This window comes from Phaseolus vulgaris, chromosome 2, assembly GCF_000499845.2.
Source record: "Phaseolus vulgaris cultivar G19833 chromosome 2, P. vulgaris v2.0, whole genome shotgun sequence".
Lineage (NCBI taxonomy): Eukaryota > Viridiplantae > Streptophyta > Magnoliopsida > Fabales > Fabaceae > Phaseolus > Phaseolus vulgaris.
In genome coordinates this window covers 42691564-42931904 of record NC_023758.2, presented here as the reverse complement: position 1 = coordinate 42931904, position 240341 = coordinate 42691564, and the positions used below count along the sequence as shown (strand labels likewise).

Below are 240341 nucleotides of genomic sequence, written 5' to 3'. Positions count from 1 at the left end.
TCTGCTATGGGGACATCCTTCTCCACACTCAATACTTACTAAATGAACGTTATCTAATCCAATCTCCTCTCAAGTTCCATGCATTTTTTTGTACTCCCACTAATCTCACAAAGTCAAATCTATATCCAATTGAGTTTTCTTGAGATAAATACTTCATTTACTCTACATCTCTACAAAATTTTTAACATATCATAAGTAGATATCATAAGTAGATATAAGTATTATCTAATTTATACCATAGTTATAGTATTATTATAAAAAAATTAGATAATACTTTTGCTCTAATTGCTATTTTTATTCTACTATCTAAAAAAACTATTTCCTTTTTAATTAGATAAGGGTAGATACGAATCCATTTAGAGGGACAGAAAATCAGATAAGGGAAGATTTGATTCCATTGATTATATTATATTAAGATAAAAATTGTTTGTCTTTCTACTTATTCAGAATCACGTGAAGACACAGATCTACCAAGATTTAATGTCAATCTTCTCCAGAAATTTCATGCTTATCATAGACGCTAATTAGGAGGTACAAGATCATTGCAATAATTCATTAATTACTTCAAGTTGCCAATGGAAGAAAGAAAAAGCCATTCCCATTTCTCTCGCTCTATATATCTATATATGTATGTAATATTTATTGCTTCTGGTATCAGAAATTCTACCATTTGTAACTTTTATTTGAAAGAAATTTGTATCCCTAGATGAACATGGTGAACATGCATATTGAATTGGTCTTCCCTCTGAGTGTCAAACTCAAATTATTAATGCTTCTTCCTACTAGGACGTGAACAACATGTGCATGCATCGCTCATAATCATGAACATGCATACTGTTACAAGTGCTCGCAGCTTTGATTCTGTTGACCTCATGCATTTTCTTTTCCTCTTTTCCCCAGACCTATCTACCTTCTCTTGATGATTTGTGAAGGTGACAAAATGTTCTTCATTGTAGTAATCTTCAGCCAGCAAATGGGGTGGTGGATTCTGCTCACAATCTCTGTGCTCCCATTCTTCCATATCCATCGCCAATTGGATATTACTTGCCCCTGCCATCGCCAAAGCCTCCAAAGAAATCAACATTGTTGCTGCACTAGAACTATTTGTTGTTGTTGTTGTTTACTAAGTAGGTATACATTTGCAGTGCCTCATGCTGCACAAAGAGGTGTTGTGACGTGAAGTTATGTGCACAACAACTTATATAGATAATCAAGGACTTGGTACCCTCAATGCATACATTTCACGTGGTTTTATAAAATTGGAATGAAGTGTGGAATGTGGCTATATAGCTTGAAGGTCAAGTTTGATTATGCTGATACATGAGAAGTGTATGTGGATGATGATTGAGGAAGCTAGCCATGCAAGTTGAGCTCCATTCCTGACCTCAAAATTATTGTCAATGGTGGAGACTAATCAAAGATGAACTTGACATTTGAGTTTTGAGTACCTATCATGAAGATCTCGCGAGTGTAACACTGTTACCATTCAGTAACTTTGAATACGGAAGTCTGAATTAATGTCTAATAATGTGTGTTGCTGATATATATAAGCTCACAAGTATATTGTTTTCTGAGGCATTTGCTAGTTGTTACCTTTGACACTCAACTTTGATCTCATCAACATCATATTCAAGCACATGTTTTTTTTAAATCAGCAAACAATAAATTAAATTAATAAAAATAGAGATATGATGTGTATTTATTGCATTTTTTTCAATTCTTAAACTTTTTCATTGTTCTTTAATTTGTTGTTGTGTTTAAATATCTACAAAACCATTTTTTTTCATCATGTTCTTGTGTTTAATTTGGAATTGAAAAAACAATTCCTTGTAACAGTAACACTTATAAAATAAGATTTGTAGGATTACACCCTTTCCTAAAATTCTTTTTAAAAAGAAAATATTCTCGAACACTCAAAATATTCATCCATATTTAATATATATATTAAAAATTATGTTTATAGGATATGTGATTTGATAAGAGGAGAGAAATATATACCTAGAAAAAAAAATAAGGATCTAAAACATAGATAAAATTAAGTATGTATGATTGTCCTTTTTAAAAACAAGAAACAACTTTTTTCTTTCGTATGAGTGGATATGATAAAAAAAAATTGAGATATGAACAACAAGAAAAAAATGTAATAAAAATCCATAAATATAAATAAAGTGTTACAAAAACAAAACAGTTGTACACAAGATGTTATTTTTTTAAAGGGAAAATGTATCCTTAATTATACTTCATTTTTTTCATCTTTTATTTACCTTATTTCCCCTTTCTTATCCACTCATAAAAATACTCTATGTATCTCTTTTAATATTCTACTGATAAAAAATGGCACACCATTTAAATTATTTACTTGCATTCTTTAAGTTTTCCTACATTTTAAAAGACATATTTTTTTATGATAGGATAAACAAGAACATTACACAATTAGATCCGAATAAATTTACGTAATTGTTTGTTTGTTTTCTTATCTGGATGAAAAATATGACAGAATTAACATATAAGAAAGTCAACCCTACAGCATCTGCAAGAACATCACTAGTGAAAAAAAGGGAACATGTAATCAATCGGACATAGCTTGAACAATTACAGCATGAGGATGATGAAAGGTATAAATAAAATTAATATCTATAATGATATATAATCAATTTAGGTTTCTATTTTATCTTTATTTATATTTTTAAAAAAATTAAATTTATTATTTAATAGAAATAAACTATTTATCCAGTTAAAAATCTCTTACACACCACTACTTCATATTACAATTAGACTTTTTTCCTTCTTTAATGCAAATCTGCAATATATATTCTCTTGTTTTCATTAAAATTATAAAATATATATCAAATAAAAAAATAATAATACATGTATTTTTATTTAAATAAGTATAAAGGATTTAAATATGGATAATCCTGAATTTCGTGTAAAATGAAGTAGCGCGTAAGTTGTTGACATGCTCTGTTCTTACCTTCACTTTTCTAGCATTACTCTTTCTAATAAAAATATGTTTATTGGATTCAATTGATGGATACGTGCTTAATCAAGTCTTATAAATATTTATTAGAAAAAAATACTATATTATTACCAATTATAAATGATTATGTATAACATATTTATTATTTTTTACAGTAATTAATTTAAAAATCATACTAACATTAGTTTTTATTAGTTGATGTACCTGAGTGGAGAGATGGGCCCAGGCACGGTCGGTTGATGTAGTGTAGTTGCTGACGTGTCGGTCTTCTTCTCTTTCGGTCGGTCGCTCCTTCTTGGCGTCTCCTTCAGTCGGGCGGGGGAGGGTACCTGCGAAGGCACTCCGACGCTCAAGTAAGTATGAGATTCTAAGTGTGGTTTAGTAAGTGAATCAAAATGTACCTTTCTCTGGCTTGAGCACCGTATTTATAGGATTGCCTAATGGGCTTTCTACCCCTTGGGTTCAGGGTGGTTATGGATAGGTCTTACCAATCGTGCTCCGGAATACCCGGGGAATATATCTTCACACGCGTATTCCTTATTTTTCGGAGTTGTATTTTAACTACCTTAGTTTTGTCACGCGCCCTCACATTTATTACATTTATTATGAGTTCGGTCGGTCGGTCGGCTACGTGTGTTCGTCCGGTGCCTGCCGGTACACTTGCCCCCCAGGCTCGAGGTGAATAAATGCCGAAGAGTCGTAATGATTGTTGTGTCTTTCGAGGTGTCAGGCATTAAATGTAACGGAATGACGGGACGTTCACTTTTTGTCGAAGACGGCGGAGATGGATCCGGCGGTGTGGATTAAATGACGTTTCGACTTCTGGCTGATATGGGTCGTAGGATGAGAGGGAATCTAACGGATGGGGGTGAGAGGGAAATGCTATAAATAGCGTCCCCAGTTGCAGAGAGATCACGTTTCATTGAGTTCGGCATCCGAGTTGCTCCGATTGCCGAGTCCACATTGCGAGTTGTTGCGCTGTACGAACCATAGTTGCCGACCGAGGTGTTAATTTGTGAACGAAAGGTTAGTTATGTCGCAACTTTCTTCAAATAGAGTAGGGAGTAGAGAGTCGGGTGAGAGTGGGGAGTCATCGTCCGGAAGTGATGAAAGTACGAGTGGGTCCATGGGTCCGAGCTATGAGTGGGTAGATATTAGCGTTAGGAATACACCCACTGTCTTTACAAAACCGGACGACCTTGATAAAGTGATAGCTAGGGCCCCAGTCGTGCGGTCGGGTTTACCTTCAGATATTCTCATTGCTGAAATATGTGGGTACATCGACCGTGTCTGTCATGGAAGGGAGAATGCTCCGGTAGATTTCTTTTATGTTTATAGTACGTTATTCGCTGATTTGAAAGTGACGTTGCCGTTCGATGAGTTCACGATGGATGTGCTACGGTTTCTCAACCTAGCTCCAACCCAACTCATTCGAACTCATGGGCGTGCATGCAGGCCTTCCAAATGGTGTGTCAACTTTTTGACTTAACGCCCAGAGCGGAAGTGTTTTTATTTTATTATAACACACATTCGTCCAACCCCGTAAGTTGGGTGTCATTGACCAGCCGTCCGGGGAGTGTGCGTTTTGTGGCCTTCACCACGTCCTACAAGAACTTCAAGGAACGATATTTCAAGATATTTGTGGAGCCGGACGGCCGAGAGTATTTTTATAATAATGGTGTTACCAAGTTTCCATTTCATTGGACCCAGAATCCGACTGTGCTTAACGCGAGTTCTCGTACGGCTCTGTCGGCTTTGGATAAGGCCGTTATGGTGGTGTTTGACCAACTCCCTCACAAGTTACCTACGAGGGAGATAATTTCGTTATATGCGTCGTCCGATCCTTGGGCGGATTTTATTGGTATGTGATTGTAAATTTGGTTTGACTGAATAACTTCATTAATAGTGTTTAATTCCTGTGTGTTTTGCAGAAATCATGAGTCGTGCGGACGCTTCTTTGCATGAGTATATGAATAAGTTGCGCCAGAGTAGGGATGGTCAGTCGGCCTCTGTCGACACGGCCGGGCCATTGGCGGCCATTCCGTCCACAACGGTTCCTGCGGCGGGGGCCTCGGCTGCTGCGAAGAAAAGGGGTCGGCCCCCGAAGGGAATTCAGGAGGGCCGAGCTGGGCCATCCCGTACGGCCTCGGAGCCAACGCTGTTGGCTGTCGGCCTGGACATAGCGGCTCACTTGCAGGCGGAGCTGACTGCCGAAGAGAATGAGGTTTTTGCCACCATCCCGACAACTAAACTGATGGTGGAAACATTAGAGTTGCAACGTCGGGCGCTTATGGCAAGCCGGACGGTGGTTGAAGAGCTTGAGAGAGTGACGACCGTTACCATACCTCGGTTAAAGAAGGATGTGACCGAGGCCACTCAAGCCACTAAGATGTCGGCCGAGAAGGCAGAGAGGTTGAAGGTTCAGTTGGAGGAGAAGCAGACGGCCTTAAAAGCGCAAGAGGAACGCACGAAGAGTCTTGAGGCGCAGCTGAAAGAAGGAGCCGACCGGGAGGAGGCATTGAAGGCGGAAGTGGCCAAGTGTCAGGACTTCATGCTTCACATTAGCGAAGAATACTTCCGGTTAGGCATCCAACAAGTGGCTTGTCTGCACGGTGCGCCCCTGGAGGACGACCGGTATGATATTGAGAAATTGGTGGTCGATGGAAAGCTTGTGCCGACCAACCCTGGTGACATTAATGAGGAGGCTGAGGCGGAGACTCCGGGACCACAGCCGGACGCCTCGTTTGAAGAGTTAATGAACATTTCATAGATAATTGCTGGACCCGGCATGTAGGCATCGTACAATGGTTTTATTTTGGATGTAATATTTGACTGCTGATCAACCGGATTGGTATTTTTTAACCTTGTTTGTTTGCTGTTTAGATTTTATTGATTTGGATGCCGGACGAGGCGTAGTTGATTTCGTTAGTAACAATGCGAACGCCGAACGAGCAATAAATAATTGCGATTTCGTTAAAGTAATAAAATAATTCGGATGCCGAACGAGGCATAAATAAATCTGAATAATTCTGATGCCGAACGGGGCATAGATAATTCCGATTACGTTAGTAATAATTCTGATGCCGAACGAGGCAGAAATAATTATGAATAAATCTGATGCCGAACGTGGCATAAATAATTCTGAATAATTCTGATGCCGAACGTGGCATAAATAATTCTAGTAATTCTGATGCCGAACGTGGCATAAATAATTCTGAATAATTCTGATGCCGAACGTGGCATAAATAATTCTGAATAATTCTGATGCCGAACGTGGCATAAATAATTCTAATAATTCTGATGCCGAACGTGGCATTAATAATTCTAATGATTCTGATGCCGAACATGGCATAAATAATTCTGAATAATTCTGATGCCGAACGAGGCATAAATAATTCCAATTACGTTAAAGTAATAATTCGGATGCCGAACGTGGCATAAATTGAGTAGTAAAAGGAATAGGAGATTTGGATTTTAATTTATAGTGCCTCGTTAAAACCTTCTCGGTCGTAAACCCTCCTTAGGGAAAAACCGACCGAGCGAGGAAAGAGTACACTTTTATTATTAAGTTCAACTGTAATAAAATTTGAGATGAGTGGCATTCCACGTTCTCGGTATGTCCTTCCCAGATAAATGTTCTAAGTAATAGGCTCCGCTGGCTGCCGTATCTGCTATGCGGAATGGTCCTTCCCAATTGCTAGAGAACTTGCCTCCTTCTTTCCGGGCGCTACTCCGCATTCGCCATACTAAGTCGCCTTTGTGGAATTGTCTTGGTTTGACCTTGGAGTTGTATCGTCTGGCCGCCTGAATTTTGCATGCTTCTTCTCTAATTCTACACTTGTCCCGAAGTTCGTTGATGAGATCGAGGCCGATCGAGAGACTTTCCTTGTTTAGATCAAGATCAAGGGTTTGTCGGCAGAGAGAAGGTTCTCCAATCTCCACGGGAATCATAGCTTCAGTACCATATGTCAGGCTGTACGGCGTTTCTTGTGTAGTCGTCTGCGGAGTACAACGATATGCCCATAGGACCTCTAAGAGTTCTTCCGTCCAGTTACTCTTGGTTGGGCCGAGACGTTTCTTGAGTTCGTTCAGGATGACTTTGTTTGCAGCTTCTGCTTGTCCGTTTGTCTGCGGATGTTCGACTGAACTGGCGATGTGTTTGATGTGGAGCTTCTCGTAAAATTCAGATAACGTCCGGTCGGTGAATTGCCGACCGTTATCGGTGATGATGATCTGTGGAAGCCCGAAGCGGCAAACAATATTTTTCCATACGAAATTTTGAACATTGCGGGCGGTGATCGCAGTCAGAGGCTCGGCTTCGATCCACTTGGTGAAGTAATCAATGCCGACCGGTAAGAATTTACACTGGCCTTTACCGAGGGCGAAAGGGCCAATGATGTCCATACCCCATTGGACAAACGGCCAAGGTGATAACATAAAATTGAGTTCCTCAGGTTTTTGGTGGGACAAAGTGCCAAACTCTTGGCATTTAAGACATTTTTGGACGAAACTGGTGCAATCGCCTTGGACGGTCGGCCAATAGTATCCGGCTCGGAATACTTTGGCTGCCATTGTTCGTGCGCCAGAGTGAGTTCCGCAAATTCCTTCGTGCAACTCTCGGACGACATAGGAAGCTTGGTCGGGCGTCAAACATTTAAGGAGTGGTCGGGTATACCCTCGGCGGTAAAGGTCGTCGCCAATCAAGACAAAACGGGTGGCCTGCAGCTTCATGGTTTTTTCGCCGAGAGGACTACGTGTGTCGTTAAGTAAATATTGCTTAATTGGGGTAATCTAAGTAGATTCTGTGTCGGTCGTGAGGCATTCCTGTAGGTCGATGCTTGGGCGTGCGAGCGTAACATGGATGACCGACCTATGCATTCCTTTACACTTCGTGGTTGCTAACTGGGACAAGGCGTCCGCGCGAGTATTGTGATCGCGTCGAACGTGCTGCATGGAAATTTCAGAAAAGGTGCTCATCGACTGTTTGACTAAGTAATAGTAGCGCTGGAGGAAGCTTTCTCGGACTTCATATTCGTCATTAAGCTGGCCGATGACAAGCCTGGAATCACTTTTACAGATTAACTTTGTTATTTCTAACTCTTGAGCGAGGCGTAGTCCGGCTAAAATGACTTCATATTCCGCCTAATTGTTTGAAGCTTTGAAGTCGAATTTGAGGGCTTGTTCGATGACAATCTCGCCGGGGCCTTCCAAAACGACTTCAGTGCCGCACGACCTTTCGTTGGAGGAGCCGTCCACGTATAGGATCCATGATGAGTGTGCAGTCTCGGCTGAGGAAGGAGTGAGTTCGGCTGCGAAATCAGCAAGAGCTTGCGACTTGATGGCTCCTCGCGGTTGGTACTGAATATGGAATTCGGATAGTTCTATCGTCCATCCGATCATTCGTCCGGCTAAATCTGGCTTAGTGAGAATCTTGACAATGGGGTAATTTGTCCGGACAATAATACGATGATTTTGAAAATACATACGCATTCGTCGGGCGGTGATGATGAGCCATTACTACCTTTTCGATCGTTTGGTATCGAATTTCGGCGCCATGGAGGGTGCGGCTGACGAAATAAACTGGCCGTTCTTCAAAATTAATTTCTTGCACTAAGACTGAACTGACGGCTTCGTGTGAAACGGCGAGGTAGACTATACTGGGCTCTCGGGCGTCCGGTTTCTGGATGACCGGTGGGGAAAAAAAGTTTTCAATTGGAGAAAAATTTCTTCGCATTCGGTCGACCACTCAAAGCGGGATGCTTTTTTCAATAGTCGGACGATGGGTCTCGTTCGTTCGGCAAGCTTAGGAACAAATCTGGATAGAGCGGTGAGTCGGCCGATAAGTCTCTGAATTTCCTGAATGGAGTTGGGACTTCTCATTTCGGAGATAGCTTTACATTTCTCAGGGTTAGCTTCGATGCCTCTATGAGTTAGTATAAAACCTAAGAACTTCCCCCCCTCGACGCCGAACGCACACTTGTCAGGATTGAGTCGCATCTGGTGTTGGCGGAGGGCCTGAAAAACTTCTTTTAGGTCAGCAATATGTTGTTTGCATGAGTCGGACTTGACGACAATGTCATCGACATAAACTTCAACATTCCTGTCGATCATGTCGTGGAATACATGGTCCATTAGTCTTTGATAAGTGGCCCCGGCATTTTTGAGTCCGAAGGGCATAACTTCATAGTAGAAATTATTGGAATCAGTCATGAAGGCTGTCTTCTTTCGGTCGGCCGGGTGCATTTGGATTTGATTATAACCTGAGTAGGCGTCAAGGAAGCTGAGGATGTGATGTCCGGCCGCTCCATCAACGAGACGATCAATGGTAGGTAGAGGGTAAGAGTCTTTTGGGCATGCTTTATTGAGGTCCGTGTAGTCAACGCACATTCGCCATTTTCCGTAGCTTTCTTTACCATAACCACGTTGGCGAGCCATGTGGTGTAATGAGCTTTCCGAATGAATCCAGCTTGTAACAATTTATCCGCTTCGTCACGTGCGGCTTGACGTCGTTCCTCGCCTAGATGTCTTTTCTTTTGAGCTATTGGCCTAGCCTCTTTATACAGTGATAATCGGTGAGTGATAACCAGTGGGTCTACGCCAGGCATATTAGCGGCCGTCCAGGCGAACAGATCGGCATTTTTAACAAGTGTCGTACCGATGGCCATTCGGTCGTCCGGTTTCAGCGAAGTGCCGATGTGCGTAGTGTGGCGATCATCGCGAAGCGGGAATGGATGCAAGTCTTCTCCTGCTTCCATACGGGGGTCGTCCATACGAGGGTCGAGGTCAACAAGGGCTATCATCTGACGACGGGACATGTGTCGTCCGGAACGCCGAGTGGGGGATCGTCCTCGTTTTTGTGGGACTCGGTCGTGTAGAGCCGTCGAGTTGGCTCACTTTTCAAACTTGCGACATAACATTCTCTAGCGGTTTTTTGATCGACATGGATGGTTGCAATGTCGTTAGTTGCCGAAGGGAATTTCATGGCTAAGTGTGGGGTGGAGACAATGGCTTTTAATCTGTTGATGGACGGTCGGCCGAGCAGGATGTAGTAGGAAGTCTGGGCGTTAACCAGTAGATATCGTACGTTTATTGTTTTATGGAGACCGTCTTCCTCACCAAAGGTTGTATATAAATCTATATACCCCTTAGTGTCGACCCGTTCACCTGAGAACCCTACAATTTGTTCGTTATAGGGTTGAATATCTGATTCTGGGATGCGCATTTTCTTGAAGATTTCCCAGTATAATATGTCGACCGAGCTACCTTGGTCGACCAAAGTCTTGGCAATTGCGAACTTGTCAATTTCTACAGTGATTATCATAGGGTCGTCTTGGGCTGGATCTATAGCTGTGAAATCATCATCAGTGAAAGTGATCGGAGGTATGTGTGGACGCCTCCTTGTGGTAGCATGAGCGGACTGGATGTCCCGGAGATGTTTCTTTCGGGCGGAATTTGAGCACCCGCCACCGGCAAAGCCCCCGGCTATATAATTTGCTTCGTGGTTCGGTTCGCCCAAGTTAACGGGTCTAGCAATCATGTTGATGACTTCGCGGACTCGTTGGCGAGGGCGGGTGTTTCGGTCGGGACTTGTGCTGCGGGCGCGTGTACGCCGAATGGGGCTTTCACTGCGTTTCCGCGAAGCCTGGCTGTGGTCGGTTCGACGTTTGTAATCGTTACGGTATGACCGGTCGACACCACGAGATGGATGGTCGGTACTCCGTGGTGGGGATCTTGAATTCCTTGTCCTCTTGACGAACTGCCTCAAATGACCAGCCTGGATGAGCTCTTCGATTTTTTCCTTCAACGCCTGACATCCTTCGATCGTGTGGCCGAAGTTTCGATGGTATTGACAATGCTTAGCGGTATCTGCATTCGGTGGCGTTTGATATTGCTTCAATATCGGGATTAAGTCTGTTTGTAGTGCTTCGTCTAGGGCTCGTCCCCTCGGCACAGTTAAGGGGGTGTAACTGTTAAACCTGGGGACTCGGCCTCCTCTGTTCCAGTCGGACCTTGGAGTGGTTCGGACGATTCGTTCGGTCTCGACTTCTCTTTCTTTGTTCGGGGTTTGGTCTTTGAGGACTCCGGATCCGACGGTTTTGAACCGTTGGTGGTAATCGATGTGTTCTTCGATTTGCATGAATTTGGTTGCTCGAGTTCGAAGGTCTTCCATGTCTTGAGGCGGCTTCTTGATGAGACTCTCAGTAAAACGGCTCGGCCGGATGGCCGAGACCAAATGGTGCAATGCAACTTCCTGCTTGAGTCCTCGGATGTGCATACATGCTTTGTTGAACCTATCTAGAAAGGTTCTGAGAGATTCACCTTTTTCATGTTGTACCGCTAGGAGAGACATGGAGGACATGTGATGCGGTCGGCTGGTGGCATATTGAGTGGAGAATTTTTCGGCTAAGATGTCAAAGTCGTCAATGGAGTTCAGAGGCAGCTCTGTAAACCAGGTAAGAGGTTCTCCCTGAAGGGACGTGGGGAAAACTTTACACCACACATTATTATCTGTGGTATACAAAGTCATTTGCGTCTTGTAGACATTTAAATGCTCGTCCGGGTCGGTCGAGCCGTCATAGAGTTTAATAGCGAGACCTCTCCATTTGTCAGGAAGTGGTGTGGTGATAATTTCGTCTGTAAAAGGATGACCCCTTTTACTTGACTTTCTTTCGACTGTTTCAGCTCTGGAAGTAGGATTGGTCGGTGTAGGTATGCGAGAGGTGGTTCGGTCGGCCATATGGGATTGGCCTTCTCGTTCGGGATTATCGACCTGTCGTTGGTGTCGTGCATTCTGCTCTCTCAATAAGGCGATTTCTTCTTCTTGGCGGCGTCTATCTTCTTCATGTTGACGATGGTCTTCCATCCCCTTTTGTCGCAGTTCCTCCATTTGAGTTTGGAGGGTTTGAATCATAGTCATTTGTTCGGCCATAGCGTCGTTGTTGTTTCTTGTTGCAACCATTATAGCTTCAAAGATTGAAGATTTGCCTCGGCCCCACGGTGGGCGCCAATTGTACCTGAGTGGAGAGATGAGGCCCAGGCACGGTCGGTTGATGTAGTGTAGTTGCTGACGTGTCGGTCTTCTTCTCTTTCGGTCGGTCGCTCCTTCTTAGCGTCTCCTTCGGTCGGGCAGGGGAGGGTACCTGCGAAGGCACTCCGACGCTCAAGTAAGTATGAGATTCTAAGTGTGGTTTAGTAAGCGAATCAAAACGTACCTTTCTCTGGCTTGAGCACCGTATTTATAGGATTGCCTAATGGGCTTTCTACCCCTTGGGCTTAGGGTGGTTATGGATAGGTCTTACCAATCGTGCTCCGGAATACCCGGGGAATATATCTTCACACGCGTATTCCTTATTTTTCAGAGTTGTATTTTAACTACCTTAGTTTTGTCACGCACCCTCACATTTATTATGAGTTCGGTCGGTCGGTCGGCTACGTGTGTTCGTCTGGTGCCTGCCGGTACAGTTGATAATATGTTTTTTTAAACGGACATCAATATTTAATTTAATTTTATAATTTGTTTAAGTAAATAGATAATTAGTTTTTTCTCAAATTTACAAAATTCGTGTTCTTCAAATTTTATTTCTTTACTCATTTTAAAGTTATAATATAAAAAAATAATAATGATCGATCATAAATGTATATACAAAAGACTAAAGTAACGTATTTTTAATCCTAAAAACTTGTTTAATATTGTTTTTTTATTTATTTTAAAAACTATTAAATTCGATATAAAAACTGCCCTACACAACTCTACAAACTAAAATAGTATGTTATAATAGAATTGTTTTAAATCCTAAATCTCATGCTTCTTTTATTCCAAATTACGAATATGTTTCTTAAGATTAATAAACTAGTTATTAATTCTTTTTTTTTTTTTACATTATAAGGTACTTTGACAAACAGTATTATGAAGTAGTTTATTTTATAAAAAAAATTATAAGTTATAAGTAACTTCAGCAAGTTTGTAACTTATAATTTATTTAATTTTTTTCACTATTACCTCTTACATTTTAATGTATTTCTATATCATTCTTGATTTCATTTTACCTATCATTACATATGTCAATTTTACTAACATATTGTACTATTTATTAGATGATTTTTTAATTTTTGTATGCAGTTTAAATTAAAAAATATATTACAAGTTGAAGTAATATATGTATTATTATATGATACTCTGTGAAAATTACACACATAAAAATTATAAAAAAATTAATGTAAGAGAAGTCTAATTATTTAAAGACATCTTATGAGACTTATATTTGATATTTTTGAATTACGTAAAGGTGGGATAGTCTCCCACTTGGAACGTGTTATTCAATTTTGAAAGCTGAGTTTGACGCAAAAGGGTTGATAGGGTTAACCTTTTGGCTATTACAGAGAGCCAACAATTGACTCAATTCAAAGCCACTCCAGAAAGTCAAGGGTGATGTAACTCATGCCATAACAAATAATTCTTCTATTAAACCATTTCGACTCTATGCATATTAATCTCATAATACCGTGTTGCATGATTAAAATAAAATAAAATTGTTCTCTCAATTAGAGATTAAAACATTTCATTATATATAAGTAGGTGCAAATCTCACCTCATGAGCTGGTTTTATAGAGTTGAATTAAGCTTAAAGTTCATTTCGTAATATGGTATAAAGTCATTTCAAACTTATCCTAAGGAGTGTTTGTTGACTTATGTATGAGCTGGTTTTATGGGGTTGAGTTAGACTTAAAGTCCACTTCATAATATAATATGGTATCAGAACTCTAACAATTGCCACATCTTGTGATGTATAAGAATATTTTGTTTTTTAATTCTATTGTATTTGTTTTTTTATCAATTCTGATATCAATTGTAAATTGTATGTATGTTGTTTTTATTTTTTATGTGTTTTATAAATAGAATATTTAATTAATAAGAGTGATTGACAATTATCTGATTACTGAATTTATTTTTTCTTGAATTTATTTTTTCTTTTATTGTTCATTCTCTAGATTCTCTAGATGATATATACAAAACTAATACTAATATCCAAGAAAGAAGAAAGTAAGAGGATAGGGATCAACTACCATATTTAGTATGTGATCCTCTCTGTAATACATCCTCTAAATCATGTGTCAATCCATAAAGTTAATTTAAAGTAAAATAATGTGAACTAAAAGTTTAATTAAGATAGATATAATTAAATTTTAAAAAGACTTTAAAACATTCAAGAGAAAAGTTTCTTCCATATTTTATTTATTATGCGGCACTAAATGTATAAAATATTTTTAGTAGTTAGCTGCAAATATATATTTCTTACTATATAAAAGCTTTCTATCAATTGATTCCTTTGACTCATAGGATATTAATTCTTACAATTTTTCTTGATAACGATAGAAGTGATTAAATCCTGTAATTTTTTTTAATTAAAACAATAGTCTATAAACAATAATTATATGAATAACTCATTCGTTAATCCATTCAATAGTGGTGGAGTTGTGTACTTAGCAATGAAGAAAACTTGTGATGTCCTTGGTTTGTAATTTTAAGTGTGTTTATTAATGTTGGTTTCTTTATATCCATAAAATTTCATTGGAATTGATTTATGTATTTGGGATGAAGTTGGAAGAATTGTAGTTGCTAAAATAGATAGAAGCAATATTGTATGAATGTGCAAAAAGGTGAAGTTTGGGGGCATATTATAAATTTTGTTGTTGAGTCTTTAGGGTTGCACAGTGTCATGTTTGAAGCAAATAGCAAAACTGTGTTTGGGAAAGTAAGGAATTCAATTCTTGATTATTTAGAATTGGGTACATGGGTGTAAACAATTGATTGCTCCCAATCCAACTTCCAATAAGGTTTATTAGGAGAAAAGATAATGGAGTTCACATTTTTCTTATTTTCTATGTGGTTTAATGAAATGATGTTTATATTTTAGTACAAAATGTGGTTAATTCCTTTACCTTTTGCAAAAGAAAAAAAAGAGAGTAATTTTTTATTCATTAATCATTAGTTGACTGTTTTTTATACTGTTAGTTTTATTCTTTGTAATTCTATAAAGTTCAAATGAAATGACACATAAAATACTAGTTTATTTTTAAAATATTTAGACTAAATGAATTATTTATAAGAAATAGAAGCGAGTTGATTAATTGACTATGGATCAATCAATCCATAAAGTGGATTGACTCATCTAGAATAACTTGTGATAATTTATCCACGTGATACTTGTTATCTTTCTTATAATTCAATATTTGAAATCTTAATCACAAAATATAATTTGTTGTTGTTTATTTACATTGTTATTTAATTAAAATAATTTATATGATGAAATTGTCTTTTGAGAAATTTATTAGTCATTTTGAACTATTTCTTTAATTATATTTCTATCCACAATATTTAAATTTAAAAGATTGCTTAAAATCAACTAACAGCGTGTTAACATATATTCTTTGTATCACTTTTGTTCTTAACTGAATTTTTTATTCTGAATTATAAAGCTACGTGACTTGTTGAATATCCCTTATATTTTATGAATTTTAAAATTTTAATCATGTGTAGAATTTGAGTATAGTTTCTGTAAATTATAAAAGTTTGTGAGTCTGACTTCTTACTTATTGAATTTATTGTAGAAAGTCTGTTAAAGAATCATCAACATTAATTTCTCTTATGTTAAATTTATTCTAAAAAGTTATATGTTTTCTAACTAATTTGCTTTGTAAGATAAATTTGCTCTAAAATTACATATTTTTTCGATGAACGTAAAAAATATTTATTTGTTTTTTTATTTTCTTAACAAGTACATAAAATACTTGCAACAAATCTCTTGAGATTAAATTAGAAATGAGAGTTTCCATTTAAATTATTTGTGGGAAGCCTGAATGCCGGCCAAGTTTCCTCCGGTGAAGAGGTGATTTCAGAGGAACCAAACCCAAATTCATCCAACCCATCAAAGAACCCTTCAGGTAACCCATCCAAACCACCGTCATTTTCCTTCACCAACCCTTTCGCCGCCGCCGCCGCCGCCACCACAGATGTCTCCTTCTCCTCTTCAAGCATCGGCAAATGCCCCTCGAACAGCGCCACGTGTCCGAACAGCTTGTCCTTCCGCGAAAACGTGGTTCCGCACGAGCACTTCCACGTGGCCTCTCCACGACACTGCTTCACGTGACTCCTCAAGTCCGAGAGCACTGCGAAGCTCTTCTTCCGACACCGCTCGCACGACAGCGTTTTGGGACAGTGGCTCCTCTTGAAATGGTTCCTCAGACAGAGCACCGACTTCAACGGCCTGAACTTCTTGTGCGTCTTGTTGCGGTTGCATCCTTCGAAGGGGCACGAGAACCGCGTTGCCTTCGTGCGCGTCTCGCCACGCGCCCTGCTCACGAGCGCGTCCGGAGTCTTGAACTCGTCCCCGTGGGCGCGCATGTGCATCCTAAGGTTGGCGTCGCGCGTGAAGCCTTTCCCGCACACCTCGCAGAAATGGAGGTGCTGCACCAGGAGTTCCATCGCGTCCAGCTCCACCACGCTTGTTTCGTCGCTGGTTAGGTTGGGAGAGTCCGACGTTGGAGTGTCCGAAAGCGGAAGGACGTTCTCGGAGGCTGCGACTAAGGCTGCGCCGTTGGTGATGACGTGGCGAATTGCGGTTAGGATCTCGTTGGATACGATGTTCATTTGGTGGTGTGTGAGGAGAGTGTGGGATTGAATGGATTGGGAGACAAAGGTTTGAAGCGAATCCATTCGGGTGCTGAGTTGGGAGAGGTTGCGAAGGGAAACATGCAGGGAATCGTTGGGGAAGTTGATGTTGTTCTTGTTTGGGAAATGTTGAGTGGTGTTTGGCATGTGGTTTGGATGAAGTGTTGGTGATTGTTGTGAGATGATGAAGATGATGTTACTACGATGAGTGAGTGATTCTATCAACTCTTGTTATATATGCTGTGATATGATGATTGTTGTACAAACTTGAAATGTGATGACTCCATTGCTTTTATCCATACACGCGGCACGTGTTGCTGTCAGTTTACACAAATTGCTTTTATATACTTTTTTTGACTCCTTTTTACCATTTTATTATTATTATTATTATTATTATTATTATTATTATTATTACTATTATTGTTAATCAAAAGTCACAGTAATGCAAATTGAGATTTTATTTTCAGAATAATATTTATAACTTTTTTTAAAAAAAAAATCGAGTCTAACATTTTTTTTTTCAAATGGACTTCTCTGCATTAGTTAAGAATTCGATTTTCTAAGAGTAATTCCTTACTAATTTTTATTTCCTGACTAAAAGTATTATTAAAATTCCAATTCTCAAAAAATTTAAATGAAGGTTCTATGTTTTTTTATTTTAAAGGAGGGAGAAAAAAATAAAAGAAATAAAAAATAAATTAAAATTAAAATTAAAGAAATAGAATTTAACATAATTAAGTAAAAAATTGAGATTAAATTTTAATTAATTTAAAAAGGGAACAAATTAAAAAATAATTTAAAAATAAATAAAATTTATCTTATTCCTTCTCTTAAATAAACTAAATTTAATCTCAATTATTTTAATTAGTTATTTTAAATTACTTTTCTTTTTTAAAACAATAGAAAACTCCTCCCCAAAGTAGGTCCCGGAGGCTCTTTTAACTTCATTTTACCATTTTTGTTATTATTCGTGGAAATGCCAATTGATTGTTTAATATTTTTTTTCTGGAAATTCGCTGTAGTTTTCTTGCTATTTCTCTTTATATGTTTTATCTTATCATATGCTCTTTCTATATATAAATATATATTAAATTAATTAAATTTCCATGCTAATTAACAGCAATTTTACTGGTTATATTTATTAAAATAAAGCTTTACCCTGATTAAAAATTTATATAAAATAGAAATATAATCTAATTAAAAGAGAATTTTGGGAGATTATATTCAAAGAAAGTAAAAATTATTTACGTTTAAATTTAATCTATTCGTTGTTCTTTGTAATTGATTCCAAAGAGAGAATGACATCAAATTCTTCTTCTTAATTTTCCTTTCTTTTATTTTATTTTTATATTTATTTCTCTCCTCGATTTAGTGTTGCGAAAACTGTTTCAATCCTTAATGGGTCAGGCAATGCCTCATTGATTGATTCAATTGACCTAGTTTACATTAAAACATAAAAAAATATCATGACAATATATAATATCTAAAAGTAAAAAAATTATAATTTATAGTATATTAATAATTTTTCAACAAATTTGGAGGGTTATGAGTGGGACTCGTTAAGTGCATTTTCATTCCTATGCTCTACTAATATTAAGTATAATGAGTATAATTTATAAAAAATAATTATTTTTTATAAAAACATTATATGATTTTTAAAGGAGAAAAAACTCTAAACTTTTAATATTTGTTGCTTGAGTGACCATTTATCACTTAAATTATGATAGTTCCATATGAAAGAAAATTATTTATGAGTCTTTATTACGACTGAAACATCAAGTTATGAAAATAATGAGGAAAACTGTCAATGGTAACATTTGAGTAACAATGTATATAAACATTGATTATGATTGTTTGAATATTTTTAATAACTCAACACTCAAACGAGATATAGATAAATAAAAAAAAGCAACAATAATCAAACAACAAATATTTCATCTCAACTCTCCATTCTACCCTCTAGACAATATATTAAGCACACAATCTTTCTTATAATTTTTTCAATACTTTATTTTATATTGTATTCAGAAACATTGACGTTCTAAAGATAACACTTTATGTTGTAACGTAGGATCTTTCTAATCTCACTTCTTTATTAATCGTTTTTATGTATTATTGTTGTTTTTATAAGGCTTGATCAATTTTCTTTATTCCTGATTCTGATTTTTTTGTTAACATAAAATGAACCTGAAATAATAAAATTTAAAATTAAAATATATTAAAACAATGATTTAACTTAGCAACATGCACACGTACCTAGTTTATTTTTAGCTTAATTTTTCTGAAGTTTAGTCAAATATTTATATATAAAAGCTTTGAAACTGATATTTTTAAAGAAGATACACACACACACACATATATATATATATATATATATACCTATTCCGGCGGCCAGCAGCCATATCTGAATTATTAATCCTTAATCGCACGTTTACTTCCCCAGATTTCTGTGTGTGTTGAAGTATTCTTCATTATCTACACTTTTGGTTTGCCCAATTAACTTACTATAACATGTTTGTAATTGGATGAACGTTTATACAACTAATTTTAAATTAAGCTAATTCAAATTATGTGATTTATGTTTTTTTCTATAAACTAACACATAAACCATTATAATTACAATGGTCATTGTTATTACTATTGAAACTATCATCATCAACATTCTGATCATTAGTATTAGTATATTAATATTAATACCACTAATAATATTATTATTATTATTATTATTATTATTGTTAACTATCTCCATTGTTATGATCTCTATTAATATCACTATTTTTAACGTCAACATCGCTCATCATCAACACACGTGGTCTTTCATGTCACATTTCTCACATTCCAAGCACTGCACCACTAGTTCTTGCGCCAGGATCATTCGTCACTTAGTCAAAAACATATAATCATAATTATTTACGAGTAAAACTTTATTACTTTTTAAGACTTTGTAATTAGGAAGTAAATATTAAACTTTAATCAACTTAGAATATGTTTAAGAGTATAAATGGTTTTAATAAAATGAAGAATGAATATTTTATTACATAAGAAAAAAGTTTATAAATAAAAACTAACTTAATTATTCTTATTTCATTTAAAAAAATAATCATATCTCTAAAATTTATTTTCTCTACCTTTTCTCCGAGACCGTCAATAGATACCATTCATCTTACCATAACGAACTCTAAAAAAATAGAAGATATCCATCTTATTAAAATTTTGTTTAGAGTAAAAAAAATGTGTCCATTTTTTCTTTGATTGTTTGCATGTGAGTGGTTTGCAGGATTAGGAAGATGTATTTGCACGTGGATTTTGATTCACAAAGATGAATTTATAGTTTAGGGTTTCTGTGGACATATTTGATCTTTATGTATTAAAGAAGTCTTGTTAAAGTTTAGCTAATGATTATAATCAAATTAAAAACAAAACTTTTTCATTTGATGTGTTATATTGGACACATTTGACTAATTCAAGTATCATTTGTTTATGTTATTTTCTTATTTATCTTGATTAAAAATCAACATTTGATGCATATTTGATTTATGAAAATACATTAAAAAGGCAAAGCTTTAAGACTAAATATGTTTACAAACACATTTCGACATGTTTCGTATAATGAAGCTTAAAACACTTGAAGAAAAAGACATATCTTATGCTTCTTTCGTCTAACTCATGTATTTTTATTTAAATTAAGGATTTTTATTTTAAATAAATTATGTGTTATATCCTTTTCCGCATATGTTATTATATTTTCTGTGTTATTATAATTAATTCTTCATCTATAATAAATAAATTAAAAATATAATTGAAAAAAATTATGTCATCTTGAAATTTAAAATACAGAAAATAAAAAATAAAAAATATTTTTTATTAAAAACGGAGAATGTCATTTCCCACCTTCCGCGTCACACAGGAACACCAAAAGGACAAAATTTAAGTTGCTTTCTTCACTAAATGTCCCCTTTTTTAGTATATCAATAAGCTAAAAAATTCCTAAAAATATATTTTCTATTTCATACGGATTCTTGATTTGTACAAGTCCTTGTATATTATGTTTAAAATGGATATTTTTAGGCATATGAGAACTAAACTCCTTTTAATTATAACATTTATAATTAGGGAAAATAATTTCATACTCTTTTTAATTTGTTTAAATTTAAGACTTGCTTAAAACTATCATACACTTTCAATGACCATATTTATCAATCCACTTAAATTAAGAGTAAATTTTTCCTTATATATTAATTATCTTATTTATCTTTGTATATTCTTGATACAATAAATATACAGTGGTCCCATTCTGGTGTAATATATTATTATATTATGAATTATCAAAATCAAGTTGAAGACTTGCTTTTCATAAGACATTATTTGGTCATAACAGACTGCCAACTTTTGCCACATTCGGTAAGTTTGTTTAAACAAATATAATAATTAGGTGCATGTATTCATCTATCAATAATTCATTACATGAAACACCTACTTTTGTTTAAATAAATGTTTACATTTTTTAAATCGAATCTTTCTTCATCATAAATAATCATGTATAATAAACTACGTTTAAAGTTATCAAGATTATGCTGATAAAAAAAAAATAAAAAATTATCAAGATTATTATAGATTTTTAACAAAAAAATTTAATGTATATATTTTATTATTAAATAACATTATGTGAGTTTTAAAGTATTTCTATTGATTATGGAATTGTATAATTTAAAATGAAAATAAAAACAAGGCAAAACGTCATATATTCTGTAATTTTTATATATTTATGTGTTACATTATCTTAAGTGGCATGTTTTTTTTTTATATATATTTATATTTTATTAAAGTTAAATAGAATTTACTCTTAGTATGAGAATATATATATTATCGTTGTATCCAGTTACATTGTTTCGTATAAGTTTTATAATAATTACTTTAAAGTCAATGATTTTTAATTAGCGTTAATGCAATATAAATCATTAAATTGGCAGTGCATTAAAATTATATTTTTATATAAAATATTATTATAAAAATGATCAATAAAAGTTAAAAATAAGACAATATCTTATATATTTGGAAGGAAACAAAGTAGCCCAGGTTGAATCAAAGATAAGAAGAATTAAATGATAACTTAATATGATAGCAATATTGAAGATAAAAAGTAGAACATGATAATTCATTCTGATTTAATAAAAATTTGTTAGCTATATATATGCCCTAAAATTCATAAAAATGTTGCTGCGTGCTTTAAAATTTTGGGAAAAAATTGTCATTGCAACACAAGTTTTAAAAATATTAGTTTTTTCTATTCATATATATGAGTTTAAGATTCAAGTATCACAATTCAGAATTTTATAAGATGTTTATTATAGTCCTTTATTATTTAAAAAGAACACTAAATTCTTATTTTTTTTAAAATTCCCTTAATTTCTAAAATATTTAAATTGTTTTCCGAACTTTAAAAATCTACAGCAAAATTCAGATAAAAATTATTTCATATATGATTTTTTATAGAAAATCTACCTAAAAAGGTCACTGAATTTTTTTAATATTACCACAAAATATGAAAATCCAATTATATGACTAAAAAACTCAACTATATCAGTGTAAAATTTATTTATAAGAGTATTATTTGTTTGTCAATACTTTAAAAACAAAGTTCAACAATTAAAGATATTTTTAACTATAGGTAAAATAAATTATTTAAATTCAAAAATTATAATAATATATAGATAAAAGTTAAAGATTCAATAATATATATGAATGGAGCATCACAAAATTTGAATAATATATTACTATAAAAAAATGAAGTAAAAAATGGGGGCTTTCTTGAGAATCATGATTAGGTTGAAGTATCAGAGAATGGGAAAAGAACAAAGGAAAACAGGGAACACGAGTGATGCGGTGCTGACGTGGGATTGTCCCAAATACTTCACATTTACTTTGGAATTATAAAAATGCTTGGGATTGTTATTATAAGTTTATTTAAAAGCTACATAAAAAGAAGTCAATGAATGTATTTATGACACATTAATAATATAATTTATAATAAAAAAAGTAAATAAATAATAAGAATCTCATAAATGCATACAGATATTTTGTTTTGTAAATTTTTTGTTATTATAGCTATTATGAGATATGAAATTCTTTTCAATCTTTTTAATTGAAAAATAATGAATTAGAATAAATGTATTATTTCATGCAAATTTGAATAATTAAAAGAATTTAAAAATTATATATTATATATATATATATTAAAAAAAATTATTAAATAAAAACTAATTTAAAAAATTAAATAATTGGTTATTATTTGACTAAATTAAAAGCATTTTATAAATTAAAAAAAATTATTGTAATTTAAAATAATTTCTATTATTAATAAAAATTGATAAAATAATTTCATTAGTTACCAAAGTTTTAGTTACTCACTACTTTGTATTCTAAATTAATTTTTATTAATTTTTTAAAAATTTATATAGAATCTAATTAGTTAACCCCTGTTATCTAATTTAGATATCAATTTAGAAATTATTTTATATTTTTTTATTAATAATAAAAATTATTTTAGATACAACTAATTTTTTTAGTCTCTAAAATAGTATCTAATTTAGTCAATATATTGACTAATTATTTTTAGTTTTTAATTTTAATTACTATCTGTAACACCCCATAATTTACATATAACTAATTTAGTCAATATACATTATTAGCATTTATTGAAATACAAATATTTACATATCCACAACTCAAAATAGGACTCTGAAACCTCTAAAGCTCTCTTGCACCTGTATGGTCATCTGCTCGTGTACATAGTACAGTCATCGCAGTTCAAACACGGCAAGAAAAGCAAGGGTAAGCTAGTGAAAATAGAAATTTATAATATACACAATTAAATCAAAAGAGAAAACCAAATTACATGATCAATTTCTCAAATTATTCAAATTTCTTCAAATCTCAACAATAAACAATCACATAGATCTCACATGTATCTACACATCCAGAATATTCAACAAACAACGTCTTCCGGAAGACCCGTATTAAGTAAGTCCTACCAGAGACTAACATGATCCAAAGATTACCGGCGAATCCAACAGAAAGGATCAGGGTAAGTTTAATACAACCCAAGTCGTGCATCTCATATGTCACAATGTGCATGAACTCCCCCATCAGCTTCTCACCACCTGATATCTTAGTCTATGTGACTTAGATCATCAGTGAAGCTCGAAGATCTCTGTTACCACATAGGCATCAATACTTAATACACAGCAAACATCAGTCCATACATTATCCCAAATGTATGCCTTCAATTCCATACCATTCCGTCATACAATATCATTCAAAAAGTGATCCACAATATTCAAAAGTCTATTTGACATAAAAAATAACACTTTAATACTAAATCATCAAAACCCAATATTTTCACAAATTTAAATAATATATAAACAAACAACTCAATATATATCAACACACAACATCCCTACAAGAGAAATTGAATATTGGGACCACGTCCCTTCCATATCCAGATCTTCTAGCCTAGGGTTCTATTAAAAATTAAATTTAGCTTCCCTTACCTTAATTGCTTGCTTTCCAAACAACTTCTAGAATTTTATTTCCCATAGTCTAGATAAGCTTCAAGATTTATGGGTCTAATGCAAGTTATCCAAACAGAACAAAAATTCAGTGTATAATAGAATAAGTTGAGAGGATTAAACTTCTCAACCCCACCAAGATTGATGATTAAATCCTCAGGAAAAACAGGGAACAAAGGATATTTAGAGTAAAAATGAACTTACTCTGTTTAAAAATCTGATCGGGTAGAAATGTTCCTTAACTCCTCATCTACAACGTGGTATGATCAGATTCTAAAATAGATGAAGTTTGGGAGAGAAAATTAAGAGAGAGGGAGAGAAAAGAATATGGAGAGAGAGAAAGAAAAAAAATGGTACTGTGGTAGGAAGAATGTTTCTGTTGGTTTTAAAAAAAAGGCACTCTGTTACACTATCTAATGATTTTTTTAGTGATATTACTTCTTCATCCTTTGAAAAAGTAATTGTTTTTTTACCAAAGTTGATAATTGAGTTTTATCTATTAGACAGTTAGTAATTATTCTACCTAGCTCCTTCTCTACATGCAGTCCATGCCTTCTTTGTATAGCTCTCTTCTCTACTCTTGTAGATGCAATGAAATAATATTTTTTTCTTCTTCATTTTCTAACATCTATTATTATTATTATGGAGACTCGCCAAATAGAATAAATTCGCAACGATAAGAATGAGATTCATTTTAATAAAAGATTCATTATCATTATGTAAAATCACTATATTTATATATTATATTTTGATTTATCAATATTATTTTTGCTTTTTCTCATAATTTTAAAACTTAAAAACATAAAATAATAAAATAAAATATATTAATAAAGATAAAATCAAAGAAAAAACATTGTGTACACATAAAACATTACAAAATCGTTACAAGAAGAATTCTCTTTATATATTATTATATATAAAAAAATAAATTAAAATCTTTTGGACTAATATGGTATCATCTATACAATTTTGTAAAACTAATTTCTATAGATAATCGCTAGAGGCCACTTAATTTTTTAAAAGCGTGAAAAGTTTATTAGTTGAACAACCATTTACTCGTTGAAAAAATTCAAATCAATAAAAAATAAAAAATTCATTTACTTGACTATTAAAAGGTTGTTCGACAAGCAAATCTCTAAAACGAGAAAAACTAGTAAGTAAATGGAAATTACATTTTTTATATTTAAAATAATATATTTTTAAATATTAAAATTGTTTAAATTTATTAAATAATTTAAATCTTTTTAAATTGTTATATTTTATTTTTAATTGTTTTAAATAATATAAGTTAGAATATATATATATGAATAAGAATATATAATTGTGATATGATATTATAGTGATGGATTAAAATTAATGTAGAATTTAACTACCACGTTAAATTAAAAGCCTCACCAAACAGCGAATTGGCTGTGATGGGCTCCATGATCCGCCCTATAGGACTTTACAATCTTTTCTCATAACATCTTTTATATGTGAAATATTTGTTATTTTGATAATTTCAAAATATTTGGGAAGAAGATACTTTAATTTTTATATAATACATTATTTTATTTCAAATTAGTTATCAAACTTAAATTAACGTAGTTTTAGAAACTGCTCTAGTACTTTTAAGTTAATATTATTAAGAAAATATTTTTATAATTAATTTAGATTGAAAATCTAACTAGTCATTTCGATAAAATAATTCTTATAATTATTTTTTATTCACGATATATATTCAAGAACTTGACTACTGGAACTTTATTTGAATAACATAGTGACAGAACATCATTAATGAAATTTAAGATTACTAACATTAGTGAAAAAATATCTTACAACTTTTTTAAGTGTAGCATTCTTTAAAGATTTTAAATTGATAATAATTAAACATATTTTTTGCTTTATATAATATTTCAAGTAATAAATTAGCGTACTTAAAACCAAGTATACAATTTTAACAAAATAAAATAACAATGTATAAAATTTAACACTAAAATATTAATATTATCAATTTTTATACAAACTAATTACATAATTATACGCGACAATATGAAAACCTTTATATTATTGGTGCATTTTGACCAAATTCATAACTATGTGCGTGGTGGATGTCGCGATATGAAAATAAAATCTTTTTCACTCTATGTAAAGTGAAGAGATTAATTCATTCTAAGATAATTATTTTTTATTCTCAATATTTATTTTCTTATGATATAATAGTTAAACAATATTTGTTAGGTAACAAATAAATAAATAACAATATTAAGAGTAACCACTATTAGAGTTAATTGTCTTTGTGTGTGTCTTTTATCTTCGTTGTGTGTTTGTGCCTTTGTGTCTGTGTGTATATGTGGGTGTGTGTATGCGCGTGTGTTTGTGTTGTGTTTGTGTGTATTTGTGTGTGTCTGTGTATACATGTGTGTATGTCTATTTGTGTGTCTTTATGTGTATCTATGTGGGTGTGAGTTTCTGTGTGTTTGTGTATGTGTGTGTCATGTGTGCATTCATGCATGTGTCTGTCTCTCTCTCTCTCTCTCTCTCTCTCTCTCTCTCTCTCTCTCTCTCTCTCTCTCTCTCTCTCTCTCTCTCTCTCTCTCTCTCTCTCTCTCTCTCTCTCTCTCTCTCTCACTCTCTCTATGTGTGTGTGTCTCTGTGTGTTTATTGTGTGCTTGTGTATATGTGTGTGTGTGTTTGTTCATGTGTACGTGTCTTGTGTCTATGAGTGTGTGTGTGGGTGGGTGTGTCTGTGTGTGTCTATTTGTGTTTGTCTGCGTGTGTGTGCGTATACATGTGTGTCTGTGTCTTTGTGTGTGTGAATGCGTGTATGTATGTGTGTCTGTGTATCTTTGTTTGTGAGTGCACATGTGCGTGTATTTGTCTCTTAATATTTGTGGTGTGTGTTGTATTTGTGCATGTGTGTATGTGTCTCTATGTTTATGTATGTGTGTGTATATGTGCATCTCTCTCTCTCTCTCTATGTGTATGTGTGTGTTTGTGTACATGTGTGTATGTTATTGTTTGTCTTTGTGTGCGTTTCTTTGTGTTCGTATGTATGTGTGTGTTTGTGTCTCTTTCTTTATTTGTATGTGTGTTTATCTGTGTGTGTTTTTAAATCGTAATAAATATTATAAATTTTATTGATTATTATACAATACTTTACAAATTTTGAGAATCTTTGATTATGTTTGATTATATTATATTCCACATGTTAAAGGAGATAAATTTGACAAGGTTGAATTTAAAGTTTTTATTGGATATTCATAAAACATCAACAATGAAATTAGGAAAAACAAATAAGAAAGTAGTAATCATTGTCAATAGAGATCAAACCCACGACCATGTGGTTAAAAGTCATGCACTCTACCATTGAGCTAAGAAGATTTCATAAAAAATTTGTTAAAAGAAAGCATTCGAGATTGAGGTTAACCTCTTACGTTAATAAAGTAAATGTTAGTCTAAGATTGAAATGGAAGACTCAAAATAATGTATTTTTCTATTTAAGTACAATAAGTTTTTTAAAAAAGAGAAAATCATATTTATAGAGTCAGACTTAAGAAGAATAAGACTAATTAATGGAATGAACTTAGATGACTAAGAATTTAAATAACTAAGAAAGGAAGAGAAGAAAACTACTCAAAGTGCAACATGAATAAAGTTACGATGAAATGTAAAGGAAATAAGTGAAATGAACTAGAAAATATAGTTAAATAATTTTATTTTTATCACTAAAAGTTATAAAAACAAATTTAAAATTAACAAAAAAAAGGTTAAAAGCCACGCGCTCTACCACTAAGCTAAAAAGGTTTTATCAAAATTTGTTAAAAGAAAGAGTTCGAGATTGCGGTTACGCTCAATGTTACTCTAAATTGAAATGGAAAGTTCAAAATAACGTATTTTCCTATTGGTTTTATCAAAATTTGTTAAAAGAAAGAGTTCGAGATTGCGGTTACGCTCAATGTTACCCTAAATTGAAATGGAAAGTTCAAAATAACGTATTTTCCTATTTAAGTTGTCCAACGATAAGCTTTAAAAATAAAAACAGACTTCGAGATATAGGTTAATCCTCTTACCTTAATAAAGTAAATGTTACCCTAAGATTGAAATGGGAAGCTCATAATATTGTATTTTCCTATTTAAGTTGCCCAACAACAAGCTTTAAAAAAAAAGAGAAAAATCATATTTATAGAGTCTGACGTAAGAAGAATAAGAATAATTAATGGAATGAAACTAGATGACTAAGAATTTAAATAACTAACTAAGAAAGGAAGAGAAGAAAACTACTCAAAGTGTAACATGAATAATGTTATGATGAAATGTACAACGAAATATGTTAAATATGAAATAGAAAATATAGTTATGCAATTATTGTACGTTATTGTAAACAATTAATTTAATAATGATAGAATCTCATAATTAGTGGATCAAATCACGACCACATGGTTAAAAGCCACACGCTCTACCATTGAACTAAGAAAACTTTGTCAAAAATTTGTTAAAAGAAAGAGTTCGAGAAAGAGGACCTTAATAAAGTAAATGTTACTCTAAGATTGAAATGTTGAATTGGAAAGCTCAAAATAATGTATTTTTCTATTTAAGTTGACTAACAATAAGCTTTAAAAAAAAGAAAATCATATTTATAGAGTCAGACTTAGGAAGAATAGGAATAATTAATGGAATGAAACTAGATGACTAAGAATTTAAATAACTATGAAAGGAAAAGAAGAAAACTACTCAAAGTGCAACATGAATAAAGTTATGATGAAATGTACAAAAATATGTGAAATGAACCAGAAAATATAGTTATGCAATTATTGTACACAATTAATTTAATAATGATAGAATCTCATGATTAGTGGATCGACACACAACCAACCGTCTGCAGGGACACGTGGGTTCCCAAACACCATCTATGGGGATTGAACCCACGACCATGTGGACCTTGACATCGTTACTGTTGGGAAGAAACCCATCAGATGCAAATGGGTCTATAAAATAAAGTACAACTTAGATGGTAGCGTCGACAAATATAAGGTGTGCCTTGTCGCAAAGGGTACACTCAGATTGAAGGTGTTGACTATTGTGAAACTTTTTCACCAATAGCAAAATTAACAACTTTTAGGTGTCCCCTCACCATTGCAGCAGATTGAAGGTGTTGACTATTATGAAATTTTTTCATCAATTGCAAAATTAACAACTTTTAGGTGTCTCCTCACCATTGCAGCAACCAGAAATTGGTTTACTCTAGATGTGCAAAATGTCTTCTTACATGGCACATTGCATGAAATTATTTACATGGACTTGCCACCCGACATCATCGACGGGGGAGAAAATTACATGTCGACTCAACAAATCTCTTTATGGTCTCAAACAGGCATCCCGGACATGTGGTTTTCAACATTTTCTCATGTGATTAAATCTACAAGATTTCAACAGTCCGAAGTCCGAGACAAACTACTTTATTCACAAGACATAATAACTCATCATTTACGGTCCTTTTGATTTATGTGGATGATATTCTTTGGACAGTAAATTATTTGACAGAAATTCAGCGTGTTAAAGACTGTCTATTACAACAATTTCGCATTAAAGATCTTGGAGACTTAAAATATTTTCTAGGGATTGAATTTTCCTATTCCAAAGCTGGTATTTACATGTCATAGAAACTATGCGCTTGATATTTTGCAAGATATAGACTCACAAGTGCTCGCCCAGACAAATTTCCAATGGAGCAATACCTAAAACTTGTTAATCTAAATATATGAAAACACAGAGAAAGCTATGAAGAGAATACATAATTTATTCAATAATAGAAGCATGGCTTTATAGGCCTGTACAAACTGAAATGGTAACAAATGAAACGTAAAATAAGCAACTACTTAGACCTAGTCAGTCCTATAAGTTAGGACTGTTTATTGACTTATTAAAAATAGCTAACAATCCCTCCCTTAAGCTCTTGAGCTTATCTCATGAACTGCAAATACTCCAAGCAAACGTCTCAGTTTTTCAAATTGTTCAATCTTTAAAGCTTTCGTCATAATGTCAGCCACTTGCTCATTTGTATTGCAGTATTTCAGTGTGATAGTTTGATCATTAACTAAGTCTATGAGAAAATGGAATCTTACTGCTATATGCTTACTCCTGCCATGAAAAACTGAATTCTTGGACAATTGTATGGTAGAACTATTATCACAGAAAATTTTTGTAGCTCCGTTTGCTTCTATTCCAAGATGCTCTATAATTCGTTTGACCCAAATACATTGGCATGCACAATATGCTGCAGCAATGTATTCAGCTTCAGTGGTTGATAAGCTTACCACAGGCTGTTTTTTTGAAGCCCAAGATACAGCAGCAGTTCCAAACATAAATACTGATCCAGTAGTGCTTCTCCTATCATCTGAGTCTCCTGCATAGTTGCTGTCACTATAGGCAGAAAAGCTTATTTTCTGCTGTCCCTTTTGATAGAAGAGACCATGTTCAATAGTGCCTTGTAGATACCTGAGAACACGTTTTGTTGCTTCCCAATGGGACTCTTTGGGGTTGGCCATATATCTACTAATTAAACTGACACAAAACATTAAGTCTGGACATGTGACTGTCAAGTACATGAGGCTGCCAATTGCTTGTTTAAACCTTGTAGCGTCTACATGAATTCCTTCATCATCCTTAGATAAAGCAGTTCCTGGAACCATGGGATTTTGCACAGAGTTGCTATGTAACATATCAAACCGAGCTAGAATCTCACGTGCATATCTTCTTTGGCAGATAAAAATACCAGCTTCATTTTGTATGACTTCTATGCTCAGGAAGTGTCTCATTTTGCCAAGATCAGTCATGTCAAACTCCAACTGCATTGAGTGTTTAAATTCTTCGCATATAGCTCTGCAACTCCAAGTAAAGATGAGATCATCCACATACAAGCTTACTATTAAAATATCGCCTCTAACCTGTTTTGTGAACAAGGTGTGTTCACTGGTGCATCGTGCAAACTGTTCTCTGGCAAAATAAGCTTCAATCTTACTGTACCAGGCTCGTGGAACTTGTTTGAGCCCGTAGAGAGCTTTCTTTAGCTTGTATACTTGGCCTTCTCTACCTTCTTTGAGAAACCCAGCAGGTTGATGAACATAGATATTTTCTTGAATTTCACCATGCAAGAAGGCACTTTTTACATCAAGCTGAAACACGTCCCATGCATGATGAGCAGCTACTGCTAGCAACACTCTCACTGTGTCAAGTCTAGCAACTGGAGCAAAAACTTCAGTGTAGTTGATTCCATATTTTTGAGCATACCCTTTTGCAACTAAGCGGGCTTTATACTTCTCTACGTGTCCTCTTTCATTGAGTTTGGTTTTGAAGACCCATTTTACACCTATGGGTATCACATCTTCAGGTGGGTCAACAAGTTCCCACGTATTGTTTCTTTCTATGGCTTTCATCTCCATGTCCATGGCCTCCTTCCATTTCTGACTCTTATTAGCTTCCTCAAAAGTTTGCGGATCGTCATGGCTTGTTGTTAGCATTGCTAGCAAGTTGTCTTCTTTTGCAAGTAGATTGGTTTCATAATCTGCTAGCCATGCAGGTTGTCTTCGAATTCTTGAGACCCTCTGATGAGCATATATTTATTCACACACAATAGCCTTAATCATAGATTATTGGACTATAATAATAAATAAATCCATTGTTTTAATTAATATTCATATAATTGGGTTTATTTGGACCTTAACTATTATCTTTGGTAATTTTGTGTTTTTAGGGTAAATTATCTGAAGCATCTACCTTTGTGAATGGGCCAAACATGCAAAAGTCCAAGTTGCTTTTTTGAATCAAAACAGAAAACAAATTCTGAGGAGAAGAAAGAGAAAATAAAATATACAATATCTCAGAAACAGAATTGGAAGCAAATCTTCTGCAAAATACAAGAATTATGGAAAGATGGAAACTTAGAAACGGTTAACAAAATATAAACTACAATATTCTCTCAAGATCCTTGGAGCATAAAAGCCTATAAAAGGACACAAGCATAAAGGAGAGAAGGGAGAGCTTCATAGGGTTTTCTTAGTTTATTTTCTTCTTAGTAATTCTTTTGTTTTGCCTCCGCATGGAAGGCTAAACCTTTTTGGTTGATTCTTTTGTAATTCCCCATTGAGGTCTGAGGTTTTGTTCAATAAAAGTTTCGATTTTTAATTCTCTATAGCAGTTGTTTTTATTGTCTAATCTCTTGGAAAACTGGTTTTTGTGAGAGGTTGTACTTGAACGCATGATTGAGAGTCTTCCTTATCTTAAACTTTGGTTTCTTAGTTAGTTCGCATTGTTCTAATTAATTTCTTGGGCGCATGATTCAAGGGAGAGGAGGTAAGCATTCCTATGGAGTATACGCATGGAACAAAGTGGGTATTGATTAAACCAGTAGACGCATGCTTTACTGGTGAGTTTCAGTTGAATCAGATCGGCGCATGTTCAATCTGGTTTAGCTCTGTTGGAGAATTGAGAAAAGATTAATCTTTAAAGAACCTGTGAAGAATTCAATGGTGGAAGAACTTGGGATCAACCGCTTTTTATTTGTTATTTTAATTTTTTTTTATATTTTCTGCACAACTATCTCAAACCCCCTTTTTATCTTTATTGTTATTGCTAACTTTTATTGTCTGCAGATAGATTTTAAACCCTGATCAACTGATTTTACTATTGGATTCGTTGGGAGACGACTTGGGGACATTTGTCCACAATTATACTATCATCTCTCTAGTGTTAGACAAGTCTACGCTAGAATCATATTAATTTGACAGCAAAACGACAACTATCAAATTTGTTCTTGAGGCCCTCCCTTCAATAGGGTAAGATGCAGGATCAGAAACTGGTTCCTGCGATTCTGAGTCAAGGTTGCTACCTCTAGCTGCTTCGTGAACAACAGTGTTGTCGTTCCCTTCTTCTTCACTTTGGCTTTCTAAATCAGGTGTAGAACGTGAGCTCTCGGCTTCACTCGCGTGCCAATTCCACCCTTTGTCTTCTTCAAATATGACATCTATGCTCACAATGACCGTCTTTGTCATTGGATCAAAAAGCTTGTAAGCTTTAGTTTCATCACTCACTCCCAAGAGAACACATGTGTGACTCTTGTCATCTAACTTGCGTCTTCTTTGATCTGGAATATGAACATGTGCAATACATCCAAATATTCGAAAGTAATCAACACGAGGCTTTACTCCACTCCATACCTCTTCTGGAGTGCCATGACTTACTGCAGTAGTTGGACTGCGGTTTTGAACATGAACACACCATCTCACTGCTTCAGGCCAAAAGGATTTGGGGACTTGTTTTTCATGAAGCACTGCTCGGACTGCATTCATGATAGTACGGTTCTTGCGCTCTGCAATTCCATTCTGTTGAGGAGTGTAAGCTGTTGCCAGTTGCCTGGAGATACCATGATGAATACAAAAATCGGTAAACTCCTTGGATGTGAATTCTCCTCCTCTATCAGTTCTCAAGCAAATAATAGAAGTTCCAACTTCCTTTTCAACACATGTTTTGAAATTCTTGAATGCTGTGAAGGCTTCAGATTTCTCATGTAAAAAATAAACCCATGTCTTACGGGAATAATCATCAACAAAACTCAGTATATACCTTTTTCAGCTATTGGAGATAGGTGAGATAGGACCACAGACATCAGCATGGACTAGCTGTAACTTAGTTGATGCACGCCAAGAGCTCAGCTTGGGTATGGTTTCACGGTGTTGTTTGCCAACCAGACATGTGGTGCATATAGTTGTGGAAGTTTTCAATGAGGGTAGCCCAATCACCAGTTGCTTCTGTGCAAGTGTATTGAGTCCTCTGAAATTTAGATGACCAAATCGTCTATGCCATAGTTGTGTGTCTTTTTCAGAGATATCTTCTGCTTGGAAACACTGAGAATTTTGAGAACACATCGTTGCTGATAAATAGAACATGCGGTTCCCTTGCATGGTAGTATGAAACACCAGGCCACGGTCCGGATGAAATAATTTGCAGACCCCATGTTGAATTAGAACGGTAAGTCCTTTTTCTTGAAGTTGTCCCAAACTTAAAAGATTTGTTTTGAGTTTCGGAACGTAATAAACATCCGAAATAACATGAGCAGTATTATTAATCTGAACCCGAATGTTACCTTTGGCAGCTACCTCCAGTGTAGTATCGTTACCAAGTTTGACAATCTTGTGGAGTCCTTCTTCATGTATTTCAGTAAACCAGACCTTATTTCCCGTCATATGATTACTGCACCCAGAATTAAGGAACCAATTCTCCATCTGGACCGGGTGGGTATTTTCTTCATATGCTACCAACAAAATCTCATATTCACCTTCGGGTACCTCTTCAAACGTTGTATAATGAGCTTGTTTTGTAATAGCAGGGCATTCGGATTTAAAATGGCCCAACTTATGACATTGAAAACATTCAATGAGTGCCTTGTTGAAAGACTGTCTTCCACGACCTCCTCTTCCACGTCCACGATAGCCGCGACCACGACCACAATTTGTTCCTGTGCTATCATCATACGTGACTTTCAGAACTTGTTCCTCGGTTTGAGAATTCTGCATGTGTTGTTCATGAACAAGTAGACTGCCATGGAGTTCATCAAGACTCAGGTGGTTCAGGTCATTGGACTCCTCAATAGAACACACGACATAGTTGAAGTTTGCAGTTAAAGATCTGAGTATCTTGCTAACCACTGTGCTGGAATCCATTACTTCACATTGGATTTCATTTTGTTAACGATACTGAGTGTACGTCCGAGGTAGCTATCAACCTTTTCCCCATCCTTCATTGCCAGTAGCTCAAACTCACGTCGAAGAGCTTGGAGTTGAGCGCGTTTAACCCTTGTCGAACCTTGATACTTCTGCTGCATAGATTTCCAGATTGCCTGTGACGTGCTTTTGTCCAATATGGTTTCAAGAATTTCTCGATCAATAGCTTGAAACAAGAAAATTTTCACCTTTACATCTTTTAGTTGTGCCTCGGATGCGGTCCGCCGTTGTGCCTCAGTGGGTGTAGTACCAAGCGTAGGTATTCCATCTTCCACAAGCTGCCACAGTTCCTTGCTGCGTAGAAAATTTTCCATAGTCATAGGCCAGAAATCATAGTGCCCGTCAAATCGTGGAATGGCTGGTTGAACAAATTTTTCTGAGGTAGTCATGGGGTTGTACTCTGAAGCTAGATGCTCTCTTCACTCACTTTTGATCAGGCCCCTTGCGGAGCTCTGATACCAATTGTTAATCTAAATATATGAAAACACAGAGAAAGCTATGAAGAGAATACATAATTTATTCAATAATAGAAGCATGGCTTTATAGGCCTGTACAAACTGAAATGGTAACAAATGAAGCGTAAAATAAGCAACTACTTAGACCTAGTCAGTCTTATAAGTTAGGACTGTTTATTGACTTATTAAAAATAGCTAACAAACTAAAATAGCTAACAAAACTACCTAGTCAGTCTTATAAGTTAGGACTGTTTATTGACTTATTAAAAATAGCTAACAAACTAAAATAGCTAACAAAACTCACACCAGACGATGATGAGTTATTAAAGGATTCAGTCAAATACAAGCGACTTGTGGGATGAATGATATACCTCACGGTTACTCAGCATGACATAGTATTTTCTGGGTATTGCATTTTTTTTTGTTCTTCTATTATCTCATGGAAGTAAAAAAACCAGACAAACATATAATGTAACTTGCCAGCTCAACTTTTTTGTAACAATCAAGCGGCATTAAGCCATGCGCTTTACTACTGAGCTGAGCTAGGAAGGCTTTGTAAAAAATTTGTTAAAAGCAAGAGTTCGAGATTGAGGTTAACCCTATAACCTTAACTAAGAAAGGAAGAGAAGAAAACTACTCAAAGTGCAACATGAATAAAGTTATGATTAAATGTACAAAAAGATGTGAAATGAACTAGAAAATATAGTGATGCAATTATTGTACACAATTAATTTAATAATGATAAAATCTCATGATTAGTGGATCGAACCACAACCACGTGGTTAAAAGCCACGCGCTCTACCACTGATTTAAGAAGGCTTTGTTAAAAATGTGTTAAAAGAAAGTCTTCGAGATTGAGCTTAACCCTCTTACCTTAATAAAGTGCTCAAAATAATGTATCTTTCTATTTAAAAGTTATGATGAAATGTACAAGGAAATATGTGAAATAAACTAGAAAATATAATTATGCAATTATTGTACGTTATTGTACACAATTAATTTAATAATGATAGAACCACAACCACGTGGTTAAAAGCCACACGCTCTACTACTGACTAAATCTTTCTATTTAAAAGTTATGATGAAATGTACAAGGAAATATGTGAAATAAACTAGAAAATATAGTTATGCAATTATTGTACGTTATTGTACACAATTAATTTAATAATGATAGAACCACAACCACGTGGTTAAAAGCCACACGCTCTACTACTGACTAAGAAGGCTTTGTCAAAAATTTGTTAAAAAGGAAGAGTTCAAGATTAAGGTTAACCTCTTACCTTAATAAAGTAAATGTTACTCTAAGATTAAAATGTAAAGCTCAAAATAATGTATTTTCTTATTTAAGTTGTCCAACAATAAGCTTTAAAAAAAGAGAAAATCATATTTATAGAGTCAGACTGAAGAAGAATAGGAATAATTAATGGAATAAAACTAGATGACTAAGAATTTAAATAAGTTATAAAAACAAATATAAAATTACCTTAATAAATAAATGTTATTCTAACATTTATCTTTTACCTCAATTTAATATTTAATTATTATCAATTGAGCGGGGATAGCTCAGTTGGGAGAGCGTTAGACTGAAGATCTGAAGGTCACGTGTTCGATCCACGTTCACCGCATTTAATTTTTTCTTTTACGCAATATAATGAGAGATTGAAATTGCCAACAAAGCTTTTTTTTACAACGAAATATGTAAAATGAACTAAAAAATATAGTTCTGCAATTATTGTATGTTGTACACAATTAATTTAATAATGATAGAATATCATGATTAGTGGATCAAACGTGGTTAAAAGCCACGCGCTCTACCACTGAAGAAGGTTTTGTCAAAATTTGGTTAAAAAAAAGAGTTCGAAATTGAGGTTAACCCTAGAGTCACACTTAAGAAGAATAGGAATAATTAATGGAACGAAACTAGATGACTAAGAATTTAAATAACTAAGAAAGGAAGAGAAGAAAACTACTCAAAGTGCAACATATCCATAAAATAGTAATTATCAAATTATACGCAATTATTCAATTATATTGTATGCAATTATTGTACGATATTGTACACAATTATACGCAACTAATTTAATAACGATATAATCCATGATTAATACAGACCTACATAATTAGCTTGTAATTTGGAGAGAGAAAGACTCCCTACACTTGTATATATCTACTATACATGGAGTGATGTAAACACACAAGAGAATAAACAAATATCTTCTTTCTTCTTACCATCTTCTTACATTATATGGTATCAGAGCACTGATCTTGGTGCTCTGACAGCCTCTCCATCACGTCTGTCAAAGAAGGCACCAGCGAGTCCGATAGAAACCTCGTACAAGATTTCACTATCGAGCAAATTCAACAATTGACAAATACTATTTACTCGTTCAACATTAACGGTAAAAATCTCATTCTCATTCATAATAATTATAGTATTTGTCCCAAAGCTAAACAAACAAGGCTACTCTTTTCTTTAAGCACAATAAAATCTCATTCTCCATTTAATCTATTGCATTGTGACATTTGGGGTCCTTTTGATTTATGTGGATGATATTCTTTCGACAGTAAATTGACAGAAATTTAGCGTGTGTTAAAGACAGTCTATTACAACAATTTCGCATTAAAGATCTTGAAGACTTAAAATATTTGCTAGGGATCGTTCCAAAGCTGGTATTTACATGCCACAGAAAATATGCTTTTGATATTTTGCAAGATATAGACTCACAGGTGCTCGTTCAGACAAATTTTCCAATGGAGCAATACCTAAAACTCACACCAGACAATAGAGAGTTATTAAAGGATTCAGTCAAATACAAGTGACTTGTGTGACGAATGATATACCTCACGGTTACTCGGCCTAACATAGTATTTTCGGTTCGGACCCTAAGTCAATATATACAGGCTCCACGGAAACCTCATTGGGATGTCGCAATTCGAGTCCTAAAGTACATCAAAGGATCATCGGGACAGGGATTGTTATTGCCATCCGAGAACAATCTGACATTGACAACTTATTGCGACTCAGACGGGGAGGTTGTCAGACAACTCGGATATTCGTATCTGGGTATTGCATTTTTCTTGGTTCTTCTATTATCTCATGGAAGTAAAAAAAACAGACAAACATACATATAACAACAAACCCAGTATTTTATGAACGCACAAAACACATTGACATAGACTGCCACATTGTGCGAGAAAAATTACAAGCCGGGATAATCAGTCTTTCATATGTACCAACACAATACAACTCGCAAGCCACTAGGCAAGGAACATTTTTTGACACTGCGACACAAGTTGGGAGTGTGGGAACTAATTGAAGAAAATAACATAAGGCAAAAGGTTGTAGAAACTAATTGAACTTAATTGCACAAAATTGCAAAATTGTTGAACTGATTCATTCATTTTGATTTACTTCAATAATATATATATAATAAAATTATAATTACTGGAAGCTATAAAATAGGAATACTAACAGCTCTGTAAACTGACCATTAATGTAATAATAATGGTAAAATAGTTTTAGAGTAATAAAATCATAATTAATAATAATAAAATATGAATTAATAACCAACATCCCCTCTTAATTCTGATTTGGAACAACCTTCCTGCCCAACAAATCTCTTAACTTGATGAAAACATTGATCTTCAATGACTTAGTGAAAATATCTGCAATATGATCTTCTGATCTGCAGTATTCCAATTTGATCATGTTCTTCTCAACTTGATCTCGTAGGAAGTGATATCGAAAATCAATGTGTTTACTTCTTTGATGAAAAACCAGTTTCTTTGCAAGATTAATTGCAGAGACATTGTCAACATAAATCTTAATTGGAACATCTAGATTAAAACCAATTTGAGTCATGATATTGTTTTTCTCAATCGCCATCAATTCTTCATTCATAGCCTCTTGTCATTTGGGGTGTTGAATGACATTTGCAAGTCTCACGGGTTCTGAATCTGCAAGAAAAGCAAAGTGAATCAAATCTCCATTATCAACAACTTCATCATCAAGATTTACTTCGCAATCTTGAAGGTGTACAGGTTGTCGTTGCTGCCTTCTTGGTCGCTCCATCATAGTTGCAATTGGAGTTGCAACTTCAGGTTGAACTGCAGATGCTTCAAAAGTGACTCCATCTTCCACATCATCATTCAAAACGTAAATATATCGTTTTTTCGATCCATTTCAGTTGTTGCATTCCATTTCCGTTCCTCATCTTCGGCTAATGTAACATCACGACTAACAATCACCTTTTTTGTCATTGGATTATGCAGTTTGTATCCCCATGCTTATATCCAATGAAAATGGTCTTCACTGCCTTATCATCCAACTTCGATCTTGCTGCCTTGGGAATATGAGCATAAGTAATTGACCTAAATACCTTCAACTGCTGCACATTGGGTTTGAATCTGCTCCATGCCTCAATCGGAGTTGTGTTAGGAACACTCCGAGTGGGTGATCTGTGTATCAAATATATCGCACATGTTACGGCCTCAGCCCAAAAATAATTTGGCATACCTTTCGCTTTAAGCATGCTCCTCGCCATGTCCATGATTGTTCTATTCTTTCTCTCGGCAACTCCGTTGTGTTGAGGTGTGTAGGGACATGTTATGTTATGTTGCAACCCAAGTTCTTCACAATGCCTTTTGAACTCACTAGACTTGTACTCACCTCTTCCATCACTACGCACCATCTGAATTAGTCTACCACTCTATCTTTCAACAAATGCTTTAAATTTCTTTGAGAAATCATCAATAAAGGTTAAAAAAATACTTATTACCTCTCCAATTGATGATATGTTCATCGGCCACAAACATCTGTATGAAAAAGCTCCAAAGGAAATTTCACACGCCAAGGCTCCTTAACAAATGATATCTTGTGATTCTTTCCAAAAATGCAAGCCTCACACAATTGATTAGAGTGATGAATATGGGGTAAACCATTCACTAAATTTCGTTTAGAGAGATTTTCCAAACTCTGAAAATTTAAGTGCCCAAAGCGTAAATACCACAACCACGATTCATTATTCACTATTGCATTCAAGCACTTGAAATCACCCATATGAAGATCTACTGGAAACATGCAATTTTTTAATAAAAAGGTTTTAAGAATCAAACTACCTTTTTTTATCAAAAATTGAGAATTGATTTTCAACTATGTGCATCACGTAACCCTTTTCGGTCAGCTGTCTCATACTCAATAGATTACTTTTCTCATATCAGGTACGTAGAAAACATCATAAAAGTACCTGTGATCACTGTTCTTCAATGTGATTAGAATTCGCCCTTTTCCAGTCACCAAAAGGAACCTGCAATCATCGAATTTTACTTGTGTGCGAAATAAGTCATCCAAATCTACAAACAGCTCCTTCTAACCACACATATGATTCGTGCAACCTGTATCCAAATACCAAGTCTAATTTTTCGGTGTTTCATTTGATGTGGTTGCCATTAGTACTACATGATCCTCTTCATCATGTACGTGATTACTGTCTTCTTGAGCAGCACAATTGGCAGCATGTTTATCACCTTTTGATCTGCACTCATTTGAATAATGGTCGCATTTATGAAAATTATAACACTCCACATTTGATTTACTATAAATGTCTCCTCGTCCTCTGCGACCACGTTCTCTGCACCAAGAGTTATTTGAACTTGGAATGTGATTAAGACCAAATTTGTTTTGCTCAGCGCCTCCATGATTCTGACCATCACGACCTTTGCTGAAATAGCTACTACCATGTCCCCGTCCTCTGCCTCGTGAACTACCGTGTTTATGATAGGAGCTACCAATTGAGGCTTGTGCTTGTAAAGCCTGTTCAATTGGTTTTTCAATATTATTGTCATTCATCTACTGCTCATGTGCTTGTAGGGAACCAAAAAATAACCTTACTGTCATTTTTTAAATGTCATTGGCCTCTTAAATTGCGACAACATGTTCAAATCTGGGAGTTAAAGATCTCAAAATCTTCTCCACCTTTGTCTGCTCTGAATGTGTTTCACCATTGCTCTTCATCTGATTTATCAAAGCAAGAACTTTATTTATATAGACATCAATAGTCTTTGTGGTTTCCATCTGCAGCAGCTCATATTGGCGTCTTAGTGTTTGAAGATGCACCCTCTTGATCTTGTCAACACCTTTATAAAAGGTTAACAAAATGGTCCAAGCCTCACTTGCAGTTGTTGCTCCTTCGCTCAAACGTCTCGTCATTCATCCCTATGCAATTATTGTAAGCTCAGTTGGGAGAGCGTCAGACTGAAGATCACGTACCACTGAGCTAAGAAGGCTTTGTTAAAAAAAACTTTTCGACATCTGCAATTATTGTACGTTGTACACAATTATTTTAATAATGACAGAATATCATGATTAATGGATCGAACCCACGGCCACGTGGTTAAAAAGCCACACGCTCTACCACTGAGCTAAGAAGGCTTTGTCAAAAATTGGTTAAAAAAAAGTTTGAGATTGAGGTTAACCCTCTTATCTATTTAAGTTGCCCAACAAAGCTTTAAAAAAAAGAGAAAATCATATTTATAGAGTCAGACTTAGAAGAATAGAAATAATTAATGGAATGAAACTAGATGACTAAGAATTTAAATAACTAAGAAAGGAAGAGAAGAGAAGAAAATTACTCAAAGTGCAACATATCCAGTAAATAATAATTATCAAATTATACGGAATTATTCAATTATTGTATGCAATTATTGTACGATATTGTACACAATTATGTACAATTAATTTAATAACGATATAATCCATGATTAATGAAGACCTACATAATTAGCTTGTAATTTGAAGAGAGAAAGTTGTTGGTTATTAATTCTGATTTTATTACCCTTAAACTATTTTACCGTTATTATTGCATTAATTGGTAGTTTAAAGGCATGTTAGTATTCCTATTTTATATCTTCCCGTAATTGTAATTTTATTATATATATGATTGAGTAAATCAAAATGAAAAAGATTAGTTCAGCAGTTTTGCAATCTTGTGCAATTACCTTCAATCAGTTTCTACAACCTTTTGTCTTCTCTTATTTCCTTCAATTAGTTCCTACAACTGGTATCATAGCCAGTTTGTTATCATGAACTCTACCCAATTATTAGTCCCTATCCTTGATGGAAAAAATTACAATCGGTGGTGTGTGCATTAGCTGCTAATGCAACTGAGGCGCAATGAGTAGCGTGCATCGTGATCAGAAGAAGAAGAACAATAAGACTTTGTATCTCATCCATCAAGGGATGAATGACGAGATGTTTGAACAAATAGAAGAAGCAACAACTGCAAGTGAGGCTTAGACCATTTTGTCAACCAATTATAAAGGTGATGACAAGATCAAGAGGGTGCGTCTTTAAACCTAAGACGCCAATATGAACTACTGCAGATGGAAATCACAGAGACTGTTGATGTCTATATAAATAAAGTTCTTGCTTTGACAAATCAGATGAAGATCAATGGTGAAACACATTTGGAGCAGGCAAAGGTGGAGAAGATTTTGAGATCTTTAACTCCCATATTTGAACATGTTGTTGCCGCAATTGAAGATGCCAATGACATTTCAAAAATGACAATAAGATTATTGTCTGGTTCCCTACGAGAGCATGAGCAGCGGATGAATGACAATAATATTGAAAAACCAATTCAACAGGCTTTACAAGCACAAGCCTCAATTGGTAGATCCTATCATAAACACGGTACTTCACGAGGCAGAGGACGGGGACATGGTGGTAGTTATTCCAGCAAAGGTCGTGGTGGCCAGAATCATGGAGTCGCTGAGCAAAACAAAATTGATTCCAATCACAATCCAAGTTCAAATAACTCTTGGCACGGAGGACGAGGAGACATTTATAATAAATCAAATGTTGAGTGTTATAATTGTCATAAACGTGGCCATTATGCAGTGGCCATTATGCAAATGAATGCAGATCAAAAGGTGATAATCATGTTGCCAATTGTGCTCAAGAAGACCGTAATCACGTACAAGATGAAGAGGATCATGCAGTACTAATGGCAACCACATCAAATGAAATACCAAACAATCATACTTGGTATTTGGATACAGTTGCACAAATCATATGTGTGGTCAGAAGGAGTTGTTTGCAGATTTGGATGACTCATTTCGACAAATGTAACATCACGACTAACAATCACCTTCTTTGTCATTGGATTGTACAGTTTGTATCCCCCATGCTTATATCCAATGAAAATGGCCTTATCATCCAACTTCGATCTTGCTGCCTTGGGGACATGAACATAAGTAATTGACCCAAATACCTTCAAGTGTTGCACATTGGGTTTGAATCCGCTCCATGCCTAAATCGGAGTTGTGTTAGGAACACTCCGAGTGAGTGATTTGTTTATCAAATATACTGCACATGTTACGGCCTCAGCCCAAAAATAATTTGGCATACCTTTCGCTTTAAGCATGCTCCTCGCCATGTCCATGATTGTTCTATTCTTTCTCTCAGCAACTCCGTTGTGTTGAGGTGTGTAGGGGCAAGTTATGTTATGCTGCAACTCAAGTTCTTCACAGTGCCTCTTGAACTCATTAGACTTGTACTCACCCCTCCATCACTACGCACCATCTTAATTTACGCAACAGCTGAAATGGATTCGAAAAATGATATATTTACGTTTTGAACAATGATGTGGAAGATAGAGTCACTCTTGAAGCACCTGCAGTTCAACCTGAAGCTGTAATTCAACCTGAAGTTGCAACTCCAATTGCAACTATGATGGAGTGACCAAGAAGGCAGCAGCGACAACCTGTATACCTTCAAGATTGTGAAGTAAATCTTGATGATGAAGTTGATGACAATGGAGATTTAGTTCACTTTGTTTTTCTTGCAGAATCAGAACCTGTAAGACTTAAAGATGTCATTCAACACCCCAAATGGCAAGAGACTATGACTATGAATAAAGAATTGATGGTGATTGAGAAAAACAATATCATGACTCAAATTGGTTTTAATCTAAAAATTTCAATTAAGATTTATGTTGACAATGTCTCTACAATTAATCTTGTAGAGAATCAAGTTTTTCATCAAAGCAGTAAACACATTGATATTCGATATCACTTCCTGCGAGACCAAGTTGGTAAGAACATGATCAAATTGGAATATTGCAGATCAGAAGATCAGATTGCAGATATTTTCACTAAACATTGATGCTTTCATCAAGTTAAGAGATAGGTTGGGCATGAAGGTTGTTACAAATCAGAATTAAGGGATGATGTTGGTTATTAATTCTGATTTTATTATCCTTAAACTATTTTACCATTATTATTACATTAATGGTCGGTTTAAAGGCCTATTAGTATTTATATTTTATAGCTTCCAGTAATTGTAATTTTATTATATATATGATTGAGTAAATCAAAATGAAAAAGATCAGTTCATCAGTTTTGCAATCTTGTGTAATTACCTTCAATCAGTTTATACAATCTTTTTTCTTCTCTTATTTCCTTCAATTAGTTCCTACAAAAGTCTTCATACACTTGTATATATTTACTATACATGGAGTGATGTAAACACACAAAAGAATAAAAAAAAACATCTTCTTTCTTCTTACCATCTCCTTACATACAATTTTCTTATATGGTATCATAGCACTGATCTTGGTGCTCTGACAGCCTCTCCATCACGTCTGATAAAGAAGGCACTAGCGAGTTCGATAGAAACCTCGTACAAGGTTTCACTGCCGAGCAAATTCAACAATTGGCAAATACTATTTACTAGTTCAACATTAACGGTAAAAATCTCATTCTCATTCATAATAATTGTAGTATTTGTCTCAAAGCTAAACATACAAGGCTATCCTTTCATTTAAGCACAATAAGATCTCATTCTCCATTTAATCTATTGCATTGTGACATTTGGGGTCCTCATAAATCGTTTTAGAAATCGTTTTTTTCTCACTATAGTCGATGATACTAAATGTACTTGGCTATTTCTTATGACTCATAAGTCTGAAACCCAATATTTATTAGAATCATTCATTACTTTTGCACAAAATCAATTTCAAACATCTATTAAAACCATCCGTGTTGACAACGGATTGTAATTTATTTCAATGCGTAATTTTTCTCTCAAAAAAGTTATTTAATGTCACCGCACTTGCGTCTACACTTCTCAACAAAATGGAGTAGCAAAAGAAAAACATATACACATTTTAAACACAACACGAGCCCTCCTATTTCAGTCTCATTTGCCATTAGAATTTTGGGAACAATGCGTTTTTAACCACCACATATATCATTAATCGTTTGCCATCACCTTTACTCAAAAATAAATCACCTTTTGAGATGTTATATAATCGCTCACCTAAAAAAGGATTCAAATTATTTGATATAGATGCAAGCACTTTGTTTACAAGTCGGGATGTCACCTTTCATGAAGGTGTTTTCCCATTTTGTCAACAGTCGCAGACGCAATCCTCGCCTCCATTACAAGGTATTTTGCCTGCTATTGACATTGACTTACCCACTCCTGTCCAACATTCACTCGATCAACCTCCAGCAAACCAACCTTCTTCTCCTACTCGTCACAATGCACCTAACCTCCAGCAAACCAACATTCTTTTCCTACTCGTCATAATGCACCTGAACCTCTAGCAAACCAATCGTTTTCTCCCACGCCAGGAAGTCTAGCACCCATTACTGAACCTTCTCCAACCGACCGACCTTCCTGTTCGACGATCCAGTCGCACATCAACCTTACCTTCCTGGCTTTAAGACTACGTAACAGGATCCCAAGCCAATCATTCGACCACTGCCCAAGACCGGCCTGGCCCGAATGGAACCAGGTATCCTATGCATCATTTTCTTTCTAATTCACGATTTTCTTCTACACATAGTGCATATCTTGCCAACATCACAGCCACCAAAGAACCTCACACTTATGCTCATGCTATCTTTGATCCAAAATAGCAAAAAGCAATGGATGAAGAGCTTTCCGCCTTGCAGCTAAATCAAATGTGGACCTTGACATCGTTACCGCTGAGCAGAAACCCATAAGATGCAAATTGGTCTATAAAATAAACTACAACTCAGATGGCGGTGTCGACAGATATAAGGCGTGCCTTGTCGCAAAGGGGTACACTCAGATTGAAGGTGTTGACTATTGTGAAACTTTTTCACCAACAACAAAATTAACATCTTTGAGGTGTCTCCTCACCATTGCAACAACCAGAAATTGGTTTACTCTAGATGTGGAAAATGCCTTCTTACATGGCACATTGCATGAAATTATTTATATCGACTTGCCACCCGGCATCATCGACGGGGAGAACATTGTATGTCGACTCAACAAATCCCTTTATGGTCTCAAACAGGCATCCCGGACATGGTTTTCAACATTTTCTCATGTGATTAAATTTGCAGGATTTCAACAGTTCGAGACATACTACTCTATTCACAAGACATAATAACTCATCATTGTTTTGTTCTTTTGATTTATGTGATGATATTCTTTTGATAGGAAATTATTTGACAAAAATTCAACATGTTAAAGACTGTTTATTACAACAATTTCGCATTAAAGATCTTGGATACTTAAAATATTTTCTAGGAATCGTTCCAAAGCTAGTATTTACATGTCACAAAAAATATGCGCTTGATATTTTGCAAGATATAGACTCACAGGTGCTCGTCCAAACAAATTTCCAATGGAGCAATACCTAAAACTCACACCAGACGATGGGGAGTTATTAAAGGATTCAATCAAATACAGGCGACTTGTGGGATGAATGATATACCTCATGGTTACTCGGCCTGGCATAGTATTTTCGGTTCGGGCCCTAAGTCAATATATACAGGCTCCACGGAAACCTCATTGGGATGTCACAATTCGAGTCATAAAGTACATCGGATCACCGGGACAAGGATTGTTATATAAGAAATTATGTATATTAATTTCTATAAAGTGACTCACATGACTTAGAGTTTGGGCTTTGGGCCCGAATATGATTTAATAATAATAATAGAATTAAAAGGCTCATTGGTTAACCTGAGAAATATATATATATATGATGATATACCTAATGAAAACCTACCTACATCTGATGGAGATTGGGAACTAAAGGCTATAGGGTTCTGTCTCTGCAAATAATAGTTGTCTCACTGATAACCATCACGAAAGTGTGTGACAAGAACGGAATTGCTAAGAGATAGATTGAGACAAAGGAGATAAAGTAATTGCTCAAGTAGGATCGCTCATGGATCAAGGTAAGTGTTTATTCCTTCTTGATTGTATGATTGTGTGAGAATCATGATGATATGATAAGATCTGTATGTGAACATTATTGTATGCGTTCATAATCATGTTTAATCGTAATTAACTTACATGTTATTGCCATCCGAGAACAATCTGACATTGACAGCTTATTGCGACTCAGGCGAGAGGTTGTCAAACAACTCGTATCTGTGTATTGCATTTTTCTTGGTTCTTCTATTATCTCATGGAAGTAAAAAAAAACAGACAAACGTATTAAGATCGGTGCCATGTAACTTGTCAGCTCAACTTTTCTGTGACAATCAAGCGGCATTACATATAGCAGCAAATTTAGTATTTCATGAACGCACAAAACAGATAGACTTCCACATTGTTCGAGAAAAATTACAAGTCGCTCGCAAGTCACTGGGCAAGGAACATTTTTTGACGTTGCGACACAAGTTGGGAGTTGATGATCTTCACTACCAGGGGAGTATGACGTTGCGACACAAGTTTGGAGTTCATGATCTTCACCTGTCAGGTGAGTATTAAGGAAATAATAATTATCAAATTATACACAATTATTGTACGTTATTGTATGCAATTAATTTAATAATGATAGAATTTCATGATTAGTACGACCACGTGGTTAAAAGCCACGTGCTCTACCACTGAGCTAGGAAAGGCTTTGTCAAAAATTTGTTAAACGCAAGAGTTTGAGATTGAGGTTAACCTCTTACCTTAATAAAAAAAGTAAATGTTACTCTAAGATTAAAATGGAAAGTTGAAAATAATGTATTTTCCTATTTAAGTTGTCCAACGATTAGCTTTAAAAAAAACATATTTATAGAGTTAGAAGAATAGAAATAATTAATGAAATGAAACTAGATGACTAAGAATTTAAATAACTAAGAAAGGAAGATAAGAGGAGAGGAAAAAAAAAGCTTACCTTATATTTGGAAGGTTGCAATTGGAATAGAAGAAGAAAAATCTAGCCACGTGCTCTACCACTGAGCTAAGACAGCATTTTTAAAAGTAAAACAGTAATGTTATTTTATCTTGATCCTTAAAACAAATGGTTTTTTAGATTCTGCTATTACTCCCTCTCTTAGATCTGTTTCCGTTAGACATATTCACCAATTTCTGTTCTTAACTCTCCACAAAATATGTTTGTTATTCCGTTTGATAATTTTTCATTTAGGTTTCAGCTATTGTTAGTGTTCAATTGATTGTCAGTGTTCAATTGATGTATCATCTTACTCGCAAATGTGTTGAATATCCCTTTTTTGGAGTCAATTTAATTTCAGTGTCTTGAGACGTGGTGGCACACTGCCTCTATTAAAAATCTCTAGCTTTGCATGTTTTGCAATTGAGATACTACTATTGATCACATTGTTAATCAAGTTGTACAGGATGATTCTTTGAGTCTATTTATATTTAATGCGTGCATGACAGTCCCAATGTAATAAAATCTTCGTTGTGCTGACAAAATTCAAAACATTGTCTTTCGCTTCTAATACTAATTTCTCTACTTAGCCATTTGGATCTTCTACATTGTGATGTTTGGGGCCATATCAACATCTCTAATGTGATAACAAAAGGTTCTTTTTACTTTCCCACAATTGTTGGTGATTGCATGATTCACTTTTGATGCAGCACAAAGCTGAGGCTTCCTCACGAATTAGTGTTCAGGAATTTTATCATTTGTGAAAACTAATTTTGCCAAGCAACCCAACTGGGTGGCTCTATGGATAATAAATAAAAAATGAAAACAATTGATGATCCACCCAACAAAGTTCAGATCAAGATTCAAGAAAGTAAAAGAGGAGGAAGAGGTTGAAAATAACCAAACCAAGTATATCTTCTGATTGAATCCTACACTAGTAGCCTCTAGCTATCATGCAACAACACTAAACTATAAATTGGAAAAAACACCATCATATGAAGAGTAAATGATAAATCATTTGAAGCACAGTAAGAACATGCACTTGCAGTTCATGAATCAATAAATTCATTTAATTTTAAAAACAGACCAATCTAGTTCAACAACCTTATACAACTCCAATATGTAACTTGACATAGGATCAACAGTCCCAGACCCTCCCCCACCACCACAACCAGCGATTCGCAAACCAAGATAAGAGCAAACTAAGGCTCTAGAAGCCTAGCAATAAAAGAAAAAAGAAAATGGAACCCTATGTGAAAGCAACACACAGAAAACTCATTCCTACACTGAAAATAAACATGTCCAAAACCATTTCAATTGATTGCACTATTGAAACCAAAATCACGTTAATCTCAAACATCAAATTCCGATAAAAGATCATACCCAGACTCAATCACACATAAAAAAAAACAATACGAGAGACTCAAATCAAATTTCCTCATCCCCATTTTTCAAATTCGATATATCAATAATCCCAACCCTCTCACTCTCCGGCAAAACCGACCAATTCGGAGACTGCACCGCGCGCAGCCACCGGAAATCATCCACATTTTCCCAATTCCCGGACTCGGCGTCGAGACCGGCGCCGCGAAGATCCTCCTCAATCCCTCGGTAACTCAAACAATACGGCGCAAACCTCACGCCGTTACTGTCCTCGATTATTGGCTTACTCCTAACCCTAAGGTAGAAATCGCTTTTTCTCGCAGAGTGAATCCGAATCTGATGCGACGCCATCACGAAGACGCAATCCTCAGCTTCCTCAATAAGAACAGAGCCAGTCACAGGCCCCACGTAAACCCTAGAATTCTTCAACCGGTGTACGAAAAGCGCCCTAACGGAACCTATTATCCTCACTTCGCAGGAATCGAGATCCGAAACGGCGAATTCCCCTACCTCGGAGCCCCTGAACTCGGCGACTAAAACCTCACCAACTTTGTTTCGGAAGCCGGGAGATTCACGCGCGGCGAGGCGCGTGCCGGGAATGGAGGGTTGAGGGAGTTGTTTGGGTTGCGGAATAGCGGTGTCCTTGGGGTCCTTCTTGGTGGGTTTATTCTTGAAGGAGAATTTGGTTTTGGGGATGAGTTGGTTGGTGATGTTTTGGAGGGAGAGTTTTAGGTCGGAGACGGTTTTGAGGGAGGTTCGAACGTCGTAAGAGGGGAGGAGGTAGGAGTTTTGGGCCACGAGTTTTTCCAAATCGGAGATTGACTGTGAGATGTTCTGGAAATGGAGTTTGAGGTTGGGTGGGTCGGAGGAAAGGGATTGGGATTGGTGGAGTTGGAAGTCTATTGAGGTTTTTAGTTCGGAGAAGCGTGAGAGGAAGGAGGAGGTAGATTCTGCTGAGGATTCTGCGTTTGTTGGACGGCTTTGGGGGCGTTTCGATAGCCGTTCCACCATTGCTAAGTGCTTCTTCTGTTTCTCTGTTTCGTCTTCCATTCTGGCTCAGTCTTGTGTTTTTCAGATTCCTCAAACTCAATTCATACCAGATTCATGGAGTGGAGTTACGTGCTTCTAATGCTCTGTTGCTTCGATTCACTCAGTTTCGCCTGTCTAGGTTTATAATTACTATTGTGATTCATGATCACACTTTCTTCCTTGTATAAAACGGATTGAGCATTTTCAGTCACATTTCAAAACAAAACTTTAATTTACACAACAAATTTTATAATTAAAAAAATATATATATGAGATCTAATAAATAATATGATGAAAAGATTAATACAATATTATTATATAAATTATAGGATGAGTTGTTTTATGCATAACAATTTTTTGTTATAAATGGGCGCTTTGGTGCCACTTCTCTAATTAACACACTAAAATAAGAATTTAATTAAACTTCTCACGTAAATTCGACTATTTTTAATTAATTTTTTTATTCTACTAAATATTCCAAATATTTATATTTTTTAATTAAATTTATATAGTTTAGAGTGTTATATTATTAGCTTATCATATCATTTTGCTTGTTTGTTTTAGCGTATGATAAAATTTTGTGATTTGTTTGTACAAAACTACAACTAAGTTTTTTTTTTTCAATAATGAAAATATGTTGGATAACACATTATTATTATTATCACTAGTAATAATGGTGATAAGGATTTTTTTTTTTTCGTTGTAGATAACTTATTTTTATTGTTTTCAATGAATGTTGGATAACAACTATTATTATTATCACATACACTAAAAATGGTGATAAATATAAATAATGATGTGAAAATCATATGGAAAAATATAACAAAAAGACAAGTAAGGGAGATGATATAATTAGATAACAGTCAATGAAAGAAAAAAAAAATAGTAAGTACACAATTGAAAAATATAAAAGTTTTGAGTATTCAAAATTTTTAATAAAGATTCAATTGAAAATACTTAAATTATAAGAGACCTAAAACTTAATTAAACTATAAACTTTATACTTAATTAAACCTAAACTCTATACTTAATTAAACCTAATCTAAGATGGAATAAAGAGTTGAAAAAAATTATAATAATAGGATAAACTAATAAGATTTCACGTAATCACATGCCCTTCCAAAAACAGATGGATCACCAATCTGATTGACAATTTTTGAAACTTTAAAACTCCGAAAAATGGTGATCATTTATGCAAGCAACTAAAAGCGAATTTTTAATGAAATTGAAATTCTAAGTTAAGAAAATGTTTATCTTAATTTGAAGGATATGAACCATGAATCTCTCTGGTCACAAAATGAAAGGCATAAACCTTCTCACAGGAACAAACAAAAATTACTACCAACAATATATTATAAACAATGAAGGATAATTTTAACCACTGAACTCTGTAAATTGCAAATTAAGTGTTAGCTCACGCAGCTTTTTCAGCTTCTGCAGCTTCTGCTGCTGCTTCTTCCTCCCGAAGCTTCTTTAAAGATGGAGGTGGTCTTACCACAATGCTCTTCTTCCATTTCTTATCAAGCTTTCTGGACAACCTCTTACCGATACCCTCCTCAATTTCTCTTTCCCGCTTCACAGTAAGCATGCGAGCAATCTGTATGGATAATTGCAGTCACAGTATCATTCACCTTAAATACAAATATAGACAAGAAATGCACAGCATTTATGTAGACTCCAGAAAAGGACCTCATTTACTGGTATTAGTAAAGCCCTCTAGCATCGTTTCATCATTTTAAGTTGTAAAGATAATAAGTAATATACTAATAAACAAGATGAGGCTAGATCAGGAAGGACAAATCGAAATTGTCTTCAATATTTCCATTGGGCATATCTTGTATTGAACATTGTATCAAAACACTGTGATCCTGGTGTGCTGATTCTGCAACAGCTGAATCCTAACGCCCCCTCTCCCCGACTATAGCTTTTATTGTAAGGAGAGATGAACACTGACAGAATGACAATTTCAGTTCTGACAGAATCTCGGTAGGATGTGGAGAAGGTCAATATAATTTAAAACATGAAAATGGTAAATGGCAGCACAAGTGAATTTTATTGGGATTTAAATTTAAAATTCAGAAAAAAGATTGACATATGTATCTGTTACAGCTCAACTGAGTGAAAATTATAACATGACCAAATGAACATCAGAAACCTGCTTGGACACACCTGGCAACATGAGTTAAAGACATTGCAACTACTTCACAAAGAAACCGAAGTACGTCTAGCAGAACTCAGAAAACATGCGGAAATTATGAGAGAAGGGCCTATCCAAGCAAAAGAAAAAGCTAGTTCATTGTATTTCTTACATATGTTGAATTACTATGCACACATGAATATATTTCTCACTTTATTTTCCTGTTCATAGCTTAGAGAGATGTGATGCTAATATGCTATAATTTTAATTTTGAAATAAAAGTTGGTAGGTCAAACAGGTTCTATGCCCGGTATTGGAATCACGCGTGGAGGTTGAAGGACCATTCGAGGTCTTACTCTGATCCAGTTAACTGTCAGAGAAATTTGTTTCTAACTGAGCTTTCTTTTTTCCAGATTCAGAAAGTAAACACAGTATGATAGGAGATTCAAATTTATGAGCTTAGATTGGATTAATTCATGTGAATCTAGAAACAAGAGTTCTCAAATCTTAACATTTTAATGAATAAATGACATAAATTTTGTAGTATAATCAATTAAGAGTTATATAAGCATATACAAAGCACGAAGAAAACAAGGAAGCAAGATGTAAAGGATGAAATGGTCTTCACATGCAGCATGCCAAGCTATCACCACTTCATGAAGTAAAATATATTAGTAGCTGAGTACACCATAAACTTGCATAAGGGTGCATTTGGACAAACAAATTAATTGTAACACATTATACGAGGTTTATGCCATAAATTTGATGTAAAACCAGTTAGAATAAGATTTAAAAGAGCTAATTTTAACAAGTCACACAAAGAAATTTATTGAAATAAGCTAAAAACAACTTGTGAGAGTTATAAGCTATTTCTAGAAGCTCATACGCTCAACCAAACGCCAGTTGAATTACTACCGATTTATAGCCTCTCACCTTGCCTTCCAAATTTCAATGTTCATCTCACTGCTGAACCAGATGAAAACCCCTTTTAGTTTCAAACTTTACCCTAAAAGACAGAGAGGAAAGAATGGAAACAGGATACGCTTCAAGGCTTCTTGCCACTACATTTCCCTTTACAAAAGGCGAGCTAACACTTAAGAAAGTTTTACAAAAGGGCCACTACTACATTTTTACTGCAATGTCAAGGTTTTTAGAGTCTCTACAATCGCAACGTGACCGCAATTGAGGCCCCATTATTCATAATTTCCATCAATGTCAAGTATTGAAACAATTTCCGGCAATATCAAGTATAGGGACACGACTGCAAGCGCAATTTGAAACATTCTCAGGCTAATCATAATAGGTAACTTCAAAATGAAAGCAGAGAAGACCAAACTAAGCTCTCTCACACACAAACTTCCATAGTCATAGCTTGTAACCCAAAAAATAAATATATATTAACCTATGCACGTAATCTTATTTTAGAGTTCAAGTGGCAAAATTAGAAGGGAAGAACAAAATGAAGTACCCTTTTGCGCATACGACTGAATTCACTGGACTTGAACTCGTTGCGAGCGGATTTCTGAAGGCGAAGCATGACAAGCTCGCCCTTAAGGTCGACAACCTCTTCGTTGATTTGTTCGGTGGTGAGTTGTCTAATTTCCTTCAATTCCTCCACCCTCTTGGCCATCATCACCACCGGCACCGAAGTGGTGCGTTTCGTTGGTGGAACGGAGCATGTGGCAGTGCGACGGAGCTGAATGCCAGTGAAGGAAGATTTGAACTGTAACGGCTTCGGGAGAAAGCTTATGGTTGAAGAAGAAGGCGAAGCCACAGAGAGACTCAACATTCTCTACGCGCTCTCTCTCTCTTCTTATTACCAGCGAAGTGGATGCAATACAAGAGTGTTGCAGATAAGATCCAACTTCGTTTTCTTTTATGCGCTACCCCAATTTTTTTTTTACGTTGTTTTTGCAACATTGTGTGAATTAAAGTAATTTTGTACCAGAAAAAAAAAATCGGCAATTTTGTTAATTTTTAAATATTTTATCATAACAAATTGTACGATTTATTATTTGACACATGAGAAGCACCAGTGTGATTTATTATTTTAATTGTGTTTTTAGTATTCGTCGAAATTAGATTTTTTTTTAGTTCCTCAATTTTTAAATATTATAACTTATAAACTATATTATATTTAAAATATAATAGTTGACAATATTTAAAGTTTTTTAAAAGGAATAACATTATTAAAGTAATCATACATTATATTTCATAAGCCTGATAATCAAAATATTGTTTATTTATTTACAATTTGAATAACTTCTTATCAGGTATAAACTTAGTATATCTAATCATTGAAATAATAATTAAAAATCGTTAACATATGTAGTTAAATTAACATTTTTTATTATTGACATGATAATAATAAGATATTTATTTTTTTATATTTATTAGTAAATAAAGTTGTTAAGGGCTTTTTTTTCAAAAGAAAGTTGCGAATGGACTATCTATCACTTTTATCCAAAAGTCACAAAAATATCATTGGCATAAAACCTAGCCACAATTTTCATACAAGCATCTACTTGTCATTGATGTTGGTAATTTCATAAAAATTGTACTGTCCAATTACTAAGATGTTGAGATTTCATTTGGGATCTTGGTCATATACACTATCAATACTAAGATCAATGTCTTAATAATATTTAACCCTAAGCAATACACACTCTTATTAGAGATTTATTATAAATAGATAATCATCCAAAATTGTAAAAGTAATAATTGTAGTAAAATAGGTTTTAAATATGAACAAAACTGATTTCTCAAAGTTGTGAGTGGTCAACAGGAACTTTCTAGAGATTTTCAAGGATGAGAAGTAGTAAGTTACTTTTAAAAGAGTAAAACCCAAAAAAATATTTATAATAAAATAAATGAATAAAGAGTGAAGGGGAAGAGAGAAAGTGAGAAAGAAAGGAAGCCTAAAGTTGTGTGTTTAAGTGATAACGGAACCCATCTTTATATAGGAAGAGGAATCAAAAATATTTTGCATCTTCACAATAGAATTCACTTTGTTGTTTACTTTCAATTAAATATCTATTTGGTAATGTTCTCCATATTTCCGTAAGATCACGACCAGACAACGAGAAATTACAAACTGTTTGTTTATATATATATATATATATATATATATATATATACACACGAATGAGAAGTAATTTGAGTGTGAAATTATAATCATAAATATTTTTAATGTAAATTTAAGGACTAGTCAAGAGTTTGAAAACTAAGAAACCTAAAGTCTAAAAATCTAAAAGATCGAAGACCTGAAAGCAGAAAGACCACCTGAAAGGAATATTTGGGTATGTAGAAACAAAAATTACAAACCAAAACATTTGATATGATCATCATCAAAAGAGGTATAATACACAAAATGTATTTTTTCTATCTTACTTCCCCACAGATCTTCATATATACTTTCACTTAGTTTGTCTATAAATCTTCCTCAAAATTTCCATTAGTTTTATTAGTAGTGTGAAAATAATTTGAGATATTGTGAACTATTTGAGTTTAATTTGTTAGATTTTATTTAAATCTATTTGTTTGATTAAATAAATATATTCAGACACAAAATTTAACTCAATTATTTAAACGAACTTTGTCTAAATTTTAAGTTGATGTAAATAAATCGTGTTTGAAAATACAACTTCAAAATAAAAAATCCCACTCAAGAGCATCATTTCGTTCTTGAAAAATATTTGTTTTACCTTTCTAGAATGGTACTATTAATCACAATTTCATAACATTTAAACATTTTTTTTTTTTTGATAAATCTGTCACTAAGTAAGGTTTTTCATTTTTTATTTTATTTTATGAAATCGTACTTATCAACAGTTTTGACTTAAAAGAAAAAAATCGCGAGGAGTCATGCCACTTTAGTCTATTCAGTTTTTTTCTCTGAGGAATTGGTGCAAGCAATGAGAAATTTGTGCAGTTTGAATAAAAGCATCAATAAATAAATATCATTTATTAAATCATCTAAACAAATATAAATACAAATTGAATAAATATGCTTAAGTCAAAGATAATCAAATCTCATTAATGAAATAAGCATTCATTAATTTATTCAGTAACTTATTTGTCTTCATCTGTCTCTACTGATAAGGTTCTTAATACTTTGTCTCTTTAATCGCGTGTCCAAAAAATTAAATAAGAGTTCAATTAAAGAAAAAATTGAATTATCAACTTATATTCAAAAACAATCTCAAAACAACAATTAAACTAAAAAAAAAAACAAATATTAAGCATATTAAGATATTAAAAAACAAAACTTTAATTACAATGAACTTCTAAAATTCCTGTGAAATTACAAAAGAATCAATCTAGTGGATTTTAACCTTCCATATGAAGGTAAACGAAAGAATTATAAAAAAGAAGATTTATAATGCTTTATTTTTTGAATGTGTTGTGTAAAGTTCAGAAGTTCAATGATTTTTTATTGAAGCTTGTATATCTTTTTATAGATTCCAAGAATCTTAGAATCATATTTTGTTTTAGATATTGTTCATGTTCATAGTTTTTTCAATTTCTAACTTTTCAAAATTCTTAGATTTTGTTTCACTTTCATAGCGAACTTTTTTCGTATTATTGCAGATAATGTGTTTCTAATTTCGTGAGTTATTGTACATTTTATCATCTAATTATTTTACTCATATTTTATTTAATGTTTTGATTCAAAAATTAACTTTGACGTTTATTTGCAGTGAAAAATATTTTCTTAAAATAATTTATCACACCGTCTACTATATTGTTTAAAAACACAAAATTAACAATATTTACTTAGATAAATCTTACTTAAAAAGTAGATTTATAAAATAATTTATAATTAAAGATATTAAGTGTAAGTAAAATTTTATTCATAATTAAATTTAATGATATAAAATTTATTTTTTTATCATATCTCCTTGAGTCACATTAAACATAAAAGTTGAAATCAATGCATAATATCGAACAACTTATAAAAAGATAGATTTGACTAAAATCAAGATATAAGCATGTAAATTTTCATCAAACATAATTCAGAGAAAATTAATCTTCTTCCATTTATTAGTGTAGGACACCACTCCAGCCTTTGGGACATTGCATCCTTTTTTATTCGAGTTTTGTTTTATATTTTACGGAATAAAAAAAATCTCAATTATGTCATTATTAACACTGTAGCTAAAATGTTTTTTTTATTGTTTTTGAGTTTTGTTGTCATTCTCATATTTATTTTTCTCCATTTTTCAATGAACTTTGTTTGCAGAAACAAAGAATCACTTTCACAAGGATTGTAAACAATCAACATAGATACAATTATTTTTTTCATTTATTCATTTTGTTTTTAATGGCTTTTCTTCTTTTCGTTTTGTTTTCTCATGAATGGATTTTTTTTCCAATAATGATGCACATTACTCTACTGTCCAATAAACATGTCATTTAAATATATTTTTACGAACCAAACATATAGTTTATTGAAGTACTAATAAAATTGTCTTTCTCTTAAATATTCTTAAATTGTTTTTGCAAATATATCTATAACATATGGGGTATTTACACATTAATTAACTATTACCAAAACTTTTATTTGTGTTTTTTCTTTAACTCTACTCATATTTATTGACTTTTCTTTGAATTGAAATGTTTGAGATAAATTTGAATAACACGAAAATTTAGTTTTGAAAATTCATTTTTCTTTTTGACAAAGATACAGAGACAAATAATGTTAGAACAAATCCGTTATTTGTTTATTTATTTTTCCTCAATTCCTCCTTAAATTTTCATCTGCATTTTTGTCCTTCATCGTTTTCTTTCTCTCTCACGGGAAACCCTTGTTTCATTTCTTGCTATCATATCTATAGAGAAAACCTGACACCAGAAAGAGGTTCTTTCTGCGACAAACCCTAGCGATCCAAACGGCCATTCAGCATTTCATGGTGCGAGTCTCCGAGTTGAATCGCACAGCAATCTGAGTTTGTGATCCGTTGACGCGGTCATGGGTGCTGCGGGCTCCAAGCTTGAGAAGGCTCTCGGCGACCAATTCCCCGAAGGAGAACGTTACTTCGGCCTTGAGAATTTCGGCAACACTTGTTACTGCAACAGCGTCTTGCAGGTCTTCAATCCGATTTACGATTTTTCGTTTTTTGTTCTATTTTTTCGCGTTCCATTGATACTCTAATCTTTACTGCATCTTTGCTTTTTGTTCTGGTTTCTAGCGGTGGATTCTCTTTTCTGATATAGTTGTTTTTGTTGCAATTTCGAATGTATCGTGAAGAGAATTTAGTACTTTAATGCATATCAGTGTTTTGGACGCTCTGTTGATCTGTTCAGTGGACTCTTTAAGCGCTGGATTTTTGTTATAATTCCTAGTCTTATTAAAATTTCAAGTTGGATATGCTGTTCAATCTTTTGTACGTTTCATTCAACAGTATCATCAGCGTTTCTTTAGGCTCTTTAGGTTTAAACGTCAATTTAAAAGTTGTTGGCTGTTTGCGCTATGCTTACTATCTCAAAAACATTAGTAAGGGCACCTGAAGTGTCTGGAGACCTTACTTGAAAATTGTCAGTTTGTTATTTTTCGTCATGGTTTTTAGGGTTTTTTGCTAACAAGTTTCTTGTTTTGCCGCCTTGTACAGGCACTATACTTTTGTGTTCCTTTTCGTGAACAATTACTAGAGTATTATGGAAATAACAAAAGCACACTGGATGGGGAAGAAAATCTTTTGACTTGCTTGGCGGATTTGTTTTCACAGGTAATCAGTCTGTAGTTTGGAATTTTTTGGTATTGCATGCTTGATGCCTCCAAGCTTGTTTATATTTGATTGATCAAGCGTTATTGTCCATTTGAAAGTTGTAATGTCTTCACTAATTGTGGCTGTATTGCTTGGCATAGACTTTTATAGAAGGAGCTCTTGATTTCCTAGATTTGTTCAATTCTTCATTTATTTGATCATATGAAGAAGTACATTTTTTTTCTTTGTATGTTTCATTGTGGTTCTTGTCAAATTTAGATTTGGATTTGTGATTGTGCTTACTCTAGTGACATTGGCTACCAAATGACATACCATTCAATAGACAGCTGTGAGAAAACTTGGATGAATCCTTTGTCTCCATTTACTGTAAAATATTCTTTTTTGATCATATTTAAGCACTTGCTGTTCTTTATACATTTCATTTTGTTACCATTATATGGAAGGACTTTTGGTATGCTGATGAAATATGTGCGTGTAACGTAGAAATATGTGTATTAGTTTATTTTGTGGTTCTTCCTTGCAAAGCATACTGTGTGGGTTTCTTTATATTGATCAGTTGAAGTTTATAAAACAGGACTACCTACCTATAATGTCTAAAATACATATAGCTAGCTGCATTTTGTTGTTAGCTTTTTCTTTTTGCTCTTTTTCTGAGAGATATGGAATTGACATGGATTATCTAAATTTTATGTTGAAGTATCTTCGAGTATAAAGGCTATTACTTTTATCTGAGAAATTGTTTGATCTTGTCTGCAGTGTGTTTTATGTAGGTTTGGTCGATTTTTTATTTGTTTCCCCCTTCCTCATTGCCTTCAAGTTATGTGAAATTGGTCTATTTAATTGTATGCTTGCCTAAATCTGCTTCGTTGTACACTTTAGTATATGTATTATGTGTGCATGAGGGGCTCTGCGCTATTTCAGTGTGCTTTTTTTTAGTACTTCCATCGTGTATATCTCGCATTTTTGTCTAATTCAATGTCTCAAATGTCTATTTAATAGTCATTTACATGTCTATTTAATGGGCACTTACATACCCATCTCTTATGAGGCTCGAGAACTTGCTTCAAGATATTTGTAGTGTGATTTTAGTAAGTATCTTCAGTTTGTATATCCTGAATAGTATTTTCCATTTATTTTTGTGAATCAAATGTCCATTTAATTTTAACGGTATTTACATGCCTGTTTATTTCTCTCCTGGTTAATGTAACATATTTATTTCTTTTGGTGTAGATAAGTTCCCAGAAGAAAAAAACTGGTGTTGTTGCTCCCAAACGATTTGTACAGAGGCTTAAAAAGCAGAATGAACTCTTCCGTAGCTATATGCACCAGGTATGTGTTTAAACTGTCAAGAATGAGCTTCCTGTGCAGAAAGGCGATTATTCTAGAAAACCTGTAAATTTTTTTGGACAGTAAAGTTTGATACAATTAGGAGGTTAATTTTTATCATGGTCACCGACAATGTTTGCTATGTATATATTTTTCTCCCTGCTTATGAAAGTATGTTATGCTTATCTGCATCATATGCACTTGCCCTTTCCCATAAGTTGCCGCTTATTTAAACATGAATCCTAGCTAGAGATGCTACTTTATGTGTTAATGATTTCCAGCTGGCCTTGTTTTGAGGTGTATTACAAGTTGTCATGTTGGTAGATCAAAAGTTAGATTAGTGTTACTTTTGTAATGCTTCTCGTGTAGTTTGGTTTGGACCAAATTTTCAGGTTTACAATTTGTACTCTTGAACTTGGTATGAACATCTTTTAATAAACAGGAAATTCTTTTGAACTGTTTGTCATAATATTAATTTGAAATGGTCATGTTGCTTGTACACTTTCGGGCCCTTTTTTATATACTTGAACTGGAACATGTACACTTTAAATTGAATTCCTATTATATCCTGTTGGAAGCATATAGTACCATTACTTTGGCAACAACTCTTCTGACTTTGGCATATTGTATCATTACTTAATTATGTCTGGTCATGCTTTTACTGTACACATCAGTGATATATAAATGGTGCTTTGGTTTATTAGTTTCCCCCCTTCTCTTTTGAGTAAATTATCTTGTGACTCATGTTCAGTGTTCATCTGTGGAAATGATTTTAACCGAGTTTGTACAATGACAATTTGTTATTTTTGAATGAGGTTGTTTATTATAAATTTTACCACACTCAGTGTGTTGTATAAGTGTATTTGTTATTTCTCATTGATTGTTTTTATGTGTTAAACTCTGCTTCATTGGTTGGTTACAGTTTTTCATTAGACAACATTTTTATTGTGGATCTTTTGTATATGGTAGGATGCCCATGAATTCTTGAACTTTTTGCTGAATGAACTTGTTGACACTCTTGAGAAAGAGAGTAAAGCTGCAAAAACTGATCAGGAGACCTCACCACCTTCAGAAAAGGCTGTTAATGGGCCCAAGAATGGTCAAGCTAATGGTGTTCACGAAGAGCCATTATTTACTTGGGTACACAAAAATTTTCAGGTGACTTGCTTTGTCAATTCAATGTTTTCATTTTCTTTGCATGTTGCCTGCAGCATGAGAGGGGACCATAAATAGCTAACTTTCTATTTAATCAGTCAATTAGCATCTCTTTTTAAGTGCACATGTAGTGTTGTTTACTAGTTTAACTTTCTTACATTTATGGATAATTCATTCATATTGGCTTTTATGTTATAATGGAAACCATGTGCATTATCCCAGATTGTATTACACCATTAACTTATTATAGATGAACTTTATTACTAAACAATGTGCAAAATAGTAATTTCACTGGCACTTTTTATGTTTTTTTTTTGTGGGGAGAGGATGTTGTTGATCTTCCTCTGCACTCTAGTGATTAAATATGTTGTACTTTTATTTTGCGGAATTTTATTGTTGTAACTTGATCTGATCAGGGACTACTCACCAATGAGACAAGGTGCTTGCGATGTGAAACAGTGACAGCTAGAGATGAAATATTTTTAGACTTGAGTCTTGATATTGAGCAGAACAGCTCAATTACAAGCTGTTTGAAAAATTTCAGTTCCACTGAGACACTGAACGCTGAAGACAAATTCTTTTGTGACAAATGCTGCAGGTATATGGCTTTTAGGCACAGTTTGTTTCTATAGTTACCTGTTCAACCGTTTTGAATCTTGTGCATAGCTGAACTACTCTACTGCTTGTTTATCCAATAAGAACAACAGCAATCGAGCGTTATCCTACTAGATTTAATTGTCTGCGTGGATTTGTTATGTCATTTTTTATATTTAAAACCAAATTTTCAGAAAATCTTTTGGATCAAGATAATTTCTAACAGTTTGTCCTTAAGTTTCTAGAGTACATCTTCTACCTCTTGTAACTGGAGTTAAATAGTTTGTGATCAAACATCTCAAATAGCTTAAATGTCTTCTTTGGTTTATGGGAATGTTCATCTCCTTTTAAGAAAAAAAAGAATGCAATTCATATCTATTGGCCAATACTACAATTTTAAAGAAGCAAACCATGTTATGATCACTTTTCCATTGATTGACAGTTTTTTCAAGAGTGAGATTTGTTGGGCGTGTTAGTTTAGGGAGTGATATATGTGCACTCTGTTCTCTTGTTTTTCATGTCCGTTCATACTGATGACCGAGATGTAATCTTTCTTATGGTATTAGTTTGCAAGAAGCTCAGAAGAGGATGAAGATAAAGAAACCACCTCACATCTTGGTCATCCATCTTAAGCGTTTTAAGTATATGGAGCAGCTTGGTCGCTACAAGAAGCTGTCATATCGGGTTGTTTTTCCCCTGGAGCTGAAGTTGAGTAACACTGTTGAAGATGCAGACATTGAGTATTCTCTATTTGCGGTAGTTGTCCATGTTGGGAGTGGGCCCAACCATGGGCATTATGTCAGCCTTGTGAAAAGCCATAACCACTGGTTATTTTTTGATGACGAAAATGTAGAGATGATTGACGAATCTGCTGTGCAGACGTTCTTTGGATCATCACAGGAATATTCAAGTAATACAGACCATGGGTACATTTTGTTCTATGAGAGCCTTGGCTCTGGTAACAGGAATTAGATGGAGGAGTTCTACAACTCTTCTCTAATCATTTGGACTTCTTTTCACCAGGTTTCCATATTTATTTTCCTTTCTACCGTTTTCCCTTTATTCAACCTGTTGGAGGAGCTGTTACATCCCCCAGAGGATTCGGGTTGTGAAAATTTATACTTAGGTGGTTGGCATGTACAGTGGATAGTGTTAGCACTGTCCTATTTTCTTTTTACTCTTTCTCACAATAAGAACAGTATATATATCGGGTGAAAATTTCACCAACGATGTGTATTCATGGTTGCAAACGCTCAACCAACATTAGAAACAAATGAAAATTGATCCTAACTCTGTTAGATTATTTTATATTTCTAGTTTGTAGGCAGGTATTCTTCTGAGGTCCAGTAAACATAAACCATGTATATAAAATCAAAATCATAGCAATTCTCAACTATTCCGAATAAATTCTATTTTTTTGCATCCCTTTAACCGGGATGCACGACATTATGTAACTGTTAAGACAACCTTGGCTCCTCATGGTTGAGAATGCATTGGAAAATTGGCTACGTAGTTTCATTAAAAATTTAAGTCGATTATTTTAGAGAGTGAAGTTTTTACATTGATATTTAAATGTACAGCGTAAGTTAATTTTTATAAGATTTACCTTCGGATGATTTTTGATCGATTAAAGTAAACATCTCTAAATTAAACTTTCGTAAAGGCTTTTATATTGACGTAAGATAATGCATTGCAATCCGTATTTGACGGGGAAATCTCGAGAAAAGGATGTCTTTTCCTGAGTTCTAAGGTTGGTTTAATTGGTTAGACATTTTTCTGTGAAATGTTAGCAAGTGGTCCCTTAAAAAGAATTAGAATTAAGATTATTATAAGGATAAAAATGACAGTTCATCACCTAACTGTGCTGTTAAATTATAAGCCACACAACTGACGATGAAAGCTAACTTCTAAGTTGCTGTAGGCATGAAAATATCTTCCTCCAACAGTGCTTCAAGATCAGTGAGGTTATTGAAGTCTCTTGTTTCTTCTGAATTGTTACAACTGCTATCATGCTTTACCTGCAAAAAGATAAACAATAAATCTATGCTCCGTGGTCGAGTGTTTTTTCCTTGTAAATCCAGCTAGTTTACTTTGCTTCAGGAACTCAGCAACAGGTTATGGTGTGAAAAAGTAACAGAACTAGAGACACTTAAACTTTACATTCTTGTTGCATAGAAAGACAACTACTAAAGTCTACATGAAAAGCAAGGGTGATACTGTGTGCTTAAAAACAACTACGTATAATTTCCTAACAAGACGAGGGAATTCAATCCGGGGTTCAAGCCTAAATGCCATTCAAGGCTATTTGGCTTTACTAAAGCGAATTGAACTTTATGTAAATTAATAAAGGGGGATAAAAACTATATTCAAGTTTTGTTTATAAACTTCTACAGAGAATCAAACTTTGCTTCTAAGGAGAACAACTTATTTTGAAAATATAAAGTAAGCAGTATCAGTAGTTGATGAAAAATTTAACAGTCAATGTTACATGAAAATTAATTCATTAAAATATGAACTATTGGTATTCCCGTGAACTAGTAAAATTACGTTATTGTTATTCTGGAGAAGAGTGAAATATTAAAATAGCGGTGTGATAAAGAGAAAATGATTGAGAAAGTTTATAGAAAAATGGGTAAAATACCTGATTTTCTTGGATCTCAGTTACTACATTCAACACCCTACGGTATTGGTCCCTTGCCTCTGGATACTGAACCATTGACTTCACCCTGGCTAGGGCTTTCTCCAATCTTTGCTCAGTTTGCTTCCTGCCTTCTTTTAAGAAATCGTAGTCCTCCTCAGGGGAAGTTATATCTTGTATCATAGTTACCTCAGAATTGGCCTCTGACTTAAATCCTCGCAAACCACTACCTTTTCGACGCCAACGCAAAATAACCTTCTCCAATATCCCAACAGTCCAAATTATCTTCCCACAATTTTTCCTAACCTGGTGTCCTCTCACGTGAGCCTATAACCATGGAAATAGACACGTTGTAAATTGGATCCCATTAAAAGGGGGCAGAACAAAAGGGCAATCAAATCAAATTCTATTAAATTGCACACATTAGACACAGATGTACCTGAATTTTTACTATACGTTGTCGAATCATCAAAAATTCTTTTCTGCCCTTCCAGCCACGGAATTTGTTCTGGATACGTATTGCAGCAGCATGGACCGGTTCATCGCGTGATCCAGACTTGTGTGATTTCCCATTCATTTTTACAAGTGAAAGAGCTCGTTCATCGGATATTCCAAATTTGTCATCACCAAATTCCTCCAGTTGCTTTCTCTGGAATGATTGCATTCTGAAAACTTGATGAATACGAGCAGCAGCTTGGGTGGCATTGCACACTGCAGCCAATGAATCTTTCAGTGACTGTTCATAAGATAGACCATCAAGATCATTAACTTGGGCAATGTTTTGGATTCTTTGGACTACTTTGGTTCCAGGACTTTCTCCCACATCCTTGTTCAAATCAAGAGTTGTGAGCTGTTCACTTAAATAAGATTCTGAGAGATACCCTGCAATTCCTTTATGTCCATTTGCAGAAGCTAGGTCAGCTGGAGGCCTACCAGAAGGGTATTCTGGACATGGATCAGTCACTAATCCAGTTGCAGCGCCAAGAGATACGAGGAAAGCAACTGTGCGCTCCCTGATAACGTAAGACAAGAAAATGAAAAAAAATTCAAAGCACTGACAGTAGAATTTTTTCTAGTTAGTTTATCCTAGATGTTCTCATTCATAACAAAATGTGCTTCCAAGCATAGTATATCATAGGGTTTTTTAGTAGATTTTTCGCATAGTTTATTCATTAGTGGCACTTCATTCTTCAACCCTATGATATTTAGTATCAACAAGTACCAGCATTTGAACTGCTTTTAGGTCCATTTAACATATTTTCTCTTGGCACTACTCTATTCTTTCTCACGTACAACCACCCTTGTAAAGCTGCCATTAATATCACTGAACCATCCGATTAAGTTAATGTATTGTCAGGTATGTTGTGCTAGATTAATACGATAAAGTAAAAATTCAATTTTGACAAATGTGCTTTCATACCGCAAGCACTGAGGTGCTAACCTGCCATAAAATGCTGCCCAATGAAGAGCAGTCCATCCATTCACATCACGAAAGTTCACATTCACACCAGCAACTATTGTGGGTTCTAGGGCCCAATCGTAGCCAAGAGCAGCAGCAAAATGAAGCACACCTTGGCCACCCTCATCCAATACATTGGGGCCTTTCCCATCGTCAATAATTTTCTGAAGGAGCCATGCGTGCAACCTATCTTTTAGAAGATTTTGAAGCAGATGCTCCTGTAAATCTTCTGGAGAAAATTCTTTCTGTAGTGTAAGTTCCAGTAGCTTGTCCCAAACATCATCCTCCCCCCGTAGCAGAGAACTGATTTTACTTCTCAGTTGAGATTTCTCATTTCCACTGATTGAATAAGAATTCTGAGGAAAGGCATGCCCTAGGTACAACAGTTCTCCAAATCGTCTACTAAAAGTAGACAAAGTGCTGGCTCTATCATCACCTGCAGTGTTGACTTCTTGAGTACAGTTGACCTGGAAATCAAATTCTCGCACTTCACTACATGCTAACCTATTGGAACAAGTTACATAGAAAGGTACCCTCCCAGCCTTGTGTGGAGGAGTATGACAACAAAGAACATCTTTTGTGAGTATCACTGCAGGCACTTCAACCTCACCAAACATGCATGACCATTTACATAGTTCTGCTTCTTGTTGACTTCTTAAGAATCGTCCAGAAATGATAATCTATACATATTTTTTTACAAGTGAGGAAATAAATAATCAGAATATAACTGACAAATAAGTAAAAAGGCAACTACAACAATTCAATGAGCATATCAAAAGAGAATACCTTAGTTTTTGACCCTTCAAATGCCCAGCCTGGGGAATAGTCAATAATGCTAAAAAGCTGATCATTGGAAACAGATGGATCCAATACATAGGTGTCCAGGTGCCCTTGGGAAGGAATAGTTGTGCTGCCAACCTCACTTTCAACTGTATCCCAATAAGCACCTGAAGTAGATGGTTTATTTGATTCTTCCACATCTCCAAGCTCTTTACTCATCCACTGGTAGAAACTGTCAAGCTTCTTCAGACCCTCTTCTGCTGGGAATCCATCTAACAGAGTCCTTTTAAAAGCGAAACGTGTGTCTTCTATTCCATCTAGGGTTCTATTGGCCTCAAAATCTGATTTTGGCTCTTCTTTTGTATTCAGAAGTATCTCTTGAGGGTCATTTAGCATCAGAACCTTGTTTTGTTTGTGTGGATGGAGAAGAGACTGTTCCAAGGATTTTTGAAAATCAACTTCATTAACTTCATGCTCACATTTGCTACAACTAACCTCGCATGCCGAGCTTGAATGGACACTGTCAATAGGCCAAGTGGACATGCGTAAAGAATCAACACTATATCCCTGTTAACAGAGATGATTAAACTTCAATCAATTAAATGAGTTTGAAGGAAAGAAATAAAAGTTAAGTAACATGTTATCAGTCACAAAAAGCAAAATCCATTGCTTGATTATATATTTTTTCCAGAGAAACATGAAACAGGTAACTAAAAAATCAACAATAATTGCAGCATCATACCAATATCATTTTGTTGTGACATTAGTTTAAAGTCTTTTTGACTTTTGACAAAAGATATAATGCCCTGTCAAAGCTCGTACAGAACAGATAACACAGGCTGGATACTTTTTACATCTAAATATTATCATACAACATAAAAATATTGCAACAAGTGCCCCATGCAGATGAAGTACCAATAGTAGCAGTACACAATACCTGCCAACTTCCTTCAGCTTGTATGATACTTCCATTGTCATGCAGCTGAGCAATGCTGGTGGTCAAATGTGGCACAATTATGTCATCTCCTTGACAAAAATTGCTATTGACTCGCATGTTATCAGGTTGCATTTCAGGAAATAAAGGCTGAAAAGGCACGTGTTGACTTTCACCATTATTTCCTAAGATATCTTCCCACGAGGAGAAGCCCAGGGGTTTTGGGGACTCATACGTCAATCCAACATTATGAATGTCTATGATTTTTCTGTCTTGAGTGAGTGAGATATGATTCACCTCAGCAATGACAGGTAACTTCTTTTGCTCATCTGTTCCAGTTTCAATAGTATAACTCAGGTTAAGTATGGACTTTACTGATCAAAAGGCCAGTGTGTATGGAAAATATAAAACAAGGTATTTGATTTTGATGAGTTATTGGCGTAAAAGTTGTTATTATTATGCAATCGAGCATTGTCACATAATTTTAAGAAGTCTGATTCTTATAATTACCTCAAAATTTATACTTTTCAATTGATACGACTGTAAGACTGCTATAGTGTAAACTTATAGTGACAAAGCATCAAAGTTAAACTAATAAAAGCAATTTAAAATGAAGAAACTTACTTATGAGTGGCTGAGGAGAATAAGAATCAGCAGGTTGATCTATAATCTTCTTAACAGGGCGTTGTAACTCAAGGAAAGAATAAAACTCAGAACTTGCATGGCTATTGAATGCTGTAAAAATTACATCAAGTTAAAAAAAATAATACACAAGAAAAAGTGACACTGGAGAACAAAGGCATAAAAAAGGTTACTCAAAATGTCATCTAGATTGAAAAATTGAAAACAGAACACTTTAATTATTAATGTGCAGCAAAATAAGTACCAGATTCAGTTTCTTCATATTCTGATAATTGGGCACTGTTCATGCTTGTATCCGTAGTTTGTGAAGGAACCTGGTAACTGTTTGGACGAAGAGTGGATGAAAAAGAAGTGTCCATCTCTGCTTTGACCATAATTTTGTCAGTTTGTTGAGCATAAGGAAGAGATTCTTCAGTTTCTTTAGCACATGTATAATTTGACTTGGTTCCCTAATTATTTTGAACAAGACAAATGAGAAAAAGGAATGAAGGCCCAAAATAAAATTATTCATAGATGGGAAGATATAGCATGCACGATTATATTCCATTTCATGCTTTAGAAAATTCACTCCTGAGCCTTTTTTGTTTTTGAAGGATGTCCACGTCCTAGATAAAGAAACAATGTTACCAAATTATAGCATCTAACATCCAAAAAAATCGTATGGTGTTGAGATTTCTCAGAGCAACTTAAGAAAACAGTACCAGCTTTGTTTAGGAAAAGCTAGTTACATCATTTGAGGGAATATAATGGTAAAGTTATGATGGAATTTCCATGTTCTACTTTCCTACTTCATATATAATTCAGCAACCCAGTTATATTTTAATAGTTCGTTGTTCTCTTAATTGTACTGGAAATGTAAAAGTAAGCTATTCTAGTTCATCAAATAACAACTAGGAAAAAAATACTAATAAAATTTTAACCTGTTACCTTCACTTGTCGATAATGAACTAGAACAATGTTAGAGAGTTCCCTGCAACAATGTTGAATAAAAAAGGGTGAGAAGGGGAGGCCCTTCCATAGACAAAAACCATAGAAAACAAATTAGCAATTTCTAGAATTCTATTATAATTAATTTAAACCAATACAATATAGCAACATGCACACGATCTATCTTATTAGTGCTAGGTTAAAGCATGCCATCCTCAAGCAAGAACAAACAGATTAAAAGAAAATGTTCCTTCTTTCTGGATAATACCTAATGTGTGATAAGGAGAATGAGAGAACGAAGAATTTTAGGAATTGGAGGTGAGAAGAATACAAAGAGCAGAATCAGGCAAAAGAAGACAAATAAAGAGGGAAACTTTGAAAATATTAAACATAAACACTTACTCTTCAAGCAGCCAATATGTACGTCTCTGAAAATTCTCATCTTCTTCTCCATGAGCATAGTAGCAGTGCAAAACATCCACACTTCCAGCCTGAGAGCATCATATCATGCCTCATTCAGTGCAAAATATATAAAGAAGAAAGACTCTCTCAATACATTCTACTTCTTAAAAGCATAATTAACTTCAATGATAGAAAAACAAAGCCTACAGCACCTTTGTTTTTCATCTTAGTCCCAAGCTAGATGCGAGTTGTAACAGTGCTTAAGACTCTAAACCTTAGATGCAGTATATTTTTACCTTTAGTCTCTCATGTGCTTCTCTTACTGTTTTTCCATCTTTTTTCTTCCTCCAGTTGTGGCCATCCTTTCTGAAGTATCTCAGCACCTTCCGATCAAATAAGAAAAGTGAACCACCTAACGTCAAGGAAAAAGTACGATAAGACCTAACGATGAGTATTGTTGCAATTAGGTTCTACTTAGATCAACTTCTCTATAAATGAATTGAGCTTCTCTCATAAGGTAAAATTAACTGTACTTGGATTTTAGATTTTTCTACAAAAGTTATGTACAGAGTTGAAGAATTTCAATTTCACCTTTTTACTTTCTTCTCCTACAAGGGTATACATACAGAGAAGTTCACTGAAGCATGGATGTGATATTGGTATGATTTTGTGAACATATATAAATTTCTAATAGATTACAATATCCACCTCCCCCTTAAATAGAAAGACAAACACAATTTTATAAATCCTTTTCTCCTAATCAAGCTATTGAGAAACGGAGACAACTTTTTAGCAGAAAAGAGAAACCATACTTGGTGGCATATGAGCAGGTTCTGGAGCAATTCGAAACTTCGTGTAATTGCTGAGAATTGCACAAATTTCAGCCGGACGCAGCCATCGATGCTGTGCTTCTACAATAATTTGCTCGATATCTATGTCCATAAAAAAAAACACAGAAATTCAAAAACAGAGTCAGCAACAATAAATAACAACGATATGGTTACTAGAGTTTTGCGATAAAGGGATAGCATTTCAATGCTTCACTATCATGGGTACTTCTAAAAAGGGTTTCTTTATTCATTCAGAGTTTGAAATATGCGAATGTGAAGCAATAAAAGGGGAATGAAAGCGAAGAAAAGCTGACCCAACTGAGAGGGGGGAACGTAGTGTCTGGCCTCAGCCATGGAAGTGAGAAGCTGAACTCAAAGGTTTAGTTTTGTTGGAAGCAGTGAGGTAAACGAAAGGTTGGAGAAGACCCTTTTTTCTAAATGTAAGATAACAAAAAAGAAAGATGGTAGTATATTGTGATGTATGTATACTAAAGTGTAATAACTGGGAAAGTTCCACAATGAATTTTAACGCGGAGAGAGAGTATAAGGGTGTTCAGAGGGTGTGGCCAATGAACGAAAAAGGAAAAGTTTTCAACGCGGGAAGTCTTGGACTGTGGAAGCGTTGTTGTGTTGTGTTGCATTGCATCTCAACAAATAGAAGCCAAGAAGAAGTAAGAGAGAAAGAGATGTCTCTTTAAGTCAAAACCAAAAAAGCGATTTGCTTGATTCCAGTTTGACTGTGATATTTGCCTTATCTTCTTTTCGTCGCAGCTTCTCCAATTTTTTACTCTCAAACTAATTTAGATAAAAAATAAAAAATAAAAATATATTGATAATTTAGTTTTGATATTAAGTTGTATTCATATTAGAGAAATTACATTTAAAAAATAAAATAATAATAACACATTTTTTTATTTAAGAACATTCTCTATATATAAATTTTGAAAAAAGTAGGAATGGGATGAGAAAGTGATAAATGTGGGGCAGAGCAGAGAACCACCTGGCTTGCAGTTTTAGCAGTATGGTCCAACTCACTTTACAAACTATTTTTATCAATTATTTAATATTATTTAATTTAAAGATAAATATTGTGAAACTTATATATTGATATGCACTCATTAATTACACGATATTATATTATACATTGTTTAATGTATCAAAATATCGTTCGTTAAAAAAATAAGAGAAATATAATAAATAAATGAATAATTTAATATTAAATAGGTAATATTCAAAACAATATTGTATCCTGTTTTTCTTTTCTATATAACCTTAGAACTTATACTTTTATACTATCCAATAATTAAAATAATAAAATTTGAAAATACTGGAAGTATGTTTGAAGTTTAACTACACGAGATTATGTTTCTCTCTTTCCTTAAAACATGGTTTATTTTGATTTGTGTGATTTTTTTGTAAAATATATAGGTGTAACAAATGCATATAAAATTAAAATTATGGAGAATAAGTCATCCAACACACTTTCGTTATCACGGGTTTGTCTTTATAACATTTTTTTTGTCTACTTCTGCTTTATAGTTTTGACTAATACTTATTATTCATAGGATTTCTTTCAAATGAAAATTCTTCTTCCAATATTTGAGTCCTGGATAATTATTGTTTATACAAAGTTTAGTTACTACTAATATTCGTTTAGTTACTAATAATATTCATAGACCTCAGTTGTCCCCTCCATACAAACTATTTTCACATAAGGGCTACACAAGTTACAACAATATTAAGATAATCAGTGGAGTAAATTTTTCAAGAGAAATTGGGACTATTAGAAGATTAGAAAGAGTTCATAAATGCAATTATTGAAGAAAATGAGTTCACTTAGGAAAATTACTTGAGAAGATTGTTCTGTGGATTAGTAGTCTCTTTTATAATTTGGAAAGAAGTAAATTGAATTTTTTTGATAATTTTTTTTTATTATCTCAAGGTTAGTAATATATATATATATATATATATATATATATATATATTAGTTAGGAGTATTTTTTGGTATCAGCGTTGAATAGACATCAGTCTTCAACTTTGACCAAGAAAGAAATAATACTTGTAAAAGATTCTCTCAAATCAGTTCTTGGTATCCGGTTATTGTGAGTAATAAATGTTATTAAATGCATACCTTGATTTAGTATTGATCAACCTATTTATAAGTGATCCTGTCGGTTGACTCGAGTGCAAGAGTCTTGCCATGTCAAAGGTATCTTCTCTCGATCAGCTTCGCACCACGCTAGCCTTCAATCTTCGCGTCTCAAATCCTCTCGAGAACCTGAAGAAAACAAAGACACAGAATGGCGCCGCTGCGGCCGATCGTGCTCCGACGCTCAAGTCAATGACGGAATCACCAAATACTAAGAGAGAAAAGCTAAACTCAAGGAACCGTGCAAGTATTCTCTCAGCGTACTCAAGTGTTCTCAAAAGCGTAAAGAAGTGTTCTAAACGCGCGTACCTCAGAAGTTCGTTAGAGTTCCTTATATACCTGAGCACTTTCTCTCTCCTGACGGTTACATCTCTAGACACGTGGCTCGCATCCAGCTGTACACGTGTCACCATCTGGAGCCTTCTTCTACTTGAGCGTCACCTCTACTCTCCAAGCTATTTGACTAAGTTACCCATGCAAGGAGTAACTCGGTGCATAGCTTCCTTGGAGCGCGATCTCTTCTAAGTGGCGAGTACGGGGTGTCACCATGCGCACCTTCTCTGTGGTCTCGCCTGCCGCTATCACGATCTGTTTCACTTGCACATCATGCATGTTCTGGGAAACTGTTCCCTTGCCTCGACCTCTGGCTAGGGAAAGATCATCTGACAACCTCATCCTTCGTGCTTGTACCTCTTGAAAGCCTTAAGCAAGCCTTCCTGATCTCTCGACGACGTGTCCCTTTCGGCGGTCTCTAACCACCTGATCTCCTAGAACTCACATACGGCGACTATGACGAAAGCCTGGTGACCACCGGTTATACATACTAGAGATCGGAGAACGCCAAGCTAACAATTGGCGACTACACAGACTTCCCGATGTGCTTCCCTTCTGTCAGCCAGGTGTCCCGTTCATCACGTTTATATTATCGTTTGCTGTCACGTCATCACTCCCGACTACCTGGTCGGTACAATAAGTAATCTTGGTTAACATTTTTATAAAGATGAGTTGAGCTATGGTGCTAATGACTCTAGATTCTCATAAATTTTGTGGTTAATCCCTGTATTAGTCTAATACCAAATACAACTTCTTAACTAATTTCATACTTTATTTTTGTCCTTAATATGTCGAGGTAAATTCGATGGAATAGTTAACCAATTTTGAGACAGAAATAGTATTGCTTAGGATGTTTCGACACTATGTAGAACATATTATATTCAAAATATCAAGTATTCTGGCTCATTATAGTTCTTCAAATTGAGATGATGAATAGAATATTTTTTGTTTGATTAATAGAAAAAATGTTTTCTGTGAATGGGAAATCTCTTCAAGAATTTGGTTCAGTGTTGCATCTTCAAATTTTTGTGAGTTTGAAAGTAGGTTGTTGGTTGATTATTGAACTATGATAAGAAAGGATTATCTGTTATACGTTCTTCTTTATTGAACTTATCAATTCTTGTACGAAAGTTTGTTTATAACTAAATTATGGATTTTATTGTTAGGATTGAGCAAATTTTCTTTATGTATTGATATGGAAATCTTGAGACATTTGTTTTGAAAATTTCATCTACTGCTTTAAGATCAAAGCGATTAGTTATTTTTAATGTTTCTTTCAGCAAAATTGCATCTTTATTATTTACCTGATGGTAAGACAACTCATTCCATATTTTTCATATCACTGTTCACTAATAAATTTTCTACTGACAATATACTGAACAAGTTCTGCTTTAAAGCAGTTGACTATACTTTCAGGATACCATGGGGTGTCAAAGTGAAGAGAAAAAGAACATTGCACACAAGATTTACATTTCAAGAATGAATTTGATACCGTTAGCTGTGTGGTGTTTTTCACAATGACTACAAATAAATGTCAAGAACAAATTCTTTTTGTGGTTGGATTGTTACCTAGACTCTTTCACTCATGTTTGGTTGTATGATGTAGTGTCTAAGGTATGAGAATTCTTATTTCAGATTATGAGAGTAGAAACTTTCCTGAACTTCAAATGTTGTGTACACTTATTTAACATGGTAAGAGTAGAACCTTTCATGAACTACAAATGTGTATACAGGGAAGTGTTTCAAAATATGTAAACTCTACCTTCTAAATTTTCATTTTGAAGCATTTTGGTTGTTAATGTTTTCATGCTACTGAGATTAAAATATTGAGTGTTTTTCTTCCTACAAATTATGCTTCTATTGCTTTTCCGACACTTGGTTCTCCATTCAAATCACTAAAACTGATTTAGATCTTCTTCTTTATACGACACAGTTGTCTTCAAAAGAGAAAGATGCACACAGAAAAAACAATCATAATGGGTTTTAGGACTTGCTTCCTGAAGATTAAAATCTAAATAACCAACCATGAATATTTTTCAAGCCCCAGTCCTCGTTTTTCTTTCTTTGGATTATTATTGAGTAAACAATAAAATCAGTGACAGATCCAACAGAAAACATAATTAATTAGTTTCTATGAGACACCCTTGATTCTTCCCACATCCAGCAACATTCCAACACCCAACAAAAACAGGGGTGACAGACTAAGAAACTAAGCAGAAAATTCCCATTTTCAAAGATCAAATATATCTAGCTTTAACATCTCCCACATAATCATCTATGTTGACTCTACTTCGAGAACTATCTTCATGAACTCGTAAACAAAATAGCTAATAGCAGCTGATGGTAACACCTGAAAAGTCACAAAATTAAAAACAACATATTAAAACATCAATAAAAGGATTGTCAGTAGCATTAAGTACTTATCATAAATAGACTAACATGAAAACCAACTCTCAAAACTTGGTGAAACTAAAAGAGTAGAGAAGTTGTGTACAAGTCCATCCTAAGAACTTTGGGAAGGTTTGGAACAATTAGTCCAATCAACACATGGTTAATACAGGTAAAATAATTAGTTGATCCTCTCTTATCTTGCTTATACACTACTTTATAGCTTGGAGAATTTCACAAGTTATCCTCCATAGACAAGAGAAGGAATTATTTCCTTTAAAAATGCTAGTAAATATTTCACTGTTGTTATTCGCACAGTTGCGGTAGTAAAGCAGCTTCTGTACATGAAAGTGATATACATCATGGTGAGAAAATTTCACTGAAACCAAACATTTTTCATGCCTGGCCATTTCACTTAACTCATTGATTAAAAAACAAGATTTCATGGACTGGGCATATGCTGAAATTTTTTTGAAGTATAAGTTCACCATCCATTATCATAGACTCATTTTACTTGTTTACTGAAATTTAAAGACGAGTTTTCACGGATCAAAGCATATTATCAAGAATAGAAATCATACCTGCAATAAACTAGGGATTAGTCCTGCATAGAGGGCGGGAACACCTCCTTGCTCAACAATCTTGACACAAGTTGCCATTGCATTCAACCTTGTTGCTCGTACTTGCATTTGAAGCTGTCTCCTTACAACTTCAAAGGGGTAAGTAGCAGCTTCAGAACAACAACCAGCAATAGCACCATATAATAAAGTTCTGATAGGACCCAATTCCATTTGTTCCAGTGCATTCAACTCTTGAGCCTCTTCCCTGCGTTGGATTCTTTTCCTTCCTTCAGGTGAATGCAGATATGCTGACTTTAAGATATCATAAATACCATAGTAGACAGCTCCTGAAGGTGCCATACTGATAATGGAAGGTACTAAACCCTTGTAAAGAGAAAAGAAGCCCTCTGTTCTTATCATGTGGCGGAAGGCACCAATCACACCTCCTAAGGCTTCACCTCCAGGTGCTACCATTACCGTCCTAATCTGAAAGAAATCACACCTAGAATGTAAGTACAACAAAATTCAATAAAAAATTGAACTATGTTGAAATAGTTTGTTAGAGTAGGCTTCATGAAATTCTAGAGAAAGACTTTTTTAGTGTTCCAAATGTTGAACACAAGGCACACGTGAGTGAAGTGACAACAGACCATGAAAAGTTTATATCATTCAAACAAAATCTTAAGCAATGATTAAGATATCATAGTTTTTGTTGCTTAACAATGATTACACTACAATCAAGAAACATCATGGAGGAACACCAAAGGTAAGATGGGAATGCAAAAATTTGTGACCAAAGACATGCTTACAATTTCCAAAAGTTTATCAAGCAAATGTAGAAGAGCTCTAACAATCACAGTTGCTAGCAGATAAGACTGGGACTAAGCATCAAGTAAACTCATAGAATCACCTTAGAGAGGTGAGTAGACAAGAGGAACATCAGTATTCCTCTTTAGTTTTGTCAACTACTAATTAAAAGAGATTGAATTGAAATGTAGCTAGCAACATTGCAAATTCAAAGTCAACAAATAAATTGGACCTATAAGATTGTATCAAACCTGCGTAAAAAGACCACATAGACAAGCCTGCATTAATTCATACCCATCATATCATACTTCCTAAAGCATCACACCGAAACAAAGTAATCTATACTTAAACAGTAGCAATAAAGTCATACCAGTCCTGTCCTATTATTTCATACTCCTAAAAGCATCGGAATTCAAAACGCAAGCACTAGAGAGAACAAACAAATACAAGTAACATGATACTGAATTTCCACTCACAGTGTCCATGGGCAAGCAGAGCAATGTAGCTGTTATCCCAGCAGCAGCACCCGCAACAAATCTCTCTATATTAGTAGATTCTTCATTCCCCAACATCCTTGTCAGCTTATTTTTATAAGTATCATAGGCATAAAAATTTATAGCCTTAAAAGGTGCCGTCCGCAGAATATTCACAAAATTCCCTTTCCAAAAACCTTTCAACCCTTGTGAAGTCGCAATTTGCTGAATGAGCTCATAAAGATTCTTCTGTTCACCACGAACTATGTACTCCAACTTAAGTCTCTCAAGAGGTGCAACGAAAGTCCTGATACAATAAGCCACATAACAACTTACACCATTGTGCATAACGCTTTTAAATTCATTAAAGAAGTTTCAAAACAAAACAAAAAACACCCTCTTTATTTAGCATTGTAAAAATAACAGACGAAAGAAGAATAAATAATAAGGTCTTTTACACTGTCATCATATCATATATTATATGATAATTTTGTTGACTTTTATAACAATTAGTTAAAGAGAAGTGTTGATAGCACACCCTTTGACGCAATCCTTCTAGAACAGTATCTTCATTTACTACAATTTATTGAAAACTATAAAATCACATAAATAACAAAGGAAAAATTACAAAGTCTCAGACCGCCATAGTCCCAGTAAGCAATTTCCATGTGACACATAACCTAGTCTTACTAACTCTTTCTTGTCAACTCAAAAATTCGGTTCACATGGTAATCTAAACCATCTAAATATTTCTCATAACGTGTTGCTGCATTTCTAACTGCCTTAAAATCACAAATTTTACACTAACAGTGAATCCCTATCAAACTCGTAAAAGAATGAGTGTAGTGGGAAAACATAAGGGAACTAGAGTGCAAATGTGCATAAAACTGTGAAATTAAGCAAAACGAGGTAATCGTGCGTGTGGGTAGAATGGCAGTGTAGAAATTAAAGGAACGATTTTGAAGACCTTGAAACCATGGCAGCGACAGCACCAGCCCATAGATGTTTAGTCATGTTGACGGCACCCGATCCATTGATCAAAATCTTCTCTTTCTCTTCACTCACACCATCATCATCTTCCACCTTCTTATCATGATGTTCCAGAATTTCACCCGATTCTCGACCATACCTCTGATCCGCACTGGTTCCGTTTAAGGACAAACTCAATGACAAGAAGGCACCGCCACCTATGCCACCTTCCACCCTTAAACTTCTTTTCCAACAAAAACATGATACTGTTGTAGGATCAGAAGAAGAAGGAGGAGGAAGGTAGGAAGCGAAGGAGGAGGGAAGTGTGTGAGAGTTGAGGAACAGACCACCGGGGAAGAAGGAATCGGAGGATTCCGGTGGTGAGATTAGGTGGAGCATTGTTGTAGGTTTCGTTGTGTTCTTTGGTTTTTGTTTGTTTCAGGTTGTTTGTCTGTTTGGTACAACGTAGGAGTAGTTTGGTTGGGTTTGAAAAGGATTTGGGTCTCACTCAGTTTTGACTGTTTGGAAGAAATGGAATACATGAGAATATGATGCGATTTAAGATGCATAGCTTCCACCGCCTCATCTACAATGCTGCCTTTCGTCTCCGGTTAGCTTAGCTATGTTGCTGCTCTCCTGCTTCTTTATTTAATCATATAATAATCACTACTTTACTACTGCCAAAACCCTTTCTTTCTCCCTCTTCAAATTTTTAAAACTAATGGGTATTTTTTTTCCCTTTTCAATATTTACTATAATATAATTTTTAAAATATTTGTTTTCAGTCAAGTACAATCTTTTTGGCATTCTAATTATTTGCTCCAAACATGAACCATGCTAAAGAATGAGTTGATCTTGGGATAGAATGAGTTGATCTTGGGATAGAATGAGAGAATTCACACTAAAGATTAATCAGAAACTAACAGGAGAAGTAATAGACTTAGGTATAGAATAATCCTTAAATCTATAGGAAAATTATAAATAAATGAAGACCTTTAAAAGTAAATATAATAATTCTCTAACTATAATATTCATAATTTAAACATATTCAACATGAGTCGTATCCACCACTAAAGGACCAAAAAATTAAAAAGCAAGAATCTTAATAGAAAAAATTCAATCTTATTCAACATTAATAAAATCAATATAATGTTAGAGATGTCTTGACTTATAATTTTTGTTTCATTATTCATGGATGAGGTTTTATTTAGGAGAGGTGATTTTTGTTCTTTAGATTTATCTATGGTTAAAGGAAAATCCAACTTTTCTTTGTTATTATAACTTAGTAGGCAAATTAGTGCTATTATGGTAAAAGGCATGCGTGGGCGTGTGGGTTTCTCACGTGTACAGCACATTCATGTGGTCGGTGTGGGCCTAAAAGTACTCATCTTATTTCCAACGTGCACTTCCAACTCCTTCCTGCATATCCAATTCATAAAAAAAATATTAACTTTTGTACTTAATAAATAAGAAAATTAGTGCGAAAATATTAATTTATTTCTTTAAATAAATAAAAATAACATATAGATTTAGAAATGAAAATAATATTGTTGTCCATTTAAAAAATAGCTTTCTAATATAACTTCTGCTATTATTATTTTTCTGTAGTTTGTGATGATTGTAAGATTTGTTCATGAATTGAGTGTAAAATGTTTAAGAATAAGATAAAAAAAAATCATTAAAAAACAATAATTAATGTTGAAGAAGAGTAATACATATATCAGATACCTAATATTCATTAGATGGATGAAGCTCAGGGTAACTATGATGATGGGGAGTACTATTCTATCATATCCACTAGATAAAAACTGTTTAGAAAACTTTGCCGTTAAAGAGAAATTTAGCGGATCCAATTTTAATTTCAGTTTATTGCAGTTGCAATTATCTCTCAAAGAAAAGTTTATGATAAGTAATTAATATATAATTAAAATATTCCAACTTTTTTATTATACAATCTATTTGATGAATTTTTTAAGTGAAAAATTGATTGAGTTGTTTAAAATAAGAAATATAATTTGACAACAACAAAAATGTAAAATATTATTAAAAGAAAAATAGAAGAGAAACTTTAGGAAGTTTGTAGGCGAAATACGCTATTAGTGGTGCTGTGTATTTTGGTTTCTGTAACTTTCGTCTTTAAAGAAACTTACACGTAATATTCATGTGAAAGAAAACGTTTTCCATATGGAGGAGTTGTGAGAATTGTGTTTCTTTTCTTCACAGTTGTTACGTAGCTTTTTATTTTCTATTCATAGTGCCCTCCCTGTAACCATGATACAAAATAAAAAATTATTAAGTTGTGGAGAATATTCTTCCACAGCTATATATTGTTGCCATTTGTATTGTTATTTATCAAAGATAAATCTCAAATTCAATTTAAAACAAGTTATTTTTGCAGTAAAAACTTTTAGTTTTATTTAAATAAAACCCAGGTCTCTTTGCCTTTCTTGTTGTACTTAATTTTGTGTCTAAAAAGACGAATGCTTTTAGTTGAAAATTTTGCCTAAAGTCGTACCATTACTCTCACAGACAAAAGAAAGTTCATATAAATTATGAACAAAAGTTCTTTTATTTTATTAAGAGTTATGATATATTTTACCCTCTGATTTTAACACAAATTTAACGCTGCATGCGTGGCAATAATGTAATAGGGTGAAATTGTGTGCGAAGGAACACGAAATTCAAAATACGGTAAAAAAAAAAAATATTACATCGGTTCTTAGAAACAACCGGTGTAATATATTTTTTTTATTCAGAATGACCCATATTACACTGGTTAAGTCATCTAACTGATATAATATATGATCCATATTAAAAAATTTGATTTTTTTTTCATAAAGTGTGGGTGGGTTATAAATGTCACATATGTAACCATTTACCGACACACGAGTAACCAAATTTGTGTGTGTGAGTATATGTGGAGGAACCATAAGTTCTGGTGAGGTTATTACATCGGTTAAGCCATCTAACCGATGTAATATATGATTCTTATTAAAATAAATTGATTTTTTTTCATGAAGAGTGAATGATCATAAACGTTACATAAGTAACCACTTACACACTCGGGTAACCAGTTTTGCATGCGTCGTATAAGTAACAACTTCCAGACACACGGGTAACTAGTTTTGTGTGTGCTACGGGTCATATATTATACTATAGAGACAAGGTCACATCATCACCAAATGTCACGTATGCAACGTCAATTAATGTCACGCAAAGAGTGTCAAGTCTGTGTTAGTGACAGAGAGTGTTAATAAAACATTTCTTTTATTAATTATATGAACTTCTATTTTGGTAGTCTTTTTTAAATCTTTCGAACAACCTAGCTAGATAAAACAAATGTTGGGAATGCCTAAGTTTTATGTCAAAGAATATACGTATATTTCTTACAACTTCTATGAACTTGCTTAATTTTATTCCTTGATATTGTTCCTTTTTTTAGTGTTAAAAGAAAGATAAATAATAAATTTACAATTATTAACCAATAAGTCATATAAGTTGCCATTAACAAAGAATCATAATATATAATCAGATGGGTTTGAGCAAATTAATTAACATTTAAATTGGATGGTTTTTAAGGTTGTTACCTTTAGTTACAATGAAATAGAATGCAATAGAGTACAATTAAGGAAGTAGTAATACATGTAAAACCCCAAATGTTTGAAGTCAAGAAACAATTTGAATAGTTACAAAATGATTAAGATCATTCACATGCCATAAAAGAGTCTTAATATTTTATAGATGAAGGTGGTTGATCCTGGTATTAATAATAACTACCAACTCTAAAAGATTGGTGACTAGTTATAGCTACTCTAATGAAATATAAAAACTTTGAAATAGGTAATAATAAAGTAAAATTAACCATCGATGGTTTTTTATATCAACCTCCAATGTTAATCTACTATAATACAAGTGCTTATCTTTCTTACTACACTTGTATCTTTCTTGGTGGGTTTTCTTTAGTTCTCCTGTCTGTATTAAATATCATTTTACATCTTCAAAATCAATTATTATAATGAAAAGATATTTTACCTTCGAGTTTGGTTGCAGCAATGATTATGAAAATGCATCCCAGTTACCTGAATTAAAAGAAAAATTATGCGTTTCTAGCCCTAGATAGATCTTTCAAGAATTCCAGTAAGGGAATTGTATGAGTAGGGTCTGAGTTAAAGAGATCCAAATTACGCCAACAAACCAATCAATTCTGCTTTGGATATGATCACCGATGCCACCAAAATGGTCAGATGGAGGGCTATATTATATACGTCTTGCCTTCAACACAGACTATGCATTTCTAAAGTGTAACCATAAACCTATGACGGACAATTGAGGGAGCTTGTTTATTACCTGTATTCTTACATCAAGGGACTAATTGTATAACAAAAAAAAAGAATAATGTGTCGTACATCAAAACCATTACTGCAATTTGTCCCCCCACCCAAAAACTGAAGGATCATTGCTACGAAAGCACGTTCCTCCAGCACCATCATTAATCCATTTAAGCAGCCAGTCCCAGAATTATATTCAGTGAACTACCTTACTATTGGCACTTTTGAGAATAGACTTCTCTAGCACGAGCAACCTCCTCCTTGCTGCTCTGTCTGGGATGAATTCACAGTGGGCTTTAAATTTACATCGACCATGTCTTCCTGCTTTGTAGAAGAAAGAGTTTCCATCCCTGGCAAGGCAGCAGCAATCTTACGAAACAAAGGCTGCACTTTGCATTGACAGAAAACATTAAGGGCACAGAACAAACATGTAAAAGAAGAGAAATTTGAGAACAAAGATAGTACGTATGACATATCACCGGCATCATGGTTCAGAAGAATGATTTAGTAAACTAAATATTGGGATAACTGAAAAGTTCACTAATTTTCACCTTGATATTGAAGCCTGCTTTTGCACTGGTTTCTATGAACATGATTCCAAACTCACGGGACTTTGCATCTCCTTCCTCTATTGAAACTTGCCTGTTCAAGTATCAAAATGGCTTTGTAAAGAAAATTTCAGATGGTAAAATCAAAATACTTGAATGGAAACACAAGAGGCAAGCCGGTTGGTAAATGGACTAACTATGATATCTTCTATTTGTAGCCTACTAATGCATGCAAAGTCCCTGACACAAATTTTAAGCTATGCTAGAATTATATTTTAACCAAACTTCTAAAGTTTTCGGATGAAACAGAATATGGAAACACTAAAACAGAAGACCGAAGCATAATATGGAAACCTTATTATGATAATAAACAAACACATAAAACATCCAATTCATATAGACCAAATTAGTCCTCACCTTTTATCAACAAGATCAGTTTTGTTTCCAACCAAGACAATAATAACATCACTGCCACGTTCTGTACGAACCTCCTCAACCCACTTGTTAGTGTTCAGAAATGATTGCCTGTCTGCATAAGAACAGGTTACCGAGGTTAAATAATCATAAATTGCTGTTAAATATTGATTATTATATGAAAAATGAAAACTAAAGCACTTCCAAATCCACATGCAAACACATAAGTTAAAAAGAATATGCTATAGAACCGCCAGAGTGCAAGCAAGCACACGCACAACACATTTGGTTGTAATAACATGTATATTAGAAAGTAAGATCAGAGCAGTCACTCACTTACATATATTAAAGAAAGCATTCATGCCCTACAAAACTCTTTTTTGAGTTACATACATGGTCAAATAATTTGGAAAGTTATGTCATGAAAAAATCGATAAAGATTCAGAAAAAAACCTGTTAATTAGATCATGAAAATGCTATATAAAGGAACATATAAAACTCACTAGCAACGTCATATACTATAACTGCAACAGAAGAATCTCTTATGTAGCTTGGAATGAGACTTCTAAATCTTTCTTGCCCGGCAGTGTCCCTGTGAAGTTAGCATAACCTAAGCTCAGAAATTGTAAAAAATAATGCGTACAATCCTATGCCACAATAATGTGCACTCAAATGGAATTATTGAAATATAAATTAAAACTGAGGCTAGTATAAGATTTGAAGAGGAATTCATCCTACCAAAGCTGCAAGCGAACAGTTCTATCTTCCAGGTACATTGTTTTTGACAAAAAGTCAATACCAATGGTTGCCTGAAATTTATATAACCAAATATTTTGTCAGCAACCACAGAGCAGGAAGGATAAAAAGGTCAATCATTGAAGGGAAAATAAAAATACGAATAACTCAACAAAGAAACAAGCCTCCATGTCCATTTTAAGTTATTTTATGTGATAGCTAATATAAACAAGACAACCATGATACACATACACCTTTCACATACCACCTGCAATGCACATTTCTCTCATTCTCTCTTCATGTAGTCGCATTACTTGTGATATCATTCATTTCTCTCTTTCTTTTCCTATCTTTCACTAGGTATATACACCCACAGAATGTATACAAATAAATTTCCTAAACAATAAGCAGTACAAGCAATCAAAAATCCTAGTAAACAAGCCTCTTAAAAATCAACACAAAGTGGATCCAGAGCCAAGCCCTTCTCAATGACTAAAACAAGCTCTGCTTCCTATAATACCATTTCACCCACTCAAAAAACGAGGATCCCGAGCCAAACATGTTCGATTTGACAACGAGTTTTAAACAACTCTGCCTTCCCCTTTAAAACTCGTCCCTCAATTTCACCATCCGATACAGTTAAGATATCCAAAAAAAATTCAGAGCAAAAGTATATTCGGTCTCAGAGCACATCTATCAGCTCACGATTGATAAAAAAATGGTCCTAGCACATTAAAATCACAGCAAAATTTATTGCGGAACTGATCTCCGAAACAAAATCACCTATTAAGAAATATATATAGCGTGACGTGGTGATATAATCAGAGATTGATTCACGTGAATGACATGCAGATATAAAACGGTTGTCCTAGGAGAAAGATATGAACGGCAAATGAAGATGAAGATATTAAAGTTGGATTACATTAATTGAGATTGAGAAAGGATGGATGGGACCACACCTGGTAGGTGGTGTCGAATTTGTCGTACATGAAGCGGGTGATGATGCTGGTTTTCCCGACGGATTGATCGCCCAAGAAAACGAGCTTGTATTTGGCGAGAGGGGACACCGTCGCCATTTCCGAGAATCTCTTTCTTCTTCTCTCTCAGAGACGCAAGCAGATCTGAATCTCCCGAATTCTCTTCTTTTCGATCGCAACAAATGAAGGATTACCAAATTTAACGTAATTTGGAATGCAATGCGTTATGTGTGAAGGAATGTGTGGGGGTCACGAACCGCCAACCTCGATCACTATGAGGACCGTGTCACACCAATTTTCCCATTTCTATGACCTTTCTTGTATTAAAAGTAACTATCGTTAATTAAAAATTAAGAGAATTATCTTTATGATTAAATTAATATATTTAAAAAAAAATTGAGAGATATTGTTGAGTTATGAGACTTGGGTCGATTTTTGGTCAATTAGGTAGGAGACCGATGTAAATAAATAATGTAAAAAAATAACATAGAGAATTTGAATTAATTAGCATTAACCAGTTAGTAAATAGAGAATCATAACGGGAGACACAAGGTTAAGACTCACTCCATATATACTATATAAAATCTCACAAATAGTTAGATTATAAATTAGGTTAAAAACACACTTATTCTTAATTATGTTCTGGATTTAGGTAGTATATTGGTTTGTATAGAAGAGATATCAATATTAATTAAAATTAATTTTAGAAATATTAAAATTAATGTTTCTTATGTAATTTTTTTCGCCTCTCAAAAAATAAGAATAAATAACTTTAAAGTTGCGTTATTCTCTACGTTCCCTTATTTATTTAAATTACGAAGAGAAATAATTATCTCATAAAATATATTTCAATTACACTTTAAAGTGTAATTGATGTATGTATAGTTCAATATAGTATACATGTAATTAATATTTTCAATTTTTTTTTTATATGTTATTAGTTTTGTATGCTATCATTTTTCTCTTCTTTTCTTAATTTAAATTAGATTTGGAAGGTTTACGCGATTTTTAAAGTATTGATTCAAGTAGAAAAAGTTGTAAACATTAGTTTTGATTTATTATTTTTTGTTGAATAACACATCAGTCTAGCATAAAAACGCACTAGTGTAAATAATATTTAGAAAGATATTTATAATTATTTCATTCCAAATAAATTAAAAAGACTGACTTTTGACTTACAGAATGAGCTCAATTATACAGTTTTCAAATAAACCAAATTGGATAGGTTGGTCCAATCTGATTTTAATAAAATTGATATAAAGAACTTGTCAAACCATTTCATCATAATCATCATTAATAACATAATATTCTAAAACAACCTTGAATCAAGACAATCTTAAACTCCCATTCTATGGTCACTTTTTGGATCCCCCATTTCCCTTTAACCTTCTGGCAACATTCAATAAACGAAATGGCAATGCTTCATTAACATGCTTACTTATGATATATAATAATACAATAAATCTCATCTTACTCATTAATTATAATAAATTTATATAACACATTTTCTTCAAACTGAATGAATGTATATATGTTTTTATGAAAATATAAATCTATAAATATTTTTTGGAAATTTTGTAGACAGAAAATCTAAATTTGAAAGTAGATTAAAATTTGTAGCCTCTTTATTTTTTTTAAAATATCTCATCTGAAGGAAAAAAAATGGCTTGTGGTTTTATTTTTTCTTTCTAAACCAAAAGTTGAGTAGAAATAAATGGCAAATAGCCGTACAATAGCTGTAAGTCGCCATGTGGAATGTTGAAAAGGGGGATAGTAAATGGCCCAAATCCTTCCATAATAATCAAAGATTGATTTTACAATTATTTTGACCTAATCAAAGATTGATTTTACAGTTATTTTGACCTAATCAAAGATTGATTTTACAGTTATTTTGACCTAATCAAAGCAAAAAATAAAAAGGCAACAATGATTGGGGGCTGATGTGGAAGAAAGAAGAGAGAGATCTATCCAATTATTTTTGTTCTTCCAACAATATAAAACTATTTTAAATTATTATTTGAGCATAAAACTCTTCTTTGAGGTGGATAAAAATACAAGGTGATCATAATTGTGAAAAATATTTGGGACAGATGTTTTATATCTAGCTATTTAATTCTAAATTATATTATTATACTTTATAATGAATGGAATTGATATAAAACTAGAGGAATTAAATAATATTTTTTTGTAATATATATGTAAGAGAAAATTAAAACCTTAAACAAAAGCATGTATATGCATATTTGGCCTCCAACATTGAACGGTTATTATTTCTACACAACAACAGAATGTTATTGAAGTTGATAACATGGAAGGAAAGAAACAAGTCACCAACCGTCTTAACTGCAGCCCTACACTGACCACAAAATGAACTTCCAGCATTAATAAGGACAACCTCAAGGTTCTCTCTTGCTTCACTTGCTCATCAAAATGGCCTCTCTTTCTCAACTATTCTGCAATTAGCTAAACTATCACCATGAAGTCCCTTCAAGTAGAAGACTCCAGAAGTCACAATGATGGAAGTCCTAAGGTTTCTGACAAAACCATTGTCATTCCCAATAAACTCACAGCAATAGCTGATAGCTTCAAAGGAGAGCACTCATGGTACACCTGCAATAACATCTTTTATAGATTAGACAGTAGCAGTATCTACATGTTTTACTGAATTTAAATTTGTATATCTTCACTTTCTGGTGTTTACTAGCTTCTACCACTTATGTGCTTCTTTTCTTTTTTGTTTCTTTTCTGATCTTGTCTTGTGCAGGTTCATTGCTCCTCAAATCCCAACAGACTTTTCAGTTCAAGTTCAAGAAACCACTTATAACGTTCACAAGGTATATATATATATACAAATGCTTTTATACATGATTATAATAAAATTATTAAAAAAAATCCATTCTCCTTATAGAGTAAAGAAGATATTGTTTTAAAATACATTTTCCAATTTAATGAGTTATATTCCAATTTATTTCAAACAATTTTATTTGAGAATAATTTGTTTTTTTTTGTAAATTAAATTAATATGATAATTTCAATTAAATTTTTTACAAGATTTTTAAAAAAAATAGCAAGTCAATTCGCTATCTGTTTGATCAATTTTGAATATATTTTAACAACCCTAATTATACTAGCATAAAAGTTACGCATTCCTTTTCTTTCTGGTGTGTATTTTATATGTGCACGTCTTTTTTTAAGACAAATTCTTCCTACACCCGACATATTTTTAAAATTCCAAAAATAAAGATTTGGAAGAGTTTTTTTCTCCAAATATAAAATTCCGGAAAAAAAAATCAAAAGCACATTACATTCCGATAAGAAAATCTGCAATACAAAAGATAATACATTAAGAACATTTTTGTCTTTTCCATTGAAATTGGGTGCAGTAAGCTATTGCTCTCTTTTTATCTTTTGTTTTGGATAGGGTAAAAAAAAGTTCTTCCAGATAGAAGAAAGACAAGATATTAGAGACGGATCAAGTTTCTTGTTTTTTTAACGTTTTCAATGTATTTGTTTTGGATAGTTATAAAATAAATGTTACACAATTTTTATTGTATTTCTTGATTTTAAGATCTCATGAAGAAAATAACGAAATAACAAAAAATCCTGAAAACAAGATATAATGGAAATAAAGTTACATTTTTGCTGTAATAGACAGACAAACAACATATATCTTAATCATTATGTATGATAGCCACTTTGCTGTGACATGATTACGTACTTTGGTAACGTTTTCTGTAACAACAGTACCCATTGATATCGAAGTGCGGTTACATAGGACGATTGGAGATTCAGCCTTTCATCTCAAATTCTGGCAATGCACTGAAGCTAGAAAACTTCCCAGGTGGGTCTGAAACATTTGAAACAGTTCTAAAGTTCTGTTATGGCCTCCCTGTAGACTTCAGCCCAGATAACATAGCTGCACTAAGATGTGCATCAGAGTTCCTAGAGATGACTGAAGAACTAGAAGATGGAAATCTCATTTCCAAGACTGAAGCCTTCCTCACCTTTGTTGTGCTTTCTTCATGGAAAGACACTATCACTGTTCTGAAATCTTGTGAAAACCTATCTCCATGGGCTGAAAACCTCCAAATTGTAAGAAGATGCTGCGACTCCGTTGCGTGGAAGGCTTCTAAAGATGACACAGGTGAGGATGCCGCACCAAATCAAGAAAGCTGGTGGTTCAATGATGTGGCCACCTTCCGCATTGATCATTTTATGCGGATCATCTCAGCAATAAGGGCAAAAGGAACCAGACCAGAGATCATCGGTAAGTGTATCATGGAATATGCCAAGAAATGGCTGCCAGGAATGGATGTGGAGATAGAAGGGCTAAGAGGATATGGGCATGAAAAGTATAACTTAGAGTTCAGTATTTTTAGTGGGAAGAAGAAAGAGAGCAGTGGGCACAGCAAGGACCAAAAGACAATTATTGAAACCCTGATAAGCATTATTCCTCATCAGCCAGATGCGGTCTCATGTAAGTTCATGTTGCAGATGCTAAAGATGGCCATGATGTATTCTGTATCACCAGCTCTCACAACAGAACTTGAAAAGAGAGTGAGTATGGTGTTGGAAGATGCTGAGGTGAGTCATCTTCTGATTCCAAGATATCAAAATGGAGATCAAGGGAAAACAGTCATGTGAGTATGCTACAATTTCTCCTTTTTTTTCTTCACACAATTGGAATTGGCATAATTATGCCAAAGGTCAAATTTGATTCCGCTACTCTCTAAACCAGAAATGAAAAGATAGAACCCAAGAATTATGAAAATGACAAATGAAACTAATATATATGTTGTCTTTTTCTATTATTTTTTCCTCCTCATTACAGCATGACTAGTTCATCTGAAGAATGCACCATGCTAGACATAGATGTTGTTCAACGAATTGTTGAATACTTCTTGATGCATGAACAACAGCAGATGCAACAGCAACAGAAGACTAGGAAATTCAATGTTAGTAGGCTCTTGGATAATTACCTAGCTGAGATTGCAAGAGATCCTAATCTTTCGATTACTAAATTCCAAGTTTTCGCTGAATTGCTACCTGAAAGTTCTCGATCATATGATGACGGTCTGTATAGAGCCATTGACACCTACCTCAAGGTCATCATTTTAATTCTTAAATTTTGTAATTCTGCTTCCAGTTTTAACTAAAGGCTTTTATAAAAACAAAGTTTTGACATTCTGATATTTGACATTCCTCCAGACCCATCCTGCACTAAGCGAGCATGATCGTAAAAGACTATGCAAAATCATGAACTGTGAAAAACTCTCACTTGATGCATGCCTTCATGCTGCACAAAATGAGAGATTGCCCCTAAGAACTGTTGTCCAGGTAAAGTTTGCAATCTCTGGGATCAAACTATTTCAGCTTCATACATGATAAATTAACAAATGACCAACTATTTCAGAATTTCAGATTCCACCAATAAAAAAAAGCAAAAAATAATAGCACAACTCAGAATTCAGATTTAGCAGCATCTGTTCAACAAACACGGGAACCAATTAAACAGTAGAACTAATTTAGGATAGATTGTATTGTTCATTAGTAATTGTGACTTGATAGACATAGACCTTTTACTTTTACTTTCAATGGAAAACCCCAAACACTAACGGAATATATAAGAGAATGGCAATTTTTAAATGAAAAAAATAACTTCATTAGAAGGAAAGAGGGATCATACAGAGGCAGGATAATACAAATCCTCCTCAGAAAATTAAAAACAAAATAGCAAAAATCCCTCCCTGAAATCATGTGCTAAATAGTTGACAACAGTTAACTATACAAAGAATGATTTTCTAGAGCTGATAGAACAAGAGGGATGTCATGCAGGTTCTATTTTCAGAGCAAGTAAAAATGAGGACCGCAATGCAAGAGAAGGAGCCAGCACAAAGTGGAATCCAATCCGAACAAGAAGGAAACCAGACATCTGCAACTATGGACATTAAGGCACTCAAAGCAGAACTTGAGAATGTAAAGTCCAAAATGGTAGATCTTCAAAATGACTATTTTGAATTGCAACAGGAGTATGAAAAGTTAAGCAGCAAGCCAAAGAATTCAACAGGCTGGACTTTACATTGGCGGAAGATTAAGAACTCCTTACATACAAAACCAGCAGGAGTTGAAATTGGAGACAGACAGGACATACCCAAGTCACCGAACAACATTCTACGTATACTAAATCCTAGAAGAAGGCTCTCCATGTCTTAAAGAAGTGTTACCTGTTTCAAGTTTCAACATAAAAAGTACTGTAGTAAAAACCTAGTTAGCCATTCTTTATATGAAGCACATGGCCTAAATTTTCTATCTGAATATATTGTTAGTCATAGGCTTTAGCTTCCATTGACAGACTAAGACTCCCAAATGCAGCAATTAATACACAAATTTACACATCTCAGAACAAAACAAAAAAATGGCTATAATACTGATACAAGCACATGGACCATAACAACATACCGTTGACAGAACATCAACCTTTTAAGTTTAGCAAAGAACCATAAAAGACGTTCAAGGGAAAACACAATGATCTAGCATATAAAAAAAATATGTAACTTGAGTGGAAACAACATTTGTAAATTAGGAGGATGTTTGCTTATACTGGTTTAGTGATTAATAAGTCCCTTATAACAACTGAGTGCTCAATGATTTCATAAATAAAAATTTTTCGAATCATGGTCATACGGTTCAATGTTCGTAACAACAAGATTGTTGATGTTCGAGGTAAACAACAAACTGCACATGGTGTTCAAAGTTCCAAACTCAAATTCCGGGTCGTTGGTAAAATTAATTACATTAATTCAAATTATCATCTGTATAAACTTAAAGATTAATTTATCATTTCAAACATCAATGTTGAATTGTACTGAAAAAAAATACAGCTGACATAATTGGAGCAGGAATAGTAGAATTTCAAGGCTTAAAGGCACCAAATTCGGATGCACAAGGGTTCACTCTTGATACGACGTATGACAACCAACAAGTTCATAAACGAAGAGCAATGGATCTCACTTCCTAGAACAAGCACATAATGGTGCCGAATTACAGAGATAAATTTGTGTCAACAATCGTTTCAGCTAAAATACCATCCCTATGGCCTATATGAGCATTAGCATGTCTAAATAGTGGAATTGTTTCTTTCTCATTCTAAGCATGATTCTATTTTATTAGTGTGTGCTTCCCAGAACCCTTACCCATTTGCTCACATTTATAAAGCACCCTCATGAATTCGGTATACTATTTGATATTTCAGAAAAGGATTTAACTTTCTGTGCTTAATTTTTTTTGGGGGGATCACCCCATTCATTTCAGAATAGACTTTCCTAAACATAAAAAAAAAAAAAAAAAAACCATTTCAGAATGAATGGGAAGTGACTCAAGAAACCTCTTAGATTTTGAAACAAATACCATACAGAAAGTCACAGATAAATGTGAGCCACAAATCCCAAAACTCGACATTGCGTCCAAAATGCAGATGTGGACCACTTCTTAAAACCATACACAGCATAATCCTCGTTAATCACTAAAATCCAACAAACTAATGTACTTACCATTCTATGTTTCTTTATGCCCAAATGGAACCAAAAAGAGTGAATTGAAACACCCAAGAGTACAGACCTAGCGGTGTGTGGTTAACATCTTCTCATTCTTGTTGTTTTGGTGGGTGGAAGCAAATGGGTAAGGGTTCTGGGAGAAGGAAAGTGGATTCTTGAGGGTGACATAGGCCTTCTTGTAATCAGGTTTTGCGACCAGGGAATCTGCGTAACGCTTCTTCTTGCCCTTCATGTTAAGAGTTCGCACCTTTTGGACCTTGAAACCATAGAAGGCTTCTAGGAAGCACTTGATTTGGACCTTGGAAGCCGAAGGTAAGGTCTTAAATGCGATTTCTTTGAGTTCATTTGAAGAAGTATTGGGAATGAGTGGCGTCATGGGAAGGTATGCGATGTGCGCCATCTCTTCCTTAAACCCAAACCTGGTTTGCGATGTTTTGTAAACTCAAACCAGTTTAATCTAAACTTGATAACAAAAGAAACCTGGTTTATTAACCTAATATATCCATGTTAATTATCCGGCTCTCAATTTTTTCCAATTTTATTCTTAAATTAAGATTTGATTTTATTTCAGTATTTTGAATATTACGTTATTTTTTATTTTTTAATAAATATTTTTTAAAAAAAGTCATAAAAGAGAGTTATTAAGTAAGACTTGAGATATAAAATTTTGCATATGATTTTCAAGAAAATTCATTTAATAAAAGAGGATAAGTTAAAAGATGTATGTTTTCCTGTTCCGTATTTAGTTGGTTCTGCATCAGATTTGTTTCAAATTCACACAAATGATCCTAACAAAAAAATTGGATGGGAAGGGACCAATATAAAAAATAGCTACTATTATATTGATCATTCACTTTTAGTTGTATCATATATTTCTCAAAGAAATTAATTCGGAATGAAAAAAAATATTATAGAGATTAAAACAAAACAAAAAAGACATTTTAGAAGGACAAACAAAATAAGAAGGGCTAAATAAATATAGAGACAAAAATATACAATTTTTTTTAAGAACAAAACAAAATACAAATGTATTTTAGCTAAAAAAAAAGTATTTAAGCCTTTGTATTATTATTTTAACTAGTGGATTCTATCTATCTATCTATCTCTCTCTATATATATATATTTTATATTATGTGTTTAATTTTTTATCTTTTTTATTATTATGTGTTTATTTTTTTTTAATTTTAATAATTGTATTTATATTTTTTTTAGTGTTTACTGTTTTGTTTATATTTTTATATATTTATTATTTTCAATTGTTATAAATACATTTACATTTTTTTATTTTTATAAATTTATTTACATTTTTATTTTTATTATTATTATGTGTTTATTGTTTTTATATTTTTTTATTATGTGTTTATTGTTTAGTTTTTCATTTTATGTGTTTACTGTTTTTTATTTTTATAAATATATATAAATAATAAAATAAAATGATAATATCAACAAAATATATATAGATATATAAAATAATAAATGTGTATAATAATAAATATTATTTTCATAAACTTTAATATATTTAATAAATTTATTTTAATTTAACATAATTTTTTTATTATATTTTTTATTTTTATTACAGAATAAGAGTAATTATGAATATTATATATTAAAAAAAATTAACTCAAACTTATACAAAAAAAAATAAAAAAAATAAAAAAAAAATATATATATATATACCATAACTCATTATTCAAATATTTTTTAATAACTAAGATAAATTTGTAAACTTACATTCTACATTTTTAAAATATTTTTTAAATTCTCTCTTAACTATCACTTCATTCAAAAATTTCAATAAATCATCCTTAGAATTTCCCTCTATCATATTCCTCTATCCAAATAATCTCACACATCTTCACACTTCCTAACAAATTCATTCACTCCCTCCCCTCCCCCATAAATCCTCACCTCAATCCAATCTCAATATTAACATATTTTTTTCACTTTTTTACCTCCTGATCCATGAATCCAGAATGCAAAATTATATTTCAGAATCAGTAACTTTCGGATTAGGAATCCAGAATGTAAAAACACATTCTGAAGAAAGAACTTATTAGGGTGTGGAAAGTAAGTGCCCAACATACATATAATCAATAATGGGTTCATGCACGATGCAGTCCCGTGTATTTGTCCATCCAACAAAATGTTATTTTTTCTACTGGACGAAACCATGTTATTCAAGAGTAGGAATTGATAAAAAAAAATCCTAAAGTTAAATTCATCAGAGATAAAGGATTAAACGACAACAAACGTTTGTCTGCGTGAATTTCACTGGTGATACAGGGAATCTCTCCTACGATATAAATTTCAAATCGAATTCCTGTTATCCAAACAATAAGGAGGAGACAAATAAATGATCATTTAAAGAAGAAGAACAAACTCTGTATAACACCATAATTCTATTGAGACTGAGAAGACATCGAAAAGAATGCTTTGCCTTCTATGTTCTATCATTTACAATATGCTGCTATATTCAGGATAAAAAAAAACAAAATAGTTTTAGTGGGGAACTAATGAATAAATCCCCATGCTATAATGGCCAGATTCTATGACTCCTTCTTTTTAACCTGATTGGGGTATTTCTGGTATATTGAAATGCTAGTGACCACTAGAGGAAGAGCCACAAGGCAATACAGCGAAGGTGGCTTTCCATCGAAAATAAACTGTAGCAGTGCTGTAATGAGTAAAGCCGAAACAATGACAAAACCCTGCAACCACGTTGAATAAATGCCACTGTAAGTACATTCGTACAAAACAGAAAAATGCGGAGAGTTTTCTCCCCTATATTTCCTGTGAAATGATTTCAGAAGTCATGGAATTGTCATCATGCCCAGAAACTGCTAAGTTCCTCAATAATTTTTTGTTGTCCACTAGCAAATTAGTAATCAGTTACTGCCATGAATGCTCCATCAATATGGTGCAAAAATAATTTCTCTTAATCAAAATTAATAATGCATTTTAGAATTTAGATTAAAGCCCCGACAAAACAAATTCATGCAATCTGTTTCCTCCAGTTAACCACATTGCAAACTAAGAATAAGGGCTGATTAACATCTGATCACCGTTTTACTCGTCATCTGAGGATAGTGCATACCAAAAGTAATTCAGTAACAATTTACATAGTTAAACTTACCTTTCGAACACCACCAGCATGGCTTGTAACTAAACCAACAAGAATTCCACCAAAGGCATTGAACATTACTGGAATCTGAAATGAACAAAAAAATATATGTAATGTTTTAAAGTTGATGTATATCAATATCTATTAAAGACACGCTAACTATGGATAAAAATAGAATCAGGCACTAAAAAGTCCATAATAGGAATTTCCAAGTAGTTATCATACTCACTATTCAGTAATGCAGTTAATCACAGATTTGTCATCAACAAGAATTTAAGGGAATTAATCAAACGCCCTCGTCTCCCCAACAAAAATTAAAATTGTTACCAAATCCTGATATAGAAAAGTATTAGACCCAATTTACATGTATATTCGTGTGCATGGGACAGAGGGCAGAATGCCAAAATTTGAACCTTTCAGTTTCTTTATCTATGTTCTTCTCTTCAATCATAAGCCTGACAACAGTCTAACAGTTCTAAGAATTAAAATTACAGAAGTCAAACAGTGGTAAGAACATTACCAAAGTAAGAGGAGTCCAACCATAGAAAAATCCATGCTGTCTCATAGCTTCCCCATCTGGTGATTTAAAAGTACTGGCTAGCAAACATAGACTCCCAACAATAGACATTTCTATAGTCATCAAGTATGATGAGTGTTTCTTAACCTGTGATAGAAGGAAACAATACATAAATAATAACATTATCAAGCAAGCAACTAAAATTTGAATAGAAAATTGGAAGTTGTGGTAACCTGAGAGGCCCACTGACACAAGGAAGAAGCCAGTCCGGAGAGCACTGAAGCAACTAATACAGGAATAATTCCATAGAATAAAATTTGATCAGCATTAACACTAGAGGAACCTTTGCTAGAGCCTTCGCCAACACTTAAAAGAACTGCCGCAACTATTAACAAAAACAAGGCCCCAATTTGCTCAATGGATTGTTTTTGCCTGTAGGAAGCATGATCAGATGCCATGTAGTGTACAATGTTAGCATTATAGGTCCAAGGTTAAAGAAGGAAAAGAGATACTGATGGCCTAGAATTAATGAGAACACAACTACGGATGAAATCTCTTAAAAAACCCTAACCTAGTATTCATTCAATCCTATTTATGCTAATAATTTGGTCAAGTACTATCAGTACTTGTAGCCCAGCAACAATAAGAACAATAACCTTATAGACAGAAGAATAACAAATAAAGACAACCCATTTAAACAGAAGTTATCACGAAGAAGGAAAAGAAACCCACCAAAATAAAAGAATGTTGAACCATCCCAACAGAGCAAAGAAATGAAGAAATGCAGAAATCCTTCCATCTAGTTAGAGAAGAAGAGAAGAAATGCTTCTCAAAAGAGTATCCCTATAATCACCCACTGAAAGTGTTGCAGAAGCACCCCAACAGAAGAAATCAACATATCCAAAATTTAGTCGAAGGTTCCAGAAAACACCAAGTATCTATGGAACCGAACCCACAGACTGCAAGAATATAGTAGGTTCAAAGAAAACAACCTAAACAACACCAAAAGTATACCTTGACCAGCCAAAACCACAAGAAACCGGGAGAATTCCTGCTCCTTAGAATAAATTACTTTTAATTTAAGTTTGTTATACAGACACGACAGCTATTGAGTGAAACCATTTACTTAACAAATGTAGATAACAATTTAGCTTGTCCTCTTTCACACATGCGAACACATAGGTCTTACCAAAAATAGCAGAAATATTAACAAGTGTAATGTAGGAACATACCTCAATATGAAATATGTAAAGAATGCAGTGAAAAATATTTTTGTCTGATTCAGCATTGAGAATGTGAGTGAATCAAGATTCTTGTAAGAAATTTGCAGCAAACTGTTTTGCAATGCATATATAGCTGCAGGAAGTCCTGATGCAGTCAGTGCACCAACCAAAGTCCATTCTTTATACACTTTTCTTAGAGTACCATCTTTTGCCATGATAAACACTGCACATAAAACCTAAAAGGAAGATTACAGAGATAGATGACTGTCAATAAAAGTAGGTTATAGTACAGGTTTTATAATAATCAATGCCAAAAGTACATAGAATAGAACAGTTCAAGATTTACCTTTGCTAGCTCACATACCAAAACAGATGAAGTCACAATAACCTCTTGTCTGCAGGAAGAGGAAAATAGGTTACAAGACATGCTTCACGTGGTCATTCACAATTAATGGTTTAATGCCCAAGGAAATGAATGACTTAAAAGATGTTAGAATTTAAAATCCAGTAATCACAATTAATATGTCATGATGATTACCAGACTATAGTGGTGTTAAAACATCATATCCGTGCGGGATAGACAATCAGATATGCCAGCCTAAATATGCATTTTTTTTCATTTTTTGTGCCAGTATGGATGGAATGGAATTGGGATAGAAGGCAAATGTTAACCAGTTTCCCATTGATTAAAGAATTAAAAGGGGAAATTGTTTATTGGGATGCGGAGAAATGCACTTTCCTGTGATTTTTTAATGTGTTCCCAAATGATTTCCAATAAAAACTTTGTCCTCTTAATTTCTTAAGCAATGCTCTGAGGGGCCCTAATTAGCAACACTATAATAAGAATAGGATACAAGACAGTGGATAGTGACTAATGGTGAGTTTTGAAACATTTGTGCCTCTTTAATTTAGACTATAGGATTTTCACTAGGAATAACTATGCATAAATGCTTACATTTTGTGTTCAAGTAATCGTGTTATAGTTGATGTTTGAGTTAATCGTCAATTTTGCATGTTATATCCAAAGTGTGTCGTATCCCTTGTTTTTTCCAGAATTTATTGCATCCTTGTATCTACTAAGGAAAACTGAAGGCACATTTGCTGGCACAGTAATCATGCACAAGGAAAAATATGTAAATACAAATTTTAAAAAAATAGATGGAAAAACAGCCCAAATTTGTTCTTATATTTTCTAGACTACATGCATATGAAAAAAATAGGTGGGATATGCTTAAAACATCATGTAACATTTTATGCAATTTAGAGCAAGAATAACTGCATGGACAACCGACAAATAGTTGTAACACTATCAGACACTAAAATAATAAACAAGGATGTATTTAACTCCTCCAAAGAGAGGAAAATGCACTTTAGAGGATAAGTGTTATTATAACCGTCAATTAGGAAATCAGCAGTTAAGAATTTTAACAACTTCATAATTTTATAAATGACTATTTATTTTTATCACAATATCAGTCACTGATTTGTCAATTAACACTTATAGCTGCACTCTATCCTCTAAAGTGCAAACTAGACACTTTATAAGAGCCCAAATTTGTAATCATGCACAAGGAAAAATATGTAAATACAAATTTTAAAAAAATAGATGGAAAAACAGCCCAAATTTGTTCTTATATTTTCTAGACTACATGCATATGAAAAAAATAGGTGGGATATGCTTAAAACATCATGTAACATTTTATGCAATTTAGAGCAAGAATAACTGCATGGACAACCGACAAATAGTTGTAACACTATCAGACACTAAAATAATAAACAAGGATGTATTTAACTCCTCCAAAGAGAGGAAAATGCACTTTAGAGGATAAGTGTTATTATAACCGTCAATTAGGAAATCAGCAGTTAAGAATTTTAACAACTTCATAATTTTATAAATGACTATTTATTTTTATCACAATATCAGTCACTGATTTGTCAATTAACACTTATAGCTGCACTCTATCCTCTAAAGTGCAAACTAGACACTTTATAAGAGCCAAATCTGACAAGGGCACAGTAGTGGAAGTAGACTGCTCACTTAAACTCATGTTTACCTGAATTCCCACTTTCTGAGAATGTCCGTCTTCAGTTATATAAAATAAATGTATGACAAAACAAGGCGAAAAAATGCAGCCAAATCTAAATGGTTCACTATAATCCCTACTTCCTGATAAAGCCATGCACCAAACTAAGTAGGCCTTCAAATTCCATATGCCCAAGCATCAATACAAAAAAGGAAAGGATATATTCATGTGCTGATTTCTCAAATGATCCATTTATTTTTTTCCATACATTATACTTGATCAACTAGACTTCCACTCTCTAAAGACTCTTAATCTTTCCAGTGGAATTGCATACCCTCCAAACTCCCACCATTGCCAACTTTGATTCAGGTTTGTTCAATTAAGTCAATCCTGTGATCCTAATCCACCAAGCTCTACTACTAAATACTAACCAATCTTACTGCAACAACCACAGCATAGATCAAACGGAAAAGATTATTAACTCCGGCAACGATAATTAAAGTAGCGATTATTTTCTACGCTTAATCGAAAAATTGGCGACTATATTCTAGTTCCAGGACTTTTATTTTACTTCAAAGGAGATGAAAACGGTTGCGCAATCAAGAAGAAAAGAGGATAGTATAGAATTGAAACGGTGAAGATGAAAAAAGGTGTGAAAAGGAAAACCTGACGAAGCGTTTGGAGATCAAAGGTTGAGCTCCGTATTGGAGAGCGAGGAGAATGGAAAAGAACTGAATCCTGGCAGCATTGTTGATTCCCTGAGTGGCACCTCTTGACTTGGGTGGTGGCGGTGGCGCCATTCGGGGCTTTGATTCTGATTCCTCTGCCGATTTCAATTCTCCGATTTGATTTGTCGGTGACTGAGTATCGATATGATATAGATACACATACCTATCACAGACTCCACGTAACGCCGTAAACCACCACCCTACCCACGTCTGCTACAAAACGACATCGTTGCGTGACTATCACTGTTCAGAAATGGTACGAACTTTCGCATATTTCCAGTGCTTTTACTTTTGGCTTTAATAAACCCTCGAAAAAGAAAAACAGTGGTAAAAGTAAAAACTCTGAAAGTTTGAAAACGCTTAGATATTAATTATTCTTATTACATAGAACAATGAGAAAATAAGTTGTGAACCCTAAATAGAATTTTTTTTTACAATAAAGTGTTATTCAATCAGATTATATGTAATTTAATAAAAGTAGAACTATAATTTATAAGTTTTATCTATCTGTATTTAACTCGTTATTTCTTATTACAAATGTAAAAACGCATCATTAAATGATAAATTAACATATTGATCATTAATTTTTTGTTATATTTTTTGAAAATATTTTATAATAGAAAGTGGAATTGTGTAAAGGAAAAAGTGATAGTTATTGACTTTTTTTGTGAGCCACATGAAGTGCGTGTGTAATTGGAAGTGGTTATTGCGCATGCATTTGATGATGTATCCATATACTTACCAAAAGTGCGTGTATCCACTAATCTGCCATACCAATTCGTTATGCTGCTACATTTGTGCAATTGCATCATCATGTGTGCCTTGAATTGAATGGTTTCTGAAATGTTTTCTTCTTTTTTTGGTGGTGGGGGCAATGACTCATGCTGTTCAAGAAGAAGGAACATGACCATATGTGATGTTGTATACAACTCTGTGTCTGCCTGAAAGAACAGACATAAAAGACACTATACTACCAACATCATAATCACTCCACATCTACATTTATGCCTTATTTACTCAACTTGATTTTGGTCTTCCAAATACTCTTAGTATTTCCAGGAGTTGCTTACGTTAATTTTTATGAAATAATAATACTTTTTTAATTTTGAGAAACTTATATTTATCGAAAATTAAAATATTATTTTTATTGATAGAGAATATATATCTCACTCTACTAAATATGAAAGTTGTGAAGATTGGTTCTGATAAAATATAAGCATAATTATTTATTTGGTTCATGCACTAAGGGTCAATATAGTCTACTGGTTTTTAAATAAATCAATTTTATCATGATGTTTGTTAAAAAAATATACAATATAATTTTTATGTTAAATTTCCATGAACGATGTTAACTAATGATGATTCGTATGAACGACATTAATGGATAATGATGATGTTGTAGCACCTAGAGTGACATTGTTATGCACATAACAACAAATTTGAATCACTCGATTCAATTAGCTTTTGCATCTTGTGCAGAGTGTCGATTTTCACTATAATGATTTTGTTTATGAAATAATTACATTAATATCAAATTTTATATGCATAAAATATTTGGTTAAAAACCACAACAAATTGATTTGAATGAAAATACAAATTACACATTCATCGTTGTCAATTCCAGGATTGAAAAAAGCATATAGCGAAGCGATTTGCGCTCATTTTGAATCCAAAATCCCAACGGTCTAAATGTGCTAGACCGTCTTATGAATATCAACATTTGTTAAAGAACTGATAGTCTGTACCACTATATACATGTTTGGTTTGTATGAGAAACGTCTTTAGTGAAAGGTTGTAAGATATTTATTTTTTTATCTTGTTCTTAGAAACTTGAACTCACCCATTGTTTTTAATGTAATAGTTGAGAGTTTTAATGTGAGGAATCAGAAAAAAAAAACTATGACTTATAAATCTCATACTCTGACTTATAAATCTCATAAGTTATCAAAGTTTAGGGTTTTCATTCTCAATTTGTGTTTTTTCATAGTTCTACAATTGATTAGATGATCTAGGAAATTGTGTTTGTGCTCTACATAAATAAATATATTTTGTTTCAAAGTCAAACATGCATTTAATTTTCATTTAATATTTGCTTTATAAAACACAAAAAAAGATTTATTGTAAAATGTAGTGTTACACTGATTTTAAACAATCAGTAATAGTGATGATTTTGATAAAAGGAATCAAATTTTAATAAAATATTATTTTTGTTAAAACGGAAGACTTTTTTTTAATAATCGAGCCTTTAAAAATTATAGAAGTTATCCTTGAATATTTGAAAGAATCTTAAAAATATGTACGGTGTCCTTTAGTTTGATCAGTTTTTACCTTTTTATTTTATTTTTTTATAGGCTTCGGTTTCCTTCATCTGCATTAACTAAGTATGAAAACGCATAAATTTGCTCCAAATTTTATTGCCCACATAATCGGCCATTTTGTAATGGGTATGAACCTGTATGTACAGCATTGGAAATATTTACAAGCATGTTACATGGTGGTAACAAGAGTGGACACATGGAATTTCTTCATCATATTATATTGTCTGTCAATCAACTTTGCATCCCTTACTATTGTCATGTTTATGAGTCAGCATCACCATTCCATAAAATGCAGGCACGAAGGCATTGACACTTATCCAGATATATTTAGCTGCGACAGATCCCCGGTGTCTCTGTTCTGGTTAATTCCACTATTTCCTGATACTTTGAAGGAAATACGAAGCCCCACAACTGCATGGAAGAAAGAAAGAGCTTTTGTTAGGAGTAAATATCTCTAAAATTAATAGATTTGGATTTGGTGGGCAACTAATCAGCTAGAACAATCATGTGAGTGAGGGGTTTGTGTAGGTTGAGAAGCTTTATGCGCACCTCTACTTCCTTCACTTCAAACTCTTGAGAATGTGCGAGGCATGGATTCCCGTAAGTTTCCGAAACCGAACTTGATCCGTTCAATCTAGAGCAGATATGTCAAAAAATTGTGACCCACAAACACAATAAAACAAAATTCAGGCCAATGATACTGTAGAGGGTAGGCTTTGGGAGAGGGGTATAAAAGATAGCATAATGAATGAAGAAGGTTCTTACAGATCACCCTCCAAATAAAGCGCAAAATGACCTCCCCCACCAATTGCTAGAAACTCAGTGGAACAAAGTGTGAAGTAGCGGTTTACTCCTGCAATGTTGCGGTTAATCCAACGTTGTTAGTAAGAAGAAACGAAACATATCGAATTCCAAAAAAGGCCAGATATACATTTTCAGTCACCCATGCAAATCAAGGGGGTAGGGGGCTCACACGTGTAATTTTATCTTCATCATGTTTCAAAACTCAAGCCTCAAACTGATGCTGAATCTCAAACCAAATATATATAACCATTTTAAGGGTCATTACAATAGCAACATATCAACTTTTTTTGTTTTGTTTTGGGTGATCAAGTGCTTGAAGGTTGAAAATCAGAGTTCATCATTCTTTACAAGATATTCAGATGAACTAACAGAGTTAAGATTACACCTTACACATTGGTGCTCTAATGAAAAGTAAAATCAAGACTTCGTCAGTATGGATTGATTCTATATATTAAAAAGTTAAATTTCCATTAGCAAGACGTTGTATGATCTTACTATTAATCCAGAGATGTAGCCTTTTTAATTTAAAGGAAAGTGGTGATAGAGTTAAAAATGAACATAATTTGTTTTGAATAAAATGTACTTAATAGTATATTTCTAAAAGGTTGACCACTAAATCCCACAGGGAATTCATATGTAGGAAAACTGTCATCGTTTTTCATCTCAAAATTAACTTCAATTCTCTCATTCCACATAGCTTTTGAGATAAAAAGAAAAAAAAAGGGTAAATATGGTTTTGCTCCTTCTAAAATATTAGCAAATCGCTTTTTAATCTCTTGACAATTTTTTATGCGTTTTCAATCCCTACAAAACTAAAACATGTTAAATTTGACTTTAATTAGTAACTCAGTCAAACTTTGTTACAGAGTCATTCACATAAAAGAACACTTAGGATAGAATATTTTTGTATCCCTCTAAAAGTACGATATTTCACTTTTGATACCTAAAAAATATTATGTTTGTTTTTCATCCCTGTAAAACTAAAACGTGTCAAATTTGATTTGGGTTAGTAAATTTTCGTCCCTAATTTTTTATGTATTCTAAAGGAGAGCGTGTAGTTGCTTGGAGCAGTTGTATATGGGAAGAATTGTCGATGACTACTAGTTGACATCTCCACAGTTGAGTGATTTGTTTCTTTTTCACAAAACAAGAGGAGGGTAACAAGTTTGAGGTTGTGTGCGTATTCAATTGTGAAAATCTCCAGAGTTTTTTGGTATTTAATAAATGTCGTTTACGCATATTTTATACATTCTATTTCTTTTATGAAAAGAAAGTCCCTTCAATTTTGAGGAAGAAAAAATGAACTACCCGTATTTCAGAAGCACTAAAAGTGAATAACAAATACTTTACATGCCAGACTCCATTTCTCACATTGGTCATTCATTTAACAGAGTTGCCAACCGACACCAAATTTAAAACTTTTTAGTTTTGTAGGAACAAAAAACACACGACAATTTTCCAGAGGTACTAAAAGTTAGTAGACGAAATTTTAGAGGGAGCAAAACCATATTTTACTGCAAAAATTAAAATGTTCATTTATCGATTTAGCCATTCATCCAATACAAGTAATTGACAAATAGATCAAATCAATGATTGATTTGAAGCATAGTACAGTATAGCAATAATGGCAAAGGATAAAAAAATGGCATATTCAAACTCAGTGAAAAATACCTGTTGGGCGATATATAACAGGACAACCAGAGGCCTCAGTGAAAACAAATGAATTGTTTGTTCCCTGTGCAAAATTTAATGTCAAGCCAACAAGATAAAAAAAAATCAACATGTTGCAAAATGAAGCAGCCAATGGCCAACAACATAGATAGTAGAGATAAGAGGTGAGTGGTGGACCTGGTATTTTCTCTTGTTGGATGGTCTAAGAGGAGCTTCAACCACACCACCAAACACTGCACCTTTACGGTCTCCAACAACCTGGAACAAAATAGCTGATATTGAGAACCCATCCAAGAATGAAGATAATAGAAATTAGTCTTGCTGATTAAAGGACACAATAATACATATATACCTTTGCCAATCAGATAAAGCCAACCCATGATAGAAGAACAGAATTCCAAGATGTGTTGTTTATAATTAAATAGCATAAACTTTAACTAGTAAACCTACAAATGAGGGACTTCAATACATAGTCATGTTAAACTACAGCATGCTACTACAATAGAATTAGTTAAAATACCCCAAATTTTTATTTGATATACAAACTAAATTGCAATCTTCAATGAAGCAGGGCTAGCAGAAAGAACAGTTTAAAAATCAGCCATTTATCCATTCAAAATCATCAGTATCACAAATATAAACTACAAAAGAAGGTCAAAATCACCTTGAACCAACACAATATATTGTTAATTATAACAAAACAGGTCATGCTGAAAAGTAATATCCATCAATCTATGGAACTTTATTATCATTTATATAGCTAAATTCTAAAGGAAAAAAAGGATTCTTTTTAGGTACCACAGAACCATATGTTAGTAGTATCCATTTGTTTAGCAAGTTTCAATAATAAAAAAAAGGTTGTCAAATTTAATTGCTATTTTTTCTGCTTCTGCCAAATTGAATAAAAAACAGCTTGTTCTTGTGTAAAATATGTACTCTGACTCTTAAATTGGAACCAACCTAAGTAAATTGAAAGTAACCATAATGCATGATCTATCTCGAATCCAACGTGCTCCAATTTTTTATCCATAGAAAAAAGTACAGGCATACTTCCACTGGTCCATTCAAAAGGGAGAAAAACAGAAGTTTGTTTAAAAGGCAAAATCTCAAATGCAGATCATACATAGATAATTCATAAACAATCCATAATACTGATAATCTTCCCAAGGTCAATGAAACTTTACCAGCAAACTCACTCCAGGCCAAAGCATGCTTCTCCGATAGAGAGTTGAGAGTGATATACCATGCTTCCAAGTGCTTCACAAACATTAATCAACAAGAAGAGTTTCAAATTTATCCTCATAACAGCACAATAAACAAGAACAGTTCCAAATGGCTTCACATTCATCATCCTTAGACATGCATACCTGTACAGCAGCAGCCATTTCCGGCCGTGAATAAGCGCCGGAAGTGAAGCATACACCGCATCCCTCAAACCATCGGAAACGAGCATTGAAGGCTCAGAAAGTTCAGGCAGATGGTGATCAACCACAGCCACAGCCACAGCCACAGGCTCCTTCACAATGCGCTTCATCTCAACAACGCCGCCGCCGCCGCGCCCTTCATCACTGTATTTACTATCCCTGCTGCGAAATCCACCCATTCTTGAAGCTTGGTGAATGGCCCTACCAATTGAATGCCTGCCCCTGGAAAACAAACTTCTCTTCACAACAAAACTTTCCTTGGTGGCAGAGTCTGGTAATGAAGAGTCATCACCTGCCACCCCATCATCATTCTTCTCATCAGCTTCACCAATGTTATCCCCGGAATCCGAAGAAGACCACAGAGAATACAGAAACGCAGTGAATGACGAAGTATCAGGCCCATCAATTATTACATCATGACTACCAACCTTTGACCCATCATCATCTTCTTCTCCTTCTACCTGCACAACGATCATACGAGTTTCACAAAAACGTGTCTAGATAAAATTACTACAAAAGGATTAATTCAATTCAATTCAATAACAATAAGATAGTGAATATTTAAAAATGACTGCACAGAACAAATTGATTGAAGAATAAAGTAATAACAAGAGAGTGAATACTTACAGATAGAGGGAGAGAGGGGGATTTGTTGTCAGAGATAGGGTTGAGAAGAACAGTGGTGAGATCAGAAACGAAGTAAGCTGCTTTGCTCCGCAACGATTGCTTTTTACCCATATGGTATTGCTATTTATGGATTAAGATGCAATCCACGAAGAATTTCCACCGCTAAAAATTAAAATAAAAAAGAACAAGAATTGGATCCCTATATTCTCAGCCTTCTAATTCATTCATTCGCCCCCTTTTTCTCTGCGCCAAAAAAACTCCACTTTTCTTCTTCTTATTATTATTACGATATGACTTTTATAAAAGTAGAAAGAAAATCACGCCGGCAGAGAATAATAATAATAATGATAATAAATAGTAGAATTGGTGCTAGTGGCTTCGTGCACCAAACTTGGTTGCGGTTGCAGGGTAGTTGGTTCGATCAAACAGCGGCAAAAGGTGGCAAAGAAAGATGGCAGCTTAACTCAAAAGAACAAAGGTCAATTTACTGATGTGAAGTGCCAATAACAAAAGACTTCATGGCCCAATGGATAAGGCGCTGGTCTACGGAACCAGAGATTCTGGGTTCGATCCCCAGTGAAGTCGTTCCTTTTAGCTTCGTCGTCACGGAACAAGACGAAATTTGCGTTGTTTTGTTTTTTTCTCAAATTTTTACTTTTTATTTCTCAAATATCATCAATAAAATGTAACTGAAGTATTTTTTATTTTATTCAATTCTAAATTAATTTTAACGTGATATGATAAATCTTTAACATTAACAATCCATACAAATTAAAGTCTAATAATATTTTTCAGATAAATAATAAAATATAATTAATATTCACTTTTCAGTCTTTCAAAGTCCTTATCTTAGCTTCATCGCCACGGAACAAGACGAAATTTGCGTTGTTTTGTTTTTGTTGCTTGCAAATTTTTAGGGTTTTGGGTTGTTGTGTTTTGTTGCTTTCAAAGTCTAACAAAGATAAAATTAATTATTATTTTCTTGTATTTTCTGGTTTACTATAAAGAAATATTTTAATTAACACAATATATTGGTAATTGATCTAGAAATATTTGTACTTGTAAATATTTGTTCTTAAAATATGTACGAGATACTAAATGAATATCTACGAAAGTAATACATGAAATTGAAATTATTTTTGAGAAAAATAATTTTTTAAATTTATACTTTATGATCCAACTTATTTAAATATGTTTTTAAAAAGATGAAATTTATTTGTACTATTTTTAAATAACTTTATTTAAAAATTAAAAATAAAAATATTTATGAGTATTCATGGATACCTATGGATATAAAAAAAATACAGATATTTTTTCGTAGACACCCATCAGATAATACGATAGCTACTCATATTTTTACGTCCTATATTTAAAAAATTATTAAAAGTAGTGAAGATTTGTGTTTAATTTTTGTAATATGTGATAACGCTTCGGATAGCAACAATAAAAGTATTCCAAATTGAATTAGTTTGTGACTCAATAAAATGTGAGAAACTCATGAAAACAACATAAAAGCCAATTAAAAAAGAATATCAAATTATTAAAGAACACCTTTATTGTAAATAAAAATACACCCTCACATGTTTGTGCCCATGCGATTAGAAGGATGAATTGGTTTAGAGAAAAAATGGCTTTAACTTCTTCCGTAATTATATATTTATGATCATGTTCCATCATAATTTAATAATGAATTATTTTAAAATTTAACGATTAATTTATGCATACTACGTTTTAGACAGTATATTGCCTACAATTCTACAAAATTCAGCGTACAATATGTTATTAATCCATATAAATTATATGGCTTCATGCAATTTTGGTCTTTCAAAGGTTTTATATCTTTATTTTATTTTTTATCCTCCTAATCAAACATATATTTCATATACTGCATGCTTTACAAGTTTCTGACGCCTTAAAATTTTATATGCAATTAAATAGGAGTACAACCTACATACAAAGAAGGATAAAATGTAAAGAAAAATCAGTTATTAATTGTCCTTGATATATTATATTCCATAGTACTCTATCGAATGGAAGATAAGCACACAAAAACGCAAAACAAGACACAAGGTCTTGTTCAGTTTTAAACTACAATAATACACAAGACATTATTGTCATGTTGCACTCTGTTGTGTTCTATTCTATTTTACTCTGCTAAAGGCTTACACCAGGATCATGTTAGATTTATAAAGGTCATAAGTATTAAAAAATGACTCAGATTCTTAAAACACCTTACTCAAAAGGATGTACTCAAATTGTGCTTCTTACCGCCACCTTTCTTATCATGTTTCATATTACCACCTCTCCCTTTATTACCACCTTTCCCTTTCCATGTATTGGACATATTGGTTCCAGTTTCACGGTCTCTTGATGGTGCTGAATTCAACAAATGCTTCACGTTGAGTATGCCATTTCTAAAATGACCTTCACTTAACTTCAGACCCTTGTTTTCTGGCTTGTGCTTCCCAGCTGATCTTGTACTGCTACCACCGAGCTTTCCCCCAAATTTTCCCATAATCAAACGCTAAAAGTCACAGTGGTACATATCATACATGAATAATGTCAGTAGGAGACAGACAAAAAATCACAATAGGGGGCAGAATAAAAGTGGGGAATTATAGAAATTAATTACCTCTTGGAGCATTATCTGCTCCCTCTCCTTTTGTTTCTTCATCATTGGTCGTGCCACACTTAAGGGTAATCTCTGATTCTTGGGGGCCTACAAATGGGGAAATCATAAACACTAAGAATTTTGTTTCCCGAGCATCCTTGTAATAGAATTTGCATTGGCCCATGACGATCAATATAGAATATAAAAAATATTCTTCACCTTCCCACCAAGAGAAACAATATTCCTATCTTCAATCTTCTTGCGTTCTTTCCATGTCATATGTGAGTAACCTGGAAAATACGATAATTAGCAGCCATTATAAGAAGCAACTGTACTATCATATTTGCTGGACATAGGGGAAAGGCAAAAAACACCAGGTGAACTGAGCACGGTCACCATAATTTTTTCAGATCTAACACCCAAAATTAAAATAAAGAAACAAACATTTTCTTATCATTCAAATATCTTAGCATCCAATATGAAAAATAACCAATTTTAGCCCAAATAGTATAAAACTACTTCTAAGACGCGCTCTTATATTTCCATAAACAACAAAAATCCTCAAGAAGACTTATAGAACTGGCTATCAACTATACAATTGAATCCTCAAATCATCCTGGTTAAAGAAGATGTAGTCATGCACTACTGAAGAATAAAAAAAAGTTACATGCAGCCCTGGACTAAATGTTAGAAGAGAAAAGAAATTGAACCGTGTGTCACATATCCTAAATTAGAAGTTTAGGTTCAATAGTTTCAACTAAGAATAAGTTATGTTTTACACAAAAAAGAGGAGACTTTATACGGAAAGCAGTTACTTACTCCATCATATGAATTTCCAAATCCATAAACAAAATATTAATTGAAACATACAATCATAATACATAGTTTCCTTCAACAGTACAATGTCACCTGTTCAAATGACACTAAGTTTCTAAAGTAGGAAATCAGTGTCAGCGTCTCTATGACAACCATCCAGCCACATAAATCAATACGGTGCTTTAAAATAAAAGAGTTCAGCAACAAAGATTACATTGCACAGCTATTCAAAAATCAAGCTGCATCAGAGCAGACCATGAAATCCAATCTAACTATATAAAATTTAAATATTATGCTAATAAGCAAAAACATAGTCATCCACTTTTCATAATGCATTGTTTTCTATTGGATTGAGTATTTAAAACACATAAAAAACAGAAAGCAGAATCAAAGAAAAGATACAGACAATATTCAAGTAAAAGGAAAAGAAAGTGAGAATGAAGAAGGAAAATGGACATTACTAAAATTTTCAACATCTTTCATAATCTTCCTTATGTCCATCTCTGGCTCCTGCGTATCGGTATGCTCTCTTGAAGAACCATGCCTGCCAGACTTTTTCCTATTCTTGTCCATTTTTCCCATCACTGCATTCAAAACGAAGGAGAAAGGAGATTTAGGGGGAAAGGGTACAAGGCATGACTAAGTCATATTATGAAAGTACAAACACAAATAACAGATAGTTCAAATCGATCTTGAATTTCTTCTTCGCACTGTGACAAAATTATGATCATTCCTTCTTCTGAATAGGATCTTTGATGCAGCAGATACACGATTCAAACAGAGAGAACAGAAAACTTTTGACATCTCAGGTTGGGAGTATACTAATGTACTAAATTCTGAGGTTGGGAGTATACTAATGTACTAAATTCCCAAACGCTTTCTTCTACTAATGTTTCAAGAATCACATGTTAATTTACTGGATACATGTAAAATTACAATGAACTCTCTTGTGGTAATGTATAATCTTCCAAGCTGCACCACTTTTTAGTTTACAATTTCAGATTATTCATTAGTTTCATATATCAATTTTCGCAGCAATTTTGTGAGTATGTTGTGAGACAAACAAATGAAGGAGAAAGGAGATTTAGGGGGAAAAGTACAAACACAAATAACTGATACTTCAAATCAATCTTGAATTTCTTCGCACTGTGACAAAATTATGATCATTCCTTCTGAATAGGATCTTTGATGCAGCAGATACAGATTCAAACAGAGAACAGGAAAACTTTTGACATCTGAGGTTGGGAGTATACTAATGTACTAAATTCCCAACAGCTTTCTTCTACTAATGCTTCAAGAATCGCATGTTAATTTACTGGATACATATAAAATTACAATGAACTCTCTTGTGGTAATGTATAATCTTCCAAGCTGCACCACTAGGGTACAGTTTTAGTTTACAATTTCAGATTATTCATTAGTTTCATATACCAATTTTCGCAGCAATTTTGTGAGTACGTTGTGAGACAAACAAATGAAGGATTTAACAAAAACACCTTGAAAATTGGTAGTGTGTAGGATTGATTAAAACAGACTTTTGTGTATTTCACGCAATGACCAAATAGGCTTATATACTACTACACCATCCTTCAATTCGGTGCTTGAATCACCATGAAAATCTTTACCCGTGTGAAAGCGAAGTTAGAAGAAGGGAATGAATACGAGTACAAAACGGGGAATAACAATTTTACCTGTGAGTTCGTCTAGAACGTGTAAAGCGAAGCTACCTGCTGAAGGAGCCGCGGATGAGAAAGGACCAGAATTTTGAAACCCTATTTTGTTAATCTGTGTAGGTGTAGAAGATACACCCATTCAAAATAAATTACTATTTAATATGAATTTAAAGGTCATGGTAAATACAAATTAATGTGTATTTAAAAATAGTAGTGAGTATTACAGTATCAAATAAAATATAAAAATTAATTAACAGCTATAATAATCCAACATTTTATTCTTATCATTTTCTGCAGTCATCTTCTACCAGATATAACATTAATAGATTTGAAAAAAATATATATATATATGAAAAATTGGAAAAAAAATCATTTTAGACAACTTTATTAATTTATATAAAAAAAATAAGAAGATCATGCAATTACTTACACAATCCAAATAACATCAAGAAATAATTGAAAAGTATAAATATAATAATAAGATATATATCTATTTTTTTATCCAAAATTATTATATTAAAATTACCTACCTTTTTATCTTCTTTATATAATTTTATTAGCTTGAATGATAAAAATAATGATATTTAAAATATTTTACACTATACATCATGAAAAGGGACTTTTATAACTCATTACCAAACTTATAAAAAAATATTTTTTTACTCAACATCATTAACCAATCCAAAATACTCAAATCAACAACATATAAGTCACAACTCACATTCCAATATTTTTAACACAAAATTAACATTCAAAATACAATATAACATTATTTTCATTGAATTTATGCTTCTACACAAACAAAATCATTAAACCAGTTACAAGAAGATCAACAGGAAGACATCCAAGTATAAAAGAAGGAAAGACAAAAAAGTGTTTAAATGGTAGTTATATTCATCTTGGTGAAATTCCTTTAAAAACAACCACTCCATGAAAGAACCTTGCATATGTTCAACCTTGCATATGTTCATGATAAAAAAACCTTGCATATGTCACATGGATGTTGGTCATGATTTTATGGAAAGGTGTTCATGGATAAAAAAAAAATTATTTGTTAATTAGAGCATATTGTTTGAAATTTTGAGGATATGTTGAGACTGCACCAAATTTATTTTTTTATTTTTTTAAAAAAAGTTTTTATGTTAGGCATCATTGTCGTACTTGACATTTCAATTAGTCTCACACCTCAAGTAACAACAATCAATTCAAGTAACAACAATCAATTGTCATCACATGAAAAAAATATTATTAAAAAAATAGAAAAATATGGGACTAGATCAAAACTCATATGTTAAAAAAAGAACTACACCAAATTACAAAGATAAACAATTTAATTAAGTTTTAATATTTTAAGAAAAACCTAACATCTGATTTATAAATACTAAAGGTCCTTCTTAAATTTACCAATATTTTTTCATCTAATAAAAGAATTCCATAGAGTGATTGTATATATATGGTATAAGTAATATTAATGAAAATTGGAGTTTAATTGTGATGCACACATTATTAATTAATCACCGATTATATTATTAGATAGATGCTAAGTTACTTATTATATAAATTAATAAAATTATTTTACGTGAAAAATTATAATTATACATTATCAACATGTTTTAATTAAATATATGCATACCTAAAATATTAAAACAAATTTGAAATATGATAAAAAATATTAAAAACAATCTTTTTTTTTCAATATACTTCTTTAAATTTATCTTTTTTATTCTTTGAAATTTATTTAAAATTATAAAATCTGGAAGGGAATTTTATATGATAAGAATTGATATGTAACTCAATTTTAAAGATATCCATAGTTAAAGTCATATGGTTCAAAAAAACATGTTTAAAGAGGAAATATTTTACTTAAGTTACTACTAAAATCCCTCATAAATTATTCATTAATAAAGTTAATAAATATTTAACACTAATATATGAATACAAAAAATATAATAAGAAATAAGTCAGGTTTTTTAATAATTTTTTAATAAATTTTTAAAAAGGTAATGTTATTGAGATAATATTCCTTTTATTATTACTACTGAAACGGAAACATATGCGCTAATGCATTCATATCTTTTAAATATTAAATATCATTAAGTAGAAAAAAAAAGATAAAAATATTTTCTCTTATTATTTATGAGTTTTAACCTATTAATAACTAAGTTGTAATAAAAAATATATTAAACAAATTTAAATTTATAACACAATAAACCTAACCAATTTTGATTTGTTGTTAGTAACATAAAACTAAAAGAAGAGAAATATAATAATGAAAAGAAAAAAAAAATAAGATCAGAAACTTCGTAACAAACTTTAAGAAATTTTTTTTTTTCTAATTCCTTTCTCCCTCTCCCCAAGAATGTTATATTCAAACGTAGTCATCCTCTCCGTAGATGTCCACACCAACAATGATGTCAAGAAAACTTTGTACCTTAAAATAATTACATCATAAAATACCTTTTATATTTTTTTTGTTCATATTAAATATTATAAAATAAGTTTATGTTATCTATATCAATAAATAGTAAAAAGAATTTTAAAGGCAAAGGCTAAATTGATATATTAATATTTTTAAGAGAATCAAGGAAATTATTTTTCCCCGTGTAATTAACTATATTAGACATTTGTGCATTTGTTACAAAAGTCAACAATGTGTTGTCTGAGAGAGGTATTGCAAAAGCCAATAGTTTCGCCCTCAACTCTTGATATAAATGGAGGCACCAACTCCTCACAATCCTCTCAATTTTCTGCATCACATCACATCACATTGTCTCAGGGACAGAGATCGTGAGCGAAAATGGCGACATTGAAGGTTCCTCCTCATCCTCCTTCTCCAACGGAAGACAGTGAGCAATTGAGAAAAGCTTTTAAAGGTTACATTCACTCATTTATTTCATTGATTTTCATCTTGTTATTGGATTATCCTTCTGCATAACATTTTCTCGATCTACATCTCCTCCGGATTCGAGTGATTTTTCGTGTTCGTGATCTGACTGTGCTCGTTTTATTATCTATCAACTCTTAGTTTGTAACACTTCTGCTAAAATTTTACATGTTTTATGTGAGTTTTAGAGTCCTGTGTATTTGATTTATGGAGTCAATGCTTGATGAAAGAATGAATGAATGAATGCTGGAACAGCTTTCGAGCGGTCATGTTTTTCACACATGCATGCAGTCAGCAAATTTTAACCGTTGATTGGATATTTGGATGAATATCAGACAAATTCAGTCTTAAATCATAAATGTTTTAAGTTCAATTTAAAGATAGAATACAAGCCTTTTATATCTTCATTCACAATTTGCTTACAATTTATTAACTGCGTGAATACGTTGAAAATTTGACCTCAGTGACTGATGATCATTCAGATTTGGTTAGGTTGCCGATGGTGTCAAACTCTTGTGTTTCCAAGAGTTAAATGGAACGGTTTCATGCACATGTTTAACACGGCCTTAATAATAAGTAATAAGCTACCTGTGTAAATGAAAGGATTTTTTTAGTTTCTGTACCTGTACCTGTTTCTGTGTATGTGTTCAATTCCAGTAAAATAAGTGCAGTGCAGATTACTATTACAGAAAATTAATACATTGTGAGATTGGAAATTTGAATCATTCAGAGGTGCTCAAATAAATCAGGGAATTTAATTTGTTCCTTTGTTTTATCGTGACATGAGGCATTTTTATTCTCTCATTTCGCAAGTTTCTTTTCAATGTCCATTCATCCAGTTGTCAACTTGTCACTTTGACATATCTTTGCAGGATGGGGAACGAATGAAGCACTGATAATATCAATCCTGGGACATAGAAATGCAGTTCAGCGTAAATTGATTCGTGAAGCTTATAATGTAACCTATGGAGAAGATCTTCTTAAAGATCTAGACAAAGAACTTTCAAGTGACTTCGAGGTCAGTTTAAATCTTTTTATATCTGGTTTCTTTAGGTAAATATTAATGTGACTCCCATTTCATTTTATCAGAACTTAGAACTTTCAATTTCACCGTCTACTATCAACTTTTTTTTTTCATTCTTCATATATACGGATAACCTTGATTAAAGGAAAATGATAGTTGCAGTGATGAAGTTATTTTCTTGTCTAATGTTTGACGTTGTGAATATAAAAGCGGGTTGTGCTGTTGTGGATACTGGATCCTGCTGAGCGTGATGCCTATTTAGCTAATGAAGCCACTAAGAAGATGACTTCCGATAATTGGGTCATTTTGGAAATTGCTTCCACTAGATCTTCACTTGATCTCCTCAAAGCTAAGCAAGCATATCAAATCCGCTTCAAAAAGTCCCTTGAAGAAGATGTTGCCTACCATACTTCTGGAGACATACGCAAGGTAAAACCTTAACTTCCTAATATTCTTCATCAATCAGTTTTTTCTAAAATATATAAACCTCTTGTATTTAAAAGAGAACCTTTGTTTATGTGAGTGTTTCCAGATTTACGTCTACCATGAGTATGTGCCCCTTTAGAATATGGATATAACCATTCAATTGAATTGTTTTATTTAAAACCTAATCGCCATTTTTTTTTTTTTGCATTATTATGCCATGTCTAAGATGCGTGTTTAGTTCGAACTGATTTTATGGCAAACGTGACTTTTTCTAAGTTACATAGCGAACTTTAAATAAAACCAGCGATTCCAAACATGCACGGGATCTAACAATTATTTTCAGACATTTTTTTCCTTTTACCTGATGAAACTTTGTTTTTGATAATAATAGCTATTGGTTCCTCTTGTGAGCACATTCCGTTATGAGGGGGAGGAGGTGAACATGACACTGGCAAAATCTGAGGCTAAAGTGCTTCACGGGAAGATTTCAGGGAAGACCTACAATGATGAGGACCTGATCAGGATTTTGACAACAAGGAGTCGAGCACAGTTAAGTGCAACTCTGAATCACTATAAAGATGAGTTCGGGAATGCCATAAACAAGGTATAGACGATTTGGCCGAATATGAATAGTTTCTAATATCAACTGTTTTCTTAGTATCGACTGCAGTACTGAACTTTTGTTGTCGGCAACGTTACTGTCCACTTTAAGAAACATGCTTTACTGTGATAATTTTATGTAGTAGATGAATCCATTACTACATTTGAAAGGATAACATTATGGGATTACTTCAAAACAAAAATATATAAAGACAAGATAGAAATGGTCATTAAGTGATTATTATAACTTTATAAGATTAATGAGTGAGTTGTTGTTGAACTAACAATCGGCTTATGTGTGTAGGATCTGAAAACTGATCCAAAAGATGCATATCTGAAATTATTGAGGGCTGCCATCAAGTGTTTGACATTCCCTGAGAAATATTTTGCCAAAGTCTTGAGGCTCGCTATAAACAAACTGGGAACTGATGAATGCGCCCTTACTAGAGTGGTGGCAACCAGAGCTGAGGTTGATTTGCAGCGAGTTGGTGAGGAATACCAAAGGAGAAATAGCGTTCCTCTCGACCGTGCAATAGCCAATGACACTTCTGGAGACTATAAGAGCTTTCTCCTTGCTCTGGCTGGACACGAGAAGTAAGAGTCCTCTCTTACTCTGTTCAGTTCTCATGGAATTGCTGGTTAGGCTATTTGCTTTTTTTCTCTAATCATAAATGCGATATTGCTGTTAATATCTGGACGGAGGAATTCGACGGCTCTCTGCTAATGCTGCTTACGAGGGCATAAATTATCCTGATGTTTTTAAAATAATATGTTCTGAATGTCGGAAATTCGAGGCATAGAAGCTGCACCCCTTTCAATAATAAAATATTAGTTGCATTGCATCTCTTTCTACTGTTATTGTTATTGAGGTTCAATTATTTTTACAGCATATTATCATCACACTTCACAAAAGCAACTGTTTGTTAACTTCTCAGTAATATATCTCAACAATTATATCATGAAATGCATAAACCAGATGTATTTAAAAAAATCTTAATAATTTTATTTATCCAATATTGTGATGTATATCAACATCAACATAAATAAACATTTGCACCCATTATGGTAACGCTAGTTATTCTGTGTCGGCGGTTATACCATAAATATACAATTTTGAGAATCCAGCACACCGATCTTTCCAGTCAAAACGCGGAACTTGAGGAATCTAGAGAACGCACACAGTGAATGGGGGCGAATTTAGATAATCAATTTAAAGCAGGGAAATGCTGCTTCCTCCACCGGGGGGTCTGCGGGCACCTCGTATATGGTCTCTGTTTTCTGCCTTTCCATCAGCAAATATGTTATTCCCAGCCATTTCTCTAAGTTTAGCTCTGCTTGAAGGCTTCTCCAGTGATCCTGCAGGAACGTCACCCTTGAAAATATTATTGCCCGTCAGGTCTGCAAACTTCTGCTCGTGTATTTTCCTTAATGTCTTCTTTACTGGCTCTTCACGGAATAAGTAATTTCCTTGGACATCTCCAGGCTACAACAATAATCAAACTAGGTTAAAAGGTATACATCTTATTTAAGAAATATAAAAGATTTTGTTAATATAATAAAACTAAGAGAAACACATCTCTTAAATCAACAAAAGCTCCTGAAAAGTAATATTTAAAACGATGAAAAAACCTGTTGTCGAAACTTTAAAAACATGCATACAAACTGATAAACCTCTTCAAAAGAATGCAAGTGCATTTGACTCTAACTCAAGAAATCAGCCTAGTGTTTTGGTGAGGGAAATTGAAAAAATTTAACATCCCCAAATAAATGGTATTTGCACCATCAAAGGTAAAATTCACCGTAATGAATAGCCATGGATATGCACGAGACGGGATTAGAAATAAGAACAAAAATTTCTTCAGATCATCCAATATAAATGATAGTTAAGTAAAGGTGACTCATGATTGGTCTTCCTATCCAGAAGATACTTACATTAGAAACTTGCGCCGATGCACGACGCACTTTTCGTGGAACAGATTCTCTCGTGTCTTCACTTTGTTTTGATTCCCAAGTGCGTCCAGCACCTTGCGAACGAGGCACAATTTCAGGAGGAGGAGCAAATATATCACTTCCGCTGAGCTCCTTGGTCTTGGCACTTGATACGTGCTTCTTGGTCTTCGTGTCTGATTCACTTTGATATGTTCCACTTAGTTCACGCTGCTTTGCTATCTCGGGTAGAGAGGATGGTATCTTAGGAGAAACGTTTCCTTCGGTGCTGAATGATATCTGACTCCTTCTATTCATTGCTTGCTGAAATGCAATTGCAGGGAAATAAAACAATAATACTTTCAACACAATGAGTTCGTATTTGAAAAACACTCGTTCAAATGATGAAATCTCATCTTGCATACCTCGTATACCCGTATGCCTGTTCTGTTTTTTAAATTTGCAGACTTGGCTTCTGATGTGGTATTTTCAGCATTACCAGAAAATATACCACTTCCAGTCATTTCTTTCATCTTATATCCAGAGCATGATTTCCTGAGTATCAAGAATAAGATAAGGAAAACAACAAGAAACAAGGGATTGGATCACTCTGATACCATGTTAGAAGAGAGAAAAAGAAAAATGATAGGATGGACGAGATGGAACTTGACTTCCTTCATTGGGCTGGAAGCCTATTTCTAAAACCTGCCATAAAGCTATAAGAAGAAAAACAAGGCTGTTGAAGGTAGCAATCACAACAGAGCAAAATAATAATAAACTAATCAACTAATAACGGAAAGAAACAACTATCATTTCCGTCGCAGCTATTAGCTAATAACAACAACTATACAGATTAACAACTAATCCTTTAACAGCGGAAACATGGAGAGATATACTTGACCACAAAATTATATAACATGAACCTTTGAACTTAACTAGTAACAAATATTCTGCAGTTTAAGTTCGGTATTTCTTGTTTAATTTTGACGTTCTGTTAGAGTAGAGATTTGTACTGTTATTCAATAAGATATCACACTAAATAATAAATAGACTTCTAAATAAATAAATTAATTAATTAAAATATGTTCACAATATAATTTTACTTTATCATTCTTTTTGTAAATAGTTATGTTTGACAAGTGTATTAATTTTCATAATAGCTATTTTAAAAATTATATCTAAAATAATTTTTAATTAATTGACAATGTAAAAAAGTCAAAAATCTTTTCTCTTAATGCATTCTAATTAAATTCTAATATTAAAAATAAACTTTGGTATCTGAAATGTATGCGGCTGCATACGTGAGAACACTAGCAATGGTCAATAGTCACTACACCCAACCCAATTGTGTAAAATGATAAGAATAAGAACAATACTAAATATTTCTAAAAATCTACTTTAATACTGAAAAAAAGTATTGAATTAAAAATGCATTCAATTTTGAAAACGAAACAAAAATCCATATTTATCATATCAAAATATTTCTTCTCAACTGGTATGTAAACAAAAAAATAGTTATATTTAGTGAATTAAATATAAATAAATTTTAGATACCTCGATTTCATTTAATTGTATTATTTAAAAAAAAATTATGTTTACACATTGATACTTTAAAAATAAATATATTGTTTTTATTTTATAAAATACAAACACTTCATAAAATTTAATAATCTGGGTGAAATTTGAGTCTACAAATAATATATAAACACATTTGGTAAGAATTTATAATTATTCTGATAATAAAAGTTCCTTTAATAATGAACTAATCAATCATGCTTAAGAATACAAAAATAATTTCGTGTTGAATGCTCATCATTACAGAGTCTGAGAATTTTAAAACAATTGAATGCAGGAGACCAATGATCAACTTTTAAATACGTTCCCAGTAAGGGTAGGAGGAGAGAAAAAAAAGTGGAAAAAGTAAATGAAAAAAATAGGTTATTCAGATGAAGTAGATAGTCAATAGAAAAAGAGATAATTTGATTTTAAAAGACATAAATAATAATAATAATAATTTTATTTATTCATGTATTATTATAAAAAATAAGACTGTAAAATATACACTATAACAAATTATGCTGTGATCATAATAAATTTAAAAATAATTATAAAACATGTAGTGGTTCTCACATTTATCTTCTTTTCTCTTCTAGTTACTAATTGATGAAAGTAAGAAGGGTGGGTCTTCTTTTTTATTCATCAATTAATTTCAAAGTCGCATTTATGGGATAGAGATATTATATGGCATAGTTATTATATCTTACTGAGATAAATATGTATGTTATTTCTGTTTGAAATTATTACAATATATTTAATTTATTTTATATTCTATTAGAAAAAAAGTATATTTTCTATATTAAAATTTTGATAATATCGTGTTTCGAATTTTCATTTTTACACAAATTTCATAACATGAGTTTTTATTTGAGAGGCTGTGGGGAGAATCCTAATCCATGCTTTTCCCTCTTTTCTCTCCTTCACTCTCATATATAACAAAGGAAACATAAAAATAGAGGCAAAAACAATCAACACAAACTACAAGTAATTGAAAAACCGCATAATGTTTCCAAGATCACAAACAGATCGTTCCCGCAAAAATAAAAGCTCAAGCAACGTAAATAAACACTGAATCGAATCACAGAACTAACCGAATAAAAAAAATCACGTAAAAGCACAACGACAAAATCAGCAGATCTAAATGCGCACTTACCAACACTGGAATAGAATTGAAAACAAAAAACAAAAAAATGATAGCATTACTTTTTGGCTAGACTCTGTGCTTCTTCCACCGTGAGCTGGCTTCCGCGGATAACTTCCCCGATTTTATCCGAAGGCTAAGATACGATTAGCGAATTGAAGAGCAAACAAACAAAACACTCATTATATATCTTCCACGACAGATTGAATTGAACAAACCAAAGCGATGCTCAAACAAATTTTTCAAAAAGAGTTAGTAACAGTAGTGACCTGGCGAGAGCGATGGCCGGGGGCGGCAAGGGAGGATTGCGGCGGAGGTTGCTCGGACCATGTGAGGAGATCGGAGGTGGAAGTGTGACAGCTTCGTTGCGGCGTGGATTTGTGCATTTTGTTTCTGTTTGAGTGATGAATGAAGTGAGTGAGAATGAGGGAGCGGTGAGAGGGTGATGTTATGCACCAGATTTGAAAATGCGTTTCAACGATAACGAACAAAAACAATGATTATTGTTATTATTATCTGAATCCTCTTCTTTCAAATTTGCAACTGCATCTAACTATGCCACCTACAATTACGAATAATAATGTAACAAACTTTGGCAGCTACAAATGCATACACGGCGTGGTGTACATGCTGAACTAACATGTGTCGTTCCACTCCCTTATATAACTTTGAGTAGTTGTTGAGTCAGTACTGCCACCTTTCTAAAATAAAAAACTCTAAATATATTAAAAATAATATATGTTAGTAATATACTTCATATGAATCTATTTTTATAAATAAAAAGAATATAATAAACAATAAATATTTTAAAATGTATAAATATTATTTGAAATTTAAAATGAATTATGAAGTAATAATTTCATCAACATCATTTCTAGTCTAATTAAAAACATTAAATTCTATTAACTGTTTCCTCCCTCTGAAAACAAATTTACCAAAATTTGTTTTAGACAACATTTTTGAACAGCTAAATAAAAAGTAAAATCAAAGTCTAGCAAGTGATGGATTATTGGATTTTGGTAGTACTGTTTGTTTAATTTGTTTTAAAATAAAGTTTAAGATTCAATTCTTGTGTATTAAAAAGTTAGCTCCATCTTATTGTCAGTGTTCTTCACTCAAATTATTTTATTTTAAATATATATGTGGTCTTAGACAAAGAAAATAAAATAATCAAGACAATAAACCCTTTTTTGAAGAAGGAAAACACTGTGTTTATAAATTATTTTACTATTTTTTAAGCTATTAATTCCTCTAAATGAGAAGACATGTTTTGAAAGATAAATGTAAATTATTTGAAACAAATATAAAGTTATTAAGCTAACCCACTTTTTGATAAATATAGAGACTACAACATATTAAATTTTTATTAACACAAAGTAAAACTAAATTTCAAAATATTTCAATAAATCAAAAGGTATTTTATCACAACTTTTTACATCACTTTCCATCTTAGCCAAGAAAAAAGATATAACTTAACTATTTCAATCTTCAAATTATAAGTATAGATCATTATGAGAAGAACAAAACGTTATTTAAGGGGAGATACTAATTTGAGAGCATATAGAGATGTTAATTATGATATTTGACCACTATTAATTTTTAATCAACACTTAATCATTGGTGGGTATATCTCTAAATAAGTAGCTTAGACGTTCCCCCCTTAGAGTGATATCATATATCAATGCTTAAAGTTCTCTTTCATTATTGCCGAAAGTTTTGGTCATAAACGTAGCTAACAATTAATTATTTCGTGTTTCTTAATTATCTCCTTTACCTATTTAATACTACTATGTTTCCTTGGTAAGTAAAAACTAAAAAGAGTAAATAGAACATTCTAATTCTTTCATTCATGGCAGCAAAATTCCAGAACATGTTCAATATCAACTTGATTTTTGAGGCTTCTTATATTTCATCTTAAGAAAGTTATACTCAAGTAACTTTTAATACATACAATGAGGGACACAAAAAAGCAATTAGTTTTGAGTAAATAGAAGTTGTCTTTAAAGGTACTTCATCCTTATACAAAATAATTAATTGTCCACATACTTAACTAATTATCTATTTGGCTTATGAGCTTGAGGAGTTAGTGTAAAAGAATTCTTTAATTATCTGGTTTGAAGAGTTAATTAGGAAGTCTAAACTTATTACTTGTTTGTTATGTTATAATTTTTTAGCTTAAGTTAGTTAGTAGACTTTGTTGGTGATACTTATAAAAGAGTTGAGACACTCTTGGAATATCCCTTTTAATTTAATTTTTTTTTATAAAAAAACATATATAAAAACAAATTGTAATATTTAACTATATAACCACTTGATTAATTTAGTGTTGCACCAAGAACACAATCAAGAAATAAACAAATATTTTATGCTACTCATTTCCACTTACGAATTTCAAGACTAATGAATACACAAATATTTTTTTTCTTCGTTATTATATTATTATATGCTCTAAGAAACTTGAGCATTAGAAAAATCTTGTGCAATTTGATATTTAGACATCGGTATTATAGTTCGTTCTTAATAAGTCCACAACTTGATATAGAAAATTGTTTCTTTACATAGACAAACCTTATGACTATTTAACATTTAACAAGAACAACTTTTGATTTGTTAGAATATGGACTAAAAATACTTTTTATTTGTTAGAACTAATAAAATTACTACTTCTAATACATTATTTTTTGTTCAAATTTATGTTGATGCAATTTATATATAAATATATAAGTATTTAATTGAAAATAAATTTACATATATAGTGAAATTTACAGTAGTTTCAATTAATTATAGGATATGTTGACGTGTAGGGCATAACTGACTGTCACTTACTTACTCACACTTTAACCTCAGATTTACCAAAACTGTTTAGTTTACGTTTGTTTCAAATTGATTTCAAATATAATTAACACAATTTAAATAAATATCTGTATCTTTAATCTTACGATAAAGAATTTATTATGAGCTCAGTTTATTTTATGTTGAAAGAGTCTTATCTATTTAGGAGTTTTCATTTTAGTGTTTTTAACTTTGTAGCGTTGTCTAAATTTCCATATCAGAATTGGTGGAGTAGCACACACTTAATTGCAATGACAGTTAACAGAATTAATTACCTAATTGAAAGTATATGGATTAAATTCAGGACTAAGATTGGAGTTGTCATCGTCAGCAACAACAAAGATGCTACCAATAAAAGGGTATGGGGGATTAGGATTTAGGATTTTGAAATTAACTAATTGGGGACACAAATTCTTTTTCTTTGAGTGGATGTTAAGTAGTTTAGTTTTCTGTTTGATTGATGATTTTCTTAAAGAATTTTGGATTTGAGTTACCTAAAATAATTGTAAGTGTTGATTAATGTATTTTTGTGCTATTCTAAAAGATAACAATGATAAATTGTTTGTTTTATTATACCGTCTATCGATTGAAGTTCATGTTGGAGTTAATATCAAATCGTTAACATAACTGATCGACACATGAGCGAAAACTATATAATTTAGTAGTTACTAATAAAATCACAAAAATATCTTCAATAAAAATAACATGAATCGGGCTTAAGTGGATACTTGAACCTTATGCCTTATTGTCCATCACACTTTTTTAACAAGAACAACTTTTAGCTTAAAAAACCAAAAACATAAAAAAAAAAAAAAAAACATAAAGCATAAAAGCACAAACAAGTATAAACGTTATAAATGTTACTAACAAACTATGATTATTAATAAATAAAGCAGGAGATTTAATTGTAGGTGTTATAACAGGGAATATGACACGAATATAAATGTACATGTATTTTTTTTTATTAGGAACTATAATTAGTTTTGGATGACTTGAATGCCACAAGGTGTATAATCTTCTCATAATTTATTTAATTCCTGAACATCGAACTTGAAATCTTATACAAAAAATAAGCAGTAACATTCAATAAAATTATTGTTTATATGATTACTGAAATAAAACTTAAATATTCATTAAATAATACATATTTCAATTTTGATTAATATCTAGTCCAACAATAACATATTTATTAAATAACACATTTTTTATTCCACTCCAGGAATCAACTATACAAAAAAAAATACATCTCTATTAAATAACACTCATATTTTTTTATTCTTTAATAGCATAATAATCATCTTCTTTATTTTATTTTAAAAAGAACATATTCATTTAAATTTAAATTAAAAATATAATTTTAAAAAAAAAAATATATATATATATATATATATATAAAGTAAAGAATTATTATAAACAAAAATTGAATAATTTAATTATAGGAGATTGTTTTCATTTAAGGCAATATCTATTTGAAAGATAGTCACATGTTGTAAAGATGATTCATGCTCGGTTTGGTTTTAATTGTCACTACAAAAACATGTAGAATTAGTCTTAGGTGAGAATACCCATGCATGACAAAAATATATATCATGTTTCAATTTTAAAATAAACATTCACCTCCATTATACTATTAATAATAAACTTACTTCTTATTTATTTTATTTGTATTTATACTTGTATTAAAACTATATACAAATATAATAAAAAGTCAACACATTAAATTTTATATGGTGACTATTTATGTTTATATCAAAATAATATTTTCTCAATAATGTAAATTTAAATTCTTATAAAATAATTTGTAATTTAGTGATAATATAATCTTAATGATATTTTTAATTTATAATAGTTAAATCACTCAATGTTTTTATAAGAAATCTATATTTTTCATATATTAAATTTTAATTCTCATAATTTTTATTTAATTCTAGTCTATATCATATCTCGAATAAAATAAGAGAAGTCAAAATAATTTAATTAAAATATGTGAATGCTTATTTAGAAATTAGAAAAAATATATAAATTTCATTTTATGACTAGATGAGTATGAAGATGATTCCCAATATAGGAACGCTAAATTCCTACTATTAGATTTTTGTTTGGTTAGTTTTAGATTCGTATTTTGAAAGGAATTTATGAAGTCTATCTAAGTTGAAATTTATTAAAACCGCCAATTTCCACCTTTTCTTTTTCTAATTTCATCTCCTTTTTTCCACCTTCACCTTCTCGCAGTCTTCTCTACATCTGAAATCCTAGTCTCATCTCCTTGCTGCCATGGTCAATACCATACTGTACACCAACGCCACCCACCACCAATGTTGTCGTAGGCCTTGTCTCCGTTCACGCCTCTGAACCCAACTACAACTCCAAACTCATGCTCCACTAAGCCAAACTCGATAGGGGTTTCAACAGTGAGCTTTACAGGGGGTGGTTCACATGAGGTGGGGGCGGTTCGCGGTAGAAGGAGGTCACAGCTGGAAGGTAACAGGGTGGTTCACGGCGGGGTGGGGGTTTGCGATGGAGAGAAGTCAATAAGGGGAAAAAAACAACAGTCGTCAGAAATCGCCGCGAAGACGGTGCACAGTGGTTGCCTGCAGTTGTTTATGAAGTTCAAGATAATAATAATAATATAACCAAATTATTACATGAAACTAGCCTGAAGACCTTTTCTTTCCTGCTGTTTTATTAATAAAACAATTTAAAAATGAATCATTACATCCAATGGCTACAACATATGAACCAATATCAACTACCTATGAAGAGGAGGGGGTGGGGGGGAAATGTACATGATTGGTCACTATACACTGCAGAGATCATGCAATGGTTGTGTGCTCGAACTTAATAACAATTTGGCTTTTCGGCTGCTTGTTTGTTCGTCTTCCCCAAGTCTACTCATTAACATTGAATCTTGGAGAACATATATGAAAACTCAAAATACAGGTACATAGGATTGACCTTTGTTAGCAAACCTAATTTATGCTTGCAAACAGCCAGCTTTTGCTAGACCGACAATATTTTAAATAGTATACCGAGTCCATGCAGCAACACTGCTATATTGAACTCACTGCTTGATCAATCGAAGCTCCCAATTACCTTCACCATCAATCAGCCGCAATTCCACTGAATGGAATGGTATTAAAGCAGGACGCTGAGGGCAGGAACAGATAGATATTTAGTTTTGATCAGACTATTATGGCTAACATGCATGTTTAAGGTTAAGCAAGTTAACATGGTTTATCTATAACTAAAAAATCAAAAAGGTGGGCATTGGGAAAGATATGAGGCAAGTTTAGAAACACAGTATTGAATTCTCTTTAATCAGTAAAGTTACCACGACAGTTTTTTTTTTCCAAATATACTTAGAGAATCAACTTACTTGTGACGAAGTAACAACCGTGATTCCCATATCTTTCGCAAGCCCGTATAGATGTTCTTCGACATCAACACTAGTTGCACTGCCAGCATGATTTTTTTCAGAATATTAAACAAGATTTACAATAAATAAGAAGCAACAGTTTCTCTGAAAAGGAAAGGGGCAAAGGCAAATCATACATACTTGGTGCACTCGTCAAGGATACCAAATTTGGGCTTGTGAAAGAACAAGCGTGCCTTACACAACAGAACGCACAACGTTAAAAACTCAAAGAGAATATAGCAAATTATAAAAATGTCTTCCTTCAAGGAATTTAAGTCTTTAAAGGACGTCTGTATGATACAAAAATATTTAAAAAATCCTGTCTAAAATTACAAGAGATTGGAGTCACATACCATCCCCAATCTTTGTTGTTCTCCAAGAGAAAGAATGTCTTCCCATTTTAAAGTGGCATCCCAGTTGCCTTCCTCCCTTTCTAGAAGATAATTCAATCGGACACACTCTAGAATAAATTTTAACCGTGAATCTAACAAAGTTCTGGTGTCAGCATGCTTTTCACCTGAATTAGCAAAAGTACAATTATCAGAGCTAAAATGAAAATGCAAAATAAAGAAAATGCTCTCTTAAAAACAGTTGGACAAGACAACAAAGAAATTGTTATTGATCTGTAAAAGGAAACAGCCCAGAGTAATTTCCCTCAAATAAAAGGTAACAGAAAGAGAAATTTTCAATAATATCAGCATGACTATCATTCTATTAGCACTGCCACAACCTTAGAGCTTATTCCCAGCAAAGTGACAGTAGCATTGTTATAAACTTTAGCGAGTCAAATACTAAAAGGAGTAAGCAGTAGAGTTAAAAACAATATCCCTATGTATAGATAAAGCCTTGTTGAGGGCCATTATCCAATGGAGGATACATTTCCTTTGTGTGTTAACATAGTAATAGAAAGAAAGAGTACTACACTGTGTCTAAACTTCAAACTACACACTTTAACCATGGTAATAGTCCAACAATTATTGAATTGGAAATCGAAGCAGATTTACCAAATTGCTACATCCTAATGTATGGTCAGAAACTTCACTTTTACTCACTTTTACCTTTTCCATGCATTCTCAGTGCTTTAACCTCTGCTTCCTCACGGGAAAGGGGGTATATAATTTGATCCCTTAGGGTTCCCAAACATGCATATGGCCGTTGAGGAACATAAAAGATGCCACAACCGAATCCAGTCTCTTGATCCTCAACTTCAGATGGTTTAGAGAGTCTTCCACTGGGTATTGGCCAGAGTCCTCTAAGAACTCTGAAAATGGAACTTTTTCCACTTCCATTCGGACCTTTTAAAAATAAGATACATGTAAGACCAAAAAATTAAATGACATTAAAATTCCCTATTCTAAAGAGACAAAGCAAATAAAATACTAACCAGTAACAAGTAGGCTTCTCCCTCCCTCAATGTCGCATATTAACTCCCTAGCCAACATCTTTTGAGCAGGGGTTATGATATCAACTTTTGAGAAGGAAATGACATCAGTGGAATGAACATCCCTCACTGGAGGTATAGAACTGACACTCATGAAATCCTCTGTATGGTACAAGGTCATTAGCACAGATGATGACTATAAAAGAGAGTTACTCCCATAGAAACACCAATATATTATTTGATATGATTGTAAAACTAAAGGATAATTAATACCAGATTGTGCTGCATCCAAAAGTTCTTCAAGCTCAAATATCCGGTTAATTCCACCAGAGAGCTCTACAAACTTTCTATTCAATTCAAGAATATCACCAAAAGCTAAAAAGCTTTGAGAAACAACAGATGCCAAAAACCTCAGTGCATGTGCTAGTTCACCTATTAGTATAGTATAGTCTGTGAGATGGGAGAGCAAGAACTATAAAGAGAATAGATTACTCAATGCAAACATCTTACCCTGGGTGGTTATTGATGCACGGTCTCCTTTGTGATCCATGGCATATAACAAACTCAAGCCCCAAGTCACATTATGTGGAAGTTGCTTCGTGATAAAATCATCCAGGATACCAAACAGCCACTTTCTTTTTAAAAGGTACTTGGAGTGAGTGAGAAGCTCCCTGAATCTAGCCTCGACCATCTGCTCAAACATTAAGAGAGTATAATTTACACATTGGCAATAACCATTGTTTTAATCCTCCTTCCTGTTATTGAAACTAAAGTCATCCAGCCATTATCGTAACATAAAAAGGAGCTAATAAAAAATAAATTTGATCTCTTCCTATCAAACTAAATCCCAATTCACACTTCCCCATATTAGAGCCTAACATCGTGTAAAATTTGATCAAACACATAAACATGTATTTGATTAAGGGTATGCTTAATCAAGGAGGTGGATGATGAGAAAGCAGAAAGTTGAGAGGACTGAACATGGTGGGATGGAAGCTTTGATTTTACTCTTTATGGCTTGTCTTGGTAAAGGGTCATGGTGATCCCCATCATAATGGTATGGTTGCTGCTTTATGACCAGGTAGACAAGGTGCTAGTTCGAGAAACAACCAGCCCACTCACAGTGTTAACTAAACTGCCTTTTATTGCTTTTGAAAGGGTAAAAATACTTTCAAGTGACTTTCAAACAACTGAAGTGTCTAAATTCTGGATGGTGGATTGACACCTAGTTTCCTCCACATTATTACTGTGATAAGCATTGAATTTCATTGAAACCTTTACATGTCCTCAAACATGCACACACTTTAAGAAAATACATTCAATATTTGCTTGAGTTAGGATGCTCACAGCTTTTTCTCGAGCACCACCTCCAAAGAAAGCAACAGATTCAGCATGAGTACAAAGTCTTTCATGCATGAACCTAGAAAAGGATAAAGAGATACAGATCAGAATAATTCCACAGCAGTAGTTGACCAGTACCAGGAATGTTAGCAGACAGTACTATAAGTTTACCTAAATGTTCCTTCAAGTTGTTGTTCTCTACTTATCAAATCACCAAAATCTGGAGTAACAGTTCGTAGAAATCCCAGACCAAGTAACATGTAAGCATAGAGTATGGCAACTCCCCTCCGACCTGTTAACAGCTTCATTCTCCAAGTGAACCTTTATAATAACAAAAGTAATTAGTAAGTAAATAAAAACAAAGAGAACGCATAAAATATGTTAATGCATCATGTACTAGTAAAATACACTGTAGTAATATAGTACCTAATTTTGCAAATGAAGTACTCACCATAAAATATCCACAGATGGCTTTACCATTCCAGTGACCAGTCCTGACAAGTCTGTTGTTAACTTCTCCAAGTCATGAGTTATCCTTTGATCAGCATCAATATTTTTGCTTGCCATGTGGAAGACCTACACAGATATGAGAAGTAGTGTGAATTTGGAACCAAGCCCCAGCCATCCACCATATGCAAAAATAGCTTAAAAGCAAGGTGAATAACATTTTTATTATTCAAAATATAATGATAACAACACATCATATTTTTTGTTAGTGAAATTTAAACCTAGTATACATTCCCAAACTAATGACAATTTCGTATGTGACACCAGCACTAAGATTCCTGGAATATCATCCCTTGGGAGTGTCAATTCCTGTGCTAATTAATTTTCATTAAGGTAAATGAAGCTTTCAGTCCTTCTAAAATAGGAAAACTAATAAAAACATCCTCAAAGAAACATATGCTGGCTAATAGACGCTGCATCTCCCAAAAGTCCTTCACCGTTCTGTTCACCCAGAATCATTCTCATGGCTTTCTTCACCACCAACCGTTTCGCAATTCTTGGGCAGATCAAAGGTGCCAACTCCCTCTTGAAAGTTGCCAACTTGCTATGTTTGTCTTAGAAGGTAAATGTTGTTATTAACTCAATTGTTAAAGACAACGTGGAACTATGAAGAGGCCAGGGAACAGATGAAAAATTATGTTAAATTTGAAGGAAAATAATAGAATGCAATGATAGCCATGAGATTTGAGATACAAAATTATTTCAATAGAAGGTTCCAAATATAACAATAAAACAGTTTGTGACTGATTTATCAGAAATTACTATTTATTCAAACATAGATATAGTCACAAACAATCTTACATTCTTCAAAAAATTAAATTAATGAAGCTCAGGAATGAATGAATTTACCTTGTAAAATCCATTGTTTCTTAAGTAGTTCTCAAGTAGATGTTGTGTCAAACGATTTCGCCCCCCAAGGGCAAGCCTCGCAGTCAAATGTCTGTCGAATATGCACAACATATTATATTTACTTTGTGCAAGACCCTTGTAAGGTCAACCTATCCAACTTTTCACCATTTCAATGCCTTGAACTATCAACATAACTATATAATATTTTAAGTGATATCGCTAATATACAGATAATAGAAAATAGAAATCAATGGTAAATGGTAATATGTTAACAAGTATTGAGATATCCATCCCAGTGAAAACTGGCAATCAAGTACCTAATTTCAATCCCTTCCCCCTACAAAAATATTAATTCATGGAACGAACAATTTAAACATAAGTCCTTATACGTGGATTTTAGCCAAGTTGTTTCATGTAATGTGAATGCTAAATACCTTATAGAAGGTGAAATGAAAGAAGATGCAGAACTTTGGAGAACACTTGTACCAATTAATCAAAGTTGTTTCATGTAATGTGAATGCTAAATACCTTATAGAAGGTGCAATGAAAGAAGATGCAGCACTTTGGAGAACACTTGTACCAATTAATCGAATAAAGGAAACTTTATCCTGCTCCAAAACAAGCTTCACAGTTGTACCTGACAACACAAATACCCAGGAGCATTATACATATGATCTCTCAATAATGAAAAGTCAGAGATAGCAAAATACCATTCAGTGATGCAATGCGATCTGACACCCATGTCCTTGAAACAACAAGAAAAACAACAGCAAGTAGTCGTGCTCCTTGTTTATCAAATATGGTGGGCACCTGAAAGCACGTGATAAACATAAGAAAAATGCACCTATGATTAATCAATGTGCAAAACGCTTCCTTTTAGAAGGATGTTTGCCACAGTAAATCATCCAGGAGATAGTGCACACAAATTACTGTTTAGTTTCATTTCACCATGTTAGACACTTGACTCTAAATGCATCACTGATATACTAGCCAACATCTTTTCATAGTAAGTCATCAACCGATAGCAAACAAATTACCATAATCAATTTGGGAGATATATAATTCAATATGCGGTGATCATAGGTTGAAAGTTCGTATTCTTCTATCATTGATAAACAAGTTCTTGGACAGTACTCAATACAGTTGCCACAAAATATACATTTTCCGCAATCAACACTGTAATTAAGCAGTCATTCTTTCGAATATCAGTTTTTAGTTTCCAATCAACAATAGTTAGATCTATAGGACATACACAAACACATAATTCACAGTGCCATTCAGCTGCTTCAGGGTTTTGGATAGGGAAAAATGAAAAGAGAACTAAAGATAACAACGTATTACAGGATTGAGCAAGACATTGCAATGCCCAAACCTTATGTTTTCATTTATACTGATGATTAGGTTAGTACCAGTGTTATAAAAACAAGCCCGAGTGCGAATGGCAGTAAAAACTCATATGATATCTATCCTTGTCCAAGTCCACAAAATAAAAACTCATACATTCAGTATCCCCACTGCCTCACAGGTATGAAATTTGTGTCTCATGCCATCCTTGTCAGATAATGGGTATACTTGTACCCGTGTCTATACTTGCTCAAACAATAAAAAAAAAAAAAAAGTGGAAAGAAATAGATGAAATATATTTCTGAGATATCTTACAAATGTGATTACAGTCTCTATTTATAGACTGTTTTACAATCTAATTAAAGAAAGAAATAATAGGCAATGAAAGCCAGAAATAATGAGTGTTTAAAGCTTAACAAATCAAATAAAATCAAATCACTAACAAATCTGTCCTAATAAATATAAAATGGAATCTGCACTTAATTATAACATAATTCTCCTGATTATGCAACACTCCCCCTCAAGTTGGTGAATGTATATCTATCATTCCCAACTTGCAAGTAAGATCTTCGAATTGTTTTGTGGGAAGTCCCTTAGTAAACATATCTGCCAATTGGAGTCTTGAAGGGATGTACTCAGTGGCTATAAGACCATCATCCAACTTCTCTTTAATAAAGTGTCGGTCTATCTCTACGTGCTTTGTTCGATCATGTTGAACTGGATTGTGTGCAATACTGATAGCGGACTTATTATCACATGCCAAACCCATAGGAGCTTCATATTTTATTTTTAGGTCATCAAGTATGATCTTCATCCATAAGAGTTCACGCACCCCTTGAGCCATGGCTCTAAATTCTGCCTCTGCACTTGATCTTGCAACTACATTTTGCTTCTTGCTCCTCCATGTCACTAGATTTCCACCCAAGAACATGCAGTAGCCTGTGGTGGATCTCCTATCAACAACCGATCCTGCATAGTCAGCATCAGTATATACTTTCATGGATAAGTTTTTCCCCTTTTTGAATAGCAATCCTTTTCCTAGAGAGGTTTTTAAGTACTGAATAATTTTATCTACTGCCTGCAAGTGTCTTTCTCTTGGATCATGCATAAATTGACTAACCACACTAACTGCATAGGCTATATCTGGCCTAGTGTGTGAAAGATAAATGAGTTTTCCCACAAGTCTTTGATATTGTGTCTTCTCCACTTTTGGGTTTTCCTCATCATTCCCAATCCTATGATTTTGCTCTATTGGCACTCCAGTGGGCTTACAACCCAACTTACCAATCTCTTTGAGAAGATCAAGGATGTATTTCCTTTGAGAAATAAAGATGCCCTGTCTTGAGTAAGCAACCTCTATCCCAAGGAAGTACTTCAGCTTCCCAAGATCCTTCATTTCAAATTGAGCAGCTAGTCTCTCCCTCAAATTTTGTTTTTCAATCTCATCATCACCTGTAATAATCATATCATCTACATAGACCAAAAGTAGAGTGAGTTTACCATTCTGAGAATGTTTTATAAACAGAGTATGGTCACCTTGGCTTTGTCGGTACCCCAAAGATACCATAGCTTGAGTAAACCTTCCAAACCAAGCACGAGGTGATTGTTTAAGACCATATAGGGCCTTCTTAAGTCTGCACGCCTTATTCCCTTCATTAACAATACCATAACCAGGTGGAATCTCCATGTATACTTCTTCCCCCAAGCTTCCATGCAAGAAGACATTTTTAACATCAAATTGATGCATTGCCCAACCAAAGTGTGCTGCCAGGGAGAGAATAATCCTGACGGTATTCATTTTTGCCACTGGAGCAAAAGTCTCCTCATAATCGATCCCATAGGTTTGAGTGTACCCTTTTGCAACCAACCTTGCTTTATACCGATCCAGTGTGCCATCAGACTTACACTTAAATGTGTATATCCACCTACATCCCACTGCTTTCTTATCTTTTGGTCTCTCTACAATCTCCCAAGTCTCATTCCTTTCTAACGCGCTCATTTCTTCATTCATGGCTCGAATCCAATTCTCATCTTTTAAGGCTTCTTGTACCGATGTAGGGATTTTGATAGAATCAATAGCTGAAAGAAAACTCTGGTGCTGCATAGAAAGTTTTTCTGTAGACACAAATTGGGATATAGGATATTTGGCACAAGATCTTTTTTCTTCTCTCAAGGCAATAGGTAAATCATTTAGGTTAGGTTCAAAAGCAGTATTTAAGGTGTCCTCAAGAGTCTCACTGGTATGAGTTCTTACCTTCGGTTCAGACAATTGAAGTTGTTGTTCGACCAGGACAGGTTCTTGTTGCCTTCGCTGATATTGTTTTCCAAAATATTTGTCTTCATTATTCTTCTCTGGTAATGATGTTGGTGCAGGGTCTTTGTCATCCTCCCTAAGAACGAAATCCTGCAACAAAGGAAAAGGTGGCAACTCAAGGTCCTCAGCTTCTTGAATACTCTCCCCCTGAAGCTGAGAACTAGGAAAGAAAGACTCTGTTTCATGGAAGGTAACATCTTTGGAAATATAAACTTTACGACTTTGAGGATGATAACATTTGTACCCCTTTTTGTTAGGGGTATAACCGATGAAGACACATTTGATGGCACGAGGATCTAACTTACCCCGATAAGGACTATGAACATGGACAAAAGCAGGACAACCAAAGACACGATTCTGAAGACTATTCAACATGGGAATAGAAGGATAGAATGTGGTCATAACCTGAATAGGAGTCACACCCTCTAGAACCCGAGAGGGTAATCTATTAACCAAATAAGTGGCAGTCAGGACTGCTTCCCCCAGTAAGATCTAGGAACAGATGTTTGGAAAAGTAAAGCTCGAGTAACCTCAAGGAGATGACGATTTTTCCTTTCAGCAACCCCATTTTGTTGAGGAGTGTCCACACAGGTTAATTCATGAACAACTCCATTTTCCTCAAGGAACTTGGAAGGGTTTTGGTTCACATATTCTCTTCCATTATCAGAACGCAATCTCTTAATTGGACTTCAGTGGTGGTGGTGGTCGACGGTGGTCAATGGCGGTGGCAGTAACGGTCAATGGTGCAAGGTGGTGGTGGTGGTCAATGGAGAAAGGATAAGGAAAATAGAAAGTTGCAGCAATGAAGGTTGTCCAAAAAAAAAAAAATAATTGCAGCAATGAAGGCTGTCAAGGAAAATGATTACAGCAATGAAGGCTAAAAAAAATTGCGGAAGCAGAGTCTCCTAGATCAGAAGCTCTGATACCAAGTGGAAAGAAATAGATGAAATATATTTCTGAGATATCTTACAAATGTGATTACAGTCTATACAATCTAATTAAAGAAAGAAATAATAGGCAATGAAAGCCAGAAATAATGAGTGTTTAAAGCTGTACAAATCAAATAAAATCAAATCACTAACAAATCTGTCCTAATAAATATAAAATGGAATCTGCACTTAATTATAACATAATTCTCCTGATTATGCAACAAAAAGAAATATGATAATATAAAAAATTTAATGTCAAAAGAACACATAATTATCTTTTATTGAATGTCAAATAGCAATGAAGATATTATAATTGCATAAATTTCAAAATAAAGTAAAAAGAATAAACTAAGGTTGTTTTAATAATTTAAAACGGGGATAGAGACGGGCAAGTATGTACATAGCCATCCCTCGTAGGTGATTTAAAAAACCAGGTATTATGATATTCATACCATGCCTGGTTAATCTGGGTATTCCTTGTCAACATTGAGACAGGTTCAGACAATACCCATAGATACAAGTTTATTTGTTATCCCTAAGCCCAAACATATTGGGCTCTCGCACAAGGGTGTTTTTGTTATGGACCTCCATTAACAGCTTAATAAGCTTTTGGAAGAGTTCATCTTTAACAAAAAAATTCTTGGAATAAGCTAAGTCAGATTGTTAGAGAATTTTAGGCCCCTGTACAATTAATAGAATAAAGTTGCTATCTGTGAATTGGAAGCTAATCATCCCCCCTTTTCAGTATTGAAGCTACTTGTTAATGCCAACTGTGTATTTCGTTATCCAGAAATTTAAACAATTCTATTACTATGTATCAAAGCCAATAGATAAATCTTCCAAACCTAAAACACCTCCAGCAGGCCCCACCATCATAGTCCTCAACCTTAAAGATCATTCAATTTTAGCAAGTCAGCCTGATCTTAAGATAACTCAGATTCATTCAATCTTATTACCATTGCCTTGAAATGAATTGGTTGATTAGACATCCTGATTTTCCATAACTTCACCATCCAAATCATATAGTCAAAAGAATTGTAATTGCATCCATTTGCAACAAACAAAAGTCTAAAATAGACTGTAAGTAAGCCAACCTACGTAACAATTTTGCTATGAATCAGCAACACACTAGAAATGCAGGTTGCAGAGATGTAGAACTTGAGTACATTAAATTGACTGAAAAGATATAAGCAGAGATATTTAGACTAATAAATTCATAATTAACAGAGTAATCTCAACACTAAAGATTTTCATAAATGACATATTCAAAACCATATACAATTAATCAATTATTCAATATGATGGTAAAAATATTCACTTACAAAAGAAATATACAAAGTAAAGATCTTACAAGCGCATATCTACTTACTTACCAATACTTTGCACATGGCAGCTACTCTCATTGGCAATGCCCTTGAATTACCACAAAGTTGAGGAACAGCAGATGAAGTAGTATCTTTCATAGATGGAGATGATGCTATCACTTCTGTAATATATGATTGTGCATTTGAATTCGAAAATGCAGAATCCTAGGCATAGAAAAAAAACAAAAAAATAGAAAATTCTTCATTATCAATTTAAGATAATGAACAGTGAAGATACCCAAAGAACAAGAATCATAAAATATATAAACCTTTTTATTCATGGCAAATGCTCTTTGAACTGCCTTGGCATCACTCTGTCTTTTTGTCTCCAATGCCTTCATTGCATTATTTTGTAACTCAGTAGAAGAGTCCTCACTGCAGTTGAAATTTGAATCTTATAATTAATGACAGTGTCAAAGGAAAACCCTAATAAGCGCACAGTCAATTTCCAACCTTCTATGATGAACACTCCAGCCTCCCTCGCCATCTAAGGACAAAACCACATCATGGAATGCAACTAATGCTGGACGATGTGATATGGTAATACAAGATGTACCCATAGCCAGAACTTTAGCACAAAATCGTTCTTCCATATCAGTTGTAACAGCACTTGTGCACTCATCAAGAATGGCAAATTTAGGCTTATGGTAGAAAAGTCTGGCCATGCCTAATCTTTGTTGCTCACCCAATGAAAGCTCATCACCCCAGTTAACCTCTTTTTCAGGTGGATACCGTTCCAATAGATACTCGAGATCAACCTTGAATACATGTACAAGCAATTCAGATGAATAATAATTATTAAAATGACATAAATATTATGTACTAAACATTAATGTGGCACTGCAAAGAAGTAGGGTTATATGAATTTCACATTTTTCAATAACTCCACCATCCCGCCATCTGTAAGTGGCTCAACCTCTTGATCCACAGTAAGAGGGTAAATTAACTGATCACGTAGTGTTCCTACAGCAGTATATGGTCTTTGAGGCACATAAAAAATTTCTTTATTAAGATCAGATCCTACTCCTGGTTTCACAATATGTCCAGATACCAAGGGCCAAAGACCTCCTAAAACCCGGAATAACGAGCTCTTTCCACTTCCATTTGGACCTTCAGCAAAATAATTGTTATCACATGTCAAAAACAATTAACCATTTGAAATCTTATTTTAAAATCCAAGTATACAAGTGAAACATGATACTTTCAGATTGTCAAATAAAAGCCAAACAGACAAGAATCATATCAATTTTGTTTTTACTCAATTGACTTCAAAGTATATAATTTCTCATCCCCATCAAATCTACATGCTCACCAGAGTATGATGACCAACCAGGACTGAACACTGAAACTATTTACTATTTTTGTGTTAGTTTATATTATTTTTCTTGAACAGATGGATTGAGCTAGTCCACGCATTAGAACTGGTTGCTCAAACTGTGTGAAACAAAACATGGTTTGAGATGCAGAAGTGGTTCGACAACATTGCCACAAGATGCATCAACGGAATTGAGATTTGAAAACAGGTGAGGACATAAAAAAGTACTAATCAATTGTAATTAATATTATTAATTTTTATTTCATAGATGCGTATAAAGTTAATCATCAATGCAAAACCTTTTACAGAAGACTAAATCTAAGCAACATTTATGAAAGAAGTCACCTTAATTAAATCAGTAGATAATCAAGGTGGCAAATAATATTTCTGCAAGTTTACAATTAATTTTAGCTTCAAATTTGTCAGTTGTCTGGCCTTGTTTGATTTTTAAATTCAAAATTAACATAGTTCTAAAATAACAAGAATAACCTTAGAAGACACAGTTAGAAAATTCAGCAATCTAGTAATGATCAACAGTCATTCGTAACCTCTATGAAGCTGCTAAAGAAAAGTAACAAGTACCACAAGGCAGTGGCTGAGGTGAATTTCAAGGAGAATGCACAAGGGTAAAAACAATGTTCGTGGGCTCAGTCAGGACAATTTCCAACCAACTAGTACCAAGCCTTATCCCGATAAAAGGGAATACTCAGTTTTTATTTCCAACTAGTCTACATTTAACAAGAATTTACAATGGCACCCACAGATATTGCATAAAACACTGTTGAGAAACAATATAGCCTGATTATAATGTACCTTTGATGCAGAACCTGGTTGGATGCATTAATCTAGGCACTTGCCAAAAAAAACGACAAAGGAAACAAGCCAAAAGTTTCATCTACATTAAATTTGCAGTCAATAGTGCACAACCCTTGCCATATTTCCAGTCATGTGGATACTATAAATGCATATAAAAAAAATTAAGCCCCAGAAGTGCATGAATAATTAACCCCCACACCCTAAATCAGATACCCAAGAGAATGATTATTGATACAAAAGAAAAGAAGGGATATTGAAGTAACATCAATTAACAAGGATGACTCAACCACCCAAAAAATGTAAAATTAGAAACAACCACCAAGCAGAGAGTTCATACCTGTAATCAAAAGATTTGATCCTGACTCAACCTTAAGAGTTAAATCATCCACTAATACATTACCATTGGGGGTCACAACCTGAATTTTGGGAGCATCAACTCGATCAAGATATGAAAAACATAAAGAGAAGTAAAGGTTCATAAATAGTTCAGAGAGTTTACTAGCCTTGACACCATAAAATCCAACGTAGTTAGCTTCACTTATGCAATTTCTACTTCCTTGTCTTTGCAGCGAAAATTTCTCATTCTCCAGACTTAATTCTCGTGATATGGCCATTAACTCGTGAATACGATCAGCATAACCACTGTAAAACATACGAATAACTAGAATATATATACAAACAAAATGAACCCTGGAAAGGCATGTTCTCTAAATATCAACTTCTAAGGGACAAATGACCAATCAAATATACCTGAGTCGGTTGAGCCGTCTTGCACTAATAGAAAGAGTTCCAAGAGATTGAAAAAGGGAAATAATGACACTAGTATGATATCTTAGATTGCTTAGCATCTCTGCACGCCCTAAAGTTGAAGTGTCAGGCCTTAGATGGCCAGAAAAGAAAGGTTCAATAATCAAAATAACAGCAACAGTAGCACCAAGGTACTTCAATAAAAAATCCTGAACCATGCCAAACCACCAATGGTCATGTAGCACTCTCTTAGTGTGTCTAAATAAGGTCCTAAACTTCTGCTGAATATAAGCTTCTTCTCTCCTCTCTCCACCATAAAATGCTATACTTTCTGAGTGAGTCCTTAATCGTGAGTGAAGCTGCCGGTACTCTCCTTCCAATTCCTGCTCTCTGGACATAAGTTTACCAAATGCAGGAGAAAAGTTTCTGATTGCAGCCCCAGCTCCAACTACGTAGGCCTGCATAGGAAACAAAATTTATTGAAAAGACAACCACAGAACTTAACATTATATCAAACAGGTTCAAGCCATCAGAAACTCAACAAGAAATTATGAACTGTAGCAGCCAGTGAGAAATCTGAGAAACAGTACACTTTAACTAGATTTACCAATATCCAGAAGATATATTTAGGGCTTGCATATGAACAAAGCCGCCAAGAGTATAGCAGTCCATCAGTCACCGCAGTTAGGTCATCCTGTATAATCTCACTCAACTCTGAACAGAACCTTGGAACATCACTGGCAATTCTTTGCTCTGGATTAGTTATCCGACCATCAACATGTGATATTTTGTAATACACCATGTTCTGAAATAAAAGTAAATTCAGACAGAAAGTTCATATAAAAACTAAGTAGAACACTACAACAGTGCCATTAAGGAGGCATGACAATTACCAATAATATAGAGTTGTGCATGGGTACTTGCAATTAAAATTGGAAAAAACTATTTGATTCTGGATAGTTATTCTTATTTTGGGAAAAGATCAAACAATTGTTCAAAGCATAAAGAGGCAGCTTAATACTTTTTCTTTAACAATTTCTGAATTAACTTGCACAAACAAGATGTAGAAAACAATCTGAATGCTCTAGTCAGGACATGTCTGGGATCCAAAAGCAATGCCCAAACCAAGAACAACTGAACCACAAGGCCCCTTTCCCTTTTTTCTTAATTGATTTTCCAAAGCCTTGTACCCAGCAGGTAAAGAGATGTAGCAACAAATATTGTCCTCTTTAAGCAGTATATGGAATTAAGGACACGACAGAACTTAAAGCTAACAGGAAAATTCTGGAAGCATTACAAATTGAACTTCCATACACCTAAAATAAAGAAGAAAAAACAGACTTGAGCTATAAACAGCTTAAAACTACTCAGAAAATTTGTAGCAAGACAGGAGGAATGCACAAATAGATGACAAGCTCAATACAGACAGTCAAATATAGACATTTTCAACATACAATTCAACAATATCTACCTTAAAATAGTGAGAATGGATAAATTGGGTCAATATTTTCCTGAAGTGCAGACTCAAAGTCCCAGTAATGTACTTTGATGTAGACAGTATAGTTGATGAGAGGAAACACAAAACAATATTCTCTGAAATTAGCCGCAAAAACATTGGCACACGTCGAAGAAAAGCAGCACGAAATAGGAAGCCTTGTACTTTTGCTAGCCTGTTGCTCAAAGTGGTTCGCAGCACCTGCAAATATAATTTAAATGTTATCAGCTAAAATTTATCATTGTTTATTTCTGGTGACTCAACCAACACATTTGCTAATATGATATTCATCAGTTTGTTTTCGTACAAACTTAAACAGTCTATTATGGCTTTCATATTCAAATAAAAGATTCCATCTCATTTTTCTCAATTTAATGTCACAGTCTACTGTGTTCACACGCTCACACTCCTTCAGGTATGCAAATACAAGTTACATTCTTATGCAATTGTGTTAGCAAACTTGAATAAGGATGCACAATAATAAAGTCAAATTGTATTTAAGAACACAACCAAGACCATAGTTATTGTTATAGTCTTATAATTAATAATATACAAGTCTGATATTCTACCTTCTAAACCACACAGAAACTAGAGGGATTTAAGAGGTAACTGTAGTTGTTGGTGAAGTGAAAGAGTTTCAATCTAATTAAAAATCATGGTGACAGAATCCAAGAGAATTGTAAAATTAGAAGAGGATGATTCAGAGAATTACATCTTTGTATAACAGAACTATCAAGTAACAAACAAAGATACTAAAAGGCAGTTAGCCAGGCAAAAAGCCAAAGTTTTTTTGAATCAAGCTTTGTGCACCAAAACAGGAAATACATTATTACAAGCTTACCCTAAGAAGAGAAAAATGACCCAGAAACTTAAACCCAATGAACTATTAAGAAAAAAAATGGAGAAGTTGTAGTGATTGAGCAACAAATGACGAAAAGATGGAGGAGTTATTTCTGCACTGAATGAGGCTTAGCGTTTTTAAAGGAAGTATTAAAGAAGATGGCCTTTGGCAAAGCAATTCAACCAAATATTATACTACCAACCGAATTTTAGAACTCTTGTTTTTATTTTATTTTATTTTCTGGTTCAAATTTTTTTAGGGGAGAAACTTGCTTTATGCTAATGAACATTTAACACCTATTTACAAAAATAGATTAGACAACCATAAGATTGATAATGATCATATTTTGTAAAGAGAAATTAATCATTTCACATTAATGTATAATAAAATTAGTAGATGATTACCACAATCTGCTACAAGATACTTGTGATCATAGCCAAAAAACCAAAATTCCATAACTTTCCCTCCTCCATGTTAGAACATATTCTTTCCCATATAAATGTCTCAAAAATTACATCCTATCATATCTTATAATTTATATTGAAACGGTTATTTTAATTTTTTTCAGAAAAAAGAAGAATCATATTTTGTAAGGTTAAGTCATATCTAGCTAAGGCCAGTTGTATTTCAACATATCAGCCAGTAAAACGTTAAGAAAAAAAAACAGAGGATGCTCAATGGATGTGCACTACACATTGTACATGTACCAGATATGCATAGAACACTAGTACTCTACCAATTCTGGAGTATTTGGGCTTCATAGTTTGGTTAATGTTTGAATCATTCTTTATAACCTTTCTCTTGATAAAGCCTATTTAGATATTTCAAAAAAAATATAACCCTCTGCATCCAACTAATCCTTTTCCCATATCCAAAAATATAGAGAGCACTTTCTTGTGTACCTTTTATGGATTACACCTTCAGTAGTTTCTACGAACCAACAAACTCCCCCATCCCCTCCAAAGCAGAGAGGAAAAACCTAAATAAATCTATAACTGTCTTTGTCAATTCATAAGCATATTGTGTGTTTGTCTTGTCTTTGCTGTAAATAAGGGATTATTAGGATAAAAATATCCCTGGAATCTGCACATTCATTTGAGCAGGTTTTATTTCCTTTCTTTAATAGAATGTGATTGTAACAAATAGAGGACTTGAGAATGTAATTATCTTGATTGTAACTAATAAAATATTTATTTTCTCCCTCTTATTATTCAAGTGTCTTCATGACATTTCAAGGCAATGTCTTTATGCCAGTGTATGTTGTCATAAGATTTTTAGTTATATGTTTTAGTTTTAAACTAACTGTTAAATAAGAAAATCATCACATTCAATCACATAATGAAACAGAAAAAAATAAACGAAACATTTTCAAGAGTAATCACAGTTCCTAGTCCAACAGGTACGAAATTCCATTATATACAGAACATACAAGAGTTCAAGTTCAATGTCTCCTGATGATGCATTCCAGCAGAAGTACCATATCTGCTGACTAAGGATATGGATCACATGAAACTTCTGATTAGTCCAAAAAATGAATGATAGTTCGAATTAAAAAATCATTTTGATTAATATATTTCATCTTTGTAGCATGTATACATGACATGTTCACAAGTCGGGCATTTAATGTCAAAGACAAGTTAACAGAACAAAATATCACAACAAATACATGAATACATCATGTCATTTTGCATTGAAATTTTAAAGGTAATCACAAAAACATAATTATCCAAAAAAAAATAGACTTACCACTATACAAACTAAAGCTAAAAGGTTCTTGGCACCTAATTGGCCCATCTCGGATAAAAGAATTGCAGCAAGGACTTTAAGTGACTTCAACCCTCCTTTTTTCTTTTTATCTTTTGGTGCAGAAGTTCTTTTCATAACCTCCTCCTTTGGGAGTTCTCTATCATTATTGTTCTCGCCAGAATCGCCTAATAAATCATGTCTATTAACTCTAGATTGCACATATGCTGCAGTTCCACCAGCAACTAAGATACCAGTTGCAAGAAGCAGAGTTTTTCTGTCGTAACACACAAGAAAAATTATTCAACTAGATAATAATTTACATGCAAAACTAGTTCAACATTGTAATGATTTTATTAATACCACTCAAAAAATAAAATAGTGTATAAATGCTACAACTAATATGAAGATGCAAGGCTATAATCCAAGAGGATCAGATTAAGTGTATGATGGCACTGTTAGCCTCAAGAAGAATACACCATTATTTCATGTAAAAACAATCAAGTACAACATAAATTACATTTAAAGGAGCAGAACCTTAGATAAATAAATTGTAAATGATTAGATCAATAAAGAATGAAGAAATTTCTTGTCAATTGTTCTATCAAGACAAGTTTTGTTGGTTTCCTGATCCCTGTTTATTCTAATGATAAGCCTTTAAGCATGTTTCAAGTGGAAAATAATACCCAAAGAGTGCAAGTTTCAGGGTCAACCAATTTTACTTACAATAGAACTTTTTTGATAATTACCAATTTCTACTTAATAGTACATGTTTTGAAGGACTTAAACCCATATAGAATAGAAGTCTTGAGATTCAACCATGAGGATTTTGATGTAGCACGACCATTGTCTAATCCTATACATTTAGTATCTCAAGTATAGAAGAAAATAATTTCCCTCTTATTCAATCTCATTATATATATATATATATATATACACATACATATACATATACATACATTAATTTGATAAATTTGGAAACAAGAACTGCCTATTCTACGAAACAAATCCATGAGATTGTGGAATTGATATTGTTAGTAAATATAAACAAGATACGACCAATATACAGACTTAAAAAACAATAGGAATCAAATCTGAAACTTCCTAAAATATCTCAACATAGTATTTTTTATCAAACGCATTAGTATTGGGAATTGTTGCAATGGTTTTAAATTACAGTTGCAATTAGGCAATTAAAATTTCGAAAAACCTTTATATTGCAGAAAATTGTAAGATAAATGCAGGCAATGTAGAAGCAACTAGGGTTACAGTGCGGTTATAAAAAAACCATAAACTCTAACGTTAGAACTGCAATTACAGTTTCAGACCTTACTGTAAAACCTCTGAAACTCCTTAATGGGTCAAAATTTTGAGCTTTGAGCGTTATGTATTCTATTTCTGATTATGAAAATGAGATCGAATATTCTCCTCGAGTATAAAACAAAGTTTAGTTTTAGATGCATTATGAAAAGATTAAATAAAAATAGCCGATAAAAGGATAAAGTCTATGCAGTAGCTCAATGGGCAAACAAATTAAGCTGCAAGTCACCGTCAACGTCAGAGTGAACTTACTCATCACCAAAAACATTCAAAGAAAAAGTTAATATACCTCCTCGAAGCCAGAAAACCCTGGCCATGCTGGGTTAGTTGGAAGAGTTGAAGGGAAGACATGGCAAAAGATCAATCTCTCTTTTACCAACAAATAAGCTCGTCACAATTGCTCCTCGTACCTTGGGGAGCAACAAAATCTAGCCGAAAATAAAATTCACAGAAAAAAGGAAAGACAAGTCAGCAGCCAGAACTGTGGGAAATTTCAATCTCAACGCATAGTGGGATGCTTTAGATGCACCAAACTCGCTCACTCACACAATCACATTATCGAGGTTCCCACATCCATGTCAAACATATGCACATAATGTATATTCATACATGTGAGCAAGGTGATTCCGTTCAAGATACCAAATAATGACCTCATCACATCAAGAGCATAACTAAATAACAACAACCATACCAAATTTCTTCTAATTCAATCAGATATATCTCTCATTATTAAGTGTAATTAAACTAAACAAAATACACGAAGACAACTTTCTTTGCAGTCAAAATATCACATGTATCATCCCAAACGTGTAAAATCCCTAACAGAAGCTAACCTCCAAGGTCGAAAATGTTAACCATGTTCCTCCTATCCAACGCGCCTAAAGCTTCGAAATATAAGATATTCGCTGCAAAACAGAACATTCTAGTTCAAAACAGCAAGCATATTCGATCAGACTAACGTATCCGATTCTGCAATAAGATGAATAATGACCACAAAAGCTCGATGAGCGAATCCAAGTCTAACTGAATAGAGAAATTGTGTTTCCCAGAAATGGAACACGAGCGAAACAAACCTAATATACACATGATTGATAATTAATTCTCATTTGGTGGCTGAAGGTGGGAACGAACGCAGGTATTGAATAGAGAATAAGGTTTCAAGAGGAATTGCACATATGATATATCTGGTGTGGTCAATTATGAAACACTAACACCTAACCGAAGAGAAGAGACAAGACGGGGAGTTGATGAGATGTGTGAGATAGTTTGAGAGTGCAACGCAGCACACGAACGTGTTCCACACGGGTAGTCTTCTTCTCTACCATCGCCTCTCACAAATCGGGTCGGATCCGATTTCACCTTTGGCTACACTGAGTTCATACTTCCTCACAATTTTATTAAAAAATTATATACACACACTCGCGCGCGTGTGTTTTCACTCTAATCAAATTTAATGAAATTCAAATGTCCACTGAATTTTTATTTTTTTTTACATCTTTAAATATAATTTAAAAGGATTTTTTCAAACATTATTTTATGTCAAACTAATATAAATTTATTAAAAAAAATAGAGATATTTATTATGAGTATTTTAAGTTAATATTCCTAAAATATTAATGATATTAATTATTTTATTACTATTACAATTATATTGTATATATACAAAATTAAATATTAGATAAATTTATTTAATTATTTTAAAAATATGTACTATTAATAATAACATATAATTATAAATAATAAAAATAATAAAATAAAATTATAATATGAACAAAATATATATAGTTATATAAAATAACTAATGTATATAATAATAAATATTAGTTTCATAAATTTTAATATATTTAATAAATTATTTAAATTTAATAAAAAATATTTTTTATTATAAAATAAGAATAATTATAAATATTATATATTAATAATTAATAATTAAATCAAAAAATATATATATATACCATAATCTATTATTAAAATATTTTTTATTAATAAAAATAAATTTATAAACTTATATTTTATACCTTTAAAATAAATCCTCACCTCAATCAAACAAAGTATTAATGATTGTAAAATGTTGAATATTTATTGTATTTGTTGACTTTATGAAGAAAAAAAAAACAGTGTAGGTTGACGTTTGTGCATTTCTTTTTTTAAGTTTTGAATTTTTACTTATGAGCAAATTTTATTTTATTAAACTGATATATATAGAGAGAGATATATATATTGAGTTTATTTATGTTATTGAATGTTATGTTAGGCTTGAAGGTATAGTATAAAATATCAATATAGTCATTTTTTAAATAGTAAGTTTGAAACTATGTAGAATTGTGAGATTTAGTTCCTTGAATTGTGTACGCGATTTTTAACTTTATTGAATGACACAATTTACACAACTTTATTGAATCACATTTTTTAAGTGATTTTTATTATTAATCAAAATTTAAAAAATAATTTTTAAATTAATATTTAAATTAGTTAGTAAGATTTTAGTTATTAATATTTTTAATTATAAATTAATTTCTAATTTATGATATAAAATATCAGTAAGTAAGTAGTTAAAATCTTGATAATTAATAATTAAATATTAATTTATAAATTATTTTATAATTTTTTATTAATAATAAAAATTAAGTTTTTGTAGTTTATAAAATTATCTATAATTTAGTTAATGTAGTGATTAATTAATTTAGTATCTAAAATTAGTTTATATTTAATAATTTTTTTTAGTGATGAAAAATAAAAAATAAATTATTGTAATTGGACAATGTAAACTTGTTAAGAATATTGCAAATGATAAAATATTTAGTTGACATTTTGAATATGTTTTAGTGTTGATACATAATTGTTATTTTCTATATATGGTCTGAGCATCAAATTGTCAAGTGAGAACTTTAACCTTAACTTCAAAAGATTGTCGCTTGAACAATTATTTTGGATAAATGAAAGATAATTAATATTTTTTATTTATATTAAAATTATCTTATAATTATAATAAATATTTCAATTAATATAAATACAAATAATCACGCCACACATTTGTTTAACCTGGAAATATTTTTTTGATTTTTAGACAGGAACTTAGAAGGTGTCCTTAAAATCTCAGAAAACAAATTTGCACAATTAAGAAATTAAGAAAGAGAAAAAATTAATCAATTTTAATATTTAATATTATCAACAACATTCATAAAAAATATTTAATGGAATAAATATTTGACAGAAATGGATATAGATTTAAAAACTGGAAAAATAAAAAATTTAATTTAATATTTAATATTTTTAATAGTATTCATGAAAACAGTTAATGGAATAAATACTTGACAAAAATGAATCCATATTTAAAATCTAAAAGAAAAAAAAAACAAAAAAAATATGCAATTAATTTTAATATTTAATATTTTCAATAACATTCATGAAAGCATTTAATGGAATAAATACTTGCCAAAAATTTATCTAGATTTAAAATCTGAAAAAAACAGATTGAGATCTCATGGAGTTTCAACTATTATGATTTAGTTTTAATAATATTTGTTAGTAGAATGAAAGACAAAAAAAATGGAGAATTTGTCACAGTGCCCAAATTTAAGTCTCTTAAATCAAAGGTCACCAATGAAACATAACACTAAATTGAACAAAACCCACAACCTCCGAGGAATCCTAATTATCGTCCATGAATATTCTCAAAATTTCAAACCCACCAATAAAAAAATTATTTTTATTGTTTTTGATGTTGAGACGGTTTTAGTTGTTGAATTTTATGAAGTTATACATGTTATTGAACACACTCAAAAAAACAAGTCTTACTAGTTTATGACTTAATATGATTCTCTTTTAGTTTGTGTTGTATTTATTGTTATGATTAATATTCATTTGATGTTTTGTAATAGGTGAAACACTTGTCTTAAGTACTGTGGAAAAAATTAGGTTTAGGGTTTCTCACATTTTTTGTTCTGAAATGAATACATGTGTTGATAAGTTTGTTAACTTAAGTTTTATTCATAAAGAGTATTTTCATTGGTATAATAGGCTTACATCTAGTATTTTTTTAAAGTTATTTATTAATAAGTTTATATTACCTATGTACCGTTTTTGTTAATATATGATTTTGATATAGTCCTTTTATATTTTTTTGTATATTCTTTATTTATTTTTTTAATAATTTTTTTTTCATGTGATGGTAAATTATTATTATTATTTGAGGTCTCAATCTCAAGCTTCATAGTGATGCCTAATAAATTTTATAAAAAAAATGTGAATGTAAACCTTGTTTTAGAAATTAATATAGAGTACTTTATATGTACGGATTTTCTATTAAAGTGAGGGTGTTATAACATATACATAATTCACCAATTAAATTCTCTTTCTACTTTAAATATAATTGAAAAACTTTTGTTATAAAATTAATAAATAGGATTGAAGTGTGGCAACTCTTAAAAGTTCTAGTGTATATTTTAAAAGATTATTTTAAAATTAAATAATTAGACATTTAAAAAAAATATTGGATAAGTTTAATTATTTTTAAAAACTATAAGTAATTTATATTTTTTAAAATGTTACTTGAATGTGTGATTTCTTAAATGTAATTGGGTGTTTAGAAAAAAGAAATTAATAACCAAATTCTTTTTCAATTAAGGTTAGTTGTATTTTAAAATTTCCAATTATTATTTTTCAAACGTTACAAAGTTATTTTGTTAAAAAATGATCAATTTTTAAAATGTGGTGTGAGAAATCTTTCAATCAACCTTAACTAAAACTATTTTTAACCAATTTAAGTTAAAAAAAAAATGTTCAACATTGACAGTAAAGTCAAATAGGATAATCCCAAATCAATAACTAAAAAAACAACATTTCTTAATTTAAATAATTATAAGTAACCTCAATTAAAAATAATTTTAATTTTAATATCAATAAAAAAGGCACTGTCTTGTAAAGTGGAAAGTCTCAACAAATTTAGATCAAGCATAACATCATCCGAAAAATATCAGTAATTACTATTTTTGAGTCATTAAGTTTGGTCTACTATTAAATAAATTTATGTATATTTTGATAATTAAAATACTCAACTATAAACAAAAATAAAAATTCAATCCATTTAAATTGTTTTAGAAAAAAAGTTAAAAATAAAATAATTTAAAATAAAACTAATTTAAATTTAATATATCTGAATATATTGAAAATTATAATTTTTTATATATAAAAACATTACTCTATATTGTCTCAATTTACCAAATTTATGGAGTTGCATTTCCTTAACACGATTACATTCTTAAAATATTTAATAATATTTTTCGTTGTTTATTTATTTTGAAATATAATATACGTATTAAAAAATAATAGTTTTATTTATATTAAAATTGTATATGCTCTTAATATCGCATTATTAATTATTATTTTTGTCTATAAAACTGTATCAAAAGCTAAATGTAATTGGATGTATCGTTTTTGTTAACATATGGGTTTTGGTCTGGTCCCCGTATTTTTGTATTTTTTTTTTCTTTTATTTTTTCTTTTGTTTAATAATATTTTTTTTTCATGTGATGGTAAATGATTGTTGTTACTTGAGGTGTCAACCTAGCTGAGATCTTAAGTGGCATAGTGATACCTAACATGAAAGCTTTTATTTAAAAAAAATGTAATTGGATGTAAGAATTAAAATTATCTCGAAATTATAAAATATAAATAAAGAACAAAATTCTATTATGAAATTAGGTTTTAAAAAAGAAAATTTATTCAAAAATTTATGTATTGATTAAACACAAATCAAGCCAACGGCCAGCGGCAAACTGCTCTAACTTTTTATGGCCATTCATTGGAACAATTCACCTAACCCATTCAATTCAAGCAGTTGAATTACCCATTTTATAATAGTAGTTAAAATTTATTTAATTTAACTCTTTTTTCTTAATTTGATTTACTTTATATATATAAATATATATATTATGTAATTTCTTCTTTAGTTGTATTTTTTTTATTTTTTATAAAAACTTCTCTCATGACTTAGGTAAAATAAGAAATTAATAGAATACTATGAAGTTAATTTGTATTTAAAAATTTCTTAATATTACTTTAAAAATCTAAAAAATAATTTTATTTAATTGATTAAATAACGAAATATTCATTCTCATAATTTTAAAATTTAAAAGATAAAATAATAAAATAAAATATATTAATAAAATCGAAAAAGATTTATGTAAAAAAAGAGGACGATGAGAAATAATATTTTATATATAGGTACATGTATAAATAAAGATAGTAATAACAATAAAGTGTTGAGTTAAATATAATAATAAATGAAAACACGTTAATAACATATATATGCCACAAGTCACACTAATTACTCACCATAAACTACCATAACGTTGAAAAATATCAGACTTAAAAACGACTACGGCATAATTAAACTTTTTTTGTCAAATTTTCCCAAGAACAATAGAAAATGTGACGTATAAATTTTTTTAAGATAAAAAAAAGGAAAACTAACTTCATCATCAAAGGGTGTGATCATTATAAATTATTATTAGCATTTTACTATAATTTATAGAATCAATTCACAACTACCTATATATTGAATCTTACCTAACTTCAATAATAATTATCTTAAGTTTTTACATTTGCATTTGGATATGAGAATGAGGTTGAATTATATGAATTTGAGTTAGGTTAAATTAGAAATATATAATTTTTAAATATAAGTCTAATCACTTTGATCTTCTTAAAACTAAAAATCTAAATTTAGATACTTAATTTATTTATTAATCAAATTATGAATTAATATTTTATTTATTTATTTATAATTAATATTTATTGAAATAAATGAACACTTTATTATATGAGTCTAATTAATCTATTTTGATTTAAATGTAATAACTATATAAAACATAAATTGAAAAAACAAAATACATTTAAATAACTTAACCCACTTTACTTAAAAATTTATGATAATTTGGATTATGAAATTTATAATTTATAAAGAAAGTAAAATTTTTTTGACACTCTAATAGTAAATAAATATTTAACAATCGTTTTTTAAATAAAATATTATATTATAAGAAAATAATAATGTTTTTAGTATCAAAGTGTCAAAGATATTACGCTTGTTCGAGACTTCTTTTTACACTTAAAAATTAGTTTATGATTTATTTTTTGTTTAAAAATTAGAACTATCTCATAATCAACAACCTACCGTAATAAATTTAGGAAACCTAACAAAAATTAAATTTACAGAGTTGCCCCTATGGCTTACTATAAATAGGAGCACACGTTGGAGATCCCAACACTCTTTTTATTTTACGTCTTAATTTACTTGTTCCGATATTTCTGTAGGTAAAGTTGTTGTTTTCACATAAAACAGAATTAATTATAATTTTAGTTCCCATTTTTTCATAAAATATTAATTATTATTTTTATATAAATATGATTTTTCTACAATTTTGTCTAATTTTTAATTTTAAAATACTGAATTATATTTTCTAACGAGTTCTCACAACAGCTATTTTTCTTTGTAAAATAATAAGTATAATGTGTATTTCCTATCGCTCTGTACCATATCTAAAATAATAAAAAATTGCGGATAGTTGAACTAAAAGTTAAATAAAGTTACAGATAAAATAAAATGAATTTAAATATCAAAATCACAAATAATTAATATTAAAAACAAAAATGTAAGAAAAAAAAGCTAAAAATACAAAATTTTATAAGATCACCATAATTACAATTAAGAAAATGAATACTCTAAAGATAGTGAGAGAACACATCCATCACAAGCCTTTGAAATAAAAGTAGAAATATGGGCATTGGGTTAATTACTTTTTAATATGTTAAATTGAATCGAATTTAGTGGATCAGTTAATTAACTTATTAAATTGAATCGGATTTGGTGGATAGTAAATCAATTCACTAACTTTTTGAATTTATTTGTCTGTATTGGTTAGATTTACCTAATCTGTAGGGTCACAAGCGAGATAAATTAGTCTGATAGTTTTTTTTTTTTTACACTTTAAAGAGAATATCATGTTTTTTTAATCAAAATTGGTGATGATGAATGTTTTACGTAGAATTTTAGCTTTTTTATACATAATTTGATTCATTGAATTATTATTGATATTTATTTTATTTTGTTAGACATTAAACTTTATTTGATTAAAATATTTAAATTTGATTCAATTTTATATCTCTTTCTTGCATTTTTATTGTTCAAAAAGTGATATCAATTACCACAATCAAATAAATAGATTTAAAACAAAAAAAATAAAAATAAAAACAAGTCAACCCACCAACTCACCCTATAACAGGACGAATTGACAAACCCGTGATAGTTCAGGAAAAACAAACGAGTCAGTTCGCCCCTTCTACATGTAGACGTGTTAACTTTGTATGACATTATATATTTATGGATGATCCAATAGCTAGTTATCTAATGAAATATTAAAAAATATATTTTAAGTTTACCTCAACCTTATAGACTTATAATATATTTTTTTATAAAATTAATATTTTAAAAAAAATATTTATATATATTTTTTAAAAACATAACAAAGTAATTTTTCATTTATATAATTCTAATTCTATCAAAATCTTTAATTTCATAAAGTATTAAACTAGACTTTAAACTTTGGATATCCTGTATACTATCCTTCTATTAAATATGTATTAATATTGTTGTGGGTCAAAGTTTAGATAACTTTTTAAAATGAAAGATATCTTTATAATGTTTAAAGTTTGTATCTTATGAACTGATTTTCCTTTATTCTTAATTAAAATTTTGGATAATTTTATTGAATGTCTCTTTTAAATAATTAATAGAGCATATAATCGAAGTAGGATATGAGACCAGGTAGAAAAATATATTAGGAGTTGATAATTGTAAGTTAGGAGATCGAAGGAGAATATTTGTTTTAAATTTAACAAAGAAGTGATAAACGAAGAATAGAAATATACAGTTTTTACACAACCACTTGATAGTTTTTTATAATTATAAAAGTTTATTCTTTCTGATAATCGCATTATTTTAAAAATTACCCAATTTGCATCGCTTGTTAGCTTAAAATGTGATCACTTCTTTAATTTGTTAACCAAAAGAATCATCAGAGCAAACAAAAATGTCATTAAGGAAGTTTTTGCCCAGCTTTTTTGGGCTTATCTTATTTCCAAAGAGCTAAGCCGACCAATCTTTGGGCTATTGCATTCTGTAATCCCATATATATATATATATATAAGCTGCACCCTACAAAAATTGAAATTCTAATTTTATTACTCTTTTACTTTTTGAAATACAATACAAAATAGAAATATATACTCTAAATAGTACAATCCAAAATACAAAATAATATTCTAAAATATATAATTTAAAATATATTTCAGTTAGATTAATACAGTTTAATTCAGATTATATAATCTGAGTTAGATTATATAATCTTTGAAACATATTTTCAAATAAGTTTTTGATTGAGTAAATATTCTAATAATAACTTTTAAGAAAACAAAATAAAAATCTATAAATTAGGACTAACTCACTTGTGCGAAAGTTACTACAGAAAATCAATAAAGGTTTACCTAAATTAATTTAAGAAAATAATTATTTAAATCTTTGCTTCCGACTATATTCTTTTAAAAATACTTACTGAATTCATCCAAAGAAACTTATAAGTGATTTTTGACAATATAAATGTAAAATTAAAAAAATAATTTCAGCACAAACAGAACATTTTGTAAAACTGTTTGCAACAATTGCTTCACATTGGTTAAAAAAATCTTATCCCGCAGACACCGTTAGGTTTAAAAACCAATTTCTGTAGTGCAAGAAAATATAACATGGACAAGCTTACGAGGCAATCTGTAATAAAAATAATAGTGGAAACAGACCCAAATAAAGCATAAGCACAAAGAGTTTATATACACAAACCTCCGGAAGAAAAAAAACTTCACATCCTCCAACGCTATGCAGTTCTCCAAACTAAAAATCTTCGATTTTTACACTTGACAAGAAAAATAGGGAGAACAAATATGGAACATGGAAAACTTTATATAAAATATCAACCTCAAATAATAGTAAGACCAAAAACTCAGTCATCACTTTCAACCCGTCACTTAAGTTGGGAATTTTCTCTTTTAAAAGCCCACATGTAGAGTAAGAATAGTCACAGCATCCAACCCTGCTTCATTCGTGCCAGAGAAATATTGCACTAAATGCAAGGATTTCTATGTCAAGGTTCTTCTTCCGCAAGTTGCACATTGTATCCATGCTTTATATCTGGAGGAAACCAAACTTTTGAAAATTACACACCATTTGCAAAAACATGCCACATATAATATATGAATATTTTTACTGCTCCCTTCAGGTCAATATGCATTGGAGAGAGAAATCCCATTCAGTAATTAAAAAACTCATGTGGTTTAATATTACGGGTTTGGCTGGCATATTATCTTTATCCAACTACTCTCTTTTTTCTTTTTATATATAGGGTGTAAGTACAACCTACTCAATCAAATTTACTCTTTTGCATGTGTATAAATCCTGACATTCTAAAATGGGCAATCAGCTGAACTGTTCAATGGTTGCATCATACTAGTAGCAAGGCAAGTACAGGAAGTCTGGCTTATACCACAAGTTTTCGGTGGATGATCATGGTTAAGAAGGGATGCCAGATGATATTACAAACAAATGAAAGCTGGCAGTTTGCACCAATTTGTCCACTATCCTAACTAAAACCGAAAATCCAGAGCCACGTATGAACTATCATAACTATCCAGTTTGCAATCAGGTAGGAACTTATTCTTTTCAAGAAATCTAAACAAAATCGAGATACAGATTATGGTATGCATGAACCCAACATACAACTCCACCACATACCTAAACTAAACCAAACAGACAGTAGGTTCCTTTAGAGTGGGACAATGTCATCCAAAAGAATTTGCATATCTATATTTCAAGTTGATAGGACCTATTTTTTTTTACATTAATTTAAAATGCACACTGTTTATTAGCCAATTCCAGTTCCCAAAATCAAAATATAAATAACAAGCAATAATGGAAATTAAAGATAAAGCACAGAAATAGGAAAGTTGTAATAAAAATACCTTTCATTGAAGGTTTGTCATAGGCTTTACTCTCATCATTATTCCAATCACCATCGTCATCATCGCCCATATCATCCCTTCCATCATTTCCTATATCACTTTCACTAGCTGTCTCCCATTCAGAATCATCAGTCTCTGGGCCATACATATCACCACCATCACCCTGACTATGGACCCCACCATGCTTAACAGCTGCCTCTCGGAATAACCAAGCAGCACGCATCTGCTTCTTAACTAAACGCTCTGCATAATCTGGAACTTTATTTTGCCTCAATGAAAGATCAGGATCATTTGACTGAGAACACTCGTTTATAAATAAAATAGCATCTAACAAACTCTCTTTCGCTAATCCAAGCATGTCATTAGCTTGTGCTCGTCTCCAGAGGCTTTTGGCATGGCGATTGACAGGTTTATGGAGACATAGTGCACGGGTAGCATCACTAATGGCAGTCAAAGGTTGTTGCAGCAAAAGATGGCATTGAGCCCGATTACTATATAGAACAACTCTCTCCTTCCTGGATCTCATAGGACACAATGACAATGCTTCAGAATATTTTGATGCAGCTCCAGAAATATTTCCAGATGAGAACAAGGAATTTCCTTCAAGCTTGACAACCAGAGCTGCGGCTTGCTTAATATGTAGATCTTCCTTGGGCATATTCTTTTCCCACTTCAATCTCTGCTTTGAATTTAATATATCCTCAATCTGTTCTTTAGTACGACTACTAATTGAGCTTCGACCTGACCCTTGAGATTGGATGCACTCTTGAAGAACACTAACAATTGAATCACCGAGCTTTTTGTGATCACCCAGAGTTGTAATCTCCGCAAGATCAACTAATACAGGCACCACTTTATCAATCACCTACACAATATACGCCAAGGCCTTATCAAACCCAGAAATCAATTTACAATATTCAAATGATACAAACTTATAGTCATAATCTCTAGCAATTGGAGCTTGAATGAATAAATGAAAACATGAAGCCCTTCCAATAAATTTAAAACGGAATAATTCTTTGGACACAAGGCATTGTTAGTATACATCCAGTTTACACTTCACAAATTCATTGGTGTATAGACAAGAACCAAAAGGCACACTAATGAAGGGAAGTACTAACGAGTTTTAAGTCACCTGTTTATAGATGCTCCAAAGAAACTGACATAAAAACCAAAAAACTTAAATAAAACCATTTTTTATTTCCTTCTCATCCGATTACCATTCTTGTTGTATTCAGAAATCATGTCATCCAGAAAATTTTCCTCGTTAGACCTCTCAACTTTCGATGAAATTTGCAAGTGAAATTAGAGATATTGAAAAGCCATTTTAACCAAGGAGGAATACAAATAAGAGGAATGCAACGTGATAGATCTGAAGGTGAAGGAGGCTTTTACTTTTTTTTCCATTTTTCTTTAATTGAATTTATGTTAGTTCAAGGCATAAGAAAGAATCAACTTTCACTGACATGTTAATCAATGCATTCTTTCTGAGACAAATCTCTAGTATTCCTTAGTGTTAAACAAGCTCAACAACATATACGAAAAACCGAGCAAGATGCCAGTCCAAAGTTGAGAAAGTTTCACCTTGTGACATGTATTGGGATCTTGAAGCAACCATAGAAGACAATCAATAGCCATATACTGCCAGTCATCTGAAGAGCGAGCAATATTACACAATGCGTCAATAATACCAGGGCAACTGGCAACAGGTCCCCTACCAAGCTTTTGATGACAAATTGTTCTTAATAAGCCAATACCAGCTGGTGAATTTTCATTCACAAGTCCACCCCACATGCCAGGTAATTTTATCAGAAATTCAGGTTTGCATATGGTAGGAAGAAATTCATGTTTAAAGGCAAAGCAATTAATTAGCTGAAGGGACCAACACTGCAACTGACTAGCCCATTCCTCGGCCTTCCTGGACTCCATTTCAACACCACCCATACCGCGTGTAAGCAGATCACAATGATAACTAAGCCTTCTATCGACATATTGGTAGAAGTGTGAATAAACTATTTCCAGGGAACTCATTGCCAATTGAATGGAGAGCTCAAGAATTTCACCATTGCTTGCTATGGCAGGAAAAGTGCTGGCATATGTAGCCAAGTGTCCCAATGCTCTAACTGCCACCCTCTGCTCGACCCAAGTTAATCTGCCTCTTAAAAGCTCAACCAAGGGAGGAATGACCCCAGCATGCACAGCACTTTCTGCAAATTCCTCCATATTCATAGTGTAGGAACCAATTATATGGGCTGCATAATAAGGAATATATATATTTTGATCATGAGAAAGCCAGCGCCGGTTCTTCAGTCCCTTCCATATGAGAGCAGACATGCATTCAAAAATTCCTAGCTCTATGAATTCCGGGTCATTTGGATGAGCCATAGCCGTGTTCCAAAGGCCACTGATAGGGAGAACCTGGCCATCATCATCTTGACATGGAAGCTCTCTAAAGAATTTCAGTACACTAGCTCTGCGCTTGCTCGGATTCCCTTCCTTCATGACACAAAAAAAGCATCCAGGGTATGGACAGTCCGATGAAACTTTATCCATGCTCGACAAATTAGAATAACAACCTCGAACATCAACAAATCAATTCCTCATCAGGTAGCTGAAGCAAAAAACCACTTCAAAACTGCACACAAGTCACAATAATAAATCAGTAATCAGCACAACACCAGACACATACCAACCAAAAGGCCAATTCTTCTATAGTTCCCTAAGCAACAATAGTTTCTCAGAAAGAAAAGCTATATAAAAAAGCAAGCTATCGATTCATCTTTACAACCATTTTCCCATACCCACACTAATAAAAATTGCCAACTCGTTGCAGAACAAAACCTACACAAACGAGTCCAAATCAAAATTGATTTTTAATGCTTATTCTGCACCAGCCTTGAAAGAGACAAAGACGCCCGCCCACATCATCAAACATTTAAATTAATAGCAAAAATTCAGACTTTCGACATTTTTTCCCCTTTCCAACTGAAATAGTGAGGGTAAAGAAACAGTGATTTCTGAAACAGAAAAAAAAAACATAAATATTCTCACTTAAAAAGTCAAACCCAGAGTGAATCACGGAAAAACATAGGGCAAGAAGAGGATCATACTACCTAGCTAGTACCTACTAACCACTCACCGCATCAACATTCCCACATAAGTCAACCAAATTCCCCTGAAAAAAAAAACAATTTCATTTTGTTTTTGGTGTGTTGCAGAATCGACTACGCACTACGCAGTAGCCAAAACCGGGTTTTTCCTGTGGCGCAATCGATTCCACCACGCACAGAAAAAAAAAAAAGAGTAAGTGATAAAATTACCCTCCGCTGCGTAACGGTCTTCTCACAGTAACAGGGAAAGCAGAACACAGAAGCTGTGATAGAGCAAGAGAGTTGCAAGCAATAATAAACAGTAAGGAGAAAGTGTGTAGTCGTTTCAGGGAAGCGTCGTTTACGGCGAAGATCGGCGATGTTGGTAAACGACAGATCCAAATATGCCGTGGTGGGTTACAACCTGAGACCGTTTCATGTCGGAATTCACGTGTTCCTTGGATGCTTTGTGAACTTTCCTCACTCTCTCTCTCTCTTACTCACGCTTTTCTCACAGCACCGTCATCTTTTGATCTAGGTTAAAATTCCAGTGAAAGAGAGAGAAAGGAGAAAAAGAGAGTGAGCAACGAAGAAGGAAGACAACGGAATAATGTTGAGCCTCTACTACACTGTACTACACAAGTATAAATTTTAAATGATTGGTTTTTTATTTTAAATAATTATTTAATTCAGTTTTTTGTGCCTATTCTACTAAAAAAGGGTAGAAATAAATTTTCTTTCAAAATAGATATTTAAAAAAAAAATGAAGAAATTAGTATAATTAGTGTAATTACATAATATTTTTTTTTTCCAATTGTTTGTACGTATTACGACAACACTCTAGTGCTTACTTACATCGCTGTCGTCTCGCCAAGGAAATATTTCTTGAAAGGAAATATATAATTTTATAATTTCTTACGTTTAATCACAAAATCAGAAAGATATAATCCTGTTTTAACTTGATTGAAAAGTGGAAAAACGACTACTATTTAAAAATCAACAGAATAGTTAGATAATAAAATTAAAAATAAATTAAATTACGTATTCAGTAAATATAAAATCCTCGTTTCAGAAAATGATAATTAACACAAAATTTACTTACACAAAAACCGTTGCATAATTTCCGTCTCAAATTATCGATTTTACTTATTTTCTTCTATTGGTATTAGTTTAAATTTTTGAACTCACATTTTTATGAATTTTGGATTGGTATTTTTTAAGGAAAATATTACTACTAAGCTATGAAGCTCGAACACTCCTTTTAAATGGTGTGTCGATCGATACTCGACATCGACACTCGTATGACACTTGAAAGACACGTATCCGTGAAGTGTTCAATTCAAAAAATATTTGTTCTGACAATTATAATACGGCTCTAACACAATTTAAAAAAAAATACCTTAATTTTCTAAAAATTCAAACTTTATTATATAAATTATTGTTATAATTATAAAAATAAGAAACAAATTCTTGTAAACCAGTCATGAAAAACATCTTTCTGCTAAAAAAATAATTTGAAACATACTTATGTACATAAATCTTTATTAAATTCTCGTGAACCCGTCATGAAAAACATCTTTCTGCTAAAAAAATAATTTGTGTCTCTATATCCTACATTTTAAAGATTTTATGTATGTCTATGTCCGTGTAAATGTCGTAGGAATGTATCTGAGTGTATCTCTGTGTTAGTAAGTGATGCAATAATATTTATTTATTGTTTATTTTGTTTGGCTTGCATATTTGAATGGGGCCAATTGCGCACTAGCGTATAATATTGAAATGGATGGGCAATAAGATAGAAACCCATGCATAGGAACAGAGAGAGAAATCAAAAAGTGAAGAGTTGAATGACCCAATACACAATTCTTTTTCAATAATAATACTATTAATTAATTTTCAGTGAATTGCATTTCCTTTTTCTAGTAGGTGCAATTATTAGACTGTTAGCCTCTCTTATTTTCAATTATTTTTTCAAGTCAAAAAGATTAATTCGCCAAACAAAAAGAATTCTAAGTTTAATTTCTAAAAAATATAAGCGTGTCTCTTTTGACGTATTTTAAGAGAACTTATTTGAGATGCCGTATTTTTGTTTATGATCCTTTGAATTTTGAATTATGTTGTGAAAGATTAAATTATTTTTTCTCGTAATGTGTTTACTCAAAAACTTAGAAGTTGAATTTAAATATTTTATGATAAAATATGTGACATAGATAAATAAAATTGAAAGTAATTATTTAAAATTTTCATATTTTCTCAATCAGGTGTTATTAATTAAGTTTTAATCAATCTTAATCATGATCAGAATATTGTTGACTTATACATTAATATTATCTTTATAAAATTATATGTATATTTAAAATGATATTATTTTCTTATTTTTAATTAATTAATTAATTATTCACAAAAATAACAATTATAAACTATTATGGTGATGGGAGCATGAGTCAGACCTATATGGCTATATATCCTATGCTCAAGATACATCTCTGTCTGCGACCTTACATAACTAATCCGTGTTTGGTAATTATTTTTTTTAGTTTTTCCATGTTAAAATTTATATGAAAAAAATATATAAAAATAAATAAATTTATTTTTCCATAAAATAAAATTAATTTATTTATAATTTAATATGTAGAAATTATTTTATATGATATATATTAATGTAATCACAAATTTTAAAGTTGTTGTCCCTCTTACTATAGTTAATTGTTGATTGGTGAATTCATATATAAAACTCCTAATGAATTTCATATGAGAATATGATTTATAAAATAGAAGATTAAATGAAACATTAATAATATTATGAAAAGATGAAATTTATAAATATCTCATTTAAAATTTAATTATTTTTAATATAACATAATATTTTCATTGTTATGTACCTATTTGAAAATCATTGATGAGTTAAACTCTAAATCCTAAATTTTACATGCCTTTCTATGTAAAAGCTTATTACATATTACCTTAATTTATACTTGTATTATGAACCTAGTTTTAGAGATAATGATTACGAGGAAAAAAATGGTTGTATATATCCATGAAAAAATTGGTTAAAAATGTGTTAATTAGTTCGCAATTTATTAACTTTTTATTGTGGTGTAATATATTTTTTTTTATAAAAAAAGCAAAAGATTGTAACAAAGTTATGGTTCTTGAGAAATGATGGGATATATATAACAAAATAGAACAAAAGGGAACAGACATGAACAAAAGAGTAAATTGAAGATAAAGGATATGAGAATGAATATCTCTCATTCTTTCTTATTATTCAAATCAAAACAAATGGTCTGAATATATACAAGTAATACACTCATTATAGTGTTTAACTAAAGAAGGAAATAATCAATATTAAGTACTAGTGGTTCAAGAAGCAACTTGGACTTTTGCATATTTGGCCCATTCATAAAGGTAGATGCTTCTCTGGATAATTTACTCTAAAAAGACAAAATTAACAATAATAATAGTTAAGGCCTAAATAAACCCAATTATAAGAATATTAATTAAAACAATGGATTTATTTATTATTATAGTCCAATAATCTATGAATAAGGCTAGTGACTGTGAATAAATATATGCTCATCAACTAAAATCATAACACACAACGATAAAATAAAGGTTATTCCCTTCTATAAAGAGAAATAATTGATAATTAGAAAAAGACACTCAATTATTCTTTTCTATAAAGAGAAACAACTAATAATTAGAAAAGACTCCCAATTAATATTAGGATTCTGTAACTCTGTATCCTTTAATACCCCGCCACAAGCTGGAGAACAAATATTGATGAGACCCAGCTTGGAACAAATATTCTTAAAAGATTGAGGACTTAAAACTTTGGTATAAATATCAGCCAGTTGCTATGTGATGGAAATGGGAAGCAAATGGATGAGACCCTTCTTTAATTTTTCTCTGACCACATGACAATCTATTTCTATACGTTTTGTACGCTCGTGAAATACTGGATTTGCTGCAATGTATCTTGCTGAGTCATTGTCACAGTATAAAAGAGATGGTTGCTCAAAAGGAACTTTGAAATCTTGAAGAAGATAAGTTAGCCATTGAATTTCACATGTAACAGTGGGCAATGGCCCTGTATTCAGCTTCACAAGAACTCTTTGATATTGTTCCTTGCTTTTTTGATTTCCAAGATATGAGAGAATTCCCAAGATACACACTAAAACCAGTCACTGATTGTCTTGAATCACTACAGGTGCCCCAATCACTATCACAAAAGGTTTTCAGGTGGACAGAGGTAGTGGAAGAGAAAAATAGACCAAGATGTACCTGAGTGGAGAGATGGGGCCCAGGCACGGTCGGTTGACGTGGTGCAATTGCTGACGTGTTGACCTTCTTCTCCTCTGGTCGACTGTCCTTTCTTGCTGTCTCCTTTGGTCGGTCGTCCCTTCGTGCTATCAACTTCGGTCGGGCGGGGGAGGGTACCTGCGAAGGCACTCCGACGCTCAAGTAAGTATGAGATTCTAAGCGCAGTTTCGTAAGTGAATGAAAACGTACCTTTCTCTGGCTTGAGCACAGTATTTATAGGATTGCCTAATGGGCTTTCTATCCCTTGGGCTCAGGGTGGTTATGGATATGTCTTGTCAGTCGTGCTCCGGAATACCCGGGGAACATATCTTCTCTAAACGCATATTCCTTATTCTTCGGAGGTGTATCTTAACCACCTTAGCTTGTCACATAAATGCCCTTACATTTATTGTGTATACGGCCGGTCGGCCACGTGCGTTCGTTTCCATTTAGTGTATAAGGCCGGTCGGCCACGTGCGTTCGTTTCCATTTAGTGTATAAGGCCGGTCGGCCACGTGCGTTCGTCCGGTGCCTACCAGTACACTTGCCCCCCAGGCTCGAGGTGAATAAAAGCCGAAGAGTCGTAATAATTGTTGTGCCTTTCGAGTTGTCAGACATTAAATTTAACGGAATGACGGGACGTTCGCATTAGCGAAGAATATTTTCGGTTAGGCATCGGACAAGCGGCCTGCCTGCATGGAGCACCCCTGGAGGACGACCAGTACGACAGAAAAAATAATAGTTGATGGAAAGCTGGTGCCGATCAACCCCGATGATAATTTAAATGAGGAGGCCGAGGGGGAGACCCCTGGCCCACAGCCTGACGCCTCTTTTGAAGAGTTAATGAACAATGTGGCATAGAAAATTGCTGGACCCGACATGTGGGCAATGCACACTTGCATAAATAATTCTGATTACATTAAAGTAATAAGATAATTCTAATGCCGGACGAGGCATAAATAATTCTGATTACATTAGTAATAAGATAATTCTGATGCCGAACGAGGCATAAATAAGTGAATAATTCTGATGCCGTAAGAGGCATAAATAAGTGAATAATTCTGATGCCGAAAGTGGCATAATAATTATGATTACGTTGAGGTAATAATATAATTCTGATGCCGAACGAGGCATAAATAAGTGAATAATTCTGATGCCGAACGAGGCATAAATAAGTGAATAATTCTGATGCCGAACAAGGCATAAATAAGTGAATAATTCTGATGCCGAACGTGGCATAAAAAAGTCTGATTACGTTAAGGTAATAATTCAGATGCCGAACGAGGCATAAGATTGAGTAAATAATTCGGATGCCGAACGTGGCATAATAATTCTGATTACGTTAAGGTAATAATTCAGATGTCGAACGAGGCATAAGATTGAGTAAATAATTCTGATGCCGAACGTGGCATAAATAATTCTGATTACGTTGAGGTAATAATATAATTCTGATGCCGAACGAGGCATAAATAAGTGAATAATTCTGATGCCGAACGAGGCATAAATAAGTGAATAATTCTGGTGCCGAACGAGGCATAAATAAGTGAATAATTCTGATGCCGAACGTGGCATAAAAAAGTCTGATTACGTTAAGGTAATAATTCAGATGCCGAACGAGGCATAAGATTGAGTAAATAATTCGGATGCCGAACGTGGCATAATAATTCTGATTACGTTAAGGTAATAATTCAGATGTCGAACGAGGCATAAGATTGAGTAAATAATTCTGATGCCGAACGTGGCATAAATAATTCTGATTACGTTGAGGTAATAATATAATTCTGATGCCGAACGAGGCATAAATAAGTGAATAATTCTGATGCCGAACGAGGCATAAATAAGTGAATAATTCTGATGCCGAACGTGGCATAAAAAGTCTGATTACGTTAAGGTAATAATTCAGATGCTGAACGAGGCATAAGATTGAGTAAATAATTCGGATGCCGAACGTGGCATAATAATTCTGATTACGTTAAGGTAATAATTCAGATGTCGAACGAGGCATAAGATTGAGTAAATAATTCTGATGCCGAACGTGGCATAAATAATTCTGATTACGTTGAGGTAATAATTCAGATGCCGAACGAGGCATAAATAAGTGAATAATTCTGATGCCGAACGAGGCATAAATAAGTGAATAATTCTGATGCCGAACGAGGCATAAATAAGTGAATAATTCTGATTTCGTTAAATACCTATGAAACCGAACGAGATATGAATTGAGTAAAGGACTAGGAGATTTGGATTTTAATTTAGTGCCTCGTTAAAACCTTCCCGGTCGTAAACCCTCCTTAGGGAAAAACCGACTGAGCGAGGAAAGAGTTCAACTGTAATAAAATTTGAGATGTGTGGCATTCCACGTTCTCGGTATTTCCTTCCCAGATAAATATTCTAAATAATAGGCTCCACCGGCTGCCGTATCAGCTATGCGGAAAGGTCCTTCCCAATTGTTGGAGAACTTGCCTCCTTCCTTCCGTGCGCTGCTCCGCATTCGCCATACTAAGTCGCCTTTGTGGAACAATCTTGGTTTAACTTTGGAGTTGTATCGTCTGGCCGCCCGAATTTTGCATGCTTCTTCTCTAATTCTACACTTGTCCCGGAGTTCGTTGATGAGATCGAGACCGACCGAGAGGCTTTCCTTGTTTAGATCAAGATCAAGGGTTTGCCGGCGGAGAGAGGGTTCGCCAATCTCGACGGGGATCATAGCTTCGGTGCCATACGTTAGGCTGTACGGCGTTTCTTGTGTAGTCGTCTGAGGAGTACAGCGATATGCCCATAATACTTCTAAGAGTTCTTCAGTCCAGTTGCCTTTTGCTGGGCCGAGACGTTTCTTCAGTTCGTTCAAAATAACTTTGTTTCCAGCTTCTGCCTGTCCGTTTGTTTGCGGATGTTCGACTGAACTAGCGATGTGTTTGATGTGGAGCTTCTCGTAAAATTCAGCTAACGTTCGGTCGGTGAATTGCCAACCGTTATCGGTGATGATGATTTGTGGAAGCCCGAAGCGGCAAACGATATTTTTCCATACGAAATTTTGAACATTGCGGGCGGTGATTGCAGTCAGGGGCTCGGCTTCGATCCACTTGGTGAAGTAATCAATGCCGACTAGTAAGAATTTACACTGGCCTTTACCGGGGGCGAAAGGACCAATGATGTCCATACCCCATTGGACGAACGACCAAGGTGATAACATAAAATGGAGTTCCTCAGGCTTTTGATGGGACAAAGTGCCAAACTCTTGGCATTTAAGACATTTTTGTACGAAATTGGTGCAGTCACCTTGGACGGTCGGCCAGTAGTATCCAGCCCGGAATACTTTGGCAGCCATTGTCCGTGCGCCGGAGTGAGTTCCGCAAATTCCTTCGTGCAACTCTTGGATGACATAGGAAGCTTGGTCTGGTGTCAAACATTTAAGGAGTGGTTGGGTATAACCTCGGCGATAAAGGTCGTCGCCGATTAAGAAAAAACGGGCGGCCTGCAGCTTCATGGTTTTTTCGCCGAGAGGACTACATGTGCCGTCGAGTAAATATTGCTTGATTGGGGTAATCCAAGTAGATTCCGTGTCGGTCGTCAGGCATTCCTGTAGGTCGATGCTTGGGCGTGCAAGCGTAACATGGATGACCGACCGATGCATTCCTTTACACTTCGTGGTTGCTAACCGGGACAAGGCGTCCGCGCGGGTATTGTGATTGCGTCGAACGTGCTGCATAGAAATTTCAGAAAAGGTGCTCATCGACTGTTTGACTAAGTGATAGTATCGCTGTAAAAAGCTTTCTCGGACTTCATATTCGTCGTTAAGCTGACCGATGACAAGCCGGGAATCACTTTTGCAAATTAACTTAGTGATTTCTAATTCTTGAGCGAGACGTAGACCGGCTAATATGGCTTCATATTCGGCCTGGTTGTTTGAAGCTTTGAAGTCGAATTTGAGGGCTTGCTCGATGACAATCTCGCCGGGGCCTTCCAAAACAACTCCAACGCCGCACGACCTCTCGTTCGAGGAGCCATCAACATATAAGATCCATGATGAATGTTCGGTCTCGGCTGAAGAAGTAGTGAGTTCAGCTGCGAAGTCGGCGAGAGCTTGCGACTTGATCGCTCCGCGTGGTTGGTACTGAATATGGAATTCGGATAGTTCGATCGTCCAACCGATCATTCGTCCGGCTAAATCTGGTTTAGTGAGGATCTTTACAATAGGGTAATTTGTCCGAACAATAATCCGATGATTCTGAAAATACATACGCATTCGTCGGGCGGTAATGATGAGGGCCATGGCTACCTTTTCGATCGTCTGGTATCGGATTTCGGCGCCATGAAGGGCGCGGCTGACGAAGTAAACCGGCCGTTCTTCAAAATTAATTTCTTGCACTAAGGCTGAGCTGACGGCTTCGTGTGAAACGGCGAGGTAGACTATGATGGGTTCTCGTGCGTCCGGTTTCTGGATGACCGGCGGGGTTGATAAAAAAGTTTTCAAATCGAGGAAAATTTCCTCACATTCGGTCGACCACTCGAAGCGGAATGCTTTTTTCAGTAGTCGGACGATTGGCCTCGTTCGTTCGGCGAGTTTAGGAACAAATCTGGATAGTGCGGTGAGTCGGCCGATAAGTCTCTGAATTTCCTGAATGGAGTTGGGACTTCGCATTTCGGAGATAGCTTTGCACTTCTCGGGGTTAGCTTCTATGCCTCTATGAGTTAGCATAAAACCTAAGAACTTCCCCCCTTCGACGCCGAACGCACACTTGTTCGGATTGAGTCGCATCTGGTGTTGGCGGAGGGCCTGAAAAACTTCTTTTAGGTCGGCAATATGTTGTTTGCATGAGTCGGACTTGACGACGATGTCATCGACATAGACTTCAACATTCCTACCAATCATGTCGTGGAATACGTGGTCCATTAGTCTTTGATAAGTGGCTCCGGCATTTTTGAGTCCGAAGGGCATTACTTCATAGTAGAAATTGCCGGAATCAGTCATGAAGGCCGTCTTCTTCCGGTCGGCCGGGTGCATTTGGATTTGATTATAGCCAGAGTAGGCATCAAGGAAGCTGAGGATGTGATGTCCGGCTGCACCGTCGACGAGACGATCAATGGTAGGCAGAGGATACGAGTCTTTTGGGCAAGCTTTATTGAGGTCTGTGTAGTCAACACACATACGCCATTTTCCGTTCGCTTTCTTCACCATAACCACGTTGGCTAGCCATGTGGTGTAATGGGCCTGCCGAATGAATCCAGCCTGTAACAATTTGTCGGCTTCCTCACGTGCGGCTTGACGTCGTTCCTCGCCTATATGTCTTTTCTTTTGAGCTATTGGTTTAGCTTCTCTATACAGTGATAATCGGTGAGTGATAACCTGTGGGTCTACGCCAGGCATATCAGCGGCCGTCCAGGCGAAAAGATCGGAATTTTTAACAAGTGTCGTCCCGATGGCCATTCGGTCGTCCGGTTTCAGCGAAGTACCGATGTGCGTAGTGTGGCGATCATCGCGAAGCGGGAATGGATGCAAGTCTTCTCCTGCTTCCATACGGGGATCGTCCATGCGAGGGTCGAGGTCAACAAGGGCTATCATTTGACGACGGGACATGTGTCGTCCGGAACGCCGTGTGGGGGAACGTCCTCGTTTTTGCGGGACTCGGTCGTCCGTATTGGTTGTATAGAGTCGTCGAGTTGGCTCACTTTTCAAACTTGCTACATAGCATTCCCTAGCGGTTTTTTGATCGACATGGATGGTTGCAATGTCGTGGTTAGCCGAGGGGAATTTCATGGCTAAGTGTGGAGTGGACACAATGGCTTTTAATCTGTTAATGGACGGACGACCGAGCAGGATGTTGTAGGAAGTTTGTGCGTTAACCAGGAGGTATCGTACGTTTATTGTTTTATGGAGGCCGTCTTCCTCACCAAAGGTTGTGTACAAGTCTATGTACCCCTTAGTATCGACCCGCTCACCTGAGAACCCTACAATTTGTTCGTTATAGGGCTGAATATGTGCTTCTGGGATGCGCATTTTCTTGAAAATGTCCCAATACAATATGTCGACCGAGCTACCCTGATCTACCAAAGTCTTGGCAATTGCGAACTTGTCAATTTCTACAGTGATGACCATGGGGTCGTCCTGGGCTGGATCTATGGCTGTAAAGTCTTCGTCAGTGAAAGTAATCGGAGGTATATGTGGACGCTTCCTCGTGGTAGCATGAGCGGACTGGATGTCACGAAGATGTTTCTTTCGGGCGGAATTTGAGCACCCGCCACCGGCAAATCCTCCAGCTATATAATTTGTTTCGTGGTTCGGTTCGCCCAAGTTAACGGGTCCAGCAATCATGTTGATGACTTCGCGGACTCGTTGGCGAGGTCGGGCGTTTCGGTCGGGACTTGTGCTACGGGGGCGTGTACGCCGAACGGGGCTTTCGCTGCGTTTTCGCGAAGTCTGGCTACGGTCAGTGTGGCGTTTGTAATCGTTACGGTACGACCGGTCGACACCACGGGAAGGACGGTCAGTATTCCGTGGTGGGGATCTTGAACTCCTTGTCCTCTTGACGAACTGCCGTAAATGGCCAGCTTGGATGAGTTCTTCAATTTTATCCTTCAAAGCTTGACATCCTTCGGTCGTGTGACCGAAATTCTGATGGTATTGACAACGCTTAGCAGTATCTGCATTCGGTGGTGTTTGATACTGCTTCAATGTCGGGATTAGGTCCGTTTGTAGTGCTTCATCTAGGGCTCGTCCCCTCGGCACAGTTAAAGGGGTGTAACTGTTAAACCTGGGGATTCGGCCTCCCCTATTCCGGTCGGACCTCAGAGTGGTTCGGACGGTTCGTTCGGTTTCGACTTCTCTTTCTTTACTTTGGGTTTGGTCTTTAAGGGCTCCGAATCCGACAGCTTTGAACCGTTGATGGTAATCAATGTGTTCTTCGATTTGCATGAATTTGGTTGCTCGAGTTCGAAGGTCCTCCATGTCTTGAGGTGGTTTCTTGATGAGACTTTCAGTGAAACGGCTCGGTCGGATGGCCGAGACCAAATGGTGCAATGCAACCTCTTGTTTGAGCCCTCGGATGTTCATGCATGCTTTGTTGAACCTATCTAGAAAGGTTCTAAGAGATTCACCTTTTTCTTGTTGTACCGCTAGGAGAGACATGGAGGACATGTGATGCGGTCGGCTAGTGGCATATTGAGTGGAGAATTTTGCGGCTAGGGTGTCAAAATCGTTAATGGAGTTTGGAGGCAGCTCTGTGAACCAGGTAAGAGGTTCTCCCTGGAGCGACGTGGGAAATACTTTACACCACACATTGTTATCTGTGGTATACAAAGTCATTTGCGTCTTGTAGATATTTAAGTGTTCGTCCGGGTCGGTCGAGCCGTCATAGAGTTTAATGACGAGGCCTCTCCATTTGTCAGGAAGTGGAGTGGTGATAATTTCGTCTGTAAAAGGATGACCCCTTTTCCTTGACTTTCTTTCGACTGTTTCAGCTCTGGAAGCAGGATTGGTATTGGCAGGTGTAGGTATGCGAGAGGCGGTTCGGTCGGCCATATGGGATTGGCCTTCTCGTTCGGGATTATCGACCTGTTGTTGGAGTCGTGCATTCTGCTCTCTTAATAAGGCGATTTCTTCTTCTTGGCGGCGTCTATCTTCTTCTTGGAGGCGTCTATCTTCTTCATGTTGACGATGGTCTTCCATCCCCTTTTGTCGCAGTTCCTCCATCTGAGCTTGGAGGATTTGAATCATAGTCATCTGTTCTGCCATAGCGTCGTTGTTGTTTCTTGTCGCAACCATTATAGCTTCAAAAATTGAAGATTTGCCTCGGCCCCACGGTGGGCGCCAATTGTACCTGAGTGGAGAGATGGGGCCCAGGCACGGTCGGTTGACGTGGTGCAATTGCTGACGTGTTGACCTTCTTCTCCTCTGGTCGACTGTCATTTCTTGCTGTCTCCTTTGGTCGGTCGTCCCTTCGTGCTATCAACTTCGGTCGGGCGGGGGAGGGTACCTGCGAAGGCACTCCGACGCTCAAGTAAGTATGAGATTCTAAGCGCAGTTTCGTAAGTGAATGAAAACGTACCTTTCTCTGGCTTGAGCACAGTATTTATAGGATTGCCTAATGGGCTTTCTATCCCTTGGGCTCAGGGTGGTTATGGATATGTCTTGTCAGTCGTGCTCCGGAATACCCGGGGAACATATCTTCTCTAAACGCATATTCCTTATTCTTCGGAGGTGTATCTTAACCACCTTAGCTTGTCACATAAATGCCCTTACATTTATTGTGTATACGGCCGGTCGGCCACGTGCGTTCGTTTCCATTTAGTGTATAAGGCCGGTCGGCCACGTGCGTTCGTTTCCATTTAGTGTATAAGGCCGGTCGGCCACGTGCGTTCGTCCGGTGCCTACCAGTACACAAGACTTGGAGCCCCTTTGATATATCTGAGAATTCTATTTGCTGCATTATAGTGAGCAATTGTAGGCTTAGCAAGAAACTGAGAAAGTTGTTGCACATAAAATGTTATGTCAGGTCGGGTATTAGTGAGATACATAAGCCTTCCAATCAATCTTCTGCAGGCTTGAATATCTGTGAAAGGAATACTTCCAGTAGAAGAGAATTTCTCATGATTATCAATAGGAGTGGGTGCAGGTTTGCAGGCTAAAAGACCTGCATCGGTTAATAATTCCAATGCATATTTCTTTTGATTTACCATTATTCCTGTCTTACTTCTTGCTATTTCGAGACCAAGAAAGTATCTTAAATTCCCAAGATCTTTAATCTTGAATGTCTAATTCAAGGCTTGTTTAATTCGAACAATCTCTTCTTTATCATTTCTGCCAATATTATATCATCCACATATACCAATAATGCTGTAAAAGATCCTTCAAAAGAATTAATGAACAAGGAATGATCATTCGTAGATTGAGTATATCCCATAGAAAGCAAAAAGGATGACAATTTGGCAAACCATTATCTGCTGGCTTGTTTAAGGCCATATAAAGCCTTTTTTAGTTTACAAACTTTTCCTGGTGGAATAGAAGTCAATCCAGGAGGAGCAACCATGTATACATCTTCTTTCAAATCTCCATGTAAAAAGGCATTGTTTATGTCTAATTGTTTCAATTCCCAATTATAAATAGAAGCTAAAGAAAGAAGCAACCTTATGGTGGTCATCTTTGCTACTGGAGAGAAAGTATCGAGGTAGTCAATGCCTTCTGTTTGTGTATATCCCTTTTGCTTTATACCTTTCAATTGTTCCATCAACCTTATATTTTATTTTGAATACCCATTTGCAACCTATGGCAGCTTTGTTCTGAGGCAGAAGAGTAGTCTCCCAAGTTTGATTTGACTCTAAAGCAGATATCTCACATTGTATAGTTTTTCTCCAACAGTCATGTTTCACAGCTTCAGAATAAGTGTTTGGCTCAACATGTGAAGAAAGAGACATAACAAAAGATTTGTAAGAAGGTGATAAATTGCTATAAGACAAAACAAAATTCGAAGGATATTTAACGCTTGAAGATGTACTGGAAACATTAAGATTACAATGATAATCCTTTAAATACTCAGGTGATTTTTTTATTCTTGTGCTCATTCGGACAAATGGATCTGATTCAGAACTTTGTTCTATATCATGATTTTCATTGAGGTTTTGGTCTATATGGGAACAATTTCCTTCTGAAACCTCAATTTGTGACTCACAATTATTATCACTGCTATTTTCAACATTATCACAAGGTGTATTATCACAAGGTGCAAGAATGGCTTGTGATGGTTGACTTAAGACAAATTGATCTTCAGCAAACAAAATTTGATCATTAATATCGGGATTGTTAGTTTCATTACTAGTATCTTGAACCCTTTGGTATGGAAAAACATGTTCATAAAAGACAACATCCCTAGACACAAAAATTTCTCTTGATTAAATATTCAACAAAATATATCATTTTGTCCCCCGTTGAAAACCAATAAAAACACATTTTGATGCTCTTGGATCAAATTTTCTTCTATTTGTTGACAAGGTGCTAGCATAACATAAAGAACCAAACACCTTTAATCCATTAAAATTTGCATCAATTTTGAAAAGCATTTCATGAGGAGAAGAATAATTTAAAACAGGTGTGGGAAACATGTTTATAATATGCGCAGCATGTATCACAGAATATGACCAATAAATTTTGGGTAAATGAGATTGTATCATAAGAGCTCTTGCTACATCTAATAAATGACCATGTTTCCTTTCAACTATACTATTTTGTTGTGGAGTATTGACACATGATGTTTGATGTATTATTCCTTTACTGACAAAAAAATTAGTCATGAAAAATTCAGTTCCATTATCACTTCTTATTGTTTTTATTGTTGTCTCAAATTGTGTTTGAACAAAAATAACAAAATTTTCCAAAACCTTAACAACTTCAGATTTTTGTTTCAAAAGAAAAATCCATGTATACCTCGAATAGTCATCAACTATGGTCAATAAATATTTATGACCATGAACTGATGGTATTGAGTATGGTCCCCAAACATCTACATGAATCAAATCAAAATTTTTTTTTTTATTTAGATGTACTAATAGGAAAAGAAAGTCTTTTTTGCTTTGCAAAATGACAAACATCACAAACAAAAGATTTGTTATATTTAACAAAAGGAAATTTATTCTTGATAACATCAATACATTTATTTAAAATATGACCTAATCGAAAATGCCAAAGGGTTTCTAGATCACTAGCACTGACATTAACAATATTGATGGTGTGTGTACATTCAAGGGGTTTAATTTGAAATTTCTGGTAAGATGGGATCCTGAGTATATAAAGTCTATCTTGCGTCTTAGCGTTTCCAATCATCTTCATTGTTATTTTGTCCTAAATGTGACAACCATTAGAGTCAAAGGTAAGAACACAAGATAATTTATCAATCAATTTTGCTACGGAAAGAAGATTAAAATTGAAGCAAGGAATGTACAAAACATTGTCCATGACATGATTTTGATTGAGAAAAACACTTCCAGAATAATTGACAATGACTTGATTTCCATTTGGTAATTTGACATAAATAGGATCAATTTGATGATATGAAGTGAAATAAGTTAAGGATGAACAAATGTGATTAGTAGCACCACTATCAATAATCCAAGAACTAAAAGAAGAAATAAAATTATTACCTGTTTGATTGGAGGGATTGGAGGGAATAATAGAGACTTGATTAGAAGAATTGCCACTGGATTTGGTCTGTTGTAAAAGAGCTAACAATGTTTGATACTGCTCAGGAGTAAAACCAATTTGTTGAGACTCCACTTCTGACTTTGAACCTTCATGATTCTGCTCATTATTATTGAAATTTGTATTCTGAAAAACTGCATTAGTATGACTCTGATCATGGTTCTGATTTTTGAACTTGAAATGAGGAAGAAAGCCATGCTTTTTATAGCATGTATCAATGGTATGCCCTGTTCTTCCACAATGACTACAAATTTTGGAAGTATATCCTCTTCCATTGCTTCCTCTTTCGTATCCAGCACCTCTGTCATAGGTTGTAGCATTGTTTTTATAACCTCCTTTGCTAGTAGCAATCATTGTCTTGGATTGATCACCAAATATTTGCCTCTCTTGTTGTGTAACAAGAGAGCAAACTTTATTCAAGGATGGCAAAGGGTTCATCAATAGAATTTGAGTTCTCACAGTCGAATAATTATCATTTAGCCCCCTTAGAAATTTGATAATCTGGTCTTGTGTTTTATATTTAGAAACATTCACAAGAGTATTGCATTTAGAGGCACATGAAGAAGCGGATAGCGGGCGGAAAAGATAAAGTTCATCCCAAAGAATTTTTAACTGAGTGAAATAGTTTGTAACAGTCAACTCACCTTGTTTAAAAGAAGAAATCATCTCCTGGATATCAGAAATACGAATCATGTCTCCTTGTGAGAACCTTTTCTTTAAATCATTCCATATGTCAAAGGCATTGTCCATACAAATGATGCTCTGCGCGATGGATTGAGAAACAACCTTGAGAATCCACGAAACAACCAACATATTGGCCCTCTGCCATGTTGGAAACAATGAATTGGTACGATTGGGATCTATAGTTCCATCAATGAAACCTATTTTGTTCTTTGAAATTAGGCTCATTTGAAACGAACGAGACCAATGATGATAATTTGGTCCCTCAAGAATAATAGTGATAATAAGAAATGAAGGATTATCTGATGAACTAACATGGTAAGGTGAACTAAGATCTTGTGAGGGATCATCAACTTCACCCATGAATAAATGTAGCAAGCAGAGAAAAAAAGGGAACATAGATGAACAAAAGAGTAAACTAAAGACAAAGGATATGAGAATGAATATCTCTTCTTTCTTATTATTCAAATCAAAATAAATGGTCTGAATATATACAAGTAATGCACTCATTCTAGTGTTTAACTAAAGAAGGAAATAATCAATATTAAATACTAGAATCATAGCACACAAAGATAAAATAAAGGTTATTCCCTTCTATAAAGAGAAATAACTGATAATTAGAAAAGACACTCAATTATTCTTTTCTATAAAGAGAAGCAACTGATAATTAGAAAAGACACCTAATTATTCTTTTTTATAAAGAGAAGCAACTGATAATTAGAAAAGACACCTAATTATTCTTTTTTATAAAGAGAAACAATTAATAATTAGAAAAGACTCCCAATTAATATTAGGATCCTTCTGTAACTCTGGTATCTGTATCCTCTAATAATTGGGGATGAAATTTCAAAATTCAGAGGTTTATTATTTGTTTTCTTGACTTGTGATTTTCTTATGAGCATAATTAAAGTTTGTTCGAAATGTTAATTCAAACTTATCAAATTATCTATCATTTTTAATTTTCTATACCTTGTTTATATAATTATTAAAATTTAATATTTAATTATAAGTTCATGAAAAAAAATCATTTACTCGAGACAAATACAAAATATTTAGTTTGTGAGATTTATAACTTAGAAGTTAGAAATAAAATAATTAGTTTTGTTGGGCTCTCCCATTTAATGATTTTGAGTCTTTTGATGAATGCATAAGTGAAAAAGGATGTAATGTTAAGGTTGAAAAGTTCAAGATGAAGAAGATGATGAAAATATTGACTTAAATGGATGGATCAAGTTCAACTAATCCAACTATTAATGCATTTAATATTGATAATTTATACTTTTTGTTAGAGGTGGATAAAATCACAATCGAATGGTGATAAATATACTACTCTACTTTTAAGTACAAAAAATGTATTATTCCTTTTAAGTATAACTTTTGACCTAGTGCTAAACTTTCATTCTAACAATTAGTATTAAAGTCAATATCACGAGTTTCTTTTTTAGTGGGACAATTGTTGTTGAGTAGATTGTAATTACATCGTGACCTTAATCAAGTGAATTAAAATATAATCGAATCATAGTGCTTCAACTACTATATTTTTAAATGAAAAAAAAATACTTTTAACTATCAATTATATTTTTTATTTAATAATAAATGTTTGATAAAACAATTTTTATATCAATATTAATGATCCATACTTTTCATATGAGAAAGAGGAAGATACTGATGGTAATGTTGGAGATAGTATTGTTAGAGTTTTGGACAAAATATAGAAGACATATTTTTCTTTAGTATTATTAAACTTATTGGAGCCAAATCTTATAACTTATAATATACAGGACTAAGTTATGCCTGATTTACGTAAGTGAATTAGTAAAACTTATAATATATGTTACTTTAATCATGGTAGAATTCTCAAACCACGAGGCTTTTGATAGAAAAGACGCAAACGAGTTCTTCTGGGTATCCAAAGTTCTAATTAAAACATTTTCATTATTTGAATTTTAAGCATCGATTGCTTTAATTTTAATTTAAAAAATTTTAATCCTGGATTTTGTAAAATGGGATCAATTTTAATCCTTAGTATTAATGAAAAATGTAGTAAAAAATTAAACAGATAACATTTTACAACATGGACAAAACTTCAGAAAATGGATTCGAAAGATTTATTTGTATCATTAGTCTTAAATTTTTAAGATATTAATACAATGATTAGTGATATGCAAACTTTAAACAACCAAAATTAAGTATGTGGTGAAATATCATTATTGAATTTAATCACCATACACCGACTTGGAGGAGGGTTTGTATGAATGAGAAAATGATGACTTTGATGAGGCTGTTGTGCCCTAAATGGCCCAAGACACTTCCAAACAAACTCCAGTTGGTTGCATTACTAGCTCCCACGTGGCACATGTCAATGTGACATCATAAACTGTCGGTGGCCAACTATAAAAACTGTACATTAAGCTAAAAACTTAAATAATTAAATTATTCTTTATATAGTGTACTCTTAATAAGATGTTAAACTTTTGGCCTGTTCATGGAAAAGATGTACACAAATCAATTACGCGCTGTTAATAGAAAAACTGAAGAAAATAATGTTTCAAGATGCCAATCATAACAACGATCTGCCATTATTATCAACGTTGGTTGGCCTAAACTTGTCGAAGGGCACAAACTAATTAGAAATTTTAATAATTCTTAACTATATGGCATATTTATAATTTGATGAAAGTATAGTAAATTTAGTTATTTAAATAAAATAAGTAAAGTTTGCAAATTGTACTTGGACAATAAAACAGTTCCGTTTTTGATAAAAAATAGGAAGCATGAAAGTGTTGTCGCCGTCATGTGGTCTTATTTACAGAACAAGCTTTCTGGGTTGCTTTTGGATATTGCTTTAATTATTAAATTGAATCGAATTGAAATCAGAAAAAAAAAACAGTAAAAAATACATTAATTTTTCTTGCCTTCTCCTCCGCCCTCTTCCACGTAAGTCTTTTTCCTTCTATCAGCTGTGGCAAGAACGCAAATGAGGAGAAAACACGTGGCATAAATCCCGTGGATCTTCCAATTCGTCTTGGGCGGTTGCTGCAAGACCACCCTGTGGAACACCGTCACGTAGTAATGCAGCCCAACGGCGAAGCCCACGAAGACCTGGGCCAGGCCCAAGAACTTGGAGCCCAGCCCACAGTCGGTGGAGAACACGAGGACGAGGTACATGAGGAGGAGCAGTAGATAGAAGACGTAAGCGAGAGTTTGCAGCACCTGCAGGCACAGATACGTGGACGGCGAAGTAGAGTATAGAAATTTGAGTGGTTCAAGACCGGTGAACAACGATGTGACGCAGAGAACGGTGAAGTAGATAGAGAGGTAGACTTGGATGAAGATCAAGATTTTCTGGAGGGAGAAATAGGCTTTGAGTCTTGAGCAGAGGAGAGAAACTAAGAGCAAAGGGATCAATACGAAGAAGCATGAAATGACGGTGGCGACGGTGGGTGCATATTTTTTTCCGACGTAGGGTTTGAAGCCTTTCGTCATTTCGTTATTGGCTTTGGTGAGGTAGGCTTTGGAAGTGGTTGAGAATCGTTCGAGGTCGGGGAGGAGTGTTTGGTGGAACTTGTTCGGTAGATCTGTGAACTCTGAAACCAAATCATCTTCCTCCTCCAGAATCCAACTCGCTGGTGCCTGTTTCGTAGGTTTCTTCTTGGTTTGTAGCAGTGGAGTCTTTTGCTTCTTGTCTGCTGCCTCGTGACTTTGATCTGCTTTTGCTGTTTTAGCTTGCTTGTTGTTTTTGTTGTCGTCGTATTTGGTCGCTTTTGTGGTTTTGTTACCTGCTTTCGCGAGATCCAATGGTTTTGAAGTGGAAAGCGTGCTGGATTTTGATGTTGGGGATTTTGAGGTGACGTTGAGCTTCTTGATCTTTGTGGCGGTGGAGTTGTTGAGTTTCTTGACGGCAGTGACGGTGGTAGGTTTGGCTTTGGAAGTTGAATTGGTGGGGCTAAGCTTGAGTGGCTTGGTTTGGTTTTTGGTGGAAGTGTTGTTGGGTAATTTTGTGGTTTTGGTTTGGTTTTTGGAGGAAAGGATATTGGATTTGAGGGTTTTTGCTTGGTTTTTGGAGGAAATGTTGTCGGATTTGATTGTCTTGGTTTGGTTCTTTGAAGATAGAGCAGTGGGTTTGATGAGCTTGGTCTGATTTTTGGCGGATTGGGTGGTGGTTTTCTTTTTGAAAGGTTTCTCTAGCTCTTGTTTTTCTGCACCCAACATTCTTCTCGTACTAGACAAGTGTGTGGTCTCACATTGATGTTCGAAACAAGAACTGAAGCAAATAGATAGAGAAAGGAATAACAGAACAGAGAACAGTAGTACCTTTCTGAGATTAAGTTGAGGCATTGGTTTTCCTGGTTTCTGCTTCAAGATCTACAAACAGAGGCTCCCTAAGATCTAGCTATATAGTAATTAATACATAGAAGGGTCACATGCGAATTTATTAGCATCAAGATTTGGGAAGGGAAGAAAGAAAAAAGGGAAGGGAAGGGTAGTGTGATAAGTAAGGGTAGGATTTTATAGTTTGCACTATTGGCGAGTGAGTGAAGTGGGAAAATGGTAGTGTTCGAGTGGAATTGTGTGCTGCCAAAGTAGTAGGAGACGGTGATCTATCACATGGCCCGTTTCAGATGGTACAATTTCACTGCTTATCTATGCCTCACTTCAACTATTTTAATCTCCACCGTTTAATACATCTCTCATCTCCGATAACTGTGTGATAGCCCAGTCAACGGCTCAGATTCATCTTAACCATCTCTGCACCATAAGCCTGAGGAAGAGAATCAAAAGGGTTCAATTATTTACATTTGTTCTACACGCGTCCCATTTTTATATTGTGCATAAATTAAGGGAGAAATCATCCACTTGTTAGAGTTCAGACGAATGCATAGACCATTAAGTCAAAAGGTCACAAGACAACAAAGGAAGAGTAATACATTGAATTAATGCTTTAACTCTTGAAATTATAAAAAACTTATTTTAGTTTTTTAAATAACTAAAACATGAATAGTCTAGTTACTATTTTTCTAATTTTAAGAATAAAATAATCATTAGTCATTATTAAACTGCTCATTGTTTTGATATTGTCAGAGAGATAAAAAAATGTCAATTTTGCAATTTTGGAAATTAAAGGAATTAATGTTGCATATTATTTATATGAGTTTCTTTTATACCAATTATGAGAAAACTCTTCCTAACCTATAATCTTATGCGTCTTGAGGGCATGGATTAAGCAACATTAAATGCAATTTATTGAATATTTTTAATTTATTAAGAAAAAAAGAGTTAAGCATTTTTCAATATAATAATTTTTAATAGAAATATTTTTATCTCTAAAAAAATAAAACAAAATATTTTATTTTCCAATGAATTAATTGATACTTTGCGATATTAGTTAATATTTTCCGGTTTTAATATTTATTTATAAACTAAAAGAGTACATATATTTTTATTAAGATATCAACTTTGTTTATTTTAATCAATATTAAAATATAATTTTGAATAGTAGTTTTTTTATATCATCCTAAAGTTTTTGTTTGAAAAATTCTCAATCTATACCAATGAAGTTATAAGGAGCCTATAACAAAATTGTTTGAATTCATTTTACCATATAAATCTATACTATTGACTTTTGTGACAGTGCAAAGAGAAGGGTTCAGGCTCAGAACATATCTTCCAATGCTTCCTGTAATAGAAATACATTTCAATCCTTTTATCATTTTTTCATTATACAAGATAAATTCGTAAAAATGGATTTTAAAAAAATATAATAATAAAAAAAATTACAATTAAATGATAAAAATATTAAAATAATAATATTAAAGTTGTAATATAATTATATATATAAAGTTTGTGGATTGTCTCGTTACCCATTCATAATATATATATATATATATATATATATATATATAAGTTTAGGATTAAGACAATATAAGATATGCAAGGAAAACAAATTAGACATGATTTTGTGAAAATTTGAAAGTTAAGGTTAAACAAAGCTATTGCACTCCAAGAAATAGTTGACTTTCTTATGGATGGAGGGAGCATGGCAAAACAAGATGAAAAATGTTTTATTAACCCCTATGTCATTAATACGATATCGCTTGGATCGTATTAATTGATGTTGCAGACGTAATATTTGGTGAGGATGTGACACTGACTTTATATTATAATATATGACCCGTAGCACACATAAAACTGGTTACCTATGTGTTTGTAAGTGGTTACTTATGTGACGCACACAAAATTGGTTATCCATGTGTGTAAGTGGTTACCTATGTGAGGTTTATGGTCACCAACTCTTCATGAAAAAAATCATTTTTTTTAATAAAAAACATATATTACATCGGTTAGATGACTTAATCGATGTAAAAATCATATATTACATCGGTTAGATAGCTTAACCGATGTAATAACCCTACCAGAACTGGTTACCCAACCACAAGTTCTTCCACATATACTGACACATCCGAAACTGGTTACCTGTGTAAGTGATTACCTATGTGACGTTTACGATCCACCACTCTTTATGAAAAAGAAAACAATTTTTTTTAATATAGATCATATATTACATCGATTAAATAACTTAACCAATGTAATATGTGTCATTCTGAATAAAAAACATATTACATCAGTTCTAAGAAACGATATAATATATATTTTTTTATCCTATTTTAAAGTTCACGTTGTTATTGCATCACAATGTTACTCTATCATGTCATTGAGAGTTTACAATGTATGTTAGTGTTAGAGGACATGAATATATCAATATATCACGACTCAAACAAGATGCATGGTAAAATAAAAGTAAAATTATTATATTATTATATTTGATTGTGAAATGTATGTTCTTCCAGTGTTAATAAAACTTTTCCAAATTAAAAACATAAAATGGATTTAATCTTCATCCCAAATCTCCCTACAGGTTCTCGAGTCCAAAAGAGTTTCAGAAATCCTTAATTGTGAAAAATCTTGATTCTCAAAAACCCCAAGAATGCCTTTGTTCCAAAAATTCTTAGAGGTGTCTCAAAACCCTAAATCCACAAATCACTGAACAAATCTCCATTCCCATCCAACTTTCCACGCAAGTTGTGAATGTGATCGTCCATGAGAGCAATGAATCGAAGCCTGCGATTTGGATTGATTCGATGTTGTTTTCAAGACAGCCCTCGCCGATCTGATGATTCTGTAACCTTTGGCGCCAACAAGTAAGCGTTTTTCCATTATCTAGGATTTTTATTTTTCTAATTTGTTTTCCTTTCCACTGTAGATTCCAAATCATATCTCTCACTCCATCCACTTATTCCGTTTGTTTGTGTATTCGAATTCACTTTTGTATGCTATCAATGTTTTAGTGTTTTGTTTATATACGTGTTGAAAGAATTTTAAACAAATTTCGTTTGGTGTTAATTGAGGATTTTTGTGAATAAATTGCATTCGACTGAAATTTAATCTTGCTAATGTTCATTTGTTTTTTCTGTTTTAATTGACTCTTGTTCTGGTGCTGTAAGCTTAGTTTAGTTTTTGTTTATTATTGATAGGAAATTGTTACCACGACATTGTTTTAATGGTGATACCAATGGTTCTTGATTAGCACTCACAGAGTGCTGAAGAGATAGACATTGAAAGAGAACAGAGAAGTAGGCCCCTGCTACCTCTACTTGGCATGCATGCAATTTGTTACAATCCACTCTCCTAGGCTGGTGCCAATTACCTCACAAAAACATGACCCAATATGGAAACATGTCCAGATGTTTAAGAATAGTGACAAGGTGCAACTGAAGTGCATATATTTTTTGAAGATGTTCGAGGGTGGTGGGATTCGTAGGATTAAGGAACACCTTGCTTGCCAGAAAGGGAATGCTTCAATTTGCAGTCGTCTCCCCCATGATGTCAAACTTAACATGCAACAGAGTTTGGATGGGGCTGTGGTGAAGAAGATGAGGAAGCAGAAGATCGAGGAGATTATAAGTGTTAATCCTCTGGGCATTGCTGTAAACTTGCTTCCCAATAATAACCAGGTTGATGTCAATCAGGGGCTGCAGGCCATTGGAGTGGACCACAATTCAAGTTTGGTAGTGAATCCTAGTGAAGGAATGAGTAAGAATATGGAAAGGAGGAAGAAGACGAGAGCTAGTAAGAATCTTGCAACAATTTATGCTAACTCGGAGGGTGTTGTTGTTGTGTAGAAGAATGGATTGTTTCCCAAAAAGATGGACAGTCACATTCAGAATTCAGTTTTTTTATGACATTGGTGCATCTTTTGGTGTTGTGAACTCTGTCTATTTTCATGAAAGATCGAGATATTTTCATGAAAGATCGAGATGAACACAGGTGAGTTTGATTCTTTCCTGTTTATTTTGGATGTGTATTGTATATATGAGATAATTTTAATCTATGAAAACAAAATAACAGGGAGATTTTTAGAGTAGATTTTCTCAAGCTAGATTTGAGGCAGCATCTTATACTGGACAATCTGAATCATCCCACATAGATCCCTGCAAAGGAAGATAGAATAAGGACTAAAAGTTGACTTCTTGTTGCAGGTGAAAAGAAGAAAGATCGGAGGTTGGAGAACTTGTCCATAGATTAAATTAAGTGATAGTCTGAAACATCATGGAGGTTCGACTTCCTCTCATGATTCAAAATACATTCTATAGGTAAAGGAACAAGTCCGAAATTATAGAGAAGACAACGAGAGACTTAATCGACAATTGAAATAATTGGTTAGTGTCGTCTTTCCTTTCTTTTCACTTCATGCATGAAGCACATTTGAACTACAACAATCACCCAACATTCTGTAGCTTAAATAACAAGTCTGAAATTATAGGGAAGAGGAAGACAGTGAGAGACTTAGTCGACAATTGAAATCATTGGTTATGCACAAAGTGCATTTGAAATTTGAACAAGTGCAGAAGTAACAACAACAATTTGAACAAGTGCAGAAGTGACAACAACCACCAAACCGACAAGAAAAACAACATGAACAATGCCACATGAAGATATCGATTATGTTTATTATTAGGAACTTCAAAAAGTTGAACTTCATTTGGACTATGTTTCTACTTTATTTTGGTTTAGTTTGGATAATTTATCTTAAAGTTTTGGATCTTGGATTATGTTTCAAGTTCATTTGGATTGTTGATTATATTTCAACTTGATTTGAATTTTTGAATTATGTTATGTTTGAATTTGATTAAGTTTGAACTTGAAATTACTTTTGAATTTTGTTTTATGATTGAGTCATTGCATTGGATGATGTTTGATTGTTCTAATGAATATTATAGTTGCAACGCATAATATTGGTGCGATATATCATGTTTGAAATTAGTTTGGATGATATATGTTGGATAGTTTGGATTATATATGTTGGATTTGGATTATGTTGGAATGTTGATATCTATTATTTTATTTATTGTTTTAATTTAGTTTAATTTTATTATATATATATATATATATTAATAAAATATTAAATTAAGCAAGATTTACGTAAAGTCATGCCAGGGGACTTTGAGACATCAAGAATGATTGAACATGATACATTCATTAAAAAATAATTAATAAACATCATATCAACAATTTTCAGAGTTGTCCAATAGATATTTATTCTGGAACAAAAAAGCTATCTATAACAAAATATAATTTTTGTTGATCAAATGAACCACTGTTTCCTTGCAAAAGTGAAGTAATACTAGGACAACAAAACTTTCTTGTCATCATCTTCATCTCCCCTGGGACAATCGATGTCAAAGTTGCTACTTTCCTTACCATTCACCCCATTTGATTCTACATCAGAAACTTGGCAATGTTGTTCTTTAGTGGCATCTTCCCATTGTAGATGGTGCATTTCTGAGTCCACTAAGGATACCATTTTTGCTCGTTCCCTGTCCCTTGGGTACGTGAAGTAAAGCAATGAATAGACGGAGACACAGATTATCATCGGAATTAAAATTGCAGTGTAAAGTGCCTTAGCCAGAGACGCAGCATTTTCCCTGTCAGTTTGAATCCCCACAGAATCCGAGGATCCGCTTGGGATTGGTCTGTAACCATAAACACGCTGAGCCAATACTCCAACAATTGGAGGAGCAAAGGATGCCAAGATAGACTCAAATGAACAATCCAAAGCATATATAGCTGTTCGGGACTTCTCAGGGACTATTTCTGCAAATATTGGACTGTCCACACTGTTACATTTCAAATTCAACTAAACAAACCTCCATTTAATCACTGTTAAACCCTTCTTAGCTGCACAATCTTTTTCTTTACTTCCATTTGCCTTGAAACTTATCAACACCATCTTTTATTGCTAAAGCTTTCATTATGATTTTATATTCATCATCAAAATATTTATGACCGCCATTTTTTTATAACTAGTAAAAGATAATTTTTTTAATAAGAATAAATGCTTGTTGTAAATAAAATTATAATATTTTTTTTAATTAAAAAATTACAATTAGAAAGTGATTCTAATATCAACATATTAATAAATTTTTTCATTATATGATTATTAATTCTCTATTATCTTAAAATGAAGTGGGTTTAATAAGGATAAAACTAGATCCAAATATTATAACTAATTATAGATTTATTATTATTATATTGATATAATTTTTTAGAATCCACAAGACATTATTTTAAAAAAACTTGCCAAAAAATAACAACTAAGAAAATAAAATTTAAATTTATAAGAAAAATAATGTTTTGAACCGTCACTTTAGAATGCATAACATAATTATTAAAATAATAGTGAAACTTGTTACACTAAAATTATTAAATATAAACTAAGATAAAAATAATTAATTGTTATATTGATAAAATTATATTATTTTATAGTTAAAAAAATATTGATATCTAAATTAGTTTATGTTACTGATAATTAGTTTCTAAAAATATATTTAATTAGTAATCAAGGTTTTAGTTAACAATTTTAGAATCTAAATAATTGGTAGCCAGAATTATTCATGATAACTAATTAAATACTAATTTAAATTAAATTAAAATTATATATATTAGTTAGAACCAATAATATAAACTAATTTAGATACCAATAACTTTTTAATATTTAAAATAGTATATAATTTATTCAATATAATGACTAATTATTTTTATCTTCAAAATTAATTTTTATTTAATGATTTTTTAAGTAATGACAAAAAAATAAATATACTCATTTACTAATTCAATAAATTAATATTAGTAGGTTTTCAAATGGATGTTTTTATAGTCATGGTGCCAAACAATCTTTGTCATTATTAAAAAAAAATAAAGAAAAAGACTAAACAATCTTTTTCATTATTTAAAAAATAAATAAAGAAAAAGAGTAAATTTAAGTGTAAAAATCTATTGAGTATCGAAATATGATAGTCTATAGGATAAATACACAACTCTCCAAGCTAAGATAATCTGAAATTATCTAGAAAAGTGCATTTAAACAACACCATCATAGAGAAGTGGTGAATGAAACTTATACATAGACTTTTAAATATGAAAAATCTATATAAGCTCCCCTATATTTTTTACCATCTTCAAATTATCTTTTATCACCCATATTTACTACAATAATATTTCATTAAACTTGTCTGCTAAACTCACATAATAAAACAACATCAAGAACGAACTAAGAAAAGTCACATAAATCATCAGCGAGATTGAATTAAAAAACTAGAATCCCATATTAATTAGAGAAAGTGTTTGATTATAGCTTATAAACCTTATAGGAAGAACCCTTTCTTCCACCTTACATCTCTGTTTGATGTTTTGATGTTAGAAAACACTTTGACTTATCTCTATTGTTTATAAAGGGATTGAGGCCATGTACTAGTATAAGAATTCCTCACAGCTTAGACAAAATATAGTCATTCTGAATATGAAAAAACATAAGGTATTAGAGTTATGGAAACGTACTTGTTAGTCGCCGGAGCATTCCAGGCAGAGGTGAATCCCATGATGACTAGAACAAGACCATGCATGAAGGCAGTGGATGAATCATCTGGCAATCCCAACAGCAAAATTGCTGCTAAAGGAATCACTGAACCAGCGCTTATTTGTGACAGTACTATTCTACCAGAGTTGGGTAACTTTTGGGATAAAAAATCTCCCATCCACCCTCCAAATAGAGATCCAAATGATGCAGCAACAATAAATAAGGTCCAAAGAGTTGCTGTTGTTACATGGGAGAATCCTATTAGTTCTAACCAAAGCGTGGCAAATGACAAACCTGACCAGGGGAATGATCCAAACACTCCCTGAGCCACAATTATCTGAAAAGTTGGAATTCTAATCACCGACTTTGCTTCCTTCATTAGGTCTTTCATTTCAGAACAAAAGGACTTGTTTGGAGCTTCTTTTGTTGCTTTGTCATCGCTCTTTGAATAGTGTGGATCATTAGCGAAGAGACGGACCAATATTCCCACTATAATACTGATCAGTGCAACCAGATGAAAAGCTATTCTCCACCCAGGTATACCTGCAACTGTGGTTGAGGCTATAAGTACAGAGCAGAGTCCACCAATGATGCTTCCTAAGTTTCCTGTGAGTTGCAGCCACCCAAAAGCCATACCACGGTTGTTATCCACGGTTGAGTCAGCAACCAGAGACTGAATTGCTGGAATAACAATGGCAAGTCCTATCCCATTCAAACCTCTTGAAATTGCAACCTGATAATCCATATTATGCAACACCAAGGTGTAAGGAAACACGCACATGATTCTAGGAAAACTTGGGCCAAAAAAAACATGATCCATACAAAATTATAATTTTTTAAAGCAAATTATCTTGATGTTGGTTATACTTGTATCTTTTACATTTTGAACAAGTCGTATGATTATGTAACTTTTGGACACTATTGAAAGTTAATCACAGTTTTATGACACAAATGGAATGAGAAAGAGGAGAAGCCTTTTCTAGACTGTGTTCATTAATTTCCTTTCTGGTAAAATATCATGTTAGATACAACAGAACTTCATTCTTTTATGAAGAATAGTTGGTCAAACATTTACTATAAATTTGGCTTTTTTAACTCTTACATATTTAGACACCAGTAAAACGATTCAATCTGGATTATAAATAACTTTTTTTATTTAATTTAATGCAATATTTGAAAAGTTTTAATACAATAACTGACTTGATTTATACTTAATTTTAATTGTGTATTTCTCAAAACTGTTCAAATTTAATTTATTTTTTTTATGTTTAATAGTTCTGCATTCTAATTAAGCTCAAAATAATTGTTGTTTAGTTTAATTTATTATCTTTTAATGGACCTTTATCTAATTACTTGTAAGTATTTCATTTTTACATTTTGAAATGTGTGATAGAGGAGCATCTGATTTGATTATAAACAGTTATTCTGATTTATAAGATTGAGATCTAGGTCTAAAAGTTGTGTTATATAAGAAAAGAAGTGATGAGGAGAAGAAGGCGGTTAGGAAGAACCTGTGTGAAGGTGGAGGAGATGGCAACGAGGAAGGTAGCAGCAGCCCAAAGAAAAGCACCGAGAGCTATGACATGAGCACGGTTGTGACGCGTGGCGAGGTACGCCGCCAGAGGGTAACAGAGAGACTGAACAAGTGACCTAAAGAGTGTGAGCGAACCCAACGCAGTGGGGTCAGCGTTGAGATCCTCACCAACCTCTTTGTACACTCCTGGAAGCAACGACTCATCTGCTCTCTGCATAATACTTGCTAGATTCACCAGCACCAGTGTCGCTGTCTCTGATTTCATCTTCACTTTTCACAACCCAACACCACAGGAACTCGTTGCTCTGTCTTTGGAGTCACACATCTGGGGGCACCACCACAGAGGATCGGAACTTTTGCCTTCTGCAGATGAAGTTTGCCTTGCACGTCATTCCATAAATTTTTTAACAAATTAATGACCTAATTAACCTCTTCTTTACTATTTGTATTAGGTTGAGATTGGTTTATACTTGACTTTGATTAGTTTAGCTGTTGCTTTCTTCTCATGTTTTAATGACCATAAATTTTAATTAATGAATGGTTAGAACTTACGCTTTACTTAATTTAAACTGCACCAAGTTCTAATTTACAAATGTTATCATATTGCTCGCTTTTGTCATCTTCTGCCAAAGATTCTTCTGCTCCATGTGCCGTATCTATATTGTATAGTTTTTTTTTAAAAGTCGTGGGATATATATTTCTTAAGTAAATGGTGGTACAATTTTTGTTTTATTTTGCCTACCGTAATATATACGTATAAACGCATAATAACATAAAATTTAATTAACGTAATACACTAAAACTAATGAATGCTTAAAGAACATTTCAAATTGGTTCATTTATCAAATTGGTTCATCTACATTTTATTTATGAATTTCGAATTTATGAGATATATATATATATAATAATATAAAAATTAATTAAATTAGAAAAGGTAGACAAAGTTGATGTCTCTGAAATGTGAAATGCAGATTTGTAAACAGAATATGAATGCTAATTGTTGGGTTTATTTTCTGTCCACTTCAATCCATCATTATAGAAGAATACATTCAAGGGAGGTTGGTGTTGGCCATTAAGAATTCCACTTTACGTGTTATAAGAAAATGACTCTAATATGGATATAAAAAGAGGAACATGACTCCCAAGAATTAAGCACAGTAAACCATCTTCGATAAACGATTTAACAGACTTATCTATTATTAAAAGATACGCATACCAGAGTTATAGAAGGATCCTAATATTAATTTGGTATCTTTTCTAATTATAAGTTGTTTTTCTTTATAGAAGAGAATAATTTGGTGTCTTTTCTAATTATCAGTTGTTTCTCTTTATAGAGGTGAATAACCTTTATTTTGTCTGATTAGAGCTCTGGTTGCTATATTTATCTATGGGTGAAGTTGTTGATCCCTCACAATATCTTTATTCACCTTACCATGTTAGTTTATCAGATAATTCATCATTGAATAGAGTTTACTCTCTCATTACACAACAAGAGAGGCAAGTTTTTGGTGATCAATCCAAGGCAATGATTGCTACTAGCAAAACAGGTTATAATAACAATGCTACGACCTATGGCATGGGTGGTGGATATGAAAGAGGAAGCTATGCAGGAGGATATACTTCCAAAATTTACAGTTATTGTGGAAAGACAGGGCATACCATTGATACATGCTATAAAAAGCGTGGTTTTCCACCTTATTTCAAATTTAAAAATCAGAACCATCATCAAAGTCATGCAGCCTTTCACAATACAAAATTTAACAATAATGAGCAGAATCATAAAGGTTCAAAGTCAGAAGTGGAGTCTCAACAAATTGGTTTTACTCCTGAGCAGTATCAAACATTGTTAGCTCTTTTACAACAGGTCAAATCCAATGACAATGTTTTTAGTCAAGTCTCTGTTATTCCTTCCAACATGACAACACAAACTGGTAATAACTCTATTTCTTCTTCTAGTCCATTGATTATTGATAGTGGTGCTACTGATCACATTTGTTCATCCTTAACTTACTTCACTTCGTATCATCAATTGATCCTATTTATGTCAAATTTTACCAAATGGAAATCAAGTCATTGCCAATTATTCTGGAAGTGTTTTTCTCAATCAAAATCATGTCATAAACAATGTTTTGTATATTCCTTGCTTCACTTTTAATCTTCTTTTAGTAACAAAACTGGTTGATAGACTATCTTGTGTTCTTATCTTTGATTCTAATGGTTGTCACATTCAAGACAAAAACTCCTTAAAAATAATTGGTTCTGCTAAGATGCAAGATAGACTTTATATACCCAGGATCCCATCTTACCAGAAATTTCAAATTAAACCCCTTGAATCTACACACATCATCAATACTGTTAATGTCAGTGCTAGTGATCTAAAAACCCTTTGGAATTTTCGATTAGGTCATATTTCAAATAAATGTATTGATGTTATCAAGAATAAATTTCTTTTTGTTAAATATAACAAATCTTTTGTTTGTGATGTTTGTCATTTTGCAAAGCAAAAAAAACTTTCTTTTCCTATTTAGTACATCTAAATCAAAAAAATGTTTTGATTTGATTCATGTAGATATTTGGGGACCATACTCAATACCATCAATTCATGGCCATAAATATTTCTTGACCATAGTTGATGACTATTCGAGGTACACATGAATTTTTCTTTTGAAACAAAAATCTGAAGTTGTTAAGGTTTTGGAACGTTATTTTTGTTCAAACACAGTTTGAGACAACAATAAAAATAATAAGAAGTGATAATGAAACTGAGTTTTTCATAACTATTTTTTTTGTCAGTAAAAGAATAATTCATCAAACATCATGTGTTAATACTCCACAACAAAATAGTATAGTTGAAAGGAAACATGGTCATTTATTAGATGTAGCAAGAACTCTTATGATACAATCTCATTTACCCAAAATTTATTGGTCATATTCTGTGATACATGCTGCGCATATTATAAACATGCTTCCCACACTTGTTTTAAACTATTCTTCTCTTCATGAAATACTTTTCAAAACTGATGCAGATTTTAATGGATTAAAGGTGTTTGTTTCTTTATGTTATGCTAGCACTTTGTCAACAAATAGAAGAAAATTTGATCCAAGAGCATCAAAATGTGTTTTTATTGGTTATCCAAGGGGGACAAAAGGATATATTTTGTTGAATAATCAATCAAGAGAAATTTTTGTGTCTAGGGATGTTGTCTTTTATGAACATGTTTTTCCATACCAAAGGGTTCAAGATACTAGTAATGAAACTAACAGTCTCGATATTGATGATCAAATTTTGTTTGTTGAAGATCAATTTGTCTTAAGTCAGCCATCACAAGTCATTATTGCACCTTGTGATAATACACCTTGTGATAATGTTGAAAATAGCAGTGATAATAATTGTGAGTCGCAAATTGAGGTTTCAGACGTAGATTGTTCCCATATAGACCAAAACCTCAATGAAAATCATGATATAGAACAAAGTTCTGAATCAGATCCATTTGTCCGAATGAGCACAAGAATAAAAAGACCACCTGAGTATTTAAAGGATTATCATTGTAATCTTAATGTTTCCAGTACATCTTCAAGAGTTAAATATCCTTTGAATTTTGTTTTGTCTTATAGCAATTTATCTCCTTCTTACAAATCTTTTGTTATGTCTCTTTCTTCACATGTTGAGCCAAACACTTATTCTGAAACTGTGAAGCATGACTGTTGGAGAAAAGTTATACAATGTGAGATATCTGCTTTAGAGTCAAATCAAACTTGGGAGACTGCTCTTCTGCCTAAGAACAAAGCTGTCATAGGTTGCAAATGGGTATTCAAAATAAAATATAAGGTTGGTGGGACAATTGAAAAGTATAAAGCAAGGTTAGTGGCAAAGAGATATACACAAAAAGAAGGCATTGACTACCTTGATACTTTCTCTCAGTAGCAAAGATGGGTTGCTTCTTTCTTTAACTTCTATTTATAATTGGGAATTGAAACAATTAGACATAAATAATGCCTTTTTACATGGAGATTTGAAAGAAGATGTATATATGGTTGCTCCTCCTGGATTGACTTCTATTCCAGCAGGAAAAGTTTGTAAACTAAAAAAGGTTTTATATGGTCTTAAGCAAGCTAGCAGAGAATGGTTTGTCAAACTGTCATCATTTTTGCTTTCTATGGGATATACTCAATCTATGAATGATCATTCATTGTTCATTAATTATTCTGAAGGATCTTTTACAGCATTATTGGTATATGTGGATGATATAATATTGACAGGAAATGATAAAGAAGAGATTGCTCGAATCAAACAAGCCTTGAATCAGACATTCAAGATTAAAGATCTTGGGAATTTAAAATATTTTCTTGGTCTAGAAGTAGCAAGAAGTAAGACAGGAATAATGGTAAATCAAAAGAAATATGCATTGAAATTATTAACAGATGCAGGTCTTTTAGCCTGCAAACCTGCACCCACTCCTATTGATAATCATGAGAAATTCTCTTATACTGGAAGTGTTCCTTTCACAGATATTCAAGCCTACAGAAGATTGATTGGAAAACTTGTGTATCTCACTAATACCCGACCTGACATAACATTTTCTGTGCAACAACTTTCTCAATTTCTTGCTAAGCCTACAATTGCTCACTATAAGGTAGCGATTAGAATTATATATCAAAGGAGCTCCAAGTCTTGGTCTATTTTTCTCTTCCACTACCTCTGTTCATCTGAAAGCCTTTTGTGATAGTGATTGGGGCACCTGTAGTGATTCAAGACAATAAGTTACTGGTTTTAGTGTGTATCTTGGGAATTCTCTCATATCTTGGGAATCAAAGAGTTCTTGTGAAGCTGAATACAGGGCCACTGTTACATGTGAAATTCAATGGCTAACTTATCTTCTTCAAGATTTCAAAGTTCCTTTTGAGCAACCATCTCTTTTATAATGTGACAATGACTCAACAAGATACATTGCAGCAAATCCAGTGTTTCACGAGCGTACAAAACATATAGAAATAGATTGTCACGTGGTCCGGGAAAAATTAAAGAAGGATCTCATCCATTTGCTTCTCATTTCCACCACAGAGCAACTGGCTGATATTTATACCAAAGCTTTAAGTCCTCAATATTTTAAGAATATTTGTTCCAAGCAGTTGGGTCTCATCAATATTTGCTCCTCAGCTTGTGGCGGGGTATTAAAGGATATGGATACCAGATATAGAAGGATCCTCCTAATATTAATTAAGTGTCTTTTCTAATAATTATAAGCTATTTCTCTTTATAGAAGAGAATAATTTGGTGTATTTTCTAATTATCAGTTGTTTCTCTTTACAGAGGTGAATAACCTTTATTTTGTCTTGTGTGTTATGATTCTAGTATTTAATTATTGATTCTTTTCCTCTTTAGTTAAACCTAGAATGAGTATACTACTTATATATATTTAGACTATTTGTTTTGATTTGAATAACAAGAAAGAAGATATATTCATTGTCATATCTTTTGTCTTCAGTTTACTCTTTTGTTTCATTTATCTATGTTCTCTTTTGTTCATATATGTTCTATTTTGTAATATCTATATAAAAAAATATTTAAATAAGTAATTCTCTTATGTAATTTTTTTTAACTTTACTCAATTCATGTCTGCGAGATATTTAAAAAGTATTTTTTATGTGTAAAAAACTATTATGAAGAACTCCTATTAAAATTGTGAAAGAGTATTTTAAGTGTATTGATAGCATTTTTGTTTTTGTATATCACAATGTTAAATAATTCTTCTCTTACCTTTTATGTATAATCTTCTTGTCTACTTTCACAAATGATTACCAATGGGCTGCCTCATGCGAGGTTAGACCAATCTATAATTAAAACATGGGTATTTCTTCTTTCATCCCCTAAAATTTCTCCTATCAATTAAATAAAATGAATAAAATATCTATCTATTCATCATCATTTGGTAAAGCTCTTTCTAAAACGTACTTTGAAAATTTTATTTTGGAAAGCACATTCCGAAACATATTTAATACGTTCCAGAAAATTTATTAAAAAATTCTTTTTTGAAAAATGTTTTCCAAAAATATATTTTATGAATTTCAAAAAATATATTATATAAACATTCTAATCCAAAAGTCATGTTTAAAAGAAGTAAAACAGCCCAAACTAATGGAATATACGGAATTTTTTTTTGGAGTGCAAGAAGACACATTCTTAAAAATTGACAAATGATAAAGAAGGGCCTAAAATCAAATACAAAATTTGAAGAAAAATATTCTTTTTACACTATTTTTTTCATGAATATTGATCTTGACACTTAGAACTTGAAACCTAAAATATTTATTATTTTATTATAATGTAATATTTTATTTAAAAAATATTATAGAGTGGTAACTTTTTAGTCTTTGAGTGTCCAAGAAATTTTATTCTTTTTTTTATCTATATTGATTTCATAATTTTTATTCATTATAAAATATTATATTAAAATAATAAAAAAAAATGTTATATTAAAAAAAAAAATTATGAAATTTTAATTTGAAGGTAAGAGAAAAATGAAAGTATCAAAGTATGATGATTCATTTTAAGTTGAAAGCGAGGCTGTATTATTCACATTAAAAATTGTAAATAATATTTGTAACCAAGTAAATGTTAGAAGGTAATTTCTTCTTTGTTTTCTCTAGATAATTTGTTTTGAAAAGTTTTAAGACTTTATTTTATCTTCCAATAAGAATACAGACTTGCTTGGGTCAGATTGGGTGTGTGGAACCATGGTTCAGTTTTGGAGTAAATTTGTTAGTGGCGCGCAATAGGTTGATTCTTAACGTTTATACTAATACTTTAATTCAGATTAATATGTATTAAACAAATATTAAACCATGTTGTTAGTGGCTACGCACACATGCACCAACACACTTATATAATTAATAATATTTTATTTATCTACTTTAATTTTGGACTCAAATTCCTGAATAAGTGAAGATGAGATCTTGACATTTTCACCATCAACATCACTTAATTGCACAGTGCAACAATTAAAGATAAAAACCCAGAAGAAAAATGAGATGAGGGAAAGAAGATTGATGAATTAAGCAAGAATCCAAGAACCAACAAATTAGTGTCATCCATTGTAACGGTTAGCCAAAGAGTATTATTGAATTATTTAATATTCTTTGAAATCGGCATCACATTCCTGTGACAAGATTCGAGTATTGCTCCTGAGACCGGTGACCATGAAGTGGCAGAAGACATTGGAGGTCATAAGCCAGGTTTCGATTCCGGCGGTTCTGATTCTGACGGCGAGGTTCATCTCCAATTCCAAAGCCACAGGTCCGTCCCCACTGCTGCTTACCCAGCGAAACAGTCCACCGGGTCCACTCAAGTTAGCTACCACCGCGCTTGACTCTTCTCGACACTGATCCAACCTTGGAAACCTCCCCCCCGCAATCCTAGTCCCCTCGAACAGCAGCGACACCTCGCCGGCCTCGTACTGGATCCCCAGCCTCTCGTTTGGGTTATTCACTATCAAAGAAACCTTGTACTGCGGCCGCGAGTTCCTGTCGGCGCCGCCGCTCTTCACAATCAAATTCGAGACGCTAAATGTGGGTCCCGTGGGGTCGAAGATAAGGTACAGCGTGGCCAGCGTAATGCCGACGATGGCGATGATAGAAACGGCGATGAGACCGAGCGTGAGAAGGACGCGACGCTCACAGAGGCAGCAGGCACCTCGCGTTTTCTTCGGGGCGGCTGGGTTCCGGTACTGCTCTACAATCAACGCATTCTCACGTGGCGGCACGCGGTACACTTGGTTCTTCGGGAATTGCACGATGTACGTTTCATGCGACTTGCGACCCGGAGGCGGCGGCAGCGAAGCGACGACGGTGGGATCGGCGGCTTTTGCCTGCCCCTCCATGGTGATTGAAGCAGTGGCCGGCGGAAGGGGTTATCGAGGCCGCGCGGTGTGCGTTACGGGAATTGGAGGATCTGTTGCATGCATGCAATTGAGATGATTTGGTTTGGGGTGTTGAATGTGATATTAGGAGGGTTCTGACAGCGTGGAAAACACGAGCGCACAACGCATGTGGGCATATTGTTAACTTTCTTGGGTGTTCTTACAACTCTATTTCCAGATTGTTAACTTGCTATTAACAAGTGTTTCGACGTAATTAGTTTTCTTAACCCCTCTGTTTTTAGTATGTATTAAGAATCATGCCCCTATTTGTGCTTTGAGTGTAATCAGCATGTTAACTACAAATCAGACCATACTTGTTACAACTAATAGCTACAACCTAGTTGTTCTTTGACTAGCCTGCAATTGCCACTTATTATTATTATATACATAATTAGAATTGCACTTTCTCAATATATATATACGCAAAATGCAAAAAGTTTTTTTTAAAAAAAATTAACAAAATTATGAATTTTTATAAATGATTCCAATATTAATATTTATTGACTTTTAGATAGGATGAAATACAGTTCTCAAATAAACATTTCCGTATTAAAAAAGAGTTATAATATTTTGACTAGTAAATTCTCTATTTAACATCATTTGCACTTTTATTTCTTCATCTAGCATCTTTTTGTTTTTATTTACCTATCTAGCATCCTTTTGTTTTTATTTCCCTATCTAGCATCATTCTAAAATAAATAAAAATTAATAAATTAAAAAAACAAAAATTGAATGCATTAAAAAAAATTATTTAATGTTTAAAATAGTTAGAAATATAATTAATGAATAAAGAAATGAGTTTTTACAAAATAAAAATAAAAAATTAATAAATTTAAAATGTTTAGTTTATTTTTTTTAAGAATAAAGAAAATAAAAAATTAAAGTCTACAACAAAATAAAAGTTGAATTTATAAACATAAATTAGTATTTATTTTTATTATTATTGATGATGTAATCATGTTAATTTCAAGTAAAAAATACATGACATAATTATAAAAAAAACAAAGACAATTAGTAATAATTATGTGTGCACACACAATGACAAAAATCAGGTTTATGGTTACTCATATTTTTCGTCAAGGGAATGCATGTGCTGATAAGTCGGTTAATTTAGGATTTATTCATAGAGAATCTTTTCATTGGTATAATAGGTTTTCATCTAGTTTGTTTTTAAAATTCTTTATTAATAGGTATAATCTACCTATGTATCATTTTCGTTATGGTTGTTGGTCTAGTCCCCCATATTTTTGTATTTTTGTATTTATTTTTCTAATAATATTTTTTTCGTGTGATGACAAATGATTGTTGTTACTTGAGGTGTCAGGCTAGCTGAGTAGCATAGTGATGTCTAACATGAAAGCTTTTAATAATAATAATAAAAATAAATACTAATTTATATTTATAGATTCAACTTTTATGTTGTTATAGAGTTTAATTTTTAATTTTTTCATTTTTAAAAAAATAATTTTCAACTAAACATTTTAAATTTATTACATTTTTATTTTGTAAAAACTCATTTATTTATTCATTAATTATATTTCTAACTATTTTAAACATTACAAATATTTATTTTTTAATGCATTCAAAATTAAAATTATAAAAAAATAATAATGTATTATTTATTTATTTATTTTTGAAATGATGCTAGATAGGAAATAAAAAATAAAAGGGTGTTAGACAGGGAAATAAAAACAAAAGGGTGCTAGATAGAGAAATAAAAACAAAATGATGCTAAATAGGAAAATAAAAGTGTAAATGGTGCTACATAAAGAAATAAAAGTGTAAATAGTGCTAAATAGGAAATTTACCCTTTGTTTTACCCTATCATCATAATAAATATTAATATTTACAATAAAAAAAACCTTAATGAAAATACACACAAAATACAAAAAGTTATTTTTTTTTTACAATCAATAAAATTATGAATTTTTATACATAATTAAAATATTAATATTAATTAGATTGTAGAGTTAAATACAGTTGTCAAATCAACATTTTCATATTAAAATGAATTATAATATTTTAATAACAGTATGAACACAATAAATATTAACATTTATAATAAAAAAAAATCCATAATAAAAATACACGCAAAATGTTAGAAATTTATTTTTGACAAAATATATATGACAACTAGGGTGTTGTATTTGATGTGATTGTTTAACAAAAATATATATACACAGGAAAAAGTAAATTTACAAAAGTACTTATATATTCACTAAAACCTTGCATTCAGATATAAAAGTAATATTTTCCAATCTAAATTTAAATAATATAAAAAGTTATTGAAATAATAGTATCGAGGTTCACATGAGTGTAAAAAAAAATAGGTTTTCAATGATATTTCTTTACTTTATAATTGTATTATTTTTTTATCACGACACTTTTACATTTATTTTTTTTTTCCTTTCTTTTCTCCCCAGCTACGCCATGTTCGATAAAATAAAATCTAAAATAGGAAATTAGAAATACAAGCATATAATCATGATGCCCGTCGGTTTTAACACAAATAATTAGCGAACAATTATTGATAATCTCTCTTTTTCCAAAAAAAAAACAACGTTGTCTAATTTTTTATAAATTTGTGATATCTTATTGTGACAATATTTTCAAATTTTAATTTTGTTGTTATTTCATTCGACTTTATGTGGATTTGTATATATTTTATTTGACCTTAATTAAGGTCTACTTAGTTTGATTTGAAACTAACTGATTTGATTAGATTTAAGTTTGAGTTACTCAATTTTGAATGGATTCAAGTGTATTCAATTTAACTTAGATCTAAGCTAACTTGAGTCTCAATTAACTTGACTGAACTCAATTTAGATTTGGATCAATTCGACATGAATTCATATTGAATTAATTTGACTTAAACATGCATTGACTTCACTCGATCTTTGTTCAAGTTAAATATTTCTCTTAGACTAACTTAACTTAATTTATGTTCTAGTTGAGTTAACTCGAACTATGTTCAAGTTAACTAAACTCAACCTAAACCTAACTTAATCCTATCTTAGTAAAATTGACATGATCTATCATTTTATAACTTGAAATGATTATGAACATTAATTTTAATTTTTTAAAATCAAAAAAATATTCAATTTATATCCAATCTAAAATTAATTAAATAAATTAAATTTTAAAATTAATATAAATTTGAATCATTTACGATTTCCCACTTTAAATTTGTTCTCACACTTAGTAACACAAAACACGTGGAGGATGGTGGATGTTGGCAATTATAACTAACATTCTTCGATAACAAGATTTATAAAAGCAATATAATTAACAAGAACAAGGGTGGGAGTAAAGTTCTTCACGCGGAAAACTTGTGTTAACCAAGGGGATATTAAATTTTGTATTCTATTACTTTTTTTTTATCGTCTATTATTTAATTATATAAAGTACTATATAATAATGTTAAAATTTTATTATATATATATATGTGTGATGTAATGACACTTTTAATTTAATATATCTACTTCAATAAAGTAATTTTTTATAATACATTTTTTTAGTTGTGTATTTAAAAACATACAAACTAATATAGGTAAATTTATCATTAAATTTTATATTATTTAATATTTTTATAAATCCTTATGTTTTTTAGTATTAAATTCTATTGTTGGATTCCTTTTATTAAAGCAACAATAGATATTTGTAACAGTATCCGTGATGTAGGGACTAAGAAAGTGAAATCGTGTGGCGTGTGTTATTCTATTATTCTTATTTGTAAGGACAAATAATTATATTTTGTAATCGTGTGCGGCATGTGTTATTTTATTATTCTATGAAATTTTCAGAGATACCAGGAATATTTCAATGTTAATTTAATTACATAAAAAAAACTAATTTGAGCGTTAAAATAATATATCACATACTTCCAGATTTAAATTATTTAAATTAAAAAGATACACTTTTATATCTTTAGATCTGTACGATCTCTTGAAAATTACATTTTTATGCGATAAATTCCAATCTGTTTTAATATAAATATTTTCTTAAGAATAAGCGTTGTCTCTCTGGGCTTAATCTTCTTAAATTATTCTTGATTCATTTTTAATTTATAGTGTTAATATTTAATAAAAGATAAAAAATAGTTAACTCAAAACTAGGCATAAAAATATGTTTGATTGTTAAAATTTTGATTTATTTTCTGAAACCTTCCAAATGAATAATAAAATAATGGGTGCAATCAGATAAGATAATTATTCATATAAAACTCACTATATAAGTGAATAAACATTTTAAAAAAAATAAAGATTAAAAAAAATAAAATATGATTTGAGAATTTATCTTCTATGTATATTTCACCTAATTCAATTTTACAATTATTACGAATTTAAGATAAAAAAAAATAATTGTTTGTGCTTTCAGATTATTAATTAATCAGACATTTTATAAAATATGAAAGATTCCACAATTATAAAAAAAATATGAATATGAATTTGAATTTAAAATTTAATCCAATTATTTAGATTTAGATCTATAATCCAAACTAATTATTTCCAATAAATATACATTTGGATTTAATTACAAACCAATCTTTTTATTGATTTTTTAAGAATAAAATTCGTGTAACTATTACAATATTATGACTATTATTAACCTCACCACTTGTCACTATAATTGTTATTATCTTACTTGCTATTATTACTTTTCTATTTAATGTTACCGCATCATAATATTTGTTAATATAATATCATAATTAGTAAATAATTCTCTTGCGTTTAAATTATTATTAAAGGCTACACTGATAAAAATTAAAAGCATTTTAAAAATATTTAAAGTAAAAATAATTATCATAAATAACTAAACTAAAAGTTAATTTTTTAATAAATAAGTCCAAAATTTATAGTAAAAGTAGGGGTGTTTTGTTTTACAAATCAAATTCAAATTTCAAGAGTTCAATTTTTCTCAACTTATTTATATTTGGATTTAATTTATTTTAAAATTAATAAAACTTTTTTTTCTCTCTCTCTCTACATATAATACGATTATTTTTTTTCAAATTTAATAGTTTTAATAAAGTTTTACTAATAAAAATATGGTAAAATAGATCGATGTGTTAAAAATGGTGTTGATTTTATTGTATAAAATATATATTATAATATTTTTAATTACTTTTTCAGTTGTATAATTTAGTTATTTATCTTCAATCTGATTCCATTATTAATAAAGGTTCATTTAAATATTTTAATTTTGTAAAACATAACAATGTGATCATTTTTAATTCAAATACCTATAAAATCGTTTTCAAAGTCGTACGATCTATCAATGATAATTTATAAAATTAATAATAATAATTTTAGAACGAGAAAGATGGCATTACATATTTTAAATTCAGAAACAGAATTAAAACTTGATCAAACCTTTTTATTAATAGAAAAGAACTTTATTCAACCCTTTCTATTGATAGAAAGATGGTATTTAACAAAGTAAATAATAGGAGGAAAAGGTTATTAAGTTTTTTTTTTTTTTTTTTTAACAATTCAATGTGATAATATTTTAACAATATTATCCTTATGGAGAGAATGATGAAGCAGGTGTCCCTGATGGCTCCCTCTATAAATCATTATCAATGGCAACACTTGGTTCTTCACCACTCCGAGGAATGCAGAAAATGGGACCTTCAACACTCTCTCTCTCCATCCTCTTTCTCCTTTCACTATGCATCGCAGGAACCGTTAGATCGGTAAGATTAAATACTGCAATTATTCATATATAACTTTCACGATCTCGTTAATCTGTGCCTCACTGTTACTCAGCTTGGAAGTTGAATTGAATGCAGGATGACGATTGCGTCTACACGGCGTACATTAGAACCGGATCGGTGGTTAAGGGCGGAACGGACTCCAAGATCGGGATCAAGTTGTACGACAAGTTCGGCTACTACATCTACATTAAAAACCTCGAAGCGTGGGGCGGTTTGATGGGAAAGAGTCACAATTACTTCGAGCGCGGCAACCTCGACATCTTCAGCGGAACGGGACCCTGTCTTGAAGGAGCCGTTTGTGCCGTCAACGTTACTTCTGACGGATCCGGTTCGCACCACGGCTGGTACCTTAACTACGTCGAAGTCACCTCCACCGGGCCCCACGCAACTTGTGCTAAGGATGAGTTTGAGGTGGAGCAGTGGCTCGCTCTCGACACCGCGCCCTACCAGATTTGGGCCGTTAGGAACCACTGCCGCTATGGCTTGGATCAGGCCCGGCCAGTTTCGGAGCGCGCTGGATCCGGATCCGGATCCAGATCCGCTCTCTAGAATGCACGCCCGTGAGGAAGGTTTAGATTGTTGTTTTTAAGTGAGTGTGATTCGGTTATTGTTGGTTTTGTTAAGGAACTTCTTATAGCAACGATCACGAAAAGAAATAAGTATCGCCTTAGTACTTGAATTGGAAAACCGGGTTTGAGGGTTGAAAACCCGTTTTTTCTTTGTAGTTTTCAATAATAATGGGAACTATCTGTATCAATCGCTATGGCGTTTTAAATTCAGTTTTCAGATAGTGCGTACTGTTTGCAGTTATGTTTGGAGTGTCAAAAATCTTTATTCTTTTTGAAATAGTGTTATGACTACCACCAACCTCTTTTGTCATGTCGTTTATTATCATGAGGTTGGCTTCTCAATGATCAAGAGTAATATTTTCATGAGAATGGATACTTTTACAACACTAAATGTGATCTTCATTCATTTTACATCTAAATAAAATATCATTTTATATGCATTCTTAAGGTTATATGTAGTACCGTAGGAACTAGTGAAGAACTTTACACATAAACATTAACAAAAGCAAGAATTGATATAACATGGTTAGTGTGACTTAGTGTCACATTATTATTACATCAATTTTTTTGGCCACTACTTGCGCTTTTTTTTAACTTTATCCAGAAATCTTTTTTCTTCTTATTACACGTTTGTTTATTTAGTATTTTTTTAATGAGAGCTTGTTCCACGTGTAAATACAGTTGTCGTATTAATTATTAATTTGCTTATTTGAATTTTCCATGTAAACTCGTCGATTCTAGGATGTTCCTGTATTGGGTTCTATTGTTAGATTTTCTATTTTTTATTTTTTTACATTTTTTAATTATAAAATTCTGTTGTATGAATTTCATAGAATAGTGTGTTTTCTTGATAGTATGAGATTATTATTTTTTTCTTTTTGTTTTCCGTGTGTAATCATATTTTGATATAGTAACAAAACAAAAATTAAGTTCTTCTGTTGTTTTTTTTTTTCTTTATTTCTTTATTTTATTCGTTATTATTACTTATTCCAAAAAATTATTTCTTAATTTGGAATTCTCAAAATCTCAAAGAGGTATTCTTAATTAGGGTTTTGGATTTTTCTTGAAGACTGAGGTATAATGACCTCCAAACCCTCAATTATTCTTATGAAATCCAACTTAAAATTTACATACAAATTTTGAGACACCTCTAAACATCTATAGAAGACTTATTGGCCAATGGTTGTATCTCATTATTTTTAGACCAAATACCAATTCTACTATACATAAGTTAAGTCACTTTGTTTCTAATCCCCATTCCAAACCTCAATGCAACTTATTTAGTTTTAAGAACAAAATGGATGTCTATATTAATGTTGATTGAGGATCATGCCTTGATAGTAGAAGATCTACAAGTGATTTTTTTTGTATTTTGTTAAAGAATTCTTTAATTTCTTGGAAAGCAAAATGACAACAAACTATTAGCAAATCTTTAACTAGGGTAAAATATAGGTAGTTGGCTTCTATTTTTCGAAAATAATTTAATTAACAAAACTGTTAGCTAAATTCAATATTTCAACCTCTTATGTAGTTGTTTGTGATAACAAAGTTGATATTCAAATTGTGACTTATCATAAAAGAATCAAGAATCTTGAGATTAACTTGCACTACATCTCAAAACAAGTTCACAAACACGCGCTCAAATTGTTTTATGAAGAAAAACATCATCGGTTGGATGACATCTTTACAAAATCTTTACCCAAAAATAATTTTCTTAATATCATAACCAAGTTGAAAATTAAATATATTTTTCATTCGGGATGGTATTGAATTTCGTTACCAGATTTTTTTTTTCTCTTATGCACTTCTGGTTAGTTATAAAACTCAAATGCCAATTAGTTTCTTAAAGTACTTTGTTTTCTCAAAGATCAATTTTGTTTTTTTTTTTCTATGTGTTTTGGCATTTTGATATATATTACAATGAAGAATATAGAAAAAACAAAGGCCGTGAAAGAATATATAAGCACAAACTTGATTTAAAATTTAAAAATTACAAAATAGAATATTTTCTAATAATTTACGTTACCATAAGTTTGGATGAATATCTTTATTTCAATATCATTTGTTATGTGAATTAAGAAACCACGAAGGATTAAAACAAACACGCTCAAGTTCCATTCTTCATTCTTAGAGATGAAACAAATTTACATATATACATATCTTCATTTAAAAAAATAGTTTCTTTAATTAAAATCAATTTGTCCATGACATAACATGAGAGGATACGAAGCTATATCCGACCATTGAATTCAAACTTCAATCTCAATATAAAATTTGAAATTTTTTACCTTCACTTGATTGATTCAACATTAGAAATAATTAAGTGATACTTTATTGTATACCTTTCTCCTTCACAATGGGTTTGTGGAGTTCTTCCACAACTTGGTTGATCCTTTTAATACAAAAGAAATTATTATTGATCATTGACCATAAGTGTGCTTATCTATTATAGACACAGTAGGGCATTCTCCTGTCCTCACCTTTGTCACACATCACTTTTCATATTTCTTCACCAAACTCAGTGTCTAAAGTCTAAACCATTCTTTGTACAAGTCCACCACTTCATAACCTTCATTCACTTTGGTGTTGCATAAGATGCTCTTTGGCCTCTAACAAAAGCCTCCTTATTTCCTCATCCTCCGGTGTCTCTTTTAGCAATATTTCATAGTCTTGAATTGAAGCTCCCCATCTTTTCAACTATAATTGCATCATAAACATAACACAAAGCACATAAAAATGTTAAAAAGACATTATGTTAAGAAACAAAGGAAAATTGAGTGCCTTTTCTTACCTTTGCATTGCAATCTGCCCTTCTTCGCCTAGCCTTGCTATAAGATGGTCGCAAGTTAAGAGCAACATTGCAATCTTCCACAGCCTTCTCAAATTTCCCTAATTTTGATCTACATGCAGCTCGATTGCACATCAAAACTGAATTATATGGATCATTTTCTAACCCCTCTTCATAGGCAACACAAGCTTCTAAGAATTTTGATCCCTTGAAAAGCTCATTTCCATTTGATCGAGCAGTGGCCACAGCTCTAACCTTCATCATCACCTTCTTCGCATCCTTATTATTTGAATCTAGCTTACATGCTTTATGGATTACAGCTAGAGAATCTTCAAATCTGGTACAACAATGAATGCATATATGAAGATTAAAAAGAATATTATGTTATTCCTTTATAAATGATACACTAACCTGCCAATGGCCAAATAAACTCGAGCCCGAGTGACCAACAAGTTTGCATTACAAATTTGTCCAAAGAACCTGGTGCACTGATCCACATCAAAATTAGATCCCTTCAACATTGCTTCCTCTGCATGTTGATGCTTACGTAGCTTCAAAAATGCCTCCGCTTGCAATGCAAATATCTTCAGGTAAAGCCACAATCAAATTCATATTAGCATGATTGGAGTGCACGCGTGTATGCATGCAGGCACATACAAAGTTTAAGGTGTAAGAAATTAAAAAAAATATTACATGATCCTAAATTATTACATGCTCATAATCACAATTAATTTTTATCTACTTAAAAAAATATTTAATGAAATTTACATACATGTCATGTGGAGATTATTCTAGACTACACAATAATCCTAGAAAAAAGTGATAATCTTTAGGGTAATATAGGACATTAACAAACCTGTGGAGCAGAATCTGCACCAGATGAAATAGCGTGGCTGGCCTCCTTGATCAAGTTGTTCCAATCTCCTACCCTACGTGCCTCAGTGCATTTGTTTAAATGGAACTGAATCTTTTTTACTTTAGTGATCTCCTCCTGGTCAACCTCTTGTCCTGCTAGTTTATAATGATAAAGGGCCTTGTTTGTTTCTCCTAATCTGTAGCCAGACATAAATTAAAAAAAAAGTTAGCGACAACACCAATAAGAAAGTATTATATTTCACAATCATAATTTATTTCTTGTGCGAGAATACCTTTTGTTCAGGTTCCCCAATCGATGATGAGCTCTTTGATAATGAGGTTCTATTTCAATGGCTTTTGTGCACTCAAATACAGCCTCCAGAAGCCTCCCAAGAGCCGTTAATGCTGCACTTTTATTGCTCCTATAGGAAGCTTTATTGGGGTCAATCGAAATTGCAGCATCATAAAGAGCCAATGCTTCTTGAAATTTTCCATTCTTGTAATCCTCATTGCCCATTATCTTCAATTTTTCAGGGTCCATTCTAGTAGACACGACCCTGCATAGAGAACCCGATTGTTCTGTGCCTCCTTTACTTGCATTGTCCACCTTTTGGTTTGTGTATCTTCCATTAGCAACAGGGTTTTCATCCCTTTGCTCGCCACGATAATCCCCTACATTATGAGAATAGGTGTTGGTATTCTCTCCTTTCTTGAGGTTGCCTAAATTACTGAACATCATCACGTTACTAGAAGAAGCACGAACAAGGTTTTTGCTTCCCTTTTGGCAATCAGAAAACATGCTTTCAAGTTCACCAGAAATGCCAACTGCATCTTTAGGAACCCTTCTTCCATTGTTAACATAACCCTCGGCTTCTTTAAGGACCCTTCTTTCATTGTTAACATAACCCTCGACTTCTTTAGGTACCATTCTTTCATTCTTGACATAGCCCTCGTTTTGTAACACTTTGGGATGGTTCCTTTGGTGGGATTGGTTAACAACAGGGATTGAATTGGTGTTGGAACCAGGTGAAGAATCTGTGTGTTTATCAGATGAAGCTGTTGGAAAGAAAGTTACATCTTCACAACTATCCTGTTGTTTTTTTGTGTATGGGTTGTTTGATGCCTTTTCAAAACTGTCGGCATTGTTGGTTTTGGGTGCATTGGGTGTAGAACGCCAGAATGCTGTGGCCATTAAGCCACCACAGCCACATTTACTCTGAGGGGTGTTGTTTCCCATGTTCAAAATGGTTTGGTTATCAATGTTTAAGAATGCTTCATTAAGGTGGCGGTCTTGTTGATCATGATGAAATATTGGTATATTTCTAAGCTAACAGAGACAAGATTGGCTGATTGAAGGTCTATGACAAGTTTAGAAATGAAAATTCAAGAAATATGAAGAATTGTACAAAAAAAGATTGATTCTAATGAATCATGATTTCAAACATCTCTGACCAAAACATGTAATATCAAACATTGAAACAACAAAAACTTCAATCTTAAAATGTAAACAGCGTGAACGTGCATTGTGGGGCTTCAAAGATTGATACAAACCATCCGTAAAGGATTCCTATGAGACAAAACTTCTTACTTTTATGTTTCTTACAGTTGGAAAGTTTATATGAAATTGCATCATGAAGAGAGGAGGGGAGAATAATGATGCACAAATGTGTAAATTTTTGAAAAGCAAATGTAATAGTTGGTTTTTAGTTTTTGTTTTGTTTTTTTTGTTTTGTTTCAGTTAGTTGTTTGATTATGATAGGAACCCATAGACCCGATGATGGGTGGATCAAGGATCTCGAATATTTTTGGAAATCATGGACTTACTATTATGCCTCCATCATTTCTTAAATCTTAACAAAACCATGAAAATACAAGCATCGCACCTTTGCATGCCAACTGTAACATATATGAAAACAAATTTATGGCTAGTTGTAGGTTTTTTTCTCAATGGAGCAATTTTTATTTTATATTTCCAAAATGGACAACTTTTTTTTTATTCTGGATAAACCGTCATGGATATTTTGATAAAATAAAATCGTCAATAGCAATAAAGATTTTTAAAAAATTGAAAATTGTATAAAGATTTACGATTTCTAACTAAAATCATATTCCATATATACGATTTTAATATTAAAATATATTTTAACATATTAAATTTTAAAAAAATAAAAAATCGTAGTCTAGAAATATGAGTAAATTGTTACTATTGGGAACACTACTTGGAAAACAAATATTAATGTTGTTTAGACCTACGCTAAATGTAATAAAATATTAATTTGCATTCACTTTATTTTTTCATCACATTCTTCAATTTATTTTTTTATTTCATCTCCTTTGTGTTCCATCCTAAGTTTGGAATATCTCTATACACCCAAGTTATATTTTTTGTTCTTCAATATTTTATAAGAGTCTTTGATGATGTAGTAGTGTATATATAACAAAAATATAATATGTTTTGGTCTTTTAGATTATTTGAAATTATTATTTTTACTTCTATAAAACTTAAATCAATTTGTAAAGACTATGGCGAAACTGGGAGATGGTTCAAATTTAAAGTTAAATTAAGTGTTTTTGGGTGATCAAATTGACTAATAGTATCCATCTTAGTAAACAAATTAATTATAACTCTTTTGGTCTTAGTTTGTTTGTGTCTTTTCAATCTTATAATGTTTGATAGAATGAGAGTAATTTGTCTTTATGTCATTATTATGACTCTTTCTTTAGAACTTTTATATGTTATTTTTCCACCTTCATACATTTTTTATTTTCAAAAATGATTTTATGTAATATTTTAGATTATATAATCCAAAAGTTTTTTTTTCGATACATGATTAGTTTTTGGATTACATAATTTCTGAAATTTTTTTTTCTAACTTCCAGATTATGTAATACAAAAACTTTTTTTTTCAAATGCGTGTTCGGATTACATAATCCGGAAGCTACTATCAAATTCAGACTTCTGAATCATATAATTCGGAATATCATTCTGAATTATGTAATCCAATATATGGAGATAGTACAAGAAGGATAAAAAAATATTTTCATGTTTTGTATGTGTCAAAAGAATATATGGAGGTGCAGGAAGAAACAGTCCATTATTATTATTATTATTATTATGTGGGCTTCTTAGGTTGATGAGGCCAAAAAAAAAATGTAGGTAGGTTCATATCTTCTTACGGGTGGTTATTCATGTACCTTATCAAAATTCTCCCAACATTCCATCCATTTTCAAAAAATTATTCTACCCTTCTTTTAATAATTTATGAATTATTTTTTTAGAACATATATTTTTGAAATTCATGAAGTACAATTTTAAACATTTTTTAACAAGATTTTTGGAATAAACATTTTTTTACTGCACGCTATCCCGATAGATTTGAGAAAAGTTTAAATTATTCGTGTCATTACTTTCTTCAATCGTTCTACTAATTTCTTCCCATTGTGTACGTCATGTATGTATGATATAAAGACCTTTTATGTTGTCCATAAAATTTTTATAATTTTATTCCTAAAATATGTTTAAAACTAAACATATATTTTCTCTATGTTCTAAAGAAGGATTTGTAATACATTCATGTTCCTTGAGAAATGTCCACAGAAGCTTTAACCATTACATCAGTCAAATTTTGTTGTCATGTTATGATTATTATTATATTTATGAGTATGATTATCAATATTAATATAATTAATAAAATAAAAATTAATAACATTCTTCATATATTTAATATCATTATTATTAATATTATTAACTATTATTAATATTATTAAATATGATTAATATTATAAATATTTATTAATATTATTAAATATTATAAATAGTGTTAATATTATTAATATTATAAATAATGTTAATTTTATATATATTTTTAATAGTATTTATATTATTAATGTTATTAATACTGATATTATTAATTTTTTTATATTACTAATATCATTAATACTATTATTATTATTAATATTATTTTTATTATTAATATAATATTAATTATATTATTTAAATTATTATATTAATATTAATAATATGTATAAATTAGTTATGATTATTATTATTTATAAATATGAATTATGATTTTATAATTTTTCATATTATATTAATATTTTTAATATTATGTGTATAATTATTATCATAATAGTTGATAGATAATAAAGATTAGTGGGTGATAGTTCATATGTAATAGAGATTCGTAAGTAATAGTTGGTAGGTAATAGAGATCGTAGGTAAAAGTTGGTAGGTAATAAGATCCGTAGGTAATAGTTGGTAGGTAATGCTGAATTTACCTACGAATTCAGAATCTGTGGGTAATGTCTGTAGGTAATGTTATTCGTAGGTAATATCCGTAGGTAATGCTGAATTTACCTACGGACTCAGATCCGTGGATAAAAATCCGTAGATAATACTGATTTTTTTGTAGTGTTAGTGAATATATGTATTCAAACAAAAATTAAGTTTCAATTTCTTATTCATTGTTAATAAAAAAAAATGGAAAAGTTCAACTAGAAAGAATAAAAATCTTAACTATTCCATGTATTCACATCAACTTTATTTTACGAGACTACATATATCTTTCAAAAAAATGTAATTACCCTTAAATTAGATAAGATTGTTATAAACAACATTTTTTAAAATCTATACTTATATATAAAGGGATTCCCTTCTTAACTACTCTTAATTTTGTTTCCTATTTTATCCTTATATTAATATTTAATTTTATTATTATATTATGGTCATTGTGTCATTTTTTATTTCTCTCTTAACTGCTCTTAATTTTTTTTCCCATTTTATCCTTATATTAATATTTAATTTTATTATTGCATTATGGTCATTGTGTCATTTTTTTTTTACGGTATTTGGTATACGTAGTGGAGGGCAGTTTTGAATTAAAAGAGATGTGGATGAACAGTTATGAATTGAAAGAGAGGTGAATGAGCGGTTATGAATTGAAAGAGAGGTGGAGGGGTGGTTATGAATTGAAAAAGATGATTTATTTTGAAAATTAATTGCATAATAAGAGAGTGTCTGTTTTACGAGAGAGAAATAAATTTAATAAAATATTTGAAATAAATGGAACAACCGTTTTGAATGGAAAGAAATAATTTATTTTGAAAATTAATTGCATAATGAGAGGAGTATTTGTTTTATGAGAGATAAATAAATATTAGGAAACCGTGGGTAGTGGCCAAATGTGAACAATTTTATTATTATTGAGCGGTTACTACTTTCTTCAGTGGTTTCCACTGTTTACATCCATTTTCTTACGAATGAGTAGTTTTCACCAGTTACATCCACCATCTTTATAATGAGTAGTAGTTGAGCGATTATCACTTTCTTCCGTAATTTTCACCATTTACATCTACTTGCTTACGAAGGAGTAGTTTTCACCAGTTATATCCACTTTCTTATAAGGAGTAGTTTTCACCAGTTGCATCCAAAGAACAAAAATGCTCATAAATTTTGACACATCTTGAACCCTCTTCCTTCACTCTCCATGTTCTTCTCCTACTCTCACCCATCTTAGTCCCTCTTCAATCACCACTCTACAACAACAACCACCATTACTTCCTCCTTCTCACACTTCCCAAAGCGTTCGAAGCAGAGACGTGTCTCATTGTTATAGGATTTGAACATTTTTGTTTCTATTGTTTTCTTAATTTTTTTTATATTTTTGTATGAATCCTAAGCCGAGCTTTGCGGGCAAAGTTTTTATGTCTACTGATGCTTTGATCTATTAGATATTACATAAGTTGGAAGTTTGGTAATTTGTATTTAGTTTATTATTTTATTTTTTTCAACTTCTTTTTCATGGAAGAAGACGTGGATTCAATTGATATGGTGATAGATTCTACAACTTTCCAACATACAACCCTTGCATAAGACGTTTGATGAACATGAAAGTTACTATTCTAAACTTGAAATGGGAAGATCTTGAATAACATTACCATTTGCATTATGTTTTGACATTATTTGCTGTTCCATTTTTTTAAACCTTAATTTTAATCTTGATAACCTTACAAAGTTCAACATTACACCCAAGTTAAATCAAAATTTAATATTAAAAAACAATAAAATGAAAATATAAGAAAATTAATGTAAAATTTTAATAAAACTATTATCAGTGCATTTAGATAATTTATATGTCTTCTCAATATAATTTAATATTTATTAAAGTTGTATGAATATATAAATAGTAAAAATGAAAAATGCGGATACAAAGGCACGTGAGTGTCTGTGTTCCCGCTAGTATTAATAAACCAAATACTAATTAAAGAAAATAAACGACTGGATGATTAACTTAATTATGTAATACATTATAACGTGTTGATTCATACAAAAATAATAATAAAATTAAGATAAGAAATAAATTGCATCTTGATAAATAATTTAGCATATGTTAAAAAACAGGAACTAATAAAAACATTAAAAAAAATGTTATCTAACGCAGTAATGCGGCAACAAGATATGTTATAGGTGTTCGAGGAAATTTAAAAAATAAACTTTTAGATAGAAAAGTAAAAAAGTTAGTTTCTTCATAAATTAAATTCGATTTCTGCCTAATTTAAAAATATATATTTAAAATAGACTTTATAAATTAATTTATAGATCAAATAATTATTAGGAAGAAATTGATTTTTTTAATTTTATTTTGCCAAATATGTATAGAAATGATTTCTTATTAAGATAGTCTTTTTTATCGATAATAAAAAATAAATAAATAAGAACCACTTCAGTAGTCAAACTCTTATATATAAATACATTTTATCATTTTCCTAACTAGAATCAACTACCAAAAGATCAACCTCATACACATCAAAGGATTTAAAACCCAATTAGAATAAGAAAACGAAACATAACGAAACTTTGTATAAATTCAAGATCAAACCTTTACTTGTGTTAATACGAACACTTCTGACATATATGTCACTCCCCTATTAAATATGACAAAGTTTCTTTGTTTCCATATTTCAATCACTACACTAACTAAAATTACACCCTTAACATCATTAACTGAAATTGAAGCCTGACACATCTTAAATTCCATATTTGATATATATTTAAGAATTTATTAAATTAATCTGCAAAAGATAATTTTAAAAAATCGTTTTCATCAGTATTATTTTCCCATTCAAATAATAAAAATAGCATATTCTACTATTTATATTATTCCTATTTTCTTTCGTCACATTTCCCATTCTTTTAAAACAAAACAAAAGGACCACATTTACAGTTTGTTTGGTCGATTCTCTCACAATCACAAATTGTTCCTCGTCAAAGCTTGGAATCAAATGTAGATTGTTGAACCCTAATTAATGAACAATAATTTAGATTGTTGAATCCAGTAAACAAAACTGAGTTGTTCAACCCAAAATAATGAACACAAGTCAAATGTGAAATTCTGACTTATTTCGTACTACGTGTTCACCATGTTCCCCTAGAGCTAGAAATCTCTTATTTTCAGACCAATGAAAAAAAGTCAATGTACCAAGGTCCGTTTAAAAAATAAAATCATAATTAACGTCTTTTATATGCTAAAATGAATTTATATACAAGTTCTTTCACATTATTTTTTCTAAAAATATTTTTTAACTTGTGCATAAATATAATTTATTTTATTTCCTAAATGTATTTAACAGAAAAAATTATCTGAACAAATTCTACGTTAATTATTAGACTTATTTTTTAACATAAATTTCACCAATAATATGTATAAATTTGAAAAGTTACTCAAATAACTTATTACCAGTATAAAGTATAAAAAATATTAACGAGTTTGTCTGATAATTTAATGTTTCATACTGTTAATATTTATTTATACTAGGTATTGTTTTTTCTTTAAATAAATATTATACTATTAGTAAACCTTGCAATTAACTTTCCCCTCTTCTTAATGTATGACATAAGGATATACGTATTGCGATGTTTAAAAAAAGAATTGATTCGATGAAATTATGCATACATTAATAATAATTATATTGATATACTAAAAATAATTTGTGCATATTATGATTGTATCGTACTACTAATGCAAACACGGAATAAATGTATTAACAAATTAATTTAAATTATGAGAAACCACTATATTTTTTGTCAAAAAAACATTTTACTTAGAAAGGAGGAAAAGAAGACATTTGTTAGTGCTGCAAATTAGAACTACCACGACCAGACCCAAATGATGGGACCACAAGACCCCACCACACCCACTACGTAGACTTCTAATGTACCTTTGACACAGTCCTACCTCCAACCTTTTTCCTCTTTCACTTTCCCCCACTTATTTTTATTTTATTTCTCTCTATTTGTTATAAATTTAATTATAGTTTCAAAAAATATTCAATAAATATGAATGAGATGAATAATATAAAAAAAAATTCACAAATTTATTCTCTTCAAATTTTGTTTTCATTAAAAAAAATAAAATTAATTAAAATAGATATTTAAATAATACTTTGAATCAACTGCAGAAAATAAACAACACAAAATTTAATGTGGTTCAGTCGCCAACGGTAACCTACCTCCACAACCAACTAATTATATTTTCATTATGTTTGTTACAATTTTAATACAAACACAAAGATCTCTTAAATAGAGATTATTGAAGGACACAATAATTAAGCCACTCACTAAAACATTGTGTTTAGTCAACACAACCCAATTGGTTCTGGTTTCATACTCAATATACTCCAACCCTTATAAAAATTCTACCTCATATTATCTTCCAAACCACCTAATTGAAAAAATATCTTACAATATACTCTCCAAAATATTAACCATACCAATTATGAATTGTCTAAAAATGCTAAACTTTATAGTAGCTTAATACTTGTATTATAATTTTTAAATAGATTAATTAATGATTTTTTTATATTAAATTTTATTAGTATTTGAGTAATTGGTAGTGTATGTAAGGAATATTACATGAGTAGGGTACTCATGGTAAACAAATACTTCTACTCAAAAGAAAAGTGTACAAGTAAAAGAAATTTAAACTTAAGACAGATTGGGGGTAGTGTTATATTTTTTTTGTGATCATCAGTGTCAAATCTTTATATATATCCTACTTTTTTTAAAAATTCTACTTTTTTTAAAAATCTAGAGAACCTCCTTAGTAAAGCAAGGGAAAAGGATAATATGGTTAACGGGAAGGGGAAAAAAATAAGAAAAAAATGTTAGGTGGCATTGGACTTATCAAAATAGTGACTGTTATCAACTACTTAAAATTTCAGTCGTATTCTCAAATAAAATATTATGTTTATATATTCATATCACTATCTTCATATGAAGTCCATAGATGAAGATCAAATCAAGAAAATAGCTGTTACATCTCCTGCATCATCATTCCCAGCAGAACCAAGAAACAAAGAGAGGCTCTCACTTTTACCTCTTATTTTTCTTTCCAATTTTACGACTTTTCCAAAACGAATATACCAACACTTTTAAATTGGTTAGGGACAAAAGGATTTAGGGAAATCCTACAAAGTTCAATAGTTCACAACACAATTCTCTCCACTATGAACATGTCACTGGAAAAGGGACACTGATTAACATTATCTCTTTATTCAATCAATTCATGCAATATATGTATATGTATATATTGATTTTTCTTTAAAAACCTTGTAAGTTGACACTTTGCACGGGCACAGTAATTTTGTTTTTCTATGTTCTAAATGACTTATAGCAGGTATGTTGATTATTGGAGTTAATTTCAAATGTGATTAATGAGTTGTTTTAATTAAACCGTGAAAGTATATATATACATAAATAAGAAAAATATATAGTTAGTGTTGTCTAATCAAGTGTTTGAAGTATCTTAAATTTGAAATTGTTTGCATGGTTAGGTTAGGTAAAAGCATGATTAATGAGGAAATTCGGGTTGATCTATCTTTAAATATGTGTTGTGTTACAAAGTTTCCTTCTCGGGAACAAAGCAAAAACAAAATTGAACAAAAGAAAAGAAGTGAAAGAGAGGAAATTGAATTACGCATGATGATATGATAATGTATTATTTTGTTTCTTTTTATTTGCATTATCATCTCCTTATTGTGTGGTTGTTCTACGTACCTTTCTAAATTCGTCCAATTTGGCTGTAGTAGTTTACGTACAGTTTGATCGCACCTCAGAAAACAACACAAAATAAATAAACATAAAATATTGACCAAATATGTATTTTTTAGTTATTTTTCAAAAAAAATGAACCTTTGATTAGTGTGGTGATGGAGATATCTTTTTCTGCTGTTCTGGTATCCATCTATTTAATCGTTTTGATTGATTGTTGACAGATGATGGAAAATAGTTGGATAGAGGAAAACCACCAAAAACGGTGATTTTTTTTCAGAAATAAATCTTTAGAAAGTATAAAATTGTTCAAATTTTAAAGTACATTCAAATAATATTAATTAAAGTTAAAATGTTTCCATAAGGGATTAGCTAATAAATATTTATGTGCTATGAAACTGATATCATATAAGTTTTAAATTTTAAACTAATTTTAAGTATTTTATTACTGTTAGATCAAAGTTTAATAAACTTTTTATTTTTATTTGATTTTGTATTTAAACAATAAAGTGTAAAGTATATTTTTATGAACATTAGATTCTATCATAAGTGTTTATACTGACTTATCTATACATTCAAATTTTTTTTAGAAAATTCAAGAGTTTTCACTAATTAAATCACTTCATTATGACCACTACACAAACTACTCCTAATTTCAATGAGTACATAAATTAATTTTAATTATACACTCTCAAAAGAAAGAAATTAATACTCTCAAAGAAAATATAATTTAAGCTCATTGAGTGTATTTCATATAGTAAAAAATTACAAAAGTTTTCACTCACCCAAACATTTATCACTAGAAGAATAAAAGAATTTCATATTGTTGTTATAAGTTCTTCATCTTCATGTTGAGTTCTTTGTATAGATCTGTGAGATAATCGGTGGAACTCTTATTTGGCTAAGACATGATCTTTGCTTGATTTACACAAATTCTTCTATATAACTATTTATTACCACTTTGACTAGAAGCTTGAACTAAAAATATATTTTGTGAATCTTCATATGCATTTCTGCCTTTATTTAAAAATAAAATAAAATTTAACTAAAGAGTTTCATATATTATAATTAATCACAATTAATTAGAAATGTTCAATTAATTAGAATTCTTTAACCATTTGTCAAATAAGATTTTATCAATTTCTAGTGTCCGAGAGTGATTAGTATATGACAGTAAGATAGAAAAAATAGAGGTAAAGAGATTATAGAAAATTAAGTGAAACATTGTTAGTAAAATTCTAGTGTTTAAACTACGATCACTAAAGGAAAATAGACATCTATCATCTTAATTATTTATTTTACAACTATCTTTGTCGAGTGATCGAACTCTGACATCATTATATTTGTTCTATTTTATAATTATCTTTATTCAGTGAGGTGTCTCTAACCTCATTATATTTATTTATTTGTTAATCTTACAACTATATTTACTCAGCAAAATGTCTTTAAACTATTTTTATTTATTCATTTATTTATTAATCTTAAGATTATGTTTGCTAAATGAGGTGTCTCTAACCTTATTTTATTTATTCATTGGTTAATGTTATAATTATCTTTGTTCGATGACAATCTCTTATATTTATTTGTTTGTTAATTTAATAACTATTTTTGTTTGATGAGGTGTTAATAACATCACCTTATTTATTTATTTATTTATTTTATTAACTTATAATTACATTTTAAGTCAAACATGTTTAATCTCATTTTTATTTATTTAATCATTATCATTACTTGATGTTTCAAATCATATTATCCAATGATTTTATGTTAACTAATGCACCTATATTTCTTAATTATAATATTTATCATTTTTTATGGATTGACAAATAAGTAAAATAAAAGTAATCTAAAAATTTAAAAATATAACAATATTATTAACAAAATAAATATTGGATGATATTATCTTTGATCTTGTGAATTCAAATGAGTAAATATTACTCAAAATGAAATAATTTTTAGTAATTGTGTTAATCACTGTAAAACTCATTTATCCCAGCTAACAACAAAATTAATTCAAATTATTTTAATATAAAATAAGATTTAATATGTTAATGAAATTGAAAAGTTTATATATATATATATTATTTTTTTCTCTTGTATATAATAAAAATAGAAATATCAATTTAAATATATATATATGGAAGTTCCAAACTTTTCTAATCCATTCTCATAAGTTTTTGCTAGCACCAGTTTGGATATGAACATTTAAGCCCCAATTATCTTGGAATGACCAATACTCATAACTTTTTATCTATCACTCGCCATTCACACCAACCATTTAATAAATATGTTTCCGTCAACAATATAAATGTATTATTAGTATAAACAAAGAAATGATTGTAAATAAACAAAGCTCATCATTTACATTGTGTGTACATGAATATATAACACACATATGAACTTTTATCTTATATATTGATCTTGTGGATAAAGTGTGGATAAATGATTATTTACGAGAAGAAATAATATAGAATATTACCTCTTAAAATATAATTAAATTAACAATAGGACTATATTGAAAAAATGTCTTATATTTTTCACTTAAAATTTTTATCCAAGTTGGTGTATTTCTTCTAATTTTTTTTTAAAGATTGACATGTATTGGATGATTGTTTTGAATTATATGTTCATATTTTAATTCTATTTTTACTATAACGATCTTATTGTATATGTACATTTATTAATGTATTATAATATAATTGAATTATATTTTACTATATTAAATTTATTTATTTTTAATTAACATTGAAAGTCTAAATTAATTTTCTATTTCATCGAGTAAACCTTAGTTTTCCACTTGAGATTCAAAATAAAAATTATGTTAGATCAATATGGATAACCTATATTTTATCAATTTCTATTTTATCAATAGTTTTTACATTTTATTATTTTATTTTATTTTTAACTCGTGGATTTAGTGTTTTGAAATTGGTTGACACTTGACATTGCAATACTTCTTATATAGTTCATTTCATTACATTGTTTTTCATTCAGTTATATATTATTTATTACTATTTTCATATTATATTGTTAATTCTAACTAGTTGTGCAATAAATATCATATACAAATGTTGCTTAATTGAGGCAAACATTAGAAAATGAGTTTTTCTTCAAGAAAAATTACAATAAAAAGACAATTCTTATTACAATCACTATTGTATGTGAACTTAGAATGATAGTTAAATGTTAACGTAAATCCACTTACAATGACAATTCTATATAAAAAATCATTATTGTATATATTTGATATGACGATGATTTCAATCATTATTAAAAACCTATGTTTCCAATTATGAATTAGAAATTATTGTCAAAATTCACCGAGAACTAGTCCTAAAGATATCTTTTACAATAGTGAGAATACAATAATAGATTTCAGTTGTGAGTTGATACCACCGAGCGTTTGTGTTTAAAGATGATCACCAATTACTAAATCTTAATGTTAAGTATTTAATTCTAATAATATAAAATTGTTTAAAACTTTCATTGATTTTTTCTATAATCTCCGCCAATGCTTCATGTCATTCTACAACTCTTTCAAATACTCATTATCTTCTATAAATGAAAAATATAAATAATGAGATAATGCACAAAGCTATGAAATCTCTAATATTTTTGACATGTTCTTTATATATAGTGAGTTTCTTATAATGAGAAAGATTATATTTACATCATATCATAGCAAATATAGAAACATATAAAGAAAATTTTAGAATTAGGAAAATAATACAGTGAAAATACTCTAGAGGGAGAAGAACAATGCACACGAAAACCCTCTCTTATTTTCTCCCATATAACTCACCAATTGAAAATTTGGAATCCCTACGCTCACTCAACTCACTTTGGCATTTGTACATTGTTGCTAACCAAAATTTCGGTGTTCATATGAACTAATATAGCTTCTTCTTGTCTCATGTTCTAGATCCATGTGATAATCCCCTTTAGCTAATCCCATTATAATGGATCGACCAATATTGTAGCATAAAATAATTTATTATTATTTTTATACAAGTATAATATTGATAAGTATTTTTCCTTATTCCTAATGATTCATTTTTGTTGTTTTTTACCACTAGAGTTATAGTTACGGGTAATTGAAACAAAAGATTTGAGGGAGCGATGTTGAACTAAAATAATTTAAAATTGACTAAGTGAGTTTTTGAATGGATAAAAATTGAAACGGAAAAAATCACATGCTGGATAAGTTTTTATCTGTGTGAGAATTAAGATTGGTGAGAATCACATGCAGTTCTAATTATAGAGTCATGCATTCAGGAAAGTTGTCACGACAATTTCTCTCTTTTTCTTCTTCTTTAACATCAATAGTATTTTTTTTCCATCAGAGATATTATTCTAGCTTGGACTTAATGATTAAGCTGTTTAAAGACATCTTAACTTAAATAAAGGATTAACCTACTTGTTAGATATTGACCAAAATCAACAATATTGGTTTGCATTCATTACACGTTCTCATTCCTGCTAAAATTACCACTTTCATGTGCTCAAGTTCATTTTCCAGATATTTAACCCTAGTCAGAACGCCTCAATCACAACAACAACAAAAATTCATTACCTGCGTATCTCACTTCAAATAACATAAAAATTCACTTCAAACGAAAAAAATTTGTAGCCACTAAAAGAAATCATTAAATAAAAAATAATTTTAGAAACAAAAATAATTAGTTACTATAATAATTAAATTAAAGACTATTTTAAAAATTAAAAAAAATTATTGGTTTCTAAATTAATTTCTATTATTAATAAATAGTTTTAAATTGATATTTAATTAACTATCAATGTTTTTGTTATCAAATTTAAAATCTAAATAATTGGTAGTTAAAACTAATTAAATATCAATTTAGAAACTATTTATCAATAATAGAAACTAATTTAAAAACTAATATTTTTTTAGTATCTAAAATATTTCTATTTTAATTAGTAACTAATTATATTTTGTCTCTAAAATTGATTTATATTTAATAATTTTCTTGTAACGAGAACATAATCGGATGGGAAAATGAGATAATTTATATAAGTTATTTTTTTAGTGTTTAATTTTATGCAAAGATATATTTTTTCTTCTTCTACATATTGTATATCAATATTCCAAGACTTTATCTGAATCTAGTATGATTTAATTGAAAAATAAATAAATTTTAATCAATAATAATTTTCATCAAAATATAAAAAATGAGCCATGCTCGAATTATTTAACATTGATCTCAATACATTATATAAAGAATTTAAGTTAACTTCTTTCATATTTAATACTCCTAATTATTAATATATAATCTATTTTTTTATTTAGAATAAAGAATCCATTTAGATGAATTTATCTATATAACCAATTTTAGGGAAGGTAAACAAGAAAATAAATAAGTATTTCCCTTACATTGGAAATATGGGTGATAAAAATGTGGATGAGAGAAGAATGAAATGGGGCTCCAATTAGTGTCCATTTGACAATAATGTAGATTAGATTAGAGGTCCCATCAATATTCTTTCATTCATCCCTTATCCTTGTAGATGCAGAGGACGGTCACCATATCCAGTAATACAAACTAAAGTAGTTTTACATCTGCAAGCAACATACCCCAAACATAATTAGTTCAACAGTTTCCTCTTTTTATTCTTAAACCAATAAACACACTCATCTCCACTCTATCAATTGTTGTTGAAACAAAACTGCACACTCACGGTATCTAATATTATAACCAAACAGAATAAACAAGTAGCGTAGTATGACCGTATGGCATCTCCTTTATATACTTACGCTTCTTATTACTTCTTTAATATTCCACTAATCACTCATAGAATATAAGATAATTGCCTTTATTTACAACATTTTTATTGGAGCTCATTTTACATTACTACGTACGTAGATCAAAACTAAATATGTCGACAATTGTAGCTACGCAAAGGGGAAAAAGGTATAAATATAGATATTGTATGGACTATGTATACGAAACAAAGTTAATTATTTTTTAAGATTATTTGATGGTCATTTGATTGTTGAGCAGCTTCCCCTTCCCAAACACACATACTAAAGAGGGAATGTTTCTGTTGATTCTTGGTTCCAAGTGTCGTTGGTTGGAGCGAACAAGAATGTTGTTCAACTGATTCATCCATATATCTTTGGGAACGTGGTAATAAAATTGGATTTTTTTATCCGTGCTTCTTAATTACTAGTTAGTATTAGCAATTAACAAGTAAAATGACCACTCATAAGCAAAATAAATAAAAAAAGTTAACGGGAAAAATTGTATAAAATATAAGATATCAGTAGAGAGACTGTGGAAGATTCTCTTAGATTTTATGCAAGATTTTTCGCTTAATAATAATTTCTAAATAAAGGTTTCTGACTTGGTCAAAGTTATTGGAAACAAATAGTCACATTTCTTCGTGTGTATTTTTAAATATTGAATATCATTATGCATAAAGATGTAGAGTCTGTTTACTGCGTTTACCGTGGAAACAGTGTTTACTTAATATTTTGGACAAAAGTTTATTTATATATGTAGGTATTTTGGATGGTTTATTGACGCAATTTGGAAAGCTATATATGGTTGATGTGTTTGCTTTATGCAATTCAACAACCATCACTCTGATCTGGTTGCCCACACACCTCATTATTCCGCAAAACATATAAGATGAACAGTGGGAGTAAGTAAATAACGTTCTCAATAAATAAACCATTTTGCTTCTTCTATATTATGTCTTTCCCCCATTTCAGTCTCTAAATCCAAACCACAAATCTCTCATACTTTGACCATTGGAGCCTGCCATTATTTACAAACCCTCTCTCTCTCTCTCTCTCTGTTTCTTTCATTCCTATAGTCACCCCACTCCGATATTTTGCTGGTGAAACCACACATCTACCAGAAGAGGGTCTCTTTTTATAGGAGAAAAAGGCTAGAGAACTATCCTTTTCCATTTCTTCTCTCTCTTCCTTTTCTCTTTCACTTGAAACCCTAATACTTGATCCTTTTCGCAATCTGTTGTTGTGATAGGAGTAATCCAGAACCCAGGACTGAGAAGGAGGCAAGAAGCATAAATAGGAAAGACTTTCCTCACTCTCAAACCTCCAAAACAGAGTAAACTTGTATTCCCAACCTCTCTGCAGAAAGTATTAAATGCATGATCATCCGTGGGCTGTTTATTCCTTTGTTTACGTAACACCCTTTTGCACAAACACAGATTAAGTAAAAGCGAACCAAGCACTGTGTGCTAGTTGCAGTCTTGCAGAGCCTTAAAGACGTGGGTGGGAGGAACCACTTTCTGAAGACAACTAGCTTGTCTTTCCACAACCAGAAAAATCTCTCTCTTTTTGTTTTCCTCGTCTCTCGCTCCCATACCTCTTAAATGTACTCTTGTATCTGCAACTAAATCAATATCTCTCACCACTTCCCTCCCTCCCTCACGTCTTTCCATTTTCCGCTCTCATGGATTCGGCCAACACTAGTGGCAGTTTGCAATCTTCAAGCGGTGCCGATGAAGAGTACGATTCACGCGCCCAATCATCCTCACTCTCTGCCTTCTTAAACAACCAACAACCACCCACCCATGTTGCTTCCTTCAACACTACCACTGCCAAAAACCTTAACCCACTTATCCCACCAAACCACCACCAAAATACCCACATGTTCGACCCTTTATCAGGTTACCTGGATCCACTTACCCAAAGCTCAACATCACTTCTAAACCTTGACGTGATGTGGTCCAAACCAGGTAGATCCGAACCAAACCAAACCACTCTTGCTAACTTGATACCTTGCTCCTCATCATCACCCTCGCCACATAACCAAGCTTTTCTGTCAAGTCAAACAAGGGGCGGCAATACTGGTGCTTTTCCTACCTTGCTTCCAGAAAGTGGTTCCCGAGGACTAATGCTTTCAGTGTCCGCCGCCAACAATGATCAAATTCAAACCCACAGCACCACCAACAGTACCAACAACAACAACAGCAACGTGGTTCGAAACCCAAAGAAACGGTCCAGAGCTTCTAGGCGTGCACCCACCACTGTGCTAACCACAGACACCACCAATTTCCGAGCCATGGTTCAGGAATTCACTGGCATCCCCGCACCACCCTTCACATCCTCGCCTTTCCCGAGAACTAGGCTGGATCTCTTTGCTTCAGCCGCAACACCAACTTTGAGATCCAACCTTAACGTTAATGTTAACCCTTTGGACCCTCCAACGCCACCTCCTTATCTTCTTCGCCCCTTTGCACAAAAACTGCAATTCCGAAGCCTTCACCCATTTCCTCCCTCCCTTTCCAACACCTTGTCACCTTCAACTAACTCTACTACTAATTCAACTTCCATTAACTACCACCAACAGCAACAGCAGCAGCAGCAAAACCTGTCCGAACATTTTGGCCTTATGAAACAGCCTCACAACTTTAACAACACTCCTTCTCTCGAAGCATATCACCATCCCAAGTACCCTCTGGGCAACTCTTCTGTCCTTGTCTCCAGACCACAACAACAATCCTCCTTCGATATTCCGCCAAGTCTCAAGATGGGGGTGTTTGAGGAGCTGGGACTGAGACCCGATGGCCATGTTAACACCGACCTCAGGTGTCTTCATCAGAACATGGTTTCGTCAACATCGGTTGGAGTGGGAGCATTGTCAAGTGGAAACAACAACAACAACAATAACTTGAGTAATGCTAATCCGTCAACGGAATGGGTCCAGAGAACGGGCACCATTACCAACGATGATTGCGATCACGGAGGAGGTGGAGGAGGTGGCCTCAGTGGCACTGTCAGCTACAGTGACATTGCAGAGCGAGTGAGCAACGGCAAAGTACACTACTCAGCTTCTTCATCGGATTTTCATGGAGAGAAGGTACCAGACTTCAGTGTAACTGCCAGAAGCCAAGGTATGGTGGAATCCTGGATTAATTGTTCTTCTGATTAAAGCATGGGCCACCAAACAGAATAAGAAGAAGAAAAAAGGATTGATGTTTGTGATTTCATAAAGTTTAAAGCAACTAATGGTACTATATGCTAGTATAATTCTAATGCATGGAAGAGAGAATCTCGGTATCCTCATCTTAACTATGACCATCAAATTAATTATTAATTAAACACTATTTTTCATTTTTCTTTCTTTTCTTTTCATTGTGCTTTGCTTCCCCTCAAATAATATGTAAATAAGTAGCAGCTAATTAACTTCTCTCTCAATTATTGTTTTCCCTTCAAATCTTGAGTTGTGCTTTTAATCATATTTACAAAAGGGTCCTCCCTGGTGGTTTCAAAGTGCTAATCCCTTTATATATTTTGTGCCTTTTCTATGTCAATTGGTGTGAGATTATAATATATATGATACTGGTTTTGACTTGCTAATTAAGTTTAAAAGAGAAATTGTATAATCTGCTGCTGTGTTGATTGAACACGATTAAGAAAAAAAGTGTAAGTATGTGTGCCCCTCTCTCTCTTCTTGTTTCTGTTGGCCTTCAGTTCATTTGGCATCTAATGTACGTCCTGCAAAGAAAGATCTTCTCTTTTTCTTTATCAGTCTTTAATTTAACGCCGATTATAAAGTTGTGGGTTCTAGGAGTAATTGGTGGCGACATTTGGGGAATGCATATATAGCCGCCGCATCCTTGTTTTATCGAAATCAAAGACATTTTCATATGTTTCCAACTTTTCAAGATTATGACAATGCGATATAAAACACATTACACATGCCCATGTATCCATGGGTCCATACCGTCTTCCACTTATTGTTGTTCTTTGAAACAAAATAAATACAATAATTGACTCAAACAATTCACGCCTGTGCATTTTAACGGCTAAATCATTTTCCTTGTCATTTTTTTTTCAGATCTTAGGTATAGTCACCCATAGTGATATACCATATATATATGTGTACGTCATCACTCCAAAATTGGCTGACATAATTTTTCACTGGCGAATATGTAGCCATGATGTGCAATAATAAGATTTTAATGGTGACCCGAAATCATTATATATATAAAAATGATTATATACTAAAAAAAATTGGAAAAGGAAAAAGTGTGTGCGTAATTTGCATCATGAAATTATCTCTCCACTACTATTGATCTCAATTTGGCGCGATAATATTATTCCTCCGACGATAAAAATGAAGGAAAGTGGTCTTGATGGATTTAACAAAGGTGGGGTCTTGGAAGTCGGTGATGTGGTTGAGAAGTGTTAATGGAAGAAGAAAAACAACAAGATGAAGAAGTTTGGAGTATCTTAATATTTTGAAGAAGTGTCCGACACCGATACCTAAATTATTTGCAAGCCTTTATGGTTCATTGCACTTTGCTGTGAGTTTTGTTGGCGTGAATAAGAACTCCGTACTAATATACAATAGTATAAGAATTTTTGTAGAAAATTAAAGTGATGCAAATTTGCTCAAATCTGAAGGAACACGATTGCGGCTAAATGTCCTGGTGTATGGATTAATATATGGTCCTCCTGAGCCCGTACACCCACCCAGATTAGGACAAGGGAAAATTCCAATTCAAATAATCTGAATTTTTTTTATAAACAGTGTATTTGTTATTGTATCTCTATGAAAAAATAACTCACTGTTTGTGGTAGACAACAAAATTTTGTTGCTTTTACGTGTACGGTTATTCATGAAGCTGGTCAAGGAAAGGCGCGGGAAAAAGGAAAAGCGAAGCGAGAGAGAGCACAGGAAAAGAACAGGTTAAGAATTATTATGATCACTTAGGAACAGTGTTCTCACAGTTGATGGATGAGAGAAGTGCCCCCATCATTCTTTAATCTTGAGTCACATGTTAGTTTTCTGGCTTACATTTTGAATAATTCATTTTAAGAAAACCTACCATGTCACCTAATTTTAATACAAATATAGGATCAAATAACATTGATTCTTATATTTAATAAAAAGAAATTTTATCAAAATAAAATTTATCAGTCCAACTATAAACTCTAAAGCTTTTATTTGGTACATTAATTTACAAAACTTCCCACAATTATTGTGTTGTTGTTTCACTTTATTTTAACCTATGAAATATTATTTATAATAAATAACAACTTCTGGATTATATGCCTACAAATGTCTAAATCGTGAAAATTTTCACACACGTGATATGTAATTACAATAATATCACATGTTTCAATTAATGAATCGACAAATTTTGTTTACAATAAAAAGTAATTAAATTTTCATTTAGTTTGACAGTTGATGATAGTTGATTTTATCTTAATATACTAATAAAAGAATCAAGTTATCTTTAAGAATGACATAGTAGTCAAGAATATTCAGATGCTATTACATATCTTTAATGGTGTATGGATCTGAAGGAATGCTTGAGATCTCTCAGTAAGTAGAGGAGAAAAGGAATGTGAAATAGATGACAAAAGAACTGTGTGAGATTATGAGATACTGTTTCAGTTTTAGGTAGGCTGCAATTTTTTGGGTGATGTTTATGTATAATGGTTGTTCGCTTAACCGGAGCCGAAATCGTATTTAGTGAAGGAACCAAGTAAGTATATGTTTAATAAACTGTTTGGGTTGTTATTAATTACTAATTTTATCTCTTTAGTAGAGAATTTTTTTTGGTAGTTTGCAGGGAGGAAAACACGAGCCACATGATAAAAGAAAAGTATATATTTGGATTTTGTACAATGATTAACCTAAAGGAGGTAAACTGACTTAATAAACTATGAATCTGGCTTAATGTAATAGAAAGACAGCATATATAGGAAACTATGTGATATGTATAATAGGGGCTTTATGAAAATATGTATTTTAGTTGGGGTGTTCTTAGAGATGAGCTCCGATATTTATTTTGCTGTTAAATATTGACTTGAAGTATAGGAAGCTGGTAAATAACTTTTTAATGCAGAAGGGTCGAGGAAAAAAAAAATACCTTCTTTAATCTTAAAAAAATAATAATTTAATTATTATTATAAAATGGATTTTATATTTATTGTTTTTAAAAAAATTAATTATCTGAACCCACCGAAAAGGCTTAGACGTATGAAGAGGTAGAATTATTATCTTGTTTAAAAATTTGAACAACTAAATGACATTTAAAACACTTAATAATGTTAAACAAAAAGACATGTTAAATCCACTTTGAAAGTATTGAACGAGACTCTAAATAAAAAACATATACATTGATGATGCCTTAATGAAGTAAGGTTGAATATCTAATTATGCGGTTCTATTCTGCTTAATGATTAAACTACTCACTAGTGGCTTTTGTCATATCTAAAGCATAAAAGAATGAATTTACCTCATTTGTGAAGAAGTTGTAGAAAAGGAGAGGCATGGATTGAGTTAGGAATTAAAATTGTGAGAAGAAAAAGGCAATAAGGGAAAGGGGTTTGAAGCAGTTCTGAGGTGGGATGGTTATAATTTAATGTGTGAAAGTGGTTTGTCTTTTGCATGAAATGTCCACTCTAAAAGCTAAAGATCTTTTTGATTTCATTCATTGATGGATGATGATGATCTTTTATGATCTCTTCTTTGGGTTAAAGTTTAGAAGGATGAATTTGAAAACATTTTGAAATTTATTTAGTATAAAGAAAGGGAAGTGAATGATAAAAAGATCATATATAGGAGGTACTTTTCCAAAAAGGTAAGGGTTTTCACATTAATTAATAACTTTTAGAAATAAACTTGTAAAGATGGAAATAAGGTAGGAATGATGACAGGTGTGGGATTTAGGGAGATTTGTTTGTTAGGAGAGGGGTTCTGTGAAAATGGATGGCACTGTGTTTGACATATTTCATTTGACATCATGATGATGATTATGATGCATGGTCGCCCATTGCCACTGAACAAGCCTTCACTTTTTGTGCACTTTAACAGTGATGACTTTATGCCTCTCTCTCTCTCTCTCTCTCTCTCACCACCCCATCCCACCCTACACTGCCCTATAATTTTGAGCCTAAACTTTGTAAAAGATCAACAACTTTCCCATTCCTCATAAAAAACTCTCACACTCCTTCTCTTCAATTCATTTCTTCACTGTTCATGAACCTCATACCCCTAAAACACAAATTAATAGACCGCTAGTAAAAATGCGGGTGGGTTCGATTTTTCACCCTACTGACCCGCTTCATCCCGTATCGCATAAATCGCAGTTCGTATAGATCAAGTCCGTACAGACTAACAATGAAGTGAGATGGCCTGACCCACTAGTCCGGAAAAAAAAGGTTTGTGTTGACTTGGATTTGGTACTGACAACTTGGACTCGAAAAAAATAGATTCATATGTATTCAATGTTATTGAAACGGAAGAATATTAATGTTTTTAAATTGACTATGTTTGTTGTAGTGCTGTTTAATGTTTTTTAATTAACTATTTTTTAATGTTTTTGAAATGAAAGAATATTGATATTTGATTTTTATCTAAATTGAATTATTGATGTTTGATTATGTTTGAAATGGAAGAAAAAATATTGATGTTTGATACCAGTAAATAGATAGGTTCAATTTGACAGTTTTTTAAGAACAAAAAATAAAAAACATTTTTATTGATTTTTTCTTAAAAAAAACTAAATACAGGATGACTCGCAAATCCGCAGACTGGTCCTTATACGCGACGGGATAGAGAATCCGGCGTTCATTACCCGGATGAACCAAATGCAGGAAGTCTATGCAGACGGATCGATCCACTTTGCCATTTCTACAAATTATATCACTTTACTTTAATAAAACTTAGGTAATTTTTTTTTCCTATTTTCGTTTTTACTCTAAATTTTGGATTTTTTAAGGGCGTGCATTAAAAAATTATTGATAAACTTTTTTACATAACAGATAGATCTTCTGTGTATATTAGAACATTAAATTATTTTATACTAACTCATTATCAATATCATATTATAGTATTATAATATAATTTAAATTAAAAAATTGTTTATTATGTAAAAAAATTCATAAAAAAATATTTTAATAATTTTCTTACTTACAAGTACAAAGAGAGAGGAAAAAACAAATTTCAGTATAACTACAACCATATTTCACACATAATTTTTTTTTTTTAATTACTTCTCCTCATACTATTTTAAAAAGAGATATTTTTTTAATAAAGACTCCATAAATGATCATTTTTATGATTAAAAAACAGATATAATGCTGAAATGATAAATTCATGTACAAAGTTTTTGAAGAACAGCAAAAATCATTGATACAAATATTTTGAAAAATATTTAATAAAAGTGCTACATTTATAAATCTTTTAAAATGAAAGACTAGAAAACAATCAATATGATTATATTTATGCATCTATATTATTTAATAAAATATTACTTTTGCACACCTCTTTCACCTTTCGTTTCAATAAAAAAATTTTGTCTGAAGTGTATATATGTTTTATTTAATGTCTTTATTTTTTATTATACTTAAATTAGAACATAGAAACATATTTTCATTTTCTTTTATAAAGAGAGCCTTACATGTTCATATATTGATTTACGGAGGAGTCATATGTGAAAATTTTAGATATATAAATGCATTAAATCTTTATTTTAAGTTTAAAAATAAATTAAAAATATATATATAGATGCATACTTATACACTTAATTTAAATAATCCAGGAGTAAAATATAAAAAAATTATGACGTTATTTCTAATTTAAAATCTTAAAATAATATATTTATAAAATTGTTTAACTTTCTTATTTTTATTTAATGTAAAGCTTTCAACTTCTAATTGAATTCTTAATCCTAATAAATTTCTAATTGAAATGAAATCAAGAAAATCATATTAGTTAATAAACTTATTTTCTTTCACTTTAACACATTTTAAGATTTTGAGGTTGAAAGTTAACATCCAAACCAATTCAAGCACCTTTTGCCAATTGTACTTTTGCAATGCTTTGTTTGAATTAGAAAGTGAAAATAGGGAATGAATTTGAGATAATTTGAAGAGAAAGTGTAAAAAAAGTTAGGGTATTTGGATTAAGGTAAATAGATTGAAAATTGTGAGAAAAATTTATGAAAGTGTGTAAGTAATGTGATAAGTGTGATTGAAATTGTAACTTTACATATTTGCCCTTACATTTTAAAATTGTTAAAAAATTAATTTTATTTATTTATTTATAATTAAAATATTTATAATTATAAAGATTTAATAAAAACTCATTTTTATATTAAATAAAATTATTATTTTTATCTTTATTTTTTGTAATTAATAATTATTATATAATTTATTTCTTTATTCTTAAAAATATATATATTATTATTTATATTTATAATTTATTATATATATAATATAATTAATTATGTTATTTTATAATAATTATTTTTATAATTTTAATTATATTTTTATATTTAAATTAAAATTCTACTTAAATAAAAATAAAAATAATTTGTATTTAAAATAAAAGGGATAAAAACATAATTTAGAATTAATTAATTAAATAAATATAGATATATAGAGTGGGTAGAAAGTTTAGAAGGTAAAAACTTGTTTGATTTCTATGTTTTAATATATTATATTCTTTAATTTTCGCATTTTCTTTGTTAATAGTATAACTTCCCCTTTCTTCGCTAAAAAACAAACGGACATAGGAGAAGTTGATTTTACTGATTTGATAATTTATTGCATTCAAACACTTTTTACCTCCTGACTTTACTCATGTTATCTATATAAACTATTCAAACAATAAAGTAGAAAATTCAGAATCAACTTATTTTATATGCTTCTTATTTTTATTTTTTTATCAGTAAAAAATTAATAAATAAAAATCACTTCATAAATCATCTAATCTTCATACAAAATTGTACATAAATTCCCTCCTATCTTTCAAGAACCACTTGAAAAAAATAAAACCACAAAAACTAACTAAAACAAAATCTCAAAAAAGCCATCAAGAAGGAGAGACAGGAGAAGGGATATTTTTTTTAATGAAAGTTTTCATGTTAGGCATCACTATGCAACTTGACATCTCAGCTAGGCTGACATCTCAAGTAACAACAATCATCTGCCATCACATGAAAAAAGTATTATTAAAAAAAAAGGAAAAAGAAAGAAAATACAAAAATATGGGGGGACTAGACCAAAACCCACATGTTAACAAAAACGATACATATGTAGACTATACCTATTCATAAAGAATTCTAAGAACAGACTAGATGGAAGTCTATTATATCAATGAAATGATTGTCTATGAATGAACCCTAAATTAGCCAACTTATCAGCACATGCATTTCCCTCACGAAAAATATGAGTAACCCTAAACCTGATTGTCCTACAGAAATTAAGACAAGTATTCCATCGATTACGAAGCATCCACGGAACAGTAGTCCTAGCAGTAAACGCAGCACAAACCAAGACAGAATCACATTCAAGCCAAACATTAGTAAGTCCCATCTTTTGAGCTTCCTCCATAGCATGTATAACTCCATAAAACTCAGCAACCAAAGCAGTCTGAACTTCAAGAAACCCTGAAAAAGCACCAATAAATTCTCCCATACTCCCACGAAAAATACCTCCACAAGTAGCAAGACCAGGATACCCCCTAGCAGCCCCATCAGTGTTAATTTTAACCCAGCCTGGTGAAGGAAATTCCCATCTAACTGGAAGAGGATGAAGAACTTTCCCACTACGAGTCTTAATACCAAAAAACTTAATCACGTTGAAATCCAACATATCATTCTTCATTGAAGCTTTAGACGAATTTCCCACTAGACAAGTTAAATCTTTAATTACCGAAATAGCCTTAGAAACCTCAATCTTATCCTGAAATCTAGCATAATTTCTCATACGCCATATCATCCATATAGAAAAGGTTGTCACAGCAAGTTTAATCAATTTAACCAAAGGACTACCATCACTCTTAATAAAAGAAAGAAAATCATCCTTATTAGAGAAATGAGAAGTAAGAAAAATCTGTCGAACCCAACTCCAAATATGTAATGCATTAGAACATTCAAAAAATAGATGTTGAATAGATTCTTCATGCTTTTCACAAAGCGTACACATAGAACATATATGCAAACCCTTATTCTGAATATGCAGATCTGTAGGAAGTCTCCCATGAAAAATTTTCCAGAGTACTAAAGTTTTGGAAGGCGGAATAGATGAAGACCAAATGAACTTACCCCAACCACCTGGAACTCCTGGTTCCAAGAAAAAAGTCCTAGCCGATTTAAGAGTGAAACGACCAGACTCATCTAGAATCCAATTAGGAATATCTTGTTCCTCTCTAACCATGATATGATTAAAAAAATGCGGCATCTGCTGTAAAGATAAGGGAATATTCCAATCATAACCTGACCAAAATTGAGAGACTGTATCCGGAATGTTAGCCCTATCAGATAACCCTGCAATATTTGCTAAAGAAGTAGTAGAACACCATTTATCATTCCAGAAATTAATAAAAGAACCTGTACCAACAGTCCAAGAAGTATAATCAAGTATGATAGAATAAAATTGTTTAATTCCAAGCCAAAGAGAGGAGGATCTATAAACCATTCTAAACTCGTATTTTGATTTAAGAACTCTGGCTTTCAAAAGTAAAGACCAAGGTTTGTTGCTATAAGCGAAGTTCCAAGCAAGCTTAAGAAGATATGAATTATTTTCATGATGAAGATTAATAATATTCAAGCCTCCATCCTCAAGAGGTGAACAAATTTTCGCCCAATTAACAGTAGCGATACCTTTTTTCATAATATCACCAGTCCAAATAAAATTCCGGCACCACTGCTCAACTTGCTTAATAAGAGAAACTGGCCATTTATACATATTAAAACTATAAGCTAGAAATCCAGTAATCACTGTATTGACCAGCTGGATCCGACCCATCATGCTAAGAGATTTACCTTTCCAAGATGCTAGCTTCAATTTGACTTTATCAGCCAAAGGTTGAAGAAATCGACACTTTGGAGCACCAACAAAGATAGGCACTCCTAAATAATTGAAAGGCAAACAACCATGACTACAAGAAAGAATATTTTGAATTTTGGTGACAAATCTTGGAGAATTATCCATGGTGAAGAAACTACTTTTAGAGTTATTAATATATTGACCAGAAAAATCACCATATGTTTTAAGAAAAGTACTCAAATTTCGAAGAGACTTAATATCCCCTACAGAAAATAAAAATGTCGTCAGCATACAAAATATGAGAGGGAGTGAGATAACCTTTCGGACTAGCCATATTTAAAATCTTCTTATCATTCACAAGCTTAGAAATACCTCTACTAAGAACTTCCTCTGCAAGACAAAAAAGTAAAGGAGACAATGGATCACCTTGTCTTACACCTCGACTGCAGGAAAAAAACCCACCAAACTACCACTTATTCTGAGGAGAAGGGATATTTTCATTTTTCATAATTTAGCTTATCTTAAACATTTTAATATTAACTCAACGATGAGCTTATCAAAATTTAGATTAACTGAATATTTGTAATTATGTTATTTTATATTTAACATTTAGTAATATTTTGAAATATATGTTCTACGTTAAATTTGTAACATTCTCCTAAAACATCTTTACTATTTACCTAACACAAGGTTCATAAAAAAAAACTTTTAGTTCTAAAAAAAACTTTTAGTGATTCAAAAATTCTCTAAGCATATATATATATTTGTCGAGATAAACATAAACCACCCAACCAATTCTCATCTTCAATTAAAGTTTAATATAGTGAAATTAACATAATTAAACACTTTCCAACCAAGTCCACAATATAATAATATTTGCAAAATTAGTTTCTCAAGAGTGTCGAAAAACACAAAAAAAAAAAAAAACATGCTTAATCCACTCTCAATGAAACGATTTTCATCCAATAAAAGTCAACCCGAGAGTTAGAATTTTAATGAATTCAGATTCATCTCGCAGAGATTCAATGAATTCGCCAAGATTCATAAAAAAAAGAGTAACATATTTCATTTAATTGTATTAATTAAAAATAATTTAAAAATATGTATGTATATGTATTATATATAAATTAGTGTGATGCATTTTATTAATTCCACTAAATTGGTTATTAAAGAACCTAGCTAATTATGATGAATGTAAATTGTATTACATGCAAATGATGTATATGATGTCAACATGCATATAAATATTTATGTGATAAATTTGATTCAACTAATCTATGGTATGTTAGATTTAATCACTTAAGGTACCTATATAGGATAATACGATTCAATATTTGAATTGTATATATTAAGAACAAATAAGAGTGAAATAAATATTTAAAAATAATTTATTGTACACTTACAACATATTCACGTGTTCAAGTATTGGATACCTAAACTTATCTTTTGAACTATGATTTTGTGAATCACTATAAATTAAAATCTTAAATTTAATTAATTATTCTTCTCTAATTAAATATAGCTAATACAAATATATAGATAATATTTTTTTATACTTAGATTCATATGTTGATCTATAAATAAAAAAGAAAGAAATTAGATAATATATTGTTATTTTTATTTATATTCATATACATATTTATGATATTAATTTATATATAATTATCTTATATTTAAGAACTTAGTATTATCCTGTTATTACTTTGAATTTGTTCCCATTGTATTTGGTACCTGTATATACACACTTGCATATAAAAAAAAATCAAACCTAGAAATAATTAGTAAATTTTATAAATATTTTATTTTTGATGAATATATATATATATATATATTTATTTTATTTTTCTTTAAATACTTGTTTTTTTAAAACCATATAATGGATTATACTACAGCATGCCCATGCATATATTATAGTGATACAGTTGTTGCAATTTACCATTTTAACCAATTTGATAATTTCATTTTCCCCCAACCCAATCCGCGAGAAAGTGACACGTGTGTAGTGTATATGTACCAAAATATATTTCGATGAGAACTTGGAGAAGTAACATAACGCTAGAGGTGTTGGATTGGATCTTTCTAATTTTGAATTTAATTACGAATTTCATGAATAATTTTATTTAAATTTCGGAGTTTAATTTTAGTGTATTGTAAATATATATTTCATAGAAAAAATTAGAAATGATTTTACGTGTACTTTATAAAACTTTAAAACCCATTGATGACTTATAATTAGATAATAATAGAATGTATCATTCTTAATTGTTAATTTTATACAACATTAAATCTTCGTTTACTTCTTGAGATGAAAAGTTAGGAAGCATAAAAGGGTTTACAGAGAGAGAATACATAGAAGAAGAGAAACTCCTAATTAATGATTAAATTAATTATTTTGTTTTTATTGCTTTCCCAGCATGAAGAATCTTTGTTGACAGATACATAGCACATGTGACATGTTATCCTGTGCCAATTCCTTTTACCCAAACATAATCATTTCTCTAATACACAATTAAACAACACTAATAGAATAATTAGGATAATGTAGAATTAATCCCGGTATTGAATTTCAAAAGCAAACTCCCTGACGTGATTGCTGAGTAATGCATACATCAAAACAAGACGACTTTCAATTTCTGCGTTTTTGCTCTCTGTAAAATAGAAGCATGGATTAACTTTTTTAATTATTATTAAGGGCTTCTGTAGAAGCATGAGGTGCTATAATTAGAAAATTGTAATTTTCACATCCAAGTTGTAATCATGATCACCATCATTAATTCACAACCAAACATATAATCAATGTTGCTCTTTCAAACTTTATCTTCTTCTTATTGCTTTTCCTTTCAGTCTCTCGGGGCTAATCATTATTGTAAGAATCTTATTATTATTATAATAATTATTATTATTCTAATTATTATAATAATAATAATAATTATTTATTTTAAGATAGAGACTGAAGAGTGGGCCATTATCTTAAATTATCTAAATTGGTCTGCACCCAATTGAAAGCCCATCAACCCTCCATCACGATACACTGACACGTGTATGCCATGTACCGTTTTTTTTTTTCCTATTTATTTGTGATATGTTAATTTCAAGATTATATTAATTAATTTTATTAATGATATTTTTATGTATTTAAATAATTTAAAAGTGAAGAGGAAAATAGAAAATTATACAACTATCTTACTAAAACCATGAAAAAATATTATATATATACATATATATATATACATATATATATATTATATAAATTAACCTTAAAAAATATGTAAAAAAAGAGAAAAGGAGATTGTAATCATTATTAGTAACCCATACGTGAAATTATTTTTTAATTGTGCTATTCGTTTATTTTTTATATTTAAAAAAAAATTATTTTATAAGATTGAAAAAACACAATAAATTTTCTTCTAATAAAAAAGTTAGTAGTTTCTTATTTTACTTATATC

The 240341-nt window shown here is 32.5% G+C and overlaps 25 protein-coding genes, 2 long non-coding RNA genes and 2 other non-coding genes across 37 annotated transcripts; 9 read left to right on the top strand and 20 right to left on the bottom strand.

Moving 5' to 3' along the window:
* Nucleotides 1-9773: 9773 nt before the first annotated feature.
* LOC137809517 (uncharacterized) lies at nucleotides 9774-11936 on the bottom strand. Its single transcript, XM_068610625.1, has one exon. The coding sequence runs from the start codon at nucleotides 11934-11936 to the stop codon at nucleotides 9774-9776; it is 2163 nt and encodes a 720-aa protein (XP_068466726.1).
* A 3765-nt stretch (nucleotides 11937-15701) lies between these two features.
* LOC137812331 (zinc finger protein STOP1 homolog) lies at nucleotides 15702-16904 on the bottom strand. The gene has a single exon (XM_068614266.1). It carries the CDS (start codon nucleotides 16791-16793, stop codon nucleotides 15792-15794), a length of 1002 nt encoding a protein of 333 aa, XP_068470367.1. The 5' UTR covers nucleotides 16794-16904; the 3' UTR covers nucleotides 15702-15791.
* An 18006-nt stretch (nucleotides 16905-34910) lies between these two features.
* LOC137809516 (uncharacterized) lies at nucleotides 34911-35360 on the bottom strand. Its single transcript, XM_068610624.1, has one exon. It carries the CDS (start codon nucleotides 35358-35360, stop codon nucleotides 34911-34913), a length of 450 nt encoding a protein of 149 aa, XP_068466725.1.
* Nucleotides 35361-36978: 1618 nt separating this feature from the next.
* On the top strand, nucleotides 36979-37051 carry TRNAF-GAA (transfer RNA phenylalanine (anticodon GAA)). Its single transcript has one exon. It is a non-coding gene; the product is annotated as a tRNA-Phe (tRNA).
* A 3788-nt stretch (nucleotides 37052-40839) lies between these two features.
* On the bottom strand, nucleotides 40840-41634 carry LOC137809515 (uncharacterized). The gene is made up of 2 exons (XM_068610623.1): nucleotides 41359-41634; nucleotides 40840-41238 (listed from the first exon to the last, which is right to left on the bottom strand). The coding sequence occupies exons 1-2, from the start codon at nucleotides 41632-41634 to the stop codon at nucleotides 40840-40842; spliced, it is 675 nt and encodes a 224-aa protein (XP_068466724.1).
* Nucleotides 41635-49864: 8230 nt separating this feature from the next.
* LOC137812330 (tubulin-folding cofactor C) lies at nucleotides 49865-51219 on the bottom strand. Its single transcript, XM_068614265.1, has one exon. It carries the CDS (start codon nucleotides 51008-51010, stop codon nucleotides 50006-50008), a length of 1005 nt encoding a protein of 334 aa, XP_068470366.1. The 5' UTR covers nucleotides 51011-51219; the 3' UTR covers nucleotides 49865-50005.
* A 1008-nt stretch (nucleotides 51220-52227) lies between these two features.
* On the bottom strand, nucleotides 52228-55039 carry LOC137812329 (large ribosomal subunit protein uL29c). The gene is made up of 2 exons (XM_068614264.1): nucleotides 54595-55039; nucleotides 52228-52586 (listed from the first exon to the last, which is right to left on the bottom strand). The coding sequence occupies exons 1-2, from the start codon at nucleotides 54913-54915 to the stop codon at nucleotides 52404-52406; spliced, it is 504 nt and encodes a 167-aa protein (XP_068470365.1). The 5' UTR covers nucleotides 54916-55039; the 3' UTR covers nucleotides 52228-52403.
* Nucleotides 55040-58768: 3729 nt separating this feature from the next.
* LOC137812328 (ubiquitin carboxyl-terminal hydrolase 4) lies at nucleotides 58769-64219 on the top strand. The gene is made up of 6 exons (XM_068614263.1): nucleotides 58769-59214; nucleotides 59738-59854; nucleotides 61085-61183; nucleotides 62150-62338; nucleotides 62752-62933; nucleotides 63496-64219. Exons 1-6 carry the CDS (start codon nucleotides 59098-59100, stop codon nucleotides 63899-63901), a joined length of 1110 nt encoding a protein of 369 aa, XP_068470364.1. The 5' UTR covers nucleotides 58769-59097; the 3' UTR covers nucleotides 63902-64219.
* Nucleotides 64220-64730: 511 nt separating this feature from the next.
* LOC137812326 (calmodulin-binding transcription activator 3) lies at nucleotides 64731-72297 on the bottom strand. 2 transcript variants are annotated; one of them, XM_068614260.1, is made up of 13 exons: nucleotides 71856-72297; nucleotides 71524-71643; nucleotides 71008-71123; nucleotides 70712-70800; nucleotides 70310-70352; nucleotides 69627-69831; nucleotides 69365-69475; nucleotides 68744-69069; nucleotides 67813-68373; nucleotides 67009-67706; nucleotides 66007-66580; nucleotides 65571-65894; nucleotides 64731-64947 (listed from the first exon to the last, which is right to left on the bottom strand). In XM_068614260.1, the coding sequence occupies exons 1-13, from the start codon at nucleotides 71893-71895 to the stop codon at nucleotides 64837-64839; spliced, it is 3318 nt and encodes a 1105-aa protein (XP_068470361.1). In that variant the 5' UTR covers nucleotides 71896-72297; the 3' UTR covers nucleotides 64731-64836. The 2 variants fall into 2 exon arrangements, with proteins under 2 accessions (XP_068470361.1, XP_068470362.1); XM_068614261.1 differs by having other exon boundaries at nucleotides 71861-72204.
* Nucleotides 72298-75991: 3694 nt separating this feature from the next.
* LOC137812327 (probable mitochondrial adenine nucleotide transporter BTL3) lies at nucleotides 75992-79896 on the bottom strand. The gene is made up of 4 exons (XM_068614262.1): nucleotides 79219-79896; nucleotides 78255-78558; nucleotides 76993-77457; nucleotides 75992-76373 (listed from the first exon to the last, which is right to left on the bottom strand). The coding sequence occupies exons 1-4, from the start codon at nucleotides 79617-79619 to the stop codon at nucleotides 76299-76301; spliced, it is 1245 nt and encodes a 414-aa protein (XP_068470363.1). The 5' UTR covers nucleotides 79620-79896; the 3' UTR covers nucleotides 75992-76298.
* A 3505-nt stretch (nucleotides 79897-83401) lies between these two features.
* LOC137812324 (ras-related protein RABH1e) lies at nucleotides 83402-86539 on the bottom strand. Its single transcript, XM_068614259.1, has 6 exons — nucleotides 86205-86539; nucleotides 85249-85319; nucleotides 85014-85102; nucleotides 84514-84625; nucleotides 84100-84190; nucleotides 83402-83932 (listed from the first exon to the last, which is right to left on the bottom strand). Exons 1-6 carry the CDS (start codon nucleotides 86319-86321, stop codon nucleotides 83789-83791), a joined length of 624 nt encoding a protein of 207 aa, XP_068470360.1. The 5' UTR covers nucleotides 86322-86539; the 3' UTR covers nucleotides 83402-83788.
* A 2015-nt stretch (nucleotides 86540-88554) lies between these two features.
* Nucleotides 88555-92567, top strand: LOC137812323 (BTB/POZ domain-containing protein DOT3). Of its 2 annotated transcripts, XM_068614257.1 has the most exons (6): nucleotides 88597-88826; nucleotides 88987-89056; nucleotides 89967-90862; nucleotides 91054-91327; nucleotides 91431-91559; nucleotides 92058-92567. In XM_068614257.1, the coding sequence occupies exons 1-6, from the start codon at nucleotides 88699-88701 to the stop codon at nucleotides 92433-92435; spliced, it is 1875 nt and encodes a 624-aa protein (XP_068470358.1). In that variant the 5' UTR covers nucleotides 88597-88698; the 3' UTR covers nucleotides 92436-92567. The 2 variants fall into 2 exon arrangements, with proteins under 2 accessions (XP_068470359.1, XP_068470358.1); XM_068614258.1 differs by lacking the exon at nucleotides 88987-89056 and having other exon boundaries at nucleotides 88555-88826.
* Nucleotides 92568-96155: 3588 nt separating this feature from the next.
* On the bottom strand, nucleotides 96156-101779 carry LOC137812322 (UDP-N-acetylglucosamine transporter ROCK1). 2 transcript variants are annotated; one of them, XM_068614255.1, is made up of 7 exons: nucleotides 101327-101779; nucleotides 98983-99031; nucleotides 98646-98872; nucleotides 97647-97845; nucleotides 97417-97560; nucleotides 96909-96983; nucleotides 96156-96483 (listed from the first exon to the last, which is right to left on the bottom strand). In XM_068614255.1, exons 1-7 carry the CDS (start codon nucleotides 101458-101460, stop codon nucleotides 96322-96324), a joined length of 990 nt encoding a protein of 329 aa, XP_068470356.1. In that variant the 5' UTR covers nucleotides 101461-101779; the 3' UTR covers nucleotides 96156-96321. The 2 variants fall into 2 exon arrangements, with proteins under 2 accessions (XP_068470356.1, XP_068470357.1); XM_068614256.1 differs by having other exon boundaries at nucleotides 98983-100147; nucleotides 100595-101658.
* Nucleotides 101780-103772: 1993 nt separating this feature from the next.
* Nucleotides 103773-108912, bottom strand: LOC137812321 (uncharacterized). Its single transcript, XM_068614254.1, has 8 exons — nucleotides 108233-108912; nucleotides 107549-108066; nucleotides 107366-107438; nucleotides 106359-106439; nucleotides 106182-106245; nucleotides 104472-104559; nucleotides 104256-104340; nucleotides 103773-104117 (listed from the first exon to the last, which is right to left on the bottom strand). The coding sequence occupies exons 1-8, from the start codon at nucleotides 108341-108343 to the stop codon at nucleotides 104034-104036; spliced, it is 1104 nt and encodes a 367-aa protein (XP_068470355.1). The 5' UTR covers nucleotides 108344-108912; the 3' UTR covers nucleotides 103773-104033.
* TRNAR-ACG (transfer RNA arginine (anticodon ACG)) lies at nucleotides 108745-108817 on the top strand. The gene has a single exon. It is a non-coding gene; the product is annotated as a tRNA-Arg (tRNA).
* A 1305-nt stretch (nucleotides 108913-110217) lies between the features above and the next one.
* LOC137812320 (uncharacterized) lies at nucleotides 110218-113488 on the bottom strand. Its single transcript, XM_068614253.1, has 5 exons — nucleotides 113351-113488; nucleotides 112121-112243; nucleotides 111063-111133; nucleotides 110865-110951; nucleotides 110218-110756 (listed from the first exon to the last, which is right to left on the bottom strand). Exons 1-5 carry the CDS (start codon nucleotides 113469-113471, stop codon nucleotides 110469-110471), a joined length of 690 nt encoding a protein of 229 aa, XP_068470354.1. The 5' UTR covers nucleotides 113472-113488; the 3' UTR covers nucleotides 110218-110468.
* A 2519-nt stretch (nucleotides 113489-116007) lies between these two features.
* LOC137812317 (annexin D2) lies at nucleotides 116008-119124 on the top strand. Its single transcript, XM_068614251.1, has 5 exons — nucleotides 116008-116205; nucleotides 117089-117234; nucleotides 117451-117669; nucleotides 118058-118270; nucleotides 118571-119124. The coding sequence occupies exons 1-5, from the start codon at nucleotides 116130-116132 to the stop codon at nucleotides 118862-118864; spliced, it is 948 nt and encodes a 315-aa protein (XP_068470352.1). The 5' UTR covers nucleotides 116008-116129; the 3' UTR covers nucleotides 118865-119124.
* Nucleotides 119125-119245: 121 nt separating this feature from the next.
* LOC137812319 (uncharacterized) lies at nucleotides 119246-123523 on the bottom strand. The gene is made up of 5 exons (XM_068614252.1): nucleotides 123160-123523; nucleotides 122953-123026; nucleotides 120618-120747; nucleotides 120199-120516; nucleotides 119246-119749 (listed from the first exon to the last, which is right to left on the bottom strand). Exons 1-5 carry the CDS (start codon nucleotides 123274-123276, stop codon nucleotides 119477-119479), a joined length of 912 nt encoding a protein of 303 aa, XP_068470353.1. The 5' UTR covers nucleotides 123277-123523; the 3' UTR covers nucleotides 119246-119476.
* A 4851-nt stretch (nucleotides 123524-128374) lies between these two features.
* Nucleotides 128375-148854, bottom strand: LOC137812316 (ABC transporter D family member 1-like). Of its 4 annotated transcripts, none has more exons than XM_068614247.1 (27): nucleotides 148517-148854; nucleotides 148277-148348; nucleotides 147733-147871; nucleotides 146127-146400; nucleotides 143516-143740; nucleotides 142652-142849; nucleotides 142048-142502; nucleotides 141801-141939; nucleotides 141635-141713; nucleotides 140038-140276; nucleotides 139620-139924; nucleotides 139436-139541; nucleotides 139176-139331; nucleotides 133926-134025; nucleotides 133744-133852; nucleotides 133216-133306; nucleotides 132311-132435; nucleotides 132031-132180; nucleotides 131866-131938; nucleotides 131029-131209; nucleotides 130792-130950; nucleotides 130522-130680; nucleotides 130190-130432; nucleotides 129491-129654; nucleotides 129279-129331; nucleotides 129099-129177; nucleotides 128375-128870 (listed from the first exon to the last, which is right to left on the bottom strand). In XM_068614247.1, exons 3-27 carry the CDS (start codon nucleotides 147792-147794, stop codon nucleotides 128784-128786), a joined length of 4011 nt encoding a protein of 1336 aa, XP_068470348.1. In that variant the 5' UTR covers nucleotides 147795-147871; nucleotides 148277-148348; nucleotides 148517-148854; the 3' UTR covers nucleotides 128375-128783. The 4 variants fall into 4 exon arrangements, with proteins under 4 accessions (XP_068470348.1, XP_068470350.1, XP_068470349.1 ...); XM_068614249.1 differs by having other exon boundaries at nucleotides 130196-130432; nucleotides 148517-148823; XM_068614248.1 differs by having other exon boundaries at nucleotides 148277-148412; nucleotides 148517-148761.
* Nucleotides 148855-157303: 8449 nt separating this feature from the next.
* Nucleotides 157304-162242, bottom strand: LOC137812315 (uncharacterized). Of its 2 annotated transcripts, none has more exons than XM_068614245.1 (4): nucleotides 161834-162242; nucleotides 160098-161148; nucleotides 158514-159378; nucleotides 157304-157686 (listed from the first exon to the last, which is right to left on the bottom strand). In XM_068614245.1, exons 2-4 carry the CDS (start codon nucleotides 161064-161066, stop codon nucleotides 157640-157642), a joined length of 1881 nt encoding a protein of 626 aa, XP_068470346.1. In that variant the 5' UTR covers nucleotides 161067-161148; nucleotides 161834-162242; the 3' UTR covers nucleotides 157304-157639. The 2 variants fall into 2 exon arrangements, with proteins under 2 accessions (XP_068470346.1, XP_068470347.1); XM_068614246.1 differs by having other exon boundaries at nucleotides 161653-162217.
* Nucleotides 162243-165898: 3656 nt separating this feature from the next.
* On the top strand, nucleotides 165899-166867 carry LOC137809791 (uncharacterized). Its single transcript, XR_011080812.1, has 2 exons — nucleotides 165899-166066; nucleotides 166180-166867. It is a non-coding gene; the product is annotated as an uncharacterized lncRNA (long non-coding RNA).
* Nucleotides 166868-176697: 9830 nt separating this feature from the next.
* On the bottom strand, nucleotides 176698-178133 carry LOC137809514 (uncharacterized). Its single transcript, XM_068610622.1, has 2 exons — nucleotides 177032-178133; nucleotides 176698-176732 (listed from the first exon to the last, which is right to left on the bottom strand). Exons 1-2 carry the CDS (start codon nucleotides 178131-178133, stop codon nucleotides 176698-176700), a joined length of 1137 nt encoding a protein of 378 aa, XP_068466723.1.
* A 2368-nt stretch (nucleotides 178134-180501) lies between these two features.
* LOC137812314 (uncharacterized) lies at nucleotides 180502-182506 on the bottom strand. Its single transcript, XM_068614244.1, has one exon. It carries the CDS (start codon nucleotides 182106-182108, stop codon nucleotides 180672-180674), a length of 1437 nt encoding a protein of 478 aa, XP_068470345.1. The 5' UTR covers nucleotides 182109-182506; the 3' UTR covers nucleotides 180502-180671.
* Nucleotides 182507-184619: 2113 nt separating this feature from the next.
* LOC137812312 (uncharacterized) lies at nucleotides 184620-186975 on the top strand. The gene is made up of 4 exons (XR_011081247.1): nucleotides 184620-184969; nucleotides 185303-186095; nucleotides 186308-186487; nucleotides 186592-186975. It is a non-coding gene; the product is annotated as an uncharacterized lncRNA (long non-coding RNA).
* A 311-nt stretch (nucleotides 186976-187286) lies between these two features.
* On the bottom strand, nucleotides 187287-191878 carry LOC137812311 (uncharacterized). 2 transcript variants are annotated; one of them, XM_068614242.1, is made up of 3 exons: nucleotides 191196-191878; nucleotides 189666-190417; nucleotides 187287-187936 (listed from the first exon to the last, which is right to left on the bottom strand). In XM_068614242.1, the coding sequence occupies exons 1-3, from the start codon at nucleotides 191481-191483 to the stop codon at nucleotides 187453-187455; spliced, it is 1524 nt and encodes a 507-aa protein (XP_068470343.1). In that variant the 5' UTR covers nucleotides 191484-191878; the 3' UTR covers nucleotides 187287-187452. The 2 variants fall into 2 exon arrangements, with proteins under 2 accessions (XP_068470343.1, XP_068470344.1); XM_068614243.1 differs by having other exon boundaries at nucleotides 187287-187922; nucleotides 191196-191656.
* Nucleotides 191879-198243: 6365 nt separating this feature from the next.
* Nucleotides 198244-199338, bottom strand: LOC137809790 (NDR1/HIN1-like protein 13). The gene has a single exon (XM_068610868.1). The coding sequence runs from the start codon at nucleotides 199093-199095 to the stop codon at nucleotides 198346-198348; it is 750 nt and encodes a 249-aa protein (XP_068466969.1). The 5' UTR covers nucleotides 199096-199338; the 3' UTR covers nucleotides 198244-198345.
* A 5313-nt stretch (nucleotides 199339-204651) lies between these two features.
* On the top strand, nucleotides 204652-205660 carry LOC137812310 (PLAT domain-containing protein 3-like). Its single transcript, XM_068614241.1, has 2 exons — nucleotides 204652-204829; nucleotides 204926-205660. The coding sequence occupies exons 1-2, from the start codon at nucleotides 204716-204718 to the stop codon at nucleotides 205397-205399; spliced, it is 588 nt and encodes a 195-aa protein (XP_068470342.1). The 5' UTR covers nucleotides 204652-204715; the 3' UTR covers nucleotides 205400-205660.
* Nucleotides 205661-207670: 2010 nt separating this feature from the next.
* Nucleotides 207671-210724, bottom strand: LOC137809789 (inactive TPR repeat-containing thioredoxin TTL3-like). The gene is made up of 5 exons (XM_068610867.1): nucleotides 209356-210724; nucleotides 209064-209259; nucleotides 208619-208791; nucleotides 208211-208544; nucleotides 207671-208116 (listed from the first exon to the last, which is right to left on the bottom strand). Exons 1-5 carry the CDS (start codon nucleotides 210297-210299, stop codon nucleotides 207991-207993), a joined length of 1773 nt encoding a protein of 590 aa, XP_068466968.1. The 5' UTR covers nucleotides 210300-210724; the 3' UTR covers nucleotides 207671-207990.
* Nucleotides 210725-226552: 15828 nt separating this feature from the next.
* On the top strand, nucleotides 226553-228034 carry LOC137809513 (uncharacterized). The gene has a single exon (XM_068610621.1). The coding sequence runs from the start codon at nucleotides 226553-226555 to the stop codon at nucleotides 228032-228034; it is 1482 nt and encodes a 493-aa protein (XP_068466722.1).
* The last annotated feature ends 12307 nt before the right edge of the window (nucleotides 228035-240341 follow it).

Excerpts from the sequence above, each read along its gene's own strand:
- LOC137812315 (XM_068614245.1), bottom strand. The coding sequence starts at position 161,066 with ATGGATAAAGTTTCATCGGACTGTCCATACCCTGGATGCTTTTTTTGT. Across the intron at positions 159,379-160,097 it reads ATCCCAATACATGTCACAAG|GTGATTGATAAAGTGGTGCC; the intron begins GTGAAACTTTCT and ends TATATTGTGTAG. Across the intron at positions 157,687-158,513 it reads TGACAAACCTTCAATGAAAG|ATATAAAGCATGGATACAAT; the intron begins GTATTTTTATTA and ends GGTTTCCTCCAG.
- LOC137812311 (XM_068614242.1), bottom strand. The coding sequence starts at position 191,483 with ATGAAATCAGAGACAGCGACACTGGTGCTGGTGAATCTAGCAAGTATT. Across the intron at positions 190,418-191,195 it reads TCTCCTCCACCTTCACACAG|GTTGCAATTTCAAGAGGTTT; the intron begins GTTCTTCCTAAC and ends ATGGATTATCAG. Across the intron at positions 187,937-189,665 it reads AATGCTCCGGCGACTAACAA|TCCAATATTTGCAGAAATAG; the intron begins GTACGTTTCCAT and ends CAGTGTGGACAG.
- LOC137812324 (XM_068614259.1), bottom strand. The coding sequence starts at position 86,321 with ATGGCGACGGTGTCCCCTCTCGCCAAATACAAGCTCGTTTTCTTGGGC. Across the intron at positions 84,191-84,513 it reads ACTGATCTTGTTGATAAAAG|GCAAGTTTCAATAGAGGAAG; the intron begins GTGAGGACTAAT and ends ATACTTGAACAG. Across the intron at positions 83,933-84,099 it reads AAGCAGGCTTCAATATCAAG|CCTTTGTTTCGTAAGATTGC; the intron begins GTGAAAATTAGT and ends TGCAAAGTGCAG.
- LOC137809790 (XM_068610868.1), bottom strand. The coding sequence starts at position 199,095 with ATGGAGGGGCAGGCAAAAGCCGCCGATCCCACCGTCGTCGCTTCGCTG.
- LOC137812319 (XM_068614252.1), bottom strand. The coding sequence starts at position 123,276 with ATGCACAAATCCACGCCGCAACGAAGCTGTCACACTTCCACCTCCGAT. Across the intron at positions 123,027-123,159 it reads CCGGCCATCGCTCTCGCCAG|CCTTCGGATAAAATCGGGGA; the intron begins GTCACTACTGTT and ends ATCGTATCTTAG. Across the intron at positions 119,750-120,198 it reads CATCGGCGCAAGTTTCTAAT|CCTGGAGATGTCCAAGGAAA; the intron begins GTAAGTATCTTC and ends TTATTGTTGTAG.
- LOC137812323 (XM_068614257.1), top strand. The coding sequence starts at position 88,699 with ATGAAGTCCCTTCAAGTAGAAGACTCCAGAAGTCACAATGATGGAAGT. Across the intron at positions 90,863-91,053 it reads GATCAAGGGAAAACAGTCAT|CATGACTAGTTCATCTGAAG; the intron begins GTGAGTATGCTA and ends TCCTCATTACAG. Across the intron at positions 91,560-92,057 it reads CCCTAAGAACTGTTGTCCAG|GTTCTATTTTCAGAGCAAGT; the intron begins GTAAAGTTTGCA and ends GATGTCATGCAG.
- LOC137809513 (XM_068610621.1), top strand. The coding sequence starts at position 226,553 with ATGGATTCGGCCAACACTAGTGGCAGTTTGCAATCTTCAAGCGGTGCC.
- LOC137812330 (XM_068614265.1), bottom strand. The coding sequence starts at position 51,010 with ATGGAAGACGAAACAGAGAAACAGAAGAAGCACTTAGCAATGGTGGAA.
- LOC137812327 (XM_068614262.1), bottom strand. The coding sequence starts at position 79,619 with ATGCTCCACCTAATCTCACCACCGGAATCCTCCGATTCCTTCTTCCCC. Across the intron at positions 77,458-78,254 it reads TCTGCTTGCCCATGGACACT|ATTAGGACGGTAATGGTAGC; the intron begins GTGAGTGGAAAT and ends GATTTCTTTCAG. Across the intron at positions 76,374-76,992 it reads TAATCCCTAGTTTATTGCAG|GTGTTACCATCAGCTGCTAT; the intron begins GTATGATTTCTA and ends GTGACTTTTCAG.
- LOC137812328 (XM_068614263.1), top strand. The coding sequence starts at position 59,098 with ATGGGTGCTGCGGGCTCCAAGCTTGAGAAGGCTCTCGGCGACCAATTC. Across the intron at positions 59,215-59,737 it reads ACTGCAACAGCGTCTTGCAG|GCACTATACTTTTGTGTTCC; the intron begins GTCTTCAATCCG and ends CGCCTTGTACAG. Across the intron at positions 61,184-62,149 it reads TCCGTAGCTATATGCACCAG|GATGCCCATGAATTCTTGAA; the intron begins GTATGTGTTTAA and ends TGTATATGGTAG.
- LOC137812326 (XM_068614260.1), bottom strand. The coding sequence starts at position 71,895 with ATGGCTGAGGCCAGACACTACGTTCCCCCCTCTCAGTTGG. Across the intron at positions 65,895-66,006 it reads AACGTATAGTAAAAATTCAG|GCTCACGTGAGAGGACACCA; the intron begins GTACATCTGTGT and ends CCATGGTTATAG. Across the intron at positions 64,948-65,570 it reads CTGAGATCCAAGAAAATCAG|GTAAAGCATGATAGCAGTTG; the intron begins GTATTTTACCCA and ends ATCTTTTTGCAG.
- LOC137812322 (XM_068614255.1), bottom strand. The coding sequence starts at position 101,460 with ATGGCGCCACCGCCACCACCCAAGTCAAGAGGTGCCACTCAGGGAATC. Across the intron at positions 99,032-101,326 it reads ATCTCCAAACGCTTCGTCAG|ACAAGAGGTTATTGTGACTT; the intron begins GTTTTCCTTTTC and ends CTCTTCCTGCAG. Across the intron at positions 96,484-96,908 it reads ATGCTGGTGGTGTTCGAAAG|GGTTTTGTCATTGTTTCGGC; the intron begins GTAAGTTTAACT and ends ACGTGGTTGCAG.
- LOC137812317 (XM_068614251.1), top strand. The coding sequence starts at position 116,130 with ATGGCGACATTGAAGGTTCCTCCTCATCCTCCTTCTCCAACGGAAGAC. Across the intron at positions 116,206-117,088 it reads ATTGAGAAAAGCTTTTAAAG|GATGGGGAACGAATGAAGCA; the intron begins GTTACATTCACT and ends ATATCTTTGCAG. Across the intron at positions 117,670-118,057 it reads CTTCTGGAGACATACGCAAG|CTATTGGTTCCTCTTGTGAG; the intron begins GTAAAACCTTAA and ends TGATAATAATAG.
- LOC137812329 (XM_068614264.1), bottom strand. The coding sequence starts at position 54,915 with ATGTTGAGTCTCTCTGTGGCTTCGCCTTCTTCTTCAACCATAAGCTTT. Across the intron at positions 52,587-54,594 it reads TCAGTCGTATGCGCAAAAGG|ATTGCTCGCATGCTTACTGT; the intron begins GTACTTCATTTT and ends TTATCCATACAG.
- LOC137812320 (XM_068614253.1), bottom strand. The coding sequence starts at position 113,471 with ATGGGTGTATCTTCTACACCTACACAGATTAACAAAATAGGGTTTCAA. Across the intron at positions 110,952-111,062 it reads TTGTTTCTCTTGGTGGGAAG|GCCCCCAAGAATCAGAGATT; the intron begins GTGAAGAATATT and ends CCCCATTTGTAG. Across the intron at positions 110,757-110,864 it reads AGCAGATAATGCTCCAAGAG|CGTTTGATTATGGGAAAATT; the intron begins GTAATTAATTTC and ends TGTGACTTTTAG.
- LOC137812316 (XM_068614247.1), bottom strand. The coding sequence starts at position 147,794 with ATGTCTTCCCTTCAACTCTTCCAACTAACCCAGCATGGCCAGGGTTTT. Across the intron at positions 131,210-131,865 it reads GTGGTGCTCGAGAAAAAGCT|ATGGTCGAGGCTAGATTCAG; the intron begins GTGAGCATCCTA and ends ATGTTTGAGCAG. Across the intron at positions 130,951-131,028 it reads TGCATCAATAACCACCCAGG|GTGAACTAGCACATGCACTG; the intron begins GTAAGATGTTTG and ends CTATACTAATAG.
- LOC137809514 (XM_068610622.1), bottom strand. The coding sequence starts at position 178,133 with ATGGGTGAAGTTGATGATCCCTCACAAGATCTTAGTTCACCTTACCAT. Across the intron at positions 176,733-177,031 it reads CAATCCCTCCAATCAAACAG|GACAAAATAACAATGAAGAT; the intron begins GTAATAATTTTA and ends TGTCACATTTAG.
- LOC137809515 (XM_068610623.1), bottom strand. The coding sequence starts at position 41,634 with ATGACGAGACGTTTGAGCGAAGGAGCAACAACTGCAAGTGAGGCTTGG. Across the intron at positions 41,239-41,358 it reads TAACTCCCAGATTTGAACAT|GCTTTACAAGCACAAGCCTC; the intron begins GTTGTCGCAATT and ends CCAATTGAACAG.
- LOC137809789 (XM_068610867.1), bottom strand. The coding sequence starts at position 210,299 with ATGGGAAACAACACCCCTCAGAGTAAATGTGGCTGTGGTGGCTTAATG. Across the intron at positions 209,260-209,355 it reads TTGGGGAACCTGAACAAAAG|ATTAGGAGAAACAAACAAGG; the intron begins GTATTCTCGCAC and ends GTCTGGCTACAG. Across the intron at positions 208,545-208,618 it reads GTTTATTTGGCCATTGGCAG|ATTTGAAGATTCTCTAGCTG; the intron begins GTTAGTGTATCA and ends TTGTTGTACCAG.
- LOC137809517 (XM_068610625.1), bottom strand. The coding sequence starts at position 11,936 with ATGGTTGCAACAAGAAACAACAACGACGCTATGGCCGAACAAATGACT.
- LOC137812321 (XM_068614254.1), bottom strand. The coding sequence starts at position 108,343 with ATGGGTAAAAAGCAATCGTTGCGGAGCAAAGCAGCTTACTTCGTTTCT. Across the intron at positions 104,560-106,181 it reads TGTTATATATCGCCCAACAG|GAGTAAACCGCTACTTCACA; the intron begins GTATTTTTCACT and ends GCAACATTGCAG. Across the intron at positions 104,118-104,255 it reads TTGAAGTGAAGGAAGTAGAG|TTGTGGGGCTTCGTATTTCC; the intron begins GTGCGCATAAAG and ends TCTTCCATGCAG.
- LOC137812314 (XM_068614244.1), bottom strand. The coding sequence starts at position 182,108 with ATGCCTCAACTTAATCTCAGAAAGGTACTACTGTTCTCTGTTCTGTTA.
- LOC137812310 (XM_068614241.1), top strand. The coding sequence starts at position 204,716 with ATGGCAACACTTGGTTCTTCACCACTCCGAGGAATGCAGAAAATGGGA. Across the intron at positions 204,830-204,925 it reads TCGCAGGAACCGTTAGATCG|GATGACGATTGCGTCTACAC; the intron begins GTAAGATTAAAT and ends AATTGAATGCAG.
- LOC137812331 (XM_068614266.1), bottom strand. The coding sequence starts at position 16,793 with ATGCCAAACACCACTCAACATTTCCCAAACAAGAACAACATCAACTTC.
- LOC137809516 (XM_068610624.1), bottom strand. The coding sequence starts at position 35,360 with ATGACTACCTCAGAAAAATTTGTTCAACCAGCCATTCCACGATTTGAC.